The sequence below is a fragment of the Vidua macroura genome, chromosome 1 (assembly GCF_024509145.1).
Source record: "Vidua macroura isolate BioBank_ID:100142 chromosome 1, ASM2450914v1, whole genome shotgun sequence".
In the NCBI taxonomy this organism is placed as follows: domain Eukaryota; kingdom Metazoa; phylum Chordata; class Aves; order Passeriformes; family Viduidae; genus Vidua; species Vidua macroura.
In genome coordinates, this window is record NC_071571.1 from 14,706,832 (window position 1) to 14,972,702 (window position 265,871).

The window sequence follows — 265,871 nt, forward strand, 5'->3', positions numbered from 1 at the left end:
TGCTATATCCCCACGGTATTTGCCATAAGCCAGGCTCCTAAAAGGCTTAGCGTGAAGTCCCTTACGGGAAAGCTATTTGGCATTCATCTGCTGCTCACTTCCAAGGGAGGTTACCTCAGATAGGCTGCAAAATCATGATGCAAATACCTACAGCTTTACATTACAGAGCTAATTCAGCTCCTCCCACCTCAGAGCCTGCAGGAAAAAGGCAGCAAGTGCCTCCACAACCTTCCTGAAAAGTGCTCTGCCCTCCCTGGCAGCAGAAAGGCTGCTGTGTTCACAGAATCACAGAATATTCTGAGTTGGAGGGGACCACCAAGTCCAACCCTCAAGCAATAGCCCCTGCTGGGATTGAATTTGTGATACACAGACATCAGCTTACAAGGCAGGCAGCGTCCTTGAGCACAGAGGATTAACTTAATGAGTGACAAATTAAAAGTAACTGTCCCATCTTCATTATTATTCTAAAAAAAAATCAGAATGTAGCAGGAAATCTGACCTCTGTAATTGCCTTTTTCTCCAAGGCAGAAATCACATGAAATAAAAAGGCTCCAGCTTCTCACCCAAAGTCACGCTTTTAACCTCCTGCAAATACACAAAGATGATGAAAAATGCCCGTATTTTATCTGCAAATGTTATATTGGGCTAACAGCCCAGGTTGAAACAGATGGGCATAGGTTCCAAAAGCAAATAATGTGTCCTGAAACACTATTTCAGCATGTGTTCCTTTTAGAAATATTGCCTACAGAGAAATTCTAGGTGCACTGATGGACAACTGCTTCACCTCTGAGCAAAGTCAATCCTGTGCTTTCCAGAGCCACAGCTTCTGCTGCACAGACTAGAAAGCCCAACCCATTCCTACCTGTGCTGTGCAAGCCACTTTCTCCTGCCTCTGCCTCTTTTGTCTCCTTTCAGGTGTCTTGATTTTGTGGACCGAAGAATTTGGACACTTACTGTAGGAGCCTTTTCCCTTACAGAAGCCCCAAGTCTTGAGTGAGGTCATGAGCTTTGCATGAATGGTTTAGCCTTCACTAATTAGGAGCCCTTTTATAAGTATATATTTTTTAGGCTATACTGACATCTGCAGGTGCACCATAATGGATTTTGGAAATTGGACATGCTGTCGTTGAAGAATCAGCCTCCAGGTTTGCCATGAAAAGGAAGATTGCATCACCCGCAGTGAAGGGGGCAGAGGAGTAGGGCCAGCTCCCATGAGAGGGTGCTGCGCACTGCAGTGGCCAAGCTCTGCCACCAAACCCTCCCTGGTGCTAAAAGCAGACTCACTCCTTGTTCATGGAATTGTTCTCAGGCCAGTAGACCACAGCAGGCCAACATTGCAAAGAACCTGCAAGATGCAGCTGCTCAGAATTAGCAGAGAGTTGTATTTAGTGATATTTTGGCTGGCATTCAAACCTGTGTTGACCAATGTTGGCCTTAGTTTAAACAGTAGCCACAAAAACCTACATTTGGAAAAATGCAGGATATTGTAGATGAGAATGAGGGTCAAATTAACTTAGGTCATTGTTACTTGAATTTATAAATACTCATTGAAATTGTATTCAGCCAGAGCATAATGTGCTTTGCAAATATTATCGATTTTCTACAGTTCTGATCTTAAACTGAACATCTCTGATGCTGGAGATGTCACTGCAGCAAGATGTCACACAATCTTCAAAATCAAGTGAGTTTCAGAGTGCCTTGCCTTTAATGAAGCTGTAAACAAAAAATCCATGAGAGATGCCACTTGAAATAGTTGAACAACAGGTGCTGAGACAGGTGGGAATTTCTGCCACCTAATGCATGCCTGCAAGTTGCAGAACTGAAAGAAATTGCCCGAAGCTTAACTACCCACGACACTGGTTTATCATAACAGTTTTGTAAAGATGAGTTTTTGTTAGATATGTTCTTTGTGAAGTAAACAAACACACAGAATTATCCTCATTTACCTTCCAAAGATTTTTCTGGCTTCTAAAAATATTCTATTACCAATACAACACTTTCTGTATTGAAAAGTATTTCAAGGCACAAGGATTTGGACAGTAATTGTGTTGCTTCTAGGTATTATTACACTATGAAAAAAGAATAAATAAATTAACAAGACAGAGTCCTTTTTGTTAAAAGATAGAAACTTCCATTATCTAAGTTGTGATTTGTTTGTCTCACATCAAATTAAAACTTAGGTTCTTTGCCCACTCTTTAGAGGACCTCACCAGACACCCAGGCCTGCCTGACCACAGGGAGGCCTGAAACAGGGGCCTTCAGGGACACAATTCCCACTTTATCCCTGCAAACTGTGTTTGTGCAGTCTCAGGACTGGCACCTCTGAACCCTCCAGACACCTCATCATTCATGAGAGGGGCAGCAGGGACTGATCCTAGAAGCTGTTACTTTTTAAAATGAGATTGCCATGATTTGGTACCAGGAATTAGGTGACATATAAATGAACACAGTAAAGCAGAAGAAAGCCTGGGATGACAAAACTACACTCTCTTATGTCAAAACCCAGGCTCTGCTCACTTTGGTTTTAGTTAGTCCTACTGAGAGCAAAGCAGATCCCAGGGCAGTTAAAGAGAAGGAAGTTGGACTGTGAGTGTGCTAATGTTAGAAATCCTTTCCCCCTCCTAACCAAGACACTATAGCTGAGTGCTGCTTCAGTGCTCCTGCAGGTGCAGAGCTGCACCTGCACCATTTTCCAGGAGCTGATTGAGCTGGTGGGTACCTGGAGAAGGAGGTGAGGTGCCATTTCCCCTATGAGCTGGACAGGAAGGGGCTCGGGCACCTCCTCTTCTGCTGAGGTCTAAGTGCCCCAACCACAGCCTACAAGAGGAGGCAAGTCAGCCAACACAGCTGCACAGTGCCTGAGAGTCACGTCCCAGAGTCAGATTGAAGCCTTTGAGCAACTCTCAAAAAATTGCTGCAGAGCTTAAAAATGAGCCCAGCATGTGCTGGTGCAGAGTGCCAGCCAGCTATGGGTCAGGGGCCTGTGAGCATGAGAAGTGACCTTCTACTAACACCACACTCTCGGTACACATCTCTCAGGGCAAGATACACAAAAAGGGTTTTTAAGACCTTATCTGCCAGCTAGAAGTCATGGCCATGAGTTATGTCCCAAAGCACACCGTATGACTGCGGGGAGTCAAGCACCTCTGAGTTTTCATCACACAAGGAGTGATGAAAACCAAGCTGCAGGGTAAGAAATAACCCTGCACAGCAATTAGGAAACACTCAGATCTGTCTTGTGCACTGGCCCATGTACCCAGAAAACATGGAGGCCCTACAGCAAGAGCAGTGGCTTATCTCTGAGATTGACACCCTTGGAACTACAGAGCCTATATCCCTCAGGCAGAGCTGTCTGCAGCCTGTTTATAAATCCTGCAATGGCACATTGCCTGATGAGGTAGGAGGCAGAGGTACAGCTCTCCCTGGCTGTGGTAACTTCAGGCATGTCCCTGCCAGCCCCAGGTGCTCTTGCAGGAAGGGTCTGAGCTGAGGGCAAGGTGGCTCTTCCAGTCCCCATAGCAGAAGCCACTTCTTTTGCCTCACAATACAGGACAAGGCTGGAGAGTTGGAGCCTGAGTGGATCAAAGAGACAGAAAACTCACTCAGCAAGTCAGGTTACAGCAGCTCTGAGGCAGATTGCACTGAGTATGAGCTTCTCTCTTCCATCCATTTAAGCATCACAATGAAGTGCCTCAAATGGGGAAAGGCTGATCCTTCTAACTTGGCTGCACTGGGAAGAGAGGCTTTCAAATATTCTGTGTAGACAATAAAGGCTAAAACTGCTTGAATATCAGCAAATCTTTTCTGCCTTTGCTCAGTTTATACTGGGCATCTGGACAGAGATCTTGCCTTACATGTAAGCTGTGGAGCAGCTCAACAGCCCACCAGGCACATCCCAGAATTCTTGGCAGCATGGAATCTCCCAGGAGTTCATCACTTAGCCACACTTTTGCAAACCTGGTTGTTTGCATCCTTGTTCTCTAATTCAACAGTGCGACAAGCACAACCTCAAACCAAGCAGAGTGTCCACAGACCCACCATTTCCATCACAGCTTCGTACCTGTGGAGAGAAAATAAACCTCCTGTCTCTTGGATTCCACAAGAAAAGCTCTGGGGCAGGTAAACTCTGTAATAGTCATACATTGTGTGCAGCATGGCTGACAGCCATGAGCATGAGGCAACCAAGAAACAGAGGAGAAGTCGAGAGGAGAGGATGGGTGCTGTTCTCACATCCCAGCAGTGGTGGAAGTGGTGCCCAGGAGGACACAAGTGCCAACTTCTTACTTCTCAGTGCCAAAAGGGTTGTAGTACAAATCACCTAACAGACAGAAATATAAAAGCCATGGCCCTAAAGGCCAAGGCAAATCTTCTCTTCTTCTGTTATGAAAATTAGACATTTAATAAAACCAGGAAAATTGATTACATGCAAGACCTGTTGAAGGCCCTGGGCTGAGGACCTGGCTCACTTGCTGACATGACAGAGATTTAATTCAGCGAAGAGAAACCTAAAGGCAGGAAAAATCCTCATCCAAACTCTACTTGGTGAAAGTGATGGAGAGAAAAGCAAGGAAAAAAAACTGAGTCAGGATCCAGAATGTACATTTTGGTTTGTGTTTTGTGATGGTCTAAACCTGAACTCTGATCTGAAACATCTGAAATGCAAGGAATTCAAATTCAGGTCCGAGTTCATATTTTAATCAATTCCAAGCAAAACATAAAAGGACTGTCTACTGCTGTCTGAAGATTAAATACCTTTTTTCTGCCAAACTGTCTATTACCAAGCACAAATCTAGCACAATTAAAAAAAAATTAAAAAGGGTGTGCGGGTGGGGAGTGGAATACATTTACTTGAGTTTTAAACAGATATTAAATAGTCTAGATATGAAGGTGCCACCTGTGGAGACATAAGACACAATCCCAGCTCTGCAACTGGGAGTTTTCCAATCTTTTAAAAAAACATTTTACACATTGTCAAAACAAACTACAGATAAACAAGCATACAACAGGTGAAAAATGTGACTGCAAGGGCTGTGATGACAGTTCTGTTTGCACAATACATTCATTCCAAAGTACTTGAGCATCTGTTACATATTTAGTTCTTTCCTGCTAAAGACAATAAAGCAAGTGAGCATCACTTACACCTAAGAGACCATATGTTTGTGAGATGTTGGGAGGTTCACTCAGCAGAGAAAGAAATGCATTCCCTTCAAGGTAGAGCAAAGCAGATCAAATTTCTTCTTTGCACTTTATTATAATGACATTATTAACGCAAGTCATATAAAATAATGTACACAGACTACAGCATCTGGGCTAAATGCTTCCTCTTCCCTGCTGCCAAGACATTAAAAGAGTCTTGCTTTGGGTTTTGTGGACAGATAAAGTATAGAAATGACAGTTAAGAGCAGCTGATTTCCTCTACCCTTTGTAATTAATCCACTTCTGAACTGTTAGAAGGAGACATTGGGCATGAAAAGGTGGCTTCCATGCAGGTTTCTCCTACTGAGGAGAAGCTCCCAGATACTCATCTTAAAGCCTCAGCTGAAGACAGGAAAAGAAGAGGTTGTTTTGATTTGAAAATTCTTGTTTATGATGCCCCCATTCCCAGAAACACAGCAATGGCTGCTTTTGCTCACACAGTTTGAGGCAATTTTTCATGTTTTGAGGACAGCAGTGATTAACCTTTATTCAGAATTATGTACTGGGAGTACCATGTCCACTTTTGGACTGCCCAGAACAAGACAGACCTTGATATACTGAATTATGCCCAGTGGTGGCCACCAAGATTGTTGGAGGCTGGTGCACGTGGAGGAGGAGAGGCTGAGAGGGGCCAGCCCAGCCTGGAGAGGGATGGCTGTCAGGGCTCTTGCTGCTGTCTACAGCTACTGGGGGACAGGGAGAAAGGAAGAGGGAGCCAGACTCTTTTAAGAGGTGCACAGTAAAAGGCAATGAACACAATCTGGAACCTGGAAAATTCCACCTAGCTACTAAGTTGGATGTTGTCTGCTGTGAACAGAGTGAGATCTCCCAAGGTTACTTCTAAATTACATCATTCTGCAATGCTAAAACTGGAGGAAGAATCCACCCTCTTCACACCTCAGTTGTGATGGGAAATGCAAAAGCAAAGGAGACAAATCATATGAAAACAAAGATACATTTTTTATTTGACTATATGACGTCCAGGACAATTCAGCCTGAAGAGCCCAAGCAAAGAAAGTCTCCAATTTCTAACAAATTTCACCCAGCTTAAAAAACTTACCAGGTGAATCTGTCTCCTCTTCATTGACAAGGCTCTGCTGAGACATACAGGGGTCTCAGCCTGGAGAGAGGTTGTAAATTTGGAAATTAAATTCAGGTGTGTGCACTAATTGGCCAAATGAGTTTGTACTAGTGTAGGCACAAAAGCAGAACTCCAAGGGAGTCCTCACTGCAGCTGAAGATGCTGGTCAAGTCGTAACAGGAAAATATTGTTGGCTGTGAAGAGACCCAGGTTGTTTGCTGAAGGGGTTTTGAAGTGTTTAGGTAACAAATAAGATGATACTCTTCATTTCCAGCTCTAAGAAATTCAGGTCTAGACTGCAAACTGCAGTTATACTAAGAAGACAGGAAAATTAGCCCTGAAAGACATTTGGAGAGGACTGTGTTTCTTTGTGCATACTGAAGTACAGAAGTGCAAGTGCTGTGACCTTTCACTACAAGTATGCACAGTGGTAACAAAGGGGAAATTTTGTGTGAGAAAAGCCAATGGATTTACTCCTTGAAAGGGTTTTGTTTAAAACTAAAGCACTGGTATTCTAAATACTACTTACTGTGGGTTTTTTTACAATATATTAAATGTTTGTTTAGCAAGGAACTGAATGGTATTTCCTCATTGATGCTAACAGGAACTTCTGACACCTTCAGTCAATAACTGAGATCTGTGTATTGCTCTCTGGAAGGACAGAAGTGATGCTGTTTCAGGAAAGGGTTAAACAGAGATCCTCAGTAAAGGAAAGCTGGATGGTTACAGTAGGACTGGCAGAGAAATGGGATTACACAGGCATGCAAATGGGGAGGACAACTCCTACAGCTGAGCACTCTCTCACTGCTTCCCTCTTACCAAATCAGGACAATGTTATCCAAGATACCCCAGCTCCTTGCTGGGCAGGAGATCTCCAGCCCACCAGATAAGGGCCCTGAAAGCAGTCAGGCAGGACAGAAATGCTCCTGTGGGGAGCCAGCTGGCACAGGAGGAGAAGTGGGAACCACCACCCAGTCTCATGTCTCATTCCATGAGAAGCAATAGTGTAAACAGATCTGCCCCACAAACACTTCTCTTTCTGCGTGGGCATTATTGGCTGGGGGGGCTCCTACTGACAGAAAGGGCAGAGGAAAAATCTCTGGGAGCAATGCAAGCCTGCCAGCGCTGTAGAGCTGGCAGTTTAGGGATGCATCGTTAGCCTTCCCAGGCTCCTGAGATAGGAGACAGGCAGGCCTGAAAGGCTTTTACTGGGCCAAAGGGGTGGTGCCTGGGCTCCTGCTTTCCCCCATGCCAGTGCTCCCAGCAAGGTGGTGGTGGAAGAGGGGAAGCAGCCCTGGGGGAAGCACGGCTGCTGGGCTCCTCTCCTCAGGCACACTCTGGACTAAAGCATTTGTCACCCTGGCGCATTTAGTGGGGAACAACCAAGCTGTACAAACTCCCCAGAGGAAAGCAAGAGCTGACCTTCACCATGCCCTCTCGCTCACCTGCCACCTCCTCCTCCAGGCCTCCAGCAGCCCAGAGCCCACCCAGCCCTCTGCCTGCTACTTATTTATTTATCTTGTAAAGATGAGCCTGGGGTGTTTCATGTTTCAGCCTTTTGTGCCCTTGAGGGAGGAGATAATGGAAGACCTGGCAGCAGATGCACACACTCATCAGCCCAGAGGTCCCCCACACCACCTTTGCAGGGATCCCGGGAGGGGACCACACTGGCACTAATAAATATTTATCAGCACTGCACCATTAATCCATATGCTTTTTAAAATAAAGAATGTAAGCATAAATAAAGCTGGGCTAAAGCACATATATAAAATTTGCAGGAAACACTTGAGACTTGGAGAAGCATCTTTCCTGTACTAGTGGGTTTCCTTCTGCATAAATACAACAATAAATAAGAAGTACTTCAACTAACAGCTATAAATAGCATCTTGTGTTCACCCTCAGATGATTTACATGCTTGTCCTGGAGTGATTGGGCTGGAATGAGTTGCAGCCTGTTCCTCTTCCTACATGGCAGGAGTTCTCCCATTACCTAAGCTTCATTGTTTTTGCACTTTTTATTCCAGGGCTTCACGCATGGCTTGTTTGCTGCTCAGTTCCTTCCCGTGTCCAGCTTCCCTCCTTGCCAGCATTTCCAGCCATGGAGATGACACCTGATGGTGAGCTGATCAATGGCTGGTTTCCTTCCTCTGAACTCACCCAGTCCCACACACACCACAGTCCATCGGCTTCGCAGATGTTCCCTCTTGTTTTCATGGGATCTTTGAAAACATTTCAAATCCACCAGTGACTGAATGAAAATAATTCATGCCTGAAGTGAATGTGCTGATTTTAATCATATGAATCCTGTTGTAGAGAGGGACACACACACACATGCAAATACTTTCCACACTCTTTTCAGACACGTGCATGTTTTCTCAAGCACATAATATAGCTGATATATTTCTTCAATTGTTTTTTCTTGGTATGAAGCAGTATCTTTAGAGATAGGAAAAATTGCATAGCACCGACAAGAAGTTTCTACTGCTTGAATTTTTATGGCAAAGGCACTAGTGGAAATTTCCCTTGGGAAAATACATGGGATCTGAGATTTCTCCCTACGTTAAGGGACATATATAAATGAGTCTTGATTGTACGAATTGCTAATTGAGAAGATACAATGTAATTCTCCTTGCTATCATAGCTATAGAATTGCATTTGCCTTCTTTAAAACTTTGCCACTGCCTCAAATAAATAAAGGCCAGAGAGAGTGAAGTACCTCAGTAAAACACACCATTGTCCCAGAACAGAAGTTCACAGGCTTTTTAATCTGGTGTGCCAACTCTCAGCCTTTTGAACTGCAGCTTCACAGACGAGTGCCATCTCCTCTGCAACCCACATGTTGCTGGAGGTGGTTCAAAGACATATGGGGACTGAGAGCCTGTTACAAGCAGCAGACAGCACAGCTTCTGCTGAAGGCCAGACACTATCCAACTGAGAGGCTGTGATGTACAGATGAAGTTGAGGCTGTGCCTGCTTAGCCCAGTGCTCTGTCAGCCTTGGCAACTCCCACAGGCAAGCACAGAGTCACAGCCATCAACTGGGAGCTGTAGGAGACTGACCAAAGTCACCCATTGCTTTATTATTTCTTGTAGGAACACATGGAGACACACCTCCCAGTTTATCCGTGTGGAGGCCTGTGAAGATTCCTGCTCCTCAAGCAGCAGGATGTGCTTGTGCTGAGGCTCCACACAGCTGCAGGGCACTGCAGAAGGGCTGGAGGCACTCCTACTCACAGTGGTTGTTTGCCTGCAGCTGGATTATGCACTTGGTTGCTTCCAATGTCCACAAAAGGTTGAAGAATGTGGAGAAAACAGCTCAGACAATTGTTTGTTTTCCAAAAAGGAAAAGAAGGAGACTCTCTCAGTGGAGAACATAAATTCATAGCCAAGTACCCATCTTTGGGACTAGAATAAATGGTGTCTCCACCAAAGGAGATGAATGCTGGTATCTCCTCCCAGGCTGGGCCATGGTACCACTTCTTGGTTTTGCCTCACCATGAGTGGCAGGACAGCTTCTCTCCAAGTGAAGTTCAGTAGAATTAGGGTCTCAACCTCTTTGGGCATCTGTCAGTAGAGGGCAATGTAGTTACAAACAACCGACCTGCTCCAGGTCCCCACCCAGCAGAAAGCATAGACCTTACCTAGTATTTTATATTGCCATGTGTGACCTAATAGTGTATCCTGCTGTTTTGTACCGTGTTTAACATACCAGCAACACTATGTCATGCAGCTGATACTAGAATTAAGGTCTAGGGTATTTGTTTATGAAGGCAGGTTCCCTTGTGATCACTGCTATTTGTGGCAGGGGAAAGGAGGGGACACAGCCCTGGAATGGGTTTCCAGTGGGCGTTTGTTTACTGTACTTTCGATGCACTGGTTTATCAGCCCAGGGAATAAGTTATAGCTTCCCAGCCTGCCTGTCTGGTTACAAATTCCAGTCTGTTCCTCCAGGCTGAATATAGAGAGCAGCTGGCTGAAGCTAAATGAATAATACTGCCTCACAAAACAATAGTGCTGGGCTCAACATGTTGCACAGACATCTATTTTGAGTTTGGATATTTAAAGACTAAGGAGGCATGACAGGCACATTTATGGGGCAGCAATTACCAGCAGCCTGCAGACTGTGCCTTGGATGTGAACAGATTAACACCTTCTTCTCTGCGTGTGTCAAATGCTCTGGTAAAGAGTTCACCTTTACAAAGAAAGTGTCTCTGAAGAGTTGACAAGTCCTTCCACTTCCTGTACATCCAGCATTTTCCTGTTGGATAACCTTAAGCAGAAACTTTCTGTGCTACAATCAATCTTATCTAAAACAAAGAGGTGAAATGTGGTGCTGTTAATTTATTTTATTTCATTCTGTAACTTTTATTGGTGGGAAATTGTAGAACGATCTAACAGATCTTTCTGGTCATTAATTTTCTAATTTCATTCTGGTCTCATGAAAGCAGTAAGAACCTCCTTAGCACATAGGATGCCTCAATACTCAAAAGCAACCATTACTGTTTGAAAGCCAACGGAAAAAGGAGGTAATGTTCTACTTTTCAAGACAATCAGAGCTAGGACATGAGCAGATACATAGGCTGCTTTTGGAGATACTTCACCTCTTTCACTTTCATCATCTCACTACAGCTATGAGTGTCTGCATATACCAATAATCCAGAAGGAGGCTGGATTCCCATTTTTGAGTACAGCCTGATAACCTCTATTTGTTTCAGACCAAGCTGAATGTGTGCAGAAAAGGCTTTGTGGCCTGAGCTTGCAAGTATGTACTGAAAAGCACAACTTCAGGACACTGTCATGACAGATTAAAACACTCTCATGCAGGGCAGTGCAAGGATGAGGCTTTAAAATGTATTTGTTTTACAGTTCATGCCATAAAATCATATACAAGCAGACATAGGAACTTGCCAGAGTTTTTATAAGCTCATAGTAAATTCAGGTACTCGGAAGTTCTAAACTTTGACTATTCAGCAGGAAGGAAAACTCCTCTCAATTAAATGGTGCTTAAGGGAAAAATTGAGTCTTTCCTAAGAAGTTCACTGGCCAGTGACTCTGGGGTTAGAGAAAGCTCTAGATCACAGTGGGAGGTCACTCAATAACTCAGGTTTAGGGGTTCAAATATAAATTAACATAGGATAAGAAATCTCCTGGCCTAATCTCCAGCTAAATTATCAGTGTGAACTGGCCTGCAGATAGCTTATGCACTGATGCATTAGTAGGTTCATGGCTAGTAACTAAAAATACCTAGGAGAAGATATTGAGATGATTTGATAAAAAAAATGCTAGGAAATCCTAAACTGCTATTCATGCCAGATTTTTTTCTGCAGTTTTAAAACCAGCATTGTTCTCTCATCTCATGTAGTTCTGCATACTGCAAACAACTGGGACAGTGAAAACAAGCAGTAAACAGAAAGTCCCAGTGAAAAATACAATATATCACACTTCTGACTTGTCTGAAGATGGGATGTGATACAAGTGCTTTGGTCTAACCAATAATGTCTGTAATCATTAAGTTGAGCATGTGTTTAAATGCTTTGCAATACTAATAGAATTTATCTGAGGTTTTCGGAAAGCTCAAAAAATAAGTATATAATAATTTTTTAAGAAAAAAAAAGATTCAGAAATCAGGTTGTGATTTCCAGAAAAAGGAGGATCTAACAAATTCAGTAGAATTAAGCATTCACATCTGCATTTGTGTCATAGGGCTTACAGATAATTAAGGAGCATATTCCCACAACCAATATTTCACGCTTATTTACCATATAATCTCCCTAAGATCTCAATAAAGAGTAAAAGGCTTCTTAATGGTCAGTTCAAAGAACCTAACCTGAAACTGTGCTCTGGAGCACATGCTTGAAGAGACCAGCTCAGCAGTTAGCCTGGATATTGCCTTAGACCCACAGAGTAATTTAGGTTGGAAGGGATCTCTGAAGACCATCTTGTCACCCCGCTGCTCGGAAGGGGGTCAACTGCAGCACGCTGCTCAGGGTTTTGACGAGCTGGGTTTTGCACATCTGCAAGGATGGACACTCTACAACCTTCCTGGGAAAGTTTTTGCAGGGTAAGGACCTTCCTCTGCCCTGCTGATGAGTCAGGTTTTCCCACTGCCTAATTTGAATTTCCCATGTTCCAGCTGGTCTGCTGCCCATCACTGTGTACCACTGAGGAGTCTGACTCCATCTGCCCTTTTGTGGACCCCATTCCTGAAGCTTTCCCTTCTCCATGCTGAACAAACCCAGTTCTCAGACTCTCCCCATACATCACCTGCTCCAACCCCCTCACCATCTCTGTGGCCTTCTCTGGACTCAATCCTGTTTGTTGATGTGCTGTGGAGCCCAAAAGTGGACAGAGTGCTCCAGACACACTCTCATATCTCCCAGCCTGCTGCCTCTGCTTCAAGCTCCCACAGCTCACTGTGGAGTTGGCTGCCTTTGCTGCAAGGGCTCACGGCTTCCTCATGTCCCACATTTGGTCCACAAGGACTCCCAGATCCTTTTCTGCCAAACCACTGTCTGCTTCACCTCCACCCTGTCCTGCTGTGTGGGGCTGTTTCATCCTAGGTACAGGACTCTGTGTTTGTCTTTTTTGAGTTTCATGAGATTCTTCCCAGTTGATTCTCCAGGTTGTTCAGTTAAGCCCTGAAGCACAGCAGCTCTGCCCTCCAGCACATGAATTATCCATCTCCCTCCATTTCAGTACTGCCTGCAAGCTGCAGGGAATAGAAGAAAGAAGCAGTTAATGGGACAATGTGCCAGAAGCAGTTAATGGGACAAACCCCAGACAAGCAGTGTTTGAGGTCTTCTCTGCACAACATAGCAGCAGCCATGCACAGACTGCCTGTGAGTCAGCAGTGGGTGCACTCACAGCACCTGGCAGTGCTGGGACAGCCAGGACAAACTTCCTGCCACTAGCAGCCAGCCTTTCTGGGTGCCTGTCATGTTTCAGGCAGACAGAAGTGTAGGGATGCTGTGACTGAATGTCTAGGGAATGTGCCTGCTCCATCTGAAGGATTTATTTTTGCAATAATGTAATATTAGTACAGCAAGCAGGAGACAAAATGACATTATATATTTTTTATCAATTTCTTTGCCATCAGACTGCACTATGAAATTTTTTCCATGCCCCAGCAAAGGGGCATGGGAAAAAAGAATCACTATCTGAGCTGTCAGTTTCCCCTAATTTCAGCCATACACTATAGCACTTTTTATCCAGATTTTGAGTTTTTTTCTGGGATCAGCTGTGTTCCCCACTGAAAAAGTTGCAGCTGGTCCAGATCTGATGGGTTAAATGTCTTGTTCCTGTCTCTGACAATGTTTTACTACTCTGGAAACTCTTTTAGGGCCGTGTGTCCAATAAAATTCAGTATCTAGATAGCGAAGCAAACTGTGTGCAGAACACACTGAGCCTGGCCTCTGCTCACCAGCACCGCTGGTGCTGCACAGCTCCTGGCCACAGCCTTCTGACAGGGTGGCTGGGAATGGCTCTTTGTGTCCAGAGGAAGATACCAAACCATTCCTGTACCAGGGAGAGCCCTAAAGCAAGAACAAACCACTTGTCCTCACCTCATGCAAATGTTACTCAGCACAAAAGGTTGCGCGGTTTCTCAGGGATGCGATTACAAAGCGGAGGGGATGCACATGCTCTGCCTGTTAATCACCACTCGGGTGGTTAGAAAATGTAAATCTCTTCTCTGTGTGCTGGGTTTTGGCAGTGCCAGCCACAGAGAGCTCCAGCTTCACCCTGCAGCGTGCACAGCGCTCCCTGACCCCACATTAAATAGGCTCCCACCTGCTGCAAGGCCTGAGGAACCACTTGGCATTGCTTGCTTATAAATAGCACACACCTAATCCCAGCGCCAAATTAAATTAGACTTAAAATATTCACACAGTCTACACCTGGTTTTCTGCTAATGGCAGCTAACAGCTACATTAGTAAATGTTCTGTTTCTCTACCAAAGCTGTCCCCTCCAAGGCAGATCTCGCAGAGCTCTTTTCTCTGAGCAAGCATGACTGGGATAAGGGATGTGCTCTGCCTCTGCCCCTCAAGACTGCCACCCGAGCAGGCCACCCCTGAAGCCTGCTTGCTTTTTTCCCCCCCAAAGAGATATCTTCAGTTTGGTATTTTTGCATCACGCACAAAGTACCATCTTATTTTAATTTTAAATATATATATGAAAAAAAAAGACAAAAGAAAAAGACAAAAAAGGACACCATTTGCATTTTCAGAGATGCTGGCAGAGATACTGGGCACTTCTGAAAACAGAAAATTGTATTTATTCAAAGTGTCTAATAGGTCTGTACCTGAAGTATTCCATTTTCTCAGTGACACACTGAATACAGAGATTGATGACATACATGACTCAATTTTAAGGATTGCTATATAATTGTTTCCATATAATAATATGAATAAAATGTGTTGCCTTTTTAAGCACCTACCTTTGACCTAAAAGGCATCTTGCCCTGCTAGACTTCCAAGGAACTGCTGCAGGAGAAAACAGCTACTGCCATAGAAGTGGTTCAATAAGTAGAGCCTTTATCTGAGCAGTGTTGTTCAGCCCAGGCTGCAGCAGCTGCCTTTGCCAAGCTGGATGGTCCAGAAATTTGCAGGACAATCAAATCTGTTAGTAAGAGTGAACTGTGAGCCCCCTGGGCTGGGCCCTAACACGCTGCCCCAAAACAGGAAGAAAACTTTGAAACTTCTAGATTATTCATTTATGTATTTTTAAAAGTCAACATTTCTTGTTTTTATTTAACCTTGATTTATGCTAATCATAATGGTAAGGACAGGTAATTCAGAAAAAAAACAGAAACCCCCCACCTTTATCTCTGGCCTGAGGAAAGTATTTAGGAGTTCACTCTTTTGTAACAGTTTTGGCTGCCATATAAAAAAAAAATCATTATTCATACATCTCTTTTCAGAATCTATCAGCCTACATGTCCTATATGGCAAGGCTTTTTTAGGCTTTGAGACATAGTAAATATCAAATATTTATGCAATTTTGGGGTGGGGGGAAGATGGAAAGACTAAGCAACTGTTTATAATTCAGGTTCTGTTTAATGCAGGCTAAAAAAATAGACTTTGAAAACCACTGTGAAGGCAACATTTAATAATGTAAATGTTTAAGTCAGAACTATATCTCCTGGCAAGTTGGAACTGAGTAAGAGGCACTAAACCCAGCCTTCACAAGCTCTATAAAGTCCTTGTGCAGTTCCTTTCTGTTAGTAGTTATGGGCCTTGCTCTTAAAGGTGTGGAAGATGTGCCAAAAAAGCTGTATCCATGTAAACAGGACTTTTGATTTCATCACTTTGGAAAAGATAAAATAGCAGTTACACTCAGGGCACCTGAGGAAATGACAGGCAAAGTTTGGAAATACTGGTATAAAATATTAATTGTTTGCAAATTGCCTATTATTTGCTGAGCACTGTGTAAAAATAGAGAGGTTGCCTGTTCTGGCAAGCCTATGGACTTTGTTTTTTTAGCCAGTAGCATGAAGCCAGACTGCTGTGGGTGAAGGGGAACCACTGCTTTAATCTGCACTTCTCACCAGCAGACCTACACATTAAAAGCTGCTGCCTAAACAGCCAAGCCACCCAGTAGGGAAGATGAAAGGGAAACCAGGATTTTGAAAACAGTCTTTCTATTCCTTGCTTTACCTCAGAGACTGTGGGCAAGCCAAAGGCTCATGTTCCTCATCTTTTAAAGGCTGGTGACAGCACCTTGCTGCCCTGCAAGGATGATGAAGATATGTACATTTAATACTCTGAGACTCTCTGGCACTAAAAAGAGAGAAGCATCCTGAACGGATACAGAGTAGACAGGCTGCCCTGGAAAGGAATGACTGAGGAATGTGGCTTAGTGTTTGCAAATTATAGTTGACACTTTTTTTAGGACTTAGTATTTTCTGGCAATGATAATGTTCTCAAAGAAACAGACCTACAGTCTCTTGCAAATCATGCACTAGAGCAGATGTCATATTTCTGATATTTCATTCCATTACGTTTATTTTTGGAACTCTAAAAATTCCTAAATCCTCCAAATCTAGACTGAACGCCCTATCTGTGTTGTAGCATAAATATGCATAGCTGAAGCCCTGGTTATGACTGTCAGTACTAACTAGAGAGCCCTAATGTGCTTAAATTTAAGCCCACTTAATTTCCAGAAAGCTATTCAGATGCTGTCAGTCAAGCTGGGAATTTGAAGAATATTTAAGTTGTTGATTAAGTACTTAACATTACAGGTTAATCCAAAATTTTCTGTCCTACTTTTCTTGCGGTTATATGGTGACCTGTATAAATATTGGAGTTCTGTCTCACTCCTTCCAGTGCAATCAAATCTCATCACCCCAAATTATCCAGGACTAGAGGAGGTACAAATGTGCATTCCTGTGTCAGGCTGCTCACTAACAACTCCCTTGGGCTGCCTATTTGCTCTCAGTGATGAGATGCAGATATTCACTAGTCGAGTGTGTGAGGCCCAAATAAGGCAGGAGGAGGAGGAGGAGGAGGAAAAAGAAGAAGGTCCTCAGAGCTGCTCCTCTTTCCATACCTGTGGTGAAACCTTGCATGAGCAGGGAGAAGATCAGTGCCAGCAAAGGCATGAGTGGGAGCAGGCAGCCTCTTCCGAGAGCCTGGGTTTTATTAGAGCTCCAAAGTGCTGTGAGTCAAGGTGAAACTGGCAACACTAGATCCCTCTCTGACCAAAACAGCTTCCATCTGAGAAAATCCTGACCCTGTCATCATTTTGCACATGAAAGTGGGAAGGTGAAACCCTCTCCCCTCTAGAGACTGGGGATTTGTGTACAGGACACCAGGTCAACATCACAGAGCAGAACAGAGAGTTTGTGCTGCCAGAACCAGAGCTTTCATGGGGAGGCTTTGATTTCTTTTTTCTTGAAGCCATAGGCTTTGCAACAAGGATGTTTTTAGCATAAAGCAATCTAAAATATATAAAAAACTCCCCACCAACTTTCTAACCCTTCTTCTTACAGAGAAATGCCAGAAAAGATGAGCAAATGCCATGTAACAGACCTAAAACTCAAAAGTCTCCCATCTTTGCTGTGGGCTATTGTAAAATCTTGTAATTTTAAGCAGATGGACAGGCTGAATGTTAAGGCTGCCAGCACTACTTTGTTGAACACCATGCAAGCCAAGGCAGCTCTGTACTTCTGGAGTTCTCTCCAGCCACTGTGTTAGCAGAGCTGTGCTACAAAGCTCCTCTGCAGGTGTGTTTCTTGTGAACTTCATGTAGGGAAAAAGACCTTAGATGCCCTTTGTTCTCACAGGCTTCACTTGAGGTGTTTGGGGCCAGGAAGAGTTCACATTTACCTACCTTTAATGCTGCTTCAAGAGATGAAAAAATGCAGTGTGGTGGTTGAAACTCATCAACTGGTTGGAGCAGAGATCACCCAATGATAACATCTTCCACCACTTCATATTGTCATAGAACCCACCTCATCTTCTTCAACTACCATTCCCATAGCTGCTTGCAATTGCCTGCTCTTCCATGTGACACCAGAGAAGAGTATCATAGATTTCTTGCCTGTTTTAATGGAGCTTAGCAATTAGAAGAGAGATAGAACAAACACTGCATCATCAACCAGTCCTCACAGATAAGCGCCAACTGATCCTCAAACCACAGCTGGGACAGCAGTTGGTAAAGATGAGAGGTACAGACATATGCACGGATTCAACATGATGGAGGAGTTCCTGGTACTAAGCAGGGATTTGAATTTTTGGGGTTATTTACACAAACCCTGTGTCTTTAACAAGTTACTTTCTCTGCAGTTAAGGAAATCAGATTACCACCTGCCTATTTGTCTCCTGGGCTGTAAGGATTAATGGGTTGTTAAAATAATATATTCTTTAAACATGATCCACATGCTTATAAATGGCCTAAAAATCCTTGTATGTACCTTTGTGTTAGTTTAGTCTTAAATGTACATGGGAATTGAACCAAATGTTGTTCCCTGCAGTGTTAAAGAAAAAAGCTCATGGCTTACCTATAAGTGTTTATTCTAGTATGTGTTCACTTCTCTGGGAGTTAGTTTTTTAACTGTACTCCCAGGGTAGTCAGGATGTTGGTAAATATTCATTGGCAAAAACATCCCCTCATGATTGGAATTCACTCCCAGCAGGCATTAAATTGGAACAGAAGAACAAAGGATATGCCAGACTTGATCAGACCACTGGTCTGTCAAGCCTGGTACCCTGCCTCTGGCAGTGGCCCTTTCTTTATGCTTCAGACAAAAGAAAAAAACAATTTAAAAAAACAATGCACCTGTCTGGAAATGCATCCCAAATACCTAACTCAGACTTACTACCTCATCTCAATGTAGCTGGGACTAGAGTAACAGAGAACAAAATAACTTAATACAGTACTTCAGGGAATGATTGTATTTTATTTTTGCTTCACTTTATTGATCATTTCTTTAGGAGAGACTTACTTTAATATTTATGCAGTTCTGAGTATCCCTGACACTGCTGAAAATGAGCTGTGGCTTCTCAGGGATAATTTTGTGGGTGAGTGTCTCAGAAATCAGATTTCACTCTGGCAGTTTGACACACAAAAACTGCCTTTCACTTATGGCTCAAAAGCCCCTGAAATCACCAGCTTGGGTGGCCTTGGCAAGAATTGTTTGATTCCAACAGTTAGGTTTGCTTTTATGATTGAAGTTTATCCTGTATTAAGGCTTTATCAGGTCACCCTGCCCAGGACCCACTGTGGTAGCCCATGCACAAGCCTATCTCAGTTTTGACATCCCCTACTTTCAAAGACTTTACTGTCCTGAACAGAATCTGTGGCGAGGGAATGGAAAAGGTAAGCCAGCAGGGAAGGTGAAGGGCAAACTTCTACATTCATCAGGAAAAAATCAACAGGATTCTCCCACACCGGTACAACGACAGATCTGATCTGATCTGCTCATTGAGTATGTGGTTTTATTGGCAGTGTCAGGAGAGAAACTGAGGTTTCAGTGACATGGAAGCTGAGTGATGATCTCAGCCCAGGTATAATTGCCTTCTGGAGAAGATTCAAGGCCTATTGATGAAGAGGTGCTCAGTATCCAGCTTTTGGTGCCAAACAGAGGCTCTTAGGAAACCCTAGATGTCCCCATTGCTGTGTTTCTCATGGGCAACACACAAATAATACAAATATGCCATATCTTTGTGCAGGTCAAGTCTCTTCAGGCCTGTGGATATGCAGAGCATCTCTGTTTCTAGGTGAGTAAGAAGGGCATTTAGACAAACTTCCTGCACACTTTGAATCCCCCTACCTCAGGCCACTCTTGAGCACTGTAGCTGAGAAATCTTTGATCCCCAGTGTACTGTATCACATAAAGTGTATGTGTCATGAAGTCCTTGCCTTTATCCCTAATAAATTGTAGCCACGAATGTCGTAAGGCAGGGGACGCCACTGGCAATGGGTGCCTGAGTGCTGAGGAACCAGGCCTGGTGAAAGGGACCAGTGCTTTGACCTTAAAAGCTGTTCTGAGCACGTCCAGTCTGCATGGGAAACTCAGTCAAGAATGGACATCTGTGTTTTCGGTCTGTTAGCTTGTATTTGACAGCTTGGGCTTTGGCAGCCTGAAAAGATTTTTTAAAATGCAGCCCAGCCAAGGTTAGCCTTGCACTGAAGCCGATAGTGGCAAGGGATTAGAGGTGGAAGGGAGGCCGAGGTGCCAGGCACAGCGGTAGTGGTGGGCCCAAAGCTATGACAACAGCCACGCTGCTCACTTTTCCTCAGCTGGTAGCTGTTTGTTTGAGGATTTGTGCTGCCTGCCCCCTGGGTGAGGGTTTGCAAAGTGCCTGCTTGGAAAACATTTCCATCTGTGTTTCTGCACACAGCTGCTGGAGGAGAGAAGCATGGCCTGGGAGTCTGGCACTGCTCCGCACACCTCGTCTCCCTCGGGCATGCCCTGGGTTCAGTGACTTCCTGGCCAGATCCAAGCTCTTCCCAGTGCCTTTTGAGCTGGTAGAGCTCTCCCCCTGCCTCTCCAGAGTGTTCACCCACTGAAGGTCATTCAAAAAAGGAGCTCACATATCTGACTGCCATGGGGTATAAAACTGGCTGAGAAGGAAAAGTGTAGAGCCTCCAGTGGGAAGTGAATTTCTGAGTCTGTATCTGTGATCTTATTTGCTGGTAAAGCTTTTTGTTTCATTGCTGCAAGAAGGGAATCAAGATGTTTGCCTGATTGAGCCTGCAACAGGGTAGCAGATTTAGAGAAATGTACTTGTCCACTTTTTGCTGCTGAAAGCTAAATGCTGAGTGAGCTGTGTGCAATACTCACAGCAAGACTTTTATTAATGCCTGCCACTGTTAGGATTATGTCAGGCCAGAACACCCTCCATCACACAGAAGCATCTAATGTCCATGAGCTGATGACAATGGTATGTTAGTGACAAGATTTTGCAGGCATTCTCCTTTTCCCAGAAACAAGAACCAAGAAGCTGAGACTGCTGTGTTGCTTGTGCATATCCCAGTGATGAGGTACTTCAGTGCAATGACAGAGGAGCTCAGAGTAGTGTTGAATGTCATTCTGAAAAATGTTGGTTTTGTGGAGGGGGCAACTGTTGTAACACCCAGCAGTGTTGTCTTCTGCTGGTGGGATGGAGGCAGGAGCCAGCTGGAAGGCAAGGCTGTGCTGCTCCAGAAACCCACCCTGTAGGTGAGCAGCAGGACTTGCTGAACCTTCCAGACCTCTGAGAGCCTGCGACCATTCTAGCTCAAGGTCATTTAGCAGTAGCACCTGACAGAGAGGGCATTTCTTACAGGCTAACTTGTGGTTAAATATGTTTTGTGACTGAAAAACCATCCAGTCAGTAAAGAGCAATAGGAATTGCTAACCTAGTTGGTCATTTAATTCAATAATTTGTTAAAAAATGTGACTGGTAAGAGGGCAGGGTTACATTCCCAACATCTGTAATGCTTATAATAAACTACAGAATAGAATGGCACCATAACAACCCAGTTCTAGTTTCTGGCAAGGCCAGAAACACTGAACATTTGGAATTATTTTTGATTACTCCTCTAGAACAGCATGCACAACCCTTATGGAGTGTCCAAGCTGCCATGTGTCTTGTTCGGGGAGTCGTGAGTGTCTGAGCAGACATATGGTGAGGCGAGGAACCAGCCGGTGCGGGCTGATGCAGACGCTGCCAATTCACTTGCTGCTGCTGCTGGGCAATTAGGCACATCAGGAACTCAGTGAGCTTCTTCCCCTCTCTACTTGTTTGGAAGTGAAAAGACAAAGTGTCTGCACGGCTCATACACACTTTCCCTGCCATTGTCTCCATCTGAGTCTCCCCTGGCAGTCACCAAAAGTGAGACAAAAATAACACTGTTTGAGCTGAATGTATCTCTGTGCAGAGAGACCGTGTAATGCCTTCCTCAGCCTTCAGGCCTTGCCTTGGGACTGCATATGGCTCATGGGTGAAGCAGCCATACAAAGGGGGCTGTTGTACTGAACAAGTTCCTTTGGCACAATAAAAGTCTCTGCCGTAAGAATAAAGCTCCTTTGTGCCAGGAGCAGAGCATTTCCAGTGCGTGGCAGTGGAAGGAACACCCTAGAGACTGGGCAGCATCAGGCATCCTTTCCCAGCATGAGGCATCTTCCTCTGATGCTGCAGAGCACACAGCAGCATTGATTGCAAAGATGCAGGCTACCAAAAGGGGCTTTCTCCAGCTCCTGCCTCTGCCCCCAGGCTATGGGCCAGTCGTGCCAGGGTGGTCATCTCACTGCTCTGTGAGGGAGCTCAGGGCTGCAAAGATGAGGACTTGCTGCTACAGGGCTGTCTCTGAAAGCAAGGTGGCTGGTATCTGCTGTTCTAGTGCAACCAGGCCATCCTGGGACCTTTGGCAAGGATGCCAGACATGGCCAGGACACCAGCAGTTGGTAATCTCTTCTTCTGCATCCTGCAAGGCCAGGGTTGTGGTTCACATGCAGGCTGTCGAGCTGCAAAGCCCCAAAAAAGTATTCATACTCCAGGCAGAGATGCTATTTCTTAAATGTTCTCCTGCTGCTGGTCCAAACCCAGCTTGTGAGCTGAGGGGGCCCCTGCTGCCACTCAAATGAAAAACACTCTGTAAAGGCAGGAGCACTTGTGAGGCTGGTGCTTAAAACCACAGCTGAAAACAAACCATGTCAACAGAATATCAACCAGACATTGACTACCTCTGAAACCATATGCAAGTCTAACTTCAGCTGAGTCTGCCAAATGTGCATGGCAAAGTGGCTGGTGTGGGCACATTTCCTGTTGTCCCCAGGCCTGGGCGCTGCGGTGCCATGAAGCAGAGCATTCATCCCAGGGAGCAGCCAGGGGATGGACCAGCCTCTGGAACTTTGGTACGAATGCTCCCAGTGCTGCCAGTGCTCCCCGGCCCCATGGCTGCTCCCCAGCCCCATGGCTGCTCCCCGGCCCCATGGCTGCTCCCTGGCAGGTTGTCCAAGTGCTCAAACACTGAGCTGGGAAGTGCAGCGAGACCCGATTCCATCTGCTGGCATCAGTACAGGGCATTTGTGGGTGGGCAGGGTGGTCCCAAACCATTGTGGTATGCTGAGCTGGTGGGTGGCTGAGGGCAGCAGGCTCTGTGGGCACCTTGGCATTTTGTTGAGCAGCCCAGAGAAGGTTTTCTATCTGGCTTTAATTACAGCTGGAGCAGTGGTAGTTAGGAGGACCTTTCACAGGGACTTAGCGGATTCAGGCAAGAGTCTGCAGGTAGAAAGAAATATTTCTGGATTTCAGACTTCCCTTTGGTTTGGGAAAGGGATGTTGATAGTGGGACAGCTGGGCTGAAGAGAGGTCATGACCTGCCATGATTGCTCCTGTTGACACTGCAGGAGACACAGTCTGGTCTCCTCTCCTTGGCTGAGGGAAAGGCTGCCAGCTCCCAGATCCTGTGATGGCAACTGCCAGGGCTTTGTCTGTGAGCAGCTACTGCTGTGCACCACTGGAATGCCTGGGGAATTTCTGCCTTAAAACCCACCCTGTCTCCACAGCAATCAAGTGTCAGGATGAGAGGGACCAATTAGAGGGACCAGTGGAGAGTGGGAGAGGCTGCAATGCTATTCACTCTCTGTCACTTCAAAAGGGTTTTATTTTCTGTATGTTTAATATGCAAATATTTAATGGGGTGTATTAGAGCATTGCAGCCATAACTTGAGACCTTTCAGTCAAGAGTAAACAGGTGCTGAGTCTTTCTTTTCAAGGCCAGGCACAGCTGCAAGCCTGCCCTCCCCAGTACATGATTATGGGATGCTGCTGGGACTTTTTCCACATCCCTCCCCCATGATGCTGCACACGCTCCTGCAAAGATCCTTTTTTTTTGTCTTTCTGCAAAAGACTGTCCTCACTGTTCAAAAGGAACAGGAAAAAAGAAATGTGATTTATTAGCTCTGGCATAGAGGGCAAGGTTTTGACCTCAGGTGTGAATCTGAGAAAAATACTATTTTCCTGACAGCCAGCCCTCTTGGAGTGAATTAAAACTGCTATTGTGAGGAAATGGATTAAAGCCATTTCAGCTTTTATGACAATACAAGCTGGTTACTTTATAGACCATCGAGGATGTAGACTCGCCCCAAGGTGCTTTATAATCATTGGTTTAAAGGGAGAGAATTTGCCTGCAGAGATGAATCAATGGGTGTATTTTATGAAACATTAATGACTGCTTTTGTAGATGTAAATTCAGGGGTATGTGCCTGCATCCCTCTGTGCTGTCCTGCAGCTGCAACTTAAGCCCTTTTGCTGTTAGTGAAGATCATAATCCAGCAGTGCAGTTTTGCTGGAGGAGCTTTACATCATCTTGTAATGTAAACAATATTGTAAGAGAGCCCGACAGCCCCACAGGATTTTCATTGAGCTGTGATTGATGTGGAAAAGGATGGAGCTGCAGTGATTCTGCATCAGTCACAGCTCTCGCCTGGCTCTAAAACTGACCCTGTTAGCACAGTCTGACTTGGATCATTTGTCTCAGAAGTACCAAGGGATTTTGAAACAGCTGTGGATTCAACCATTTCAAATGGGAACATATTTTTGGTTTGTGGTAAGAACAACATAAACCGTATGTGTTTCAGAACTCGGGCCTCAGCATTCCTGGCTTGTTTTGTCAGCGCGTCTTTGCTCTCCTCGGCAGCATTCACACGTATGGGTCCATGGAGGCTTTTTTTGTTTGGTTTTGTTTTTCCACTTCAAGTGTTCCTCCTTTTTTTTTCCTTCCATCCTCAAAGAAAGACAGACAGAAAGAAAATGCATCACCTTTGCTTTTTGGGGCTAGGCAAGGTTTAAACTGAGGCAACACTTAAGCAAAGGGACCATTTGTTTTTCAGCCTTTGATGTATCCCTCATCTGATGTGTTTTCTTCTAAACTCTGTAGAATGTGCAAGTGCCCAGTGGTAAAAGCAAGTACCAGGCACCATGGCAGAGCCCTGAGCACTGCCTGCCCATCTCTGTGTCCAGATGGGTAACCTATTTCAGTCATGCAAATTATTCTGCTTTTCTACTCCTCAGCCCTTTCGATCACTCCTCCCCTTCTCCTTCAGCAGGTTCCTTCCCCACTGACATCTGTTCTCAGGAATGATGAACTGAGCTTTGGAGCAATTACCACAGTTTTTGTTTTCCAAACCAGCTTGCAGCATGTGTATTGAAAACACCATCATTAAAAGTCAACAGGGTGTAAAAGGTAACAGAGTCTCCCACCTCAAAGCTAATGATGTTTTGCCCTGTGAACAAGAGCTGTGTATCCTAATTTGCAGGCTCCTTTCTCATTTGTACAGTTTTGAGCCGTTGTTTAATGAAGCCCGTCTGGTTCCCATGATGGGAAATTATATTATCACAATGCTCATGTTAAAGGCCTTATATTACACCCCAAGCACCTGTGGCTGCACAGCAAGGAGGAAAGCTCTAATGCGCCGACTTGGATTCAGATTTTGAAGCAGGGAAAGGCTGATTTAGGAAATGCTCCTCTGCCTTCTTTGCAGCCAAGCACAGCAGGGGCTGGGGAGCTGGTGGGCTGTTGGGGTACCTGCAGTCCAAGGCAGCTCTGTGCTGCAGCCAGCAGCTGGGGATTAATATCACAGAGAGAGTAAGAGCTGAGTTATTTCCGCAATCCGTTCACATAATGGATGTGAATGTCAAGATGTCGCCATCTGAAGTATGAGCACCTTGGAACAAAACAAAAAATTACTGGCAGTGTCAGCTTTCAGGAATGCTTTTCAGAGGTGGTGGAAAGCTGCATACACAGCACCGACTTTCTTCAGCATCTTCCTTTCTGAATAAAGGGTGACCTCAGGCCCTCTCCTCTTCCTCCACAGGCAGTCATGCACAGGTCACTTATAAACTAAACCCTATGCACACTTACTGCCATGTGAGCAGCTATTTGGCAGGCAGTTTCTCCGGCAGGCACCCTGCTCCAAGGGGATTTGTGGCTCCAATGTGTGTTCAGACTCTGCCAAAGGGCTGTGAACAAACCTGAGCATCTACAAATCCTTCCTGAGGTTTTATTCCCCACTTTGCTGCAGGCTGCCCGGAGCTCATGTCAAATATGTGACATGGGCTGATTTGGCAGTGTCCCTGAATCTGTAGGTCCAGGACCAAAGCAAAGCTGGAGCAAGGTTTACTGCTAACCAGAAGATGGCTGTAATCACACTGGTACTGAACTGAAGCACTTTGTACTCAGGACCTTCCTGGCTGGAAGTTTAAATACTGTCCACATCGTCACCATCAGTGCAGTTGGTCAGGATACCTACTCTGTGAGCGCTGATTATACTGGAGAGCCAACTACTTTGCAACTGTTGAAATGCTTCTTTCTCAATCTGGGAACACAGGCAGGGGAAGCTGCATTGATACATCTTGGCTTTGGATGCTCAGCAAGCCTCTGCCCCCAGTACTGCTATATGACATTAGTAGGAAATTTTGCCTTGCACATCCCATAGGAAAATGCCATTGACTTTGTTGTGGGTCAGCGTGTGGGACAGTGCTCCTTCCCATTTGTAAGGATCCTGGCCCAGGCTCTGTAAGAGCTTTTTAACAGGCCCATGGAGATCAGAGAGGGAGTTCTTGCAGGAGCTCCTGTATTTGGTGCCTATGCTGAACAGTTACTGATGTCTTAGAAATAAAATGCCTGTTGTATCAAAAGAGCTGTGAAAATAAAAATTTTCTCTCAAATAGACACTGCTGCCCAAAAGTGCTCCCCAAAAATTGTCAGTAGGAGACATCAAAGCTGAGGTATCACTCCTTCACCATCCCAAGACAGCTGCAAGGAGATAACCGGTATTGAAAATATTGGATGCAAAATAGGTATCTGATAACTGGATCCATCCCTGTCCATGGTCTGTCAGGATCCTTCAAGGGCTGAACAGTATTTCCCATCTCCCATCACATGTCACCAACTTTCCCATCATGTAAAGAAGTTTCATTTCCAGGAGAACAGAAGTGCTCTGGCATTCAGACCTGGCTGCCTGATTTGAATTTAGATAATTTCATCAAGGTAATAACAAGATCTGAGATCAAAATCTGCTGGAATAATTTAGAAAGCCATGTGAGGTCACTGTTGCTTCTTACAAATAGAGCTTGGACATAATTTACCTGGCAGTAACTTGACCTGGAAGAGAAAGGTTTATCTTCTTGGCATGCTGAGTCTGAGTAGCTCAACAATCTCTATATAAATTTGAGATCTTTCATTCTCCAGCTGGTTGTTATTACATATAATCTCTTAATGCAAAAAGTATTCCTTCCAGGGGCCCCTTTCTTTGCCTTTCTTACTTTTTTTTTTTTTTTTTTTTTTTTTTTTTTTTTTTTTTTTTTTTTTTTTTTTAAGATATATTGCATGTTGGTTTGCCTTAGGATCTCAGGCCCATGTCCTTGCAATTTGGTCACTATACCTAAAGCCTTTGTTATGCTTTATGTTTTAGGTGCCTCTTCACTTCTAAATGTTTCATACAATTTTCAGGAAAGATTAAGAGACTTATATTGAAAACTTTGCATTGTGGACACACTCCATAGCTTTGCTTAGAATCCCTTGTGTGAGGAGATTACAAGCAGAACAGCGGAATTGCAGGATTACAGTAGAAATGGGGAAAAACTGTTGCAGAGATTCCTGATGAAGGCTGTTCCTGACCTGTCTTAGGGTAGTTATGGTGCAGTTCTTACACATCACACTCCACTCCTCTTTGGGTGTTTGGGACTGGCAGTGAGTTGCTGTCTTCCCTCACTGTGCCCTTCTCCATGTCTTGGGACACACTCCCTGTCTCTTGTCCCCTTCCTTGGTGGCTGCAGGGACTAAGGAGCTCCTCCTCACTGCCTCAGCTGCCTGCCAGCTGCTTCCTTCTGATGTCTGCAGTGCTGCCCCTTCTCCCTCACCTACTGCTGACACATCGGGGGATTTCTGCTGCCCTTCAAACCTTGGGCTGCTGGAGCATGAAGCACCTCCTCAGCATTTCCATGTTCTAGAAAGGGTGGTTTCACTTCCTTTTGGGGTTTTTGACTTTTCTTAACTATAGGAGAGCAGCCCACTGTGGGCTCTGCTTGCTGCTCCCTTGACTAGGAAGAGCCAGTGCAAAAGAACTGCCTTGTCCTCATGACCAAACACTGTGGGGAGCCCTGTGCCACCTTCACCACTGTACAGGCAAGGAGGGAGAGACAAGATCAGCTGGAAGTGAGATGTGCCTCTGCTGTCTGCCCAGGGTTGGCAAGACTCACTGTGAACTGACTTATGTGTCCTGTCCTGGTCACCAATGGTCCCACAAGCATGTGATGGCTGTCCCTGTCTGTGCACCGGAGCTTCCCTCTGGGAATCCTGGAGGCATGGCCCATAGCCAGGGCATGTGCAGGGTGAGTCCCAAAGGATTGGGATGCTGGGAAGCCTCGTGGGGACAGCCTATCATGGTGCTGTGTGAGACCCAGCCTGAGAACTGGAAGGCAGCAGATCCCTGGTGTCCGGCCTCAGCTTCACTCTCGGAATAGAGTCAGTGCCCTGACGTGCCTGGCACCAGCCCTGGGTTAGAGCATGCTGACCAAAATGCAGCCACCCTAGAAGGAAAGAAGCAAGAAATGGTGCTGCAGAACATATTTGCATCAATAAAATGTACTGTAATACAAACACCCAGTTTGATACATTCATTATAGTTGTTGCCTGTACCTCTGCTGTTTCTGACAACAATATTTTCTCTTTTCTTCTCTGATTATCTGGACCCCAATCATTACCAGTATCACTGAACCTCATTTTAGCAATGTGACGAATGACAGCAGCCTCGGAGATGCCAGTTTTAACATGACTAAACCCTCACCCACACTTTCAAACTGGGACAGCTGAGAAAGAGCTTTTATGTAAGATGATGCAGAGCACTACAGCCATCCCCATCAGGTGTTGGCTTTTTTTTTTTTCTTTTTCTTCATCTTTTCCTCAAGAGGTTGCAGTTTTGTCTTGTATTTGCTTTTTTTCCAGCTCATGACTCCACTTGTGACTGGAAGGCACAGCGCTGGAGCAGGCTCTGCTGCTGTCTGTAACATTAGTGCGGGGCTGTCAGGGAGCAGACGGCATGTGACCAGGAGAGGCTAAACTGGGACGCTGTGATTCAGATACCGCCTTCCCTATTTCTGGCTCTGCTTCCAGACCCAGGTTCTGCCACTCCCTCTCTTGGAGGTGGCAGTGCAGGGTCACCACAGCTACCAGGGCCAGCAGCCAGGACCCCGGGCTGCACAGAAGAAGCACGTCCATGAGGAAGAGCATCGGCCATGAAAGAGGAACCAGCAAAGGGACTGGGCTGGAAATACTGCAAGGAACCCCAGTCCCACTGCAGAAGCTGAGGCATTTCCTGCTTTCCAGCAAAAAGAACTGCTTGGCCCTGCAAGAGGGAGCTGCTCTGTCCCCTCTGGCTCCTCTCCCATTGCTTTTGGTTTTGCTGTGAGTTTCTCAGCAGCTCTCCCCACAGCCTGTCATCCCCAGCTCTTCCTCCCACCACTCAGTCAAGTGACTGTGATGGATGGAAGGTGGAGGGATGCTCCTGGGGAATTTATCCAGCAACCTTCCAACTGTGCAGAAGTGTAAGCTTCAGCGAAGTTTTAATCTGCCCCTGAAAGTAGCAGGTTATTTTTTATTGGAAAAGAGATTTAACTGAAAATTCAGGAGTACGTCTCCTGTTGAGTTTTTACCTATGATGAGTTAAAGCATGTTACATGGAATTTTACTTTTAAATTATGGGGCAGTGTCACACAAAAGGGGCACAATTTCATTCTCATAAGAGCTGCCCACAGACATTTGAGAGCAGTGCTCTTCCTACACAGCCTGCCAGAGGCCTGAGTCTAAAATGCATAAATTTACAAGAGGCAGAAAGCAGAAATCAAACTTGCTCACCAATCCTCACTGCACAGGCTGCTAAGGAAAAAGGTTGTTCTACACAAAACACCTATTTAAGTCTCATCTGCCATTTCAAATATTACCAAAACACCTATTTAAGGCTGTTCTGATATTGCAGATGCTATGGCTGATGACAAAAAGGGGTGAAATTAAAGCTACTCTCTTTTGGTGTTCAGTAAGCAGCTCTGGAAGAAGCCTGCTCCTACCTACAGGTACTTTGTAAAAGCTTTAATAGGCAACGAAGTGTGAGAGCCTGTGGCACAATGCTAGCTGCAGGCAGCCTTTTCCTGCCCAGCCAGTGAACCCATTAGAACAGGCAGAACATGAGGGCACAACATCTGCCAGGATTTCACAGCTCCTTCAGCCCAAACCTTCAGCCTAAAGCTCTTGATCAAAGGCCTCCCCAGCCCTGTCCCTCTTGCCAGTCCCTCTCCCTGCTGGCCTCAGTCTGCTCCTGGCACCAGCCTGGTTCCTTTTTTCCCTCAGTTTTCCTTCACGGTCTCTCTATTCTTTTCTATCCCCTATAAATCTCTCTTGCTGTCTGTGGCCTACCACAGAGAAAGAGATGTCTTTCCCACAGTCCTTTTCCTCATGTCCTGCCCTAATTGTTGTGCTCCCAGGGAAATGGCACTTTCTGCATCTGAGCTGCTTTCCTTCCTGCCCATTATCTCTGCCCAGCTTCTGCTGGGTCTTCCTTTTGGTGTCTCCTGATGACCTCCCACAACTGAGTCCAGTTCCACCGCTGCCTCCCTGTATTTGCATTTGCTTCAGAGAAACCTCCAGCTGCCTGGAAGCAGCATTAGACTCAAGAGGACCCAAAGCAAAGTCGAGATTTGGATATTCCATATTCCTCTTTTATGAGCAGATGGAAAGAAGCTGCTTAGCCTGACCTGTGAAGAACCCCTCTATTGCCCTCCCCATGGACGATTGCCCTAGCAGAAAAGGCTTTCCCTCCTGAGAGCCTCTCTTACCCTCTCTCCAGCTGTGATCTTTGCCTCTGGCTTCTTATATCCCTCACCAGCCACTAGCATCCCTTCCCCTCTGACATCCTCCCTGGGCTGTGGTTTGGCAGTAGTAGCATTGCCTGCACCGTCACCTCTTGGTGATGCTGTGCTCTGACTGCCCTCTGCACCTGCCAGCATCACCCCATACCTGACACACACACTTTGAATCCTGCTGTTGCTCTTTGACTCAGACCAGACACCCACCAAGGTGGCAGGATACAGCCAAGACACAAGGGAAAGGAGCATATCCTCAATCCCCACCTGTTCTTCCTCACGCCAGCTTTTCTTTTCCTTTCCCCACACTATCTCTCACTCCATCACAGATTTTATATGTTAATGTGCCCTGATTTGATTTTTCAATTCACCCTGAGAGGCAGTAGTTCAGCTCTCTTCTGGTCCTAACTGATTTCATTTTCTCAGGAATTTTTGTCACCTTTTTAGAAACCTTTCCTGCTCCCTCCAGCTCAGGCTTTTCCGTCTGCCTGTGCACCTGCCACTCAAAGGACTCCTCCCATTTTCCCCCCTCCCTCTTGCATCTTATGCTCAAAGGCATATTAGATTAGAAGAATTGGGGAAGCTTGTGACTTTTAAGTTCCAACAATGCTCTGGTCTTGGCAGGTTCCAGTGATGTTGTCACAGATGAATCTATTGCCTGGGAAACTGGAGCACCCCACCTGCGTCCTGCCCTGCCCTGCCCTCAGCAGTGACACACACTTGGACTTGGCTGGCTTTGATGTAATTATTCTTCCAATATGTCTCTCTGGGCTTTTTATTTATCCTATGTAGCATTCCCCCTTACCTTTTTATTTCTGACACTGACCACATCTCTCCTGCCATGCTATCCCCCTTACCCCCACATTAGCAGATAATTTCAGTTCATTTCTTAGCAAAAATGATGTGTCTTCATAAGTTTCTGTTATAATGCTTCTCTCTCCAGTAAAAAAACAAAACAAAACAAAAGAAAAAAAAAAAAAACACCAAAAAAAAAAAACAAACCCAAGAAAACAAAAACAGGTGACATGAAATTGAATAACTTTTTGTGTTTTACTCTGTATATTTGTAATATCATCTGTAAGAGCACTTAAAAAATGTTACAGAGGATCTTGTTATGACTAATACAATTCTGTCATGCAATTAGCACCAGACTTAATAATCTAGTCTTCAGAGAAAATTTGCCATATCAATAACATTTTCAACCCCCCATAACATTAACCACCAAGATACCAATCCATCTTTTCCCTTCAGTCACTTGATACTACATAACCTCCGTTAAATGCAGCATACCTGCTTATGTGAGCCCTTTTCTTCTTCAGAAATAATGGTTTGCCACACCATTCATGAAAAACAACCCAGCCTAGGGGCTCTTCCCTAGCAATATTTGGTGTTCAACGTTTCAGAGGAATGTCTAAGCTTCACTTACATGAAATAAGGTAATTTTTTTTCCTGCCTTTACCCAGCAATGAGGTTATGTACTTAGGGAGAAAGCTTGCCTCTCATGTAGTGCTACAGTCCCTGGCATAAATACAGGTACAAATCTCACTGTTACCAGTACAAGGACTTAATGTTTTTGGTTTGACTGTTGCAAAAAGCCACCAAAGCCTAAGCTGAGTGGAAAGCTTTCCCTTGCCCCTGCAGTTTCTGGTGCTGTCTTTCATCTCACTCCTTTTGCCTGGCCAGAGTGGGCTGGGGGTGAGCTGGGTGCACTGGGCCGTGCCTGCAGCACGGAGAAACCATTTCTAATTCATCTTTCAGCAGCGTGGTGTGAGGAGCCAGCTGAAGCTGTATCAGGAGTCAAAGCAGTTTTGTATGCCGTGACTCTGGAGGAGAAACACATGCTGCAGCAAGTACAGGGTCTAAAATAACAGACACTGAGGGGAAATAAAAAGCATATCAGAGGGTGGATTGTTAAGCTCCCACAGTAAAATCCTGAGAGGTCTTTAGCCCTTGCAAGCAACTCCTGTTGGCTTCAAGAGGCCTCCAGGTGCTCATCTCCCTTCAGGATCTGTACACAGGGCTTTTACTTAATGAAAAGATCTTCACTGACTGGTAGCAGAGTGAAAGGGTTTTAAGCACAATAAAACATTTTTCCTGGATTTGTGGAGCAGGCAGCACAGACTGGGGTTGTAACAACAGTCCCTGTTCCCCTGGACACTGGGGACACAACTCCTGGTTCTGGGAATGTTGTGCTGCTTCTCAACTTGCTGCAGTGAAACAGCATGTAAAATGGGGGAAAAAAGAGCTGCTGTCAGAAGGGCTGGTAGGTAGCAGATGCCTGTGTTGTTCTCTGAAGAGAGGAAAATCTCTTAATTCTGGTAGCTTTGAGCTCCTGACTCTTCAACAGATTGCATATTGTGAACCCCAAAACTTGCATTGAAACAAAAGACACTTCCTTGTTTCCGTGTGGAGTGGAGGGGCTCCCCTATGACTCTTCCCAGGGAGGCAAAGTGATTGCTAATAAAACACTCTTTCGGTTCTCATGCATCCCACAAAGGGCAAGTAGTATTATTATTATCATTATTATCATTATTATTACTATTATTATTATTAGACATTGAACAGAAGTGCTGTAACTCAGAGTATTATTTTCAGTAGTTCCAACACTGTCTGCAGGACACCTGCTCTCCATGGTCATTTCAAGACAGCTCTTGCTCTGTTGTTATTGGCTCTATACCAAGAGCCAGCAAAGCAAAAAATTTTTCACTTAAGCCCAAACTTACTGTTCTTCTGTCAGCTTCCCCATAATGTATTACTTCACCATGTCCTTTGGCCTACTGCATTCCTTTATAGAGAAACATAATTAATTTTGAGACACAGCTTAGCTCTGGGGTTCAAAACAGTTTCATGTGTTTACTCAAAACATTAATTTTTTTTCTTTCTTTTTTTAATTTTCAGGCAGAAAAGGTTATGAGAATTAAAGAAAGCACCACTCCTTCCAAGAGCTCCAAATACCAGCATGGCTGGAAGAAGCTGATGGAGGGAGGAGGAAGGAAGGGGCAGGGGAGGGAGAAGTTCTCAGCCAGAACCCAGAGTTGTTCCTGGGAGCTCAGGTACGGGAAGGAATGAGGCACACCTCTGCTGCACAAATAGCCAGTGGTGTATGTGAGGGTGGATCTCTGCAGATCACTCTGAGCTTTGAGGGAAGATTTGTTGACATGTTGAAGCTGCTGCTGCCCACAGCTACATCATCACCTGCTCTTCCCAGGCAGGCTCCCCCGTGGGGACAGCTCAGCCTATCCAGCAACATCCCAGGGATCCAGGCAAAGGCAGCACCTTTTTCTCACAGAAACCAGGACACAGATGGGGTGTTAAAGTGACCTGCCATCTCCCTTATTCATACATTCATTCATGAGGATTTGTCATATGAATGATGACAAATCTTGTCACCGGCGGAAGGTCTTACTTGTCATACTAATTTCACCTGCTTCATTTGGGGATTATTGTCTGAAGACTGAGGTGTTTCTAGAAGCCATGAAGGACCCAGTTAAGTCCCTTTTCTCATCTTTTCTTTCTGCAGCAGAATTGCTTATGTTGTGGAACACACTCACAGTCCACCTGAGAGCAAGTGCTGCAAATCCAACACGTAGGTGCTGTTAATCCCACAGGAATTATTTTAGGAAATGGAGGGGGAAGGGAAGATGCATATAGGTATAGGAATTAACAAAAAATCTTCATAAAAGTTTAGCACATTTCTGAGGCATCCAGAGCCACCCAGCACCATCAGCAATCAGTAACTGGAAAGAGATCTATTAAGTAATAATGAGAGATGCAGTCAGCATCATATGTTCAAAGGGATGTGAGGTTTCTAGTCCTTACAAATTCAGCAATAGTCCCATATCTGATGCTCCACAGAAAGCACTTTGCAAGGCCAGTCAGCACCTTTGAAGTCAACGTTGCCACAGTAATAGCTCTGAAGATCTGTGCTGGCTCTTACCTCGCTGGAAGACCATCTATTTAGTAACACTCAGGTTCTTTGAACTAACAGCACTCCCTGGTTACAGCACCTGACACGTCTGCTGCCAAGCTTCTTTGCCTCTTTCTTACTGCTTTTCCAAAGCAAAGTCTCCTATAACTTCATTTTTTATGGCTTTCAATAGAAAAGAAAACCAAAAAATCCTGGTTCCATAATAAACTCAATGTCTAACTTCGCAGGAATGTTACACAAATAGCCCTGCTGGGATTGAAGCAGTAACCTTTTGCTGGATACTTGTGTTTGTACATCCTCTTAGTTTAATTCATTTTCCTCAATGAGAATGAAAACACACTTCCTGAAAACATACTTGCATGGAAACTAGTGGGAAAAAGTCTAGATTTGACATCAAGAAAGATGTAAAAGTAGTTGGAAAACAGACTGTAGGCTGCTTTTTTTGTTTGTTTTTTTTTTTTAAAAAGTCAATATTTCATTATTATATTGGGAGGATTAAATAATGTTCAAGCAAGGTTTGTCACAAATCTGGCACAGACTAGGCAAAGGCAGTGGTCCAAAGCTATTATGAAAGCCATAGCTGGCATTTAACATCATGCATCACCTATGAAAACAAGAAACCTCACAGCACACTCTGACCTAATCAAGATACATTTGACAGCCGAATGCCAGAAAGTTCTTTGCCAGTTGCTTTAGTGGCATATTTTTGAAGTATCCAAATGGCAGAGTGACCCCTGCCCAGGCCTGGCCTGGGACTCAGCCTTGAGGCTGTGGGGTGAACCAGGCTGTGCTCACCTGGCTGTGCCAGGATCTGCTAAGCTGTATGAGATTGCACACCAGGTCAAACTCACCCTTTGTTGTTTTGAGCATTTTGGGCACAATGCAAAGCGAACTGCTCCGTGCTGGGTGCTCCAACAGATCCCACTGTGCCTTGGCAGTGCTCACCCCTCCCATACTGCCCCAGTAGCCTGAATGGAATACCTAGCACAGAACTGAACTTCCAGGCCACATCACAGCCAGTCCTTAGGTGGGGCAGAATAAAAGCAGCTCTAGAGTAACTGGTTGTAGCCAGGGACAGGGGAGCAGCTCACAATGCAGTGAGCAATCTCTACATTTTTTAATCTAAATATCCATATCATTATGACATCTGATAAAGAAGGGAAACCAATAGTAATTTATCTGAAGTGTTAAAGCCTTTTGAGTAAACTAATTCTCCAGCCTGTCAAGCATAAGTCCGTGTAGCCAAGATTCACTACTCTTTTAGTACCCAAACTAAGATAAATGATCATCTTGTCCACAAGTCATCTTATACCATTTCCCACAGGAAGACAAGGTTTGAATCCAAATTGATTCTGAAAACCCCTGAGGTATGGTCAGAAATCAAATAGATGCCAGTAAAAAACACTTAAGAGGGAAATGTCAAAAGCAAAAGTTACCAACAAACAAGCCCAACCTGTGGCCCTCATGAAGAGTGACCTGCCAGGCAGTGCAGAAATGGACCCACAGTCTGCAGAGATCCAGCAGCTGTTTGAATGTTTGGTTTTGTCTGCCCACAACAAAAGAGAAGGCAAATGCCAGCCTGGGACACACACACCTGTGAGTGTGTTTCATGTAAAACACAGAAGAATTTATTGTGATCTAATTGGCACCGGTGCATTCTCTGCATAGTCTGGTGTCCAGTTCACAGCATCATGTGTTAAGGAAAATGGAGGGTCAAGGCCCAAAGATTTCCATATGAAAGCCCAAAATTTTAGGAGATGCAATCCTAGCCAAAAGGCTGATGAATTGGGCATTTTCTGTGTGGAAATGGGAAGATGAGGAAAACTTAAAACTTAGCTGTCTAGCAGAAACTTGACCTCTTTCTACCCATTATAAACCAGTGATGTGAAATGTGATGTCTTCCACTCTCTGCTTGCGTTTGGTAAGGTTTGGTACAGCAGGACTGTACAAATTCACACCTGTTAGAGCATTTTCAGACCTTTTATCTGCCTGAGCCAGAGCTTCCTCAGATCAAAGTCCTGCAAGACTCCCATCAGGATCGAGTTGTTTGGCCAGCATTCATCACAACCAACAGGAGACACAGTGGTTCTTTGTCACAGCACCAGTCTGAGGAGTGACTGCTGGCCCTTGGAGACACGGCCTGGACACGCAGTGTTGGAGGCATTTCCAACATGGGCATCTTCAGTGTGCGCCTGCCAGGGCTGCCAGGTATGACACAGGACCTACAGAAGACCTGCATTTTCCTGGACCGGCAGCTGGACTCAGGTGACACTTCCTAGGGGAAAATGGCCAAAAGCCTGTGGCCAAACATCTGAACATCTGTGCAGGCTGTGAAGCAGAGAAAGAAGAGTTGGAGCAGCAGAGTGTTTATTAAAGCACATACACAGGGGCACCCCGTGCATGGATAAAGAATTACATCATGCTGTAGCGACAGAGCTGTGCAGGGCCTGGGGTTTCTATCTGTCCTACAACAGAGACTCCCAAACTAAAGCCTGGGACATCCACAAGCCCACCTTGCTGAAGGACCAAGAGCAGTGTAGTGCTCAGCAGGGCTGGCAGCAGGGCACACAAGAAGGCCAAGGATGGCAGCAGAACAAGGGGAAAGGCTGGGAGAGGGGCTTTTTCCCCCACATGGTACTGCAGCCATTTGTCCCTGCAGGCACTGTCCCCTATCCCCTGGTGGAGCTGTCATCACCAAACCCACAGCTCACCCAGGGTGTGGAGCTGGCACGGACCCCATCGACCCTAGATCCTGTTTCTGGGCTGCGCTGACCAAGAGGGCAATCATGCACACTTCCTTCCACATTTATGCAAAAAGCATCCACCCCACACGTATTTCCACTGTATTTGAGGCCTTGTGAAATCTTGGCAGAAGTGGATGGATTTTGCCCAGAATACACAATTTAGTGCTAATTATCTCTTCCTGCTGGGCTTTAGAGCACAGAGCTTTCAGTTCAAGAACAACAGCTACAAGAGCTAATGGATTGCTCTGTTACCAGGAAGCAAACCCTTTGCAGAGCGTGGAGGATCCTGCCCTGCTGCAGGTCCTGGGGAAACTCTGCAACAATAGAAGGATGGAATTCATTAACTCTTCAGGGAAGGAGAGCACATCACCAGCATCGTAATTGCCTTCCGCTGCTACTGCTGGGGAGAACATCCCAACACAAAAGAGCATCTCACCCCTCCCAAGGCATAGCAAATTATGTTGTAAATGTAGAAAAAGAAAATTCCCCTTGTTGGGTCAGTGAGAAGCTGCAGAAGAGAAAAGGATGAACTGTGGCTGTGGTTCATTCCCTTCCATGTCACAGTAGAAATCCATATTTTCTGTGAGTGAGCGTACAGGGTATGGATTAAATTGTTGCTTTCCAAACCCCACATCCCACGTGCACTTATCTCACATCTAGGATGGCCTGTGGGCCTGTCTGATTGGGCTCCACTGACAAACCTCTTTTGGTGGTACTCCCTGAGACAAGGAAGAGACTTGCTCCACTCTCCTGGCAATTAAGCTGCAGGTAATGAATTAACAGCGTATAGGAGTCACACTGGGAGCCAATAATAATTTAATTCTCCTGCACTGGCCGTTAACCACCCAGCAGCAACCATCCCAGAGCTGCTCTCCGCACAGCTGATTTCAGAGCTTTACAGACCTACATATGATGATCATTTTGGTGATTCCAGTGCTGACATGTAGCCTGAAGGAGAGTCCAAAGTACCTCCTAGCATAGCAAGCATTTTGGCTGGTGGTGACCACGTCTTAGCTTTTCTTTCAAATGCAGTCTTTTTGGTGTGGATGCTCACCTTCTCAAATATCCTTACAAGTGTAAGAAATAAAATACCAAAATATAGAGCAGATGCTTCAGTACCTTGGACTAGATCCATTATTGACACAGGACCAACATTACACCCTTCTCAAAGACACTTTCTCACTTGCTCATATGGTGCACAGATGTAGGCTGCTGGCAGTGATCTCTAAAGCAATGTGGGCAACTTCCAGATTTTCAGGTACCCTTTGTCTCCATTTTTTGTGCAAGATTCTGGACAGTTTATTCTCATATGGGTCTTTGTAGTTATAAGGCTAAAATATCCTTATTATTGCTGCATTTTTGTTTCCTCTAGGAAACAGGGTGAGGGAAACACTGCTTGATGAATGGAACAACACCCAGAAGGTGAGGAGTTGTGGCATTGCCACAGATTATCAAAATAATCCTGTGACCTACCTGCCCAACACGCAGAGTTTTTAGTGGCAACTTTTCCAGAGAGCATGCCACTACCAATGGAAAAGGTTTTCAGCTTGGAATCATGATTACCACCACCAAAAAGTAAAAGGCTGTGAGACTAAAGAGAGTGAGAAAATTCTTCCTGAGTGAGCTGAGGAAACAGCCGTACCAAGCCTGACACCCCTTTGCTGGGACAGTTGTAACATCCTCCATTATGTCCAGACAGAGTTTCCTGTCTCAAGAACAAGTTGTCCAGCACTAGTTCACTGGGAAACACCAGAAAAAAAAAAAAAAGTGAAACACGAAATTGATTCCAAGGATGATTTTCTTCAGTGAGATGAAGATAAATAATTCTGCTGCTTTACGACTGGTGGTTTTACTGTGAGGCATTGCACAACAGGATTAAATAATGCTCAAGTATGACTGCATCCAGTTTTATCTGGCTGTAATATTTTCCTTAGCTCACTGTGTCTCAGAGAAGGTTGGTTATCAAGAACAAAAGCCTTTTAGATCTGCAGACTACATGCACATGAACCCTTCTCACCTGACTGCAGTAACAAGCATGTGGAATACATATTGAATTCATTCTTCATGGTGCTTTTTCTCATAACATTTGGAATTTAAGCAAGCTTTGTACCTTAATAAATAAATATTGAGCTAATTGCATTAATAAACACAAAGCAAAAGGCAGAAAATACCCTTCCTATCCTGCATGTAGACAGTCTCAGTTTCCAGCATGAGCTGGAAGATGACCATGGGCAGGGACCACGGGGTTAATCAGAGCAGCTGGACACCCTGTCCACCAGGCCCCAGGAGCCCCAGCCTGGGCTGCAGAGGCCCATGTCTCCCATCTCTCTGCCTGGTTGACCTGCCTCTTCTTCCACATTTTTTAGCAGGGTTTGCCATGCTCCTTTTCTATCCAGGTGGTCTCTGCTTTAGTACCATCCCAAGAGACAGGAGAGACTTGACCTCCACAAACCTGCTGCCTGCCTAATCCAGTAGAAAAAAGAACCATGGCAAGCCCACCTTTGAAAGAAAAGCATTATTTGCCTCTTCTCACATAATACACATAATAATGAGAGTGCTCCACCAACACTTTCATTACCCATCTTCTCACAGGACAAGATACTTATCCTCTCTGCTGTACTTTTTTAAAAAAAAAAACCCAAACAAATAAAAAACAGTTGACAAACTGTTGACAAACAGTTAACAAATCTGAGATGCAGGTCCCCACACGAAAAATAGAACTTTTGCAAAAAATTATAAGCAGCTTGAAGCAGACCTTACTGGGGCAGAGTCAAGCAGGGCTGTCAGACTTTAGACACCAAGCAGGCCCAGAGATGTCCTTCTGCCTTCTTTCATGCAATGTCTTCAAGCCAGTGCCCCAGGGGGGCTACAGCCATGGGAGAGCCACATCACAGAGGTAGGATTTAATGTGTTGCAGCAAATGTGCAGGAAAGCCATGGTCTGTCTTCCCTCCAGGTGAGGCTTGGGATCTGAGCAGTAAGTACAGGACAGCCCCTATTGTGTGGGGCATCTGGAACTGAGCACCAGGCTACCTCCATATCACAGGCAATGTTCCAGCCCCATCCACAGGGCAGCAGCTTCACTCTCCTAGAGCCCCTGTGCTTCACCAGATAAGTATTACAGAAATTGGATCCCACAGCATGCCTATGGATAATGACTTAGACTTACCTTTTCTATAAAGATAGGGAAACTGGAGCATAGATTTTTTTCCCTGTTGTAGAAATGGTTCCATTGTTTCCATCCCAAATGTGATGTTTGTGATCCCTACTTTTGCCTTCCACCTCATGTGCTCCTGCTCAGGGGGAAAAAGCAGGCATCTGGCTGCTTCCCCTGGCAGCTCTGCCTTTTGGCTTTGACAGAAAGGGACCAAGACCCACTTAGATGCCCACAAAAATTGTTCATTTTTTTTCAGTAGGGCAGCACACTGCTCACCTAGGGGGAGGGGAAACAAGGTTGATCTTCGTGTATTTTTTTGGAAGCTTTTCTGACCATCTGCTGGATAGCTACATAAAAACTTTTGTGGGGTCAGGCCTGAAAACACTGCAGAGCCATACTCTTAGCTGGAGAGATTTAATATGGAGACTGGATGAAAACCAGCAAGGTAATGGACGTGGATGCATTTCTTTTTTGTTGTCACAGCTGATGGAAACATCCAGTCTATGCGTTTGCTGACGTGATGTAGACAGCAGAAGCCAGATCTAATGAGATGCCTCAGCCCCTCCAGCAGGCACCCAGAGGTGCCTGTGCCCAGGTGATCAGGGCCACCTCAGTGCTGGTGGGTCGAGGCACCCTTCCTGCCCAGCTGAGGGACATCTTGTGTTAGAGAGATCCCAAAACCTCCTAACGAGCCTGATCTCCAGGCTGTGCTCTGAGGTCATCTCAGTGTATTCTTCCAAAGCTTGGGTAGAAGAGGCACCTGTTCCTTGTGCAGCAGCTTGGAGCGAGAGCACTCGGCAAGGACAATGCGCTGTGCTCGGGCTGGTGCTTCTCATCTCCTACACCACCATGGTGGCTGAACATGCAGGGACTGGTCCTTGGGACACAGCAACAGCACAGGAGCACCTCCTCTGCCAAGGGACTGCTCTTCCCACAGGATCAGAGACAGGTTCCCTCTGGTGCCTATGCTTGTGTGACTTGTGCCCTCTCTCCACCTTCTCCTTTTTCACAGGTCCTGAAACACTGCCTAAAGAGGAAAACATCCTCGATAAAAGGAAAGGTTGTGCACCAGTGCTGCTCTGAAATACTTTGTGTCTGCTAGGTTATATTGATCAACTACTGAGGTGACAACAGGTGGATTAAATAGGATGTTGGGTTCCTTCTCCTCATGTGAATAATTTAACTTTTTGCACATGAGTGGGAGAAGGGCTTGAAGGAGTCCAGTGAGCCCTGTCCAGCACACATATGGAAAAACACATATTCTCAGGGAGAAATTCATGTTTTGGAGCATGCATGGACAGAAGGACCTGAGTGCATCCCTGATCCAAGGCAATGCCAGGCACCTAATTTTCCCTTTGCACTCTGTAGCTTCCCAACAGAGATGCTTGGACTTTATTCCAGGGTCAGACCCTCAAGTCTTTTCTTATGTCTAGCTTCCAGTCTCAGTGTGATGATGTCCTGCTGCCAGCACCTCATTTATAAGCAAGGGAAAATCCAACCCATTCAGATTTTGAATCTGCTAAACGACTAATGCAGCTAATTGTGCCCTCTGCTCTTGTAGCAGCTTGAAAGCAAAAAAGAGGGGTTGACACAATAGGGCAAAGGACATTTTGTAGCTCTGACAATAACTCAGCAGCCCACTTTTGCATTTGCAGAGACATGCTGCCAGCAGCCCACTCTTACTGGGGTCCTGCTCACCTTTGTAATTTACTTCAGTTTTTGGTCTTCAGTCCAATCTTAAGCAACATTGTTCTTGGCTTCACTCTGGTACCTATCAGAGCTTACAGAAACCCTGTGATGAATAAAGCAAACCCAGAAAAGTAGAATACCTGTAATCCAGAGCCTACTTTGTAGCTGAGCAAAAGCAGCAGCAGGCAAAGCAGAGACATTGCAGTGGGAGAGCAAGGAAGAACTATTTTAAGTCAAACAGCACAGGAAGAGGTTCTTAGCTCAAAACAAAAACGATCTGCTTGCATCACAAAATAAGTTTTTAGCAGTAGCTGGAAGTCACACATACACGGAACAAAGGAGATCATTTACACAACACTGCTCACTTACATTTCAGAGTAACCATGTCAGTGCAGGACTAAGAGCAGAGCAAACCCAGTAGTCTGGGTTTAACTATGAGCTGTTACTGCTGCTGACTACAATGAGAGGATCTTTCCTAAATTGTTTCTCAACCCTGATACTGGGATATGTGTCTTGTACTAATAAACTGCACAGGTTGTTTCTTTTTGGGAAACCAGCTTTAAATTAAAGTGAAGAACATTTCAGAACATGTTCAGTGCCTGCTTTGCACCAGTCTAAAAGGAGAAAATCCACCCCCCAACATTCCTTTCTCTTGCTTTGGTGTTACTTGGGGAACTGATTCAGCTGAAAAATAATTCAGGAAAAATGGCTGGTTACTTGTTAACTTGTTATGGATCAGTCCTGATGGGGCTGTTCTGGGAAAGGGCAGAGGATGAGAGGGTGCTGGATTCTCCCTTCCAGCAGCAGTAAAATTTACTAACATTTACTAATACTGACTGCAATGGTTGCTGAATTGCAGACTTGAAGTTTGGAAATATAGTTCTCAGGAGGTTTAAACATCTGCTTCTGGCATTCCCAGAAGTGCACAGCATCAGCATGCTGATTAATCCATTAGAGTCCACGGACCATCTCTTCCTTCACCTGTAATGCTTGGGAAGAATGGCAAGAATGCAAGAAAGGCTTAAACCCACCTAAAACACTTGGACTGAACTGCACGCTGATGTGGGAATAACAAGATCATTCATGATTACTTCCATGTTACAGCACTCATGAAGGACATATGAAACTTGCACTCACTTTTTCCATTGAAACAAGGAGGTTTCAAGGCAGCACACTCCATTCTGGCCCTCCTGGAAGACAAAGACTCCATTGTTGGGTTAGTTCTACTTTGCATGACAGAATCCCGTATTTGTTTGGCTGGAGAATGAGCAAATAAACATGATTCTTAGCCTGTGATGGAGATGAAGGTATCAGTCCTGTTGGCAGTGTCCCATATGGATAATGGCCAGACACTGTAGTTAGCACCATAATTCAAGTCTCCTGTTTAAAGGCAGTGCAATAGTAAATCACTAATTAGACATTAATACTTGCACTTTTGTGTTTGTTTCTTTTCTTTTACCTTTTGTCCTTTCAAATAACAGCATAAACAAGAGGGTGACTGAACTAATGGAACCCACTCTCACCTTTCCTACTGCTCTTGGCTGGACAAGCAGTGGCACATGCTGGGTGCAGTTCAGAACTGCACTGTAAGGGATGCAGTAATAGCTGCCTTTGCCTAGCAAAGGACATTAGGTTGGTCCTCTGCCCTAGGAAGCCAAGTTTCAGAAGTCATGATTTCACATTTTTGACACATCATCTTTCCTGCCAAAATTGGCCAAGCATAATCATCAGGTCAAAATGTTAAGATGGAGAGAAGGGGACATGCAGCACAAGCTCACAAATACCACTGCTTAGGAGATCAAGGCCAAAAACCAGGGTAGGTGGTTACAAGGTATTTATAGCAAGGGAATGGTATTTCATAAGGTTATTTAATTTATTTCTGCCTTTTTTTTTTTTTTTTTGGCTAAGAAATATACAATTATCCTAAATTTAGAGCACCTGGGATTATACAGCAGCATTCTCTCACTCCTTATCACCGCTGGTCATTCAGCAGAGCATCTCCATGAGCTGCATGACACTGATGGCAGCGTGCACCTTCTGGGGGAGCAAAGACTGCATTCCACAAGGAGAATTGGATATCAACATGCACTCAGAAAACTCCATGTCAGGAAACAATGAGTCTACATACCTAAGCAGAAAGATGGGCAAAATGCATTTCAGATGCTACAGGAGAGAGCTCATGTAGTGGATTACAGGAAAGGCTAATTTGTGAAATACAAGGGTATTATCCATGAGACATCCCAAAGGAATTTAAAATTTGTGCTTAGAAGGAAGTCTATGACTAGACCATGTGCAATGGTCTGTCTGAGGCAGTTCTACTGCAACAATGAAGTCAGGCTGCCTCCTGTTCTAGTGTTTCAAGTACCGGCTCTTGTGGCAGTAGAGTCACTGGAACATGGCCACAGCATGAGAACCTTATTTACCCACAGCAGCGATGAGGGATGCACAAGTGTTTGGGTGGATTTAGTCTGTGGGGCAAAGCTGACAGAACTGGGTAGCAGGAGGAGCAGAAGACGGACTTGAATAGCAGTTTTGAAAATACAGTTTAAAAACCAAGGAATACAAATGGTCTTTGACCTATAGATGGTTCTTGTGAAAAAATATGTGCATAATTTTTTACATCAAATTTTCCAGCTATTTTCAATTAGTTTTTGCAGTGAGCTGAACAGATTCAGACTTCAGAGAACTAAATAAATTTCCACTATCAGAGAGTACACAATGCAGTACTGTAAATGGTGAAGCAATAAGAACTAGATTAAATATGAAACTACAGTAAAGTAGAAATTAAGTTTCTCCTTAATGTTGAAAAATCAGAACACTGTAATAGCAAAGGTGAAAAAGCGGATCTTACAATGGTTTTACTGACCTAAGTAATCATGAGATGAGCAATTTCTGTAAAGCAGGATGGAACAATTTGTATTTTTAAACATACATGCAATTTGCTGCACTGAGGTGTTTTTTCCTCTCCACTCCTCTCCCCTGAGGATTGCAGGCAGAGCCTCTACTGGGGAGCCAAAACACATGTCCCTAACAGGCGACCTTCACCAAAAACCTACAAGGAACAAGATGATGTATTGAGCCAGCAGGAGCTATAGAGAATCAGCAAAGCTTTTGTTCCTTCCCCTCCATAAGAGCCACTGGCAGAACCTGAGCTCCTTCCAGACTGACAGATCCTCACCACTTCATGTACAGCAGCAATCCCAGCATCAGCCTGTGCAGGGAGCAACAAGGCCCAACCACCACTGTGTTTTGGGAACATTTCTGGAAGTAAATTGCTGGTGGCAACCAACCACCTAGCCAAAAGTCCCACCAGAGCCCTTTTTTTTTGGCATCTGCTGACCCCACATATGACACAAAGTCTGAGACTGTTGGTTGGGCTGAAGAATTGGCCTCTGACCACAGAGTAGGAAGATAAGTTGTAGCTGCTAATGGCTGAGCTCCCCTGGGCTGCTGAAAATCACAGAAACATTCTATTATCCACTGTCCTTCAGAACAAACTGCATGCCAAAGTAAGACAGAAGGCTTTTCCCATGTTAGAGTCCTCAGTTCAGTTCTGTTCCCAGCTTTGGCTGAATAACCCTGTTCAAGTTACATCACCATTCATCAATTTTTCCTTTTGTTTTTTTTTTTTCTCCTAAGACAGGAAAACTCACCTTACAATCACAGTTGGAATAGATACAGAAATGGTGACAACACTCAACACAAATGTAAATGGTAGAATTTCTTGTTTCTTGGTTTATAGAGTGCCTCTCCCTAAGCTTCAGGACACAACAGATTGTCTGGGAGACCAGAATGCCAATAAGAAGCCTGATTAAAAAGATAAAAGGAGGATTTTAAAGACAATACCATGTTTTGGGGAACATGAGTCACTACTCTCAAGAATTTGTAATTTACAGACTGAGGGGCAGCTTTTCTTTGGGCTTGAGCAATGTAAGCCAGCAGCTCCTCCAAAGCATGACTGCTGGCTTGTGCCTGAGGCATTCTTTGGAGCTGTCTAAATCAGGGGAGAAAAGCTGATTTGAGGTCAGCTTAGCCAGCTTGCCTTGATGGAAGCCCCTCTTATCTCTGCAACCACAGCTGAGATAATTTGCCCTGGTCACTGTTTAACTGTGGCCACAGCAAACACTGCCTGGCCAGCAGGGCAGCAGCTCACAAAGAAGTGCTGCTGGCAGGACAACCCACCCCAACTTCCAGAAGGGTCAAACCTTCCTCCCCCTCACTCCAACAATGGAGTTGTGCCTATTCTGATCACAAGGACTCAAACAGAGTCTGTACAAGTCTTAGCTCAGCTCCTGGTTTGGAGAAGACTAGTGAGAGCATTATGCTCAGCCAGGGCAAAAGAAGTTGAGACCTACTGTCCACAGAGATGTTGTCCCATTATCAGATTCATTTGATTTGAGAAGGGAGTGGGATTCCAAGTACCCTTTTTTGAGCACAGGAACTTGCAAACCTGTTGGGAGCCCTTGTTTGTTTTTTTTTTTCAGGATTTCACATGATTTTCCGATTAAATTATTTCTTGAACAATTTGGTTCAGCAGATTTTATTTTTGCACACTGAAAGAACAAAATGATCCCTCTATATCTTTGCAATAGCTTACCTGTCATTAAAAATTCAGAAAGTTTCACAGAATTCAACAGATCTGATGATATCCATGCAGAATTTGGCCTAAAGAGAGAGCTGTAGAAGGGTAAGAGATGGGAATAGGACCCAGCCATCTTAAGTGCTGTAAGGCTGGTCTTTCTTTGGGCCCAATGTTAAAAGCCAGCAGGATTTCCAGGTAGAAGAACAGAAGCTCAGTAGGAATGACACAAAGTTAGTGCAGGCATGTTTCAGGGTTTTTTTGCATTTAATAATTTATCCCCTTCATTCCTGAATTAGCACAGAATGTAAATCTTATGATCATTACACAAACCCTAGTTTACACAATGATGAGTAAAACCCAAGGACAGTCCCCAGTACAGAAATGCCAAAATCTAAAAGCAGAATCAGAGGACTTGAGGCTCACCAGAAAACCAAAGGAAACACCAAAATGGCATTCTCAAGTACATATTATAAAGATTACTCGCCACTGTTCTCATAATTCTTAAAGATCTTTTGCAGGATCTGCCAGTGTAGAGGTAAGGCCTTAGAGAACTTTACCTAATTGTAGGTTAATACTACAAGACTTTCATATTTGGCAAGCTACTACGACAAACTGCCACAAAAGTGCTCCTTTCATCAGCACATTTCATGTTTAGTTCCAACTATCAGTTTATTTATTTTTTACTGACAGTTTTTTCAAAAGAAGATTACTTTTTGTGAAGCAGTGAATATATAACAATATATTGTTTCCCCTAGAGAAAACATATATACAATGTGTATGATAGGCATGATACACACAAGTAAGACGACTGTGTGACAGATTAGTAACCAGAAGCCATGAAAGAGCAGAGGAATAAAACAAAAGTAGTAAGTTTTTCGTCACTTTTGAGAGTTAATTTGGTCATCACATTCTTTTGTGGGTGCTTTTTTTTTTTTTTTGGCGATAATCTGATTGTGCAAATATCATTATAACAACTGTTCTAGAAAAGTATGAACAATAAATGACAAAGTACAGACTTGATAGATACTAGAATATTGAATTTCCCTGATGAAATTTAGAGATTACTGTAGCAACAATTAAACAAGCTATTCTGCCAAGGAAAGAACAAAAGTATTTTTTAAAGTACCAGATTGTGATCTGCAAAACACACATCAAAACCTCTATCCAAGCAGAGAATTGTGTGCAGACTGACACCTTGGTAGTAAATAAATTGAAAGAACCCACTTTGAAGAAGTGCTCAGCACAGGGCAGATTAAGCTCTTTTCTCTCTCCTCCTCCATCACCTATCTACACTACAGCCTCCAGGACCAAAATGGACTTTTCTCATCCTCACACCATTACCTTCACCTCTAATGGTTTTCTGTACCCTAAGAAATATTTTCATTTCTCTGTTATAGACTTCTATGTTGGTTTGGAGTGTCATGTCCTGATCTTTCATTGCTTTGCTGATAAAAGCCCCAGTGTAGCATTTTGCTGTGGCAAAACCTGAGCTTTTAGTAGTGTCATATTTTCTATCTTGGAAATAGCTTTGCTTTCAAATTGCCACTCAGTCTGGTGGCCATCACCATCCCAGGTACACTTTGCCAGCACAAACAAGTAAAGTGCTGCTTGTACAGACTTCAGGTTTACCAGCAATAATTGCATTAGAATAACTTCACTCAAGAGTTTGAGTACAACAGTTGTTGGCAGTTGAAGCAATTTTTACTGAGTCTGAACAACAGTGCCTTTTAGGGTAAATATGTTATGTTCTGGGTTGATATGCCATAGTGCCTTATTCTACTAAAATTTAAGCTATTTACTGAAACACATTAGCCAAACAAGATTAGCCAAAGTGACAAAACTTTCTCATTTCTTTTTCTATCATCCATTAATCTATTTGGAATTCAATACATTAAAAAAACTTTCAAGCTCATCATACAGCATTGCTGAATATTGCTGTGCTATTGATTACACATATGGAGAGGTTGCTCCAGAAAAACAGTAACTGGACAGCATTGTGGCTATGGAGAATTTGGGAATGCCACCAAAATCACCACTGCGATGCCATATGAGTACAACTGTAAGAGAAGGAGCAGTTACTCCTCCTCAATCTATCTTCAATGTATTCTCTGCTTTCTCTCCTCAAAGTTTTCTCTGCAGCCTAAGTCCTTCTTTCTTCTCCTATTAGCTCAGGACCTCTAAAGGGTGTTTCCCATCCCAGGGCTGAAACTTAGTATTTATTTCTGTAACAGTCTTCCTATAGTTATTCTGTAACATTTTTCCCATTCTCATATTTTTTGATAAAAAAAGGACATACAACTGTCACAATTTTGCAACTACAACCAATTTTGGGATGGTGATTTGTTATATTTTGGAAAAAGGTCAGCAGCAGAAACAAAACCAGTGCTCCAGGAATGGCAGGGCTCTATCCCATGCTGAATTCCAAGGACACTTTTCTTGCTGTCAGCCTGCTCTCTGACTGCTGTGCCAAGACAAGTGATGCATGGGGAACCTGAGGAAGAAGCAGGCACAGACATCAGCTTGGGCACACAGGGCAGCTGATGGACTTTTCATCTTGTGACTGAAGAACAGCTCATAGCACAGTGGAGTTTCATTAAAACTACACATCTCATGTTCACTGCTCATGAGCGAACTTTCCCCACTTTCATTTATCTCTAAAAGACAGAACCAAAGGCTTTATACTTTTGCTTCCCCCCCCCTTTTTTTTTTTTTTTTTTTTTTCCCTCATGTAGGAAACTTACTGTCCTTGAAACTGCTTTGCCATTAATTTAGAGAGGTCACAAAATCACAAAACCCACGTGGCTGCAGCTGGGCTGCTGCTGGTCCCCTGGGGCTTGGCCTCTGTCACAGCTGCCCAGGCATCTCCACATACACAGAGCATTCTCACTGCTGGAACCTCACTGCCGGGGCTGGGAACAGCACCTGCATCCTCGAAGCACCTCTGGCTTCCACATGAGTTTGCTCAACTAAATGAAGATACACAACAGTTTCTGTGTTTTTCAAACAGATAACAGATGACATTACAAAGTCACAACGGCATCGCTGAACTTAACAGATGCAAAACTCAAAGCACTGATCTATTTTGAAGATAAAAATGTTAATAACATAGTATACGTGATGAATATAAATTTTCTCTCCCAAAACAATGACATTTCCTGAATAAAAGTTGCTTGGACTTTACTTGCTATCCAAATTACTGGCCTTCTACATTCAGCTGTTACATGAGTAACCTTGGGTTTATCAAAATTCTCTGTTCTACTGCTAAAGATGACAAAATTTTCCCATTTCAACATATGTCTCACTGGGTTTATTACCACAGATATCTTGGAATATGAAAAATATTAAAATCTTAAAATAGTTTCAAGAAAGTGTGTTTCATTACCTAAAAGAGAGCAGAGACAGTTTTACCTGTGAGAAATAACCAATTGTTATGATAATAATAATTACAAAACAGTATTATTAATGCAACATAAATGGTTGATTTTTTCAAACCAGCTTTCACATATTTAGCTCAATGATACTTTGAAGGTAGAAGTTTACTTAGAAGTGCAGTATTTGTATACTGTACAGCAAAATGCACAGGAAGTAAAATTATTATTATATGGGAGAAATCCTCTGTATGTATCAATGCTGAGATAATAAGATTGAGAAATACCCAAAACTTAGGTATGTGAAATTAAAGTAACTTAAATGATGTTCGTGAGCCCCCCCACATCCCATATCAACAACTGAAATCCTATTTTAGGGATCATTAAAGAACAGAACTTTGCTTAAAGAACAGTCTGTAAACTTTGCTTGAATGGCAAAACATTGTAAACATGCATATATATTAAAAATTTCAAGCCTTTATACTTACACTACTGAAATTATATATCTGCAATGTTGGCATTGTATCTTTGTGAAGTTCAACAGCAAGAGATACATCAACCTTTCCATGGACAACTAACTTATTGCTAAGTCAAAAAAACAATTGTGGACTTACTTCATTTAAAAGCAGTCTTATTGAAAAATAGCATTGAACAGTGTATTAGATAGGTACAGAAAAATAAAATTACCCAAAAGAACTTCCCACATGGTTCATTTTGAAAACTCAGTTGTTCTCCTGATACTGGTAAATCAATGAACTAATGTAGCAAATCCCTGCGCCTGTACACAGTTCAAACCCTTCTTTCACTTCCGTGCTCCTTATGCTCCTCAGGCACTGAAACCCAGGACTGACACCAAAGCTGCAGCTGTGTCTCAGTAACTTCTCCTAGAAATAATTTAAATGCACTTTCTACATTACCAGAATAATGACAGTAAGTCAGACTTGTTGACGCATTTTATTGTGAGATGGGGAGTCTGGTAAAAAACTAGAAAATGACCATGATGTAACAAGGAACTTAAAAATGAAGTTTCAGATTTGTAACATACATACATGAATACAGGAACAAATTGGCACAAAAATGTTAAACATTGTTCCCAACACTGTTTTATAAGATTATTCTAATTTGGCTTACTAAGGAAATGAGAGTTTTATGGTTAGACTAATCTCTTAATAAAACTGCAGAGTATCATGCTATTAGTCACACAGTGAATTTCAAAATTTAAGAGCTTTATATTAAAAACTGGGTAAAGGTAAAATGAATTGATTGCAATTGTAAAATTAATACATTCCCATTTTAATTCTTCTGTTCTACAGTCCAAGGCAAGTATAAATGTTAACATAACACTGTTAAATCAAATCTCAATGCAAGAGAACCGATTGCATCTCTACTTTAAATCTTATCAACTTTCCAAATTTTCATACTAAAATATATTATTGTATTAATACAAACTACAGTATTATACACTACACTGTGTAATAAATAAAGAAATATAAAAATAAGACACATAAATATAAAAGTTTTCTAAAACTAAAAAGGTACATATGTCAGTAAGAAGGGTATTAATACTGCCAGGTTTGAAGACATACAGTACAAAATGTTGCACAGATCTATAAACTAAAAGAAATAAAATAATACTGATAGGTAAAAATCAGCTAACATTGTTAATAAATGGGGTCCATAATAACTAACATTTGAAAATACTTATGAGCCAGATAACATGTAATGTATGTGTCTGAAATTAAAGTAAACCAATAAAGCAATAAAGCAGATTAGAAAATTTCCCTTGTAATTATTGTAGAGAAATTCTGCAAGTCAGGTATTAACCCAAAATACCACCAAATAATTAAATAATGAAATATACCAGTGTTCTTACTTCTCTGATGGCTGAGTGTTTTTTCCCCATGAACAGTTTAGAAGTTTGATACAAATCAACAAATGCTAGTTATTGTAGGCCACGCATTGGATAAAGGCTGCTTAGAGCCTTTGTAATACTGATAAATGGCACTTACAGCACATAGGTCTTGCATAAGGCCAAAGGAGATACAAAGCTTCATATCATATCCTTCATATTGTTACTACATACTCAAAACACAATTACAAACACTGTTTTTGACAACTTTCCTGTCCTTACCAGTATTAACACTGTTAGTCCCTGCAATCAGAACTCAACGACAATCTTCTCAACTACATTTTTAACCACATGAGCAAGAAACTTCAGTTCTTCTATCATCTTCTTCCTTAAGGCTAACAATACACTTTAAATGATAATATGCTCTACTACAACATCTAATGTCATAAACTGCTACCTTCTAGGTTGAATGTACAAAGGTAGCCAAGCACTGTTTGCAACTGCATTACACGTCTCTGCAAAAGGGAATTTTGTAGTGCAGAAGTTCTCACATTGTAAAACATAAGAAAATACTGAAGCGGATTTAGGAAATGTTTTACCATAAAAAAAAAAAATCATATAAATCTCTCCCAATTGTACAGTTTAAAAATTAATCAACTTAAGAATGAAAATTAATACTGATAAAACAAACAATGCCAGATGCTTGTCTAATAATCAGGTTTCCTACAACCTGTTAAATCTTTGCTTCCAGAGTCACTGTATTTTTCTAATCTGCTTCATGTTATAAACTTGTTCCTAACTTTGAAAACTGTGAAAAATTACTAAGTTTGAGGTTCAGGCACACCTGGATTTATTTTTTTTTTCTTTTCATTTTTTTAATATATATTTTTTTTTACACAGTAGTGAACAGAAATCACAGTATACAGGCTACTGCGTTTCCATGAAAAGCATGTATAATATAGAAGGAACTTCATTACCAATTTATTTTTTCCTTATAGAAAAAACCTAGCATGTAAGCTTTATTCATTATTTTCTTCTGACACCTGCCCATTATTTTGTATAACTTCTGGTTCTGCATTGCTTGCTTGATTTACAGCTTCATCGTTCTTGTCACCTTCAGTTTTCCCTTCTTCCTCTTCTACTGCTGCTTCTTCTTCTGCATCCCCTACTTCTTGTAGTTCCCTACATTCTTTTTCTTCCTGAAGTCCCTCTATGTCTTTTTCTTCATCCTCCTCTTCCTCTTTTTCACTGTATTCCTCCTCTTCCCTGGTTAGGCTCTCCCTCTCATCCGAGTCGATCTGCGAGGGGGACGCCCTGACCACCACGTGCTCGCTGCTCAGGACCTCGGGGCCCATCTCCTCGGGCTCGGCGCTGTCGCGCTCCTCCGTCTCCCTTTTGCAGTAGGAGTAGCGGTGGTTCATGTGTTGAGAGTAAGACCCCGAGTGTGAAAACCTCTTTCCACACTTGTCACATTGGTAGGGCTTTTCCCCAGAATGCAGTCGCATGTGTTCAATCAAATGGTGTTTGTGTTTAAATGCTTTTGTACAGATTCCACACTCATGAGGTCTTTTACCTATAAAATAAAGCACAAACTATTGGGTATCTTGTAGCTGAAGTTTTTAAAATGCACACTGCTGTTTTCATTGTAAAATGCTGTTGGTGAATATATTAGCATCAATTAAATTTTATATAACAAGATGTTCTACTCCATGCATTATCAGCCTGAGTTTCTCTCCTGAGCCCAAAGGACGAAGGTGCAAGGGTACATTGTCACAATCACTACAGAATTTGTAAGTTTTTTAGGAGAACTCATCATAGGAGGATAAAGATATTCTTACATATAACTTCTAGCACAAAAAAACGTGCAAATATAAATTAGAAAATGAGACATTTTTCTTGCATAAACTTTTTTCAATTTAAACCATTTTAACTTTTCTATATTGATGGCAATTTAAAATCAGCTAAGCTTTTACATTAGTTTTGGTGTACCAAGTCCTTCCATGATACAGGAAAAAGGAAAATCATTCTAAAATCTGGGCTGGATGCTTTATGTACAAAACTTGCTGAGTATGCATGCATTGACATGAAATAAATCTGTTTCACTCAGTGTGTTTCTGCTCTTTTGCAATTACTGTCTTTTTTTTAGAGTTTTTATAAACGTATCAGGAGCCTAGCAGTGTTATTTTGATTTTAACTTTTAAAGTTGTTACACAAACCAACTTTGCAGTCTTAGCTCAGACATAAAAGACAAAGACAGTAAGACATCAAGTTTCTGGTCACACTACACAGATGACCAGCACATCCATGTCATCTCATGCCAAACAAGCAACGAGGCAGGTGTTGGGTGTCTCTTCCCAAGAAACAAGTGACAGGACAAGAGGAAATGGCCTCAAGTTGTGCCAGGGGAGGTTTAGATTGGAAATTAGGAAAAGTTTCTTCTCCAAAAGGGTTGTCAAGCAGTGGTTGCCCAGGGAACCATCTCTGGAGGTACTTAAAAGACAAGTAGATGTGGCACTTTTGGGATGTGGTTTACCAGTGGACTTGGCAGTGCTGGGTTAATGGCTGGAGTCAATGATCTTAAAGGTCTTTTCCAACCTAAATGATTCTATGATTTTGAATGTTACATTGAAGTTAAAACTGGTAGGGGAAGAACAATTCTACTAGGAAAAGGAGGAGTTAAAAGGGTCTCAGGACAGCTTAGGTATGAAATTAGATACCCTTAATGAATACAACTTGAGAAAATTGATCAAGACAAAAAAAGAATTTGTTATGCTTTTAATTTTATATGTGAGATAACACTAAAGTGTTAATATACGAAATATAATTAATATAATAATTCAGCTACTCTGTGAACCAAGAAAGTAGAGCACCATGAAAAGAGTAGCCAAAAGTTCTAAAGTGTTTACTTTATGGATGTGGGGAAAGAAAAGATAACAGAGCCAGCAAGAAAGGAATATATAATACAAAACCCAATATATATTTGGCACCTAACCAATAAAAGAAAGAATTCTTACTTTAAGACATCACAGAGGAAATAAGAGAGCAAGAGGTATTAAAATAATCTTAAAGATACCAGAACTGGAGCCAAAATGAACAACTGTGAGAAATTAAAAATAAAAATCAAAGCCAAAAGGGTGTTCATTAGCAGTTAGATTCTATGTCTAATGAATAGCTGAAGCTGTTAACTTCAGGGCATTATAAATGTGGCTCAATTGGAAAATCCTTCATGCCAGATAGGCACACTGTTTTTCATGCACAGTATCAAATACATGCACTTTTTTTTCCAGTTTTTCTTTTTAATTTTTTCAAAATTTATATCCAGGCAAGGTAATTTCTAAGTAATATATCCTCATCTGAGGATATAATATATCCTCATCTGTGAGCTGCAGCTCACAGATGATTATCCACAAGCCAGATGCAAAAACTCCCCTTTTTCTATTTAAGGTTTAGGTCTAACAAATTTAAAGAAAGACAGAATTGCTGTTCTGTCAAAGAAATATACAAAACCAGGGGTTTCTAAAGAAAGCTTAGCACGGATAGTAAGGACTGCTACACTTCTCTACACTGTCTGAGAACTGCATTCCAGTTGAGATTATCAGTTACATGTTACCAAAGAAATAACAATCAGAAAAGTCTTTTCCTAGTACATACCTGTGTGTTCATACTTATGTCTCAATAATGAGCTGCTCTTCTGGAATATTTTGTCACATAAATCACATGCATACATCCCATTTTCTGTCTTTCGCATTTTTTTCTTTGGGGGTGTTGAATCAGAATCGTTTTGATCTTCTAAATTGGATATTCCTTCTGAGCTAGTGTCTTGCCTTTCATCCTTCAGAAAAATTACAAAAATAAGTTAACTTCAATTAAAAAAGTCACCCACGTAAACTGAAGCTGCTATTCCCATTCAATTCCATAAATAGCCAAACAAAATTGCTTAGACTTCCACAGTTTAAAAAAATCCTTTACTGCATTGTTCTGCTTTGCAGTCCTTGCCACCATCCAGATGCAGATTTCCTCACTGGGACTGATTTTAATCACATCCAAATATGACTGTTGGCCAGGCCTAAGCTATGCTGGCATGCCATATTTTAGGGACCATAAAATAAATGCAATATTACAGACCTGTAAAGCACTTCAGTAAGTGGGAAGAGCAAATTTGCCATCTAACTGCATTTTTCAGCTAATGCTGGTCACCTACCTTTTGCTGCCTCACAGATTTTATGAAGTTAAAAGACTGTTTTTGCTGAAGTTTTCACAAAAAAGCTATTTAAATTACCATTCAAATTTGCATATTTGACTACCCTCTTCCTTGTGAAACTACCACAAGTATTATTTAACCCAAAATTTAGGGGACTTCAAACACTGTCATTAGTAAATAGTTAACAAAAGAGTAAACAAAAAACAAAATAGTAAAAAGAATAGTAAACAAAAATATAATTGTTGTGTATTTCTAAGCATTTTAAGCTTCCCTGTAAAAGCACAGTATTTTCTACTGACATCAGCAGCATGTACATGTTAGCCTCAAACTTTTAATATAAGCAGCCTTGTAGCTCTTCAAGGTTCCTCAGTCCCTGGCAATACAGAAGCCTGAATAAAATGCTAGACTGCCAATTTCTAAGATTTAAGTAGAAACACTCAGCCACTTTTCTGTTCTGCCCTGTCTCTACCTTAATGTTCACAGATGATTCTCAGGAGGTCTGACCCCAATTAAATCACATCTGGATGTACCCAGGGAGGAACAAGCTGGGATACAGGAACGGCAGATGAAGATAAATATCTCCCTGACTTTCAATTGAGAATATATCTGCGTTTTGTTTAAAGTGACATTACGGTGTAGGATGAATTCAGCTACTCTGCAAATCAAGGAAGCAGAGCAGCATGAAAGGAGTAACCAAGAGTTCCAAAGAGTTTATTTTCTGAATATGGGGAAAGAGGAGATTCAGAGCCAGCAAAAAACAAAAGCCATGTTTTTATTTTGCTTTTTGATCAGAGGCATTAGATAGTCTTTAAAATAGTCAGCACTAATGTCCTAGAAGATTAAATATGGAGAATAACTGAGTTGTCCACGTACAATAGTTTCTGTTAGTCTGGATTCAAGCTGCCTGAGCTAACTAGCTGTGCAGAGGGCACAACAGTAATATCTATTACCTATTTACAATCAAGTCAAATAAGCCTGATAGCTGTATTTATATTTTTATTTAGTTCACCTTGATAGTTTTCTGTTAGTTCAGCACAGATACAGATCGAATACATCATACGTACATCATGTAGGAATATGGGGACCGAAGTACCTGATTTCCATTGGCTTGGGTCTGTTTTGGTGGTGTCTCATGAACTGCAGGACTAACTGTAGTAGAGTATGTATAAGCCACCTGTGGAATCAAAATGGTTTGCTTATTGGCAGCGAGAGCTCTCAAGCAGGGAACACTGTTCTGGTCAGCAATGGCAACAATTGTAGGTAACTGGGCAGTGACTGTAGGTATAGCAATATTTATGGGATTGGCACTTGGTGGGATTACATTTACAATAGGATCAGAGTCTGTAACACTGTTGTCCTTTTGTGGTTCTTTTTTTGCACAAGTTAAGTTCAAAGGTTCTTCTTGGACAGAATAAACACTGTTCTGGTAAACACTAGTTATGGTAGATCTTTCCAACAGTTCTCCATGTTGCTTTGGTAGCGAAAGGTCAAGAGGTTCTATTTGTGGCTCTTCTTGTACACCCTCTGCCGTGTACGTGTAACCCTGTGAATTTCTTGATGAAGAAAGGTTTAGTGGTGATGCAGATGGCGTGCTACTGTGTGAACCATTCAGAGTTGAAGTCCCTGGTAAAGTCTGAGATTTCGTTGTACTGACAGGATTTTGTGAGTTATTTGTGCTGTTCTGGGGTTCGCTCACAGTTGAAGTTGCTGCTTGATCATCATTGTCTGCAGGACTGCTTAATTTAACTTGTTCAGGAGAAGATGGTCCAGAAGACTGCACAGAAATTTGTCCAGCTTGCATTTTTTCAAACCACTTTTTTACCACATCCAGTGGTAGGTTTACAGAATCTGCTATTTTTGAAAGCTCTTCTGCGCTTGGTTGTGCATTTAATGCATAATACGCTTTTAGGAGCGACAGAAGGTTCTTTAAAGGTGGCTGACCAGGAGACAAGTTGTTCTCCCCGGCTTCTGATGGGACAGGGGACTCGGGTTTCTCAGCTTCTGCTCCACTGGGCTGGGGAAGCTGAGGAGGGCTTTTTGTTTCATAGTGCTTTAATTCTTGAAGTGCATTAAGATCTCCTGGACAGTCATCACAAAGAAGACAAGTGCTATCGTTGGTCTCTCCTTCAAAGTTCTTATCTTTCTCAGACTTCACTGTGAGATCTTGTGGTAATTTCTCATTTTTGCAACTATTTGCAGGAAGAGAGTTTTCTTTTTTTAGATTTTGTGGAACAACCTGAAGTTGACTTGGCTGCTCCAAGCTGTAGTTGATAATAATTTTGGTTGTCCCATCTTGGTCAACCAAAGGAAGACTGATAGCTGAAATGAGGGAATGGCCAGGTTGTTGTATAGATGCATTGTTGATTGTTTCTTGTTCTTTGGACGCAAGATTAGCATGATTGTTTTCCAGTACTTGCCTTATTACGTTACCATCCACTGCCACTTTTAGTACATTTTGAATGTCACTTAAATTGATGCTTATGGGAGACACCAGACCTACTGTTGGTAAAACAACAGCTTGCACCACACCCTGAGGAGAACTGGTTGCCTGCAATGGGCTACCACCACTAAAAACCCCATTTTGCAAAGGGGTTGAACAATTAATTCCTGAAGCAACCACTATGGGCTTGAATTCATAATCCACAGGTTCAGTTTTAATTTGGTTAAGAGGAAGCTGCTCTTGCAAGGGTTTATTTTCTATTTTTTGTCGTATCTGTGGTCTTGCTGGGCTACCTGGTGATGCAGAAAGGGAAGGGGAGGAGCACTGAGACATCTTGAGCCCTGACCGGGCTCGACCATTCACGGGCATCAAACCAATACACTTCTTACTGCTTATGTGTGAACTGTATGAACCAGAATGGGAAAAACGTTTCTTGCAGTTTGGGCACTCATATGGCTTCTCTCCTAAACATAAGAAAAAATAAAAAAGAAAAGAGAAAAGGCATATGCAACAGTTAACCAGGTTACAGCGTAACTTCATCAAACAATAATTACCAGAACAAATACATCATAATGACCTCCTAAAGAGTCCTAGGGGGAAAAAAAATCTTATCTAGTGAATTGAACAGTAAGAGTATAGCTCTGAGCCAAGGCTCCTTTAATAAGTTTGTGATCCACTAGATATAGGATGGAGCCCACATGATCATGTGTTCCAGTATTTCTCTATTTGACAATTACAGATTTTATTGAACTTCATTAAAGTAGTACCATCACTAACTTCTAATATAACATTTCTTATAACTTATCTAATAAATTGTGTCCTGAGTCTACTTTAATATGACTAATCTCAAATGATGTCAATTACAGCCGCAGGAGGAACGCACATTTCTTATGTCCTGATTATTATCAATTAAAATTCTCTAGCAAGGCTTGTAACACACAGAATGATCTGCAAACATTGAAGAAAAAACAGACAAGTGCAACGGACCAGAAAGACGTCCCCATTTCTTTTGCAACAAGTCAAGTTTTCCTTCATTGTAAGAGATTAAGTTGTAACTGTAAATCCTCTTGAGTTTTTCTACATATTTCCCACACACAGCTGAAGGCTGTAGTCAGTGCTTGTAGTATTCCAGAGGAAAAAATATAAGGAAAACACTAGTATTTTAAACTTAGACTTACAAGACTGCTATTACATCAACGTTATAAAGAGCAGAAATGGCAACATTTGTACTCAATTCAATGCTTGATTTATTTACCACTGTGGATTCGTAGGTGCTCCTTTAGGTGATGTTTGTATTTAAAAGCTTTTCCACATTCAGTGCACTTGAATTTTCGATTCCCACTAGACTGCGTCACATGTCTCTGTAAGAAAGAAGTCTTAATTATTGTACAGGACAGCATCTTGCAGAAACACTTTGTATTTTCACATTGCATCAGAGAAAATGCCATACAAACCCAAAAAGAATCAACCATAACTGTAAGAGATTCAAGGTGGTATGGAAAAAGGAAACAAATTACAAATCAGGTGAAAACTGAGGCAAACATTTCTTCTGAACAAATCTGATACAGGAGAAAGAAAGAAACAAAACAAACTCAAAATATAGTTGCCCCTTCTCCTAAATTCAGGTGAAGTTTACACTGACATGTTAGTAGGAAGTTCCAGGATGAATGCTAGTTCTACTTGTGAAAGCAAAACCATCAGGGAAAAACCCCAAGCCCAGTACCCACAGAATATTTCATGCAGGATAGAAAAACATTAAAGTCTATAGAAACCTGTTTAAACTTTAATCGGTTGACTTGATTTTTCCATTTACATGCTTCCAGGGCTTACTGTTGGCCTTGGATCCCTCTATACAATGATGCCACAGGACTGCTCAAGAGAAGGTAGCTTAGTGACAATAAAGGTACTCTTGGTCACAATTAATTTGCAAAATAAATGTGAGAAACCAAACCAAAACAAATAAAAATATGGAGGGGTTTCCCAAGTACACAACACCAAACCTCTTCACCATTTGCACTGAAGGTCTGTGATTATTTTTGTTAGATTTTGCCTTGTGAGAGCATTTATTGTTAAGTTCTAAATTGTTTTTGTCTTTATTGCTATACTAGTTTAAAAAAAAGCAAAAGCAAAGACAGATATGTAAATATATGTAGTATATATGTGACACATATATGCAAGATCTGTAATTTTACCACAAACTCTATATGTCTATGAATGTGTATTTTTAAGGACAAAAATTACATGCACTTTTAAAGTTGAAATAGCTTAATTACCAACAAAAAACAGAGGAACTAGGAATTTTTCTGTTCAAACAACTTGTTTATTAGAAAAACCCAGCAGCTCCTTTTTAAGTAGAGCTCACTTCGCAAAACGATACTCTACCACTATTGGGATGCACTGCAGATTTTTGGTAACTGGGGTAAGCATTTTTATAAACTCATGAACAGAGCTGTTCATGGACTCTAGGGACTAGCAGGCTGCTCACCACCACCAGCAGGTGTGGATCAGCTGCCTCTGGTGTGAAAGCATGGGGGGAACTCCTACCCCTGGCTCTGGCCTGCTGTGCTTGGCAGCACTGGGAGCAGATGCTCACCAGGTGCTAGCACTCTTCCTGAGCACAGACAGGACAAATAGGGGCTGAGAACTATGCTGGAGAAGCAGGGATGGATAAAACACAGGATGATGACCCTGCTGCGAGACATGCCTGCAGATCTGAAGAACCTGCGGCTGTGTTGCTGGATGAAAGTCTGAACTCTCTGCTATGAGATATGCTGTCCAAATTATCAATCCTTCCTGTTCTACTCCCTGTCCTCCTTTAACAGAAGACAAATTGAAATAAGATCATCTAAATTACTTCCATATACTCTAATTCAACAGTTCCCTTGGGAAAGCATTTGGTTAAGCTGCAGATTTTACCTCTCAGCAGACACTGCTCCCATCCTGCTCAGGACGAGCAGCTCCCTGCCTCCCCTGGGCTCTGCAGTGAGTTCTCCACTCGAATTTATCCCGATTAGCACCTGACCCTCATTCCCGGGTTTGTCAGCTGTCTTTTGCTAGTTCACATGGCTTTTCAGCTCTGTTTAACTAAGTCCCTTGAAGATGATGTTCTAGAAGACTGTGACTGACTCACTGCATTTCACTTTAATGATCCAATGAGTCTAGAGGACCGTGTCAGGATTTACTTAAGCCTGCTGAGAATCAGTTATTACTGTTTGTCTTGAATTATACGAGCTAACAGATCTCGGGATATATACAGTCACTGCAGGTCCTGGACTACATAAATATTCACACTAAGTATCAGTGCATGTATTCAATCTGTCAGAAAAGTTTCTGCTCCAGTCTTTAATCTAATGATCTATTTCTAATGCATGGAAGTCCACACTCCACTTACCAAATTTTTAATGAGTTTTCCTGTTTTCCTGGTCATAGCTGTAAGGTGCTTTAAGGTTTCTGCTAGGTAGTGTTTCCAAATCTATTTTGCCTTAGCTTCTTATATTTGTAACTCTCTGTTCAGATTTCTTGCTGTCTCTTGCAATACTGTTCAGAATTACTTCAAAGGATTTTCTTTAAATGTAACTGAGAAATCTTAACACTTCTCCAAAGTACCACCTGTAATACTTTCACCTTCATTTTCTCAGATTCAAATGGTCTTCCCCATCTCAGCACTGTTAAAGCTACATTAGTTTGTGCCTGTGACATGTGATATATTTCTAATACACTGTACATAATTGCTGGTTTCTCCTCATAAAAGAATTAACTGCAACATTCAAAAAATATTCTTCTGCACTCCTTCAAGGACTGAAAGAAGAGACACCAGCATTAAGGTCTGTAACTAGCCACTAATACCTCCCTGCACCAAATGTTTACTGTGCTTAGGACTGAAGCCCACTCCTCTCACACCAGAGAACAAAACTAGTTAATGAGAATCCTCAAACGTTATTTGGAAGACAGAAATTACAGGTATATCGGGTTTTTTTTCACAGATGGTTTGACCGTGGTTTCCAAGAACTGCCATTTCTCAGCAGTGTGCATGACACTGTGAAATTCTGAAAGACTACCTATGGGTGCTTCATAAATTGATGAGAAAAAAATTAAAACCAATATAAGAAGCACTTTTCCACACTTCAACATCTCTTTTGGTGCTTCACATGTGAAGGCAGACGACACATGCAGCATCACCTCCTACCAACTGTTAGTGGTGTAGGAGCAGCCAAGGGTGCCGTGAGGAGCAGGGGGAGGAGGGAGGAAAGAAGAAGAAGAAGAAGAAGGTGCAGGATGGCTCTTAGCTCTCTGCTGGAGCAGAAGTTTTGCATATCTTCCCCTGGCTCAGAAGGAGGTGCAGTGTGCAGGTACCCCTTCCACTGCCTTCACTAAGCTAGATTTTATCTTTGCTTGTTGCTTCTTTGTACAGAACAATCACAAAATTGTCACATGAAGGACATTAGCAGCTAATGAAGTTATCCAAATAATCTATGGTCAGGTGAAGTTCTTTAGGAATAAGACATCAAGTTTTAAACATGCAGCTGTTTAAGATCCACAGCCAGGAGATCTATACTTTACTAACAACAAAATTTTCCATTACATAAATGATGTAATCATGTATATGCAACCAATTTTAAAGACATGACAACTTTGCAATAATAACATAAATAAACAAGTATTTCACATTTACCAAGTGTCTAAACTATTGTAGTTTTAATTCTGGCTATGGCTTGAGAGAAAAGAACGGGTGTAATACTGAGTTCCAGATACTCCACAGAAACAACATTAATCAAATAAAATTGTGCCTTCAAAAGTATAAATCCATTAAAATATTTTTGTGGGAATATAGTTTAAGCTCCCCTTTTTAGCAATTCTTCTGAGTGTTTACTCACTTGGTATTTTTTATTTTTTCATTCAAACCGCATGCAAGTATGGGAAAGGCTTCTATCTCCCCCAACTACTTTATTCTTATGGTTTTAGGCTTGTAACTGAAAAGACTGAAAACAAATGTGGTAGCCCACAAGAAAAGCATTACATAAATAGCATTCATAGATTTTATAGGTAGAAATGTAATATGTAAGATGAAAGTAACTTTTAAAGTGCAAGCCAAGCCAAAAAGGAAGTGAAACAGAAATTAATTGCTCATGGGGAGCGTATTTGAGTAAAAAAGAACTGCCACACCAGAATATGCTGGTGAGGTTATTCCAAAGCTTGTGAGACAATAAAATCCATGCAGCACGATGGCCAATACTTCTTGTACCGATTTAATTGACCAGTGAATGTGAACACTCATGTATAAAAATGTATAATAAATTTTTAAGCCTGTTAAATTGTTGGACTTGGTGATACTTTGTAGGATGGAGGTTAACAGCCAATGTGTGAAAAAGCAGCTCCTTTACTCTGGGCCACAGCCTGTTGGTTTGGTGCTACCAGAAATGTTGGAAGTACCTTTACTTTTACATTCAGTTTTGCATTTTTCTGTTCTATTTGTCTCCTGTTTTGTTTCTGAAGAGTATGAATCTTTCTAGTCTGTCCTCTGAAGGAAACATCTCCAAGCCTCTTTAACTTGGTGGCGGAAAATCTGTTTTTTTCTCTTGGTAATTCCTGACTGTTTCAGTTGATTCCTGAGCCTCAGAGCATCTCTGATAAGCTATGGAAGCATGTGCTGGGCATGGATGTTGGGACATTGTGGGGATAAAAAAAGAAAATAAAAAGAGGGACAGGAGAACAGAGACTCAGGATCTTCTGTAATGATCAGATGGTTAACTCATGGAAGATACTCCAGGGACCCGTGCCCTCAGGTCAGCCCATGAACCAGAGAAAACAAACTCACTATATCTTTAGCCTTTTCTGTTGCTTCATTTAGTACTGAAACACCATATTTTAAATGCTAATTATTTGTATATTATCTTACAGCATTAATTGCATTTAAAAACTGTACCTCACAGTTCAAGCAACACAATGGTTTGTTTCTTAAAGGCAAAAATGCTACAATAAATTGCGAATTATTCAAACAAGACTTATGGAAAAAAAAAAAGGAAATGTTTCATTAAAGGCTTGAAATTAGATTTAAGTCATAATTTTTATGCAGTGGTAGCCAATGAACAGAAAAAAACAACAAATTACCTATAAATGTAATAAAGCACTTCTGAAAACAACCCTACTGCTTAGATGAATGAAAATAGGAATTGAGATCTCAACCTTTGACAGCTACAGAAAAAGCCTGACTTGAGCAGCAAGCTTGAGTGTGTGCTCTGGGACTGGACCATCAGCACACAGATGCTCTGCTGTGAACAGTTTACCTGCTCTGCCCACATAACAAACCACAGCGTTGCTACAGAGGACAATAACCCTTAATTCAAATGCCACTTACTGGGTCTCTTCCTGATTTGTGAGATGTCATGTGGCGGTCGAGCTGCGTTCTGTACGCAAACGTGTAACTGCACAAGGAGCAGCTGAAGTTATCTTCATTCTTTTCATGGCGGTATTTAATGTGCTCCTTCAGAGAGGTAAAACGCTTGTACCCCCGATCACAGTACGGGCAGGTGAGCAGTTGGGAAAACGCGTCAGGTGTTCCTACACAGGAGAGACAGTGCACCAGACTTGAATAAACAAGTTCCAAACTTAATACTAGCAACAAACAGGCTTTATGTTTACGCCAATTACTGTAAGAAATCATGCAGCTGCTGGAAGCTCCATTTGTTTTAGAGAAGGACTAGTGATAATTTAGATTTTTTCCACAGGTATTATGCAAGCTCCCACACTATGGTATGGTTGCCCCAATGTACCTTGGAGAGAGTGAGCACAATATGCTGATAGGACAAGGAGGAATGGTTTTACACCAAAAGAGAGTAGATGGAGACTAGATATAAAGAAGAAATTTTTCATTGTAAGGGTGGTAAAATACTTCAACAGGTTGCCTGGAGGGGTGGCAAATCTCCCATTCCTGTAAATATTCAAGACCATTCTGTGCAATATGATAAAGCTGAAGATGTCCCAGCTCATTTCAGGGGGGTTGGACCTAGATGACCTTTAAAATTCCTGTCCAACCCAAACCATTCTATGATTCACAGATATGTATGTGTTACAATATACTGCCTGCAGGACAGAAAGCACAGAGATCAAATGTGTGGCCATAAATATGAGTCTAATGTGATCTGTGGAATCTATTTTGCTGGCTTTCATAAAGTACTTCTGTATCAGTACAGGGAAAAGTGAAACCAGATTGAAGCTAAATATTAATTTTACATGTCTATTTTAAGAAGTCACCATTTATGAAGTTTTAGCTCCACCCCTTCTTGCCAGCATATGTTTAGCCACACAGTAACTCATTCTATCCTTAAAAAAATAATTTTTAAAGGACTGAAAAAAATACTTCTTTATAAATTTATCGATAAAGGTATGTTCAAATAAATGCAGGGTTTGCTGTATTTGATCAAAGCATCAATTTATAGGTGTGATATCCTCCAATGACGATGCTACTTTTCCTTGCTTCAAGTCAAACAGGAAGCAAATGTTGCAAGGATGCACCTATGTACTGTGCTGAGCATAAGAAAAGTGGAAGATCTTTACTGATTAACATTTTATGTTCTGACGCACAAGGGGCACATTTGTACATGCTGTCATTTTAAGTTTCAGAACTGTAAGAATTATTAATGCTCATTAAATGAACCAGTACTTTAGAAAGTACTTCTGAATTATTTACCTTCATGACCTCTTCCAGCAGTTATCACCACAGATTGGTAATATGTTCTATGAAGTAGCAATTCATTCTGTGTGGAATTTACTAACTTAATTTTTACTGAATGTGCCACTGATCTTGCAACAGTGAAAAGCAATCAGACCACTTTTCCTTATTACTAAAAATCACCACTTTTTCTGTCATATAGGTTCTTTTACACTTGTTACAGTAACAATCAAAATAACCCCTACTCACAGGGATTTTTTTGTTGTACTATCCATTTCTGCTTTTTCTGGTTTAGCTGAGCTGTCCAAAAACAAAGCTATCTCCACATGTGTAGACCAAGTATGCTTCCCTTCAATTCTCTTTTTACCATCTATAATTCAACTCATCTGACATAAAGAATACTCTATTTCAGCACAAATACAACTCAGTGGAAAGGTCAGAAGCATGTTAATTTAAACTCTATTTCCATTGGAGAAAATGGAGAAATGAAAACAGTTTCCCAAAATCACAAAAAATCTGATTCTGTCACTTCTCTTGTCTACTTTCCCAGTTAGGAAGCATACATCTTTACCAAATGTCACTACATTTTTGGCATTTTCTGTTCCAAAATGATTAAAACACTAAACACTATTATTCAGCATTGTGATTTTCACAATACTTCTCAGTGAAGTTACTGGGATAGGTCCAATTTAAATGATTAATACAAATGTGTATTTTTAATGATTACATGGAAATCATATGACAAGTCTGTAAAACTAACTTGACAATATGTGCCACTGCAACCACATATTAAAATCTTAAATTAATGAATGCACTTTTTAAAGTAAAATCTGTAATAGCATAAAACATCTGGAGGAGCAGAACAAAAAAGCTATCTTTACTTCTTTCACTGCTCTCCCTCAGATTCCAGTATAGTACTACAGCTACAACGACATCTATCTGTTCAGTTATATTCATTTCTTAAAACAACTAAAATACAACTCCTAAGTGACATAGGCTGTTACTTTTTCTTGAAAAATCAAGATACAAGCCAGCTAAGCTGAACACTTGAGAAAACACACAGAATGCAAAACCAATCTCAACAGCATTTGTCTTCAAATATTTCATGACAAAGAAATGAACAAAGTGTAACCTCTCATCTCACTCAGAACACCTTAAGCATGAAACTTCTTCAGAGGGAAAAAAACTATATCTACTTAAAAATAACAACAGGTCATTATTTTTTTCACATAAACATTTTTGTTGAAGAATGCTTCTTTTTTCTCTGCTGCTGCCCTTTCAGGCAAAAAACCCCAAAAGCCTGTCATAGACTGGCTACCCAATAAAAGAAATCGTATCTAATAGGTCCTTTTGGGAGCTTTGTTTAAAAATATAAAAAAAGAAAGAAACATGTTATAACTCTCTTTAAGTTATTCTTATATAAAATTGTTCTATTTTGCTTTGCGTCTATTATATTTAATAAATGTTTATTCTGTTCTTTCATATAAGGATGTTGAATGGATTTATGAAAACATGAACTTTTCCCTTCAATGACTAGGTTATCATTTAGGTACTCATACAAGTGAATGAATGAGTGCATGTCCTGTTTACAAAATCAAGAGGCAATGTTTTTTGCATGATGATCCTATCCTCTTATAATTATTTAACTAGATTTTTTCCCTCTGTAGTTGAGTATATATGCACTGCTATCTTCTTAAGCACAGCAGAAGTTTTGGGTCAAGTAGTGAGTACAACTGATTTCATAAGAACTGAACTGATGACATATTTACCATTTTCATCCTGACCACTAGCTTCTGGTGTGCCTTGTCTCTGGTCCTCCTCAGGTGCTTCAGGGTAGATAACAGCTGTATCTTCTTGTTTAAGGAATTCTTCAACATTAGGGTCATGGTTTTGCTCATTTTCTGCATCAGAATCACATTCATCTTCTTTTACTAAGTGTGAAAAAAAAGACACAAGATACAAAATTAAGTTTAAAAAGAACATAAATGAGATTCAGTAATTCACATTGCCAAATCTCCCTCTAGCCAAGTACTTAAAAAACTCTTAACAGATACTAGCATAGGTCAAGTCCTTTAATAGGCCAGATTATGCCATGTTTTGGAAGAACTAGTAGCATAATGATATTTAAAAATTTGACTAAGCACAGTTTGTGTAACTCAGTGCATTTTTATCATTTCAGATTTAGCTGTTCTTCTCAATTTCCCTAAAATATTAAATGTAACATTAATTATGATTTAGGCCTTGTAGTTGGAGGGCCTGTTTACCATCTTGGCTCCTGTGCTTGCCTTCAAGACACATTTTTTAATGTTATTTATAGCTGTTCATTAGCACAAACTCAGAAGATATTTAAATACAGTATAAACCTGGACAGATAAATGTAGCAAACTTGAACTCTGACTGACTTGTTCTGTGATGTTGGAAATGGCTACCAAAATGGCTGCAGATCTAGTTAACAACCTTCAACATTTTCTAGTTAAAACCCAATGAACAACTGCATTGCAAAATTAGCAAATAATAAATTAAATATTTTACTTAATGCTTGTATGATAAATATTTGATCCCAAGTATTTGCCTAAATACATTGTTCATAGAGTTTATTTTTACCATGGTGGAACCCTCCATGAAAGCTCTGCCTGCAGCACCCTAAATCATTACAGATGTTCTCCACTATTAATGTGAGGTGTATTTTTAATAGGAAAGAGAAGTTTTATGATTCATCTCTCAGTGTGAAGTCACATACTCAATTTACAATTTGACACAATCTTTTTATGACATGAGGCAGTCTCTTACATGTAGACTGTAATGCAATGAATACTGCAGCTCTCCATACTTATGTGGTGAGAACTGACTTCAGAGGAAGTGAAAAGAATGCGTGAAACTAGAGTTTAAAACATACCAATGTGTTTAGATGTGGGTTTGCTTTTAAATAAGACTTACTCTGATATTATCTACCTATCTAGTAAGGGCATTAAATAAACACTCCATGAACTTTTAAGAAGTTGGATGGGATATTATTAATCTTCTGTCAAGTAGAGAAATGGAAAAGAAAACCAAACCATATGTTTTTGTTTGAGTCTGAAACTGAAGTACACATTTTATTTTGCCTTCTGTGTAATCAGTCCAAACAGAGGAGTGGATAATAAAATGCAGTATTAGCTTAAGTCTATTTTTATATATTTCTTCATAGTTTAAAACACCACCTGTTGACACCTACATGTAAGATCATTGCTTTTCCTTGTTTTGCCCTTTGGAGATGTGGTGCTGCTGGAGCTCTGTGGTCATTCCTTGGGAGGGAGGGCTGCTCTGTGTCACTGGTCACCTACACCTCCAGACCTTGGACACCAAAAGATGCCCAGACTTTTTTCCTCAGCTAAAACAGTGTTTACAGTTTAAGACCTCTAGCATGGAAAATCAAAGCACTTTTATAAACAGAGGTGGAAGAATTCCAAAGCTTTTGGAATGATATTCACCTAACCAAAATTCAATAGCACTTTATGAGTAAGGGACTCAGATTAACAAAGAAATACCTGTACATCCAATTCCATCTGTCTGAGCTTCAGGCCCCAGGATTTCCTTTCTTTCTTTTCCAGCTGAAATAGCACATTTCACAAAAAGAATGAATATTTAAAGAAAATCCCACAAAACAACAAAAGCCACGTGTACACCAACAACTAAATTATACTTGAGTTATTTCTTCATCTGTGCTTTCCACTTCTGTATTGTTCAGAAGTGCATTTAAACACAATGTTCTTTCAAAAATATGGATGGCACATTATTTCAGCAGTAAGTGATCAGCTGAACTACAAAGATATTTCATACTTAAGGAAACCAAACCTAAAAAGGAAGCAATACTAAACACTGACCATTATGTGAAGAGAGGTAAAGCCTCTGGACAGTGTGTTTCACCAGCAAATAGTGTCAGCTACTTAAGTGATCCCATCTACAAATGCAACCATCTGATACACTGGAATATTATTTCCAGAAATTAGAGCATCATAAAACAAATGCAGTTATGTTATTTTCTCCAATTAGCGGTTTTCAGAAATGATTGATAATTTGCTGGTAATGTCTGCAAACAGAAACCTAATGTGTTCTCTTTCTTGCAAATCATCTGGAAACCACTTAAGGCTGTGATTGCCTTAAAAATTAAACAAAAAAAAAAAAAAAAAAGGATTTTAAACACTTGCTCCCCCTTCAGAACAACTGTGCACTGCAGATATGCTTCACATATCAATTCCAATACTCGGTATGAGTCTGCAGAACCAACGCTGCAGAGCCAACCTGCTGCCCCAGCTCTGCCAGCTCTGCTGAGCTGCAGCCCTCAAGGATGCAGTGTGGAGGTTTTAAGTCACTACAGGCTGCTGGTGCAAATCAATAAATGGCTAAGCTGTTCATTGGTTAGCCCAGACTGGGAAGCTCCCACAGGAAAAGCCAGTGCTGACATTTCTGTTGGCACCTGGCTCATGGCAGGAGTACATAGGAGAGCTACATTGCTTGGTTTGCTCTTTATCAATACTATGCTATGGCAATAGATGTGAGACTGAAGTGTTATTTCACAGTTTCATTACGAAAACCTTGGATGCTTCAGACCTACACTCTAGAAAAAGCCTTCCAGGTGATGCAGGTTAGAGCACACAGCTGCTCTGACCTGAAATGACAACTGTTACAATTCTATTACTTATATTTACCTTACTTCACTTTACTTCAGTGAAGGAAAAAATCCTTTAGGTTGGCAAGTCAAAAGTCCAGATCATCCCAGCTTTTTAATTTCTCCTTTATGGAAGGAAGATGATAAATCCTAGGAGAACTTTTAAGTTCTCAAATAATATCAGCTTCCTCAAAGGAAAAGCTTCTTAATTCTTCCTACTTTGACCAAAGCCCACAGACTCAAGGTATCTGCAAATAGTGGCACTTCAAACACGTTTCTTACTTTAAAAAAGAAATGTGTGTAAAAGGAAACTGCAGCTCTTAAATCTTACCTTAATTTCAACTGACATCTAAAAAAAACCCTCAAATTTTGGCTTATGGTACCAGACTTGGTTCAGAGTTTGTAAGATGGATGACTAGACTCAAAGCAAATTTAAACCCAAAATCTAATTTCTTAAAATCAAACTCAATACACAAATAAAACCCTTTAAGGAGGGTTTTTGACGGTTGTGATTTTTCTCCATTATGAAATAGGATCTACATGATAGAGACAATATCAATCAGTAAGTTATTATTCTGGAAATTTAAAATACAGGGTCTCCAGTAAATTCCACTGACTTCAGTACAAATAAAAGTTATGCTTCCCAAGACAATGTCAAGGAATTTATGGAATTATAGATTAATCTAGTGAAGTTAAACTCCCTCTCAATTCTAATACTCCTAACCTCTGTTTGGTACTGTCTCTTCCCAATAGCTAAAAGTAGGGTCTAAGACAGAGAGAAACCCTTTTCCACAGGGAAATGCTGTAGGAATAATTAATAATTTGAAAAATATTAAGTAGATATACATCTTTATAGCTATGTATGGTCCACAAATAAAGGCAACATTGCAATCATGCCCTCAGAAGCCCAGTTATCACACAGCTGGGAAACTACAGAATGGGATGGGATGTGGGATGCGATGATGGGGGAACAGACCTCAAGACATTGTTCCACCAAGCAGAAGTCACAGCTCTGAGTTCCAGAGGAAATTCAAGCTACCTGCTAAATGACAGCTTAAATAGAAGTCTCCACAAATAGCATCTAGGTAATGAATATCCATCCTGGTATTGCAGCTGGACATACCAGATAGCTGTAAAACAAGTTCTTGGGCTTCTCCATCTCATCACTGCTTATGAGCTACTGCTAAGAGACACAGTGGGGCTTCCCAGGGTTAAATGCTGGTGATTTTCAGATGACAGGGAACAGTGCTAACTAGCAGCAAACATGCCTGACAACTACTGACATTGGCTGACAGTAAAGATCTCTGCATGGCTAAGATAACTGATCAAATTGAAACCACTAGCAAAGTGGAAATTTTGGCTGTAGGCAGAAAGACGAACTTCACTGAAATTTCCACTGCAGTCTTTATCTGCAGAGAAGGAAATAAATTCCAAATCCCATCAAGAGAGTTTCTAATTCAAATTCTTCAGAGCTAATTTTCTAATATTCATGCAGCAAATACTATTTACAGCTTGCAGTATTGACTGGTTGTTTGCTTTTTGATCAAAAACATGGTTGTTTGCTTTTTGATCAAAAACATGCCACACACAACCCACCAAATGCCAGCACACACTTTTGAGCATATAGGCTCAACCTAAAATTTGATGACTTAAAGGACTTTTTGAATTCCAGAAAGCGCATAAACATAAAACATATTTCTATTTTTTTCAAAGATATCTTAGTTCCAGTCCTGAGACCTCCAGGTTTGCTAAATACTTATAGTACATAATAATGCTCCTTTAAGAGCATTAATACAATAAGTTTAACTCCTGCTTTTTTTTTTCCTTTTAATTGTAGCATAGGTTTTACTTCTAACTAAAGCAAAGAAAAATCATATTAGAGAATCATTGCACACATGAATGCTGGCACACTGTCAACAATATGTACAGGATACACGTGATTAACTTTTTTAAACCCATAGGACTGTTTCAGTTAAACCTCTTGAGAAACACACCTTATATTTAAAACACCTGTTCCTAGGGTCTTTTAGAAATTCAGTTAGAATGACTGGAAACAGAAGGAAACTAATCTAATACAGAAATGTTATGTGTGTTGTTTCTATTCTTGGCAATTCGTGAACAGAATAAATATGCAAAAAAACTCATTCTGTCAAGTTCAGCTAAACTTAGAACTACTGAGTACTACTTTACTGATGAAACACAACTTACTAAAACTGTTGTAGAGTATATTTTTCTAAAGATAATCACCAGTCTTGAAGATAGTTGCACACCATCTACCCCAGTACATTTCCCTGTATGTAAGACATCATGTATTCAGTACCTCTCTCTTCATATTTCTAACATGTAACCAAGGCTGATGATGTGATTTTCAGTTCATACCTTTCCTTCTAGGAAAGCTATCAAAAGAGTAAACAGTATTCTACCCTAGCAAATCAAAGCTCCATAAAACCTAATGCAGCCTCACTTTTCTCATATAGCCATTGCCAGAAATTTCAACTATTTATTAAAAAAACACCCTATTATCAAATTATAAAACCCTTCCAGACTGCTACAAAAGAGGCTTCAGAATACATAACTTTTACAGAGCAAATTTGTGGTTGTTAAGCAAGCTTGTATGGCAATTGATTAATCTTTTGTCTGGCTACCAACGAAATTTTGTATTCATTAGCAAACTCCAAAGCAAAGAAACATTGCTTACATCGCAAATCTTCAACCACAGAAGAATTTAAAATTAAAGAGAATTTAGAATTTTAGCAAACAATTTTTTTAAGGTTAAAAATGGTAAATTTGACATAAGGAGTCAAAAAAGATGCCATCACGTGTCTAGAACCCTGAAAACCCTCAGAAAGTTGCCCGAGATGCTGTGTGATGGGTACATCTCCAGAAAACATCCAGTCCAAGAGGTCTTGATCTTAAATGTCTGGGAGCTAGTGCTCTTCTTCCTTCCCCTTTTCAGATTTCCTACACCTGTGCTTGAAGGGTTCAAACTACCCAGAACCCACTTTAATGTAACCACAATTTCTGAAGCCTGCAGGAGAGCAAAGATATTACAGGAGAACTAAGAAAATTACCTACCTAATAATTTAGCTCCAAAATACTCATTTCCCAGCACAGCATACCTTGGCAGTAGCAGCTATGCAAAAGCAGGCTGAGCTGATGCTATTCTTTGAACTCTCAGCTGCTCTTTCTCAGCTGGACTGCAGTTAGGGGCCATATGACTGCTTTCCTTTTATTCAGATGTGAGGTCATGCACCATGTATTAAACCACCAGTGTTAAAAGGTGGATGCTAGGAATTGTGGCTGGAGTTCAGATATGCTAAAAAACATTCTGTATCTTTCAGGGCATTAAGGCCAAATTCCACAGTAAATTCCACTAATTTATGCATTTATCCCAATTTGGCTCAAAAGTAAGCATGCTGTGTGACATTATGAAACTCAGTATCTGATTCCACAGTAAAAAAAGGCCCATTTCCTGTCTCCTTAAAACTTTCATCTTCTAAACCTGCTGCATAATATGTGTAACATAACTCTTTCCAGTGTTTTCAAAATAATGATTCATTATGACTTACATAGCCAATTCTAAAACTAATAATCTAAAAATTATTTTTTCTGCCTGTGTTTTACAAAGAAAATTAGAGAAATTAACATCTGATTGTTTTTTTCCATGATTTTTGTTTACTGCTTACTCCCCAAGCTAAGCCAATCCTTACAAGGAGCTCTGGCAGAGACCTGCCAGGCAAAGACTTGAAAAAGCCAAGATCAAGTAACTAGTCTTCAATCAGCCTTTGGAATGCTGCATCTACAGTCTGGAACCTCCTGTTAAACAATGCCAACAGAATTAATGCACCTCTGAATCTGCTTCAAATAATAAATGAAGAACATGAAGTATGGTATCATAAATATGTTATAACACCTCTTTTTTGATTGTGAATCTTACATGTTATTTCAGTAATAAAGGGACCAAAAAAAGTTCTACTGAATCTTCATTTTAGAAAACTTTCTTCATATAGTATCATCAGTAGAAAGGAACATACCTTCATCTTCCCAACAACTGTTTGTACTCCCTTCTCTTTCACTGTTTTCTGGTAATACTATATGGTCCGTTGGCAAGTCATCTTCTGGCACACTAGCATCACAGTCTGCTGCATCCGTTACACTTTCCTCTTCCACTATATGCAATTTATCTTCATCATCTGAGTCTGAGTTTGCTTCTACCACATTGTTATAATTGGTGACTGTGGAGAGACAAAAACAAAATACTGATCAATATACTCTTAAGTGACAGTATCGGGTCACATCATTATTGCTTCTTGCCCCATGGGGATGGCACTGCCTTGTGAGCAGCTTGGCCGTAATGTCGGCACACAAGGAGCACCTGACAGCTCCTGGGCTCCCACCACCTCTCACTGTGCACACCCAATATAAGGCTGCACAAGAGAAGGCAGCGAGCAACTCCAGAGTTGGAGCCACAGTGGAGCAACAGAATTCCAACTGGATCACTCCAATGTGGATGCCAGCATTGCTGTATGTCTCATTTATGATTATTGTGGCAGTGAAGACCCCATGGCCCCAGGCCGAGCCCTTCAGAGAAGGCAGCTCAGCTGCTCTCGGGGTCCCACGGAGCCAGCCCGTTCCTGCAGACACACACTGTGTGCTCCCCCAGCCAGCTTCCCACTGCCTCCTCCTGTAACCAATGGCACCCCATGCTCTGGCTGTGGGAATCACGGGGAAACAAGCAGGAACAATAATGAGATTGAATTCAGAATGGCTTAAGTGCTCCTGATCCAAGCTAAAATGCTCTTGTAGTTACACCCATTAAAGACTCAGCAGGATGAATGTGAAAGGGAAAATCAGAGATCACTTAGATAGGGAATCTCATGTAACATTTGCCCAGTACCATGTAAAGATAATAAGTCTACTTTCTTAGCCTGGAGAACATATTGCAAGAGTCTTTGGACAAAGGATTACATGACAATATATATGCTTCTGTCACATGTGAGCAGATTATTATTAAAATAGTCTTCATTTGTAGGCACAAAAGATCAGTTACAGTCACTTCAACTTAAAATATAAGGAACTGTACGTAAACTGTATTAAAGAAAAATTACTTTCACAATCTGTTTAAATATCTTGTTACACTGAAGTTAAACTATGAAACAGATCTATGCTGGTATTATTTCTTCAATGCCATGTTTGAACTTCTCACTAAAATGCTTCAAAATACCGTCTAAGAAAGAGAATAAATTTATAGACAGATAAACCAACAAGATTTGGCTGCAGCACTCCTTCAATGGTTATCAGAATTATACCTGAGAGGCACATTATCATGGTACTTTATGATACCTGCAACCTATCACTGTTAGTTCACAAGAAGCCAGACTGATTCTTTCATGTGAAATACTGCTTATTAAAGGACATAAATAGCAAACCAGACTCCCGCTCTTCTGATGTTAGCTCTTAAAAAAAAAAAGTAGATATTTTAGTCATTTAAAAATTCATGTAACCAGGAGAAGTGAGTAACATTATGAACAGATAGGCTACTATCTCATTTCCTTCCAATTCAGGAGAAAAATGTTTCATCTAAAACATGCATGAGAATGACAAAAGAGCCTTTTCAATTTAAAACAATCATTCAATGTTTCCATATTTTACATAGTGCTATTTGAAAAATGTAGTGACTCCCCACTAATCATGGTATTGACATCTTCTAAAACAGCAAATTTAGGCAAATTGCCTAAAAACTAGTATCTGGTACATTTCAATTGATAAACTGATATTCACTTAATATCCTGTAACTGACTTTACAAAGTAAAATAGCTACTGTAAGTGATGCCATAATACTGTGTGATATAGAAGACATACAAATATAGGAGACGAATTCCCTCACCAAAGCAGACGAGATTTATGAATTTATTCTTCTGAGAAATGGCAAATGCAACTTTTAAAAAGTGTGAGAACAAACATAAGACAAGAGGAAGTGGAAAATAATTTTAGCATTTTCTTTTGATTGGGTTTTACTCTGAGGCTTAGATGCAGAATATTATTTATATAAAATAGCAATGTATTTACATTTGCCACACATAAAAGAGATCATTAAGAGCGGGGATCAAAATTCATAGGGATAAGTTCAGATGTAGATAATGAATACTTTATTTTTTAAAAATAAATTTCCAGTTTAGTTTGGGAAATTAAATGGCATTCCTTATATTAGACTTAGAGTGGTCTTATGGAAAACATAACCATGATCAAACAGTTTGTCTTCAAGAATTAGACTAATGGAGAAAAAATGTTTCTTCTTTCTTCATCAAATACATTACAGACATAATATATTCATTATGGCTCTCTTCACCTTGAAACATTTCCATACATTCTCACTATACTCAAGTGCCAGCTCTGCAAATGTTAAAAACTCTTCCTTCCTTATAAAAAGCAAGGAACAACTGGTCTTCGGGATTTTAGTTTCTTCCATTAAAAATCAGTTGTCAAAAAGGCAAGACAAACAAGAAATCTGGTTCTAACATTTTTTCTTTCCTCTCCACAAAATGCTTTGGGGAAAATAAATCTGCCAAAGCTGCATCTAAAAGGTCTCAGCACATTTGGGGTGGCCAGGCAACCCACAACCAAACACAGCAGAAAGTCAAGCACTTAAAATGACAAAACCACTCATATACCTTACACATAATTTTAACTAAATTATTATATGCTGCTTTCCTTCTGCAAGATCCTTGCCTCATCTAGTGCAGTGATAGCAAATACAAAGGGAATGCTCAGTTTTATGGAGTGAACTGAGTATTTGTAGCCTTCTGCCTCATTTGTTTAGATTGCAAAGTGATTGCTCATACTTCTTATTCCCTTTGGCCAGCAGTGTTCCCAAAGCTTCCCTTACAAGATGATAGCCAGAATGGGATTCCATATTATATATTATAATGCATGGCATATGCTTATATGCAATATATTGTAACTATTTATTGTACAATTATATGATTATATATTTTATATTCTATATAATTTCCTTACATGGTATTCAGCAGGAATGCTCCAAAACATGCAATTACTGAACTGTAGAAGGGTGATGCTATCTCCATTTTGCAGATTAGTACCTGGCTGCTTAAAACCCAGAAAAGTCTTCTGGCAATCCTGGCATTGCCACGTCAGTGCAGGGCACTTCAGGCTGCACTTTTCAGAGGCCTTTGCATTCATACAGTGTTTCACACATTCAAAGCACACTTGTGTTCATGCCAAATGCAGCTGTGCCCAGAGCCCAGGTACCTTGGCCCATGTGCCACAGCAACCAGAAACAGAGACCACTTCCAAATAAGTGATCTTCCAGAAACACATAAAACCTCTTTCAAAATGAGAAAGTAAAATCTAGTCTTTCTGTGGAGCTTTCAAACACCCTGGAGAGAATGCTTTTGATTTCTGCAGCCCTCTACTTAAATTACTATGCTTTCCAGCAATTAAGGGAAGGGTTCTGGAGGCAACAGCTTCCTTTAATAAACACCCCTCATTTACTCTCTGGGCAGCATTCCTCCTGTGAAAAAATTATGTGATCACATAATTAAAGATCTTATCGTTATGCATACATGCAAGAGACAAATTAAAACAGTTTCAACAATCTTCATTTCAACATTTTCCAACTTTTTTTGAATGCACAGCTTTCAAAGTCAAGTGTTTGATTTCAAAGAATGTATTAACATTCTTTAATGAAACAATGGTTTAAAAAACAATCAAACCCTGTAATTTACTGTGTTTTTAGCTAATTAAAATTAAAATCAATATCCCATTACAGGATATCATACTGATACCTTCATGGCTGCAAATCTTAGCTTTAGCAATGCAGATTTGCTCCTGGTGCCCTACAAGATGAATGGGTGGTAGCAGGAAGCTGCTGCCTCCATTTGCTCAGACAGGTTTTGGCTCCGTGTTTCACAGAAACTATGGCATCTGGCATTCAATTCCAGGGGTAATCATCCTGCCCCTCTCCTTTCTTCAGTTCAGTCCCAGAGCCAAATTTAGACCTTCCCTATCTGTACATAATTTTTTGTGTTTTCTCCTCTCGTCCTTGATGTTTCCTCAGAACAGTCACCACTGAAAGAAGAGAACAACAAGCTCACAAGCCTTGTTCAATGCCTGGCGCCACAGTAGCTGCTGAAGTTGGGAGGAATAAATTTCATTAAACCTTTTTGGATAAAGATTGAAGTATATTCAATACAAAAGCAATATGTAGAGACAACAGCTTACAATCTCTAAAAGAAATTAAATTGACTATACATAAATGATGACTTCAAGGGGCTTCTAATTTGGCAAAATATTCCATGCAGAAAATAAAACACACATAAAACCTTGCCTGGAACAGTTACGGCTTCCCAGTGAAGGAGCTACAAGTATTTCAGACTTCAGTACTATTTACTTTTAGCTAATGTCATTTAAAAGTAGTGACTAGCTAAATAAAATAATTCAGCCTGGATCACAGAAATCTGGCACCAAAAGCAGTCAGTGTCTCCACAATGAGACATTGCTCGGTGAAAAGCAAGGACAATTAGAGAGGTTACGTCACCCTCAGCCACCACAGCTCCAGGGACGGCCATCAGCCGCAGGGGACAAGCAGCAGACCACTGAGGGGTGTCTTATCAAGATAACTGTAAAAGCTACAGATCATGAACCGTGGCTGAAATCAACTGAAGACAGGTCACCAGACAAGCAGGTATGATGTATGACACACACATGGGCCTATTCTGTTCCATGTACAGTATGACACCTTAGCAAAATTTTACATTAATAAAGTTGATTTATGAATTTCAGCATTAGTTTCACAGATCAATAGAAAGCCTCAACAAACAAATTAAAAATTACACTAAAGACTAAATATTTACTCAATACAACCAATTTTTATATCATTACTATATAACATTTCAAATAATTATGAAATAGTAATTAAAAATACAATTTATGAACCATAATTACTTTTCCTCCTCTTGATCACTTTCTTGATACAGTATCCTGGTTCTTAAAGAACAAATGACTAACTGCAGTTGAAACTTTCGTTGCTCTAAGAAGAAATGACTGCAAAATGAACTGCAGAAAATGAGCTTCACTTTCTGGATTTTTACAGTCCTAAATGCAAAGCAGATATATGACATTGCCCAATTCTAATTAAAAAAGAAACGTGCTCAGATGGAAGTAGTCATTACAGAGCTAAAGTGGAGATATATATTATTTTGCTGGTTGAATACAGGTGGGAAACTATGATGTATATGTCTAATCAAATCAAACATGATATTTGAAAGGAAAGAATTGCTAATTGCTGATTCAAAACCAGTAAACCCAGAAATTCAAGGTGAGCACCAAGATTGTGGTGATGAAAGACTATAGGATTCATTGTTTCCGTAACATAATGGGTGAGACCCCAAAAATACAATTATTATTATTGCCACCTGGGTGGCAATAGAAGGAAAGCTTCTTAAAAAGCTGTCACCAGTTACCTGCTCACCACTCCCCCATCCAGACCTGCCCTCAGAATCATCAGATGACATGAAAGATGACATTCCCTACACAAGTACTGACACAATCAAGTTGATGTCATTCAACAAAACATATGTGGTGGAATATGCATCAGAATGATTTCAGATCAGGTGGCAAGAGGATAGAACTGCACTTAAAAGAGGACAGAACTCCACAGAACTAAGGCAAAATGCCTAACGTGCAATACTGGGATCTGGAAGGCTGCTTTGAACCTGCTAGAACCTTTTGTTCATTACTTGACAATGGTCACTGTCTTTTATGAAGGATCTGGTCCAGCACTCTTACTAGCTGTCTTTTGTACACCTCTCCATACTTAATCCAAAAGCCCTACCTTCTTCCACTGAACAAAAAAAACCCCACAACTTTTAGGAATTTGTGAGTTAACACAAACACCGTTGAATTTTTTAAGATGTTGAACACATAACCAACACATCTGAGTTGTGTGAGCTCAGCATCTCAACACTGAACTGGCAGGGGATGTAGAACAGGTGTGAGAGATTCTGATCTTTTAGAAATCCTACTTCTAAAAGCTCTTCCAAAAAAAAAAAAAAAAAAAAAAAAAAAAGCTGTGAATGCTTATGCATGAATACTCCTAGAGAGAAAGGTTTGATTCTACAAACTGGAACAACTCCTGTGCTCTCTGAAGTTCATTCCCGGTTCATGGATTTCTGCTCTGACAGCCTACAATCATCTCTTGGAAACCATTTACTCTTTGTCAGCCCACCTGAAAATCTGCTCCTATATATTATTTAGATCTAGCAATATTTAAGCAAAATATATTGTGAAGTCTGAAACCTAGTCATTTAGCATTCAGTATTTTATACTTAGATTTTAGGGTATACTATTATTTTTGTTACTACTCCTGAATGAAATGCCATACTTTCAACTCTCCACTGATAAGCTGCGTAGACCTTTAAGTTATTTTCATATTTTTCATCTCAGTTTTATATATACATTTGACATGCAATAATATATACAGAACCATGCTACCATCTAAAGCAGAAATATAGAATTACCTCAAGAAAAAAAGAAGGCATATGCTCATGCTGCTACCAAAATTCTCTGCTTGGAGTTTTCTGGCTTCTGGAATTCCTAAATGACTTGTGTTGTCTTCATACCTAAGAGCCTAATTTTCTGTGAATTTGTCTGTTTACTTCTTGAATTCATGAAAATTTTGGCATCCACATTAGTCTGAGGGAAGCAGTTTCACAGCTCTGTGTTGTGGGCAAAATAAGTTTCTTCTGTTTATTTTGAGCCTGCTCTGCAGTGCATCCACCGGGTGTCCATTGAATTGCTCTCCTTGTGTGCTCTGTGCTGTCCATGAATTTATACACACCAAAGCACTGCCCTCCCCTACAATGCAAAGAGTCTTTGTTCTCTTGTTACTCAAGCAGAAGTTTTTCCACTGATCACCTTTGCTGCACCTCTCTGGACCTTCTGTTCTGCATCACTCAGTTAGCAGGGGGAGAGGTGACAATCTAGAACTGCACTCAGCATTCATCTAGGATTAGAATGGCAGCATTACAACACACTGTTTTCTTCTCTATCCCTTTTCTAACAACACAACTATATTTCTAAGACTTTTCTTGACTTTCACAAGTAATTAAGCTGGCATTACTAAAGGTTTATTATCTGTAAACCCAGAAGTGCTATTCCTGAATGGTAACAATCAGCTCAGAACCCATCACAGGACCCTTCCTCAACATACACTCCTTAACTTGTATCCATCTAGAATTTTACCTGCCAGACAACTGCCTTGACTATGTGGAAACACTGCCACTATTTCCCAAACAAGTACAAGCAGCCCTTAGTGAAAATATTTGCTGCTTCACACTCATGTCAGCGCCTCCATCAGGCAGCAGGGTGATTTCCTGTAGCACTGGGATGGCCAGCAGCATTACAGAGGAGAGTGGAGGCAGCAAAAAACATTCCATTAGGTAGCCTGTTGAATTCAGTAAAAATACACAATGAGATCTCATTACTTGCAAAGAATGAAGAAACTGTATTATACTCTCAATTAAATTGTTCAGGAACAAAAACCATGCCAGAGATTAGTTTCTGAAACAATCCATTTAAAATTTAATTTAAGAACATACTTGCAATTTTCAGAAAAGTCTTTCTGCTTTTAAGAACAGTATACGTGCTATGACTGTGGAGAGCAGAACTAGCTTTTATATATAAAAGTTTGACTCGTGTTGATTTATATTTGTGTAGATATACACACACGAGTGTGTTCACACAAGAACAGGGAAACTGGATTCAGTCCTTCCTCTGCCTAAAGGGATCAAACTTACATCTCCCACACATGTTTATATAAATACATGAATAGTTGGAGAAATATAAGTCAAAATATTTATATGTACTAAGCACACTTCTGATAATTTTGTTTAACTAATAAAAACCTCTTTCAAAATAGCTTTACACCTCTTAACTGAATTCTAGTCAAATACAGCTTGACACACTTTGATTGAATATTCCAACACATTAAAACCCATAAAATTCAAGAATCTTAGTAAGCGTTAAGGTATATAAACCACCTCAATACACATGCACTGGATTATTTGCTCTTCAGGTCAACTCAAAGAAAGTTTGAGTTTAAAACAAATGCTTTGCAAGCAGACTGCAGACTAAAATGTGCTCTAAATACTTTACCAAGAGGGACACTGGATGTTTGGCTTGGCTTACCCAACACACATTAAAATCAATGATGTAAATAGAATTTTTCTGCTTGTCAATTTTAAATTATGGTTTTAAAATCCATCAGCATTTGACACTAAAAAAACCCCAACCCTCAGTGCTGATGGCAAAGTCTGTAGTAAAGTCTGATGATCTAAGTCAGGATCAATTCCCCAGAACAAGGATAATGGCTGCAGCTCTGGCACTACACTCTGAGATTACATAAGCGATACTTGGAGCAAATCTGGCAAATACTCCAGTCTCAGTGAGAAAATTTTATGCTGGTTGCCTTTGTTCTTATCACCATGTCAGTTTCAGGTAACTTAGTCCTACGTGCAAAATGACATTGGAACAGGACAGTTTGGTTGTGTACTGTTTGAAAATGCAGGACAAGAGCTCAAGGCTTCCCAGTGGGGCAGACATGGTAGAAGTTTTGTCACCACTGGTGCCTGAGTGTTACTTGTTACAAATGTAGAGATCTTCCAAGGGCAGGGATCTCCAAAAATCAACTCCAGCACTCAAATGAGAATTCAGCTGACACAAGTGCAGAGATGAGAAGCAAAGAGTACACACAGACAAGCATTTCAGGTGTTTAGCCTTGGTCCAAAAATACAGGAAACATTTGGTTACACACATTTACCTATGTATACATACAGATACACAGTTACACACATATTTACAAGTTCGATAGCCTAAAGTTAGATTTGTACATGAATACCGGTATCATAATACAAAGATAATCTGCTTTTGAAATATTTCTCTCATTAGGGCTTCTACAGTGAAGTGACAAATATAATTTTCACCATGCTGCTTTGAGACTCTTCATTATTCTGCAGCTTTTCTGTGTTACAAATGCAATCATTATAGCTTTGCAAAATGAAGTCTTTCAGTCTTTCAGCGACACAAAGGGACTTGCAATACTAAATTCTCTATTGGATTTGCAAATGATGGTCATTTTTCTAATGAAAAAGCTAACTATTGTCCAAATTTTCTCTCTTTATAGTCTGTGGATTGATGTAAACACTACGTGCAAATACAAAAATTCTTAGTGGCAGCATAATTTGAAAAATGATATTTACTACAAGGTGCTTACAGGTTTGAAAATACTATAAATGGTCCCATAAGAAAGAAATTAACCTTCAAAACAAGACAGGCAAAGGTGTATGAGAAAATTAACTGTACCCTTTGCCTGTTATCACCACTGTACAAGCCAAGGTTTCTACAAATGAGAACTTAACTCTGTGTAATTCCATGTCACCTGCTGCTCTCAGGAAGCTTTACAAAAACTTATAGGAAATTTAATATTTTAAGGAAGTATTTATAAAAACAGTGAAGTATTTATGAAGCAGTGAAAAAAGAACCATATGCTTTTTTTTTTTTTTTTTTTAATTCTATAATTTCACTGCAGCTTTAAACACTCAGAAGGGAAGCAGCTGTGTACCACTGTACATTTTTCTCTCTCAGGGCTCCCCATTTCACATGCTGTCCCTCAGGGAGCTGCAGAAAATGCAGAGTAGTGTTCACTCAATATAGGTGACAAAATTTCTCCTTCAACATTGAAGTTTTTACAACTATTTATATTTGTGACTGCATTTGGACAAAACAAATATCAAGCAGAAAGTGGGAGTAGCTATGTAATACACAGGCATGAACCTTTGATAAAGGTTTGATAAACCTTTGATACCTCTGCACTCCGTCCATTTTTCACTTCCTATAGAACACACAATTTTTCCATAAAGTTGCACAGGCCTAAATAGAAAATCTTGATGTTAATGATTTAAAAAGAAAACCCTGGATTTTCAAAAACATACTGCAGAGACCAGTTCTGGGTAGGGACAATGTTTTAGTCACAGCCTGATTAAATCAAAGAGGAAAAAAGAAGAAACCTTTCCCTCATGTCCTATGTAATTGCTGGTAAGTTTAGATTTCCATCACTAGTATTAGTTATATCATTTATCATTTTACTCAGGAGACTGGAAAAATTAATCTGCACACCCAAATCTGCCCCTCACAGCTGAGTACAGTCTGAAGGCTGCAGGGGTTTACTGCCTCCAAGACAACTGAGCACCGTGATCATAAAAATCAAGCGTAAGATGTATAAATATCTGAGAAACCTTCATCTTTTAGTACCTCCACTTACTGAACAAATGGAAACAGTGAATTAAACTGATGAAAAGCTGAGAGTAAGAATTATGTCCATGTATTACATAGTCTGTTTAACTCTTCAAAAATTACCTTTCCACTGGTGACTGTACCACTCTGCTCTATGTTCAAAATATTCTTACCTCCAAACAGTTGACATTTTTTTCTTTATAGAACTTCTAAGATATTGAAAAAAATTAGCTAAGAGATGCATTCAGGAGATAAGACAATTAATTACTTTCTCAGAGACAGGTTTTTAAAAAGATCATTTATTATTAAAGATTATTTATTATTATTATTATGATTTATTATTTTATATTTATTGTGAATTTATAAGAAATTAACACTTGCACACAGAAAAAATGCCACCAACCAAAGATGAGCCACAGAAAATTGTCTCATCATTAACTGGAACTAGGTACCAATGTGTTCCAACCATTTGGGAAAATGTGGTGAGAGAAGCCTATTTGATTGCAGCAAGATGGATGCACTAATTGTAAGATACATACAGGCATAAACCACACACACCAAAATTACATACAAGTTCCCTCATACTGACCAACTTGCTGAACAAGTGTAATATCCTATTTCTGGTCACAACTGCAGCATAAATTGAACACAACTCTAACACGGTTGTCTTATCAAACTGAATTACAGTTTGATAATTACCTTAATCCATGATGAAATACTTGACAGCCACATTTGCTAGAACCACAGCATTCTACGTAAAAAGTTGGGCTAGTAGAAGCTATCACTTGTGACCAAACCCACTCCCTGATGCTGCTCAATCCCTCATCAATTCAGATACCATTAGGCCAGGTCAATCCTTCAGGAAGACACAGCTGACATGTTTATATATATGTATATATTTCATAATACTGCCTACTTTATATAATTACTATAATTACCTATCATTATTTAGGTTTATAGATAGTAAATATTTATTTCAGGGATAATAAAAAGACTACAATATAGGGATACCAGTTTGTCTTTAAAGTTTTGAGATCCTCTTAAATACAAGCAGAATGGCACATTTTATACACAAGAATAGCCTATGACAGAAAATTTTTCTTGTCCCACAAATTTTATGACTATCATAAGATGCCACTAGAAAAGTCTTCAGCATTATGAAAATTTTATATGTGGCACACATATCACTGAAATTAATCACGTGCCTCGTGAAGCTCTGACATTATTCTTTACTCATGCCTAAATTAACAGAGCAATAAATGATGCAATTTTGAAGACATGTTGCATAAATATAATAAAAATTAATAAATTATCAAAAGACATTTATTTAGACAGTACAAATTTATTTTCATTTCATATTTCACAACATTTTTTCCTCATCTCCAAGTAATTTCTTAAATATACCTCTTGAGAGAGAGGTAGTTTATTAAATGGACAGTGGTCACTTCCTTATGTTTGCCTATAAGTTCAAACACTGCAGTATTTGAGTATCTCCCCCTTAAGTTCCCTACTTATGACACAGGTGAAGGAACTTTCGTTTTATTTGTCTATTAAGTTGACAAGTTACATTTTGGCTTCACTCTTATTCCACATATAGCACTTTTAAGGTTGTTATATGTTTCAGTTTTCAAAATATGTGTCCTGACTTTTGGATTCAGGGTAACTAGTGATTATATGTTATTATCATGACAGATTGTTATAGCAAACATTCCTAATTCCCCCCCCCTTTTTTTTTTTTTTTTGAAAATAAAGATTACAAAGAGATGCTAGAATATCAAAATGTAGATGAACATAGTCTTAGCATGTAATTTGGATAATCTGGTTTGCTATACATACCTTTGTACCTTGACTAACGTGACTTTATTATGCATATTCATGCATGATTTGCACATAATTTTTTGCATCTATATTCACAGCTAATCAACCAAAACATTGGCAGCAGAAAATTGCTGTCTGGGAGTGGTGTGACAAGTTCCAAGTCTCTCTAATTTTTGACTGTCTACTACATTTCTGCAATACTCATTTTTACATTACAGATTTTTCACATTACTGATTTTCAATTCTTTTAAAATATGAAATCACTGACCATTTGTATAATTTATTTGTGTGAAGTGGGAAATAAAGAACCATCTAAATTCTAAGTGTGGCTTGTTCCCTTTGCAAGATAATGAACAGCTATCATTCTCAGGAATCTACTGCAGTGTAGGAGCATGAAAAAAACACGCAACGGATTTACAGCATTTTACTGGATTTCAAGGATAGACAATCCCTGGTGTTCTCTTGAAACAGGTGGCTACAAGAGATTATGAAAGGCCTCATTTATCCTGTTTAAATGGAAGCCTAAAGCTTAAGGAATAATTTAATTTTCAAAAGATGCATTTCATGAGGACTATATACATTGCTAAAATAGTAATGGGAAGTTTTATGTCAGTGGATTTTATACATGTAAATAGGAATTTTTATATTTACACAAATCAGAATGAAACTTAATTGGTATTTCTAATATTATATTAAGGAAATAAACATATTTTGCCATACTAACCTCTTGAAAATATTCTAGAAGACTATGAATGTATTCCACAGCACACATTAGCAAGATGTTATTTTTCTCCGAAGTTCAAGTAATTTAAGATAGATGCTTCCAAAGCTGGGGTTAACTTCTTTAAAACTGTAATCTGGATTTACACTCTTCCATTCCTGTACACAAATTGTTCACGTATAGCTACTGAATCTCCCTGCAAAGGCACTTAAACCCAGATGTTTTGACCAAAAACTGGACAAACCAGTTCTTTGGCTCCTATGTTGAAGAATAACCACTATCTATCTATTGCAATATTTCACAGTCACTGTTAGCACATGCTTCTACAGAAGTCTGGTTCCCAAAGAAGGTATGAGAAGAGAACACAATAAACTTTCAGGATTTACACAGCCATGCTGATTCTGACACTACAGCTGCTCCCCATCAGAGATATGAAGATTCAAATCAGCATCGAGAAAGTGCTGCAAGAATGAAGAGAAACATATACAAGAGCCTCTTTCTGAAATACGTTATATATATGCACTCTAACACAAAGAAATAGTAAATTAGGCACTAGCCTAAATTAAAAAAAAATTCTTATTCAGTTCTCAATGTAAGTTACTTAGATGAACTAGCAAACTATTAAACGTTCCAGCAAGCTGTTTCAGACTGTTTCCCTTAAAATGTGAAATAACATCCTGGGAAAACAGCACTGCTAGCCTTGAAGAATGATACTCTATCAAAACAGTCTTAAGGAATAAGAAAATACTCTGCAAAGCCAGGAACTTCAGAGCAGACATAACATGATGGCACGATGTTATCTCTGTCTGAACTTACATGGCAGAGTAAGCTGGGCAATGAGAGGCTGGAGAGCTGTGCCATGGAGAGGGACCTGGGGGTCCTGGTCCATGGCAAGTTGAACCTGAGCCAGCAGTGCCCTGGCAGCCAGGAGGGCCAACCCTGTCCTGGGGGGCATCAGGCACAGCATGGCCAGCTGAGCAAGGGAGGGGATTGTCCTGCTCTGCTCTGCACTGGGGCAGCCTCACCTCGAGTGCTGGGGGCAGTTCTGGGTGCCACAATAGAAGAAGACACCGAGCTGTTAGAGGGTGTGCAAAGGAGGGCCATGAGGATGGTGAAGGGTCTGGAGGGGAAGCCGTATGAGCAGTGGCTGAGGTCACTTGGTCTGTCCAGCCTGGTGAAGAGACAGAGGGGAGACCTCAGTGTGGTATTCAACAACCTCATCAAGAGAAGCCAATGGGATGGCATTGATCTCTTCACCTCTTCACTCTTGTGACCAGTGACAGAACACGAGGAAACAAGTGTGGAGCTGTGTCAGGGAAGGTCTGGGCTGGACACCAGGAAAAGGCTTTTCACCAGAGGATGGCTGAGCACTGGAACAGTCTCTCTGACTGGCAGAGCAGTGGAGCAGGGGAAGAAGGCCATTGTCTGCCCTTCCTGCAATCCTGGAGGCTGATGGCACTCCCAGGGTGGGCTCCTACTTTTCCCTTCCTGAGCATCAGGGTTCTTTCCAAAAGGCAGCCCTTGCCTTTAAGCTTTATATTCCTCTGATTATAGCTCATGCTTGCATTTCTGAATCCTACCAGCAACAGAAATTCCTATCAATGGCTGAAAATTTGTATACTGCTCAGTGATTTCAGAAAATAATCTGCCTCTCTCAAAAGAGATGTCAAATTCACAAGCAAACCCAATACAGGGAGAAACAGCTGTAACTGACACAAGTGCCAGGATTTCTAACATTCTTATTTATTTTTTACCTAATTTAAAGTATTTATCTACCTTGAAGAAGCAACGGCCAAGAAAGCATTTTTAGAATCAAGAAAGACATAGCCTTCCTTACTGAACAGAACTGAAGTAATTGGGTCTGTAATGTGACTGAGATCCAGAAAAAGCCATTGTGTCCTCTGCTGCACCTCTGGAGAAACTTCTTCAGCTGCTTTGCTTCATTCAGCCTCACATTTGTTTCTTCATAAACTCTAAAGTGAATTACTCCTTACACTATTTTGCATTTTCCAGTCACCAAAAAAACCCCCAAACCCACAGGCAAAAATACTTCTAATATTTCACTTATTTGTTGCTATCTTAAAAAAAATATAAGAGAGACTGCAGGTAATTATTATTTACATTTATATAATATTATCTGTAATTATTATCTGTAGGGGCAAATTTAGAGTTGGCACAAAACAGTGGAAGGAAGAAAGGAGCTTTTTTGACATTCTTCTGTTAGTGTTAACACAAGTGTAAAGTAAGCTGAATGAACAGTAGCTAAGAAGCTAATGCTAAAACCTTTCTTAACCATTCATAATTACTTTTCACAGTATGCAACTACACTATACACTGAATTTCTACGAAAGCATGCATGCATGTTTGCACAGGATCAACACACAGCACAGTAAACCTTGTTAAAGGTTCTTAACCAAAAAATACTTTTAAAAAAAAAGGAAATGAAGAGGATTCAAAATATCAAAATAAAAGAAAATTAAGATTTTAGATATGATATTGGAATTTACTGCATGGCACATGTGTTCCAAGATTTGTTAATGGTGATGAATGACTGTATTCAATTTAGTCCAACACCTCCAAATTTTCACTGTCTACAAGGATGAAGTCAAACATTTTGAGACTTTAATTTAAAAGAGCTTATCGGTTTCGTGCGACATTGAAATTCATATGTAAGGTAAACAAACAGCAATAAAGACCAATCCAACAAAGGATCAGTTACAGGCTAGCTTAAACAGGGAGACTAGTTTTCAAAAAAAAGACCCTATTCATCCCCATTTTTATTCATGTAAATGACTTGACACACAATTATTGCGTGTCAAAAACAATAATTTTGCCAACTTTTTGTAAACAAACTGAAAAGACAATTAGAAAGCAACTTAGACGTGTCTGATTTCAGATGAGTACTGAGGAAGACAGCAAGAAACATCTGGCAGTTACTGCAAGTCAGACTTTTCTTTGTAAAGGTCACTAAAAAAACAGTTGAAGCCTAACAAATCTCAATGTGTGGTTTTTACAAAACTCTTTTGTTTAGAAGGCAAATTAGAATTATTTTCAAGCTTACTGTATCAGGTCTTCTATGAAGAGACAGAAATTCTAAAAAGGGAGAAAAACTTTTTTTATTGCTTCACAGTTTTTTTTTAATGCTTCACAGACAGCATCGGAGAGATTTTTAAATAACTATCTGGTTAAAATTATAAGCCAGGGAGCTACTGAAGACAGAAAAGGCATAGTGTTACCTATAGCTCCTTTAGTGTATGTAATAGTTTAATTTTATAGACAGTATTTCTAGAGCAGATTTTAGTTTTTAAGAATCTTATTTGCTCTATCAGAACAGTGCAACTGCAATTCACTGATATGCTATGAAAAGGAATAGCAGCAATAAAAATAATGCTAAAAAAATTTAAAACATTTTAATCTTACTCCATTTGTGAATCTTAATAATGAAGAGTTGGCTGTTAATAGCTCAGACATTAAACATCCCTAGTCTTACAACCTCTTATTTCCTAAGGGAAATAGAACAAGAAAACATAGAATTTAAAGAATTCAAATGTGATCAGACCTGACTTTTGGATCCTCTAAAAGGGGATGTATATTTTCCAACCTCTGATGATTTTTCCAAGAACATACCCACACTCTTTATGAATATATATCTAATCTTGTGTTCCTCCTAAAACCAGTTGAGACATTTTTATGGCTACAAGTGTAACTAAAATGAACAAGATCTCCTAGAGCAATTGGAATTGCAGAAGGGCCTACATCAATACTGGACTACTTTTTCAGGGGAATTTAGTTTTTTTGAAGCTGTGATCCCATCAGAGAAAGGAGGGTGCAGGGAAATGGACTGGGGATTAGAACACAAGCACAATCAGTAAGCAGAAGGCTACTGAGAAGCCATCACTGAATAAGAAATCAATTTACTCATGAAAAACAAACAGCCACAATGAAGGTGGAAAGATGAGATTAGATGTTTAAAAAGAAAAAAAAACCACAACTCTGCAAGGCTGACTGACAGAAACAGCACTTCTGGGAAAGGCAGCAATAGGGGGGAAAAGGCACATTTCCATTGTGTTTAGGATTGTACGGATAGACTCTGTGCCCTAATTTTACTTTACCACTGGAAGTACAATACTCAGAGGTGTTATGAAAGAACTGCCTGGCAAAAAGTCTAATGAAATAGCTGAAAATAATACTGTATATACCAGTAATAGCCAAATACATCCGTACTGCTCTATGGATCCCAGGTTAAATCTACAACTTTTCTGAACTCCATGAATGTTAAGAAAGAGAATTATTAGGATGAACCTTTGTGGTTAAATACACTGTGTAGAAACTTGAGACATCTATTGTGGACTGGTAAAAACTGAGAGACACCTATGAAATCTCATCTTACAATTTTATTTTTTAAGCCAAACATGAGACATGAGGTGAAATAAATATTTCTCCCTGAAAATATGAGTCAGTAAGTTTACCCTTGCCTTCAGAACACCCATCTTTTTGCCAGCTGACATAAATGACATATTGGTTTTTTTTGGACGACAAGGAAACCAAAGAGAGAGAAAGAACAAATAATTTAGAACAGACCCACAAGGCTTCACATTACAATTTAAATACAACATGACTTTAAAAACCCTTTAGCGTAGGAGTGAAAATCAACTTTGTTTTACCAGCTAAATTTAGATCAATTAGTAAACACTGCAGCCTAATAGGAAGCCACAGGCTTTGGCCAGTGCAGGTATTCGCCATGCTCCGGAAAGCAGCAGCTGGAAAGGTGCTGTAACAATACATCATCTGGCTCGCTTTGAGGTCTGTTGATTAACAAACTCAAGGCCACACAAGGAAAGAGAAAAAACCGAGGGAGTAGAGTGGGTAATTAAACTTTTCATTTACTACACAGGGCACAGAAACACATGTGAACATTCCTCACACTGGCTTCATTCCAGGCTCCTTCTCCAACATTACAATGTTGTAATACCACTCATATCTATTTAAAGATGATCAAAAACCCATGCAGATGATTAAAGATGATTAAAAACCACAAAAGGAACCAAACTTTCTTAACACAGAAATGATTTCAACTCCCTCTGATGAGAAATTTTGAACAATGACAGTGACTTCTGAGACACAAGACTATCAGGGTGGCCAGGATGATGTAGAATTTAAAACAAAAATTTCTTACAAATTTAAGAATTTCAGATAAATAGTCATATTGCAATATGCCCACTATAATGAAAGGACAGCAGCACTGCATTTTTAAGTAACCCAAAAGTGATGTTAAACATACAAAAGGAGATCAAAAAAGTTAGGAATACTGAGGAAATAAAAAAATAAGACACTACTTATAGTATATATTAAAGTACAAAGCCAATCCTATGATGCTTAGCTCAACAGCAAATTCAGGTAATACATTTTTGGATGAAAAAGTACAATCTTCGGGTCACTGCTTTGAGAATAAGGCATACATAAACAACATAATCGCAAGACAAAGTATTTCAGGCACTTAGAAAACCATACAGAGTTCTAAAACTTTTATATCCCAAATAGTTTGTTTTTTTTTTTTATGAAGTTCTGCTTGTTTTGCAAAGCTACATACTCTTGACAAATACTCTATCAAGATACTTGAGGAAAACTCAAGCCATATAACATTCAAATTCCTTTCTCCAGGAGAATTCCCAAGCATTTTGACAGACCACCGCAATGGAAACACTCAACACTACAAACCAGCCAACTCCTAAGTGGAACTTCACATTAATTTTTGGCCACCTGAAGCAGAGTTTTGAGGAAGCTGAGTGAACCCGAAGAGCTGAAAACAGTATATTGTCATAATCTGAACACACCTAAGAAACAACATCCCTTCTCTGCAAAAAGCCCAACCTAGATCTTAAGAACAGAAGCAATGAAGATTAATTTCACTCTGAATACTAATTTTGCACTATCTCATTTTAGTGCCTTATGGAATAAAACCTGTGAATTTATGAACTAATGCTTACAGAGAGATAATCTGTATGGCAGCATTTTGCTAGTACCAATTATCCTATTAAGAATTTTTAAAGGATCTAGCAAAATTATACACTCTTTCTGTTATTCTACTGTGACTTGTACCATTAGAATGATAGTGCAGTAGGATCAGTAACATGTTTTTAGTTATAAGCCAATATGAAATGGTAAATCGCTTCACCATTTATTAAACACTTTGAATACACAGTTCTGATGTTATGATCAGGTCACTGCTAAAAGGCAGTGCTGTAATGGAGAAAATTTACTGTAAATTTTTTGTTGCACGAAACTCAAGATGGACATAAAAGTTACTGAAGTATTCTGACATACCCTCTCTGAAATAAGCTAAAAAGTTTTATGTTTTATACGGTCACCATGGGTGTGCAGAACTACAAGAAACTACTTATTCCCATAAACCAAGACACAAAAGTGAAGAGGGGCTGTAATTACTGTTCACCTTTAAAATGGGTCTACTAGGTCGAATGAGATACTAGTGATGGTAGAGCAAAAGCCAGAAAGTTTTTGTGTTATCAGCTGTATGGATAAACACTTAGTATTATCTGATTATCAGTCTTACCTACAAGCTCATTGGTATCTATGTAAGCTGTTACAAAAAACTGAATTACTTCAACTTGCAAATATATAAGTCATGGTCCTTTTTTCCTTTGTTCTTATTTTTGAATAGCAATGAAAAAAATTACCTGGTTGCCCTCCTGAAGTTAGAGATATTTAGAATCCTAATCACAAATCAAAAACATCGGAGACCAGTCTTACCCTCATCAGAAAAACAGATGCCTGACTGCTGGATCAAACACGTTTGGACCTACACTTTCTATTCAGAAAGAACAACATCTGATTTTTGCAAGTAAAAATGCATTTGTTCACTCTTATTTTACTAACACACTATAGACAGATCATTAGGCACAGAGTAGGCAATTAATTAACTTTGTGCAGTTAAAGAAATAAACCCAAAATGTTTTCTTTAAATAATAAAAATGTCAGCCACATATACCTGTTCTATGCACTTGTCAAAATGCAGCTTCCTCTCAGAAAAATGAGGTACAACTGAGCAGCATAAACGTTCCAACAGCAGTTTAGCAAACAAGGAGCTGTCAACTTCCAATAAGCTATTATTCACACCTCTTTAATCACTGCCACAGAGTCGATTATAAATAGCCTCATACATTTTTAAATAAGGTCATTCTGAAATGAAACAACAAAGAGGGTAGTAAATATTCCAGTACATAAGCAATTTAAATTCTACAGCATAACAGGGCTGTGTGTTCTCAAATAGTCAGTTTAAAGAAAGCCAACAAAACCTTTTATTAACTGGTGCAGTGTCAGACACGTAATCTCAGTGAGATCAATAAACCAGGCCAATTATGTGGTAGTTTGCAAACAGATCTGAAAGAAATGAAACTATTAAGACTTGCTCACAAAATCCAGCTTCAACAGCATTATTTACAAATATAAAGTAATACAAATTAAGTTAATACAATACACAGAGCTGCATGGGTAAGTGTATTATGTAAACATTTCATACGAATATGAAACAGCTTCTCTCTGTTTTCCCAGAAGAACAGCACAAAGAAACAACTTATGCAGAACTCTGATTCATATGAGACTATTCTCTATTTTTCCTGAGATTTTAAATAATTAGAAATTAATGCACAAAGAAAAGCAAGAAAATATTTGCACAAGTGGAAGTTCTAATTTTTCCCTCTGTTCCCCATATTTTCTGCGATTCAAGATTACTTGATAAAATGATGAATATGACAACACTCAAATCAATTCTTTATCAATTAGCACAGACAAAAAATGGTAAAAATTATGCATTTTTTTTTCTCAGAAGCTCTATAATAGTTAAGTGGACCACAATTTAAAGACATTAATTTAGTACTAACAGAAAAAGAAAATTTAGTAGGAAAAAATACCCCAAATAGTTCTCATTTTACTGACCCCACACTTCATTGTTCCTGTGAGACATATTGGAGCACTTGTTCCTATTACAAGTTTTGTTTTTCTAACTTGATACTCACAGAATCATAGAATATCCTGAGTTGGAAGGCATCCAAAAGGACCACTAAAGTCCAACTCCTGACCCTGCACAGGACAACCCCAGGAATGCCACCATGAGACCAAGAGTGTTGTCCAAACACTTCAGGAACTCTGGCAGGCAGCGGTCAGAGCACCAGATGTGGGGAGCCTGTTCCAATGCCCAACCACCCTCTGGGTTAAGAATCTTTTCCTAATATCAAAACTAAAAAATCGCACTTGACACAGCTTCAGGACATTCCCTCCGGTCCTGTCAGCGGTCACCAGAGAGATAAGATCAATGTCTGTCCCTCCTCTTCCCCTCATGAAGAAGTTGCAGACTGAAGTGAGGTGTCCTCTCAGTCTCCTCTCCTCCAGGCTGAACAGCCCAAGTGATCTCAGCTGCTCCTCACACAGCTTCCTCTCCAGGCCCTGCTCCATCTTTGCTGCCTCTTTACACGCACAGGCTCGCCTGTGATTTTCAAGGCCTGCTGATACATAGTGCCTCACCCACCCAATACAGCCGTGGTCCTTACCTGCTCCATTGTGGTTCATTTCGGAAAATGAGCTCCATGAGTAGGGGACCCCAATACGCCCCAAACCTTTCTGAGGTATTTAACCCAGTTAGAATTTAAGCCTCACTTATTTATCAGATTTAGCTCAAAAATGTTTTCTATAGTTCACAGGCTGCTTTGTACCTGCTTCTAAACAAGCTAGTATTAAAATGTCATATTTAAGTATTCATGCATCTGGACAGACACAGGAGGCATTGTCTGTACCTGCACTTGGAGCTGGCCATGCCCAGCAGCTGTATCCCCACAGCACCATGCCTAACTTACCACCCTGCTGCATCTTCTTGATGTTTCATGGTCTCACCATAAAGCAAGAGTGACCTCCCACATACAGGATATTCAGAAGTTCAATTCAGTTAAAAACTGAATTAACTTCAGAATTCAATTAAGAACTTCACAGCTATCAAAACATTTACCTACACCCATAAAAACCCTAGAAAACAGTGTAAAGGATCCACTCTTCTCAGTCTTTCCCTACAGTAAGGCAGTACTGGTATTCTACACAGTGATACCTTCTAACTGGATTTCAATGTTTTAAATAAAACATATTGTAGTAGCTTACACAGTGAAGTGATAAAATTGCACTTGACTACAGCAAAATCTACATGAAAGCAAGAAGCAAGCTGTAGTGTTTCAGTTTCCAGACAATAAAGAAGTAAAAAAGGTTCCGATGTCAAGAAGCATCTTAGAACATGTTCATTTTCACATTAGGTATGTTGCTTTTTCATCTGGTTCACCGTCATCTCCCTCACAACAGCCCTTAATGAATACTTAGAAAAGGAAATAGCTTACATGAAGTAACACACCCTCTCAGCCTTAATGTCACCAAAGTTTGGTTCATTCCCCAAAGCTTGCAAACTTCTGTTTTCTTAGGTGTACACTCTCCATCTACCTTAAGATCCATAATTTGTTTATAAGAGCTAGGCCAGTGCTCCAGATAGCTGTAAGATTTTTTAACCTGTGCCAAATGGAGCTATGCCTGAATAGAAACGAAATATTTTCCTCCAAATATATGCACTATCTTATATGTACTATACATATATTGATAAGCCACCCCTGATTTTTCTATTTGTTCTGTATAAGACAGCTCATCTGTGCTTTCATGCTAACAACTTTCGATAATGGAAGTGAAACTGGAAAAATCCCGTGACCTTTGGGTACCAGTTATGATGCTACATATTCTCAACATCAAAAAAATCAAGTTCAGCATAAAGAACAAAATGGTCTAAAGCAAGCTGAGCCTCAAAACCAATGAAAAGCAGTAAAAACTTTTAACTGTTATTTATATTAATTAGTATCAGATGTGACCGCTATAAAGAGAAAAACAGAAAAAATACAGTTTGAGTTTTATAAAATATGTCTCTATTAAGACTATAGATATACAGATGTGTTTACACACATACACACATATAAATAACCACAATTATTTATGAAATGCCTAACATCCTTAAAAATCACTGCAACCTACTTGACAGTCAACTATAGGAAAAATAATTTTATTGTAATCCAGCAAGGGGAACCCCAGTCCTTGCTGTGTTTGTGCTCTCATCTGAGAACAGAAGCAGGACTGAAAAAGGGAACACAACAGAAAAGATACAACTCAACTATGAACCAAATGAGTTAAAAATAAACCCAACTCTCACATGATAGCACAATATTACTGAGTATGTTAGGACCACAACACAGTAAATAAAGAATACAATACACATACACAAATGAAGGCAGCACGACAGCTACACTTATATGAGCTGTAAATGAGAATGAAAACCAACACCTACACAATAAAAACTTTAAAAACTAGCAGGTGGGCAGCCCACATGGGATGAAATATCAGCTAGTAAAATTCAAGTTTAGAGATAACATTCCAAAGAAGGTCTTGGGGCATACACAAACAAGAATCTGCACATGAACGTAAGTTCACTTCATTAGGAACATGACCAAAAGCACAGCTCTTCCATCATACTACAGTAAAATAATTTTTAATTTTATGAATTAATTTATATACTGAATTAATTTATACTGAATTACCCTAAGGAATTCAAAACTTAAAAAACACAGTCTTGTCTTCTAACCTGCCTGTGAATAGCCCTGCTTAATTTCTCATGTCTGACCCTACTTGTTTATTCATTTGTTACAGAGTTTAATAGATAATTCAAATTACATTAAATAAAATAGTTTAAGGAAATGTATATGCATCCCAGTCATGATGCAATATCTGGATTGAGATCTTGCAGATTGATATCTGCATGTTATCAATTATACCTTAATAATACTCATGCTCCATGGATATGGCATCAGAGGAATGAGTAGTAAACATCTGAAATTATGTTTTGTTTTTTTATTTTCTTCTTTGATGACTACACAAATGAAGAATTTCACACTTTTTTTTTAATGGAATATATTTAGTGCTTCTAATGGATGCTTAGTGTACCCTGACAGCCACCTGCTTCAGGAAAGATGGGCTGCCCTGCAGGAGTGCTTACTTCTCTCCAAGATTAAGTGGAATGAATGTAGCAGGACTAGCCCAGATCTCAGCATCTAAAATGCTAACAGCTCATAAGCACAGGTGACTATGACAAGGTACGTAAGGAAGAAAATACCTGGGAGAAGATACCTGGCCATAACCTGAAAGAAAACAGACACTTCCAGGGTTAAGGTGTACTTGAACCTTCTCCCAGGAGGTAGTAGGAATACAATGTAGTATGAAGACAACATGTATGAGAAAACTGAGATAACTTCCCTTTTACAAAATCCATTTGGCTTTCAGTTTTACCCCTGGTCTCTGCCAACATTCCAATTTATATACTTGGGAAGAGATGCCTGAACTTCCTTAAATGTGCAGAAACAGTGAGTGACACATGCAGAAAGTATGAGAGGGATGAGCAAACATGGCCAGGTTTAACACATTGGGAGTTACTCCACAAGGCTGACAGTATTACCATCACTGAACGAGCCCTGCAGAAAACTAAGACCTGCTGCATACTGCAGAGAGGGGCCTACCTTTGTATACAGGCTCTTCACCAAGTAGAAGTGAGCTCCATCAGGTTCCAACTTGACTTGGCAGAAGGCAACGACAAACCAAAACCCTCACTGGTGTCCCAGCTTGTGCCAGGCCCAGGCAAACCCATCCTGCTATTTGGCTCATTAGTGCAGGCATGCTGCTGTAGACATACAGATTACCTGTTTCAAACTCATTCAGAGCAGTAGTGCAAGCAAATTGGAATAAAAAAAGAATATGTAACTAAAAGTAAGCTTAAGAAATAGAAAGAAAAAAGGCAGAAATTTCAGCTAAGAGCTCCTAAAGCTTCCAAATGGGTTCACCCTTCTGCTATGGGCACCATACTTGGCAGAGAACTCTCTTGTAAGTCAAGCTCTGCCACTCCAAACCCTCTTCAGACCAATTTACAGCCTAAAAGAGATATAACTAGTGTCAAGGGAGTGTTCAGTCCCATTTCTTTCAAAAAAAAGATTGTCAGTGTAGGGAGCTTAATTTTGTCCTGCATTTCTACCCTTACATTTTAGTGCTTGGGTCCCTAATCCAGTCAAGAACTGCTAGAAACTAACAGTGGGAGAAGCAAAAGGTCTAAAACATATTGAAAAATTAAAGAAGATTTGAGCATCCTAATATCAATGTAATACAGGACATCACTTTTCTTATGCTTCTTTGCTGCTGTTGTAACACTGAAAAATTATTTTAGAAGAAAATTTTTACTTAGAAATTATGACATTGATCAGAAATAACAGTTTATAAAGTCATTTTCCTCAATTTCAGAAGGTCATGCAAATATGAGTTTTAGAAACTCATGACCCCTAATCAAACTGTAGAACTTTTTTCCAAAAACACAGGCTACAGTAAGAGCAGAAGATAGATGCCTGGAAATTTTAATGTAGGTGAGTCTTTGGTCCAGGTAAGATCTGCAAGATCTCAGACTTGCATGGACCCATGATCACAGTTTAGCTTTTGCACTCATGTAAAACGTTATCTTGATCACTGGCCACTGCTGTGCAATGCTTCTCTTCAGGAAGCCTCTGGTGCTTTCTCACCGCATTTTGCACCAGTGATTGCAGGAATACCTGCATATTGCAAAAGCTGCTAATGTGCTCTAAGAGAAATACATACTGCAAAGGAAAGGGATCCCTCTCAAGCTCAAAATACTGCCTTAATCACAATTTTTGTTTCCTGAAGTTTACTTTGCTTGCTTCCAGTGTTCCCTGCTCTGCATGTAACTAAGAAGTGTTCAAATTCCTTTTGGATTTAGAATATGTTGCTTCCTTTGTTTTTGGGTCTGTGTCTGCACTGCTTCTGTCAGATGATGTACCAGGTAAAATGAATGTTTTACCAAATCTCTAGAAAAATGAATCAGGGTAACTAAATTATCTATTTATTTAACTTGCCACTAGGTACAACAGAATGAAAAGGGGCACCTAATCTTCAGTTCTGAATTCTGCTCTCCAATCCACAGGCTAACCGGGGCTACTCAGAAGCCATCCTACACAATTGGCTGCATTGTGGACACAGCAGCCCACGCTCAGCTGTCCTGCCACAGGGAGTATATCTTCTCTCAGTTTACCAGCAAGGAATTTCCAAGACAACGTGTACTTTACCCTGCTGAGCAAAGGAATTAGAACAATGAAAAAAGGATCAGTGACAGAATGTCTTAGTGTGGTTCTTGCCAATAATATGAAAAGATGAGCCAGTTGTCAGAAAATATCCATGGGAAAGGTTCATTTTGCTTTCTGAAGTCATTCTGAGTTAGCTACACACTGGTGCAGGTGGGTAGGTCTGCTGAGAAGGAATTTGACAGGGCCGTTTTTTCCTACTCTATATCTTAGAAATTATGTATTGAGAATCATAAAAACACAGAATGGTTTGGATTGGAAGGGGCGTTACAGATCATTTAGTTCCAACCCAGGTGCTGGACCTTGCACTTGGCCTTGTTGAACTTCATGAGGTTTTCCTGGGCCCACCTCTTAGGTCTGTCACGGTCCCCCTAGATGGTATCCCTTCCCTGCAGTGGAAGGACCTCCACACCACAGAGCTCAGTGTCTTGCTGAGGATGCAGCTCATCTCACTGCCCACGCTGCTGCCAAAGATGTCAAACAGCATCAGTCCCAGTGGTGACCCCTGGAACGTCACCCACCACTGCTCTTCCTTTGCACATCGAGCCCTTGACCACAGCTCTTTGAGTAGGACTAATCAGCCAGTTTCTTATCCACTGACTCTTGCATCCATCAGACCCAGCTTGTCCCCACTTTTGAGACAAGCATGTCTCATGGGACAGTGATAAATTCTTCCCACAAGTCCAGGTAGATGACAGAGCTGCTCTTCCTTTATCCACCACTGCCATAAACCCTGTCAATACAAGCCCACCAAATTTGTCAGACATGATTTGCACATAGTGAAGCCATACTGGCTGTCACTAATCATTTCCTCATTTTCCATATGCCTTAGCACAGTCTCCAGGAGGATCTCCTCCATGGATGTGCTAAGCATTGAGGTCTTTCTTTTTTCCCTTTTTAAAATTCAGGTTATGTTTTCCCTTTTCCAGGTCCATATTTAAATCATCATCAAGAAGTAATTAGCCTAAGATGAAAATATATCATGAAAAAGGATGATTTCTATACCTATTTCAATTTTAAAAAATCATTATTAACCTCACACACTGAAGACACCACAAAAATCTTATTATTTGTAGGAAATATCATTCAATTAATATGGTACTCTCAAATTTAATGTACTGCTTCCTGGAGAAAAATTGAACAAGGATGTCAAGTATTTTAGGATCTATATAATCTGATTTCATGAGGAACATAAGACACTTCATTGTATGAAGAAAAAAGCACTACAGTATTAGAAGTAGTTCATCAGATGAAGTCTCACCTTGCACGTATGCCAGAGCTTCAACTAATCTATCAAAAAAATTCCTGTTTATTAAACCTTGTAAAATATTTCAGACAGTAAACATGATTACAACTTTTAAATAGCACCTACATTTCAAGTTACTTCATCCGAATAATTTCACAGGTTCCCTCCATGTTAGGTTTGCAAGGCACAATGATAAACTGCTTTTATTTTCAGAACTTAGAAAAATGTTCTTCAGAGAAAGACAACTTTCTTCACCTTTGCTTTTTAATAACTATTCTGAAACATAAAGGTGCTCATATTTGACCAAAAACAAAGAAAAGCATACATTTATAAGGTAAGTGGTAATGAGTCTCAAATTTCTCTTCCCAACCGGTAAAAGACTCTCACACATCACAAGGTGAGGGGTGCTGAGACAGAACACAAAGTTCCCCAGATCTCTGCCAGCTTTATAAAAGGTCAGAGCCTGGGGCTCCAGCTTCCCGGAGCTCCTGGGCTTCTGCTGACACATGAGAAGTGAGAGTGGGAAGGAAGGAATTCTCCCCCTTAAGTGAATGGCTCAAGAAATCCCAAGACAGGTGGAGATGGCAGTGTCAAGACAGGCTTAGATGAAAAAAGTCTGGAATCCACATGTGCAAGTGTGTATTTGTGTTTACTTTATTAGTTAGCAGCCTAGAGTTTGTTCTGTACTCATATGGTAGCCTTGTCTACTTAGACTAAAAATTGTTCGGAAGAATATCCTTTTATTTCCTGTACAGGATTTTTTTTCAGGAAGTACTTACATGGCAAGTTCTCCTCCCCTACATTAGTTAACTAAAATCTGTGTACAGAGAAACCTTATTCAAATTGTTCTCTAAAAGCAAGTCGAAATAGTCATATTTAAACAAATGACAAAGAGACAGGTTTGAAGGTGAGAAAAAAATTTTCATAACACAAAATCAACATTAAACTTGAAACTATGAATTGATCTTAGAAATCAAAAAAGAAGAAGTGAAAAGTTACTTCTGCATGGTTCCACCTGAAATTAAATTTTTTATTTAAAATTGCTTACATATTAGCTTCAGCTCTTAAAACAACTTCAGAAAGATTCTAAGAATAGACTGATAAGAAATACCACAAAATAAATTCTTCATCCAGGATCAGTGACTGGCAGTCAACAGATCAACAGCCCTCTTCAAGCTGTGCCATTTAGATTATTTCCAGTAATGTAACATCCTCTATACCCAATCATAGATCATCTAGTTCCAACCCCTTGCCATGGGCAGGGACACCTTTTACTAGACCAGGTTCCTCAAAGCCTTATCCAACCTGGCCTTGAACACTTTCAGGGATGAGGCATCCACAGCTTCTCTGGGCAACCTGTGCCAGTGCCTCACCAGTAAAGAATTCCTTCCCAATACCTAATCTAAACCTACTCTCTCTCACTTTGAAGCCATTCCCCCTGTCCTGTCATTACACATCCTTGTAAAAAGTCTCCAATTTTCTCAAAGGCTCCCTTCAGGTACTGGAAAGCCACTATAAGGTCACCCCAAAGATTTCTCTTTTCCAGGCTGAAAAATCCCAATTCTTCCAGCCTCTTCTTTAGGAGACCTGCTCCATCCCTCCCATCATCTTGGTGGCCTCCTCTGGACTCACTCCAACAGGTCAGTTTTCTTCCTGTGCTGGGAACCCCAGAGCTGGACACAGCACTGCAGGTCTCACCAGAGCAAAGCCGAGGGGCAGAATTGCCTCCTTCAACCTCATTAGATCTTTCTTATTTAATCTATCTTCGGAGAGTATCTCAATAACATTATCATCACAAATCAGCACCAACTCCATGATTCAGAGCATCTCTGCAGGAATGGCTGAACGTGTTGCCTTGCATACCCTCTTCTTGCTGTGCAGCCCACCTACTGAATACACAACGCATGTGCATGCATATGCCCATAAATTTAGACAACAAATCATGATAGCACATGATGATTACAATTTTGGAATCACAGGTAAGAGACCAGAAGAAATATTTTAACTTTCAGTAGTTAGGAAAACAAATATCTCCACAATACTGTCTTTAAGTGTGATGGCAATTTCAAACTCAAAAGTAAATTGTGTCTATCACTTAAACAGCTAAAAATACAGTTTTTATAGCACTTTTTACGAGCAGTTGTGCATTCACCAACAGAGAACTCATTTCAACACTGACAAAATTTTCTGCAATGAGCAAAGGAGAAATAGAAGTGGTAAGTATTAGCAGGTGCATGACTAAAATAAGGAAATTCAACATTTTGTCAGAAGTATCTTTAAGCAGAATGGAAGAGTGACTAGGTGTTTTGAGCTGTGCATAACTTCAAAACAGCAGCATATATGTCTTCTGATTTTCACCATTTGTAGCTACAATAGAAAATACATTCATGAGCTTTAAAGACCTTAATTAAAGAATCACAGAATAAGGGTCGGAAAAACCCTCTGGGGTTATGGACTCCAAGCTTTGACTGGACACCACCATGTCAAGTGCCATGTCCACTCTTTTCCTATGTACCTCCAGGGACAGTTACTCCACCACCTCCCTGGGCAGCCGGTTCCAATGTCTAATCCCCCTTCTGTGAAGAAATTTTTCCTACTGTTACAGAAATCTTATGCCTTCTGTTTCAATGTTGAGAGAGGCATTTTGTTATTATATAGACTAATAGCAGTTGTACCACTGAAGCCAAATTGATTTTTGCCTTTTTTCTTTTATATATTCTCAGTATTCTTTACACATATATTTGTAGCCTTTTATTGTATTCACAGTCCCAGTATTTTTCTCTACCTTTTCCATAGGCAGAAAGACAAAACAGAGCTCCAAGCCCTGGGGGGGGGCTTAAAGGCCCTTATCCCATCTTGGCTCTCCCTGGCAACCAAGGTTGAAACCAGCTCTTCAAGACACATTTTTATAAACAAAGTTTGGTTCCCATCTCAGGGGGGAAGATTCAGAGAGGGTTGAACCAGGGGGAATTACCTCACTACTAATGTCTCTAATTGGTGATTTTTGTCAATTATGCTAATTTGCTAAACTTATAAAACTGTATTCACCATGTGTTGGAGGGGGGTGGGTGTTTTGTAGACATTTTTTATATCTGCCCCTGGAGACCTCCAGTAAAGATCAGCCTTTACATTATCTAGAAATCATTATCTATTATCTAGAAAATGTGTTGTTTCATTTCTAGGTTCTCTAAGGCATCACCACCACATCTGAATGTAACATCCTTAAAATAATAATTTGAAATCAAGTGTGGGGAGGATATAAAAAAACTTCAATATTGAAACTCTGATACTTAGCTTGTTGACTGCCTTCCTCTGAAATATTCTTTAAGAGTAGACTGAAAGAGTCTGTGGCTCTTGATGGGACAGTATCTCATATTAGCATTTTTGGGAAAAATTAATGTACGACTGTATTATTAGATTCCAAGAAAAAATATCCAAGTGCCAGATTTAATATGTGGAATTGTTGCCAGCTGAGGTTTTCACTGATAAAAGAATTAAATTAGACCTAATGAAGTAAACAGTAAAAAAAAAAAAAAAAAAAAAAAAAAAAAAAAAAAAAAAAAAGTGGTCCTACCCTCGCTCAGCATGCCACGACTATGACAGCAAACCCTAACAGATGCAGTAATAAAAGCAATAGTTTCTGCTAATGCTCATGTTGAGTGTCTTACAGCTAAACTATAAAGCATCACAAAACATACCTGAAAAACAATGTTGCATTAGATAATTAAGAGGAAAACTGTCTGATCATCCAACTGATCACACTGCAAAGCATCAAATTTTGGGGGTTGTTGCAGTGACAGTGGATATTCACTGGAGGGCAAGAACAGAAGGGGTTTGCTGTGGCACTACTTTGCCAGTTCCCTTGCCCTCTTCATAGGTGTCAGCATCCCATCCATGACAGCAAAGAACTTTTCCTCTCAAACTTTCACAGTTATTTGTTCCTAGATTTTGCTATAAGAATGAGAAATCCTTAAAGCCCGAGACATGTTACTCCCCTTCAAAGCAGAAGGAAATAAAGACTATGGGTGAACAAGTAGGTGGAAAAACTCCCCTGATAACAGGCAGTATGCCAGGACGAAGAAAGTAAAATGTTCTTTACTTCTGCTTCTTTCAGGCCTCCAGCTAACTGAGGATCTTCTCCAAGACATTAAATGGCAGCAAGATAGGTATCAACTTGCAAGCAGCTTTTCAAGTGCTCCACTATCCATCCAATAAAATCCATGCTGTCTTGCTCACTGGTATTCTGTCCAATTTTTAACCTTTTAATTACATTAAAAATTACCTTCAGACTCTAATACATTAAAAAAAAAAAAGTGTTCAACAGCCTTTGTGTAGTCAACAGAACTGCTCTAAATACATTGGTCCTTGTTTTTGGAATGAAGAGAGAGCTCCACATAAGCACAAAGAAGAAACTGCATGCCAGCTCCAGTGGGTCTGGACAGAAGTGCTCCTGGATTCTCAACATTATTAATATTCTGTTTTCAGAATGGCAAAAGAACTTTTCTATTTTCCTGCTCATGTAGAAAGCTACTTGAACATTTTCTAGTTTATTAAAACGATGTCAAACATCCTAGATACCTAGTGTAACCAGTTGCTATGCTGGAGCTATTAGCTGATCAAACCATACCCCAGGAAGGATATAAAGAAATTTTAGAAGCTAAAAATAGTTGGCAGCTTAAAGAAAAACCCCCAATTATTTGTATTAAAGAGTTTTTACTGTGTGAAGAAAATACTGTCAAATCCAGAAACATATATTCAAATTTTGATACTGTGTTAAATTCCCCAATTTTAAAGGACATGTGACCAGGCATAACTGCTAGCTTTGACATGTAAAGCAGAAAATCATGCACATGAAAGGAAAAAAAGCTAAAGCAGGTCTAAGGTTTAGGTTTGGTCTTTTTAATACTCTGAATCTACCCTGAATAATTTTTCTTTAGGTCAGTGCTTCGTTTCCCTGCCTTAGTTGTCATCTTTAGAAATTGATTTTTAAAATTTTTCTGCAGGACAAATTAAAATACTATTTCCAATAAAACAGTATTGCTACAAGTGTACAATTTCTGGAGTATGTAGGACAGAAACAGGAAAATTTGAAGGAGTAGAACCATTCGTTATTATTTTACAGATCACTAAGTTATTTTCAAGAATTCTGCTAACAGTATCTAGGAAAAAGTATTAACAAACTTGAATTCATAATACAGTCATCTGTATCATCCTGAAGAAAGTTTTAGGATCTACAAATTGAATCCTGAAAGCCAGTGGCAGATGCCCTCTGCATGGCATGTGATACATCAATATTTGGACTAATACCCAGCTGGGGAAATTAATCTGAAAAGCAGTGAACATTGTAGAAGAGATAAGAGCAGACTCAGCACATCAAAATCACTCAGCATAGATTACATGAAAGACATAATCAGAAGTTAAGCAGGGAAGATGACTGCACAGCTGAGGGGAAAATAATGGCTCCTGCAAATTCAAGTTGAGGCCCTATGACACTATACTACATTTTTCACTCACATAACCACTTGTTATTTTTTCATAAGACTTCTCATTCCATGTACAAGACAATGCTCTTTCACTAAACAGGTAGGCAGATTTAATTTGCAAAGGCATCACTGTGAGACTGTTCAGCTCCCAGTTGACCCTGAAATTGTGTGGGATCTTCTGCTGCAGCTGGATCACTACAAATCTAGGGGGCCTGATGGGATTCATCTGAGAATCCTCAAATAACTGGCTGGTTCTCTCTGGATGATTTCCCAGCAGTCTCAAGAATCCAGAGAGGTCCCAGCTGGATGGAAGCAGGTGGAAGTTTTGATGAAGAGAAGAAGAAGGACCCCAGAAACTACAGGCATGTTAGTCTCACTTCAGTGCCTGGTAAAATCATGGAAAGGAAGTACTGAAAAAACACCTGAAGGACAATACCGTCACTGGCCACAGCCAGCATGGCCTCATGAGGGGAAAGTCCTGATTGCTGAACCTGATTTCCTTCTACAAGAGGGTAACCCACCCTCTGAGCTGATCTAGGAAAGCCAGTAGATGTAACCCTTTTGGACTTCAGCAAAGCTTTTGATACTCCCTCACAATATCCTTATGGACAAAGCATCCAGCTCTCAGCAGGACAGCCCTGTTACACGATGGGTGAGCAAGTGGATTGTGGGTCAGGCATGAAGAGTTACAGTGACACCAGGCTGGTGTCATTAGTGGGGTTCCACAAGGAACCATCCTCAGACCAGTTCCCTCATGACTCAAAGGAATACTAAGTAAGTTTGCCAATGACACTAAATTGGGAAGAGCTGTCACCTCCCTCAAAGACAGAGAGGCCCTGCAGAGAAACCATGGCAAATTAAGAGGTCTGGGCAATCACCAACTCTGTGAAGCTCAATAAGGGAAAGGGATGGAGCAAACCTGGATGTATGGACAGACAATGAGAGGCTGGAGAGCTGTGCCATGAAAAGGGACCTGGGGGTCCTGGTCCATGGCAAGTTGAACCTGAGCCAGCAGTGCCCTGGCAGCCAGAAGGGTCAACCCTGTCCTGGGGGGCATCAGGCACAGCATGGCCAGCTGGGCAAGGGAGGGGATTGTGCTGCTCTGCACTGGGGTGGCCTCACCTTGGGTATTACATGCAGCTCTGGGTGCCACAATATAAAAAAGACATTAAGCTGTTATGAGTGTCCAAAGAAGGCCCCTGAGGATGCTAAGGGGTCTGGAGGGGAAGCCAGAGGAGCGGATGAGATCACTTGGTTTGTTCAGCCTGGAGAAGAGGACATTGAGGAGAAACTTCACTTGATTTTCAACATCTTCATGAGGGGAAATGGAGGGGCCAGCACCAATCTCTTCCCTCTTGAGACCAGTGACAGGACTCAAGGGACAGCAGGAAGCTATGGTGGGAGAGGTTTAGGCTGGATATCAGGAAAAGGTTCTTCACCCAGAAGGTGGTTGGGCACTGGAACAGGCTCCCCAGGGAAGCGGGCACAGCACGAGCCTGATGGAACTCAAGAAGAGTTTGGTTGATGCTCTCAGGGACACGGTGAGATTCCTGGGGTGTCCTCTGTAGGGCCAGGAGTTGGACTCAATGATCCTGATAGGTCCCTTCCAGATCAACATATTTCATGATCCTGTGATTCTTCGTATCAATGTACTTAAACATCTTCACAACATCACTCTGACAATAGGAAGTCTAGGCTTCACTTGATAAAGTAAGACCAGGTTTAAAAATTAAATAAAAAACCCCCCAACACAAAACAATAATTTGCGCTCAATAATTTGGTAGTTCAAGTTTTTAAAAGTATTTATCATTTTGACAGCCACATACATGTACAGGTGAGAATTTTAACAGAGTGCAGCTCCTCCTGTGAACACCAAGTGTTCCACAAAAGTGACCTGAGTGGCAGCTACACAGCCAGAGCAAGCTCTGTTCATTGACCACTGAATGAGAAACAGATGTGATAGAAAGCTGTACATTACAGACCGTTGTAACCACTACTCTTCCAGGTGTGCAGTGGCAATGCTTCACATTTTACATATACTCTTTCCTGCAGCTGGTGACCTGGCTCATCTTTTTGGATCCTAGCTGGTCTGCATAACAACTGCAATAACTCAGTGTCAAACAGGATCTCAGTCTTGTACCTCTCCTCAACACTGCAAGTAATGTTGGCAAATTTATTTTGTCTCTCAAGAGTTTCCAGTCAGAGACCTGAAATAACCTTGCATCAATATCTTTGAAAGATACTATTCATTAAGTCCTGGAGACAGATGAGAATGAAAGCAAAAGCTTGAAGACAAAGCTTTACCTGTACAGTAGTCTCTGGTACTTTAAAAGCCTCTGCAAACATTTACACTCCTCTTTTCCCAATAACCTCAGTCTGTATCAGCCCTGGCAAGGAGCTACAACCTGCTCCTTGATCCTTTCCTCAGAGCCTTCTCTTTCCCATCACCTGCTTTCCAGGTCATGTCTTTACAGTTCCCTTACTTTAACCCACAGAACTGAAAGAGGTTAACAAAATATCAAAGTACTGTAACAGGCACATAGAATTTAATATTTAATTAAAAACTACTACACTGAGCCTTTTCTCAAATGCTAATTGGGCTAATTCAGGTTTTGCAGGCCATTTCTCCACAGTTTTTAAAAGCTTTGTTGTTTTATTATTTTTCTTTTTAGACAATATTCCAAGATTATAAGCAGTTAATGACAGCATGCTGAAGAGACCCGCAATCATGTCTGAGGTTCAGTAGCAAAATCCTGTTGAACAGAGTGGTTTTTCAGCTATGGATTCAGTTTGAGAGATATTAAGGACACCTAAAAATGATCATTTTGATGACTCCTGAAATTTTAAGAGCTATTATGATTACTAGTAAAAATTTGTATCATTTAAATATTTAAGATGGAACACATCTCACTTACCAGATCTCTCATGAGAACTAAATCTTAACAGTACACATAAACTGCACTTGAGAACCCTGAACTCCAAGCAGAGTATCCTTAAGGGTACATTACTAGCCATATCAAAACCTTCTTTCATGACCTTAAATTCACAGAATTCACATCCTTTTGCAACATATAGATACCTTTTCTCAGTTAAAAGGCAAATAAAAACTCATAATGAAACCTTACAGAACACTGTGTTCCGAACTTAAGACAAATCATTGGCTCAAATTTCACTTCATAAACTTTGCAAAGTCATTCCACAGCAAAAAGGAATTTTTAATAAGAGACATGAATTCTAAGGAAGAAATAGCACAAACTCCAGCATGAAGACTTAAATTTTCACAAAGCAATAAGCAACAAGAAAAAAAACAAACAAACAAAAAAAATCCCAAAAAACGAAACAAAATCTTGTTCTTACAAGGTAACATGTTACCCAGATGCAGCATACATTTAATATCTATTTTAAATAATTAGTCAGAGATTAGTTCTAAGGTTAAATCTGAGAGTCTGGAATTGCTGTTATAAGGAAAATCTGGTAAAGCAGATGTTCAAGAATTGAAAGGAAAAGAACAGATGAGGGCAGTATAGATTTTTGTCAATTAATACTTTAGAAGATAAGGAAATACTTACAGCTATTTTTAACCACAGCTTCCTGCTGTTTTCCAGACTTACATTTAAATCAAAGTGCCACTTGGCAAAGTAAAACTGCAACTCTGACAACTTTCACAAGCTGAAGCTGTTCCAAGAAAAGAAAAAAAAACCAACAAAACACAAACCCAAACAGGATCCTTCTAACTCTTCTTCCCTAAGCAATCTGTGCCATATCAGCTTATGCTAGGCAGGAAGGATCTCAAGGGGTCATGTTTTCAGTGCCATAATGTAAAAGTAAACACTGAAAGACTGGGGAAAGAGAGTATTGATTTTTACAGGTCAAAGCAGTGCAAACAGAAAGGAAGAAATAAGTGGTGTCAAAAAAAACTCAAAATTAGCAAATTTTCCAAGCAGAACAGAAGAGATTAAGTTGACTAGTCATGACTAATTAAAAACGCTCTGTATTTTCTCTAGGAAGTGCACTAAAATACATTCCTTTTCCGTTTTACAGGTGTACCTAATTTAAAACAGCATGAAACTTATAAATAGGAAAAATCAAATAATCTACTTCCTCAAGATTGTTTGTTGCTCCACTTGTAACATCTAATTCCAGCTTATGTACCATGCCAAAAATCCTCTTACTACCATCACGAAAAGTTGGTTTTTTTCTCCCAGATTCATTGAAATTTCAATCAAGAAGACAGAGGAAAAAAAAATATATAGGTAAATTGTATAGCCTTAGTAAAGAGGCAGAGAATCTCAGAAATGGAACAATTCTAACATATCAAAGGCAGAAGTTACAAAGTATTTTTATGCAATGGCACCTTAATGGGTTGGGGTTTTTTCCCCTATGTGTCAAAGGATGACAGTTTTACTTTCAGAAATTAGATACTTAAAAAGACATAATAATAAAAAAATACATACGTAAAAAATCCAAATACATATACAAACACCCTGAATTTAAGGAGATGAACCTAAAAATCAGAGCAGTGAGATGCTAAACTAGTTTTACACATAGTGAAACTTGGGTAAAAGCAAGTGTAATTCCAATAAAGGCATACAGAAACAACCACATCAAATGCCTTTCGACTACTGCTATGGGCTGTTGGTAAAACCCAACACTATGCTAAGGAAGCTTCTAAAATAAAAAGTTAAACATGCAAATCAACTTTCATACAGTATCATTATACAGAAAATGAAAATCTTTGCAATCATCCACATATTCAGTGCTTAAGTCATTGAGAATGTTTTCAGATCATAACAGGTGTTTCATGTTGACACAGCTCAAACTCCAAGCATATAAAAATCACTGCCTACTTTAACATACTAAACAAAACAATTATGAAGTGTGTGACAGTTCAGGCAGAAATATCGGTTGTTAGCCATTAAAAACAAAGCATGCAGCATTTCAGATCATTTACTACTATACAAAATAGATGTTTTTAGTATTGGTTTGTCACTGTAAAATTTCTCCCTATAAGCAAAAACCAACAATTTTTTAAAAAGCAGAGTGAAATCAAAAGGAAGAAAAGCCCAGAAGATCTAAATAGAAAGGCAATGCATTTACAGAAGGATGATGAGAAAACTTTGTAGAATAACGAAATGGGGCATACTAGATCATATAGAAGACATTCCACAGAGCATATGTATAAAATCTTGTTTTACTTTTATTGAAGGTAGACATTTTGATTCAGGAAGTTACTGGAGCCACTGAGCCACTCTGCTCAATGTGGATACTTTGCTGTTCTCCTTTTTTCACAATGTTCTCTTAGCATCTGCAGTTAGTTTCTTTTACATTTTTCTCCATTTATGCCGCAAAACCAAAGAGCTCATCTGTCAGAGATGAACAGCAAATCAAATAATTGTCAGGATTTGGAGGCTGGAAGATGAATTATGAGGAGACGCCAAGCAGAGCAGCACTGCCAACACCCACTGATCCTTGAAGGTGTCCAAGGAGATGGTGGATGATACCCAGTGGTGCTCTGCCCAGAAATGTGAGTCTAGGAAGACTTGTGTAAGATGGAGAATTGCAGCACTCAATTTCTGCAGCAGGTGGGACAGACAAGGAGCATGGGATCCACCAAGGCTACTTAAATCCAGTTCATGGGCTCTCTAGCATATGGCATGGTAAGGGGGTCTTCAGGCCTGTGTGAGAATGGGGATTGTGCTGCAGCTTCTCAGCAAGGTTTCTCCTCGCTTTCTGAATGACCAACAGGGATCCAATTGTGTTGAGAAGCTTTCAGGTTCTAAGGTGGTTTTGGTGAAAGACTGGCAGCTCAGAATAGTTTTGGAAAAGACCTTTTGATATGGAGGTAAAGAGCTACTGGTCACCTTGGAGCCCTCAAACATGAAAAAGGAAAGCCCACACCAGAATGCTTCATGCAGAAAAGCCTCCATCACACGGGAATCTCTGTGGAGCCTTCTGGAAGGAGAAGGTATGAGCACACCCTCCCTCCATTGGGGACCTCAAAAACTATACAGAGAACCAGTGAAGGACACTCCACAGCCAGATCCTTAATCTGATTCAGGGCACACAGTCCTTATAACCAGATTTGATGACCAAGCTGCAGAAAACAAGGCAACAGTTTTGACGCATAATTTCTATCTTAAAAGACACCAAAAATCTGCATCCTTGACCAGACTTCCCTAGTTTGGCTCTGGTAGAACTGCTGACTCTCACCGGTAAGGGTGGGAGGGCAAAGGGACAGCTGTGATCAAGAGGCAGAAGAGAGGCTTTAACTACCTCGTCATCATGGTTAAGGGATAGCTCCTTCTTCTAACAGTGCAGCAAGGAACCAAGATATTTATTGTTATTCCACAAGAGTTGTTTAAAACTATGCAGGCTAGAATGAAATTTAAAGATTGCTCAACATTCAAATTACTATTAAAACACTTTGTTTTCACTTTCTTATAAAAAGTAACATCAGCCAACTTTGTTAGAGTTTTGACATATTGTCTAATTTGAAGCACATACTCAACATGGAGCTCATCTGTCATAAAATAGCTAAAATCATTTCAAGAAACCTGGATACACAAAACATTTTAAAACCTGAGCAAAATACATGTGCACACACACTGAAGCCTCATCTTTGAGCATGGTGGCACCTGTACGTTTAGTAGAAGGAGCCTGATACGTTTAACAATGTGCAATTTACAGGATAGGAATTTGCACTTTACTGTTTTCATCCTCTAAAATACATCTTCAAGGTACTGCAGGAATAAGAAATTTGTACATACTAATGACAATTTAAAAAGTTGAGATCCATAACACCACATAGAAAGTCTCAATAGGTCTTTTCAACACCCTCAGTATTGTCAGAGGTCTCTATGCTCCATTTTCCCCAGAGTAAAAGTTTCCAAGTTCCAGCACCCAACTGATTTATACAGTATATAACCAGCCCCAATAACTGAGTATCTTTCGTGCACTGACATTATCTGGAAGAATACTGCCACAGTAGTACTGGAAAAAGTTTAGGCATTTCACCAAGAAAGTTTTACAGTCTTTCTTTGACAACCATGACTTCAAGGATAAAGTTGGTCTTTTCAAAAATGAATTTTCCCCACAGTTTTAGCTCTTTGATTAGGTAAGCACTGAAAATACAATCCAGAAGCCAGAAAGTTTCTCCTAAGCTTTCAACTACTCTGTGCTGACTTCCTAGGCAACATAGAAAGGAAAATGTGATTAGAATGCAAAGGGCATGAACGAAGTGAGGAAAAGGAAAAAAGTAGATTGTAGCAGATGCGGTGAGTGGGAAGCTGCAGGAAACTGGCAAGGGAGGATTTGAGCCTGCTTGGCAAGAACAGTGGGAACTGGAGGGAGGGTCAATGGAAAACCAAATCATGGAACACAGGCAATTGACTAAGAGACAGTAAGAAAAATGGCAGGTGAAGGACTAACAAGAAGTTGGGTGAAGAGGGAGAATGAGGATGCTGAGAAAGTGGGAAAACTGGGAACAGGAAGAAAGGAACAAGGCAGTTACTACCACAGAGCTCGAAAACTGGGAATGCAAAGGAGGGAGACACAGAGACAGTATCACAGGTGCTGAAAGGCAGTGGGAAGAAGACACATCCATGTAGCTCTTTTCCATTTCTTCTGATAGACACTGGTGAGATGGGGGCACAAGAAGTTGGAACAGAGCAAAAATTAGAAAAATTGGAAAGAGGTCCAAGGAAGGAAATAAAGAATGGTAGTCAGAAAAAAGGGAGAAGGGAACCAGGTAAGCTTCCATGAATATATATGTACAGACTGAGTGAAGAGAGTGTGACTGACAGGAACTCTGAATAATGCAGTTGGGCATCATGAATAAGACTGAGACAAACATCCAAAGATAGAGCAGGGAGGGGTATGGGGTATGAAAGCAAGTTGGGAAAAAAAAAATTCATGCTCAGAGCTGCAGAAAAAGGAGAAGCTTCTATGCTTTTCAGAACTTTTTCAAGTGGAATGCCTAACTCCTAACTGTTATCTGTCTTCTCCCTTGGCAAAGGTTATACAGCTTGCTAGCAAAACATGCCTCCTCCTATTCCACAGTAGTCAGTGGAACCAGCAGCAACAGCTCAGGCCACATAACTTCATGGGGAATTCAAGAGTTCACAACTTGCTGATCAAGTGCATACAGGCTAACAGAATGAAAGTGCAAAGGTATCAGTTCAGGCTGTTAAATTCCACTTTTCCCACCTCACATGAAAATAAAGTCATATGAAACCATTATTTATGCGGCCCTTCTCAACAGCACCGTATTACCCTACAGTGTAGAAGATGCATCTACGCTGGGAAAGAATGAGGAACTGTCAGTGACTGCTGCATCTTTGGTTCATATACTGCAGAACTTGCAAAGTTGTGAATAACACCAGAATTGCAGCAAGACAATCTCTTGCTGATAAAACCATATGCTATTCCTGTCTTTGCTACAGATTCTCTATTGACACCAAGCAGGTAATTCAGACCAAGTTTATTTAAACCCCATTAATTATGCTACTTTCTTCATTTTTTGTTTCAGATATCCACTTGAATTTTCTTCTAAAGCAAACAGCTACTAATTAATCAGCTGCAGGTATGCAAGCAGGAGCTATTCTTGGTATTGCACAAGTTAAGCAGGTTTAAGCACTGAAATATTTAAGAATGTAAAAAAGTCACCCAAAACTGATGGAAAACCTTCCCTTTACAATTGCACCTCAAAGCAACATTGTGAAAAGAGACAGTTGGGAAGTATTACAAATACCTATTTAGAAATATTTTTTATTTCTGAATACTGTTGAACATTACACTGCAAGATTCAAAGCAACACATGGAACAATAAGGTAGAACACTGCTGTGACTAATTTTCCATTGAATATATACCACACATCTGCACTGAAACCTGAGTTACGTGGAAAAAATGCAAGTTATTCAGAACCTATAAGCAATTACCCATTAACATACATGCACATACATTCAGTGAAGAATCTGTGTTTGGAGAGAAGACAGAACAGAGTAACGAGATCCAAATTAACTATATAGCTTGCCATTTTTTAACCTCTGAATATTCACTTAGAGCAATAAAAGTTAAAACTGTTTAAGACATAAGAGTACATAAATCAAGAAGGACAGGAATTTAAAGGGTCTCGCTTCAAGGGTTCTTTCTTTTTGTTTTTTTTAATAGGACAAGGTTTCCAAATCCTAGACTACAGTCTGCAGGTTCTCCATTTGCTGTCATGCTTCTCTCAAAGCAAATTACATTTGACAAGATTCGGATACCAACAATTAATTAAACTCAAAGTGGTAAATTATGTTCACAACCCACTTAAAACATTAAAACCTTCTTTAGCTGCTAAAGTTTAACAAGAAAAATTACCAGGAAAAAACCAGCAGTTTTTAAAAACAATCCTTTTCTGGTCAGATACAAGCACTTGTTTCTGAGTCAGAATATCCATATATCTGCCAAAAGCCAAGAAGAAATGAACGTTACACACGGAACTCTTCTACACTGGGAATAAAGAACAGGTGATGGTGACTCACTTTATATGCATATCAATGGCATGACTAAGGATGAATTGCTCTGCAAAACATAGTAGCCCTTTGTCCAAAATAAACTTCAAAACCTGTCAATCACTTCTAGAGAATAAATATAAATTAACAGAATTGCTGACATATTTTCTCCTTTTTTACATGCACATGCATCCTCTTGAGCTCAATGGAAAAATTTGGTCTTAAAGTTTTGAACTAAGATAAAAAAGAGACCCAAAGAAAGGCTGGAATCCAACACATATTGCGTATTTAGAGTGGGTGTGTTTCATTTGAAAGAAAAAATTCCATTCCTGCAGTTGAAGACTGAACAGAGTATATAATTTAAAAGAAGTTTTCTCATGAAGAGGGAATATTGAAGAATGGTATGTCTTGTCTTGAAAAAGAAAGAATTTACAGCAACTAGATGGACTCTCTGGAGTCTGCTGCACTCTGGTTCAGATGGAGAGTTGCTAAAAATCCACTGTTCACATTTTTAATGCTATATGTAGTCTCAGGGGGAAAATTTGACTTGACAGTGAATTAATCTGCTCTTTTGGTTCTTCTTACAAGAGAAGTAATTCTGTGGTAGTAGCAACCATGTAAAGCAACTATATTGCAGGATTTTTCTTCCTCCTTGCATTACACTTGCCCCTTAGATTGTAATTTTTCCTTTTATTGCTCTTTCCTGTTCTGTACTGCTTTTTGTATCATATTCATTTTAAATTAGATTATGCTGCCTACAGACTAGATGAAATGTTGTTGATATTTTCTCTTTATGTAATTTGGTAAATATGATAATCTGATATATAATGAACTGTAAAAACCTTTTTAGTGTGCCCATACTGCAGTTTTGGTTTAGTTTAATGGTGTGTTATGGTATTGATTTCCTTGGAGATAGAAACTAATCACAACTGCAGTATCCAGGATCATTTGCCTCAAATAAATGTTTTAAATAAAAATCAAAACTCTAAGAGAAGTCATGAGCATTGCTACCAGAATATCTGCCATGTTTCACTCCAGTTCCCTCTCTCCAATTCTTACTATGCTTATGAAGTTTTCCTTATTGTGGGGAACAGCTACACAATTTACATCAGTTGATTTTGTACTTTTACAAAATGGATTTTACATACTTGATCTCACAATCAGTTGTTAAAACACATTAATATTTGGTTCCAAAATATGGAGTAAAAAACAGCCTGACTGAAATGGCAATTTTGTCTATTGTTTTCCAAATCTGCTTTCTATTTTTACCTGTATCTATACTCTATTAGCCATTTCCAATGTCATTCCACCTCTTTTTAGCTGATTATATTTCTCATAAACTTCTTGCTTAAAACACAGCCTAATCTGTAAGAAGAAAAATCCCCACAATTTAAATACTAGGTTTACTATCTATTTTAATATGAATTATTAGGTTTAATATCTATTTTCTTGTTCTAGCTGCTACAATACAAATCCTTTTATTGCATTAATTTCTGTTGAAAAGTTTTATGTATAATGTTAAGATTTTAGTCTCTCTGAAAGATGAGACAACCATCTGTTCTTTTGATGCATATATTAGGAATCACAGAGCAGCTACTTGTCCTTTATCATAGGACAAGTATTCTGCTTCAGTATTAAGAGTTTTTAAAACACTGAATTTCATTTCTCCCTTTTGCTATTCTAGCATGAAATCTCTCTGCAATTCAACGTGACCCCTGTTTCCATTACCCTGAATAACTTCACATCATTTGCAAAGTTACTTTTTTTGCTCTCCACACCCTTTTTCAGATAATTTACTGAACAGCAAGAGTTTTCTGCCTTTGTGTGAGTATTGCATTTTATCACCACTCCCTTTTTCTAGTACCCTCAATTTTAAATTAATTTCTCTGCCTAAAGGATTTAAGAACTTTTCACAAAGGTCTGGGCTAACCATATCAACTGCATATCCTTCCTGTCCACCTACCCTGTAACACTTTTAGAGAAATCAAGAGTGTGAAACCTTCATGTGTGGAACTCTGGACTCATCCCCAAGCTGTACCCTCCTTCCCAATTACTCTGATACTGACACAGTCCTGAGCCATAAATGTACTGAATGCCAAAGATTGCTCAGTGACTTCATTCTCATGTCATCCATAAGGAAGACTACACGTTACCTAGGGGGTTGCTCACTCTCCCCACCTCCAAACTCTTCACCAGTTTCAAGGCAGTTTCCTTTTGCAAGAGAGCAAGGCTGGACTGAAGTGAACTTGTCTGACCTCCTGTGCTGTGAACACACTTACCTAAAGGCAGTGCTTTTTTGTTCCATGACCTTATTTTCTTCAAGTGCCACTTCCATATATTAATCAGTTTCTAGTATTACAGAAAGCTTCTTGTTTCAGATGCTTGAAAAAACAGGCTTTAATAGTTTTCAGGAACCTTGTAAATTGTTCCCCAGACTCTTGGTTTGGCCCTCTCTAGTGTTTTTGGATTAAGCCTGCTAGAACCTAATATACTTCCTTTTCCCAATGCTGAGCACCATTTGAACTTTATGAGGAAAGGTTATCTTCCTCTTTCTGTACTTCCATTTACTATACCATCTAATCACACAAACTCTCTTGATCTTTCACATAAGTCAGCTACTTGCAGGTTATGTGGTGATTTCAAGGCTTCAAGAAAAATCACACCACTCTGGGCTGCCCCTTTCCATTTCTTTTCAGTTTAAGGAACAGTCTTACAAACATCCAAGTTGGGGGTAAGGAGGGGCCTTCAACACAACTACAAAGGACTTGTTTTGGACAGTTGAAACATTCCTGGAGGAATGAAGTGTAGCCTGATTGTTGTTAGAGTAATTCCTCAATAACACTATTTCCAGTATCTTCATTTGGGTTCACTACATTATTTAGGACAAGTCAAAAACACTTTCCCTTGCAAGCCCTCTAACAATCTGTGCATGACATTTCTGCTGTCTAATGAAAGTGTCATACTGTGTACTGAGATACTGGCAACTTCTTGCACAAACTTATCACCTTCTCTAAAGGAGGACCAAGAATTTCTTTGGTCTTTCTGGAATCTGCCAAACTTGCAGTGTAATTTAAAAGGCACCTCCAGATCCTTCACATCATATTATCTGTGAATACAATCACTGTGGGCAATGATTTTATTGTGACCTTGAGGGGACAACAAAGTTCAGCTGGGGACAATGTGATTGTGTATATGTGCATTTATTTGCATAATAATGCCAGAGCACAACAGCAGCCTGAAGTGAAAGCTGTATCACCCCCCTTCAGCAATCACAGCTTTTATTTTTGCACTTCTGCAGCTCACTTATGTGCAGCATTCTCCACTATAAGTACCTAATTAAATACACTATAATTTTTCCCCACTGCATACTGTGCTATAAGATACTTTGGTTTGTGAGACATCAACAATGTTTACAACCAAATGAAACGCTCCTGAAAACAAATTCCTTTGGGTTAAGTTTGGGCATTTGATAGAAGATTAAGATAAGTTTGTTCTTTAATAGAAGCATAGAAGATGTATTAATGATGCATTTTCTTTATTTTAAATTCATAATTTTAAAATTTTTAAAAATTTAAAAATTTTAAAATCTTATCTCCTACTGACATATGCAACTAGAATTTCATATTAGAAATATCTACAGGAATGTCCATCTCCATTCAATGCTATCCAGGTCAGGCTTGACTGATGGGAAACAACAATGACTGAAACCGAATTTTTGGTTCCTTATACCATCAACACTTGTATGATCAGATACATAACTAAGAGATTTCAAGATCTTGACTGTACTGTCAAAGAGTATAAGGTGATGTCACCTAACTGAGATGATACACAAGTCTATGTATATATGAAGCTCTCTAGGGACAGCTTTATAGAACAAAAAATCTTAGCAAGAGCCATAAGCTATAAAACAAGAATCACTTTTAAACATTTATTATCTACTGTAATTTTACAGAATTCTGTTTCCAGTCTCTTATTTACATACATTTAATAGTTTCCTTTGGTTTCTTCAAGCCATGAGGCAAAATGTGAAAGGATTACTCGCATCCTAAAAGTGAAACCAAAACAACCCTACTCAAATCAAAGCAATCTTAAGTAAAATTGACAATAAAATTAAAGACATTCCCAGCCAAGTCTTAACATTCATTATACATCAAAGGTAATAAATATACAATATTTTGACAGGATATCTTGAAGCTGAAGAAACTCTGAATTTTACATTTTCAAATATTCTGAATCAAGGCTTGAATGCTGAAGTCTCAGGTAAAGATTTTCAGTAGCTGTTTGAATGTAGAAATATGAAGAAGTATAATGTATTCATTAAACCCCATAATCCTTATCAGAACTACTATTCATCAATCCATTTTAGCAGCAAGAAATGTTTACCATGCAGAAAACTCCAATATAATTTCCAGATTAAGGAAAAATACTCTCTCAATTGCCTGGTAAACAAGCTAAGAAAACATTATTCTATGAGATTTTCCAAGCTGCCTTGGTATCACCAAGGTGCATTGCTATTTTCCCTCTCACTTCTGAAATGCATCTTTTCATTTAGAGTATTTCTAAATTTCTTACTTATTAAAAGAAAATTCCATTAGATTTCAAGCTAAGTCACTGAATAAGCAAACCAATTCACTTGATGTTAAACGCTGGTAATTATGTCACATATCAGTTTCAATAGAAATGATAGATGGTCTCCAGTCAAGAAAATTAGAGAGAAGCTTTAGAGACCAAAATAGTGTTAAAAAAAGATGTTTGAAAGTCGACCAAAGTACACCTATTCTGTTGTATGCCTTTAATTGCATTGCTGTAGAAGAAACTCTCCACTAATGGATCTTTTTCTTTTCCTACAAGGATACAGATTTTTTTTTCCATTTTTGCAAATGCTTTAACCTAAGTTTAGCATGCATTTTCCAAGCACAACAGGCAAAGGTTCATCAACTACTGCAAGAAACAGAGGCTGCCCAAGCTGGTTCAGTAGAAATTACCAGGCATTGGCAGGGATAAAGCAGTTGCAGAGCACAGAGCAGTGGGTGCCCTGTTCTGACACACCAAAGCAGTACCACACCACAAAGTCAGCAGACAACCTTTGGCCACATCCAAGGTCTTGACACAAGTCCCACACAAAATCATCCTGTGGTCTTCCTGCACAAGTAATAGCAAGATCCCAACTCTAAGGTTTTGAATGTAGGCCATGGGACATTTGATATGGAACTAAGAATAGGTGAAACTATTTATTACACATACCCTCAAAAAGCAAACCACAAAAAATCCAGACCCAAAAAAACTTCAAGATTGTACCTATTCATGAATACAAGAGGGTTAGTTAAAACCTCTAGGTCAGGACAGAAGACTGAAAGTATGTTGTTAATTTATGATGGTCTCAAATCTAGAATTTAGTATGATTATAAAATTGACAAGAATACAAACTGCATTTTAACAGACAGGAGTAAACACTATAGGCAGCTTATGATAACTTCACTCTCTTCCAGGGGCCAAGTAACCAGGACACAATGGAGATGTAGGACAAAGTTAAAATTTTTTCTATTTTTAGAAGCCAGAAGAACTCCTTTTACTCACAGATAGGCAATAAATAAGAATTTTGAATAATTCCTTCTGAGTAAGCTAGGATGATCATTCTCTAGTACCTTTCTTTTTAAATATAAAATATCCTAACTAGTTTGGCACTAAACCTTTGCTCATGCAGAGGTTCTTATTCAAAGATGTTTTAAACATCTCCATGAAGTTTTTGTCTCCAAGTTCAGAGTAACAAGTCAGTTGTTTAAAATTCAACTTTTTTTAAACTTAAATATGACTTTATTATCTATTCTTCTTCCCCATTTACATTTCACTTTCATTTATTAGTTATAATAATTGCATACAGTCATGTAATCAGAAAATTAGTGTAATGTATGCCTCAGCTGTATTGTACTGTTTTTTACTATTCATTATAGCATGTTTCGATGCATCCATTTAACTATTTAAATACTGACACATATTTAGTAATGCTTCTTTACCTACTGCCATGGACACCTCTTATATTTGATAGGAACCAAATCACTCAAGAAACCACTATCTAAAAAGCTGGAAGTCTTCAACTGGACATAGCTTTGCAAAATTACTTTCCATCTCTAATATGAAAGCATGAAGGAAATAAAAACAGTGGGGTTAGAATCTAAGGTTTTAGTTACCAGGGTTTCCCCTAAATTAATTCAAAGGAGGAAGAGAAAGCATGATCCTTTTTCAGGGGCTGGGGGTTTTCACTTTCAACTTGCATAGGAGGAACATGGATAACTCAGAGTATCAAAAGCAGTAACTGGACATTTTATAAAACCATTTTATAAAGTTTTAAAAATAAGTTCATAATAGAACTGCATTTTGCAACCAGAGGTTAGGAGTGCTTTCAGAAAGGGCACAGGAGGGAGGGGAAAGTAGGAGATTATATCTGCATCTTCTTAAGTGTATAACAGGATTTTGGAAAAGCTACCATTCTTTACCTATAAAGGATGTTAAGTCCCTTCTTCTACCTGACCTTTCTAATTTCTATTGAAATGCCTTATTTAACTTGCTATAGCCCCTGCACAAGTGTCCATGTTGGGGAAGTATGTAGGTCACAGAACACACTGATGTTTATGGTTCAATGTATGTGGTCAACTAATTACATGACAAAACCTACATAGTGCAGCCTGCATCAGTACAAATAGCAATTCACAAGTTCTATATCTCTTAACACACCTCACAAGAGACATGCTCTCAGAGCAGTCTGCCTCAAAGCCTAATGGCAGGGAGAATGAATTCTGCCTGTAGGAGTTCAGTTGTTGGGTTTTAAATATAGATTTTTCATTTTATTTTGCTTCTTACAGTCACAGACAGAGAACAGCTGTAGGGAAACTCTACAAATATCTTGTTTTCAATTTATGCAAACAAGATGCTCACAAGACTCAGAGATCTGGTAACTCATATATAAAAACCCCACACACAGTATACACAAACTTCCTCACAAGGAAGTTGTTTCCTGAAAGACAGGGCAGAAAAAGAATACTGTACTGCTCCTTTTCAGCCTGTGCATTATGAAGTAGTGTCTACTGAAAACTGGTGTTCCCTTACAAGACATTAGAGATGAAGCGACCAAAAGAAATAAACAAGAAGTAATTTTTAAAAATTTACACTGACAGTTGGGAGCAAAAAGATCTCCTCTGACTCTGACAAGTTTATGATCTCTGAGAAGCCAATCCAAGCAAAATCAGAGCACTCTCAATTAAAAAAGAGGAAAGAATGGTATTTACACTGCCTGCTCACAGTCCTGTCCCATACTGTCCCCCACATCTTCTAGCTAATTGACACATACAGCCTTCAGGCAATTCTGCTTATTATATTTGAACAAAAGCTTCATAAATTTCAAAGCTTCTCGTGTTCAGTAATATCACTATCGATGCACTAAAACTGAATGCTCATCTGGGATTTTTTACCTCTTCAGGGTAGCAGTAGAAAACTAGGGGACAAAAGAGCCCATCACACATTCTCCAAAACAGAACCTGTGCTAAAACAGCTATATCACTTCTCTTCCGATATTTATGAAATAACAGTTTCTGTCTATGCAGTCAGAGCCCACTGAATGTTTAATACTTTTAAAGAAAGCTTCATGGCTTAATGTAACATAGGAGAAGGTCCATGGAGCTCACGGACTAGGTCACTGCTGCCACTGACATGTTGTCCATAGAACAGAAACATTGATTTGGAGTGGGAAAATGTAGCATGAAGACCACAAATAGAAGCAAAGAGGAGGAAGAAAGTTCAGAACTTCTTTCATCTGACAAAAATCCTGGTCTTCTTTTGGATTATTTTCCCTAGCTAATCATCCCAACTTTTCATCTGAAATTACCTTGGTTCCAAGCCTTTTAGAAACACACAAAATTACTAATTTACAATGTCAGAGGTAGGAAGAAAGGAAAGTCCTCTACAGCAATGTGAACATGAAAAAACCTCGTGGAATTATGGTTTTAAATATAGCCTGTTCAGTTTACTTTTTGGTTTGAAGTGTTTAATATGTAGTATGAAGAGCCATTAGGACCATGGAACGTGGAACTTATCTTTCTGACCCACTCCTGTGTAACTTTTCATTACATAATGGCACAAGGGCAACAAAAGGAGTCAAGTCCTCTCTTTGACAAGGACTCCAGCTCATTTTGTATTTGTTAACAGGCTCAATAAATATTTGAAATGGACTAGAAAACTATGTTAACAGTCTGACATTCTTCCCCACCCTTTTGTCCCTCCCATACAGAGGAGATTGGCAGGGGTTATTGTTGCTCTGCACAGTATAGTAGTAATTAATGCCATCATCATGCTGAACATGGAACAACTTTATTTTCACACTTTTTAACATCAGTGTAACACCAGCATTGCAGAGTCTCTTTCCTTAGCATACAAAACTTAAGCCAAATATTCTCATTTTTTACTATTTATTTTCAACTATGAACCATTAAAGCCACAGATACACAATGTAAACTTTTGCCTCTCTCCTAACAATGAATTTAGAATATACTTAACTTTCTGACAGACTACACATGTTAAATATTTCCACATACCAAACATGAGTACAATAACTGCATCCAAGCCTGTTCCATAGAAGAATGAGTGGTTTGCTACAAGTGTTCACTTGTAGCTTAACTGAAAATGTGTAAAAACCCACTGTGATGGTGACAGTCTGAAATCATCTAGAGCAATTGGTGTTCAACCTGTACATTCAATCCATTCCCAACCAGTGACAACCAATTATAACCAAAATTCCACAAGCAGAAATGCATCAACCTTCTCCTGCAGAAGTCCCACAGGCAGATTACAAAGCAAAACCCACAAGCTGCTATGCCAGGCTGTGCAGGGCAGGAATGGACACAGCAATTTCCATTAGCACCAACACTTCCACACATCTTGCAAGAGCAGGGCCCTTCTCAATAGCTTACAAGGACATTCTTTAACTTCTTCAGCAACTGAAATTTGTACAGCTTCCATTCCTTCTTCCTGCTGCTGTTCTACACACTGCCAAGGAAGACGAAAGCAAAAAAAAAAAACAGGGAGCTAGTACAAGGGATGGGAGTTTACACTGAGAAATGCAATGCATACTGAAAGGATGTTTTAAAAACCCTCATAAGTACCAAACTGACAGTGACATAGTACAGACTTACATCAGTAATCCAGAGCACTATTCAGCCATAGTGTTCAACTGTGTTTCATAAGGAGGGAGATGTTTATGGAAGTCAGAATACAATGCTTTAATCTGGCCCAGTAGCTTTACATTTTACACACCGTGGGTACTAGCAGTAGACTGAAGAGAAAACATTCAACACTTAAACCTACATTGGACTACTACATTATATTATCTGCTTGCACCCTTAAAATGAAGCATGGGAAGTTACCTACAAGGAAAACTAGCTTTTTTTAGCTTTCTCTCAATTTCTTTAAAGCTACTTAATAGCAAGCACCTTTTTTTTTCTTTAAATGTAACCTTTTACATGTTCTTCTAAATCTGTTTTGTTTTGTGCAGCTGCTGTGTTATAAGACAGTACCTGGAAGCATTGTAAGAGAGCAATAATTCAGTTGAAAGAAGCACAAACATACGGATGAATGGGTAATTACTATAGACACAGCTGAAGAGTAAAGAGGGAAAAATACTTAAAATTTGTAAGAACAAAAACTCCCACCAAAACTAACACCCCTCAATCTTACCACAGGAGTATCTTCACAAGGTATGGGACTGCAAAATATCATACTAATATGAAACATTTGCAAAGCTTGAGTATCTACTCCATGCTGTGTTTTATCACCCATCCATCTTCTCCACTGAAAACAAAACATGTAAAATTTAAGGCTTGGTCAAACTGCAGCTGTTTATGTTTTCCTATTACAGTGGGAGTTAGTTATGCTTTTTTACAAATAGTTTTGAATAATTTCAACCTGTTCTCCAGTCAAATAAGAGAAGCGCAACAGCACTTACTTGTGTACAATAAGTACAAGTGCTCAGGAAGGATACTAAAATATCTGTTCTGCATTTCTTTTTAAGTTTTTCCTTGAAACATAAACAGTTAAGTTGTAGCTTACGATACTTTCTTCAGGAACTGTTTGCAACTGTTACAAGATTAATATACGCTTCTACACTTCTCTCTGCATGTACAACTGCTTTTTTTAAGAGAAAAGTTCCTACAGCAGGCTACAGGAGACACTGTTCTCATCATGATGCTCTAAACTTTAAATGACTGCAAGAAGACACTTAAGAGTAGAACTCTTCAGGAGGATAAATGGAAAGACCCAAATAATTAGAGATACAAGTGTAGGTTACCTAAACCAAGAAGATGCCCAGGTAGATGATGAAAGACAACAAGTAATACATTTATAAGTCTGTACTAAAATACATCCCCTGCCTCCCAAACATGAACAGCTTTCCAAATAATCATGGAGCATCCCGCATTGAAAGGGACCTGAAAAGCTCACTGAAACCAATACCTATAAAATGTACATTTAGCTATCCAACAAATTCAGAACTTTAGTTAACTGCCAATAAATACCACCACTTCAAGATCAAAATCACATCCTGAACTCATTAGATATGGGAATAATCACATTTTGTTCTGTTAATCTCCAACTTCCCCATGAACAATGCAACCCAGTTACATGCAGAGGTGGGCACAGCAGGTTAATCACTAATGCCAATACATACTAACAGAAGTCTCACAGGTATCTTCATATCAGTTAATATTTGTCAAATGCTATTTTTACAGAAATGTTCTCCTTTGCCAATCTCCAAAAACACCAACACATCATCACAAAGCTAACATAAAAATTGAGATAAACATATTTCAACTTTTACGACAAATAGAATGCCGCAGTTTAAAAAGTGGGCAAAATAGAAAGGTCAAATATCAGTCTGAATTTCAGTATCTAAATTTAAGTATTAGCCTTCATTCTGCCCTCTCATTCTTGCATCTCATCTAAATTAGGAGTCACCAATCATCACTATTTAAAACTGAGCTATCAAGACCAACAACAATGAATTATTTCAGCCGGCAAAACACATGCTCTTCTGTGCTAATTAACTTCTGTAAGGACCCTTACTGGCATTTACACACAATCATATTAGTTACCATACCTCTCAGCTGAGAGCCCAAGACAACATAGTTAACAGATCAAGGCTGTCTCCACACAATCCTTTCAGTGTCCCAACACCATTAGACTACTACACCGCACATTTGAAACTTCTCTCACTTTAAATGTGGTGTAAATACACACCACTTGTCAACAAGTTTGTAAGATCACTATAAACAAAACAATTTCAGCAAATAATGCTCTTGGACCACTGGAAGGACAAGCCAAACTAAGTGGAGGAAGCATTAGTTTTGCTGGGAAGCTTTTTCCTCAACAGAATGACGGTCTTGTCAATATTGCTTAAAGTCAGGTTTGTCCCCTCTTCAAACTTTCTTTAAGGAATGTCACAAGATACAGGTCTGTATCAGGTTTGCATCGCAAGGTGTTGGTAGTGAGGGGCTACAGGGGTGGCTTCTAGAAAAAGATGCCAGAAGTTTCCCCTGTGTCCAACAGAGCCAATGCCAGCCAGCTCCAGGCTGAGCCCTTGCAGCAGCACCTCTGGAATAAAACTTTTAAGAAAGGGGAAACTGCTTGGAATCATAACAGTGGAGAGAAGAGTGAATATGCAAGAGAAACGACTCTGCAGACACAAAGATCAGTGGAGAAGGAGGAGGAGGCTCCATGTGCCAGAGCTGAGGTTCCCCTGCAGCCCATGGTGAAGACCATGGTGAGGTGGCTGTGCCCCTGCAGGTCCACAGTGGAGCAAATACCCACATGCAGCCATGGAAGACCCCACACCAGAGCAGGTGGATGCCCAAGGAAGACAGACCCAGTGAAAGCCCATGCTGGAGCAGACTCCTAGTAGGACCTGTGGAGAGAGAAGCCCATGCCAGAGCAGGTTTGCTCGCAGGACCGGAGACCCCACAGGAGACCCACCATAAGGGAAATTATTTTAACTTCAGTAGGAGACCTATCTTCCCAGAACATACAGATCCTCTAAAGCATTAGGACATGGACTAATGTAATTAACAGGCTAGTGTAATTAGTTCAGCAATCTCCTTACCCTCTCAGAATAGGGAATATGTCTAATTTGTCCTGTTTCCCAGCCTCACTCCTATCCTAGGTGGATAATCACTTACTCTTTCTGTTTCTTGTGCCAATAAGACAATCCCTTCTGTTGTAGAAACTACTGCTTTGGCTGCTTTACATGCCAGAGTGCAAAAGCAAATTCCCAAGCACAACGGTGAGTTCAGTGAACAGAAGACCAGCTGGAAGGAAAAAAAACTCCATGAATTACAGTTTCAAACCATCCTTGAGAATTGTTAGCATTAACTTCATTCATGAGCTGAAGCCTTAAGGACAAGCAGAAACTGGGGAGTCTCTGCAGCCATGGGTGGTAGCAGTACATCAAGGGGACACAATTCTGCTGTGAGACTACACAGTCTCCTGCAGAAGCATTTTTCTTTCATGTACTGAAGTGCCTCAAGATGGTACTTGAAAGCTTGACAAACACAAACTATTACAGCTTGAAGAACTTGGATAATCTGAGTATTTCTTTTAACTTTCTGAACAACTTCACTGCCTAACTTTCCATGACCTTTACACATACTAAAAGCTTTATAGCTAACAGATTTCATAGAGCAAGTATCTAAGGCTATTCATCATTATTATTCCAATAATGTGTCTGTTTCAGTATGCTGTCACTATTTGTCATCCTGAACAGTGTGAGAAGAGGTTATTAACACAAACAGACACAGAAAGAGGTTCACACATTTCTGCATGTGCCTATTTTCATGCTACTATAGCCAGAGCATTTCTGATGAGGTGTCAGTAAGAAGGTCTAGTTTTAAAGTCTTGACAGGTATGAATTATATATAGTAACGCCACAAAAGCCTTAATTATACTGACAAAAGCTGCCTTTCAAATTTACTTTGTTCAGGAAATACTGTAACGTGTACCTTTGCAAATTATTATTTTCCTCATGTGAGATTAATTTAGAAGCATTCTCAGTTTTTAATAACACTACTTCTGGTTGTGTCCCCAGTCCACAGTTGCTCACCATGAAGAGCATTACTGAGTTATACAGTACACCACAAAACATCTGTAAAACCCAGAGGAACTCACTCCAACTCAGGATTTACTCAAATGATGAGTTGTTTTGACTTCTCTTCTGAAACTGCTCTCATGGAGTTAGCCAGTATGTTCTGATAATTTGTGTTCCTGTTATATCAGGCATCTCTAGTATCACAGTTGGATTTAATACTAGTAAAACTATCATTCAAATTCTAATTGTTTAGTTTGGTAAATAACCTGGTTCAGGTACTTTAGAGGGCTTTTAAGTAGACAAAATAAACAAAGACTAGCCTTGGCAAAGGCCTAAAATAATCAATTTTCACAATGGCTCTTCTTGAGGGATTGGTCTCAACAGCTCCAGTCCATCAAACCCTTAAAAAAACACAAAAAAATTTAATTTCCCCATGACTTTATAGCATGTTGAGTTGAACTTAACAGTACAATTACAGTATGGAGTTAGCATTTTCTCTACAGTCTGGGAACATCTTTTGCATATTTTTCCACGAGTAGATTTAAGTTCTTACATGTCCTACACTTTTTCTCTAAACTTTCAATGATATCCATGCACTGAGAAGCAATCAGGGTAGCCTACAAAACACAGTTCACCAAACCCAAATTCTCATTTCTGGTCACGTTATTTGCCTAAAGGGAACATGAAGTTGGAAATTTAAAAGGACATCAGGTGTTAAATTCTGCTAAGAAGTTTCTGACAATTTCAAAGACTCTAGAAATAACATCATTTGGTCCACACTACTTAAAAAGACCATATTAACTTGCATTAACCCACAGAACAAGCAGTATATCCAAAATAGTGAGTTATTTATAATGACAATAACTTCAATGTGAAGAGACTCTAAAAACAGATGAAACCCCTTTGGATCAAGCCTTTGAAGAGCTCTCCATCTAATTCTAGGGAAAGTCTTTAAAGTTGGCCTTAAACAGACACATGGAACTTCCTCAATCATGTGCCCCACAGCAAGAAGCTAGTGACTGTCCTTGATTACTAACAAAACAAACAAGTGATTCCACATTAACCTACAAAGTTCTTTTAAAGACTATATGAAAATCACAAAAAAATGCATGAAAAGCAGCAGGTAATATCCTAAACATCAGATGGGTATGTTCTTGATAAATACAGAAGGCAGCTTATCATTTTGGTACAGAATTTTCCATAGTAACCTAATGCCTAACAGGCATCTGCTGTAAGTTGCTGTAAGTTGCTGTAAGCTGCATGTTGCTGACAACATTAAGGACCTCAACTGGCTCTAAGTGAGAGAGTTATATTCAAAGGCACAGTGAGTGGGAGATGGTCTACATAAAAAACACAAACAAACAAATACCCACAAAAATGAAACCCCAAACAAAGCAAACAAACCAAAACCAACCACATGCTCTTCATTCACCATCAAGCAGTCTTAAAGCCAGTGCTTATTATTGATTCAGAAGAATGAGACTGATTACCAGAGCTAGACAGCACCAAGAACTGAACACAACTACTCCATTCAAAGCTGATTACAGCACAGGAGTCAAAGACAGTAGGAAAAAAATGAAGATGAGATCTACTTTTCCTCCATAAAATGATTCTTCCTCATTACTAATCTTTCAGGGTAGCAAGGAAGAGTAAGCATGTAACCTGTGGGAAAACAATCAGTGTTTATTACAAGAACACATGCCAAACCTCCAAATCCTTCAGAGAAGACAGTTCCAGCAAGGTTAAAAGCAGTCACCTCTTTCACTTTAGCAGCAAGTTCCTTAGCCATATTTGCACATTAGTGCAGAAAGTGGAAAAATGACTAACAAAACAGTAGTGAGATTCAGTGTAGAAATACTGGTGGTTAGGTAGAAAAAGACAGGTTTTCTCACTACTAGCTTTGTTGAGGTCAACTTCTGCACCTGGTGAAGCTTCTTGAAGAGGAGTGCAATATGAGACAGGCATTCATTTCTTCAACTATATCCAGGCAATTAATGATCGGTTGGTTATGCTCACTTTAAAAAAAGCTTATTTTTCAATACCACATATCCTTCCATACTCTGAGACAGGATTATACAAGAAAAGAAACCCCCTTATCCTCCTCATGCTTTTACCATGCTTTCATGAACCTAGTATGTTTCATCCTTCAGCATATCAGTTTTGATTGTTCAACATTAGATACACCATGAATTATCATTTTTCAACACCAAAACCATAACTTCTACTTCATTCAGTGTAATAATAATGTAATTTAATTGAGGATTTTCTGAGACATCGTGACTACTTTCATATATCCACACAACATAAAACCTCCTCAGCCTACAATTATTCAGCCCCTAAAGCACCTGATAGACACAGTAGTATGTGAGGATAATCACCAAGAACTCTGGGAAAAAAATATAAACTCTCATTTTATACTGCCATAGAAGATGAAGCTCTTTAGTACATCATCTACAAAGGCTCAAAGCTGCTTTAACAAGTATTGAATCTCTGTACATGCTACAGATTTTACATCTTGTGCAATGAAAGACATAAATAGAAAGTGTATTACAATTATTTATTGAAAACATGTCTCTAATCCAAAGACTCAGTTAAACCATACTGCATGAGCAGCTTGTCCCGTAATTACTTAAAATGTTTTACACCTTCCACAGCCATGCAGAAGTTGACAGAAGCAATGCACCTACATGGCTTTAATTCCCCAGCAAAGCCCATTCAACACAAACACATATAGAGAATTCCCATTCTTAATATACATTAGTGTTATCTGTTCAACATACATGCACATGCTACTTCACCTCAGAAAACAGGTGAAAGAAAAACCTCTGTTCTTGTTTTCTAACTTGTCCTAGAAAGTACAGATCCAGAATCCCAAGTGCAATAAAGAAGTGAAGAACAAAAATTTCTATCAGATTAAATGCTGCAGAGAAACAGAAAAGTAGATATAAGCATACCCAACTAAAAACCACCAAAAAACTTCAACTGTCCAAAGATGGTGTTCTCTGTCTACCAGACAGAAGTTCCTATGCTTCAATGAGATTTTAGATATATTCAGTGAGATGAAGATGCAGTTAGCATGAAAAAAAACAAAAGATTAGTTGTTCCTAGATTGCCTATCCTTGACCAGCTGTGAAACTTTAAAGAAGGACGTTTCTTTAAGAAATGGTTTAACAAGTCAACATATGTGAAAGAGGTCCTGAGCACATCCCATATCCTTCAGGGGCATCACAATTCTAAAGTAAAAAAGCTTTCAGCAAGGGGTGAGTAGTCATTGATCCCACTAAAAGTTTCTAACAGAAAATGTAGAAAACAGTGGCAGCCAAAAAAGTGTACCAAACACCCTCACAAATCTAATTTTATATAAAAGTCAGAAATACATTGGGATTTTTTTCTTTATTATAGTCAGAAAACACTCTCTAGTTCTTGTAAATCTGTGTCAGTTTCTAGGTCTTAAGTGATAAAAGCGTATGCTGAAGACCATTAATTAAAAGTCTCACCTTCCTCAAGATACAATGCTATCTTAATTTTACCTTTTTAATGTGGGGATAATAGTCTTCAGAGTTTCAAACACACTGAAGGCAAGGGAAAAAACCCCACAATTTGTAAGTTTCCTTCTATTCTTCTAGGCAACCAATATAACTGGCTAATTAGCAGAAATTACCTACCTCGAATGATATTAAAACAATCTCAGTTTCCTCCAGCACCCCTTGCTGTTTAGTTCACAGTGATATAAAAAGGATGTTACTCCCCAGGACACATGAAGAAGCCACAGTCTAGATTTCCAGGCTTCTAGATCTTGTGGAGTTTACTCTTAGACACAAGCTGAGGCCTTGCACTACTTCCTAGGAGAAAACAAAGGCTTCAACGTGAAGTTTATCACAAGCTGAACACTGAAGGATTACAATAGTGAAGAGTCACAAGGGGTACAAATATCCCATATACTTAATTTTCCCATCATGATTTGTTTTGCTATACAAGGATCCTCAGTGAAACGGAAAATACAAAAGTCCTTTGTGCAGAGGGCAAGTGTAGCTGAAATAGTGCCAAAAAGACTGACATGCTTTTTGCTCCATCTGCCTGCTAATAACCATAGGAGCAATCAGCCAGCTGTCTCTGCTGTTGATCTCCAATACCCAGAAGTTCCCAAAAGAAGTCTCCAAACCCACACTCACAAGCAAAACCACAACAAAGAAAATGTAAAGCTGTTTTCAGAATAGACTAGAAGACAGAAAATTGCAAGAAATTCCAAGCAATTTTTTTTGTTTGCTTAGTGAGGATGAGAGGGAAATTTACCTCATGCTACAGCAAGTAACTATCCCAGCAGTAACTCAGTGTTTGGCTAGCAGTGGCAGTACTCTTACAGTGAACAAGATTCAGCATGACTGTCACAACATTAAGAAAAAAATACATGCAAATCACTGTTCAAGAAGCAATTATCTAATGGGCTTTTGGTAAGTGCTGCACTTTATCAGCAAACCCTAAACCAACAAAAACAAATACAAAGGGTCTGGGGAGGAGGGAGATGCCCACAAAAAAAACTCTACTGCCACTTTTCTCTTTTGCAATACAACAGTGCATTAAATAGGATGCAGCCTAAACAGACATAAATGTAAAGGATATCATACAAATGTATTTAGTACCACCTCTATAAAACAATATTAGTCTTCACTATTTTCATCTGCATAAATGAAAGATATACTTAGCCACTGGAGGGCTCTTAAATCTGAAGATGCACATATTGGTGCCCTACTCCAAGAATCTTTTACTTACCTTTTCAGGACTATGAAGCACAAACCATGACCCTTCAGCATTTACTTAATAGTACAATTACACTTTGATCTTGAACCTATATTCACACTTTGCTTTTAAATCCCATAATCCCCACAAAATTTCACATAGTTGTATAATGGTATAATATAGGTGGAGCTTTTTTGTAATAAAGCAATAGAAGAGTGATCCCAGGTGCCTGATGTTAATGAAGCTGGAATTACTTCTCAAGACTTGGGAGGGGGAAAAAAACCCAACATCATTTTTTTCCAAACTTACACTTCTTGTCAGAAGAATATTTAAAAGCAAACACCAAGACAAAACCCAGTGTTTTCTCCATCCCCTCAGGTTCTTTGTTAACGGCAATGGCTTCAGACTTTTTGCCACCCAGTTACTGAAAATGGGATTTCTTCTTGGCAGTGCGTGCCACAATCGCATGTTCTAACACAGGGCAGCTCAGGCTTACACACAGCTAGTGATTAGAACTGACTCTCCAATGTTTAATAGAGACAGATAGCTTGGGAAAGCCTCAGAAGCAGATCTATTTTAAATTGTATGTTCTAAATAGCCACCAAGACAGGGGAAAGAAGATACAAGACATCCCTGCCATTGATACTGAAAGTAATTTGCAGGCATTCTTTAGGCTAAGGATTGCCTAAAAGGAAAGAACAACATTTTTAGATAAAGAAACTGAAGGTATGTATTTTGATACTGCTCCTGAAATGTTATGCATGACTTGTAAAACTGATCAGTATGAGAAACAAAAAGACAACATACAAGTTAAAAAAAATCTAAACAAAAACACCAAAGCAAACAAAACTAAATGCTACCAACTGTTATTTCAAGTTTGGTAGTAATAATTTGTTTACTCCTTACTACAAATTACATTTCTTTATACCACCATATATGATGAAAATCTCTCAAAGAACTGCCTACCTCAACCAGCAGCATTATTGAAAGTACTTTATACCTCTGCTCTTGCTCTAAGTTCTCTTTAACGACCGGGCTGGTTTGGGTTTGGTTTTCTTTTGGTGTGTGTTCTTGGAGGCCTTTTTTGGTGCATGTTGTTGGGTTTGGGATTTTTTTTGGCAAAGATGGTGTGTCAGGCATTTTATATACTTCTGACCTGGAACTCAGAATCATGGAACAGTTTGGGTTGGAAGGGACCATTAAAGGTCAAACTTCCACATGTGCTGCTATTGCCATCCCTCCCATGGTAGAATATAATGAAGTATTTTACTGCAACTGGTTGTAGCTGAAAGAAAAAGCATGCATACAATAAGAGAAAAGTGTATTAGTTTTACACTTCTGATTCAGGGGAAGTTTTTTCAAATGGACTGAAGTCTAAGTGAAGGAGTTAGGCAGTTGCTCAAGCTTGGTTTTTTGTTGTTCAAAGTCAAAACTCACAAGTTGCTTCAAGTAAGCATGGTGTGTTAATTAGTTTTAAACAGGTCATAAAAGAGTCATAGTTCACATGCAAAGTAATTTAACCATTCACTAAACTCCTAATTAATAGGCAATGAAGCCTAACAAACTGCTTCTTCCAGAGGTCTAGCAAAGACAAGTTCCAAGTACTTCTGAAGTGAAAATGTAAGCATTGACCTTTGCTAGCAAAACACATGCAACATGGAACTCATAGCCAAACTGATTTATCCCCTTTGGCTGCCCCCCCAGCAAATGGAGCATTAAAAATCACTGCTAGAAAATTTAAGTGAATTTTCCCACAACTTACCCAACCATAAAATGTATTTTCAGTAGGAGGAGAAAGCCATCATCAACAGTTAACAATTACAAAAATTACTGCCAAGTTGTGTGCATTAAGCCAGCCTCAAATCCATAAAAGTTATCTAACATGTCTCTCTCCCAACAGAGGGGAAGCAAATGCATGGAAGATGAAGAAATGGAAATACAGAAAGCACACAGGAAGAGACTCCCTTGAACATAGCAGACAGTTCTTAGATTTCTGAATCATACAAATCCAGTGGCTTTAATATAGCTGACTATGACAAGTGTTAAAACTTAAATTTGTCTCCTTGCTAAAAATCTGATATTAATATTTTATTTTGTTACATAATGCTTCCTCCACGCAAAGCTAAATTCCAGAATCTTATACCTTTATGTAATACAGAGCTTACAATCCCCATCCTCAGCCTTCCCCCACATTTCATGTTAAATTAAAATGAAACTAGTGTACCTCATCCCTTATCCCACAGGACAGTCTGCCATAGCTCCTTTCATGCCTCTTCCCCTGTGTACTCCTTTCACTGCAGCACATCTCCCTGCTCTGGAAGACAACCCAAGCCATTCCTGGCTGACTCTACTCCAAACACTGGAAAATTTTTTTACTTTTCTTGTTCACTCACAGTATGAGACAGAAGCAAATAACAGTTGAGGAGAAGGCCCAGTGGGAACAGTAAGGGATGAACTTATAAAAAACCAGTTATTACACAGAAACATCTTCAGCCCATGTAAGAGCAGGGGAAATGGTTGTAAAATGCACACAATAAATATTTTTGAGAACGTGGCTCGTTCTACCATTGCTTTTCTGATCACCCCCTGATAAAATCACCTCCTTTGCTGCTCTTTGACTAGCATGATGGCAAATGAGGCTGTCATAGGAACACTGAGACTTCAATAAAGCCTACAGACTATCAAGACAGTGTTTACTGACAGTTATATGAACACCTTAGTTTTGAGTTTTGAGGTAGTCATAATGCTTAGTATTATAGTCATAATATTAGTATTATTTCTTCAATGCATCACAGACACGGGAGGTCCTTACAAGAGACTTCGGAACATGAATCTGCTTGTCTTGAGACTGGTTTACTATTAGCTGCAAACAAATGACAGTACTCAAATATTAAACTGTGAGGTTTACAAGAGAAAAATACAAAGCCAAGGTGGGCCAAGAAGTAGAAAAGATCTTATTCCAAAGCTTTTAAATCTTGCTCAGGGTTGCTCTTTCACACAGGCTTTATATTGTATCGTCAAACATGTTATGGGTCTCTACATTTGCATTGGTGTCTTTTCATTCTGCTTTTGTCAGCTATTTCCACAAAAAAAAGCACTGCACCAACTGCCTGTACTTAAAGTACAATTTCTGCTACTTTTTCCTGTTTGTCCTATGCTCCTTTTATAAAAAACCCCAAAATTTAGAACTGATTTTTTTCCCCCTGAATTAACACAGCCTTAAGACATGTCATCTCTCCTGCAACTAGGCTGGTTCCCAGAGGCCTGGCGCTTCAGGCCTGGGACATCTCAACTCCATGAACTCCCTTGTATTAGCTATGTCTGCCAGCTGCTCTTCTCTTTTCATATATAAAATAATCTTTAAGCAGCATATGGCCTTGACTATGTGTGTATGTTCTGGCAGGTTCAGGCTAAAAGGGTTACAGGCCATTTGTCAAGCTGTATCACATTTCCTCCACGCCCTTCCTCTCGTGAGTAACCCAACGCCGCTCGCAGCCAGAGCCCGACACCGAAACACGGCCATGACCAAGGGAAGACTTTTACTTGAACTCAGCATAACACACTGGTGCCCATATAGTAAGTCATGGCTGTTAAAATAAAGGGCATGACACAGCAGAAATTAAATTGATAAGGAATTAACAGTTAATCAGGCTTGAGGAGAAAAGCCTGGTTCTCCAAAATTACAAGAGGTTAAGCCTTCAGTTCTTGTGTTAGACAACCACTGGAGCCACCCATGCACCAGCACAGAAGTGAGGTCATGCTACACCATCCTTCAGATTCATGAGCGAGGAAACCCATATTCCATGGGCCTCAAGAATCCCATTCCACTCTGCAGCATGAAATCTGTAATTGAAGGGCTTTGCCAGTTCGATACAATCAGCCAAGTGATGATCTGCACTAATTAAAGGACAGATCTAACAACATTTACTGGCTTATCTGAATATCTCCAAGTGTGTTACAGGAAAATCAGAGTTTGTCAATACAAACTCCTAAGTGACTCAGGGAAGTTTTACTGGCATAGCTACATCAGTCAAGGCACCTGGCTATGCCTCTTGCCAACACCTCTGAAACCAATGCAGTCAGGGTGAATTTCCAATACACTACTGTCTCATCTTTGGTTCCTACTTCCTCTGAAGTGTTTTGGAATGAAGTATCGATGGATGGCTGGAACATCAACTTCATATCCCTCATCCACAGCTTCACAGAAAAGTTTTCTGTACTTCACAATTAAATCTTTTTACTGAGCCAAACTCTTTCCCTTCTAAATAGTGCCTTTAAAGTGAGTCAATTGCATATAGCAGCAGATAGCTCTTTTCTTATTCAAAACGAAGAAAATTAAAGATTTATATTAACAGAGCAGGTATGACAATCACAAGAGATCACGCTAAAAGCTTTTCCATGGGAATCATCTTGTTTCACACAGGTCAATGAACAGGTAATTTACAAGACTTGCTTCAGTATCAGATAAGAACTTTTCCCACATCTTGGCCAGACACCTTTGAAGAAAAATAATAAATTACTTCCCAGTACATTTAATAATGGTTGAGAAAAGTCTAAAAAAAGTGGATGCTTTCATACCAGGGAACAGGCTGTTAAGTTTCAGAACTTGAAATGCACAGTAATTGCACCCTACAAGAATGATCAAATTAAGAGGCATTAACAAAGTGGATTTCCTCATTCATAGATGACTTATAGAAACAGTGACTAAAGTCATAGCAATATGTAGTTCATAGCATAAGAAAATGCTGTAGATATCTGCTTCGATATCTGCTTGGGGAAATATGAAATAACTGGTTTCAAAAAGCAGCTTTGAACAGGTGGCTGCATTTCAAAGGTTTCTGTCCAAATACAATGGCAGCCTAATGCTCAAGAAACAGCATAAACCCTTCTGTTCTGCAAACCTTCAGAACACCCCTATTTGAGGCACAGAGCATAAGGAAACAGAACTGCAGTACAGCGAGACCTATCAGCATGCAGCAACAGATTGAGGATGTTCACCTTACTCTGCCAGCTCCGTCCTGATCCCAAGTGACTACATAGCACTACTTGGGCAATAACAATAGACCACAGTGCCTACCTTCCTGACCTTGCTGCAAGTTAGCTCTGAGATGCCCCAAAAGAGATGTTTCTGTCCTGACACAAGACCAAGCAGTTATCTGTAGAAAATACTCTTGCCTTGGGATATGCTACTCTCAGAATTGCATACCCTTTTTCTAATGGGAAGCTATGAGCTTCAATAATAGCAGTAAATTACAAAATTTGGCTTCTGAAGACATTTCTGTGCAGAAAGGTTGTCTGAATTGTTAAGTATACCACTAAAAGCATTTAGAGCACAATAGAAGAACCAACCACAGGAATGCCCACTCGAGATAAGCCTAAGTATCATTCCTACGGCTCAAAAAGTTAAGAGCTCACCAGCTGAAACACACATACCTTCACTCACCTGTGGTCTGATCTCTCCTTGTCCCCACTAGCATTCATTAAAGCGGAGCAAGTTGGAGGAAGAGCTCAAAATATCAAGGAGGCCACCCATGTCCACATTTGTATTGTCTGAAAAACAGTCCTTTGGTGCTTCTTGTGATGCTGAACAAAAATCCATACAAAAACCACAGAAGTGCCAAAACATAACAAGATCAATTTCTCAGGATTGCAATTGGAACTCTGGTAGACCTTTCTACTGAGATTTTTCGTGACACAAAAGACAATTACTGATATTGCCTGTCTCACTCCATGGTTAGGCTGGAAGGAAAGGATGAAGGCACCACAACATGCTTATGCAGTTCTTTCAAGACTTCTTGAAATGTTGCAATACTATATGTTGCTATATATAACATAGGAGTATTGCGACATTTCAAGAAGTCTGTCCTTTTAAACAGAATTCAACAGCAAGCTGCTTGACAATCCCCACATAGGCACTAACTCAACATCATAACAACTTTCAGGTTTGGATAGGTAAAAGTACAGCATCAAAGTTGTGTTCTCATCTTCAAAACACAAGTTGAGCTCTTCATTCTCATCTCACTTCCATGGTAACAGTGGAAGCTAAGCTATTAACAATGCCTCTAGCCATACACAATATATTTATTGGTTGTGCTATTTATTAATGTAACAATAGTATGTGGGCCCTGGAATCAGAAACAGTGAAATTAATACCAGTGCAATTTATTCCTAAACGTGAATACCTAGATTCTGAAACCTCAAAATAATGGACTCAGAACAGCTTCTTACAACCAGCTAAATGGCACACATCTTGCTTTGAAATAAGTTGCAGAAGAGACTGTCAGACATCTTTGCATTAGTTTGCTTTATGGTTTGTTTAACCTATTCCAACCACATTTAAAATTGAGGGGGAGGGAGGAGGTGATTGAGTTTTGTTTGGTTTTGGGGCTCCTCAGAGCTCCAAATAGAAAGACTCTTCTTGGGACTTTTCCCAAACTCCTATACATTGGGACAAAAACTGCATTTCTTCCATGCTTCTCATGCTGGTGACACAGAGGGCTGGATCTATGGTAGTGCTAACTGTTTTAAGGAAAGGAAAGTCTCACGCAAATAAAACTTTTGTCTCTTTTTTCCTTTTCTCTTAACAAAGTGTAACTTTCCAAACCATGCCTGACAGCCGCCTGCTTTCTAAACTGAAAATCTGTTCAAGTTCATGGTATCAGAAACATTGCTAAGCATTTAAAAGAAATTCCTTATGGGTCACTTTCAGAAGTTAAACTTTAGGGAACTCTTCGAACCTACCTAAAAAACTGCTGGACTCATTTACAGCTGCTTCACTTGACTTAACAGCTCTACTAAAGTGTAAACTATACAGGTTTGAAATTGTCCATTATCATGTAAATGCTGCTTTGGTGGTTCAAAACAACCACTGGAAAATGGTGATCAGCTGTCCAGATTCCAGCAGACATTATAGCAGGACTCTTTCTTTACCAAAAGTTGGTTGATATACCTCAAAGGAAATCACTGGCAGGTATGATAACGTTGTTAGCCATTAATTCAGTCACCAGGACTCACCAGTTAATTTCAGTTACCAGGACTCATATTTGAACTTTTATCTTGACAGCACAGCAGGAGCAACTTGCTGCTGTTATTTGGCAGCAAAAAAAACCTACTGAAATGTTGAAGTTGAAAGCAACAGGTTTGCTTCTTACATTAAAAGAAATATTTTTATGACCTGTTCAAACTAATGAGATGGTACTCAATTAGTTGAAAGAAATTCCCATTGCAACAACAACAACAACAACAACAAAAAAAAATTACTTAACACAGATGTCCCTGTCCCTTCACACACAAATACTACACAACTCTACATGATCATTACAGGACTGTTCTAGTCATTACTGACCTTACCAAAAACATAAGTTTAACTTCAGAGGACCATCCTAAAAGAAAACCAAGGCTGAGTTTCATGTTTGTGTAATTGTTATGTTCATCACATTTATCAATTTACACAGATTTTCTACACTTGCATGGTTAGCAGAAGCTTTGTTCCTATTTCACCAGAAATTGAATTCAGAGCACTGCTAGAGATAAACTTGAACACCCCGGTTAGTCTGGGGACTGGAGCAAAGGGGAGAAGGAGGGGGTTTAAGTGGGCAGGGAGAAGGGGAAAGAAAGGGAAGCAACCTCACACAGGTCCACAAGCAGAAAGGTCCCCTTGGACCCCAACCCAAAAAGCATCCATCTTTTATTATCTTTGCAATATAAACAAGAAACTGTGAAAAAGCATAGCAGGAAAGCAAAAAGTAGGAGAAAAAAATACAAAGACACAAAGAACTAGTAAGTTAACTCCGAAGAATGTTTGAGATGAAACAAATGCACAGCCTGTTCTAAACTTGAATTGAGGTTTTCTACATCATGGGCTTTTGCCCCTGTATATGACCAACATATAGTGCTGTAATTATACCAACAGAGACTGTTGGCCTCGATTCAGTTCAATTATACATATTACTGCATCAAGAGTGCACCAGAACAACCCCATCCTTCAAAAGAAGATATAAGACTAACCAACTTACAAAACCCAAAACAACTTCCTGCCACATATGTCCTTACACTTGGAACAGAACAAATACATTAAAATCTCTACAATACCCAGAATTTGAAGTTATTTTTGGGTTATACTGTTGAAAGAATTTTTTAGCTGAGAACACCAGTTTCCCAAAACTAAAAAAAATGAAAACATTCAAGTGCCATACCATTCCTGTAGAGATTCCAACTTGAGCAAGATGTAGTTGTGGAAAGTCTATGATGCATGTTGCTCGTGCTAGACTAGACTAAGAAAATCTGCTCCATTCAATACTTTAGGAAAAAAACACATTTTCTGAACCATAGTAACGATGTTGCTTGCAGCAAAGTAATTTGTAGAGATTGATTGACATTGTAGCATTTCACTGCCTTCTGCAAAGAGCTACAGTCAAGAGCTACAGAACTGCACTGCATATGGATATTCCTCCCCAGGTAATTCTTCTACCCAAAACCCCCTTGTTGTTTAATTTACAGGAGGATGCTATTAAGTAAAGTTATGAAATATTCTTTGTTCCTATCCAGTAAAGCTGGTTCATCCATGGCGTGCAATCTCCTGGAGTTTACTAAGCAGAGTCCTCCAAACAACTCCCGCCCAAGAGAGAAAGCAGACAGGCTCCTGGGGCTGCCAGCATTTCAAAATTGATCCTGGCCAACACCAGTGCCCTCTGCCAGCTGTGCAATTAAGGGTCACGCTGGGCTGTGCTTCCAGAAGACCCACCACCCTAGATATGCTGAAGCACAGGGTAGATAATCAAAGAGCACACAGATTCAGCAGAAAACCACCTCAGAGAAAAAGCAAACATTGGAACTGCAGCACTGTAGGTTACAACCATTATTTACTGCCTTACAATGTACTAGCAAGAGCCTACAGAAGAGTGCATCCAAGAGAAGAATGGGAAAAAGATGACTATTTCACACCATCATCATTGCTTTGCAAAATAGCTGGCAATTAAGAGTTGCAGTTATGCTGATGACCACAGAGATCCTATCTCTTTACTCATCCACTGGAAACACCACAACTACTTTTCTTCCCTTCTGGAAGATAAATCAAAATTACTAGCCATACACAGTGCTATAAAAAATGCAATCAAAGCCTTTCCAATGGTAATGTCAGAGATTTAAGGTGCATCAGCACAAGAGCAAGGATCAAAACAGTCACTTTTGACAGTTACTCCATTCAATAAACAGCAGAAAGGATCATAGACAGTATCATAGTGTGTTTTCCCCTTCCACCCCAGTCAACAGCATCCCATGTTTAAAGCTGACTTTAAAAAATGCTCAAACATCTTGAGGGGTAAACAATAAAATATATCTTGTAACAGAAGGATGTTAACAGTACACTCTCTCCTTGTTGAGCTTTTAGAAGCCAAGAGCACCCAATACATAGTAGAGTGTAACTATGTTTCTTCCCAATACAACAATCTAGTTAAAAGAAATCTGGGATATCAGGTGTAGACCAAGAGCATCTCCAGCTTATTGTGAGCAGCTGATGCACATGTGAGCAATAAAGAGAACCTAGCATCACACAGCCCCCAGACAAAGTATGGCCAGGTGCATCATTCAAAAACTCACAAGTCTGATATTTGAACATATAAGTAATGCAAATAACCTACAGCTCTGTCTGAGAGTTTTACCTGCTGTTCTTGTGTTATAACCCCATGAACATCCTTCTTCAACTGTTTGGATTACACACAAAACTCAGTAGTGGAGTTGGTGTAAGAATTAGCTATTAATTAACTTCACCATTTGGGGCAGATAACCCCTAAGAGCTCCCCTATCTGCAGAAAGCTCTTCCAGAAACCAATGCTGCCCACCAGCCTTTTCACTGCAATGTAGTTTTGCCGTGAGAGAGGGATGCAGCCATATTAATTTTAAACCAAGTATAGAAGACATACAGTCAAATTATCACACAAATGAATACTTGTGGAAAAGGCTGCATATATTCTCCAAGCTTAGAGATGTGTTGCATATATGTAACCTTAACTAAACTGCATCTGAGGAAGTTTTTCCCAACTTTTCTTAAGCAATCAGTATTTGGGAGCATTTCTCAGAACACAAATATGGAAATCTTATATCTAGCCTATAATCAATTTCCAAACATGTAAAGAACTGTGTGCCCCCCTCCATCCCTGGGTTAAGAACAGATACCAGCATGATGATCTAGTCTGCCACCTTGAGCAGCACAGAACAAAAGTTTCAGCCACCAGCACAAGTCTGTGATTCCTGCTTAACAAGGAAACCTACTATTTTAAAAGGCTTATTAAGCTCATTTTAAAAATTCATTTATGGGCATCACACACTGACATTTGGTAAATTCCCCAAATTTAACAGTCATTAAGATCTGACACGTAGAAGAAGCTATGCTAGAAGTAACTGCTGAGAAGCAACAGACATCTACATTTACCTGCTAGAACTCCCTAACTTCAGCTTTCACATCTTCCTCTGAGCTGTGAGACTTACCAAAACATTTCCTACTCTTCCTCCAGGTAAACTCAAAGTAGGCTTCTTTAATCTTAGAACCTTAGAACCTTTTAGCTGAAATTTTAATGTAAGTTTGGTGTTCTGGTTTTTGGGGGGGTTTTGTTTGTGGTGGTGGTAATTTGGGTTGGATTTTTAATATTTGTTTGACTTTGGTTTGTTTCTTAATATGAACACAGACACATTCGTTCCTGTATATCATACTGGCAACAACTCTGAAGAGCTGGTACAAGAAGCAGGCATGATACTCTAGCTTTGGGCTTCACTAGTGACATACACAATTGCAACACTACCTCCTTAGCATTTTCCTGTCAACAAGCAGACATTTCAGAGTCCTGGAAGCTCACAATCAGCTGGTGACCATGAACCTCACTCAGTGTCTTCCAGGACCATCCTTTCAAAAGGTATGCACACATTAGCAGCAGTGAGCAACTACAGCATGAAAGAGTTTCTAGTGTTTGCTATAATTACATTCTACCTGAAGCTATTCAAGATTGAAATCCCCAAAAGGTCAATATGAAAAGTTAGCAAGTGAACATTCCTTCTGAGTAGATAATCTCACTTACTGCTACATATAGGACAAATTATTTTCAGATCACCAGTTTCTTTCATATTACTTTTCCTAAGTTTAACTATCAAACACATGGATTTGAATTCTTCAAAAGGGTATTTGGAACAGCTAGAAATATTTTGTTTTAATATGTTTTTGGGTTTTTCTTAAGTATTTCCTAAAGACTTCTTAAAATTCACACTCACATGAAAGGATCAGAAGAAAACACTGCATAGATCATTTTCACTCAAATATCACATTTCCAGATCATTGAAGGAATGTGATGACTTTTAACAGAGGTTCTTGTACAACTTCAAGAGATTTCAATTCCTACAGAAATTAATATAATGCTTAGTTCATGAAATTAAATTAGTTCTTTTCAATGGAAATTTGGAAAAATTAATGCAAAACTTTTAATATAGTTATGCATATAGATTTATCTTCTCTATAATTTTTAATAGGAATTTTTAACTCTCAAATAGAAGCTATGACACAAAAAAAACCCCAGATACAAACTGATGTTTCAAAGCAGATGGATACTACATTGATACAGTTATGGGAGAGAAGAAAAGGAAGAAAAGATACTTGTCAGGCTGCCTCTATTTATATTAGCAAAACAAGACGCTGAAGAAAAAAAAAATCAGCAAGAAGTTTGAGATGCCAACCCTCTTAATCTCATCTTAAGAAATCTACACCTGTAGGGACGGTTCAAACAATCCTATCACTTCATCTCAGAATCTGAGATTTTAAAAGACCCAGTTACAGACTGAATTCCTACAGGATGCCTACTCTGCCTTCCACCAGTCCCCTAGTTTATTAGAACGATGCACACCTACTCCTGTTCTAACATAAATCTATAACATAAATCACTTCCATAAATGAAGTCGAAAAGACTAAAACAACACTGTACAGCATGAACATTAAAAGATGGAACAATTTCAGCTTTAACTTTGTACAGTGTGGGAGATTTAACTAAAAGTATTTGTTTAAGTGCAATTCTTCAGTTCTTATCTGTGCTGCACCCCCCCCCCCCGCCCCCAGCCACTTCAGTCTTTAAGTACTGAACGCATCCTGTGGTTAGTGAGCTCTCTGAATATTGAGGACATAGCAAAATCCAAGATGTGCACTCTGGCTATGAAGAAACCTCTAAGAAGGCAACTACTACTATACAGGAAGAAGAAGAAGGAAGTAAGAAAAGACATTTTTCTGTCTAAGTTGCTCAGCTACACAATAGATTCTTCCTTGATCTGAATCAACTAGCAATTACTCTAATCACATTGAACTCAAGGCCCTGAAAACTTCACTGCTATTAAAAAAAAAAAAAAAAATTAGTCCTTCACAGATACATCTCAATTCAAAGCAGCTTTTCCTGTTATTCAACCTCCCCACTCCAATGCCTCAGTCTCATTTATGATCACCATTTCAGTAAAAAAGCACTATTTAAGTAATCAACAGAAATTACCTTTTGAGTTAAAAGCTAGTTGTGACCATCTATGACAGCACGTGCAACTGAACAAGAGAGAACAGCAGAGCCTCATTGCTGCTTCCTCATAACACTTTGAGATAGCAAAGGAGGAGCAGGAGACACAAGAAACCTGACTTGAGTCAGATGGGTTGATACCAAGATGTTCTGAAGGAAGGTACATGTGGCAGGGGGATGGCAGGTAGCCTGCTTCCCAGCTGAACAAAGATACCAGTCTATGAGTCCCAGAGAACTGAAGATTAGATTGTTAGAGAAAGCTCTAGACAGGTAACATCTTCAAGATGTAGCTTTTAGCACTCAAATTTAAACCACTATTATTATTTTCAAAAAAAAAAAAAAAAAGTAATAAAGGACAGAATTCACTATGGGAGTTTTAACAGTGAAAGAGCATAAAACAGTTTTTCGACTGGTAGAGGTAAAAACAGCATTAAGGTGAGACAGCTCACAGACAGTAAAACCTAGATTCAAGCATTTTTGTATCAACTAGCTGCTTAAGTTCCCACTAAAATCAATGGTATATTCTGCTCATCCTAAAGCAGATACCTATGTTCAGTCAGCTGAACAGTTCTTCAGGTCCACTGGCTAGGTCTCCGCAGACTATAATGGGAACACAGCAATGAGCTCACACCCTGCCATCTAAATTTAGGTGCCCAAGACTGTGAGCCAGCCCTACAATTTATACAGCCACAGTACATAGGCATGCTGATAGGCCAAACATACACATGCTGTAAGCAACCCCTGGGACAAGAGCCCTTTAAAAAAACATTTTCTGAAGAAGGATGTAGGGGTAAAGAGAAGTCAATAAGAAAGCCTGCTAACAGAACGAGCTGAAGTCCTGAGTACATTCTATACAAGTTTCAGTCTGCATGAAAAGAAAATAGTTTGTAGATATACATAAGGAGGCAGAGATTCTGCCCTACAAAAGTTGTCATTAAAAATAGCAACACATCTGAATGACTTCCAGCACACACCTGCTCAGGGAAAACATGCCTCATTCATGAACTGTGTGAATAGGGAAGGGCTGATATGGATGTATCTTTTTATTAGAGCTGTGTCACACTTTTCCCAGTTGCCACATATACGTATATAGCACTGGACTTACAAATTAGAAAATTAAATAAATAAAGGTCGAGTGAAAGAAAATAATGTATTCTAAATGAAACAAAACCCCAAACAAAAAAATCCCACACCAGAACACTCCTAAGACACAGAAGCTAGATTTTGAGTTAGGGCATGCTCAGACACTGCAATAAGACAACAAAGCACCACTTCCCTGAATTGCCCTAAATTGACCACTTGTTCTTAATCTCTCCCAATTGTGAGATAACAGATCCACTTGTTGACAGAGCCACAGATTGCATCAATTGGTTGCCCATAGAATGACACTGGGACCACTTGTTTGACAATTATGCAGGCTAACATCCCTCTCTCTCTCTCTCAGTTCCTTAGTATCACAGTCAGAGGAAAGGACTGAAGAGTGAAAGCAGCTAAAGCACAGGCTACATTCTTAACCCTTGAGATGCCAACAGTTGGCCTACTGAGGTGTTTGTCTACACCCAGCTTTCTTGGCGAACATGATTCTCCAGGGTAGAGTGTGAGTGAAAACTCTATCTACAATTCATTAATTCTTTTTCTCCTTTGGGCTTGCCTGCCTCCTTGACCAGGAATGACTTTCAGTCAAGAAATCAAGATATTGAAGCACAGATTCAAGCAGCAGTCACAAGAAGACTGGAGCAAAATATTGCTCTAAATAACATGACAGTGATTCTGCATTAATCTGCTGTCTTGAAGTCTGACAAAAGCTGTTCCTTCCTCGCTTTTACTTTTTCAACATGACCACCAGACCTAACACTTTCCCTAAAACTTTATTTGACAGGATATTATTTCCTTCATCTAATACTTTGTCAAGTAATCCCAAGTAGCCTCTCTGTTATTTTGCCCAAGGACGTAAATTGGTAATTTTTTTGATCCTCTCTTGGCTATTAGGACAGGACTAGCTTCAAGAAATAAATCACACCAACCAACAAATAAAAATTCTGGAAAACAATTCCACAGTATTAGCAGTGTGGAGCTGTTGGTTTGTTTCAGTCTTCAGTAGTTGCTACTTAGATAGGACCAGAGTCAGTTTTAAATTAACAGGTGAAGAAACTTTTAGTTTTCCTTTTGGAATGAATCACTCCAAAACATAACCAGATGACAGCAGTTAGCTAAAGCCCAAAGCAAAAACAAAACCCTAGGGGCTGTCAGTAGCCAGACATTCAAGGGGACTCAACTCAACTGTTCCCAGACAGAAACCTGGGGACAAACCCACCCGTTTCCATTCTGAGGTAAGGCGATTCACACGTTCAACACATTACATCGTTTAAGAGCTCAAGGCTAGAGCAGGAGGGTATAATATAGATTTCAGTCCAGTTTGAAGGAATGCTTTATGTCAATGGGCTCCAGGCCTCAGAAGGAAGACTTCCCAAATTAGCACAAAGACTCTGGAGCAGCACAGCAAGTTGCAGGTGCAGATGAGCTGAAGGACCCTCACATGGCAAGCTTCTGGTCAGCTATTCTGCCAGGAACTGTGGCTTTGAATGCACATCTGTTTGTGCTTTTATGGCCTCAACTATTCAAACTAGCCTTAAAAGCACATTAGAGTTCAATTATTCCCCCAGGCACTTGCACTTGGGACAGTAAGAGAAATGTAAAATCCAACAAGTTTACATTCCTGAATAGTCAGCTGTTGGTATTACTGAAGTCTATAGCCATCTCCTTGAACTAGGCTGCATTTGAGATCAACTGTGAAATCAGATCAGCTTCGCAACTAGGTACAAAACAGCGGATTTGTTTCCTCCAGCACTGCTTCTCCAGTTCAGCCTTTTCACTTCACAACTGCTAGAGATGCTTCTCCAAATCCCAACCTCTAAACACCACTAGACCCAAAAGAACCCCAAGAGAACATACCAGGCTTGGAAACCAATGGAGAATCTGTGGGAGCATTAGTTACTAGAAAACCTCTCTTAACATTTCAAGTTTAAAACAGTCTGGAAACAGAGAACATAAAGAAAATAGAAACTTTTACACAGCATGTAGTTTCATAGCCTGACAGAAGAGGAGGGAAGCAGAAATAAAAGAAAAGCTTTTAGTACATAACATATAAGTAGTATTTTAAGAACAGAAGGTTTGACTTACCAATTAAAAAATGTGAAACTGAAAAAGTGAACATTTGACTCTTGCCTTTTCATTCTGATTATACAAGCAAAGGATTTTCTGGTATTATTTACGAGTACCCAAGACTAGTAGATGAGAGCTCATAACAGCCCTGAAAAATACATATCAGTTTCACTCAACTATGGTGGAGTTGTTCACAGTTTTCTTATACTGAGAAACAGTTAGCATTGTGGCATATTTTGTAACTTAGTAGTTTACAGCCTGCAACAGTAAGGGATTTTAAAATGCAAGTTCTTGTTGTCATTAATATTATACAATTGAACTAAGCATGCCCCAAAGAACACTGCAGGCAGATTTGTAGGCTCCTCAATGCAGGCTAATGGCACTCAGGTATGTAAGTGCAACATCCAAACCAAGGCAGGTTGTGACAGGGAGAGGGTACACAGGTCAGGATCCCAGCAAAAAAGCACACCATGCAGCTCAGCCTGAGATTCTGAGCAAAATTATGTTGGTAGTGTCAAACAAAGGCACTCAACATATCCCTTAAAGCAGCGAGAGATGATTAAATATCTCTTCTGCCCTCCTGCCAGTGGCTACTGCCTCCATAACCCACACAGCTAACACAGGTACAGGTCCAGGCCTTGACTACTTTTCAAAATTATTTTACTGGGCTGAAGACTTTTAGTTCCAACTCATGAGCAGGGTTGTGACCTGTGGGGCTGAGTACACCTTCCAGTGCTTCTGGGAGGAAAGCAGGAGCCAGCTCTGGGTGTTCATGTCCAGAGACAGTGTGAGGCAGCTGCTTGTCCTCAGCCATGCCCTGCTTGCATGCATCAGGCAAGAGAAGCAGTGTCCTGGTCTCCCCAGAGCATCTCCTCTCTTCAAAGGTGGATTGAAATAACACAATTCTCCTTAAAAAAAATCCAAACCCCCAAAACATCCAGCTCAAGAGCAATTATTTGTGCAAAAGTGTTTTAAATCTGAAAATTGGATGCTGAGTGAAGCATATTTGTTTTCAAGCAGAAAGAACAGCTTTTTAAGTACTTATCCTCTAAGCTATGAAAATAGAAAGTAAACAATAAAAAAACACAGAAGGGAACTGCTGAGGACATGAGCTTCAAAGTTTAGCTTAAAAACTAAAGAAGTACACTCAGGATTTCACAATTACTCTTAACAAGTTTAGTTATATAGATAAAAAAAGACATATCTCCTTGATGTTTAATATTCTTTAAATCTCTGAAGTTAATGAGGGTGAGTTATTTCCTACTTTGGAAGCCTTTAAAAAAAAACCAAGGGAACACACTCTTTCCTTAAAAATAAATGTTTAAAAATGTAATTAAAAATCCAACAGAAAAAAACCCAAACAAGTGCATGAGTTGAGGTGGAAAACATTGGCCAAAGCATCAGACTTGGAAGTGCTCACCCCATAAGGTGCACAGGGTCCAGAGACACATTAAGTTGTTTCAGGGAAAGCCTCAGAAGGTGAAGGGTACACAAGCTGAAAACCCCCAAGTCAAAGAGAAATTTCCCATAAGCCTCGTGTGAAAGGCTGCCTCCTTATCCTCCAGTCGCTGAATAGTGCTTTTCTTCCGAAACAAAGTGTATGAGGTACAGCGAACAAACTGTAAAGGTAACTAGGCCTTTTGTCATGTAGTTCCTCCACCCACTTGTACTTTACCGCACAATAGCTCGTTTACAGATTCAGACCACTCCAGCTCCACACAGAAACAATCCTGTATTGTGAAGTGAATCTACCAGAGGAGTAAAATCTAAAAATACTGCAAGAAGTCTATAGCAATCATTTTGTAGAACTCTCCGGTTCTTCCCTTAGAGACAAAGGCTTTCCCAATTTGAATGGCTAATAACAGACTTAGTCACTCCTTACTTGAGCGTGACTAATAGCCTGCAAAAGCAAAAAATACATATGTACCATATGAAGCTGTTTATCTCTTAAAATAAAATTTAAAAAAAAAATTGTACTGAAGCAAAAGTAGTTGCAATGTGAAAACCCATGTTGCTTCCTCTCCCATGTCCACTGGGGAGAACAAAGCACTTCATAGCACAGAGCCATTCCTGCATGTGCTACCCAGGAAAAGCCATAGGTGCTTGTTTACACCAGTGGGTAGGCGCAGCAGCTACAGAATAGTGATGGGTAGAAAAAACTAGCAAAGCACATGGTTCAACCAGCAATCTGCCTAGTCAGCCACACATTAACACAAGTAAATCATGGGAGACCAGTCAGGCTGCTGGGAAAGTCTGGAAGAAAAGACAGATAGCCTACCTACACTCTACTTGCACTTTCACCTCACAGAAAATAGTAACTCCATCCCCCACAAGCCGCTATAATAGAATAAAGATAAACGCAGGGATTATGCCAAGTTGACCCCAGGCTTTGTTCTTTCCCTCCAAGCATATTCAGTGAAAAGGTCTAAACACACATCTGATTTGACAAGCATTCAGATTCACAAAGAACCTGGTGAAAGTGAAATCATACTTGGGGCATTCATGGGTCCCTATGTCAAAGGTCATTCAGCAGTGTTTCAGCTGCTGCTTGCTAGGATTTGAAATGAACTAGTTTAAACCCCCACCACCACAAACACTGACATATAGTTTATGCCAGCCAAATATGTCACAGCATGTTCAGCAACATTTAGCTCAGATAATATAATTTTGGCATGAACATTTAATCCTCACAATTGGCACCTCCTCATCTGGAAAAATGGATAATTTTCCTTTTTAGCCAGATTCATGTCAACTCACATAATTCATCTGCAGAATATTGAATTATTATTAGAAAGAAGGTCTGACCAAACCTGTTATATCCTCCCCTCTTTACATAAAAAACCCCAAACCCACAGGTTTTTCTACCCAACTAGAAATTAATTAGTTGATTCAAACTGGAAAAAAGTCACATTTAAATCAATTAGCTACACTAGAGAGCTCAAAAAGGTTTATCAAATAACTTATCATTGATTTTCTTAGTTTCTCAAATATTATTTGAGTCTTCCATCTGCCATTCAGAATATTTAAAGAAGGCACACAAGAAACTAACTTGAAACAGTAGCAGGCTGGGAAGCTTCAGGAGTAGTAAAAGTGGGGGAGCCTGCAACTGAAAACCTGCTGAGAAATAACAACAGGGAACGAAAACAAATGTATTCTTCCAAAGCCTTTGTGAAGCTCACTCTCAGCTCCGGGCAGCACAGTGGCAAGCCCAGCTGTCGATTCAGCAAGCTGCAAGACTGTCACTCCAAAACAGGTCACAGTTCAGCAAGCAAGTTGTTATTTGTTTTTACTGCCAACGAAGAGGTCTACACCCTAAAAAGTGGCATTTCTGAGGCAGTGCTTTCCTAGGAACAACTCTGTTTCTTTATGTCTTACAAATAATACAGCATTTTGCCACCAGTAGACATCAGCAGATGTCTTAACTGGAGAGAATCTCAAACCTCACTTTATTACAGGAGGTGGTTTTCCTTAAGGATGCTGGCTCACCATAGCTGGCAATCAGACACATTTCTGTCACTTTGTCAGCAACCCAGACTTCCCCAAGCTGAAGAGTAAGGCACAAACATTTCCTACTACTACCACCTCTAGCTCCTATGGCAAAGCACTGTCAGTGCATCTGCCAAAAAGCAGCCTCTATTCCTCACAGTTTCCAAAGGCATACAACCAGGTAACAGCAGACACAGGACCACCCCACTGGCTGCTTCTCACGGCAGCAGCAAGAGGGCTGAGTTTAGTGGGACACACACCATTAACTGACAGGAATTAGTTGCATTACATGCTCTCATCTCAAACACTAGGGCATCAATTTAAATAACCGTTGGACATGAGTCAGTCTTTATTCTTTTGACAAATGGGGGAAAAAATACCTCTCAAAGCACAAAATATGCTTGTTCTTTTTGGCTAAGGAAATAGGCCCTCTGAATCCTGCAGATGCTCAGTATGACTTCTTCATCTGCACCTTTCCCACATGAATAACTAAGATTCCATTAAAAGTAGAAGATTGACATGATCTCAAAGACTGAATATTTTGTTCCAGAGCCCCAAGCCTAAATGGAAACGTACACATCGGCTTTCCATGAGTGTCTCACTTGCAGAAATGGAGAAAAACAACAAAAATAACACATCTAGATGGTTTGAGACAGGAGAGATGACTAAAAAAACCTTACTCTTTCTCACGTGAGGATGACAACACAAGCATCACAAGGAAATGCAGGCCTCACTTCTCTCCAAATCCCTTCTGTCCCCTGCTGTGAACAAAGCACATTGCTTTCCTAATGCCTGGCAGGTTGTGTTCAAGATGGTACAGAAATCCCTCCTCTATTCTATCATGCTGTGTAAGTAAACAGATTTGTCATGTTAGTGCAGTTGCTTACTAGTTTCAGAATATTCTGAGTTTTGTAGATGGCTGTGATGGCCAAGAGATACTTTGGGAATCCAAGAGGTACAGAGAAGTAAGATTCAGTTAACAAAACCTTAAAAAACAATAACAACAAAAAGAAATAGAATCAGAGGTATTGCTTAGTCTCATCAACAACACCCAAGGCAATAATATCAACATGCTTTTGGCTGCATGGTTTTCCAGAACTCCATTTCGAGCCAACATCAAAAGGAAATCTAAGGGCAAGCAATGTGAATGAACCTGAATGATTTTGAATACATGTTTCCTCCAAAATAGAACTTGACACTCCTTGTTCTCATATGCTACAGGCTGATCAGCTGAGGATTGCATTTCAGTCTCCGCAAGTTACCCAAATTAAAGAGTTCCCAACTGTATCAGAGACTGTCCACTGAAGTACTCTCTAATAATCACATAGGTTTTCCAGAACTGCATTATTCGCTCCAAGAAACCTAAACCACCTATTATTACAGCAGAGATAATCATAAGCCCTATTTAAGCTGAAAGACATAGATTTGGCTTTTTTGGTAGCATTTTTTCCCATCTCTAAAACAGTCTTGCTTGGAAGAGGGGGAAGAATAGAGGCAAAAATACACTGTAGCTCTGCACATCTTCAAATCTTGATGCTCTTGGACAACTAGATAAGCATGACAGGATTCACTACTTCATCCAGGAACGAGAACATTGCACTGACTCATTTAACTTTTTTTAAGAACTACTCAATTCCAGAATAAGGAGAAAAACATGAGGCTTTACAACATCTGTCTATACAGCACATCTAAAAGACTCTTCTTCATATTTGCTGGAGTCACCAGGATCCACACAGGGCCTACAACACATAGAAAAGATGGCAACAAACAATATTTCACATACCCTAACTTGTCTACTGCAGAAACAAATCCACTCTACCTAAGAAAAGCAATAGACAAAAGACAGGTAAACTGCATGTTTCTGGGCTGAAGTAGGGAGCAAATCACTGTGAACCTGTGAGCTTCCACATTTTCATAGCACTGTGTGTGTCATAGCTTAAGGCAAGGGCTGGCCCCAGGACCCACAACAGGAAAACTGAGGGGAGGACACAAGGTGAAGGATACAAGAAGGCACCTTCCAGGCCTGTATTTTCTAAGCATCTCATTTTGTGACAAGCATTGCACTTTTATTTGCACAAGGCCTTCTGTAGATTCATAGTTTGTACACTAGCTACTTTACAGAGGAGACACTAAGCTCTTTACGCATCCTCCTTACTCCAATCAGCAAAAGACAACCTGTTTGCATAGTTTTAGAATATGTTGTAGTTTGAGGTAAATCTAGCAACAAATATTCTGAACTGGTTACCTTGTAAACCTGAAAAGCATGGATTTACAAGTTTCTGCCACATGCCACTTCATAACTCTGCAGTGGGTGCTCTTAATTATCACATCCTAAACTCAGGATTCAAATCCCGCTGTTCTAGTATTTACCAACAAAAAATTACCAAGAGATCTTAAGCATCAACCTAAAGACTGTTATAACTGAGGGATAATCCTGTTTATTAGTACTAGGACTATATTTTACTAGTGTATTTAGTAGTTAACCAAATGTTGACTTCCAAACTAACAGGTACTAGCAGGACTCAAAGTCCTCAAAAAGTCCTGATTTTAGTGAATTTGTCTGCAAGGGACATTTAGAAACAGTGTACTGTTTGGTCAGACAGACTGACATACCATATCACTTGCCACTAATGAAGAGCAATCATTCAACTCTAGGAAGCAAGGACACTGGGTTTCACACACCCCATCCCTCAGTGGTATATACCCCATCACAAGACTTCTTTTATAGATGTTTGGAATATATTAGCACAGATCCTTTCATATCTGCAAACTTTCCTCATAATACGGTGTTTGAGTCAGCTGTGCCACCATTACACCTTAAACAACATAGAAAACCACAAGTAAAACTATCCACCAAAAGAATATTTTTTCTGTACCTAAATACTTTTAACATAATGAAACCCCCATTTTCCACATTTTCTTCTGGTTAAGTGAAGAACTTTCAGCTGTTCTGCCACTCTGCTCTTCTGCAATTTCCTGTATCTGTCCTGAAAACCAGCCACAGCACAACACTGTAACCATGCCAGCCTGATCAGTCGAAGGCAATACCCTTCTCAGTCCAACACATAACTATGAAAACCCTACAAAAGACAAGAACAGGTCTAGATCTTTTTATTCATATTCATAAATGCAACTCTCCTAAGCTGCATTAATGTGCAACATACTGCGTTCAAGAGTGCCAGTTTAGTCACAGATGTTGAAAGATTTGTAAAATATGCAGCTAACTCCTTCCCCCCTAAGAGTTCACTTTCTTATTCTTACTCAGATGTCTTTACATCACTTACCAGTGAATACACCTCCCTTTCCATCTGTGACTGCAGAAACTAGTGGCTTCCTACTGTAAACCACAGCAATCACATGGGGCAAGGAAAGAGGAGACAAGAAAAACCCCACAGATCTCTCAAACTAGTCTGGAATGTATTGTATTTGTCACCAGTTACAGACTACCCATTGTGAGAGGTAGTTAACTAAGCTTTAGTTTTATCACCAGCTTCCTTGCTAAGTAGCTACAGTCTTCAGCACCATAAAAATATCATATTATTGTAGAATAAATTCTGAATGCGAAATAAAAATGTATGTAAAGAGAATTAATTCTGCTGTCAAGGGAGCAGCATTTATGGAGCTCTATGGTATTATCAGTTTTGGTTGTTTCCTTTTTCCTTGGGAGAGGGCGGAGGAGGCAATGGGCAGCAGACTTTATTGGAGGAGAGGAAGGGAGCAGAAATTTTTAGGAAGGGTTTTTGCTTAAGGCAAATCAATCCAAGAGACTGGGGAAAGTTGGTGTGTAACACGTAGCTGAAGGACACAATCCTTACAACAAACAGTACCCACATACAGAACAGTCACAAGGAGACCCGGCAGCAGCTAACAGAATGAGAAAAATAAAGCTTGTTCAAACAGTATTCCCATTTTACGTATTAAAAGTTGCAATTCATACATTTTGCTGCTAAAGCATAGATTTCCAGAGTCCATTTCAGTTGTAACCACAGCAACATATTGAACAGACCACAACAAGCAAGACAAACTACACCAAATGTCAGTTAAGAGGTTTGTTTAATTAAGTATTTTAGGACAAGTTTTCCATGTTTTAACAATATATCCATATTCTATATACCAAATGGTTTTTATCCTGACTTGCCAGTTAGTTTGGAAGCTCACATATATCAGAAGCTGTCTTAATTTCCTGAGCAGATGCAAACCAGGAAGATCTTCTATTTAGCATCAATTAATATACTGCACCTGGTTTTTTTTATGGGGGACAGTACCTTTTAGAGCTTGAATGTCATAAAAACAAACAAAAACAATCTCCTTGAAAGCTATAACTGGAAGTTACAAGTGCACAAGCAGCCACTACTGCCTACTGACACAGTAAACTGTTGAAAAATCCTCTTGATTATCTAACACCGTATTCTTACAATGGGTAAGTATAGCTGCCAAAAAAAACTTGGTAAGATTCCTCGTTAGTTTTCCTGCTACTATGCTTCTGTACATAGCCTCATTTGTCTACTTGAGCCAACTCTCTACAGCTTTATATTTCATGTCCTCCTCCAGCATCTGGATTCCCTGTGTCTCAGCCATGCTCCTGGCCCAATTTCCTTCAAATCTGTATTAGCACATCTTCCAAAGGACTTAATAAACCTAACACACTTCTGCAGGGCAGATTATGTAATCCTGTAACTAAGCAAAACATTACAATAAAAAAATTTAAAAGAAAGGAAAAAACCACACACACTTGCATGATGAAAATGAAACTGAGCCATCATACTCCCTTCCCTCCCCCACACATATAGAGCAATCAGGAATAGCAAATAGTACATCACCAATTTAGCTCATAAGTATTTTCCTGCTAGAAGAACTGTCAGCACTGCTCTGTAAAGCACCTAGGAATACTTTTGACAGTTGAAAAAAAATTAAGTTTATTTTATACCCAATAACATGATCACAACCAAAGGCTACTCTCTCCATCTCCAGTACAGACATCCTCCATGGCAGGCTTGTCATTTTTTGCTTTATAATGGAGTCATTTTATTGTATGCAAGAAGCCCCAGGCATTCTGTACAGCCCATTACTCTCTGCTGCCCACATTCAGATGGCTAATCTGCTATCAGCCAGAAGCTTGACAGACAAAAGGAAAAGGCAGGACAACAGCTCATGCAGCTGCACATGCGCGCACACACTTCAGCTACAAAGTGTTCCAACAGTAGACCCAAGAATGAACAAGACACACATTGGATTGACAGTCCTACTTAAAACTGTGCTTGAAGGAAGACACACAAATTCTTTAAAGGTAGACAGGTTGGGGAAATATTTAAGGGATAAAAAGCTTCATTAGAATCCTATTAAGATACTTTAAGGCACAAACCTGGAAGACTTTACTTAGTAAGCGAGCACCTTGGAACCTTTGAAAAGTCAAACACTTTTATTCTGAGAATTTGCTACACAAGACCTTCAAAATGCTTGAAAATATTGTCAAAAGTTAGGAAGATTAAATAAGAGTTAAATATAGGCAACTGTAAACTATTAGAGCAAGATATTTGACAAGCTTCAGATTTCAGCACTTCTGTTTTCTTTCTGGCTCAGAAAAGAACTCGCTCTTTTTTAAAGAGTTTTCTATACGCCAAATTATTGTGACACCATACATATGAAAAAGCAAATGCAATTAAATTGATTTGCATACAGTACTGCATAACAAGGAGCTTTTTAATTTTTTTTACAGTCACATGACATAAATAAATGGAGAAGGCTTGCAACTTCATACTAAAAGAAAATGCCTATATTTGCTGGAGTTCTTAACCACCTTATTTTATTTCACTTCTGAAGGAAAGCATCTTAGCACTGTCACAAGCAGTACTGCCAAAAACATTTTTTGAAGCATCAGATTCACAGACAACAGTTTGCATCAAACATCTTGTAAGAATTTCTGTCAGGATCATAAACCTCTGCTGTGTGTCATGATTTTCATTCAACTAAGTCTATTTGTATCCTTTACAGCCGGAAAGCTAAAATTCTCCTTGTGTGAACTGGCTTAGTTCACAGAAACAGAAAGTCTGCCACTAGTTTTATTCACTCATATGCTGAGGTAAAAGCCAGGCTCATCTTTCTAAGGTGTCTGACTCCATGATGTAACTACCACATGAACTATGCAGGCGTGATTAACCACGTGGTGAAACAGAGAGAACTATGGCATGTTATACTGCATGATGTGTCTCTGGAACTATTTCCCTTTTCCTAAGCCACAACTACCAATTAAATTCTGCTTCTCATTTCTAAGGTATTATTTCACTATTGTGCAGAAAGTCTCCCAAGATTTTGATTACACTACAGAACCTATTCTATCTTCCAATATTTGCTCAAAATCATATTTAGTGTTCCAGGAATACAGTATATCTGTCAATTCCAAATCTGGAAAATGTACAAGGTAAGCCTTACCATGAAGGGCAGAAGTTGTCAGAATACTTTGTTACATAGAATTAGTTTCTGTGGTTTTACTATCATTACAACACTTATGAACAGAAGTCTATCTTGTGTTACTACTGGGAGCATTCAGGCCAGTCTAATATATTAAATTATTGGATATAACTACAGATACACACACATATATATAGATGTAGATATAGATATGTCTAAAAAACAAATCTGCACTGGAAATGCAAATTTACTTTCAGCACTCAGCAGCTAGAATCTATCAAAATAGGTTGTTATAACAAGTCATCCTACAATCTGCTCCCATCTAAAGTTTAAAGTTGGCAAGAATACTGTTTTCTTGTTGCCTTTCAGACATGGTAGTTCTGAAATCCCCTACTGAGCCTTGTCCTGCAGGTCAAGTACTTGTCTCCTTCTGCAGCCATCTGCAGCATCTCCTCAACAGCAGCACATCCCCAATGATACTCTGCAACCTTATCTTCCTCTCCCACATGTACAAGGTAAGAAGGGGGGAAAAATACTACATTTGCATATGTAATTATGGTACAGCTCAGCAGTGAGCAAAAAATTACTGGAAGTTGAGAACAGATATGCCTGATGACCACACCTTAGTATTTCAAATGAAAATGCTTAGCAAGGAAGGGGAAGGGACAGCAGCAGGGAAGGAAGCCAGTCATTACAGCTCCAAATCTGCTTCAAAGCCCTTATTCACCACCTCATGCTCTTTACCAGGCAAACTGTACCTAGGCTCTTCCTGTGAACAGCAGCATAAGAATGAATCCAGTAGTGTGTGACTGGTTCTATTTTGCTTGACTTAACCAAATAGCTGTGCCAGGAATTCTATGAAGAAAAGGAAAGGCTATGGAAAGATATAAACAAAACAGGATGGAAGATTAAACAGGTTACAGATTCTGAACACTATCTCCTTTTCCAGTCTAAGACTTAACATGACTTACAATAGATAGCTTACAGGAACTTAAGAGGAATGATAAAATGGACTAGGTGATGTGAAGAAGGAAAATCTGATACATACCTAGAAGCACACAAGGCAAAAATACCTCAAGGCATTAAGAAAAACTGTTTGAAGAAAAGTGCATCTTAGGAAAAGGGACAACTCATCTCCCTGATGCTTCTGGGCATTAATAAAAAATTATGTTACCCTACGTAAGGAGGAAGGTGTTAGGAAAACAAACAAATAAAAAGCCCAACCTGCTTCTTTAGGGACCTACCAGTTCAACAAAAATTAACTTATGTCTTGTAGTTAAGACCTGCTTTCTCTATTCTTTAGGTTGTCCTTTTGACCTAATAGATTTGCCCAGGCCTTTTTCAAATCATGCCACATCTGTGATATTTTGCAATATCATTTTGCTTTCTTCCACATACACATCTGTGGATGGATGCCTACAAAATAGAACAGAAAATTGCCCTCACTGTCTGTCAGCTGCCTATCAAACAGAATTGGGAAAGGGATATTTGCTGGAATAATGAAAACATTCTATATCACAGTAACTGAAGGTGTTCTCTAGCATCACTGGCCCAACTAGAATTTGATCCTAACAAGGACAGGCACAGTAGTTCATAGGTAAAAATACTCTCTGCCATATCAGACTCTTAACCCCTTTACTTCTAGTGCTGTCCATGAAAACCACTCTCAGAATCATGGTGAATGGCAAGGTTTATAACTAATTTATCTCCAATGATCTTGCCAGCTCCTCCAGTGTTCCCGATCTATCACTTGACCTGTGAGAAGCTAAAGAACAGAGGAGCTGCAGAAAGAGAGGATATCTGCATCAGAAGAAGTACAGACTACTATGCAGTTAGCTAAGGAACAGTTGTTTCTTTTCCTCCTGATACACTCCCATATCACAGAGAGTTCTTGGTGTTTAAAGAACTAATTTTACATGTCCTTTCACTGAAGAACAACTGCTACTCATATTCACAGATCCTAACTGAGCAGGATGCAATGTCATCACAGCAAAGAATTTTTTCCACTCTCTTTTTCAGTTATAATTAAGAATACAGTCATCATTAGACATGTTCATTTGCTTTACACAGTTCTCCAAAAATAGGAACAATGGAACACATTGAAGGGAGAGCAACAAGAAAGATTCTACCAAACAGAAAGCAAATATTTGTAAGGAAAGCAATAAAGGATGCCCATTTTCAGGTTTTAACCTTTGGGTGACAGCAGCTGTTAACCAAACTGCTTTTAAACAACAGGGGTAAAGTCCTCACATCAAGGAGATTGTGACAGCTGGGAATGACAGCTGAAAAGGAGAGAACTGAAACAGGCTGCTTTCAAACAGTACTGACTTCTCAAAAATGAGAAAGCATATTTTTAGTTAACTTCTGTTGCTTTGAAAAGGCATGTTAAAATAAAATATATAGTTACATTACAGTAATGGCATCTGAGACAATCAGAGTGAGGCAAAGTAAAAGGCCTCCTTTATTCTCTATTGTCCTTTCTGAGGACAAATGTACAAGTCTAAAGAAACATGGTTAATATGTTCAGCACTATCCACCTGAAACATCTGAATCCTGCCTCGCTACTTCACAGATAAAAATTTAATACGTTTCTTCTTTCTACTCTACCATCGCCTATCCTGCTAACACATTAATGTAAGCTGCCGGGTACTCGCACAAGGAATTGGATGTATAGGCCAAGATACATCCAATTCAGTAATTCAGTACATACATTTTTACTGCCTGAAAGGTGCTTACATACTGTGTGATGGAAGTAGTATTTTTTTCTCAAGAGTACTGAAATAGACTTATAAAACTATGCTGCATTTAACTGGAATCAGTATTTTATCCATCAAGTCTCACTGGTCTTGACTGGGCTTCCCATTCTCCTTGACTGTCACTCAGGAATACTACTTATCTATGAAAAAAAGAGATAAATTATTAAATAAACAAACTGTAGCTCAATAGGAAAAACGAAACAACTCTGGTCTTTCCTTGAAAGAAATGGTCACAAAGATTAGAAAGTTGCAACTGTGGACAATTCTTTAAAATATCAAACTTTTGTTACTCTTTCCAACAACTATAAAATAAGATGCAAGGAATTAGAGAACCAGAAAAGCAAATCAAGACTGAGAAATACATAATAATTAGCTAAAGAATCAACTCAGAGTATTAGAGGTAATGGCTCATAAAAGGTTTAAAAAACTTGCCAACATAACATGGAAATAGAAAGCGTTACAAAACAATACACTCATGAAACCCCCTACACAACTCAACAACAATTCCAGTATTTCAAGGCATCACCCAGCCTACTGAGTTTAAAGCTATTTACTTACCACTGTGATCTTCTCATGCAGCAGCCAAATATATTCCTCCCTGGAAGGCCAGTAAAGTGCATCAAATCAGGTATCAGACCTTCAGTGAGAAGCAGACTACACCCCTGCCTACTCCACTCTCCCTCCTCCTTCATACACGCGTTGCAGCACGCATGCATACAACCCTCTGCTCTCCAACCTTTGCTTGGGGGTTTGTCCATTTTTTTTTTTTTAACTACTAAAGACTTCAAACAGCATTTCCCTCAGCAGGAAAGAATCCCTACCCTAACTGATGTATTGCAGTGTCTCATGATTGGAGCTAACCACACATCTTCACAAATGAAGATATGAGAACACTCTTCATACCCACCTTTGCTTCACACTGCCCAGGCAGGAGCAGCACCCACCTGCACCCACAGCCACTTCCCACACAGCTCCACCTGTGACAAGCAGCTGTGGTGGTAAAACCTAGACTTGCATGTGTTTGTCCCAGTCTAGCCAACCTATCAGGCCTGGCACATATTTATGCATTCCTGGGCAAGTTTTGTTTTGAGGAGGGCTGATGCTTTTTTATTTACTCACCATTTTCAATTATTAGAAATACCAGTAATACACTGAGACTCTTCTCTAGTCTTTACTGTCACAACAAAACCAACACCTGATGAAATATTTTCTGCCCATATGTTAAACTCCAAGAAAGCAGTCTCCTTAAAACCCTCCACCTCCCAGCAGGGGTGTTGATGTTAACAGTGTAGTCTTTAACTAATTCCTTCCTGATGTGATATATTTTTGCCTACCCTTCCATCACTGAATTTAAGATTTGGGAGTACAAAATACCAGAAGACAACATTCTACTTCTCTGGCACATCACTACATAGACTATGAAGACAGGAAACATCACCAGTGAAAATACTATCTTAATGCCATCTAAAAATGGCTAAAGACAATTTAGTTTTGCATCTCGCCACTTGTTTGCTGAAAGCAAAAATATTCCAATAAATATGAAAGAACTTAAACAACTAAGCTGAAATGAACAGTAACTACCAAATGACAAAACTATTCTTTCCCTTTAAGGCTCTAGATCAAGCCAAATGCAAGGGCAGTCGTGAGGATTAAAAATGGATTGGGACTCAGTCTTGCTATGGACTTCCTGTGTGACCTTGGGTAAGTCACTTGAGAATTTAGTTCTCAAAAATAACAGGCCTATTATAGCGGCCAGAATGAAGCACCAATGTTTCTGAGACCACAAATGAAAGACAGGGTTCTGCTTACTTGCCCAGAACAGAAAAGATCCTATCTGTGAGTCCTCTTGAAAACTGTAGATAATAACCACCAAAAATTCAGGAATATTGATGTTAATCAGCTGAAAGTTAATCTGGAACTGTACTTTGAAATATGGTGTGAAAGCCTACATAAAAACAGAGTAATTTTCGGGTTTCAACCTCTAGCTTTGGGTATTTGAAACCTATCATGAGTAGATTTCCAGAGACACAGTATGTACTGGTAAAGATCGGGTATACAGTTGACAAAGCACACCTACTCCAATCAACTTGCAATATCAATTAGTTAAATGGTTTTGAAGTGACTACAAACAGCTAATGACTTGAGAGCAATAAGCCTATATTTTTGGTAAATAATAATGACTGAATTTAGAAGCAGGGATGCTTAAGAGGCATTTGGCAAAATAATGTAGTTTCAGCAGTTGCTTTGCAATAGAGAGCAGTTGATCAAAAATCAGTTAAAAAAACCCCAAGCAAAAAACCTACAACCCAAGTTTCACAGAAGTTAATTTTATTTATTTACCATAGTAATACAGAGTCCCATGCATGTCAAAAGTGTCTGCCATACCTCACTGGCATTTTAAACTCTATTAAAACAGATGTTTCCACATGAGGAAAGGCATTACAGCGATATTTTGATTTCAGAGTACTTCAGCCTCTCCCCCCAGCACTGGAAAGCTTCTGTAAGAAGAAATTACAGGTTAATAATACAACTGGAGTCTCAGTGGGGAAGGAAGCAGGGAACAGCTGTAGAACCCCTTCCTCCTGCTCTGTCCACAGAGGAGCTCCTTACAGAGAGCAAGGGCCCAACCAAAGTCAGTAACACCAATTAACAGGATCTGTCATAAAGCCCAAAGTCCACAGAAACCCCTCCCAATTGAGTCTATCTGATGTAACTAAAAGTATTCAACAGAAAATTTGGACTGAATTCAAAGAAGTCAAATTCTTAGACTTCTAACTAATAACATTGAGTGATTTCTATGAGTGGGAAGCCCATGTCAGAAGGAAAGTTTCATCTTCTTGCTACTTTTCATTAACCCTTTCAGCAGCACATGTACAGAGCCCTACAGGCAAGGCAAATTGTTTCAGGAAACAAATTACCTTAAAAAAACCCCAATTGCCTCAGGTAATTAATTACCTTAAGACAAATGCTAAATGCTTCACAAATGTTAAAATAACAAGCACTGATTGCTGACAGAAAAATGAAGAAATAGCGACCTTTTTAAGAGAACTCGCATTATATTTCAGTAGCTAACACTAAAACAGAAGTACCACTTGTTTAAAGAGAGAAGGTTTCCTTGGTCTCAAACAGTTAATTCAAATGTCCACGTAGACCTGTTCACTGTGCCTGGAATTTTAACTCAGGCTACATTTCAAAATCCCAAATTGCACACTTAAATTAACACTAGAGTGAAAACATGATACCTAGCAAAAAAGTAAAGGCAAGTGGGCAAAAGAAGACAGGCACAACCAGGAATGTTGTATCCCAAGTGTCACTAGCACCTGACATCCTGCTGGTAGTTAACACCTTGGAGATAAAAGAAATGTGCTTTTGCCTTATTCAAAGGGACTCACAGTCTTCTTACAGTTCTTAGCTGGTAGCAAAACTTTATATGAAATTGTTACCTAACAGAAAAAAAGAGCAAAGAACCAACTGAAAAACAACTGAAATAGCACTCTAACGAGTCAGTCCACATAACCTTTTAGTAATGAACTCACTGTGACCAAGGCTGGCTTACATCTTCTCCTCACATGTACCTGACAGCATGCAGAATTTACCCAGATTCATATATTCCCTCTTTTTACTATTAAATATGCATCTGAAAACCTGAAGGCATACTTGCATTATTTTCAGAACATCTATACTTTAGGTTGATATCTTTTTACACTCTAGGAAGGAAAGTTTTAAATATTTTGTTTTACTTATCTCACAACATTGCTGAAGAACAAGATGTGTCACTTTTAGTTTTGCTGTTTAATAAGAACTAAGATAAACCCATAACATACATGAGAGAAGCTAAGAAAGCAACTAATCCTGACTGTAAACCAACTCAAAATAAGAAAACCTTTGCTGATATTGAATCTGTTTGAAGTCTAGACAGGAGTCTCACAAGAGCATGTCTATGTAGATGACCAGCAAAAAATACCCAAACCGTGTCTCTCTTTCCTCCTCTTCATTTTTCTATCAAAAGAGAGAGAGAAGGGAAAGAAGTAGATAGGATGAGAGACTCCCAACCAGTGCTTGTGTTTCTGCTGTATCACATTATCTCAACGCTTTGTTAACTCTTCTGTTGTAGAAGTTGTTTGTGTATTGGCCAGAACTAAGGACAATGACACAGGGTAGTTTCCTTCAGGTAGGAAGTGCCAGATTTCCTTGTAAGTGGAGGCTTTAATGGCAGCACCAATCTGCTCTTTGCTGACCTCCTGTAGGGACCAATAAACAAGGTAGAAAAGGAACCAGCTCCAGAGTTAAGATGATAAGACTATCTTTCCAGCGAGAGTTAATGTGCCAGAATGACTCCCAAACACAGAGAGAAAGCCGAGGAAAAAAAGAAAAAGCAAAAGTTTACAGTGTAAGAATAGCTGTGTTAAGTTTAACAAGAGATAAAAAGAAGAAAAGTTTACAGTATAATAACTCAATGCCATAGTCCAGTATTATTAACTGGCATACTGGATGTCTAGTGCAATCTCTCTGTAATAATCTCATATTCTGTGGGAACATGAAGAGGAAACAGCATAAAAATGCTTTTATTTTTTATACTACAAACAAGCCAGTTGCTTATGCATCTCCCCTATGCCCATTCCTCATTAACAGAAGATACCTATAAGAACCAAGTGCATTCTGCGACTTTGGGAAAAAAAAGCCTCATAATTATTCATTTTAAAGGTTAAAGGGTTAACATTTTTTTCTATGCATTTTCTTCAGTAAATATTTGAAAGTCAAACATAAACTCACTGCTGAGAAATCTCTATTATCCAGATTCTATTATCTAACCGATCCTGATGCTCCAATGCACAATGACTTAAGTTGGTTTTAATTCCTCAGTAAAAGGAACCAAAACCAGCCTCAACCAAGACACACTGCATTTTACATTACAGAACTAGTTGATAAAGACTCAGAGGCTTTTTATAATAAAGTGGGTGCAGCAAAAAGGTCCAAAAGTGATGAAGATGAAAGATACCTGGAACGATACCACATCTTATACACCTTTTGTTTTCTGCAAGTGATACACGCTGCAGACAAAACGGTTGTGCCAAACAGCCTTAAATCTGGTTTTCTAATATTAAGCACAAAGGAAAAACACTGACAGCAAGCGTGGTAAATAAATCCGTCCCTTGAGAACGAAAGCAGCAGACAGGAGGGGGCTGACATGCATGCAGGAGAAAACTAAACACCATCTTTTTTTTCTACCTGCACAAGTTGCCATTTGCTGCAGCAATCAAGGATCTATTTTTCCCCGTCGATTTCAAAAGCCAGGTTTTCAGAAAATTTCTCTCTCAAGTCATCTGTTGATATGCTTTAAGAGTATGGTATTCATATCTCTGGATCTTTAAGAGAAAAATCCATTTTCTTTCCTGTTCAGGTAAACATGTTTACAGCTCCTGCACAGACGCTGGGTGGTTCAGACTCACATGTCACACATGTTGTCGTCAGCAACAAGAAAAGCCCCTTTCTCTGATCATCCACATTTTTAATAAGGTAAAGAGAAAAGCACTTTCCAAACTTACCTTTAACACAGCCAAATCATGAGCCAAATATAAATATTTACACCAAGACATGGAATTAATAACATGAGCGTGCAAACAAGAATACTTGCTAGCAAACGCAGACAGCAGAAATAAGAAAACCTTTTTAAGTTCAACGCAATCAAACCAACCCGTTAGCCCCTGGAAAGGACGTCATTTATCACCACGTTATGCCCCGAACAGTGAGGATGAGAGAGGTGAAGCACCGATCGTGTCTCCGATCTATTTCGGATACCGTTCACTGCATATGAAAACATCTCAGATCGCAGGCAAAGCTTTCCTATCTGTGACCCTGCACAGGAAATGCCACATAAAACCTAAAATTGCCAAGGAGGGTTACAAAATCGCCTACTCTACATCCTATTCCGAAGAGTCGTGCTACGAGGACCGAACTACTTCTCCATTTTCCAGAAAATAAGTAGAGAGTGGGTGTTACGAGCCTTTATTCCCCCCGCCGTGTACCTTCCCATTGCATCTTAAAGTAACACACGTACCAAAGGGGAAAAAACACCACCCCACAGCAGCCCTTAAGCTTGAAATGTAAATGTAATTCCTTATATAGACTGCAGCAGCTGGTCACACACGCACGGAGAGCGGAGCGGGGGCCCCCGGCCAAACCGTTACCACCCATTATTATACAAACAGGTACCTCCGAAGCCAGAGGGAAGGGAAGAAACTTCGCCGCCCGCCCCCGCCGCCCGGGCGCAGCCCTCCCTTCCCCACCGGCCCGGCGGGGCGGCAGCGCGGCCGCGGGGCGCCGCCGGGCACCAACTCTCGGCGGGGCGGGGAGGCGCGGAGCGAGCGGGCGGGCGCGGAGCGGGGGCGCCGGCCCGGGGCGGCCGCGCTGCCCCCGCGCGAATCGCCGCCCGCTGCGGCGGCGGTGCCTCCCCCGCATGTGCTCCCGGGTGTGTCCCCTCGGGGACGGCCGGCGTCCCCCACCGCCGCCCCAAGAAAGGCGAGCGCCGGCCGGGGGCGAGGAGCCGGCCGGCTGCCGGGCGAGCGGGGAGGAAACTCCGGCGGGCGGCAGAGGCGCTCCCGGGCGGGCGGCGGGGCGATCCCGCCCGCGGGGCCGGGGGGAGGCCCCGCTCCGCCCGGGGTAGCGCGCAGGTAACAAGTTTTGGAGTTGGGGCTGCCGCGGCCGGGCGGGCGGCGGCCGCTCTCCCGCCGCTCCCCGCGGGGCTCGGCGTCCCCGCCCGGGCCGGAGGGCGGCGGCGCGGCCGGGGGCCCCCGAACCCGCTGCCGGCGGCGGGGCGGTCGCGGGGCTTGAGGGGGAAGCAGCGTGTAACGGTCCCGGACAGCGGCGGAGTGCGGAGGCACCGCTAGGCGGAGGAGGGAGGCGGCGGCGAGGGAGGCTGCAGGTAGCGGATATAACGGTGCGGAGGGAGCCGCGCTCCCGGCGAGCCGCGGCGGGGGAATTACTTTGGCGTCCGCCCGACCTCCCCTCTGCGCGCTCGGGACGGCTGTGCCCGGCCCCCGCCCCGGCCCCGCCGCCGCCCCAGCGCGGCCGCGGCGCTGCCCCGCGGGTGACTGACCGTTGTTGCGGCGCGGGTTCGGCTGCTTCCTGCGCTTACACCTGGGGCCATCCGCCATGATCCGCTCGCTGGTGTCTAAATGCTCCAGTCACCTCCTCCCCCGCCCGCCCCCCTCACTCCCTCCCCTCCCCCCCGGACCTGGTTTACGACACTGGGTGGTTTTACTTTTACATCACCTTCCTACACCTAGCGCTCGCCCGGAACCTTGTTGCCACGGGAGACGGGCGCTTTACGGCAGCGCATTTGAACGGCGGCGGGGGAAAAGTTACGCCCGCAGGTACCGGGAGCGGCGGCGCCGCCCGGAGGGGCTCGGGCTCCCCGACCCCCGCGCCGGCGGCAGCGCGGGGGGACCCGCGGAGCGGGGCGGAGCCGGGCCGGGGGTGTCGGTGGTCGCCGGCCCCCGGGGCGGCGCAGGAGGATCCTCGCGGGGCAGTCCCGCCGCGCCGCGCTGAGGGGCCGGCTCCGCGCCCGCCCCGCTGCCAGGTGCGGCCCCGGCTGCCGCCCCCAGGTGCGGCGGGGCCGCGGCGGCGCGGCCCGGCTCCCCCGCCCCGCGGGGCTGTCCCGGCGCGGGGCCGCGCTCCCGGCCCGCCGTGCCCGCACCTGGCGGGGCGCGCAGCGCTGCCGGCGCACCCGCGGCTCACCGGCACCGGCGTCTGCTGTTACAGGGCCGAGCGAGAACCAGCAGCTGGACCACGGTGACGCCGTTCCCACCGTGCGTGGTCTGCCGCGCTCGGGCTTCCCTTAGTCATACTTCCCGGTTCTGCAAAGAGGAGGAGAGGTATAAAATTCGGTGCCGTAACGAATAAAAAGAAGAGAGGAATTTTTCACGGATAATTAATAAGCAACCTCTGTTGTACTTAATAAACTTATTTAATGTATATAAAAATTAAAATCACCAAACACTTGTGCTATTTATTTACTCTTGCTTTTCACTTCAGGCAATAAAATAATTTATTAAGTTTGCTTCTAGGCTTCCTTATTTCACTTTTTTTTTTCCTTTATCTTGGCATGATTCTGTAGAATTTATAGTTCTGTGCTTCTGGGGAACTCTTTTATCTAAAGAAATTAAATGTAATTAAATTAAATTTCAGTGAAAGCATTTCTCTTAATGGGATACTTTCAATAAGAAATTGATATACTAGAGAACTTGAGGCCTTCAGCTGTTCTACATTGTCCTATTCCACATGCGATGTATTCATATTCTGTGAATTCCCATTCTGTGAATGAGAATTCACGTTCTCATTTCATGGAAGCAGCATAACACATCTATAGGAAATGAACTATTGGACACTGCCAGTTTATGGGCATACCTTGCATCTGAAGCTCCCACAAAAGTCTGGACAATCAGAAGTGCTTAGAAAAGAAGTATTGGGCTAAAATGGGTGCAGATTTAGGTAAAGATCCAAAGGGATATTTTCTTAATCAATTGTACCCTCAAAAACCCCCAAGCCTTGGCTTTGCATACTTATATGAAAACAGTGGTTGTAGGTACCAATCATTTGTCTGTTAGTTCTCAAAAAATCCTTTAAGTTTAGGTGTATTGTTTTTACATACGTGTCTTTACTCAGTCATGGTTGGCTGCTGACCTCAACGTTTTCATAAGGATCTACCTAAGGGTGATGAAAGAAGCTAATCAAACAGTACCAAGTGCTTGATGGACTAACAGGAGCCATTCAAAAACATTAGATTTGGCATCAGCTGGGAGTACTGAAGCCCAAATGTGAGGGTGGCTAAGAACTGCAACATGAAACTACCTGTAAGATAAAAATGAAACTTGTCATCTCAAATTTTGAGTGAGCAAATTACAAATTTTAAGGCAGAGTTTTGTTTTTAGTTCAACATCTTCACTTGTAAAGTTTCTGCACAGAAGATAACCTGTGGCTGTGAAATTGTTTGCAAATGAGTGCTTAAGGTGTTTTGGAATTGTTAGATGCTTTTTATCATTCTGTGGATGAATTTGAGGATGAACCAAAATATGATTACAGGTTTTCATGCAAAGTTTTTACTTCCTTAAATTTAGTCATGTTCTTAGAAGATAGTTGCAAATTATGAATTACATCTGTAAACATATTTGTACATTTGTAGGAATATTCTCCTGCATGCCCACACAAAGTTCCAGGCCCTCTTTAAGCAACTTTGAAGAGCTTATTTTCATTGAGTCTTGTCACTTTTCACCTCTGGATAAGAATTCTTGTCTCTTCCTTTTGGGCAATTTATATTTCCTAACAGAATGCGAAGAGAAACAGTCTTCTGGTGTTTGTTGTACTCACTTTCCAAGAGCCACAGTGTCTGTTTGAACTTGAATCTCTTGAGGTTTCTGAGCAGCTAGGAGAAACTGGTGACACCTCCTGCTGCCCATTAGTTTCTGAAGAGCAGAACTGAAACTGGCACGAACATTGGTAGCTGTACACTGTTATAATTTGAATAAATGAGAAGAGAAAACCAAAGCAACCTTAGTATACATTATCTTTGACACCAGGGAGATCTAGAAAATTAAAGAAAAAAATCAGAGATTAATGTTTTGTATAAAGTTATTGATAACTCCAATTGTGAAAAGTAAATAGATACATAAATAGATATATGGACATGTTGGGTTTTTGGGGTTTGATTTTTAAACTTTGTTGTATTTAATCTGAGCAACTGGGCACTTCACATCTTTGTATACAAATTTCCCATCGTTTGCTGTGCTAAATTAAGGGTGCAGCCACTGTAAAAGAATTTTTACCTAATACATTCTTCTAATCCTGGATGCAAAGCAACTAGTTAAAATTTCTATTATCTTTGCTATGTTCTGCAGTATGTGAGCATGTTGTATATGTAATTTAAACTGGTTTGTGCTTCAAGAATGGAAAATTGTGTTTTCCATTATGGTGCACAGCTTTCAGTCTGATTTGTCAGTCAAAGATGGAGCAATTAATTAAGGTATTCATTTGCAAAATCTTAGAGAAGAGGTATATTTCTGCATCCTCCTAAATGAGGCAGTCTTGGGAAGATATCTCTTTAAAGGAGGAATTCTGAGACAGCGTTCATCCATAACAATTTCTAGTAGCAATGTGTATGGGAATTTAGACAAGCTAAATAAGCATATTGTAGTTAAAACATGAGATTGCACAGCTGCTGTACTTCACCTTTTTTGAAATTTATTTCCATTGTTTGAAGACAAGAATTAAAATACTTCCATAGTCACACTGTTGTATGAGTGTTTAAAAAAACAAGTAATGATTCTTACAGACAGTTTTTCCCATCTTAAAAATGTTCCTCTGTGTTGTGTTATGATTTATGATCTCTTAAGTATCATTAAATAAAACCAATCAATCCTTTGTTTGTATTCCTACTCCTTATTGATGCTTATGAAGTTTCACATCGTATCTTGAGTATTCTAGATTTAAGGGTGTTCATTTAGTTTAATGAATTGAGAATTACAGCGGAAAACAACTCAGTGTCGTTTCTTGTGTATTATTTCTTGTTTCATTTCTGATTTGTGGAGGTTCTTATTTTCTTTTTTTTTTCTGATTTCCATTAGTGAAACTTTGTTTTCAATTCCACGTATTTCTTGGAATCTCAGTTCCTACCATTTATTTTTCAGTTGATGATTTTTTCTTTTAGATTTTTGTTAAATGCACTTTTACTCCTCTATAGGAACTGTAGTTGAAAGATTTGTTAGGAGAACAGTGACACAGAAATACACAGTTTGCTGCAGCTGAGGAACTAATCTTGAATAAAATGTTAATTGTTGAGGTAATAACATAGAAGTGTAGTGCCCTTTCAGATGGTCTAACAATTTCTATTTATGCTTCCAAATGAACCTAATAAGTTCTGAAGGTGTACTCTGGGATGCTGTACAGTCTCAAAAAATGGTAAAGCTTCTTGAAATTTTCCCATTCATTTAGAGCAGACTGTAAATATTTATCATGGGAAATTACCTTTTTTTCACTTTCCTCATCTCATAATTTTATTTTCTGTTTTCATACTTTACCATGAATTTACTTGTTCATTTAAAGCTTGAAGCTTATGAGGTCTAATAAATTGTCACGTCTTTGCACAACTTGGGGAGACTGTACCCACTTGAAAGATGTAAGTGTGAGGGTGTAACTCTGCCATAAATCATCAATAAGTACACAGCTATAGATAACTATAAAGACTTGCAACTGACTTTTCTAACATCTTCCTTATTAAGAAAAAGTGTTTGTGAAGGTCACAAAGGCCTTCAAACCCGTTTTGTTTCTCTTGCTCTCCCTTTGCCCTACTTGTTGCATATTGTTTTTCTCTTGAAAGCAATTAACCTGTGCTGATACCTATGTCAGGTTAGTATGCTGTAAAAAATGAATGTATTAGAACATAACAAGGACATACTCTTCCATTCTCATACTAATTTTAGCTTTCATTGTGATCTCTACTTCAGAGCCTTCACACAAGCAAGAAATGATTTGAGAAAAAACTTGAAAAGATCATTTCACATTCTTCATCCAAAAGGCAAATCTCGTGTATTCAAAATGGAATGGGAATGAAAATTTGGGTAGAAGTGGTGGATAGTGAACAGTTGTGGGGTTTTTTTGTTTGTTTTCAAAATACCTGGAACTTCAGATAAGAATGTCTACTTCAACACTTTGTTTTCTACTTCAAAATACATTTTTTTTTTTAAATTACATCTAAAGTTGTGACTGATCAACTTACACTTGTAGTAAAGTTAGATTGCCTGCTTTTAATAGCAGCACATTTTCCGTTCATCTTTGTTTATGATGACTCTGCTAAGTGTTCTTATCCTTTATACTAATTAAACACTAATGTGTTGTGAATATTTTTACATATGGGTCATGTTTGTTTGCTTCTGTAACTTCCACTCTATTTCTGATTTAGTTCTGCTCCCCAGCCCTCTTGCTGTTTGATGTCTCACAGTTTGGTGCAATTGCTCATTTGGCTCTTGTTGGGGTTATTCCCTTTGTTATGATGTCTGTACAGCTCCTTAAATCCCAACTTAATACTGATTTCTTAATTATTTCATTGCATTGCATAGTCTCCTCATTTATATCTGTGGGTTTTAGTAGTTGAAACACATTCTAATGTTAGGCGTAACTCATTTGTTATCTCTCGTTTCTTGTTTTTCCTCACTTTAAGTGCATGTTTCTCCAAGGAATGTTTGTTAATGCATAAAAGGAAAGCTGTTGTTCTGGAGCTTGCAGTGTGTCTTCTGAATATACAGAATTGACATAAAGAAAAACAGAAAAAAAAAAAAGTATGAGAGTCTAACAAAACAAACAAATAAATACAGTTGAAAGTCTCATTTTGCTTAAGAGACCTCAACAAATCATCAGCCAACACCATAAGGAGAAACAGATATTGCAATGGTTAATTTCTGGAATGTGAAGTGAAGCTTTGGTGCACTCAGCATAGTTGGTCTGATTCTCAGGGTTGGCAAGGTTTGTCTGATAGCTACAAACATATGGTGTTAAAATGCAATATGTTTGAAACTCAGATTAAAATGCAATATATTTGAAACTCAGATGCATAGACCAAACTTATTGGAATTACAGAGCTGTGTAAAATTCTAGTGTAATTATATCTGAGTTGAGTATTGGAGCAGGGAACAGCCGTTCAGTGCAAGAATAATCATGTGTTGATACAGAATTGGACAGGGATTGTGATACTCATGTAAGGCTATGCGTATCAAGAATTTTGGGTTGCGCTATCAAAAAGGAAAGCCTAGTATGGATCCATCCAAATAATAAGGTTTTCTGTTTTCCCTTGTGGAAAAAAAAATTCTAAAAAGACTTTATGTGGGATCATCTAGAAAATGTCTTTTTGTCCCCAAGTATTAAAAGCCTGCGTCAGAGCAATTATTAAAGGAGAACAGGTGGTCCACAGGTTTCTATGAACTAAATGATTTGAAAATTCACTTTATTAGGTTCCCTGTTCTTCCTGGGGAGATTTGAACAGAGATATCTATGGTGGGCAGTATCTTAAATCCCTGGGCTTTAGATATTATGAAGAGCTTTCATTTTCTCTTACTGATGACTAAGTGCTGTAAAAGGGACAAGAGCTCCTGTGTCATCTTAAGCTAAGAACTTTAAAACACTCTCCACACCATTTAGATAAATGTTATGGCCATTAGATTATAATATTTCTCTAGTTCCATTATTATTCTAAGTATTTCATAACCAAAAACGTCCATCAGTACATGTGAAGACCATCTGAATTTTCTTCAGGAAGGTGAATTTCCATCATTGCTGAGTGACAATGGTTTAGATTTTTATTAAAAGAGAATATAATTGAACCTTGATTTTTAATATCCTGCAGGAACTTGGTGACTACTGGGATTTCATATTAAAGATTGATCATACCCAATGTTTCGTGCATGCTGGGCTTGTTCTGAAAAGCCCAAATTGGTTGCTGAAGAGCAGTTAGGTACAGAAAAACCAAGTCTAAAGATCTGCAGGTGGTTAGGTTCCGTGAAGAATCAGGCAGATTAGGGAATACCAGAAGCAGATCTTCTTCACATGCCCAGAGAATTTACCTGAAAAATCCTGAGTAAGAATAGAATTCTACCTAGAATTAGGTAGAAGCTGAAAATAGTAATTCAGAGCTTTGTAGGTGTCTCCAAGATCTTGACTGACCATGGTTTTGCAAATACAAAAAAGCTATTGATGCCTCAGGTTTTAGCTTTTATATTTCTCAGATTCTGTACTGCTTTAGTGTGTAGTCCTGAGCTTCATATTAGGGAATAGTAAGCTCTCTTCACAGAGTAAGTAGACAAAACAATTCCTTCTCTAGGTGGGGACCAAGGACAAATGATCCAAATTTCAGGCCCAAGAGCATAAACAATGTGTACTGAAGAGAGAAAAACAAGGATGGAACTTCATAAGCTAAGCTATAATTGGACAATTAACTCCAATATGCTAATGGACCAGAACTTATAAAAGTGAGAGACTTTGTGACCAGTCCACCACTTTTTGTGACCATTTTGTGTTCATCTTGGGTGTAGCCCTGGCTGGGCTCTTGTACTGCCCAAGGTGTATCCATTGAGGCCTTTTAATAAATACCTACTTTATTCTTTAACTCCGTCTAGCCTCTGTTCTAGGTCAGCCCTCACAAGGCATCACTATCTGATGCAAAAAAAAATGAGAATTTGATTTGTTTTAGGTAATTTTGTTTTATTTAAAAGATTCACTACCTATTTCAGTAGCTGTTGGTAGGCCTTCAGTTGAGCAGTTGAATTCTTGCAGGTGATGACTGATTCCTGTTTAGTGACCATGGTAGGTGACCATGTGTGGGACTCAGCTGCCTCACGTAGTATTTACTTGTGGGCTATTCCTTCCAGCTGCTTTGTAGTTAGCGAGGATCTAGTCAGTAGAGCCTGGCACATCTCACAGGCACGTAAGTACAATGAGATGAATCCCAACCCATCTCTTAGTCCTGACATCAGTCCAATCAACGAGGTAAATATTCCTGTCATTAGGTATTTGGGGCTTTGGAAATTACTTCATTCCTCTGTTCTAATTTTCACTCTCAGTTTTGTGGGGTGAGAAGTCCTAGAATTTGTTGTCTCACCTGCAACAGATGTCTGTTTTGTCAAATACATTTAGATACTGTTTCATGACAAGGCCATCATCTGTGGATTTTCATATAATGCATCATATCTCACAGAACACCAAAGGGAAAAAAGTATTTGTTATGGAATGAAAAAAAATTGCTTTTTTCCCCCCCATAAATATTTGATATCCACACAAATGTTTATAAAACATCTGGGCAGTCTTAACATAGAGAGGATAACTGTGGAGGCCTTATTCTGCAGACATGTGGAATTCTAAAGTTCAAAGTTTGTTCCTGCAGCCAGATGTATTTGGATTCATCATTGCAGCATCTTTCAGAGAAGGACAGAAGAAGCTAGCTTAATTGTATTAATAACAACAGTACTTTGGTGCCATGCCATTTATTCTAAATAATGTCAAAAACTTCATTGCTAATTTTTGGTGTTACATTAATTTGCAAAATGGATAAACTCACTTCAATAGTGTTCTTCACCATGAATCCAGGACTGTACCTACCTTGGACTTTTCACCTTAGGCTGCTTTATCTTTAGTTGCTGATTGCTCCCTAAATAATGCTCTGCTCCTAAATAGTGTTAATATGCTCTGTAATATTTTTATGTTGACATTGTTTCTTGCTTAAATGTTTATTCCAGCAGGTCTGAAAAATTATGTTTGCAACTCCTGTTAATTTCCCCTTTGCCAGGTAGCTTATGGGCAACTATTTTTCAGACTCTATTTCAAGACATTCTAACTACAGCCTAGTCTTAATCTGAGTCAAATCACAGTCACATTTTCTGTTGAGCAGTAATGCACTACATTTGTTTTACAGACTCTGTAACTGCATCTTAAGGGCATATGCATTGCTTGGGTCTCCATTCTCCTTAAACTGATGCATGCTGGTATGAATCCTAAGCAAACTGTTTTGGTGCCTTTTTCCCAGCCTATTTTTCCTCGGGAATAGTGATGGAAAATGCTTTCTGTTGACTTGGGCAAAATCAGAGAAAAAAAAAGCAAACAGACAGACCTGTTCATTGCTGTGACTACCTAGTCTGAAATGCCAAACTTAGCAAACAGGCCGTTCTTCATACATAAAAGAAAATATAGACACAGTACCCAGCCAGCCAGGAATCACCAAATGTACCAGAGTAAAGCTCATGGATAAAATGAAATGGAAATATTTCATGTAAGTTCAGCTGTGTGTTCTTTTACTTGCTTGCTACACAGTGCTGTCTGTCATGTCCTACTACACCAGAGCTCAGGGTGCCTTTCTTCATTAGCTTTTCTTACCTTTCAGAATGTTAAAAAAGATGCAAAATAATTTTAGATAACATTTATAGTGTATATCTGTTACTACAATTTATCTCTTTGTATATATACACACATGCATAAAGCTATTTTTAAAGATTAGGAAGGTCACAAAGGCATGGGTTTGGCCTAGATTCATGATCCCTTGGTTATACCCGCATCTGGCTGCCCCATCCTTCCCAGGAGATTACTCCCACTGCAGCCAAGGCTGCTGTTCAAATCCCCATGTATTAGCAAACTGAAAACAGCAGTAGTCCAAATTAAAAATGCTCCACTGGGCCAGCAGCTGCAGACCTAGCCCTTCTCCCATTTATTTGAAGTGCCTGAAGAGGCTACTGTTTCCAGTTGTAGGATCAATGTTCTTTTCAGTTGCTGCAGCTATATCCAGCTGGATGGCAACATTACAGAATGGAAATATTAATTCTTCTCTTTTCAGTCACAGAGTTTAATTTTATCCCATAATATGTTAGCTACATTACCCCTTTCTTCCTGCAGTTTGAGAAGGTGTGTCGCTTGGCAATGTGTTAATGTATCTTCCCTCCATGTTCAAAATAGTTTCCAAATCCTAATGATCCAGGTTATGCAAGCCCTACTCTGAAGACGATCTTGGAATTTCCATGGAAGGCAGTCCTGGGCAGATGCTTAGGTGTGATTTTGACTTATACAATATATGGAAGGTCATACATCATGTCAGATGCATTTCATTCATCAGAGTAGTCTTCCCAAACACTTTGAGAAACTAGCCAAAATGGAAAATTCCTTAACCAAAAAAAGCGTTTGAGGATTAATTTGGTCTTTTCTTGTTCCAACAGCTTCTACTATACTGTTAACTACCAGCTAAGGGGACACATCTCTGCTGGGGAGTAGCGTGGAGGAGTAGGTAGCAGAAAAGTTCCAGATACTTTTTATTCCACTTTCCTGATGGGAAAAAATACAGGTTTCTCCAAACCTTTTGCTCTTCCCCCTCAGAATCTTAACAAATTCATCAGAAAGCTCTTTTCTTCATCAATTAAAAGAATGTCGAAAACACTTCCCTTTTGCAGTCCTTCTTGGATCTAAATCTGCATTTGACATTTCATGCTACACCCAGTTCCAACAGATGTCGGCTCTGTGGCCTTGAAATTAGGTACTATGTTAAGTTATATCTAATTTTAGGCCATGCCATATGGCTCTCCCTGTATTCTCCTAGATCGTGTATGGAAGGTGAGCATGCTGTTTCTTTACAGAGATCCCTTACTTCCTGAAGGCATGGGAAGACTCCTGCTCCTTGGACCACAATCCATCAGCAGGCTTTGTGGAACCCTTCTACGTTCTAGTTAAAGATATGATCTCAAAAAGGAAATACAGACACCAATTAATATCAAGACATCAATCCCTAGCCTGAGAATGTGCATTCCCACTGCACATTCCATAATAAAAAATACAGCACAACAGGTTATACTTAACAAGGAAAAGAATGACCAAGTTTCAGTTTGAGTATGTAGCAGTAATTTTCCTATTTTTCCCTTTAGAAGATGCTATTTGATATTAAGGACTAGTAATCTCCAATTCTTAAGTTACTATTAATTTCAGTGAACAGACCTGTCTTCTGTTATCTGATCATCTGGGATCCTTTTAAAAGAAAAACATCATTCCAGTATTAGAAAGAATATTTTAGCTTGCCGTATTTAATCAAAACATATTGAAGCAAGATGCAAAGCAGTATCAGATAAAAGCTAAATTCCTCTGTTAGATGCTGAGTATAACCTTCCTGTCTAAAAAGAGTCAAAGAGTTTAACAAATTACTGGCTTAGGGTTATGAAGAAAATAAGAGGGTGTAGTGATTTAATAATGACACAGCTAAATATAACAATAAAACACAAAAATTAATATATGTTGACTATATGTTAGGACATTTTAGAGGTTAAGATATACATTGAACAGAGTGTCAGGTTTTTTTCTTTGCCTCTCCCATTAGGAATTAGATCACATTCCACAAGGCTAAAGGTAATCACCTTGTTTTCATTTTCCATTATGAATTTTTCAGTGCTGCTCTGTCAGGCTCTAACCACGTGTTTTCTAAACAGGGTCCATCTGACCAGTGGTGAGTGCTCTGCTTGCTGGCAATGCATCCATCACCGGGAGCATGTTCCCTCCTCACCTGACAGCACTGCTTATCCAACTGCTCCCAGAGTGGGAATCTACAGAAGGCACTTAGAGAGGCTGGGGAAGCTCTTCCCTGGAAACCAGGGCTCTTTGAGGTGAGCAGAGGGAGGTTTGAGATGATGCTCCACCACATTCTGCTGAGTCAAGTCAGCATAAGTCAATACGTATTCTCTCTTGGGAGTCCTAATTACAGCTGAGGATCTTAGGAAGTTAGAGAAGGAAAGAAAGAGGAGGGCTGAAGTGCTTTCATAGCCTCTTCTTTTGAATACCCAAGGAAAATACAAGGAGGGCCCCATTACTCATGGAGCCCAAGAACTGCAACTGCAGAATCGACCCAGCATCAATCCCACTGATGTAATCCACAGGATTTTTGGGGTGATCAATTAGTCAGTACTACGTACCTACAGAACTGTCTGTGGTAGGCCTTACTGTAAGATTTGCCAGCATCAGTGTTCTGTTTCTTCTACACACTACTGCTGGTGTTTGGTCTCCATTTCTTCTTGCTTGAATTGATGTACATGGCATCCAAATTTTAGTTTTCAGTGTATTTGGTATTTTGTAACAATTTATATCATTATCAGCTTGATTCAATGCAATTTGTTGAGGGTAATTAGCCTGTAGTTGACCTTCAAGGAAGTAAAAATGAAAAAGCAGTTGTGGACCTTCTTTGGAGTGACACAGCTGAAATAAATCTGTTGCCCAAAAATGAATGGTAGGCAAATTTGCCAGGAGCCAGCTCTGCAGAGGGATGGCTGGAAGTGGGTGTCACTGGCATATACCTGGAAAAGCTGAGAGAAATGACAGGAGGAGAAGTAAACCTGTGCTTTGGGGAGAAAGTCCAGCAAAAGAACTTTGTTGTCAAAGGGCTGCTTAAAGCGAGGCATGAAATGGCAAGCAACACAAATGCCTTCTATAGTATTTAATTCCTGCCTGGTTAGCAGAGCCATACGCCAGAGCTCTCTGGAAACTCTCCTGGTGTGCACTTGGCAGCCAAGAGCCTCGGGAGCGGCTCAGGCAGCCGGGTGGGTGCCCCTGCCCGGCGCTGCTGCCCCGAGCCCCGGGACCCCCCTGTGCATCCCCCAGGGAAAGCACCACTGGCGCCCTGTTAGCAGAACGAGGCAGCCAGGTCGGGTTGGAAGCCATCCTGCAGCATGAGCTGGTAATTAAGGATCCTCAATTAGGCAGAGCCTTGAGGCAAGAGGATAACCTATGTCTGAGAAGAACAGGTGGGGCTGTAAATCAGTGTAAGTCGCTTGAGAACTCTTAGGGTTTGTTTGGATTTTTATTTTTGTTTTTTGAGGGGATTTTTTAGTGGCTTTTTGTTTGTTTTCTCATTTGAATTATATATATATATATTATATATATATATGTAAAATATAATAAAATTATATCTATTACTTTATATTCCTGAGTTCCAACTGTTCCAAAATAGTGAAGCATAAAGAACAAGAGAATTACCAAATATTTGAATTCGTAATAATTCCCAGAATTTTCAGTACAATTTTTTGACATAGAGTGTTACAAAAAAATAACCAAGCTACTGGTTAGTGAGACATCAGGGACACACCCCAGATAATTATCTGAAAATGAGCTGTGTCTTGAATCTCTCAAAGTGAAAGTCCTGTGGAATATGAGCTCCATTTTCTGGCACACAGTGGCTTGCTTTCAGCCATTTTTTACTCTTCATTTTTGCCCATCCACTTTCAGATGTAACTAATCTCCCCTGGGTGGAGATTCCATCATTACTGCAGAAACTGTCCCACTGCACATTCCGTAATAAAAAATACGATATAACAGGTTATATTTAACAAGGAAAAGAGGAACAGAAAGTGGTACATCTGCACAATGAATATAATATAGCATTGACTTGGAATTTCCTGACTTCGGCAGTGCTTCCAAAATAATAATGCATTCATAGAATTGCACTTAGCTTTCTGCTTTTAAAAGGAAAATATTTGAAAGCAAAAGTATTGTCATCTTCCAAGTTCTTCTGGCTCCGTGTGTGAGATAGTGGAAATAACACAGGGCTGTGTAACCACAGCAAACAAGTCGGGTGGGAATTCTGTTGCTGCTTGGCTGGACCAAACCAGAGCAATAGTGAAGCCTGTATTTTGAATTTAATAGGTAAGAGTTTTTTCCCCTAAACTCCATTCATTTCTATGGATGAAAATAAAATTACTCAGTTGTAGACAGAGCTGGTGGTGACCTGCAATTACTGATGTCTGGGATTTCCATTATAAGAGGCAGGTTTTAGTTGGCTATAATTTCAGCTGTTGATTGGTTGAAATTTTACCTGATTGGACAGGAGTTTCCTTTGCTGGCTAAATCCTGCAGCCTGACTTTTTCAAGTCAGAAGTTCAGCAAAATTTTTCATCAGTATCTATCAAGCAATTAAGCAAAAATACATTATTTTGACCATATAGAGAAGCCCTGTATTTTAAGCTTATTTAAAATTTGGTAAAGTACTCACCATCTTATTGGGTTGTCTTTTCTGCTTTCTGTGCAGAGCTTCAGAAGTTGTAGCTATTTGTACAAATTTAGCACATGGATGTCCAAAAAAAGAAAAAAAAAAGATCCATCTACTCTAGCACGTTCCAAAGCAGGGATGGAATTAGACCACTAAGAAACACTTGATTGATCCACCAGTAAAAATGCTGAAAAGCAGAAGAAATATGTACATATGTAACCTCCCAGCAATTTTACCTTTAGTGGAGCTTAACTGGTGAAATGTAGAGTTATTTTCCTTCCCTGTTTTACCAGTAAAATTCTCTGTATTTACAAAACTTCAAAGTGTAGCTTTTATTCTCCCTTTTATAAATGAATTTTGCCTTTAGCATCACTGTAAAACCAAAAACATGACCACCTGACTCACTGAACTCTTCCTAGGTGTTTTTCTGGAAGGTATTATCAGATGCTCTTTGGATACTGACATATTTAACTATAATAATAATAATGTTGAAGATATGTAAAGATGACATAATTTTGGGATCTTAGTCAGTGAAGATTACTTGGCATACAGCACTGTGTCTTAGGTCCATTCTCTGTTAAGTCTCTTTTTAGCATCCAGCTCACCACTAACAAATAGGGAGATTATTGATGTAACATACACAGAGGCTCTGGTATGTGCTTCCTCAGTGCTCTACCAAAATGAAAATCTCTTCTGTTCTTCATTGTGCTTGTATCCTCCCCCTATTATTTTTTTGCTGTCACCAATAAAAAGTTGTAAAACTTGCATTACTACTGGTAAATAAATGGCCTTATTAATGTTCACAGAAGCAATACCAATTGTTTGTTGCTGTGATTAGAGAGATGTGTTTGTTTTCCTTTACAGGTTACTCAGTATGTCAATAATTTTAGGTATTGAGTTTGATACTTCACTGTTTTCCCATGGGAGTATATGGAGGTATAAGTTCACAAACTAGCAGTATTTGGAGTATAAGTTCAGGAGTATTTGGAGTATTTGGAGTGTAAGTTCACAAACCATCAGGTTTTAAGTAAGACACATTGCTCCTGGTTTTGAAACAGATCTCAGAGCTGGGTGTGCTGGACACCAACACCAAGGGGCCTGACAGACAGGCTAATGCTGTCTTTGCCAAGTCTCCACAAGAAACTGGTGGATATTGGGTCAGGCCCTGGAAGTTGTCTGTCTTCTTCCATTTAACTGCAGGCTTAGAGCAAGTCTGAGCAGCTTTTCCTGTGGTGAGCTTAAGCGTGGGATCAGTGCAAACACATATGTTCTGTGGCTTCATTGGATCCAGAAAATCTGGTGGGAGTATGTCTGCAACCTAGTCGTGATTGCTGCAAGCTGTGAGCATGACCAGGGACACTGCAGAGCTTCAAAACCTTGGGAGACTGTGTTAAGGTTAATGATATTGGATATGCAACTGATTTACAGCGTGCTGAAAGCATCCTTCCTATATAAGACATGGAAGAAAAAGCAATGTGAACTGTGATTTTTTTGATGAGTAAGTTTGACACATTGCTGTACCCTAAAATTATTTGGGAATTTTTTGTTTGTTTTTTTTTTTTTTTTTTCCCCCGACTGAAGATATAACACTGGTTTCCAGTAACTAAAAATTGCAATGTGTAGGGTGTTTACAAGTTCTAGAATCTAAATCAAGGTTTTGTCTACCACTTATGTGATATCTACCTACTCAATGCCCTATTATTTAGCTTATGAGAAAAAACTGTGCTGGTGTTACTTTTTTCCATATGTTCCACTCTGATACTGAACTCCTAAAAAGCTCAAAGCAGACTGAATAGGTCATAGTCAAAGAGTAAGGTTGCTTTTCAACCATTCTTTAAATCAGATGTTTTAATTATAGCTTTCAGTTTGTTTGCTAATTAGAAAACAGGTCCACAGTGTGGTATCTATCTACTTCCATTTGAATCAATAAACAGAAAAGTCATGAGGAAGGGACCTCTTCCCTTCAGGGAGTCTTTTCTTGTTAGTGTTGACTCAGGTTGTTAGTGCTTATTCTTGTCTCCTTTCCTCTTCTGCTTACTTCCCAGTCTTTTCTCTTTCAGTTCCTCCTTGTTTCCCAATGTGAGTGTTGCCTTTCACATTATCTATGCATTTGTCCTTCATATTTGCCTGCCCTGTCATGAGTGTGCTGTGTTTTCCAGTCTGCATTGTGAAAGTTCTTTAACCAGGTTGAATAATGCTTTTTAAGCCAATAAAGAGTTCAAATGTGAGTTTCATTGTAAGTGAAACAAGAGAAATACTTTAGCTATAAATAATGCATATGTACTTTTAAATAACTTGTGAGAACTGTTTGGAATAATCCTGAAGGTTTGCCTCCCATCTGAAAATCACAGTGCTGGCTGACAAATGTGCACTTCATGTGCTTGTAACTTGATTAAATTGAGATAAGTTACTAAATGGTCTGACTTTTTCTGTTTGCTCTGTGCTTTGGACGACACAGTTGGATTTTATAACTCCTCTTTTATGGTTATCTGAATCCAGTTCCTGCAAAGACTTAACAGGTATATCTTACTTTATTTTGGCTAACTGTGTGTGTAGAGATTTTTTAGATTTGGGACTGTGATTAGTTTCTTCCTTGGTGAACAGACCGCTGTAAATTTCAATAGGGAAGCAGAAAAGCCCCTTAACAAATTTTAAGGAAGCTTCTAAAACAATGATTTGAGGATGTACTATTTAAAGTGAATTGCATTAGGTACTGGGTTATTTTGAAATAAAGGATATCTGAATAACAGTGACCTGATTTTTGTGTGTTCAGACTTGCTACTGCACACCATAAAATTAGAAACTATTTGTAAGGGAGTGAATAATCAGATATTCAAATGTAGCCAAAATGCTGTGGTGTTCGAGGGATGCAAATTGACACTTGTTTAACAGTTAGTGCAGGGTATATTGGGTCCCTGCAGACTCTAGACACACCTCGCTTGTATTCCATATTTCTTCTGTGTGTCAAGTCTGAAGGGCTTTTCCCACAATCTGGAAATAAAGAAAGGTCAGTTAAAACAAACACCATAAAAGGACAAGGTAAAATTTTTCAGATTTTAGAGACATTATCTGTCTTCAAATCCCCTCACTAGACCTACATTAAAATAATGATCACAACCCAAATATAGAATATTTGAACTGCCCTTTTCCAGGCCAGATGTGCTATGTTACATAATGACATTTTCACCATTTTAGGGTGATTGCTGAAGCTTGGAGTAAAAGGAAAATGAACATATTGTAGGTATTGCTCCAAAGAGCAAATATCATAAAAAATGTTATAAAACTCAAGGCCTTGAGCAAAACATTTTAGCAAATGTAAGTTCTACTCAGAGCCTTGCCTACATTCAGGCTGAATTTTTCAGCAAGGTACAATCCAGCCACAGGCCCCAGAGCTCACAAAGAGACGCAAATACACATCCCTGCAGCCACTTCACCTGGACACGTTGTAACTCCTCAGAACTTGCTCCATCAGCCTGGCTCACTGCTAAGGCAAACACACTACAACAGAAATTTTCTCCATATGCTTCTCAAAACCTTGTTAAATCAAAACCATCCAAGCAAATAGTTGTTGATACGTGTGTGCAACAGGCTTTCCAGCAGTTCTTTGTAAATAAAGCATCAATGTTTCCCACTGCTTGCAGGGAGAAAATCTGCTGAGTTCAGAGCACTGTGATCAATCCACATTGCAAAGTCACAAACAGGGAAACAAAGGACAATCACTGTCCATTTTTTGCACTGCAGATGCATTAATCAGACTCCATTTTCCTCACTGCTTCAAACTGCTTTCTCAGGACAACGTGCCAGCGTCCTGCCTCCATGGCTTACGTAGCTGTCCCCACTGTCACTGCAGCCAGAGATGGGACAGCACTCTCACCACTTGAAGCATTTCACAGCTGTGATCTCAAGCAGGAGAGAAGTGACTACACAGAGCATTTGAGAGAAACTATTCCGGGGGAAAGCCTTGGAGCATCTACAGCAAGAGTCTGAACACGCATAGGGAGCACACCATAAGAGCCACTGAGATCAGGCAGCTCAGGCAGCATTTCTTCTCTTTGAAACATCTTTTCACTGTGAAGAAAATTTTCTTCCTTTTCGGGCATTCTGTAGCAAGGGCAAAAATAGGAACCCAATTAGGCCTGGCCTCTCAGCAGGGAGGAGAGAGCGGGCGAGGACAGAGGGGGCTGTGCCTGGTTATGCCTGGGGCACAACCTGCGCAGGAACTCGCTGTCCCTCAAGAGAAATGTGACCTTTAGCGGCTCACTTGTTCTCAGAGGGGATGACAGAGCAGCTATCCTCGGCAAGAGCAGCAGGGGAGGCTGTATGTGAGCCCTGCTCCCTGAGGGGCTAAGCCTTGGGGTGTTTATATTTTAGGCCACATTTACTTCCACCTTGTAGAATCAGGATGAAAGATAGGATAAATAGTCTTTTCCCAAGCTATTGAAGAGAAACCTGCTTCCCTCTGGGAGAGGGACTCAGCAGTAAATGGGCAGCATTTGCAAGTTTTTGAAGTGTCCCCATGGCTCCAGACCCTGCAAAGCTGACCAAGGGGTAGGAATAGGCAGGGATATGGAGGTAGTTTGAGCACAGCAGACACCAGTAATCTGCCAACTCTTCTTACTTACTCTCCATCTCTATGCTAACTGGGCCAGTCAGATCTCTGACTTGGGAAGGCTGGTGTGCCTGCATCGCTCTTGAGTGTTGCTCAGAAGTCAGTGTGGGTTTTCAAACATATTTAGTTCTGCAGATATATTTCATTTCTGGATCTGTGCCTGGGTTGGTGTTTTTTTTTTTTGTTTTTTTTTTTTTTTTTTTTTTTTTTTTTTGTTTTTTTTGTTTTTGTTTTTTTTTTTTTTGTTTTTTGTGTGTGTGTGTGTTTTTGTGGGGTTTTTTGCTTGTTTTTTTTTTTTTCCAGTGTTTTTTTGGGGGGGGGTTGGGGGTTTTTTTTGGGGTTTTTTGGTTTTTTTTTCTGTTTTTTGTTTGTTTGTTTGTTTGTTTGTTTTTGCTTAGCATCAATAACATGAATAGGAGAGATTTAAAGATAGCAATTATATCTCCTCTCTGGCTTTATTTGGCCATGGGTTTTGTAGTCTCATAAGGTAGTTCACTCATAAAATAAAATGCTTAACCTCATAGCCTCACTCTGCACCTATCCCAATTTGACTTTGATTTTTCTGTGTGAGCATCCTAGTTATTCAAAAGATGTCAGCAGAGGTGTCCAATGCCTTGGACAAGGGCTTGAATTCTTCCTATGTGCTGCCAGTGCTTTTCTATATCTTATGATCATGTTTTGCATCCTATAATCATGTTTGTAATTTATCAGGGCAATCCTGTCTTGGCTGCATTAATCCTGTGATCAGCCAGCAAGTTCATGCTTATCTTGCTCCTCTGTTGTTTCAATTTTTTTCTTGTTAATTGAAATTCTTGATCTCACACTTTCTACTTTCAAGTTTCTGCTCTTGTCTAGTACCTCAGTCCCCCTTCCTGATGTTTTCTGGGGAAAAAAAAAAAAAAAAAGGCAAAAAAGTCTATGTTAATGGTGCCACCTTATCTATTGCTTATCTTCAAGGCACTTGTATTTTATGCAAAATAATAATGTAGAACTCTAAGCAGAAGAACAAGGAGGCCTTGAACTTTTTAAAATTGCATGAAAACAGAAAGTCTTAGGCAGTGTGTGCCTGCTGACTGCACCAGGGCAGGCAGCCTGTGGAAAGCAAGTGTTGCAGTGGCTGGAAACACACAGAGTCTGAAGCTCACAGGGAATCACTGTAGGGAATTTATGCAATTTATTAGATTATATTGTGCACAGCCATCAAAAATGGATCCTCACAATAATTGTAAAGATGTGCTTTGTTCTAATATTTGCTTGCATAATATCAGAGGAACATCAACTTCTAGACAAAATAAATGTAAATGGGCATAACTGAGCCTGAGAAAGTTATCACTCTCCAGTTGCTGGAGGTAACATGAGACAGAAAATAAATTCACTGTCCTATTGCCAAAATTTTTTTTAAACTCTCAGGTGGAGAATTTGCTGCTTTTGGGGCTGGTACAGCAGGTCTCTGAGTGGCCATGCAGTAGAAACAGCAGCGATCAGTGTGTACCACAAAGGTGGGTTTGAAGAAGCATTAGAGATTTTGTAGCAGCTGAAATATAAATAAAGGAGAAAGGCAAATGTCTGAGGATGAGTCAGCCAAGAGGTGAATGCATTTACTCATAAGTGGGCTGTTTTGTAGATCACATTGAGACTCCTTAGCCAAGATAAGGCTGCAGACTCTGGGCTTGAACTTTTTCTTTGATTAATTGTTAGTGGATGATCCATCTAAAATGTTCCTGTTTCTTTCTCTCTTTTATTTAGCTCCTATTTCTTTAGCCTCCTGATCTCTTGCATTTTCCTTTTTCTCTGTAATTTTTTTCCTCTAATTAAATATAAATGAAAAAGACTGCATGTTCTGTGCTGTCACTTATGATACATAACTTCTCAATAGAAAGCCCACATTCAGTAGTGATTTTAACTGACAGATTGCAATTAAATAAAGACAGAAGGTTTATAGGTTTCAACCATATATCTACATTTCTTGTCTTCTGTGTGGTTTTGTTTACCAAGTTAACTGGCTTTTCAACACGTGTACATGTATAAATATTTCTGCTTTTCTATCTGATCAGATTAGTATTATTTAGGTCACCTCTAGTCAAGCAAGCCATGCTGGTATGGCAATGTCAGCTCGGGAAGGGGCGGGTTTGGAGTTTTTTTGGTTGTCTGGTCGGTTGGTTGTTCTTTTTTTCTTGTTTAACTGGGGGGAAATCTGATTTTAATGTGCAGTGAAACTAGAAGAATCCTCGAAAAGACACAATGAAAAAAATCATGCTTTTTTCCCTTTTTTTTTTTTTTTTTTTTCCTGAGAGAGCCCATTTTCCTTTGGGTAAAGCTCCACGGGTGAGACTGGTCTTCTTTTTCTCCCTTTTTCCGCCCTTTTGCAGCGCTCCGTGCGCTGCTCCCGGCGGAGGCGCTGCCAGCGCGGCCCCGGCGGGAGCTCCGTGCGGCGGCTCCGGCCGCGCTCGGGGATGCGCCCGGTCCTTCCTTCTCCGCCTCGGGCCCGCCCGGTCCTTGGCGGGGGCAGGGGAGCGAGGGGAGCCGGCTCGGGAGGAGCCTCGGCCGCCGGCGGCGGCCGCCCCGCGCCCTGGCAGCGGCCGGCCCTTGGCTGCCGCACAGCCGATGTGTTTCCCCGTGTCCTGCCAATTCCAGGCAGACAGAGCGGCCGCGGGAACAGCTGCAGAGCAGGAAGCGAACTCAGAAAGAGCTGAAAGCTGATGTCGAGCAGCAGCAGCAGCAGGCGGGACAGAGGATGCGTGATGCAGCTCTGCTCCCTCGACCGTGCAGCACATTCCCAGCGGGACCGTGGATGCGCCACCACGGCAGCGATCGCGCTCCCGCAGGAGCGCTTCATGTGCTAAACATCAGGCAGGAGGCAAACCTGAGCGCAACCAAGCGAAAAACCTCATGTCATTTAAACAAAAAAAAAAAAAAAACAAACAACTATAAGTTAGTTGGAGTTATTAGCTATTGTATTAACTGTTGTTTTCACAATATAAAACTGTTGTTTCCAAAAATCTTGGAAAGTGAAATTATTTTGTTTTTTAACCTTGCTGGCTTTTTGAGGAAAGGGCTCTTCTTTTATGGTCATTCCTCATTTTTTATGGAGATGATCTGCACCCCAAGGAGACCTGAAATAGTCCCCCCAGTTCTGCATGGAGCAAGGTGACCCCAGCTCCTGGTACACTTTCCACAGAAGAGGATGCTGTGAAACAGGAAGATTTGATTCCATCCTGGGTCGTATTCACATCTACCTTGGTAATCCCACTTCTTGTTAGCAGAAATACTAAAGACTGAGAAAACTTAGTTTATGCTATCCTTCTCCAGACCTCTGGAGCAGCCTATATCACTGCACCCTTTCTACTTTGTCTGTATTCAGCCCCTTTCAGTGTCAGTCCTTCTCACTGGGAATTTGTTATGAAGAAAAATCTTAAATGCAAACTGCTTCCCAGGCCAGTAAGAAATATTTAAACACTTCAGGCATTCAGTCTGTGATTCAGAGATTTATTTATAAAACTGTTGATTTTGGGACACTAAACCATTGCATTTAAACTGCAGAAGTGAGTCATATTTGTGGGAGGTAATTACTACCAGAAAGCACAACTAGCTTTTGTAGGTTTCTCTGTAAAATGTCCACTTATGATCCGCAACTACTAAAAATAACATACTTTGTTGAATTTCAGCACAAGTTATCTTTCCAGAATCATGTGGCTTTATACATGTATTCTGTTTTCCTGACATATGAAGAAATAAATGTCTCACATACCTGAGAATTTATTTGACAGTTTTATATGGACTGTCCTGACCAGGTGACTTGTTCCGCTTATATGATTTTCATGAAATTCAAAGACTTTGTGGTAACTTCTAGAAAGAAGCCATTTAGCATGGGAAAAGAGATTGTATCAAGCACTTACAAGCAGTGTTTGTTCATCAGAAATGTCTCTAATTTCTTATTTCATCCAAACCCACAATAATCTACTCAGTCTGTTCTCTTCTCCATGGTTAATAGATTTTGGGAGCTGAGGGAGTTCCAGATGTCCAACACCTGCAGAAGCTACTTGCGGAGCCGAAGGGAACTTTCCTCATTATCCCTCAGTCATGACTGAGGAATTCAAGTTTATTTAACTTGTGGTCACTTAGCAGCACACCCTACTAGCAGATGAGTCAGATGGTATGCCACCTATCCCAAGAGAATACCCTGCAACTGAGTTCAGAAAAATAATACCATCCATCCTGGAATACTAGGCTTTGAACAGTTTTTCCCATGTCAATCAGGGAGTGCTTAAGGTGCACCATGAACCCAAGCAGCCTTTCATTGCTAGCAGACCAAAAATGCAGCTGCTACCCAGCAGTTAAACCACAGTGCTCTGACTACCTCCTTCCCCTTCAAAATGGACAATTATAGAAAAGGCCTTCCTTTAAAAACTGCTATTACCTGTTTGTGCAATTTGCCAGGAATCAGGTAGTGTCTGCTACATTTCCCAGGAATCTTGTGTCAAGATCATGGTCAAGAAGCTTTTCCCCTGTTCTTACTGCTCTTCCAAAGTGAATCCAACTCCCACCAACCCCATAGCCTTGATGAGGTGATGAGGTCAGAGATGGGGCACATGGGACCTGCACCTGCCTTTCCATGGCTTTCTGAGGAAGAAATCTAAACATTATCATGCTAAGCTATACCCCTTTGAGCAGGTCCACCTTACTCTACCCATGATTTTTTGACAAATAAGCACTTATTTTATTTTTCCTGGCTATATATATATTTTTTTTTTTCTTCCCGGGATCAGGTTTTAATTACCGGCCAGCTCTGAACAAATGTGCTGCACTTGACCATGGCAGCAGGGCTGGCCACGAGAGGCTTTGTCCCTATAAAGTGAGCTCCCCATGCTGCTGCATGTAAATCCCCACCTGTGATTTACCCATTCAGCAAGAGGGCTGAGTGACTGTCACCTCACACTTGGAGACACCACACATTGAGGGATGTCCTGGTGGTCAGGAAAGGTCAGGACTGTCTCTCATCACTAAGATTACCTCAACTGGTGAGAGCAGGATGCTGAATGCCGAGGTCATGGGTTTGATCCCTGAACAGGCCGTTCATGTAAGAGTTGGACTTAATGATCTTTGTGGGTACATTCCAACTCAGAATATTCAGTGATTCTGTGAAACCTGCTCCTCCCTGTGCTCACAGGGAGCTTTCAGAGCTACCTTTCTTCACTCCTGACTATCAGCATTGAAGTGCACTTTACACTTTCACCTTTACAGGCAGTGGTAAAAGGGCTTTTCCCACTTCTAACTCACCTGGCCCTACAACACAGCCTCTTTGTCTTATTCCTTCCTCTGGCTTCAAGCTACTGCTCCAGGTTAGGATGAGCTTTTCTTCTATGGTGCTTCATCTGGGCCTCTCTACACCCTAACCCCACCATTTTAATTAGTTGGTACAGTCTCCTATATATTACTGGAAGTAGAAACTCCTTTATGCTGTGGCTCCTTTTTCTAACAGGAAACACCTTGCCAGAGCACTGAGGTGACAGAGCCCAGACCTTGCACCAGGAGAGATTTACTCTGTTCCTTCTTGCCTCTCTGCCTTTCTGACTTCAGTGAGGACTGTCTACCTTCCCTGCCAAGAGACTTTGGCCTGGTATGGAGAAGCATTAAGATAGGCTACCTGCAGGCAGGCAGGCAGACAGACAGACAGACAGACAGAATGATAACTTTGGTACAGAAATTGGGCTCTGCAGTCTCTGGTTTATGTGTTTGTGAGGGGAGTCAGCAGCATTTTTAAGCCAGTTGCTTCCAGTGATTCAGGAGACCTAGAAGTTTTGTGAGGATTGCATGGAGAAAGACTGGTCATAGATTACTCATAAAAAGCAAGATATTTTAGAAGAATAAATTAAATGTTAGCTGACAATCTGCTTGCCAAGTTTTAGTTCAGTGGAGTTGAAATGGCCAAGTTTTTAATGCCAACAATTGAGGTTTGCAAAGGAAATACCAAACCAACCTAGTGGAAAAAGAGGTGGATGGTAAATTACAGAGAAAAGACTGCCTTTGCTTTGTAGGCGGAGAAATAAACAAATTACAAAAAAGAAAATCAGTCTGAGTTTTTCAATTTGATCTCTGTGCCTAAGCAGAAAAATGTAGGATGTATCACTAATCTCAGAGCTCAAGGGGATGCTCAGCAAACTGTGCAGAGCTGCTGGCGAGGGGACAGGGAAGAGGACCAATACAGGGAAAAAGCTCAGAAACTGGTGCTCGGTCTCATCATGCAAAGACTTAAAAAGAGCCCAGACCACAAATTTTTGACTGTTCTTGTTTCAGCTAGTGCCAGACAGACACATTCTTTCTTGTATACAATAGTTTTTCTTGGATATAACGTAAACAGTATATATTTGTTGTTGGATATTTGTGTAATTTTTCCTGTATAATGTGTAAAAGCATGTTCCTGAATTCCTGCAGCAGCAGCAGGCCAGCTTAATTCACTGTGAGCCCTATCTTCATCCAAGAGGCATTCCTCTGAAGTTGGAGAAACTATTCACTGCGTGGGGACTGCCAAAGCACACTGGAGAAAGGAGAGCAAAATCTTCTCCTGAAATATTATTTCAGTAATTTCAGTTTTACAAAATACAGGAGAAAACATTGTACATTGCATGGTTAGACTTAGTTGTCTGCTCCAGCAGGCTGAATGTATTTCATCCAGAAATGACAGAGGTGCCTGAAAAACCACTTCTCAGAATTAGAAGGTTTATTCTGCAGTGCAGCTTGCCAAACCACACCCTGTAATGGATATCAGAGAGGTCACAGTACAGAATGCCAAGGCACAGACACTGGTTCTTACACAGGACCAACCTAGAAACAACTTGGTCAAGCAAATTCTGCAGCATGTACATCCCCAACAGATGTGCTGCATCTGTGGGTCGTGGCAGAGACTGGCAGCCAGGGGCCAAAATTTCCAGACTGCTCTTGTCAGATTACCTATGAATGACTGTCCTCCCATTTTCAACTTGCTAGCTCAATGCAAGGCTTTCCTGCTCAGTTAAGCAGATGTCGTGCTACAGCAGGGCATTTCTGGGGTTTCTGCTGTAAATTGTTCATATCTGGAAAAAAGGCAGCACCAGGTACTATTTGGGTACCTCAATCATGTGCAGTAGTCACCTGTATGTGCCTTTTGTGATGGTTGCAGTCATTTGCAATTAGTTGCTGCAGTTTTACTTACTTTTTTGTTATGCTTTTCTAAAGCATAACAAATTTTCTAAATTTTCCTTTTATGTAAAATAGTTTTTAACAAATTTAAAATAAATATGTGTTTTATCACATGCACATATGTAAATCTTGTGGTGCAGAGGAATATACAGACTGTTGTTACTCTTGCTTAAATGATGCACAACCTTTGTCGTTTTAGCTTTCCAAATAAAATCAGAGAAAAGTTTTACTGACTAAATGATCTGTAGCAGCAGGAATACATTATTTAGTTTTTCTTATATGCTCCTTGCTAGAGGTAAATGAGATATCATTGCAATACTGTTCACTCTGTTACAGCTCTGGCTGTGTCAGCATTTACGTTGCAAACCTTCTTCCAGGGGTTTATAACTCAGCCATAAAATGCACTCCAGTCTGAAACTTGGCATACAATGTCTCAGTCTGGCAGTGAATTTATTTCACAAAAACTGAGAACAATCCAATATCTGTTTGGCTGTATCTAAGTTATAATTGTTTAGATTTTTAGCAACAGAGTGGGCTGCACAGCGGATCTTGAGAAGTATCCACCTGCCTGACACATCACTCCAGCCTCACCCTTTTAAGGTTGCCCTAAAATCCTATGTCAAACTATGTCAAAGCCTGAAATGTTTTGTGAAATTTTAATGCTGCAGTGAGTTTAATTCCAAAGGTGGAGTTTCAGAAGTGCTGTGCCTTGCACTTCTCTAGGTAGCACTGCCACTGCTCCCACAGCCAGCAGAGCTCAGCTGAGCTCCCAGACAGTGTGAGCTCTTCATGGTACATAACCAAGCCCCAGACATGCTGTGATGCTGAGTAGCAATGTCTGCTCCACTTCTACGTGTGCCTTCTTTCTCAGGACTTGACTCTTCTCTCACCTTCATGTCTCGCACAGGGTATGAGCCCAGGCCTCTCGTCCCACACCACCCACTGCAGCCCAGGGCTGCACAGGGAGCCAGGCTGCCTTCCACTGGGCCAGCCTTTGATCTCCTAGCAGTCACATGGAAAACAGCCCCATAAATAGTGGAGCTGTTAAAGTCAGGATCTCGTGTTCAGACGCTGAGTTTGCCATGCCCTCCCTGTGGCTTTGCTGGGAACATCTGATGTTACAGCCCCCAAGGCCAGGCTGGTGGGCAGTGGGGAAGCAGCGCCTTCGCCACAGAGCCACAAACCTCCTCCTTCTCCTCAGCAGCAGTTACCGCCCCAAAGTCCTCACCCAAAGTTTCCAAGAGAATTCCTGGCACTATGACAAGGCTTTTTTCTGCTGTTAGTGCTGGAACATAACTTGGGTATTTACATCCTTGGATTTGCCATGAAATTACCACTTCCAAAGACATTAGTGCGTTAAAAAGCGAATACCACTAGAAGAGCAAGCAAAGGACCTTTTTATGGAGCACATCTACTCTCTGCTCTTGCTCTGTGCCACACCTCAGGTTTTCTCCTTCAGTTTCAAGAACGTGTTTTGGCTCTCTTTCCATCCAAACCAAGGAGCTGAGTGAGCACTAGTCTAGTTTGCCAGGTTTGATATATGCTCACCAACCAGCAATTATAAAATCCATTTGAAACATACAGCATATACTAATACATAGATTTGGAGTGATGCTGTTATTAACCATTAAAGAACATGCTTTATTTAAATAGCAATAGAAAAGTTGATGAGATTTTATCTAGAATCCATCTTTAAGACAAATATATGAGATGTAGTTTCCAAATATTAATTCACTTTCATTTCATGATATTTCCTTTTGGAAAGCCTCAACCCTCTAGGTTGTCTCTGTTTCTGCACTGCAGATGTTGGAAGATTGTGATATTGATTGCATCTGTTTAAAAATGAGCAGTTTGCAACATTATCTTTAATCTAAGCAATATAAAACTACGCTCAGGGAAAAAAATCATAAATGTGGCTTTGAGCATACACACAAAAAGGTATAATTTTAATAATGTCTTAATCTTAAAATATAACTCAAGTAGACCCCTAGTATTCTGTAAAAATGAATTTAAAGAAAAACAGACATGATGTTCCAACTTGCTTAAGCCAAAGTTTGCATTGGATGTACATTTAGGGCATATTTTGCCTGAATTGTTCAACTATTTATGTCATTTGGAAGGAGATTATTTCCAGTCTCCAGCAATGAAACTGATCTTCCAAACTCGCTGACAATTTCTATCACAGAAATAAAACCTCAGCAATTAGGTGATTAAGTCACTGAAACAACCAATTCAATCAAATATTTGGGTATAATGGTAGTCAAGCTGTTTTGCTGTCTCCGGAGAATATTAAGAAATGGGAAGGAAATAAATCATAATATTAAAATATGCAAGCTGTCATAACAAGGATTATGGGAGAAAAATAGGCAAAATTAAAATATTATTCAGATTTTAAAAATTGAGCCAAAATTGTACATTGCACATTTACAGAACTCAACAGTTACAGTAATATACCTCCTTCCTTCTGAAGAGTTTCTTCCATCAGGGTTTTTTCTGGCCAGGGAAGGCATATACATTTTATGAGCAGAGTAGAAACACACATTAAGCAAGTATGTTCATGGTTACACTGGAAAAAAAAAAAAAAAGGCATTTCTTTCTGTACAAGTACCTTTTTTGAAAAAGCACAAATAGCTAAAGTTCCTATTGTCACTAATTTCCACGCATGAAGAAAAAAGGTAGTGGAAGCATCCACCATGCAGATAGCGTGTGAAATGCAACATTAGCAGAAATGTTGAACCTGTGAATAAGAAAATACTTTCATGACAGGAAAAATAAATCATTCAGAAATCTTATGAAAGATTTGCTCTGATAAATTGTTAGACTGAGTCTGAAATTGGAAGAGGTAACTCCTTTGTTGTGATGTTATGGAGATAAGATGTTTTTCTCAGTGCTGAAACTCTTGAAATGACTGGCAAGATTCAAGACTGAAAATATAGGTCTCAAGTGACAAACTGTATGAAAAAACCTACAGAAATTTTTCTATGAATGTATGAGATCACAAAACAGATTGGTATTTTGAAGAAAATTAACTGAACAGTGTTTATTTTTCTGCCCAAGGCTTTTCCCCTGCTGGACTTAGGGGCCATGTACAACTGAGCTGAAATGAGCATGCTCAAGAATAGGTTTTTCTGCCCATCCACCAAGAAACCCTAGCAGAGGTCCAGCTTTTTCCTCCCTGCCCCACAATGAGGACATCAGCCCTGGCCCAAAGAACTAGTGCAATCAAGATAAAGCCTTGTGGCTTTTGTGACATCATAAGTCCTTGGTTTTGTCCATATACCCAAGGCAAGGCTATCTGGGCTGTGCTGGTCCAATTTGTGTATGACATGAAATTAGCATAGCCATCAGCTAAGAACAGATTTTGACTGCTACTAGTCCTCAACATGTCAAAGGCTTTCTCTTTACTTAAAAGTTCTCTGAGTCATTCCATTCTTCTGCTTTGTCTTTGGCCCTAGTTAACAGTAGTGTATGTAAATTAGGTTAACTTACCTTGCAGAGGTTTGCCCTCTCTGTAAAATCTGCAGGCCCAGACTAGCATGAAATCACACTGGCTGTCCATTGGGTGCCACTACCAGGATTGAAAGTTATCACAATTTGGTAACACACTTTCATCTATTGCCTATTTATGATCTCTCATTTGCTTTCTGGTCCATGATTCCCGAGAGGTTTATTTGTCACAGAACTGCTGCTATCTGAGCTGTGGTCCGACCTGACAGAAAGACAGCACTGTTTCAAAGTTATTTTATGCAACTAGACAAACATGGGTCAGAGAAGGGAAAAGAGCTTCTAATTATTATTCCCAAGGTTGACAAAGACCTTTTAAATCTAAATGGCCAGGTTTTTACTTTAAGGGCAATCTCAGATCAATATTGCCTTCTGGGAATTTTTGGTGGAACAAACCTAAACATTTTGTGCTGTGATTCATGCAAATCATTGGCACAGCCTTTGAAAAAGTTTGTGTCATCAGCTAGGTGAAGGTCATAAGTGTCTCCCAAAAGGATACCATCATCACTGTTCCTTCATCTTCAGACTAGAGAATTAAGCTGTGTTTGAATGCAAATGCCCAATGAAGGATAGTGTCCAAGTCCCCAGGAATCAGGTCTGCTGGTGTGAACTTCCTTTATACTCCTTCCTCGCAGCTCCAAGCTACCAAAGACTGTAGTTTCTATATTCAGAGGTCTACCATGAAGATGTTCACACTGCCTGGCCAACTGTCCATAACTCTCTTAAGAGCACAGGAACTAGGAAATTGGATCAGACTCAGCCCCTTCAGCCCCTAGTCCTGTCCCAAGTGTGTTTTATGACATGTTAGAGCTCCATGGAGAAAGGGGCAACTACAGAATGAGATTCCTAGTACCCTCCCATTTTATAACAGTGTTTTAAGGAATTTTGCAAAAGTAATTCAGTTTGAAGCATTGGTCTCATCATGCATAGATATACATACCAGTTATGGTAGTGCTCAATTTCAAATGACAAAGCTATTTATTTTTTCACTGATCTATTATTTCAGCCATATAATGTGACAACAGATTTCAGAGAGTAATTAAGGACTGTAAGGAAAAGGGCTGATGTTTGATTGCTTTAAACTTACTGTTGGCTAAGCCCTTTGGCAGTCTCTAATTCTGTTGTGACAAATAGCATTTAGTTTCCTCTTCCCCCCCCAAACCATTCATAATTTCAGAGATTTGCATTATAGCCATATAAAAGAGGAATAATTTCACTTCTGAAATTGAAAATCCTAGCCACAGCAGGCTCCCCCTACAAATGCTTTTCCAGACCTCTGATCTGCATCATACTTTATTTGATACTCTGCATCATCCTTTGTTCTCCGCAGTTCTGCCGCGTACTCTCTGAAATGAGATAACCAGCCCGTGCGGCACAGGAGCTGCGAGGGCTGAGGCATTGGCACTTTGATTTCTGGTCCTCTTGCTATTTCTCTCCTAAGAGCTCTGCAGGCTCCTTGTCCCTTGGGCTGTTGCAGAACATTGCACTGGTGTGTTCAGACCCAGCTGTCTCAGAAATGCCACTGGATTTGAGGGACAGGGGCTTTGGGTTTTGAGCCAGTGAAGAACTTGGTGCTTGTAGAGCTGCCCTTAAGCTTCCTGTGATTGCTAATTTCAACCAAAAAGCATGAGGCCAACACATGGCTGCAGAAACAGCTCTCCATTTTCAGGTTGAGATCAGAGCAGGTTTGCTAATAGAGTCATAGGTGGAACAGAGCTGTCACAATTAATCCCAGTGCACTGCTAGGTAGCTTTGACCTCCTGGCCAGGACAAGAAGGTGCATGGGAGAGAAGGGTGCCAAAGACTTGAAGGAACAGTCTATTTAATTTTTTATTTCAGTTTTGACCATAAAGCAAGTGTGTTCTTACTTACTTTAACAAGTAAATATGTTTACTGGGAGAACTGGCTTCAGATTACAATAATAATTTGTTTATATGAAAACATTTTATTAGTTTTAATTGTTCAGAGAGCTTTGGAAAGGTGATGGAGCCCATATCCTTGACCACAACAGCCTATTGTTAAACAAATTTAGCACTTCACCCCATTAAAAAAAAAAAAGAAAAAAAAAAGGTAATGTAAATATTGCTCAGTCTCATTTTCTGTATTCTCAGTGTTGCTATTTCTGTGCCACATAGGCTCTCCACATATATTTAAAGTGCATATGCTGAAAGGAACCCTTTGGCTCTGCCCTTTTTGTTATTTCAATGTTCAGGAATGAAATACACTGTTTATGTGACTCCAGGTTTTGCACTTGTTCATAGGCTGTGTATACTGTTCATAAGCTGGGTTTATAAAGTGGAATGACCTCAGCCACCTAGTTTTCAAGCCCCAAGTCCAGATGCTGACACAAATCCTTCAGTCTCAAGCACATTTCTTTCTTTTTGTTATTGATAGTTTTTATTTTAAATTTGTAATTTTTTTTTTGTGACTTAGAAAAATGCATAAGAAAAATTAAAGAAACTTGGTATTCAGTCTTCTTGTCCACTGAGACTTTAGAACTGCCTTAGAGGTCACAATTTCTTTCTTCCTTGTTTATTTACTTCTCCAAAATATGCTTCTAAGAAGTTGTGGTTTCTCCTCATTACAGAAGACAGACAGAACTCTGTTAATTCAAAATAACAGCCAGGTTCTGCCCTAATACAAGACATGCAATACATGTGGAGTGGGATCTGCAAGCACCTGTGTTGCCTAGATGAAGTAAACAGAAGAACCTAATGGAAGTAGCTTTTACTCTATGAAATATTTACAAAGTCCAAATTTCTTGATGTCCCAGCATTCCCTTCCTACCACCCCTTCCACCCTCTAACATCCCCCACCCTCTGCCCAAGGAAATGTTGTTATCCTTGTTTCATATTAGAAATCAGAAATGTCTGACTTTTGAATCTGCTGTTTTGCCTGAACATCCAAAACTTCCTCTTCTTCTTATCACTTACTTTCATCCAACTAAAGATTTTTTTTTTTTTTTTTTTTTTATTTTATTTTCCCCCCTGAGTAAAAAGTTGAAACTCTGGAATTTGCGGTTCCCTGTTTGTGAAACAGATCCAGACTACTTTGGAGGAATGTTTTAATAAAATGAGTGATTTCAAGGTAGGAGGTCATGCTGGTAGGAGGTCTTGAGCTAGACATTGGATATATGAACCTGCTTGGAAGCTGGGGGAGGAAAACAGCCTGCAAGGCAGAATATTTTGGAGAAGGCAGCAAAAGGTCAATCTCTGTGCACATGGCTCCATGTTTGCCACAGGTGCAACAACTTTGTATATCACTGCCTTTATTTTCCCAGCTTTGGCCCCAGCCTTGAGACGTGCTCTTAGTAGGTTGTAGGATTAACAAACAGACTCCAAGAGTAGATAAAGAAGGTAGGGAGTCAGGAGTACTCTGAGTAGGAGGAAAGTGGGGGCAAAACCTGAATGCTTGTACAGAGCCATGGCCATAGCCACGAAAAGACAAAAATGGAGGTAAAGCTTTTTTATTTACTTTCTTGCTCTTGGAAGGCATTCAAGCAACATCTTGCTCTTGCTCTCAACAGACACAGGAAATAACAAGGAGTGAATGAGACTTCAGCAAGGAATAATATCCAAACTACAGAACAAGGGGATAACAGTGTCAGACAAATGGCCTGTTCCAGGCAGATGAGACTACCCAAGAGGAAAATTGAGATTTATACTATGCAGATGAGAAATCTGGCATCACCTATGAATTTGGTGACTAAATATTCCCTGGTTAATGACAGGGTCATTTGTGAAATATGTGCTTCCAGCTTGCTGGAACGATCAGTGAAAGAAACAGCTCTAAACCATAGTTAAATGCCTCAAAATAGCAAGGGCCATAAAACAGCCCCAGGGTAAAAATGGACACAAGGACAGAACCGATATGGGACACCAGAGAAATCCTCTTCCGAACTGTCTGGAAAAAACCCTATTCTGATTGTGGGTGCTGCCAGGTGAATGGAGCACTGCAGAACAACAGGATCAGGTGGAGAAAAGCCACCAAGAGCTGGATCACAAATGCATTGTGTGACCAGTAAGGTGATGAAAGTGGCTGTTGAGACAGCTAAAGACAGAGCTGTTGTCACTAGGATCAGCCACAGTTTCTGGTGGAGAAGAGAGAATGGGTGGAACTCTGGGCAGTATCTAAACAATCCTCCTGGAATCACAGCCTCTGAGAGCCCAAGATGTGGCTGAAGCTGGAGATGGTTCCCTGCCCTGCTCCACAGGGTGCACCCATGAGTGCCAAGCTGCAGATCATCTGTTTTCACAGGGCAGTGATAAAGGACAGGCAGGTCTGCAGAAACAGGCATTGCTCATCCTCCAGTGCCAGCACAGAGTCTGGGGCTGCATGTGGCAGGGAGAAAACTCCCAGGTAATCACAGCATCTGCCACTGAAGGCAGGTGAACTGAATATTGAAAATGATAGCTAAATAACAGGATTATACCTATAGTGTAGGAATAGCATGCCCCTCCTGTGGTGCAGTAATGGGCTCACTGAGATGGACGAGCCGTTCAGCTGCCTAGCAGTGCCGACACAGCTCCTGGCAAGTAAAACTTGGCAGAAATGGCCCTGGGCATCTGGCCAGCCAGAGAGGTGCTGCAGCACCAGCATCTTGGGGGTATTGCAGACAGAGCTGTGTGACAGAAGAAGTCTGTAGGAACATGTGTCTGCATTCTGCAATCTCAGCACAACGATCAGGAGGAGAACATTAGAGCAAAATTAGCCCGATGCTAATCCTCTGCATCTGATGTCTGTTGGTTTCTGAAGGACACTGATCAACAAGCCCCAGCAAAAGTAGGACTCTGACCTTTTGGACAGACAAGCACCTATCTTCCCTCTGGAAAGCCCTAGGGACAGGAATGAGGAGACCTTGGAAGCCTCAGTCTCTGTGGGACAACCAGAGTTCCAGCCTGCTGCCACAGAAGGACGACTGTGAACAAAGCAGAGCAAATTTCAGCAGCCCTGGGCATTTGGTGACAGAGTCCCAGCATACTGTTGGGTAGAGCAAGAGCAAGAGAAGAGTTTCTCTCCTCTATTTTCTTTAGGTCCATTAACTCAACTTAGAGGTTTTGATCAGTGCTAGTATCCCAGAGAGGTTCTGATGACATATGTAATTACACTAAGCAACTAAATTACTTTGTTTTGTTTTGTTTTTCTTTAGTACTACAGCGGAAAATAAGGTACTGTCTTTAAACAACTCCCAAAGCTACATTTCTCTGAGGAAAATAAATAGTATTTAACACATATGGTATTCACAAACACATGATGAAACCATGTTGGAAATGTCCAGGCATCTAACAAAGTACTGAAGAGCTCCAGCTGCTGTAGAGAATAGAGCAGCTCATGGTCACTTGTAGAAGGAATAGTGCCAAGGAAACTCCCTGTTGCTGCTTGGTAAGAGACCATCTGTGCCCATAGCAATAGGCAGAGCAGCAGTCCCAGCAGACTGGCACCAGGAGATGGACACTCAGGCAAGCCAGTGAGTATCTCTGGCTGCCAAAATAGGATGCTCAGCAGATGTACATCAAATAGTGTGACCATTGAGCGATCAGGTCAGGAAAATACCAGGCCCAAAACAGAGTCAGAACTGATTTGTTCCATTTTAAAGGCACTAGCTACATGGCCATGCTTAAATTGTTACTTCTCTTTCTAAAAAAAATGGGCTGGATGGAAGGCATTCAAGCAAGAACAGAGATCATGAAATGCAAGGTGCATTTCTCAGACAGTGGGTTGTAATGCACTGCAGCAAAATTCAAATAATTCAATACCACGGGAATCTGAGCACAAGACCTCTTCCCCTGGGTACCTACAAAATAAGTGAAAGGCAGGAGTGACAGTAAAGAGCCAGGAGCAAAACCTGCACAGACAAGAAGAGATGTCTGCTTGGAAATACCATGCTCTTGCAGCAATCCTCCCAGGGACAGAACACCAGCTCAGCAAGAGACCAATGAGTAGCAAAATCTAGAGCCCAGGGTAAGATGACAAACAGGCTGTCAGCATCACAATGCTGGGATAGATCTGTGGCTGGCAGCAGTAAAGGAGGCTGAGGGTAAAGCCACTATAGGAAGTGGACAGTGCCTGAGTGGCAGACCAGCCCCGAGGCATGGGGCAATCTGCTGAGACACAGGGGTGCTCATGGGCGCCAGCTGGTACTCAGGGCAGCAGTGGAGGTAAAACTGAAGACAGATCATCAGAAGGCAAGTGGAGAGCAAGGCAGACATAGCAAAATTTCAGGAATTCACTGATTTGATGCAGGAGTGCTGGGGAAATGGATGTCCCAGGAAGCCAGAGGAGCCTGCATGACTGATGCAGCCAAAGAAGCTTGAAAAGCCTCATTAGTAGCAATAACACAAACAAGATGGGGAAGGCTGGGCTGAAGGGGGGCACACTTGAAAGACAACAAGGTTCTAGGTGCTGTTGGACAGCAGCAGCCACAGTCAGAGCCCAGCTCAGGCTGTGCAGGGGTAACTCCTCGCTCAGTAATAGCTGCCAACATGGCAACAATAAACAGCTAAGAGGAGAGATTAACGACCTTCAGAGGTCTTGGAGGAGCAAGTGTGGCCGTGGATAGGGGCTTGCAGGGGGCAGCAGGAACTGCATCTGCATTTTCCTGGCCTGAATGGCTACGGCCTCTCAGGTTTTACAAGCGTGGAGTCCTTTCATGTTGTTGTCCGGTGCCCAGAACATGAAACACTTGAGGTGAAATCCTGCCCCCACTGAAGTTAATGGGAATTTTGCCTTGAGTCTGGTTTCTCTCTGCTCACACTTTCTGGTGTAAGGAAAGACAGATCTTGCCTCAAGAGAGATGGAGGGGAGAGAAAGGAGGCAAAGGAAAACATTAGTGCTGTTGAGTGTGTGCTGAGAGGACAGGGCTGGTGTCCCTTCCTGCTGGGGACTGAGGCAGGCCCAGAGCTTGCTGAGCTGAACAGAAATGGGGAGCAGGGCTGAGAGGGCAGGAAAACCCTCAGCACAGAGGGAAGCAGATGAAGGGGGGAGCTGGCATGAGAAAAAAAGCACAAACTGAATTGAAAGATGCAGCAAGGAACAATCAAATAGCAAGAGGAGACCACCCCCACGGGGCAGGAGGGCAGGCAGGACAGGTCATCAAAAACACACCTTGGCAGCACCAGCAAACTCACAGCAGAGTTGGAAAAAGCACAGAGACAGATTTTTCCTATAATGCTTCATTGCTGTCTTGGTTTTACTGCATTGGCAAGGCAAAACACACAGTGCTGTACTGCTGGAGCGGGTAACTTCAGGACTCAGAAAAGTGGGAAATGTGTTGATTTATGTCTTCATGGGCATCACAGGAGGAGGGCAACAACATTACAGTATGATACCTCAGTAGGATGCGTGAATCCTATGGATTGGTTAAAAAACAAGTGGCAGCAGCAAAGAGATAGGAAGATCACACACAAATGGTACTTCAGTATCTGGAAGTTGTATAAGAACTCACTAGAGGAAAAGTAGCAGCTGCATGTGTCTGAGCAGTGCCAATTTCTTTGACTCAAGCAGGCAGATTTCATTGTATCTTTGGAAGAGCCACTGTGGAAGACACAATGAAAGACCTTGCAGAAGAGGTCCTTTCCTTTAGCTGAAAGCTAGAATTGTGATACATACAACTCCTGATTGTCTCTGTGCTGAAAGTGCTACAAAATAGAGAGAAATGAAATTCCCACAGCAAAGCTGCCAGTGACAGATGACACCAATGCTGAGAAAGGTAAAAAAAACCAGCCAGAGCAAGAGAAGTCATTGGCCAGACCTGTTTACAGCTTTTCCTTTTCCCTTTGGCTGGAATGTTTTCTGATGAGAAATGCTCCTTTGGCTATATGAACATTTCTCTCTGTTGTTTCCTTCAAGAACATGTCTGAAGCCAATTGATTCTTGCCTAGAAAGCTCTTGTCACTCCCTAGTCAAAATGGGCGTGAATTTCCCAGGAGTCTGTGATGACCAAGTCCAGCACCTTTGCCCCGCAGGACCTGGCAGCAGTGCCAGGGTCCCTGTCCCACCACCAACAGCATCAACACTGGGGCAAGGGGCTGGGCTGGGTCCCCACAGGCTCTGGACAAAGCTAGTGGGCAGGCACTGAGGAAGCAGAAACAATTCAGTTTTCACTATCCTCATTCATATGGGAAGTAATTTCTGGGGAAAAGTCCGGTTTTTGTGCTCTTTCCTCGTGGACACAAGGGCAACTGTTCTCGGTGCAGACACAGCTCCCAGCACCTCAGCTGGGAGTTGAGCTGACAGCCTGAACCCTGCTTGTCTCCTCACAGCCTCAGCTCATCCCTCTGCACCACCACAAAGAGTCGTTCCCAGCTCCTTGGGCTGTTGTGAGACCTAATTACCAAGTGTTTATGAAGAACCTCATTCATTAGAGGAGCTTAAGCTATATAAGTGCATATTATCATTTAGGATACTTCAAGATGAAAGGCACTTAAGTGCTTGACAAGCTGAGAAAGCAAATGTATACAGGAATCACCATTTGCCTTTGAAATGAAGCATCTGGGCTGAGATGTAACAACTGTTTTGGGCAGTGGTGTGAGGTGAGAACAGCAAACCCCTCGAGCTCAGCTAAGGCAGTGCTGCTGCTCAGGGCCCTGGCTGGGGGCTGCCAGCGGGATCCAGCACTGGGGCTGGTGTCCCTGCATGGGAAGTCTGAGCCAAGGAGAGGGCAGGGGCCAGCCAGGCACTGCTGAGCCACTGGGCCCCTGCCAGGGCACCACACATCTCGAAGGATACTGACAGCAGGTTTGCAGCTGAGAACTTCCCGTTGTCATTCTTCCTCCCCTGAGAAGAGGAGGAAGGAGGAGCACAGGGATGGGAGAGCTCCTGTGCCATGTGTCTGAGCCAGAGCAGGTCAGCTGCAAGGTGCAGTGCAAGTTCAGGGCAGGAAAGATTCATCGAGCCACCTTTTTTATGACTATGTTGCATGCATAACTTTGAGCTGAAATAAATACCAGCAGATGATTTAAGGCCCTTCCAACAGGCCCTGTAGCCTTTCAGAGGTATTAGCAGTGTGCCTCCAATAAGGAGTGCTCTGTTTGGCGTGATAAATCCGTGCTACACCACACCTCCCACGTACACAAGTACTCGATTTCTGCAGCAAGTGGAGATAGCAATGAAGAGGCCTGGAAGGAAACCAGAAAATAGATTACTGGGGACTAGAGACAGTTTAAAACACATGCTGCAGTGACCCTGAAGCTTTTTTAGAGAGCTTTCATGAACGTGCATGGGCTTCTTTGCCCAAGCCAGGAGCCTTGAAAAGCACATATTCCATGGTATTTTTGCCAAGGTCCTAAACACTACAGGATTAGTATATATTACTAAATTTCTTTCTTTCTTTGGTTCAGTTCCTTAAACTGTGTATGACATCATAATACCAAAGCTCTGAGTGACAAATATGCTGGACTATATTTTGAAGTCTTATTAGGGAAAAAAAAATCTGAGGGAAGACTTCTTAGGTGCTTTATAAGTTGCTGAGCCCAAAGTATGTGTAGCAGTACACAAAAGACTCCACTCATTAGACTTGCAAATTGTTTCTTAAGATATGGGACAAACTGTTCCATATTTGCCACCTCATATTTATGTGGATCGTTATTTCCCAGATGTCAGTGCTTCAATTCATGCTTTAATTCTGAGGTCATATATTTTTCTCTCATTACTTGCAGTCTCTGAGATCTTGTCTTTTGCATTGTCCACCTGTGCATGATCACTCATTTTATGCTCTGCAATCCTCTCCCCTCCTATCAACCTCTTGGCCTGAGGTTGGCACATTATTACTCAAACTTCTGTGAACATGTGTGGTCAAACACAAAACATTTCACTGACCATTTTAACCTGGCTATAACATATTTTGGGCTGTGTACCTATTTTACTTTTTTCATTTTCTCTTTGATGTCACAATAACAGCAGATGTTATATGGCATAACTCCTGCTGAGCTGAGTCCAGGACTGAGGACAGGGAGGGCATAGGGATCACACCCCACCACACAGGACAGCCAGGAGTGTCCTCACAGCTCCTGCCATGCAGTCAAAGGCTTTGGTGTCCGGCTGTCATGACCCCCATTTTATCATCCCTGTGGCATCCTCTGCTGCCTCTGACATCTCTCACCAGCCATGGCTGTTATCTTCCTCTGTAGAGGAGACACAGAGGGGCTCTGGTTCTGCTCTGAGCATGCAGGGGCCAGGGCTGTTGGTTATCTACAGGACCATGCATGAGCAAGGCAGTGCAGACCTTGCAGCTCCCCAGCCAAACAGCCTAAGACAGCAGTTAACATCTCATGGCATCTGTAACCTATTACATCCACCTGTCTTGAAACTCCCCCAGCCGCGAGTCTGGAGATTCTTAAAACTTCCTTAGCTCTTGTTCTGCTGGACATCTCCACTCCAGGTGAATACCAGAAGAGGCATTTTACACTCTGCACCTCTAAAATGCAAACTGGTTTTACTCATATTGCTGCGTTTAGGACTGACAATGTTGGCCCATTCTGATAAAGACACACTGAGCTGATAATGGCCCTCTGACATGACAGTATATTTAACAGTAAGAAATCAATATTACTGAATGCCATCTTTATGTGAAAAAAATTCTGCATTATGTGCAGAAAAGGTAAATCAACCTTGTGTTGGATAAAATCAAACTATGATTTTACAATGAAAGAGTGTAGCACAATACAAGGAAACAAAGTACTTCTATTTTGTGCTAGCATATTGATGTATCTTTTGTATCTTATTAATGTTTTCTTATGAAAAATCAGTGATTTAGAGGATTTACAATAGAAAGGATCCTGCAATGTAAGCAGTACCTTCAGCTCCCTGGAGCAGAACTGTAGCACCTTTCCAGGAGTGCCCTACACAGACAGGGACTTGTTCTGAAGAAAATTGAGTTCCCTCCAACACCATTGATATTGAGCTTATTTCAGCTTAATTCAGCGGGATTCTCAGATTAAATTTCAGCAGCTAAATTTCAGCAATGTAGAATTTCTTCTGGCCCAAGTCTGAGGCTTTTTAGAACTTCAGCATCATGTAGAACAGTTTCTGAATACATTCAAGGTGGAATGGAGAAAATAAGATGTTCCCCTCTAATATGTAGACATTAGCAAGCAGGTGTCTGTGAGCAAAGAATAAAGTGAAGAAAGAAAGAATGTGAGGAAAAAGCCAAGAAAATACAAAATCCAGTCATTATCTTGCCTGGGTGAAGGCAAATTTACAAATGGTGTATGATAGAGTACTGAACCCCTGAAGTCCTGGAAGTCTGAAAGTACAAAAGCTGAAGGCACAGGCTGACTCTAGTCTCACTAGCACTGCTGAAGCTGGAAGATATCTAGCTGAGCTTTTAAATGTTGACTATTCTGAATGGAGATATGAGAAACACTCTTTATCTAACACAGAGCTTGGTCTGGTGTGCTAGCTTCAAAAGAACAGCTGCTGCAAGTGTTTCCCAGGGGCTGATTAAGCATCAGAAAGAAATTTCCAGAGTCAGAATTTGCATTGTGAAGAAGTAACTTTAAAAATAAAATACAGCCTAAAGTTTAACAGATTGCTTCTATATCAGCTGCTCTTGGAAACTGTTGCTTAAATACAGTAAATATTTCTTAATAATATGCTGTGCTGTTGCATAAAAGGAGAGTTATATTGGGCAGGCAGAAAGTCAAAATGAAGTAGTCTCTTTTTTTAACCAGCTTCACTGATACACAGGAGGGAAACAAGCACAAAAATTTCTAATGAGTGATTGAAATGTTACAAGTTTTTCTTTGGAGGTAAGAAAAGGAGTGTTTTTTCATGTTTGCCTTAGGGGTAGGAGTAAGAGAGGATGATGAAGGGAGGTAGAATCCATAAAAACCATTTCACATCCCTCAGAGAAACCAAAGAAACCCAGAAGTGGCACTAGGGTTAGGTCTGCAGCAAAGGGCAGGGATGGAGAATCCTGCTGTAGCCACTAAGGCTTCCCTCCTTGCCAAGACTGAGACTCGTAGGACAAATTCCCACACAAATCACCAAATCTTGCATAGTTCTGTGTTTCCTTCAATCCACCTTAATTTACTTTATTTTACATGGATTTAAATGTGTGCATCTTACATGTCAAGCAGCTGAAAGATGGTACAAGCCAAAGCAGCATGTAAATTACAGCAATTCATTTTCTTTGTGTCAGAGAAGCCCAAGAAGTAAAGAGAAGACTAATTTAATTTAATGGGAAGTCTAATTTAATTTAATGGGGTCTAAGCTACACTGCTATCATACAGACACAGTCTAATCATGCCCAGTGTTTCTCCAGTCAGTGCTGGTACAAGTGCTCCATGGGCACCTCTCATCAGTATGACCAAGGCTGCTGATAAGCCTTAAAAGTAACAAAAAGGGACACTTTTCCTAAAAAAAAAAAAAAAAAAAAAAAAAAAAAAAAAAAAAAAAAAATTTACCTTTACCTCAAAAATCTGTTCCAGTGTTTTGCATTAGAAAACCTGTGGCAATATTCAGTAGAAAGAGAAGCTAGAAACTAGCCTCCCTTTAACCTGAATGAGACTCTTTTCTAACATTAATAGAGAAGTTTGCCTTTCTACCTCAGGGTCAAAGCCAATCAACTAATTTATAAAGCGACTCTAGGAAAGCAGATCTTTGTGTCTCACACAGAGATTTAGGGAAAAAAACCCAACCAAAATCGAACAATAAAAAAAACCAAAAATGAAAAAGCAAGAAAATACTTTTGTCAGGCTGTGCTTAAGGGCAGGCCATTTTCTGTGCTATGAGCATGTGCAGCGTTCAGTCATGGCAGAGAAGAGTCAGAGGTTCTGACAGCACGGCCTGGCAGGGTTTGTTCTTCCCTTCCCAGAAAGGAGGAGAGACTTTTCCAGGGAGGGCAAACCATGGCCAATTGATGGAAAGCAGTGGATTCTGTGTTTCCATTTGAGGCAGCTCCACTTTCCACCTGCCACGTACCCTGAGAGCACCAGGGCCCTGATCCCCTTGTGATGAGTCCTTGGGCAGAACCCTCCTGCAGGCAGCTGGGGTGGGCACCTGTGGGGGGTGGAAGTGCTGCAGCAGCTGCTCCTGAGGCAGGCAGCAAATTTTAATTGTCCAGAGTCCATCAGCAAAGTCCTTTCCATGCTATGCAGGAAACAGACAAAAGTAAAGGGTTTGCAGGAAACAAACAAAAGGAAAGGGTCTGCAAAGTCCAGATTGTAGTTCAGTGGGTTCATCCTTGTTTGTGCAGGAGAGAAAATGCATGAGGTTTTATGTGCAGCTGGGAGAAGCTCTGTCTTATCACTTGGAAAGCCACACTGGGGCATTTCCCAATATTTCTCAAAAATTACCCAGCAAATAAAGCTATTATGGAGAGGTAAAGGGTCATAATCACAGTGTAAAACACACCTTCAGGAAAACTTTGAAAATTTTCCTATGTATTTGTGGGAAGAACTTTAGGGCACATCTAAAGGCCCTCAAGTCTGTTCCTTTGGTTTTATGACAGAATAAAGTCTACATCTGCAGTTGAAGGGCACTAGAAATATTTACCACACAGAAGATGACCTTGCAACACAGATGATGAGGTTCAAATACTGCAAACCTTCCAAAGATTAATCAAGAGCTTTGCATTATATTTTTCCCAGCTTATTTTGGGTGTCAATAAAAAGTAACTTCATTGAAGTCAGTGAATTACAGCAATTACCAGTATGGGAGAAGAATGGACTCTCTGGATAGACTCCAAGGTTTCATCATACCAGTTCATGCCTGTTTTCTCACTATGACCCCCTTTTTTGTTGTTTTCTCAAGTCAGGCTGAAAGAGATTAAATCTCAGCTCCAATAACTGTTCAATAGTTTAAGATCTATAAAATATTGATGCACTCAGCAGCTTGCTTCTGCATAATAACTTTCAAAGATTGATAATGTTCCATCTCTGAGGCTTTTGACTGATGGCGTTAACTTTTAACATGCACTGATTTACTGCCCCTGATGCTTTCCTTCTCTTTGGCTGCCTCCAGCCCGGCAGAGCCCACGCCATTTTTGCACTCCAAGGAGTCCTGCAAAGCAGGATGAGGCATGAGTCAAGAGGGATGTGCACCCCAGGAGAGCCTTTTCTGCTGCTGGCACTGGGGTCACTAACAAGCTGGAATCCTGGGACTGGCCTAACCTGGGACACTGCAGATGTGGGGTGTGCCCCCAGGAGGGTGGTGATCTACCTGCTACTGGAGATGGCTGCCAGCTCCATCAGGGCTGGGAAAGGAAGCATGAGATTTCCCTTTCACCAGACAAACCTCTGGCCCCTGCAGTTTCCCAGCCCACCCGGGTCTCCTTTCACATTCGGGAACAAGTCAGCATCACATACCGGTAAAAAACACAGCCAGGAAAAGAAGAGAACCCCTATTTTAAGGGAAAGGAAACAACAATGGGCTCAGCGAGTCGTTTGTGGTCTGCTTGGCAGGACCCAGATCGCTTTTCTTCCCTGGCTCTGCACAGCGATAGAAGCAGGGCTGCAGCACTTAAGGCCTTGGCACCGTCATCTCAGTCAGGATTTGGAGCTATTCCAGGGGGCCCAAGAAACCTGCGCTTCGGGCCAAAAACTGGGAATACACAGGGCTGTTCTGGATGATTTAAGGTAGATAGCAACAATTTGAAAACGCCTATTGCCTGGCTGCTCCTTCAGCCTGTGAAAATGTTTGTGGAGAGTTCCAAGGTTTCAGCTGTTGCAACAATGTGGTTACTTCTCTTTAGGAGCCTGTTTTTTCCCAGGAAAATTTCCACCTGCAAAAAGCTCAAAGGAAAAAATCAGTAAATTCAAAGGAAAATCTGCAGAGGTGTTTGAACTGCTCAGTTAAGAAAAAGCATGAAAGCTCCTCATTTTTTTCTCCTTTCTTATGGGAAATACATTGTATTGGCTATTTCCCTATTTTGTGTTGGGATAATAACAAGATCAATAAAGAACAGAGATATTTTTGACCCAGGAACAAAGCATATAAAACTCAGCTATGTCCTTGAACTCACACATTATCATCTATCGTTTGCCATGGTGACCTCACATCCATGACAGGATGTCTGGATGATGTTCAAGCAAGTTATTTAACCTCAGGTGGCTGCTAGCAAAACTGCTGTGCTTATGATATTTTCCCATTCTGATGACACAGTCTTGGGTTGCTTATTCCCAGAAAATTATGAATCATCATGGGTCACTTTACTCTCTGCAGATTTATTTCTAGAAGAGACTATTAGTTTCTTAAGCAGAATCCTCCTTGTGAGTTCTATGGGAAAGCAACCACATTAGCACATATATTCCTCAAGAAGTAAGCAAATCCTGAACAAAATTTTCCCATAAAAATTTGCTGCTGCTGCTGCTCTAATTTCCAAATAATTATCAACATTTGTAAGACTAAAGGAAAACATTCAGGATTAAGGGAGTCATTGCTTTACATGTGAAACAGAAGCTCTGAAAGCCACTTGTAAATTAGAGCCACAATGTCTTGAATGCACTCCTTTCCTGCAGGTATGGGGAAAGGAATACAGGTATGCCAAGGTATTCACTGCCTTATTCTGACACATTCTGCTGATGCTGATTCTGAAAAATTCAGATCTGTTATCTGCAACATAAATATGTTGGTCTTAGATAAAACTTTTGAGAAAATGCATTATGGAGAAATGTGTTGGTATTCCCTGCAAGAAATGAAGGACATACAAGGGCAGTCTAAAACCACACTACGCCCATGCAATGTTGATGTCTGAAGATGGAAACAGAGATGTAATGGAAGCAAGACATAGTGCAAAGAGGAGACACAGGATGTGGTGAGAACCAATGCACAAAGGCTACAATGCTGTCATTGGGATATGTGTTATCTGGGATGGTTTCAGTCACAAAGTGAGAGTTCCCTAGAGAGAATGCCAGTCTCTTACTGCAAGCTCCATGTCTGTCTTCTTCCACTGTAGTGCTCATGGTCAGTATTCAAGAGTCAGAAGCTCTTTCTGACTGTTTTCAGTCCAACATTTTTATAGTTCTGGGCAATTTGTAAACTCTCAGTTATGGTAATTTATGCTGTAATTTTCTTGACATTCAATATAAATATGTGTGTACAAGAGAGAAATGGAAAGAGAGCAGGGAATATTTCTTTTCTGGCAACACTGTTATGCCACTCCCCTTAAAAAGGGGAAAATACATGATGTTTATAAGTTCTGGCTGTTGGAAAAGTCCTATTTTATGTACCATGTTTTTAAAAAATCTGGATTTATATTATTTAAATACCAACATTCTTGCTAAATTCAAAGGTGCAGACTCACGCCCTAAATAGGAAAATCTCTTGCAGGTTTTGTGGATAGATGAAAAGAAAAACAGTGTTCAGAATAACACTCTAATATGTATTGGAAAAATAATAGTCTTTAGAGAATTGCTTCAATAGTTTCAGGATTAGCATTTGGACAAGCTGCTGATGTTCAGAAAATCCGTCTTCAGAACAACGAGACTGTGTGTTGGTGGGGAATGTGCTCCACTCCTACAGGGACAAGGCAAACATATGTTCATCCAGAGCAATGACTGTACCACTTCAGAGGGCTTTGCTTCAAGAGGCTCTCATGGCTCTCACTGAATTGGGCTTTTCAAATCCTACCAGACTCTTCCCTCAGCTTTAATTTCAGCCGCAGCTTCTATAAGGATTTCATTAAATATTTGAAGACACAGCAAACTTCAGCAGACAGCTGTTTCCAGGAGATCTGCACAGTAGCAATGCTTCACTTCAGAAATCTCCTGGAAGGATGGTGGTGGAGAAGAGCATCACCATCTCTGTGTGTGACCCTCACAGTGGAGAGACTATTCCCTGAAGCCAAGAGGAGATACAAGCTCGTGCACAGGGGCTGATGACCTTGAACACCAACCAGGCACTTACTGCATTAGCAGGGACAGGTAACTGCAACTAAAGAGCATAGCTCTGGTTTAAATAACCTGTGAAAGTAGGTAGAGGAGCTGAGTTCAGTTCTTACAACACAGATGAGACACTGGTGGATGTGAAAGGCTGTGGGGCTCAGTGATGCACTATGGTGCCATCCAAAAAAAGCCATTTTAGTTGATTCAAATTAGGCAATGCTTTAAAATAAGATGACTGGGACTAGGAACAGGATGCAGGAGTTAAATCCAGCCTGCTTGCAGCCTAGAGAGAGCATGTAAGGGTTAGTTCTCGGCTTCTGAGGGAGATACCTAAACCAAGGCAAAAGGAAAGAGCAGAGGTGCCATTAGAGCTGGCTGGGAATGTCCCCATTCCCTGCCTAGGCATGGCCCAGAGGTGGGAGCCTTCTCCAGAGGCTCGGCACCCACCTGTGCAGTGCTTGAGAACCAGGTGACCCTGTTATCTCTTGACACCTGGTTTTTACCAGGTTTTTAGTGGTGGGAGGACCTTCCAGGAATGAGAAATCTGATTTCAGATGCTGTCATTGTCTGAAGAGGTTCTGACCTTCATCTCCTGTTTTGAAGTGTTCCCACTTCACAAACTTAGTGAGACAGGGAGTATCAGGAAGGCTGTGGAGTAGAAGAGCATTACAGCGGCCAAACTCCTTCGTGGATTTACCCCTCACTCACAAGAGATAAGACCCTTGATTTGTGGAAGGCTGTTGAAAATATTTTTCTCTCAAACCTGTCAGAAGTTATCAGAATTATTCTTTTAACTGTATGGGTTTGAACAACATGGGAATATGGCATCATGGCAGTGAGAGATTGTTCCCTGCAGGATACATTCTGGAATGCAATTTTCTTGCATGTTTGACTGAGATGCTATTAATATGTATCGAATGTTCACTTAGCAATAATTGTATCTACTTCATTACTAATGACAGTAATGTTGTCATTTAGAAATTTTATTAGAAATTTTATTAAAAATTTGCAGCTGAGAGGGTAATCCCCATTTAAATACTGCATTCCTACATAACAAATCTCAGATCAGAGACAGCCTCTTTAATGGTTCTTGAATGCAGTGGAGAAAGTTGGATACTCACAAATCATTTGAAACCATCTGAAAAATCATGAAAGCTTCTTTAATGATTGATCCATTCAGGAATTAGAAGAGCTAGAGTAAAGGTGAAAATCTTTTTGTAATCCTCTGCACTGCCTTTGCTGCTCTACAGAGCTCCATCTGAGTTACAGGACCAAGGGCTCTTCCTACCTCTCACATTTTGCTTCAGAGCCTGTTGAAAGCGTGCAGGGGTGAGGCCTGGATGCATTCTTTGTCTGCTGTGGTTTCCAAAGAACAGAAAAGGTGAAAGAAAACTGGATTCCACTGCTCTGGATGACAGATCATGAGTGCACTAAGGAGCAGACCTGCCTTGTCCAGAGGCAGCTGCCCAAGCCTCCAGCTGCTCAGCTCTTCAGGTGTGGGTCCAACCCTAGAAGTGAGAGACCAAACTTTTAGTCTGCTAACCCTCATACTTCTACAGAGCTACAAGGTTGAGTGTATCTTGCAGGTGTCACAAGAAGTAAAACACCTCAAACCCTGACAGAATACTCTTTGGGAGTTAGGATACCGTCTCTTATCTGGTTCTTTTTTGATAATTTGCTGCTGGGGTCATTGGCCAGAGCAGTGGGAAGGCACTGCCCTGTGTCTGCACAGCCCTTCTCAACTAAGGTGACCAGTCCCACCTCACACCTTGTGACACTCCACCCTTCAGATAGCATCTACACTCCTGCTAATAATAGCCTTCCTCTATCTGATAGAGCCTCACAAGGTGCTCTGAAATTTTAACTAACATCTCACATGCCTATTAATCTCTTGACAAATCAAATAAATTAATGGTGAAATGAAATCTTGTGCCATAAGTGGATGGGCCTTGTAAGGCTTAACTCAGCAAAAATACATTGAGATGTCACTCAGGCAGGCACTGCCAGGATAATAGGGGACTTTTTAATAGGATTTTTCTCCCTCTTCAGAGTTTTCTCCAACACTGGAGTAAGCATTTTATTGGTCTTGCTGACTCACACCTTTAATTAGGAAAGAGCAATGTTTTCTGTTCTCTGAATAATATGCTTAAATAAAATGTTACAAGTACTCAAATGTATTAAAATATTTAAGAAAATATTCCATAATTTAATGTCATATATATTTCTTGGCAGCAGCGAACTCCAAGAGCCTGAAGCTGTAATTGAACAATAAATTTAAACCATGATTTCAGCCCATGTATTATAGATGTGTTTGGGATTTTTACCAAGCTCCTTGCTGATACCATGTCATCAGAATTCCTGTTTTTCAGACAAACTCTTTCTGTGCATTTTTTATCGACAAGTCCTTTTATTGCAGCAGTATTGACTCCAAAGTCATATTTGACTGTAATTTTGAGGTCTTAACATGTGGAAATTGGATAGACCTATGATGGTCTTTCCTTCAAAGCTGAAAAATAGCCACTACATTTATTTCTCTGATCTGAGAGATTTTTTGGGTAGGTTATTTTCTGGCTTTTTATAAACACCTTAATAGCTTATTCACATGCAGAACCGGCTATCTGCACACCTTGCTAGAACTTGATATTTAGAATATTTACCATTTCAAACTTTCAGAGGTCTTTATCCACTGCTTATAGAGTCAGATTTAATAATTACAGACACTTTGTAAAGATTATTGAAAATACTAGTCAGTAGTTATTCAGCAAGCTAAAAGAGGCTCCTTTTCCTCTATTGTGTGAGAATATCCAAATTCTGTGTCTGTGCTGGATCTATAGCCAAGTTAATCCAAACTGCCTCCATTCAGTTTATGCAAAGTACCTCTAGCTCAGGGAAATGCATTTGTGAATTTGCAAGCATGTATGCTGAGATCTGAATTCAAGCGCTTGTGTCTGTGGTGGCAGAGCAACATGGCAAGGGAACAAATTTAGAGTTGGCTTCTGCTTTTTTTTCTTTGGCTAGTGTTTCTCCTTGAGGCTTCACAGGGCCTCAAGAGAAACTGCTCTGCAAAAAGTCATCTGTGCCCATGCCCTCCATGGCATATGAAAACTGACCAAAAAAAGGTGCCAAGGAATGGAGATTGCCATGTCCACATTAAAAAAAAAAAAAAAAAAAAAAAAAAAAAAAGCTCCTGCTATTTCTTACTGAGGGATTTGGGAGTGCTTGCCTCCAAAACCAGTCCCTTGAGGTTGACCATCTGTTGTTTCTGAACCTGCTCCAAACCCCTTGTTCCTGAACAGGACTGTTGAGAAACTTGTGTTAAGACAGACCTTGCAGCCTGGACACCCTCGAGTCTCCTGTGCTCGAGGTTGCCTGGTGCCCAGCCAGAGAATGTGACAGGCTGCCCTACCTCAGAGGTCAGGAGCCAGTGGCCAGCACAGGGAGCTCCAGTGGCTGTCCCACACGTACCTGTGTGTGAGGCTTCATTCACAGGAGGATTTTATGAAGATGATGATGATGGGGCAGCCATTCACCCTGGAGCAGAGTGTAAAATGTCACCTCCTCTTGCTTTGCTCATAAATTTTTTTCCATAATTTAAAGATGTTTTGGAGACTCCTTAACACTCCAGTCAATGAGAGATAACACTTTTTTTATGCTGGCATGACTGAGCAAATTCCATAGCTGGAAGCTAGCACTGGTTCTGCATGAAGATCTTTTGTTCCCAAGAGCATGACCTCACTTTTGGTACTGTAGGATTTCATCCCTTCCCTTTACTCTAGCCTCGAGGGCCATATAATTCTTCTTTTGTATGGCTTTCTACTATTCCTCTGTATTCATGATGTTCCTTAACATTAGGTCACCAGCTAATTCATCTGCACAGTTCTAATGGCTTTGACAAGGTCATTATCAAAATATTAGGACTTTGGAGTCTCTCCTAGTAACCTCCCTCCAGCCCCATATTTCTTGCAGGATTACTCATTGTCTCCTTTTCCTCCACACTCCTATCTCTAAGCCAGCTTTTTACTCACCTTTCACTTTCCCAACTGACCCCAGCTTTTCCAGTTTAAAGAAAGGATTTCCATGTGACCTATAGTAAAATATCCTAGCAAAGCCCAGAGACTTTGTATGGAATATTTTCTTTATTAGATAAATTTAATGTTTTATCTAAGGCAGTCTGGCAGAAGCTATCTTAAAATCACTCCTGTTATCACTTTTCTTTAATTATTATTTTCTTCAGAACCTGTTTTAAACCATGAACACTGCTGAGACAGACTAATGAGTCTAGAATTAATCTGAGTACTTTGTTTTCCTTCTGAAGCACCCATCTTGCCTTTTTTTGTGCCAGTATTTTTCAGAACGCAGGGATGAGATCATACCCTTTCTCTGAACCAAGTGCATTCAACTCCTTGAGTTTTGTTTCCACCATGATTTCCAGCTCTTTTTACCATCGTTTGTCTTTTCCTCCCATGATTAAACTCATCACCCCTGTGGGAAACTGAGGCAAAGTCTGGATCCATAGTGTCTCACTTCTATTTCCTTATGTTTTACACTGCTGAAAAGCTCTTGCTCCTTTGCCTCAAGCTTTGCAAGATCATTTTCAGTTTTCTTTTGGCACTGCTAAGAATACCTCTGCTCGTCTCTTTTTTTCATATTGGTACTCTTTCCAATTTTTGTACAGATTTATTCTCTTTCTTACGTCTCTCTGTCTAGCCTAGTCTGGAGTAGAAATCTGTCTTCTTGCCTTTTATCCTGTTTGGGATATAGATTTCTGATCCAACTTTTGACACGTTTGTCCGGAATGTATTTTCTTCACCTGCATGTTCAGGACTCGGCCTTAAACCCCAGCTCATTGGGGGGACATGGGATGCAGCTGTAGCAGATGGTGGTGTGTGTTTCAGCTCTGCTGAGTACCCAGATTTCTCTGCTGAGGTTTCAAGCTGCAGCTGGAGGATTGTGGGCTATGGCTGGAGAAGGAGGCAATTGCTGCAGGTGGCTGCTGGAGGAAACAGCTCATACTGTGATCCTGTCATGTTCCCAGATGCACACACACTATCTCAGTCAGTCCTCTGCTTTGAAATTAAGGTTCTAGCCAAAGGCTTTCTCAGCCATCAGTGCTCTGTGTTTGCACATGACAGAAAGGAGAACTGGGAACAAGGTTCACCTTGCTATGGGATGGGCATGAGACACAAAATACTCATGAAACAGGTTTTTAACCTACACTTTCTGTGAGGACTATTGCAGATGATCATCTCAAGCTTCCCAGCAGGGAAAACATCAGGAGTTCATGCTGAACCAGCACTCCAGAGGCTGCAGGCCAAAGCTCATAAGTGGCCAAGGTGCAACCTGTGTAGCACAGGATGAAGAGGAAAATAACAGACTGGTTCCATTCATAATGATGTAAAAATAATCTGAGACTTTCTTACTGCTACTCTGAATGTTCCAAGGTCCGTGGCAGGGGCAGAACACTGGAGGGATTATAAATACATTCTGTAGTAATCATTGCTCCTGTTTTGGGATAGGGAGTGGAGGTGGTAAAGAAGTAGTTTTTAGTACTAAATAACTCTCCCAGTGAAGGGAGTCTAGGGGAACATGGAAGAAACGTTTCCCCCAGTAAAACAGCATGAAGTTTCCCAGAAGAGTGGTGAGTCCTATCCTTTCCTGGATTTCTATCCCAGCATTTGAGTCATTTATGCCACGGCTGAGTGCTGGGTTGACTACAGTTCAGGAGTTTTGGTCTGCCTGGGTGACAAATGAAGGAGGCAGGAGCTGCTGCAGTGGGACCGGGCTGGGACCCTCTGGCACCGGGCACTGCTGCCAGCACCTGCCATTCCCTCAGGGCAGCCCTGGCCACCAGAAATTAAAATAGCTTCCCATTGAAGGAGTGACAACTGAGCAGGAGCTTCTGAAGACTGGCTGCTGTGTCAGTGTGTGTGAGCACAGCTTTGTGTGTGTTCTCAGGTGTCGGGGTGTACAGGGAGGGCTGACCCTGAGCCCCGGTCCTGTGCTGCTGTCCCAGCTCCTGTGCCCTGGTCCTGCACACCCACAGAAGGGCTTCCCCTGAGTGAGCTCAGGGAGGATGCATGTGCTGGAAGCAGGGCAGGCTGTGCCCAGGCCCCAAGCATGAGGCAAGTGAGACTTTAGAAAGATAAAGTTTTTTTTCCCATGCCGTGGTTACTGCAGTGTCTAAACATGGAGAAACATCTGTTCTGTAGAGAAACACATTTTGTTTCAACATCAGGTTCTTAGGAAACATTTGTGTAATCAACAAAACTACAAGCATTTAAATCTGTAACCCACTGTACTCTACAGAGACTTCATGGAAATCGTGAAAGCTGAAGCCCCGCCTGATATGAGCTGTCACTGCAGTCAGCAGGGCCATCCTGACCTAAACCAGGTGAGTGTCTGACCCTAAAGCCTTTAAAACATGTGGTAGTGTCTGTATCTGGGAATTGTGCAGCACTGGGAACTTCTTTCTTATGATTTTTTTAAAGGCATCTTTCTACAGAAAAAGTATTGCAAAAAGGAATTAAAAAGTAAAGCATGATATACTTAAGCAGGAAAATCTTACACTGAGCCCATAAAATATTTCTTCATCTTCTGTGATCTTTGGATGCATATTTACTTATAGGGCAATTTCCAGACCACTGCTGTTCTGATGGAAAGTGGATTTTTTTTCTATAAAGCCATCTGTGGTTTTATTTCAGCAAAAGAAACTTCATGTGTCTCATTGGTGTTTTGATCACCAGATAGTTTTTGTAACACAGTGGAGAGTCTGAGACTTAAAAAAAAACCAAAAAAACACCAACATTACCAAGATGAACAGATGATAAAATTCTTGAAAAAAAACACCAACTTTATGTAAGAAAGAAAATATAAACCCCACAGCAGTATCTCATATAAAATAGCAGCAAGAAATTCTAAGATAGTATCCCTGGGAGGGAGAAATGAAAAAAATCTAGTTGTATAAAATTGTTTAGCTGTTTATTAGGTTATTATTTCTCTGTCTAGAGCAATATCAGACCATGTTTGATAACTAACACAGACTGAGAGCTGTGAGGATGAGAGAGTTTAAATTTGTGAAATAAAAATTAAACAAAATTCCTTATTCAGTTATTCAGAGCCATTGAACTAGAACACCGTAGTATAGAATATTACATTCTATCACAATTTATCTGTCTTTTAGGCAAATATATTGTTCTGCTTATAAAAAAACCCCAACAGTCCTCTATTTGTCATATTTGATCATACACTGTATTCTCTGATGCCGCGTGCGTTGCTGTGAGTGCCTGTAATTTGCCATCATCCCTGAAGATGTTCTTGAAAATGAGATGTTTCGTCTCAGTGGTCATACCCTGCTGACATTTTTAAAATAAATAAATTATCAGTTCTGTAGTACTGTTGTTGAGGTTTAAGAGGAATTTACATCGAGTGCTGTGCTTCTGTGAGAATTGTGAAATCTTAATCTTCCAGTAAGTGACAAAACTATTATTAACATATCTCTAGGTAATGTTGTTTGGTGTTGATACTCAGTGGAAAATACCTTTCATTAAAGTATGAAAGCAGTCCAAATATGCTTTATTCTCAGACATTGTATTAGCTGTGTTGTTTGTTGGCATGACTGCAATGTAGAAATCAATCTAGTCTTACTAAAATGACTTTTGTGTCTCTGTACAAACTCTGGACTCTTTTATGGGTGGCAAGATGAATGGAGACATGAGGAAAAAAACCTTGGGGGACAAAGCCAATAAAAATGTCTATTAAAGCAGAGGTTTTAAAGAGATGAGGTGATTCCCAGTGATGTGCAGTGCAGCTCCTCAGCTCACCATGCACATCTCATCTGATCTTGTGTTGGTGAATCCTCATCTCTGCTTCATCACAGGAGTGAGCTCTGAGAGTGTAAATATGAAGCTGAAGTTGGCCCCGGGACATGCAGGGTGGTTCCCACTGTGAGAAGAGCAGGCACCCTGTTTGTCAGAGTATGAACACACAGGCTGGGTCCCTGCAGCTCCCTCTGCCAGATGGCCAAGCAGAAAGACTGAAGAGGTGGTTGGAGTCATCCAGATATCTTCCAGAAAATTAAAATCCCTCCTCCATGCATCCACAAAAAGAAATATAAACAGCCCCACAGAAAAAAATACAAGAAATACAAAATGATTGCAAATATGAAATGCTTGCAGCAAAAGTAGCTGTAGAAATAACAATAATTTTTAAAAAGTGAAAAAAGGGAAAAGCTTTTTTGCATTGTTTTGCCAACAGTCTGCCTTCAAGAGATTCAGTGAATTTATGAGGAAATACACAGGATTTTTTATTACCATGTGGATAGGGAAAGGATAAATTACATATGCCCCTAAAGTTTGGAGAAGTTTTTTCCTAGCTGATCAGCACAAAACTAGCACGTGTGAATTCAGCCTAGTGAAAAATAACAAATGACAGTACATTGTCACCTGGGAAAAATTTAACAGTTATGTTAAATCAAAATACTATTCTAAAGAAACAGGTAATTAAAAAGTGTATTAATAACATGATTGGAGATATGTCAAAAAGTAAAGGTAGGCAGGGTTCAAACAGGATTGCAAGGAGCTTGAAACATCTTAAGATGGTTCATGGGCAGCCCTACAGAGGAAGAAAGTTGTTTCCAGTAAACAGAAGGCTGAGCAGTGTTAACAATGGACTTATTGCTGGCCTCTCAACACACCATAACGAGTCAGAAAATAAAACCAAGAGTGAGGGACAAGGTGGTGAAATTCTTGGAGGAAGAGTAAATTTACATGGAAATGTGGTTTTGAAAGCCCTGAAACGGTTTCTGAGTTCAGCTTGAGGCACTCAAATAGTTTCACTTTTTTTTTTTTTCTTTTTTTTTTCCTTTTTTTTTTTTTTTTGGCAAGAAGGTAGCGAGAAGGAAGCAAGGAAGGAGCCAGAAGGGGAGGTGTCATTTTATCCTCCTTCACCTTCTACTCACCTTGTCCTTTGTCTGGGCTATGGAACCCCCAACTATAAATCCTTTTCCCTGCTGAAAGGACCAGACCTTGCAGAAATGTCCAGAGAGGTGGCCATAAAGTACACAGGGGGACTCTCAGCTTCATGCATGGAAGCACCAATGGCCTGAGGCCTCAGAGAGGTGTGTGACCAGAGGGACAGTGGTCCCTCCTCACACTGGCTCTGTAATGACTCTGTGTCCTCTGTGCCATTTTCTGTGGCCAGCTGGGATGCTGTGGTGCAGCTGGGCACCTTTCTAGGCAGCAGGAGCTCAAGCCTGGTGGGGGTCAGGACTGCCCAGCAAGTGCCTTGGCACTGCCTGACTGTGGTGTGCCTGGCAGCTTGATAAAAAATTGCCTTGAGCTGTGTGGGATTAAGTGAGGGAGGGGGAAGAGGGTCTATTTCTGCAGGGAAGAAAAAATAAGGACTTTTGTGTCTGAGGGCTAATTTACCTTCCACCATCTCAAAGGTGCAGTTTCACATATGGACTTGTTTTCATCTTAGTCTTTGGGAAGATCACTGTCCTCGGATGTCAATCAATACCTTTCCAAAACTAACCTGAAAGAAAAATTAAATATTTGACAAAATTTTTCCTTTTTCATTGTTTGTCCTCCACTGTTCTGTGTGAACACTTTCAGCTTTTCTTTTTCACAGCCTACAGCATGCAGTAATAGCTCATTCATTATTCAAGTAAATGTTTCTGTAACTGGGTTAATAATAGTCCTCATAGCTAAGTACAGTAGTCTAGCTGGTAGAGTTTAAGTTCCCACAGAGCTTTTTTTTCCCTCCATTTGCAGTAATATTCCCAATAAAGTCATTCATGGAAACGACTGTGTCACAGCAGCTTATGCGTAACAGCCAGTGAATTATTATAACAAGATTTGTTAAAACTCTGGAGGAGATTTGTAATAAGATAGTTATCTGAAAACAATCTTTTAAAAAAAATAAAAGTTGAAAGTTCTCATTTCAAGGTATGCTGCTTTCTCTGCTGCAGTCAATTCCAAGAGCTGCTGAGGTTACTGTAATATCTGAAGGTAGTTTGTGATTAAAAGCTTAGATAATTTTCCCCACATAAAGCAGAAAGTGAGGCACCAACACAGGCAGAAATGCTCAATATGGAGCCCACATTTAAAAATGGGGCTAAGGATAATTTTTGGATCAAATACTTTAGTGTGTAGAAATTTGAGAAAATAATTAGACTAATAAAGCACAAGAATCATTATAATTTGGTAAGAACATACCAGCATGACATACACAGAAGTAAATTATACTTCTCCTAAACTCATAGACTTCTCTGAGTTAAAAAAAATAGTACATTAAAGCAAGATGATGGATATAATTTATTTAGAGTGTTGAAAAGCTTCCGATAGGATTCTGCCTGTGAGAATATGAAAGAAGTCTGGAAGGTGAGGTAAAATCTTGTCCTGGATTAACAACTGCTGAAGAGACAAGCTGGCAGTGGAAATAAGTGTCTGAAGCCGGGGGCTGAAAAATATTCAGAGCGAAGCGCCCTAAGGATGTCTGTAAGGACTATTTTTTATCTATCCACATGCAGGTGACTATATTGTACACACATGACACTGATTTCCTTCATTTCTATGAGGATCTGTTTACAGCAGACAGCAGAAAAATATGGACTTTGAGATAAGGAATGTACCCATTAGTTTTTTATAGATTTTTTTATGTCTGAAGACAGATGTCTTAAGACTATGATCATAGTTTCAGTGGATTTCCTAAGTACTGCATTTCCTAATAACAGTAAGAATTTGGTGAACAATGAAATGTCAAAATACGCAGCAGATAAAAGCTTGATCAGAAAGAAAAATCTGCAAAGGAGTGTTTGAAACACCAGACAACTCCAATGCCACCAGTGGTTGTCCTAACATGATGGCAGATGAACTTGAACTAAAAGGTAATGGATTTGAAAGAAATAATTTAAACTACTCTGACACACTGATGGCTTCTGAATTAACTGTAATCTCTGGAGAGAAGACCTGAGCATTACTGTGAACAGCTCAGTGAAGATACTAAGCAGCAGAAGCAAAAAAAAAAAACAACCCAGCTGCCTGAGATGCTGCAGTGAGGGGATGCATTAAGAGAATAAGAATGTACCTTCCCTGGTGTGCAGACGTGGCTGCAGGTGTAGCCACTTGTGCACTCACAGGGGTGGCTCATCAGCCTCATTACTGTGTGTGACTTCAGATGCCACATGTACAATGTGAACCTGCTAAAAGAACCTGTGAATAATTCATGGCTCCCAAGTGAGAAGAAGGGCTGAGGATGATGAAGTTGGTCATTTGTGTCTAGGAGCCAGCCAGTCCTTCTGGCAATGTACTGAAAGCTGGGAGAATGGGAAGGTTTGGGTTGACATAAGGGGTGTCTGAGCACACAGACTCCTCGTCAGCATTGGCCCTGCTGCTCCTTTTCAAGATATTTCCAAGTACTTCTGCCAAAATTTGCCCCTCTGTCATTTTCCACCAAAGATCATGGCCTCTTGTTGGCCTCTCATATTGTTAATTATTGTCATACTTGTGGCCTGGGTGCATAAACCCATATGGAAAACTGAAACAGTGCTAGTCAGGGCTCCTGAAGGAGCCATGAAAGGAAGGGCTGGGGGAAGAAACTGCAGCACAGCAGTGACAGTGAGCAATAAGGAGTGGAGAGGAGGCAGGAGATGGCAGAATCCCATGGAACCCCCCATCCAGACTGGATCAACCCCTCAGACAGCCTCTCTTCAGCAAGGTTTTTCTCTGTCTCCAGGTCTGTGGTGCACCAATATCCCTGACACATTGCTTTACACCTAGTTCCCATTTAAGATAAAGAGAGGAAGCTCATAACTCTGGCTCTGTTGTAGTTTCTCTGGCTTTGACACAAGATAACCCCTGCAAAATGCAAACTAAAGCATGGTTATCTTTGCTACCAGAAGGGCTAAACACTTCATTAGGTTTTTAAATGAAAGCTTAGTTTCTGGAGAATGTAGTGAAATCTGCAGGAAGGACCTAATTCCTCCCACATTTTCATGAGCATAGGGGATCAACATCTTTGCCAGTCAGATGCTCTTGTTCTGCCTGTCCCTGAAAACAAGGAAAAGGGGAAGCTTGCATTTACGAGATGACATTTTAAAAGCTGACAAAGAGAACCATGAATAAGTAGGGTAGAGTAAACCTGTAGAATTCACTGAAGAAAGTTTTTAATGTATTCTGCAGGATTAGAAAAACACCAGCCTTTTATAAAAGCCATATTTGCACTGCACAAGTTACAGTGGCTGCAAATGATGTTAAGAGCCAAAATGTTTTCTGTGGCCTGGCATAGTGGATTGAAGCCAGAGAGGCAGCAGCAGCCCCTCAAACAACTCTGTTTGCTGTGTTGTTTGCTGTGTTCTTTCTCATTGGCAGTAATACTGTGTGAAAATCAAAGTTTTCATTGAAAGAAGGAAGTGAATTTTTCTCATACTGTATAAACAAAATTGAAACTCTGACTCTCAAAGTTTCAAAAAAGCAAAAAAAAAAAAAAAAAACCAAAAAAAAAAAAACCAAAAAAAAACAAAAAAAAAACCCAACAATATTTGTACTTTTTTTGATAGGTCATGATATGTGAGTGACTGGTGTGAACAACATTGAGAATGGCTTCTGGAGCTGATGAGACCTGCATGAAGGTTCCAATAGGCACGAGGAGGCACGAATAGCCACTGACACCACAGAGGGACTGAGGAAACAGAGGGAAGGGTTAGGAAAGAGAAAGCAGCTTTACATTCCACTCTTCTAAGGTACTCTGAAAAAGGCAGTGAAAAGCCTCTGAAAGAAGCTCAAATAACCCTGGAAACCAGGAGGGAGGCTGGATTTCAAAGGACTGCTGAGAATGAAGATCAGTAGCACCAAGGAGGACAGCTCAGTCCTGTAGTAGATCATGCAAAGGCTTCACCACACTGGATTATTTCATGTTTTGCATGTGTGTTTGCTTGGAGGGCATGGAGTCCTGACTTAGTGGGACAGCTAAAATATCCAAACAACAAGAAGAAAGTAGTCACTGGCCAAGTAATCATGAGAAAAAAATTCTTTTGTAAAGGTTATGAGCTCTTCTCTTCCAGAATTGCCACACAGGAACTAGCAATATGTGTTTTCTCATTACTGATGAAAGTGACGAGAATGGTGGAGACAGTGCACTAGATTAGGGAGACCCATATTCCCATGGATCTTCAACAAGGATATCTGAAACCTCTGCAACCTGAAGCATCATAACTCAGCAGATGGATGTGTCCTTTCCTATTAAAGCAAGTGAGACCAAAGGGGGAAACACTTTCTCTTTTAAGATCTTCAGGAAAAAAAGCTAATGAGGAATTGACATAGGACCCCACTTTGAAGCGTAACTCAAATAAAACCTTGTAATTGAAGCTGAGTTAATGGGAAATGTCATGCTGGCTTTCACAATACAAACCATGCACCTGTCTCTGTAATGCCATACCCCTCCAGAAGATCCAGTGGTGGAGTCTGATAATGAGCCAACATCACACAGCCACACTGCTCTGGATGTACTGCACAAGGTGTCAGCATCCTGCCAGCTTATTCCCTGAATAGGCATGGCTGATGCTTCCAGGAGCTGTAAGACATCTAGGAGAGTCGCCAACAGGGAGCAAAACCAATGCTGCCAGTAGTAGGATGGGATAGTGCCAAATTAGTACAGAAGTTCCTGTATGTGCCAAATAGCTTTCTAATTGTGTTGTGATCAGCAAGACAAAACTGTGTCTCTTTAAAAACATATGTCTGTATTCACAGTGGGTCTTCAATGCAGAGGGGGAATTTAGATGCAAAATGGCAGATAGGAAAGGCTTATTTGTTTTCAGATGTTTCTGTGCTTCCAGGACCCCAGTCCATAGGACTGACACCTTCACTCCAAAGAAATCAAAGAAGAGGACAAAGAGGAGGTGGGATCTGGCAGATTAGGAAAAGATGGGGCCATTTAATGTATGGGCACACATTGAAACAGCTGAGTCTGGCACATACCTTCCCACTAAACATCAAACAAAACCTGTTAAGGTTCTGTTTGGCTGCTTTTGGTTGAATAGCACATGTTCCAAACATAGCACTAGACCACTGTGCCCAATTCCTTTGGTGGTTTTGATTTCAGTGTAATTTTCATATGAATGTGAGACATATTTCCAAGAGTTGGGTTGCAGAAGCCTGAACTTGATAAGCTGGTCCAAATTACAAGGATGCATCTGATACTCATTAAAAAGAGGATGCAATGGCTTCTGGAACAGATAGTGGATAGGAGTACATCATGGGGGATTTTACAAAGAATGAAAAGGGAATCATGTTGCTGTAGAAGTAATTATTTAAATACGTGGTAAGTAAAATTTCATCTGGATCCTTTGTACTCATCCAGACTTTCTTTGAGCTCCTCTAATGGCTAGTGAGGCCACCAAGCAGCAGAGGGATGAACAGGTTTACATGTACATGGGCTTAAGCCTTTGTCTCCTCCCCAGGCCATTACCCTCAGGGGCCAAGAACATTTTGTATCCAGCAAAAAATTTAAAAGAGGAGAACATGTTAATACATTGACTGGCCTGTGGATTTGATGGGTGGTTATATTGCTTTTAATGCACACTGAGCTGTGGTGTAGACCTGTGCTACAGTACCTACCCTAACTCCCTTTCAGACTCCCAAAAGTCACATTACAGCAGAATAGTTTTCTCCACTTTCAGTGCCTTTCTTGTGTAGGTTTTATGTGTAGCTGCTCCTGCTCCACACACCTCCATGGGTTTTGGGGAGTATTCAACAGCTGGGTTACAGCACACGGGCACCCCCCGAGGTGATCATGCAGGTTCTGTCTGTGAATATGAGTGTTTTGAGAATCAGCAGTACCTAACGAGGCTGGAGCTTCAGTCTCTTCCCACTTCTCCACATATCCTTGGTTGAAGTGGCCTGTTCCCTGTTAGCATCTGAAATAACTACATGGCTGGGATAAAACAGTAACAGTACAGGCAGAAATAAAACTAATAAATGTATTCAGTATGGCATTTTCTATTTCTGGGTACACAGGGTTTGTGCATAGCTGTCATTTACCATACCCAAAAGAACATTTCTCCAGTTACCAGTGTGCACATCATTCTGTGAGACATCTAGGCAGATCCAGCACCTTGCAGCAGGTCCATGCATACAAAATAAGATGTTTTGTTTTGGTTTATTTTATTTTATTTTATTTTATTTTATTTTATTTTATTTTATTTTATTTTATTTTATTTTATTTTATTTTATTTTATTTTATTTTATTTTCCTTTTGTGGGTTCTGGCATATTTTGTCACTATTGGTTAGTATGAACCTATATGCAGTACAAATTTCTGGGTCCTGCATAACTAGAGAAGGCTAATTCAGCAGGCCACCACTCCCCAGACCCTATGTGTAGTGCTCTGACAACCTGTTTTCTTTGAGATTTCAGGCATTCCAATATTGTGGGCCATTAATTGTAGAAATCTCCTGGCTTCTGTTTGGGGAATAAAAACAATTTACTTCAACAGGAGGTAGTCCCTTATGAGATACATCCAGCTGGCCACAGTGGGGATCAGCCTCGTCGTCTTTATGAGCAGGATATGTTCACATGCCAAAGTCAGCAGAAACAAAATAGATGACACATCCACACTCTGAAGGTTTGTATTCCCAATAAACCCAAGCAGAAATAAGACAGAATGAGGAGCCAAGTCCAAATCAAGCATTTAATTCAAACATTTACATGCCTGAGATCAAACTCTTGGATTACGGATTAAATCCTAAAATGTTTAGGAAGGCAGGAGCTGCTTGTGAATTGTCTCTTAGATACGTCTGGGGACGTTTTGTGACATCTGTTGTACAAGCTTTGGTTTGTAAAACCCACATGCAAAACAGTGGGTTTAGACCAAACTGCTGATGTCTGAAATTTTCACTCTGCTTGATATGAGACCTTGCCAAATCTCCAGCAGTATCTGTGTCTGACACTCTTTTACCTCTCATCCCACACACCTTGAGCTGATTTTTACTTGGCCAACTTCTTGCTCTTTATACTTTGGGAGCCATATATCAAGGAGAAATCTGCTCAGGAGGAGAGGACAGGGATTCTGTCTGCTCTCTGATCCTTAATGCAGTTTTCATCTTGAGGTGATTTAAATCTTTCCATTCAAAAAATCTGACATCAGCCATGCACTCTCAGCCAAGTGAGGTTGCTCAGAATTTATTGCATTCTGTTTTATAACCACTGAATTTGGAGAACTATTGTGAGAATGACGTTTGCTGTTGTGATTTGGGGACACTTCTGTCTCACCCTTTTTCTTAGAATTTGGTGTCCCCGCATCCCTGCACAGAAAGCAGTAGAGCAAAGATGCTCAACGCCGCTTTTCACCAGGCTCTGCTGCTGAAACCACCACAGGGCCCCAAGCCACTCTCTCTGTATTCTCTTGGGTATTTTTGGGCAGCAATGTGCTCCTCATAGGTAATTTCAGAATTTCTACTGGAGTTTCTTGTAGCCTTGCAGAATGAGACCTGAAGTCCTGACCAAAGAAAGCCCCATAAGGCTCATGCCTACCTGTGTGCCTGAGTGTTGGGCATGTCCCAACCTTTCCTCTGGCCCCACACAGTTCTGGAGTGACAGCTCTGAGGGTACTGCATAGTGCTGGGAGAGAGCTCCTTTCAGTGGCACCTGGAGGACCCAAAGACAACTCCAGATCACTTCTAGGGGCACTTTCTCCTGTTTTGAACTAACTGGAATGGATTTCCTCTCTCACCACACTGTTGCATTTGAGGAGAAGCCAGTGTCAGCAGCTGTCCATTGCTGAGAGACAGAAACAGCCAGAACAGGCCCTAAAATGGACCTTTGTGCAGATCTGGCATTTCAGCTCTGAGTTCAGTGGGGAACAATTGAGAGCTTCTGCAAGCTCAGTGGATACAGCATGAGAGAAGGTGTCCTAGCACAGGGAACTTTGTGCATTCACATAATTTCCAAACTGGCTAAAAGGGTTGATATTTTTCACAGCAGTTTTCCAGCTTTGCGAAATCTTGTGTGATATAAAATTACAGAGGGAAGAAGATACTATACTGTTATTGTTGGGGGACTGTTATTGTTGGGTAAGGTTCTTTATGCCAGTCATGAAAGATATGTCCATGCTGTGCTGCTACAGACAGCTCCCTTTCCACACAAAATGTCTGAAAGCAAGGGGACTTGAGGCTAGGAGTGGGGACTTCCACAAAAACCAGTTTTGTTGCTTAAAAATAAAGACCAATTATTAAATGGACTATTTAATATGTTTTTCATGGGTTGAGTGCCTTTATTTCTGTGCTTACTGTCTTTTAACCTTCCCTGTTCACAGCATCCCAAGTATATGTTAGCACTCTTTCCTTTGGATGAGCTAACAAAACATCTCCTCTGAACTCCCCTCAATCTGTGTAGCTACATTCCTCCTCGACTTGGTAGAGCTCCAAGACACCATTCCACAGATAACTTGCCATGCAACCTGTGGCTGTGTGCAAATAAATGTGTATATATAGTGTATGTAGTGTCCTCTTTAAAGGCAGAACTGTACATATTAGAGCTGTTTAGAATCAACAAGGACTTGGTAAATAGATGGGGTTTGCACTTCATTTTCTTTCTCCTCTCTCCATCAGAAAGAGACTAAGGAGAAAATGCTCGTTTAAGCAAGGTTCATCCCTGTTGGATCAATTCTTTACTCTGAGGGTTCTGCCTGAACTGCAAGTGAAAGCTCAGACCTGAGGTTGGTACATTTGTGTAAATTAGGCAACCACGCAGGAGCAGAGTCTGGCCTGCCAACACCCATCAATGGGGGGAGGAGGGGGCAGTGCCTGCCTGTGGGCATGAGAGCAGGCAGCATTCTCCCCCAGGCAGGATGAGGCTGGCTGGTGCCCACAGGGAGGTACAACTCTGCAATACCTTCCCTGTTCCTTGGGGTTTAGAAGTACTGACAGATCTTTTCCTTCCACTTAGAAAAACTCAGCCAATAGTGAGTGAAGAGTGAATTCTAAATAGGTCCATTCCACATTAACTGTTTTTCAAAGGACTTTAACTATTTGTTTGAAGCCTGTTACTGCTTTCTGTCACCGTCCTTCCCCTTTCCCAATCCTTTGAAATTTTCCCTGCCTTCGGAGCAGATCAAACCAGCCAGCTCCACTGTCTGCTCCGTGGTCACCCAGAGGTGTGCAGGGCCAGAGCTGAGCTCAGAGCTCCATCTCAGCCAAGCTGCACGGAGTTGGCTCAGCTGGCTCAGGCCCAGGATGCAGCTTATCTGCCAACAGAGAAGCCACCCATGGATAATGGAAAGTGACTGCAGCAATGGAACGTGTTACAAAACTCCTACTGACTTCAAGAGAGCCGACCAGCAGAAATCACTGTGTACTTACTCTAGGGAAGTAATCTGGGACAGTAAATTAATCTCAACAGTCCTAGCTTCAGGGGTTCTTGAAGCTATTTTGTGCAGTTTTCCTTTGCATGGATTTTTTTGCTATTAAATTTGTAAGAATGAAGCCAAACTTTTCTCAAACTGCTAAGCTGTGCTCTGTTTTGGGATTTCCAAAAAAATAGATGAAGCCAGAGTTTAGTCTGACTCCCACCTGGAAGCAGAAACTGGTCCATGTCTGCTGAAAGCCTTGTGACTCTCTGCAAATTTGAATCCAACTTGGCCTGTGATCTATATCTGTGTACACCTGGCTTCAAGTCTCATTACAGAAGATCCACCCATCTGTAGTTCAAGGGTACAACAAGTCAAGCTTTGTGTATGAGCTGGACCACCCATAATATCAGTTGAGTCAAATGCAAATATAATAGCCATAATCACAGCAAACAGTGGAACTTCTGGTTTCCTCTTTAATCAGAGATGTGTGAAATTCAGGGAGGAAAGAGTAGCATGTCTACATGAGCCAGGGAGCACGTATTTAGCAATTTTACTTTTTGCAGTTTAAATTTGGCCCAGCCCAAGCATTTCCAGGGAAGATCAGATTTGTGTCCAGACCCATATTGGTATTCCATTGGTACAGAAAACACTTGTCTTTTAAAGTTGAATTTCCAGGTGTGGTGCTGTGAGGACCAGCTCTGTGATGAGCCAGAGAAGAGAGAGGAAACTTTTTGAATTTATGTGGATTTCATGCAGCACCAGAAGGAAGTGGAGGAATGCTCTCTTTATAAAGGTGCCTGGGCATGGGGGCAGTGGCTTTCCCTCCATGGCTGCAAGGGTTGTCTTGGCTGCAGCATGAGCTGGGTTGCTCCTTAAGACTTGCCCCTCACCTCTTTCCTCCCTCCTACAGAAACCTCTCTTGGGTGACCTCTATCCTGGCAGGGAATATGGGCCAGAGAGAAGATGCTGCTTTCCCTCTCCCCTATCTGCTTGGGTCAGCACAACCCCTTGCAGTGCAGTGACTGCTTCTAGAAATGCAGGTGGCACAGGAGGGGGGCACGGCCACAGCATGGACACCATGGCCCAGGTGAGACACTGGCAGGGCAGCCTCAAGTCACCTGGGACAATTCAGCTCTGGAGCTGCAGCTGGGCAGACACAGCTCTGCCTGCAAGAGCCACCACAGGCAGCTGCACCACCATGAGGAACAGGGTCCCCATCTGGACCGAGCACTCGAGAAGGAAACCCACTCATTCCTTCCTCCCCTGCATTTCCAACTTGGAGACTGCCTGGCTCCCTCAGGGCTGCTGAAAACTCTCTGGCTTTCAGGAACACAGCTGTTAGTGACCTGACAAAAGAACAACAGATTTGTTATGCCTATTTTATATTTTTATTGGCACTAGAACTTCTGTGACAAGAGAAAGGTAATGCCATACTTCTAAGAGACTGAGCAGTGAATTGTCACTGGTACGGGTGGAAAACCTCCACAAGAAGGTCCTCACTTGCTACATAGAGGCCTTGTAACCTGTAGTGGAAACAAAATGTACTCTGCTGGAAACTTCTGCTTGCTTTCACCTGAGAAGTAGCAGCAACGATCACATTCTGCCAACTCTGTTTTTGCCTCAGCACTGGTAAAAGCTTTATTGCTTGTATAATTAAATACAGGTTTCAGATTGCTTTTCTTAAAACAGTTTTTTCTCTTCATGCTTCCTTGGCTGCTCTTAGAATGATGCTGTTGGTCGGATGCACACATTGCAGCAAGCATGAAGATTTGTAACCTTCTGTCAGCAGAGACACTTTCTTTTCCCTTCAAAGGTTCCCACAGATGATGCTCTGGCTTCCTCTCTCGTGTTCCTGCACCAATGAGTCATCTCCCTGTCTACCTTCTGCCTACACACACTCCAGGTGCTGATGCCTCTCTGGGATATTGAGCATGAAACCGAAGTGATTTGCAGAATCAAGACTACATTAAAGTACTTCCTTTGTGTTGACTTCTTCAAAGATTTCCCATCTCTTTTTTGTTTCCCCCATGTGTCTCCTATTGTAATGCTTTGTCATATCTACAAATTAGCTTGGTTTGCAACTAAGTTAATTTTCCATCGACAGCCAGGCCAGGGAGGTGCTTTCAAATATTTCAAATATTCAAATTTCCCCCCCCCCTCTCTGCAGTGGGAGAGAGTGATGTCAGCTGGAGACCAGGAGAAGAGTATGTAAACTTCTTCCAGGGAAGGCAAGGAAGGGGCTCATTTGAACAGGGCTGGAAAGAGGTTGTCAGAAGATGAGATTTGGGAACACACTGCTCTGAAGTCTGCATACTTAAATGGAAGATCTGAAGGAACTATGACAGTAAGATCCAAACCTGAACACTGGGGCATCTACACCAGCCTCTTAGTTTGGGCCAGGAGCCAACTTCCAAAGCCAGTCTCCTAGCAGTCCCTTCTTCCCGTGCTTTCTTTTTGTTTGTGGAGTGATGAACTCAATGTCTTTCAGGTGAAACACACACTTAAAACATGCTCTGGAAGTCCACTGTGGGCAAACACATATTCAGTCTGTGCCATGCTCCAGGCACACTGTTCCCATGGCATGGCTGCTGAAGGGCCTGAAAGTTAGGCTAAAAATAATAAAAAATCAAACCTTCAACATAGACAAAGGAACAGCGGCCAGTGCTCCACTGTGCATCAAACAGAGAAAATTTAATGATATTTGGAAATAAGACCATCTGTATTCCAAAAAGAGCGTTTAAAAAAGCTTGTGAAGTAACATATCGCTCATGAGACAGTTGCCAGTACAGAGCTGTTGAAATGATGTTACATATATTGCATATGAAACCTTTGTACACATGTTAGACCCTTCGTAGTCTCACTAAGCAAAAAACCAAAAACCTATGCAATATATAGATCATAAGTATTTATATGTATTATATATGCACATAAAATCATCTCCCTGTGTATGTTGTGATTTTAAACACAGTGGATCTATTATTCACTCATGCTAATTGTTGTAAGGGAACACATAGATTCTGTAACATTTTGTTTCATCTCAGTCCTTGCTTTGTATACAGAAACCGTGAAATTACTGATGTATAACCTGAAAGCAAATAAATCTTAGTATCTGAAACATAAACTTTGCTACTCCTGCTCTATCTTGCTCTAGAAGACACAGGATCATGAAAAGCAGTTATAGTAGTAAAAGCTTAATTATTCTTTACTAATTACTGGATTAAATACATTAAATGTCAAGGGTGTCTGTAGTAAAAAATGACATAATGTATGATATAATTAAATACACAAAACAATGTTTAAATAGCTGTAAGTGTTTGGGTAAACCAAATCAACCAAAAAAAAAAAAAAAAAAAAAATCAAAGCTAATATTGACAAAGGCCCTTAAATCACGCTACTGTGTATAAAAGTTTTTCACAGAAATCATGCTAGTTTTAATTACAAATTTTATGGTGGGTTAAGGTCTATTTTGTATTTTTATAATTATTCATTTTTATTTCAATGGTAATAAAAGCCAATGATAATGTTGTTTTGAACAGTTGGCATATTTGAGAGGCTGATAAAAATGTGTTGATCAATATATATTATTACCTTGTAATATAGATATGGCTATGGGTATAAAGTTACCTAAAGGCTCTGGGAAGAGCTACCTAAATCTATGGTGTGACCGCTACCATATTTTGTGTCTTCAGAAATTATGACCTCATGTGGACACAACAAAGTGTCTTAAACTGGATGTTCTTGATGTCAGCATAACTTTAAAATGTTTGTGCAGTCTGACCAAGGTGTAGGAAAGCTTGCAGCAGGGCAGGAATTCGCAGTGGCTCCAGGGGTAGGTTGATGGTCAGCTGGAGCTTCTCTCTTCCTGCAGCCCCAGAGAATCTCAGCGTTGCTCTTGCTGACAACTTTTCTCCTAGGTTTCAGGATGAAGCAGACGTTACTTACATTAAAGGAGGAACTTACATGATGTAAATGCTGCCAGACCAAACAGGAGCAGCGTGAGCGCAATGCTACTGTAATGAAAATACTCAAAAGAAGTGTCATAACTCAAATTAAACAACTCTACGTTATTCAGTAACGCAGACCTTGAATGACTTTTACCCACTGACCCACCGAAGTGTTAATATCAGGTGTTTTCAGCTGATTTGAGGTGAGGGAGCTCAGCCAGCGCAGCTCTCGGGCTGAGTCGCCGCGGCAGAGCGGCGGCAGCGCGGGCGCATCCGGCGGCGCTCGGGCAGCAGCAGCCTGGCTACCGCGGGGCTTTGTTCCTTTGTTCCCCAGCCCCTCTTCCCTGGCCAGACCAGCCTCCGCGCAGCCTGCCATGTCTTTGCTTTTTTCCCCCCTGCTTGCTCACCTGCAGTCTCTGTTCATATTGTTTTATGGTACTTTAGACAACGGGTTTTAACAGCTAAACATAAAAGCCACTGAAAGCATAAACAGGAAACTTGTGTTTAGGTGGGAGTGCCTAGGAATTTTATACTGCTGACCACAGAGGCCATGGGAGAAAGGAAATAGGAAAAACACTGTAAATACCTGGGTGACTAATGACTTGTGCTGTTCATCTGGCTTTTCAGAATATGAAAAGTTCAGCCTTTTCCAGGCAAAACAGCGCAAGACAGGCAAAAATTCTCTGGTCAATACTCTCCATGCCCCTTCGCTGCCCGTTTCCCTGCTCGCTCCCATCCCGGAAAGCACCCCGCTCCTACAAAGTCAAATAAACCTTAAATTGTCGCCCGGCACTCGAGGCTGCGTGCACTGACGGCCGAGGGAGGGAGTGTGACACGCGAGGGTGTTCGCCTGCTCTCCGCGTTCGCACCGCCTAAGAGGATTTAGATGAAAGAAACCAAATTTGCAGCCCCTTGTTTTGTGTTGAGGCAGCAGCTGGAGTTTGGGGGCAGCGTGAGCCTTTGTCCAGCTTTGCCTCGCCGGCTCCCGGAAAGGTTGCCATTGTTCCCGAGGGGCCTCCGCGGGGCTGCTCCTGTGCCCGCTCCCTTTTATCGCCAGCCGCACGGCTTGGGAGAGGTTTTGTCTTTTGCTGACAGCCGCAGATTTGGCCGATCGGCATCTCCCACGCGGCAGCGCTGGGGTGGGATTTCCAGGTTGGCCATCTGCGCGGGGGGGGGGGTGGCAGAGCGGGGCGTTTCGGCGACCGGGAGATTCCCCTCCGGGGGCCGCTGCTGCTGGTGAAACCACGACATCTGGTCACCTTCACCGGGCGTGCGGGGTCCGGTTTCACTCCAAAGCTGGGGCGGCTTCTCACACTGGGAGCGTGACCCGGCAGAGGAGGGATGAAGGCAGATGAGGATGCTTCCCCAGGTCACGTTTCTGGGGGGAGCAGCAGCCCTGCGGGAAGGCAGAGAGGCCGGGCCCTTCAGCACGTGCAGCCTGGGAAGCCCAGGAGCCCTCCCGCAGCTCTGGCCAGCGCTTGCCTCAGTTTCCCGAGCAGCTCAGCCTGAAGGGTTAGTGCTGCAGGAAGGGCAGGGCAATGTGGGCTCCAGCACCAGGATCAGGGAGCCCCTCTGGTGTCCTTTATTCAGGTCTTGCTGCTTCTCTCTCCCACAGCACAATAAACAACTAGTCCTCTTTTCATCAAGTTCCTATAAAAACCCAATAACCTGCAGGTAATTCTGATGTGCCCAGGCTGCTTCAGAGAAGGACCAGCACAGCCAGGGATGTCAGCTCTGGAGCAGCAGCTGGATCTTGCTGAAATCAAGTGTGTTACTAAATAGGGGTGGAATTTCACTCACGGAAAGTTAAGCACATCTGTAAATATTTCTCTGAATCCAGGCTGGGGTTTCATCCACAATGAATTTGTTGTTTGATTGCTGAAGTGATACGATAAGCCATGGCAATGTTTGGCAGGGTGCTGGGGAGGACAGCTTTGTTGATAGCCAGGCATGATCACTTCCAGACTGTGCAAGCACTGAATTTTATCGACAGAGATGCATGTATACACTCCTATGTATATGTTACTTGATGTATATATGTACCTATAGTTACAAACTACAAATGGACTCCAGTTTATAATACCATAGTTACTTGTTCCTTTGCAGTTATAAAAATATGTAGTGAAGGGAGCTGTGATCATAAAACAGACTACCTTTTTTGTTGTTCCTCATGAACATTGTAGCAGTAAAAGATGATAGGCTCTCTAAAATCTCTTCTTTTCCCAAGGCAGCCACAGGCCAAGAACATAGCAGTAGAAGCTGTCCAACAGTACAACTCCAGCCCCATCAGGGAGAACCTGCTCAGAGCCTGTCCTCTCAGCTGGCAGCCCCTCACCTGCAGCAAGCACACAACCTCACCGCCCTCCAAGGAAATCGCTGAATGGCTCAGGAAGGTGAAACACGCCACTGCTGAGCGACAGCCCCAGTGCAAAAGCCACCGAGGGGCTCAGGGGTAGTTGTACGGCCATGGCGAAGTTCAGCCCCCGTGCAGTGCGGGCGTCTTGCGCTCCTCGCACGCTGCCTGGGAGGGATCGCAGCGCTCGGAGCCCAGCAGGGCACACGTGGCTAATTGGGCTGGGAAGGACAGCGCTCCCTCCTCTGACTGCCTAAGCCAGCTCTCACACAGCGACCCTGAAGCTGTGTCCTGAAGACTGTAGCGGCCAAAGCATTTCTCAGGGTTTTACTTCTAAATCCCTTCTCCCGCACAATACTGAAAAGGGGCTCTGACCCAAGACTCTTCTCGGTTAAATACCCGAGCTGCCAAGCTACAGATTTTCAGGGATTCCTTTTGAAACTCTTCCACTTTGTACAAAGCGATTAAATATTCATTGGCACGGGGACTGGGAGCCGGCCTCCTGGATGAGCACCCCCACCCCAAGCCGCAGAGGCCTTTTCATTCCCATCCTCTGAATATTTAATCAGCTCATACAAAGCAGAGCGGCTTCAGCGGGGGAGCCTGGGAGAGACCCGGCAGTGAGACCCACTGATCAGAGCGCAGCAGAGACACCCGATCCCAGGCGCCTGCTCCAAAGCAGGCAGATGAAGGATTTGAGCATTCGGCTCAGCATAGCTGTGAGCGTGTTAGCTATTCACAGCGGAGGATGTGACACTTCCTTTCTCTTCTCTCCCCCCACCCCGTCTTTTATTTCAGTTAGATGTGGTTTAACCACCTCGGAGTCCAGCAGGTATGAGGAATGCTTCATTTGTGTCCTGAAAATTGTACAAAATGAATGGATAAAAATTTGATGAGAAGTTTTTCAGCCATTGAAGCACCTCTCTCAATAATTCAGATGTTTGATTTTCTTCTTCAGTATGCAGTAAGGATTAATGCACCTTGAAGATGGCATAGAAACTTTAGTTTCCAGAAAAGGAGAAAAGCCTCAGATTTAGAAAGAAAATCCCACCTAGGAGTATGACATTATTACATGAGCTTCTAACCTCCTGATTCTCCTAACTGATGACTGGGACAGGCTTTGCACTGAAATTTCAGCAGAGAGAGATCTTTTGCAGCCTACCTCTAATAAACAAAGTTCACAGCGGAAATGCTGACAGGCTGTGATCAAAGCAGCACCCTCAGGTGTTGCTGTGATATACTGCTTGCTTACTAAAACACAGCAGTTCAAACAGCCAGGCTGTATTTAATTGGTATATATAGTATTTCCAACTCGGGGGGCTCAGCACCAAAGGTTTCTCTTAGATCTTTCACTCTGCCATTGTTCTGCTATTTGCTCAGAAGAAAGACATTTAGGACACCAAGTTTTGGGTTACATCTGGAACAAGAGCCCTAGGACTATTCACAGCATTGCCTTGAACTTTATAGGGGGCTGCCCTGCGAGAACTCCTCTGCTGTTTCCACTTAGAAGTCTATGCTGTCCTCTCCCCAGCTGTGGGGAGCAGCTCTTCCCCAGGGATGACTGAACACCTTTACTTCAGTCACATCAACTGCATATGTAAAAAAAATGACACTGATAGTATACCATAATGCAGTTTTAGTGTCTTTAAAGTATTAGAAAAAGAGAAAAACATCCAGATGATGAATTCTTGGATTTACCAGTCACCATTCAGGACTTGCTACTATCTGGAGCAGTGCTTGGATCCATACTCAAAGTTCACATTTCATCCTCTGAAATTCAGGTATGTGTCTAAAACTTTGACCTAGCCTGAACACTGGAGATACAAGCTCATATATTCTCAAGGAAGAATTTTTTTTTCTTGCCCAGTTCTCTCTCAATATCTGCCACAGTCCCAGATCCTGACTCTCAGCCTCAGTCTTCTTACCTGAGGAGTCCAGACCCCCACCACTGTCACACCCCTCCCTCTTTGGTCAGTGAATTCCCACTCCTAACCAGTAACTGCTTTTTGGTTCCACCATCTGTTTGTTGTTTTCCTTTAGTCAAGTTTTTGCCTTCTTTCCAGCTGCTCCAAAGAATTCCTTGTTTACACTGCCTCAGTGCTGGCAGGGATTTTTCAGCCCATCCCTGACTTTTACTTTGAGCAACCAAAATTAGAGAAATCCACTTTCTTTGACTTTGGATGGAGTATATTCAGCCCAGGGTGAAGATGACGAAGATGATGCACATACCAGCTTTGTGCCAGGCAGGAGCTGTGCGGGGACAGAGCACGTACAGTCACTGTCCATGGACAAACAGCATCTTCTTTCATCCACTCCAGCAGCCCTGAGAAACTTGTATGTGTGCCCTAAAGATGGGAGGTATGGAGATATTAATTCCTAAATTAAAATGTCTCTACTTAGCATGGGCAAAGTATGTTTTATTCCAAAAGTTTCTAACTGGACCTAAATGAGAGATTTCTATAACAAGAGCAACAGGCATTTCCCAACAGAAAAGGCCACTTTGCTCCACTCCTGCCTTTTGAGCCACTGCTACAAACTTCTGAAAAACTGGGCCTTTTTGAAAAAAAAGTTTGCTATAATTTTTTTTTTGGTAATATGAACAAAGCAAAATATTTTCTCAATTCTTGTTCCCAGAATCTGCTAAACTGTCTTCACAATTTTTTTTCAAAAAATTCTGCCTTAGGGATACACCTGGAATATATAATATCATCCCAAATGGTTAAAACTTGACAATGTGTCAAAATGTGATTTTATAATAGGAAATATTGTGCAAACATCATATTATGCACTATTAGCCCCACTGATTAAAAATATTTCCTTATGTGTAGCAAAGAGGCTTATACAAACCAACACTTGCAAATGTAGCCACTATTTCCTAGTGTGCAATACCTTAGTAATTTTGACTTTTTTAATATTACTGAGTGCAACAAGATAACATTAATGAAATAATCCCTTGGTGAATTTATTCTTTTAAATAAAAGTTTGCTTTGAATTATGCTGTAAAAATGCATCTTTAAATCAACTAATTTCCATTTAATTACATGGATATTAGTTAAAACCAGCTGAGTGGACTTTTCAATTTTTAATTGTGAAAATTCTCTCCCAGGCTGAACACCTCTATGCCAAGTTTCTGCATTGAGCACATTTTTACGGTCTAGTTATAAACCCTAGAAAAACAACGTTTATAGGAAATGTTGACACAACCTTAAATAAAGTGGTGCTAGCTGACACCTCTATATTTTCAATTTGGGGATTTCTACTGGGAAAATATAAACGCTAATGCAGTAAAGGAAGCCAACTATAATAAAACCCTCATAGTCTTCCTGTTCACCACACGAAGACCTACTTCAAACAGCACCAACTCAGACTGGAGATGAGTTGAAGTTAACTGCATTCCTCTGAGGGTACTAAAAATTACCTGCAGATAGTTCAGCCTTATAGTTACTTGCAAGACTTCAGTTTAGCCAAAGTCATGTGAATATCCATCCAAAAAAAAAAAAAAAGAGAATGTGCATAAGCTCAAAAAAAAAGGGTGCTAGTCCATTTATATCCTTCCTAGCACAACATAAAAGGAGGAAAATAGACTTTATAGATTCTAGTGAAACAAATGTAAGTACACACAGGGGAAAAATATAGAGGTGGAAAGTGAAAATGAAGTTAGCTTTCCTATCTGTATCTTTTAATTCTGGCTCACTAAAATGAATGAATAAAGGAAGGGCATGGACCTCTGCTTAGCCTTATTTTTAAACATGTTGGAAAAGATTAACGAACAAAGATCTGGATGATTTTCATGACAGCTTCTGAGTCTTGGTGACAAAAATTTGAAAGTGTTGGGTTGGTTGCTGATCCTGCCTCAAGAATAAAACCCAATCATATTAGTGATATTCTGGGTGTGAGATACAGTTTTGGAGGGAGGATGTTGGAAAAGGTGGCAATTTCAGAACTTAAACATGAAATTCAGAATAAAAATCAAATTATATTGTTTAAGGGTAAATTGTGCTAGCCTGGTTGCCTCCTGAGATAAGATCTCTGGCTCTGTACATGAGGGGAAGAAAATGGATGGCATTTCTCTTGATTTAAGCAATATTTCAGAGATTATTTCCTGTAGCATCCTTGTAGCCAAAGTGGGGAGATATGGTCTAGATGGCTAGACTTGAAGATCTGTGATAAACTGACTGAATCTCCAGGCTCAAAGAAAATTAACCAATAGTTCAGTCTAACTGATAACCAGCTGACTAGTTTACTGGACTTAGCAGGGGGGCTGATGCTGTTTAATGTACTCCTTAGTGTCTTGGACAATAATCTACAATGCACTCTCAGGAGATTTGCAGATAATATCGAACGGAGGAGAGGGATCAGTATTTTGGAGGGCAGAGCTACGATTCAGGAGGACATTGACAGGCTGGAGAAATGGGCCATGACAAAACTCTCGCAGTTCAACAAAGGAAAGCACAAAAACTGCACCTGGGTTGAATAAACCCAACACAGAACAGCCAGACTCGTGCTGGCTCCCCAGGAAAGGAGCTGGCAGTCCTGGTGAACAACAGATTAAACATGTCAGTAGTGTGCCCTCTGGGAACAAAGGTCCCTCTGCATATTGGGCTGTAACAGGAAGGGTAAAATCAAGGTATCAAAGGAAGGGACTCTTCTTCTCCCCTTGACAATCATGAGACCTTGTATGAAATGATGTGTCCAGTTTGGGAGCCCTGGTACAAGAGAAACACTGATCCATGCTGGAGTCCAGAAGAAGGCCAGTAAGATGCTCAAGAGGCTGAAGCAAGAGGCAATAAAGTGAAGTTGAGAGAATTGGCTTTGCTGAGCCTGGGGGATGAAAATGATCAGGAGAAATCTTTCTGTTGTTTTCAATTACCTAGGGAATGGTTGTAGACAAGGATGGGACTGACTCTTCCTGAAGCTGCAGAAAGATAACAGGCAAGACAAATGTAAGAACAGGAAATTCCAGTTGGACAACGAGAGGAAAAATCCCACTAAGAATAGTTGAACAATGGCCAGGTTGCCCAGAGAGATTGTGATAGCTGTTCTTAGAGATACTCAAATCTCAGCTGGGCAGATTAACCATGGTTTGAAGAGCAGGTTGCGCAAGGTGATATCCAGAAGATCCTTTCAATCTAAATTGTTCTGTTTCCATTTACTATTTAGAAATCATCCTGAATTGCTAGTTCAAGGGGTGTCTGAGAAAACCAAAACTTTCCAATGTCACTTCTGGCATTGACTCGCTCAGTGGAAAAGCAGAAAGGGGGCACAGTGACACGCTGAGCAGCAGCCTGCTGGCTCTCAGATGCCATTCAGGTTTCTCCTTTGGACAAACTGGCTGCTGATAGAGCTGGATACTTGCCTGCCTTTGAGTGCCCGGCCTTATCTGTTTTTAAGCAAAGGCATGCTGAAATCTCTAGCAACATTAGAAAGTATTGGCCTGAGTTTTTCTTTACTTGCTATCATACCTAACCTTCACCTCTTCAGAGGCAAACACAAAAAAGTTATGTAAAAAGCCAAACTGAATCATCCTGGTAAACAACACTGACCTTGTCTTAGACCTGAAAGGACCTACCCTTATATAGCTGTAACCCCTTCCACTTAATGCAGTTAACAAACTGTAGTCCTTTGATTCAGCGAGACACTTGCTGCTTTTACCATTACTTTTGTCTTGTCTAATTGTCTATTAAGAAGGTAATTTGGGTTACACCCAAATGAAAATCAGACCTACCTAACCTTCTGCAGCTCCCAAGAGACCTTTCACAGGGGTTTCTCTGTGAGCAGAATAACTTTGGATGATAAGGTTTTTGGTTTTTTTGTTTTTTTTTGTTTTTTTTTTTTTTAACCTTGCTAACATTTCAGCCATTCTGGCAGCAATTTATATCATTTCTGCCTGCTGCCTCCTTCTTCTTCTGTTTTCCCCCATAGGTTTCACAAGACATCACAGTAACCTTGGCAAAAATGTGAAATCTGCTTTAAGGTTAATGCTAAACTTCTGTAGTACATTATTTTAAGGTTTAAAAGAAAGATAGTAAGTTCCAGTATGTACCTGTCAGTACTAAGTGATTGTTCATTTCCTGTGAATTGGGAATAAAGTAATAGCATACATCTGGTGAGCTAAAACATGTTGCTTATTTCTTTTTCTTCTCTGAGCCATATCCTTTACCAGCTGTGAGACATCACCATGCAGAATCTCCAAATACCTTTGAGAAAAATTAAAACAAAGGAACAGAGGGCTGTAAGGGACCCCCTGTGTCTTGGAGCCCAGTCCCCTGCTAGCCCCAGGCCACATCACACAATGCCTTTCCTCAGCTGTTCTCACTCCATCTTACGAACCCTCTCGTGCCCCCAAACTTGCATTGGAAGTCTGCTCTCCCCAGCGCTGATTGCTCAACTGGCTACATAATGTCTTTCAGCTTCCAGTTCAAATACATTCACGGGCAGTTTATGCCCATTTGTTCTTGTGCCAACACTCTACTTTATCTTCAAAAGATCTTTTCCTTCCTTGATGTTTAACCTCCTGGTGTATTTATAGAAAGCAATGACATTCTGTATCAGCTTTTGTTTTGCTACACTAAATATGTCAAGTTCTTCTGGCCTTCTTATGCAAAGTAGAATTTCCATTCCCTCCCATTAAAACTTTGCTGCCCTTGTTCCCAAGCCATTTTTGGCCCAGGGGGCTGTTGCTGGACACAGTGATCCTGTAAAGATTTCATCAACTTATTTTATTAGTTGCTAACCATTTTCAAGCCAGAAGATGACATAGTAAAAGGATATACATCACTAAATATACTAAATTCATTGAGAAAAGCCCAGTTATAGACTCCTTTCCTTTTGTTAATGTAATATTTCTAAATTTTAGGTGTTTGTGAGCTTTGCAAGACAGTGGAACTCTGATGATGGATCCTGAAGCACAAGTTAAAGCCTAGAAAAGGAGGTTGAGATATGAAAACAACAGCCATGGAAACGCAGTGATCAGAATAAAAAGAGTCTAAGGGAGAGGTGAAGTAGGATTTATTACAGCACTGCAATGGATGATAAAGGAGGTGATTAGAAATTAACTGTCAAATTCAATTTTTTACACTCTTCTGGCCTGACAAACACTTGAAACATAAAAATACATATTTACATGAATAAAAATCTCAGCCTGTGGCATTTTTACATCTTCCATTTGAAAGCATAAAGGATGGCAACTGAATTGTGTTTATGCTATAAATACTGTTTACTTTTTGTGTATCTCCAATTCAGAACTATAGAAAAATGTAACCAGCATGATTAAGTGGAGAATAGAAGATCCTTTGCATTTTTCTCCACATGCACTCAGTCTTCTCAGGTCTTGAGCAACTTCATGTAAAAGTTTAAATTTTACATGCTCATTGTTCATTTCTGAGACACGACCTGAATAAAATCCCTGGGGGGAAAAAACCCAGAAAACAAAAGGCCTTATTGATTGAATGTTAGTATACAGTCTTTTATGGAATAGAATTTCAATGCACATATTGCTTATCATGATACTGAAATAACAAATTTTTTCAGTCTTTCACAGCAGTTCCAGAAATTTAACGTCTCTTTCACAGTTTCTGCCAGCACTGTAGAGTAGAGTAATGCCCAGTAGAGTAATTTTCTTTAGTGTAGTACACTACATAAATATCATAGTTTTATCTGATGGCAATGAATCTTAGAGGCAAACAGTTCTTTTTCCAGTCCTTTCATATTGTATTCATAAAAGCATGAGGGCAGCTTGAATGATTAAACATTAAGCTGAAAGGCAGCATTTGGAAGAGACCTGAGTGGGGACCTCCCTGCTGGATTAAATGTAATGTTCTCCTTGCAGAAAATGGAGAAGAAACTCGGCTGCAGGCAGGAGGTGAGCTCCACTGCTCTCTGCGCTCCCAGGGAGGAGAAATTGTGGTTTGTGCAGTTTCGCTTTATGTAAGAAGCAGATTCCCAGTCATTGTTCAGCTGCAGTTGCATTAGGCAAAGTCTTTGTACCTCTTCTGCCCTTTGTGGTTCTCTAGACACGTGAGTGCCGTCCTTCTGCATGCAAATCTCTGTGTGTTTTGAAGGTATTTTTCCTCTGTGACCTGCCCATTGGACCGGCTGAGGCTCAGATTACAGAGGTATTCAATGGATATTAAGCACACACCGGTACTTTTTCAGGCAGGAAAGACCTCTTGAATTTGGAGTTGTAAAATGCAGCTACTGTATTTACTCAGTTAGGGGACAAATTGTGCTCCCCAGGTCTCATATTCTCAGGTTGGTTGTAAACCTTTTTGTTTTGCTTATACTAAGTTCTGGGACTCAAATGGCATACCCTCCTGGGGTCTCTGCCTGTATGAGGCTCTCTTGAAAAATATGACTTGATTGGATCCCAGTTCTGCATTGCTCACCCCCCTCAAGTCTCTGTGTCAGCTCAAGCACAATGTCTGATAATGGAGAACATTCAGGTGCAGTGAGTACTATATGAAATTGTCCTTTTTTTAATTCTAATATCTTCAAATGAGTCCATTTCAGGAATGGAGAATAATTCTGTTGGAGCAATGAAGTTTATATAGCCAACATAAACAAACCTACGCCTGCTTCATGCCAGGAGAGGAGAGAGGGGGAGATATTTTTTTTGCTACCAACATAGGCTCTTTTGCTTTAGTAGTATTTTTGGCAGATGCTACCATATTTAACTTCCCACAATGGCACTGTTTATTTAAGGCCAATATAAAACATCCCTGGCCCTTCTCTTAGATTATTCAGTCCCTTGGTTGACTTTCACGTATCCTTTTAAGCACATTTTTTATGGTGCCTTTGGAATCACTGCTCAGTACCTTTAAACAAAATACTTCCAAACAACAAGAACTCCATCTTAGCAGGGTGAGAAAATAAGCTGTACATGGGCCACTGCTCATGGATTTCACCACTTTCTGCTCTCACCAGTAGTTCAGAGGAACAAAGTACTGCCAGCAAGTACCTTGTCACCAGTAAAGATCAGTTGTGCTTATTAAGAGTGTACAAAAAAGCATAATGGTGCTTTGCCTAATATGCACTGGAGCTCCTGACAATCATTTTGTCCAAGGCTGCACTGTTTTGTTTTATCAGACTGACCTAGGGGAAATTTAATTCCAGTTTTTGCACTCTGACTATTTGTGGTACAGAAAATATATTTGCAGCTGTAAATCTTTCCCAGATTTGCATTTGATTTTAAATCAAAAGTAAAAATATAGCTGCAAAAATGAGTTTCAAATCCTTATAGGAAGTTTATTAGGTCTTTAGGGACAATGGCTTAGGGTCAGCCCAACAGCCTCTGCTTTTTACAGACCATGGTTACTTTTCACTCCTGATTTCAGGCTGAAGCCTCCTTCTCTACATGACTGCAGTGACACCATTTGTTTGTGCCCATTACACCTAAGTTACTGGTCCCTGGCTTCACATGTGCCAGAGCACAGCTATGCTCCAGCCAAAGCCACTGCCTAAAACCATCCATGTGCTAGCCAAGGTGCCACAGGTCCTGGTGAGCCACCATGGGCTGCCTGCCACAAGGCACTGTGGCCACAGCCACAGGACACCTCTATCCATAGGAGCACGCTGGTGCTTTTGGAGCTGGATAACTTGAGCAGTCAGCACTTCCCAGCCTGGCAGGGACAGCTGGGGAATGCAGTCTTCAGCATTCTTGCATCTTCAAGCAAATGTGTCAGAAATGGCTTTATAGTGGCTTACTCATATCCTAATTTTTCTCCCAGATCTGTTATTTCTGCTTAACAGTATTTCCTGTTGTTATTTTGGTAAACCTCTAGCTACTCAGAGTTTTTGGTCATGCTTTTCTACCACCTTCCCCAGGTAAGAATATCACTTAATACTTTAATACCCTTTAACACCCTTTAACACCACCATTTTTCCCCCTGTGTTGTCCTGTGAAATACTGTGGGTGCCAAACACAACCCAAACAGCCATCTGCAGAAACAGTGTCTCCCAGAGGAGGTGCAGAATGTGCACAAACATGTGCTCTGTTTTCCCAAGGACACCTGCCAGAGTCCTGCTGATGCACCAAGCAGAGGAAAATATTTGGCACAAGCCATGTCTCCAAATATTTCTCTCCTTGTAGGTAGTGGAAAATATTCCTTTCTTAACATACTTACTTCATTTTCTTCGGGTTCTCTCTTTATAAGTGAATGTTTTTGTTGTTCCCTGTTGTGGTGTCCAATAAGCACAGCCACTCGTGGTTTCTCAGGTCTCTCAGAGCACTCATCCAGTCTCATTTTAGCTCCTGCCTCAAGGTGAGTGATGTCAACTGTTGTTATGCTGCATTCTTTGTGCTCTGTCCTGTTCTTCTCAGAGTTCCTTTCTTCCTCAGAAGACTTCCTCTAATTCTTTTTCAGTTTTTTAAGTCCTTGGGGTTTCCAACAAATGCATCTTCTTAAAGGCACTAAGACTTTTTTATCTTATTAATGGGTACTGCCTTCACCAATACACTCTTGAATTGTGCTGAAGTGGTGGCATGACTGGAATATTTATAAAGGAAGTATTCACTTGCTTGGAAGGACAGGAGAGATTAGATAAACTGCCCTGCATTCAAGGGTACACAGCTGTGCTGGGAGATCCAGAATGTGGAAGAATTTACTATCTCTGAGGAGGTAAAAGGGGGAAAGAATACGAAGGCTTTGATTGCAAGGATTGCAAAATATTAAACAAGAAAGACTTGAGGCTTTTTGTGTCCAAAAAGCAGAATCAGCCAAAGGACAGGATATAATATCAATGAGGGATTTTAACAATCCAGGTATTCCTTAGTGAAAGAATGCAACAGAATGCCAATGTCCAGTTAGTTCCTGGAATTACTGGCAATTCTTGTTTTAAAAAAGTGTAGGATTTTCCAGATTTGAAACTAAGCAATAAAGAATGATGTGAGAATGTGAAGGTGAAATATTACATATGCAAGAGTAACCTTGGAGTCACAGGGTATATGATTCTTGAAAAGGCAAGAAAGAGGATGATGGACTAGAAGTGTGGAGGCTTCAATAAACTAATAGAGAGCAGGCAGCTAAGTGAACATAGGCATCAAAGACAGCTGTAAATTCCTCAAAAAATGTTGCCAAGCATGTATTATTCCACATGAGAGAAACTATAGACACTGTAAAAAGAGAACAAACTGGTTAAGCTATTTGCAAAATATGGCCAAAGGAATTAAAATGAAATATTTGCACAGCATAAACAACACAGAAACAGAGGGGGAAGGAGCTGTAATGGAAAATGAAAATTATTCTCAAACAGATGAAAGTTTCATAAAATGAGAGGGTTTTTTTTAACCATAGGATTAGATTATAGCAAAAAAAAATTAATTTCAATATTAAGTAATACTTTCAGTGGTAAAGTAGTAGAAAGCTAGTATATATTGTTTGTGAGTAGGGTCATCACAGATTTTACATCAATGGAGGTTTTTAGGAAAGAGAGGAAACTGTCAGAAGTCATCTAGAAATAGTTCCTATTAGTGGGTAAAGCAGCGGACTACATGACCTCTTGGCTATCTTTCTAGGCATTTATTCAAGTTTTATGGAACTGTGCCTGATTTATTAATCAATGTTGCAATTTGTTCACATGCTCCCTTTATGTGTGTGTTCATCACACAAAGGCCTAAATCTTGCTTCTTTACCACCTTCTTTCTGTGAATTTTTAGTGTTAAAATTCATAGTAGTCCTGCTTTGGCTAGTATAGATCTCCCTAAAATTTGAAGTCCCTAAAAATTAGAACTCTTCTACTTGCTTTCCCTGATTTTTGATTGCAACATTTTCCAGTGATCCTATAAAAAAGTCTTCTTAACTGGAAGTTCCTTTATTGTGCTTTTTATTCTTGCTGGGCACGCTTTCCAGACACTTGGAAACATACAGTGATGCTGTCCTTTAGGTCTTGCATCTTACTCCATGGACCATCATTAATATGAGATAATGGGTGTTTGCCTTTCAAAACATCATAATGAGAATGATTTGAAGAGTGAAAGAGTGGCAGCAGGAGCACACAGATTGAATGCGTTTTCTTGTTACAGAAGCAGATAATTGTTCATCTTTAAGATTTTCACTGGAGTGAGTTGCAAGGTAAGAGAGAGAATCAGGAGGACCTGATGACTGAGGCCAGCTCCCCTCCTTTCCTTAACTCTGCTGTTCTTAGCAATTCATTCTTAGAGATTTTGACTTGTGCTCAATTTCCCTAGCAGCAAAGTTCATATGTACTTGATTACTTACACAGGAGACAATTTAACCATGAAAACCTCATATGTGAGGGATTAGCTGAGGGCAAAGTAGGGCTCTTAAACTCTTAATGTAAGTATGGTCATGACAGCAGAGTTTGATTAAATTGAAACATTTCACTTAGCAAAGTATAGATTTAATTCTAATAATTTTAAAGGTGTCAAAAAGGAAGGGGTACTCATTTCACTCAGCACATACAGTCTGCACATCTGCCTCCCTGAGGGGAACAATGAACAAACCTTGCATGGATAAAATAAACAATTACTGTTTCTGTACATCATTCATCTTCTGGCTCTTGCAGGTTTTGTGGACACATCTGCATGATTTCTACAAATCCTATTACACCTTACATGGAGAAATGAGGTTAGTGATACAAAGTTTTATTTGAGAAGCAAGACATGTTGTTGCTTTGTTTTAAAATAAAAGATAAGTGTTAGAGGTTATTGTTTTTATTTCCTGCAGATAAATGCTGTTGAGGGTGCTACTGTAATCTTTTTCCCATTGCAATGGTTTTGTCTCTAACCATGGTTTTCATGCTTAATTTTTATGTTTACCATCAGTCACGCAATTCCAATTGACATATGATTTGATTTTTCTGCTGCAGAAACCAATTTTGCATCAGTGTAGTTCCAGTAACTGGGGCTACTCACGCCACAACAAAAAGATGAAGCCCTTCTTTGTTTTCTTTAGTTTCTCTTTCCTTTATCACTTGGGCCAGATTCTTAGCTAATTTAATTTTCCTCCGTTATCTTCAGTTCAGCTCTGTTGACATACTGTATTGGCAAAATTTTTACTTTGTTGTTACAGGTAAATTTCTAAATGAGTCAGTTAAAATTTCTGTGTTTCCATTCTGCTGAACTCTTTCCTCTGTGTTGAATATTTTAAGCTCTCTTCCTGCCCTCACAGGCACCCACGTGATTTGCTGAAATAATGCACGTGAAATTGCAGGCCAAACTTGCAAGACAGCTGCCTTAAAATAATCATCATTAAATCAATGGCTGGACTTAAGAAACCTCATTTATACATTTATGCAATGTGATAAATTACTGTTGCACTGTATTAAAAGTTTATATTGAGAGTGACTCAAGTGGGTGGTATGAATGGCTTTATCCACCAGCTAAAAATCTGTTTTCTTCTCACTCTCTTCTGCCTCATAGAGAAGGGGAAAAGCAAGTTGGAGCCCTGACTGGTTCTGACTTTAGCAACAGAGTGAACAGCCCCCTGTGTGTGTGAAGAGACAAAAAAGTGTGCAACCATCACCCTCCTACAATTGCTCACAATTTAAAAGCCAGCCAGCAGCAGGAACAGGAAGAGAAAAGGTCACAAGAGGACAGTGTCCATGGCCAGCATCAGGTTTCACAGAAGGGACCATAAGGGAGAAAATGAAAAACATTTGGACTTAATTAAGGCACTAATCTGGAAAAATGAGGAACAGTTGAAAGCTGCAGAGTTGGGGCATTGTATAAACTTCTTTTCTTGATTGCAAAGTAACCCTGAAGTAGCTTCTGCTACTGAGAATAAGGAAGGAAGAGGCTGGTAGGAACTGGGGCTCTGAGGTCTACCCTAGAGCACTGTTTTTTATGGTGAAGTAACATCAATAAAGGCAAAGGAGGGAGTACAAAAGGAAAGTGGTCTGTGAGAAAATGACATACATTGCTTAGAGCTTTGCTCCCTGACATAGTGCTTTCACATCTTTGAAAATATCTGTTTCTCCTAGAAGAAGCTTTTCAGTTGTCATCTTAAATTTTTCTGCTAGAAAATTCTCTGTGTGTTTATATACAGTATATAAACAATAGGTAAATACTGAGTTATATAAAATAACATTGTAGATAATATGCACATATATTTGCTTGCATTTATCTCAAAAGAAAAAAAAAAGCTGCCATGCACATCTGCAAAAAATGAAACAAAGGAGGACAAGATGCTGGAATTCCTTCCAACCTTTTCAAGGCCTATCTACAGCTTTGATTAACTAAAGGCAGAGGAATCTGATTTAATTTCAGTCCTCTGTATTTTGTCACTTTTTTGGACACAACAGTGTAAAAGAACAAAATCAGAGGACTTTCTTGCAGTCAGTGGCCTGCCCATACTTCACCATGAAAAGCACACAAAAAACTGTAGTTCTGGGCACTCCAGACAGACAGACAGTGAGAATGTTCAACCTCAAATTGTGTCCTTTCAACAGCTGAAAACTGGCATAGCAATTCAGCAGGGAAATGCAGTGCTGCTCAATATGGCACTGGCATAAATTCACCCATTAGAAGCTGCATGCACACATCTGAAGGTATTGAATAATCAGGGATTACAGTTAGATCTGGGTTAAAATGGATGTTGAGTGTCTAAATGCATAACTTCCTTTTTTCTTTATGGTCATAACAAAGACTAAGAAGAGTGTATTTTGTTCATGTGCAGAGAACAAGGCAGATTTGCTACCAGACTGGGTCTCATGCAAAACTTTCTATGGAAAGAGATTTCTAGCCCAGGATTCAGGACAGAGAGATGCTTGTGAGTAGGAAACAAAGGACATAGCTTTTTTTTTTTTAAATCAGCTGTTTTTTACCTTTTAGATTCACATTTCATGATTATACTAATATTCAGTATAATCAAAAAGAAGTTGGATATCAGATTATTTTTCCCATTCTAGTTTCCATATGAAATTTCTCAGCTATAGCAGTTTGAGGACCCCTATGGCCACACCCTTATCTACAAATACAGGCTCCACTAAAAATAGAACGATGCTGCTTTATGTCAAAAAGATGGTAGGGCCCGCAGTCCAGATATGTCTTTAGTTGAGTTTTGGGCCCTGATTTTCCTACACATTGTTTCATATGCAGCTGTCCGGGCAAACCAGTTTCAAAATGTGCACAGAAAGCTGCTCAAGTACCTGACAGTAGCCTGCATCTATTTTACATGATAAGTATAACAGATAAAGACAAGATAGTCTAGCTTCAAAGCAACCTCTTGTTCCCTTCCCATTAACATACAGGAAAAAAACCAGAACATTGATGTCTACTGAAGTAAAGAATTATATAATAATACTGTTATTTTAGAAAAATGGAATAGAGCTTTTTGATAGAAATATGTACTATTTGGTAAGGATACTTAGAAGTTTGTGGGTCTTACATGAAAGTCCTTTTTAAATTATGTTTTGTGGCAATTCTTTCTAAAAACAGCTGTGGCATGCAGTAAATAGTACAGCTGTTGCTTTGAAAAAAAATCCGTCTGCAGTGGTCTGAAAATAAAATCCCACATCAAGGAGTTCACTACAAGTTAGCCCTGCTCACAGACAAAGGATACATATGCAAGGATGTGCGTGGAGTTATTTCTAAGCAATGCTTTTCCATGTAGTTATTTTGGAATTGCAAGTATGTTTCCCTTCTCTTGTTTTCCCATCACTGGTAAAATGTGCTCCCTTTCAGCCTCAGCAGAGTACTAGACAGGTGCACTGAAAGCCCCAAACTTGCATTTGAAAGATATTTGCATGGTTCACTCAGATGGTAGAGCTTATTCTGGTATCATTTAGGCCAGATTTATGCTGATGGAACACCTCTGGGTGAAATCCAGGTCTTTTTGAACTCAGGGCTAAGATTAACTCCAGGAATAGCCAAATGAAACCAGGTTGCAGAGAAAGCACTAGAAATACCTTTGTTATTTATGCATTTGACTTAAGCCAAGTGATCTAATTGTTGATGGGTTTCAGTAAAGTATGCCCCAACTGATGCCATTACAATCAACCAAGTTAATCTTGTTTTACATATGTGGGATTGGGATCAGAATTTGTATAAAGAGCCTTTTTTCATTCATTTAAGTGGAGGAATATAGGATACCCCAGACCGAGTCCCTGGGATGACCCTCAGTTGGCTGATCAATGGGTGCCTGGATAGCGCAATTAAAATCCCCACCAGGAAGATGGAAGGACTCTTGAGCTGCTGGAATCCAAGCAGGTTTATTGAGGATTGATCAACAGAGTAGGGAGGCAGAAATAGGAGCAGGGAGACAACCACACTCAGGTAGAGCAGACTCCGTGAGCCCTGGGGAAGGAGAGGCCAGAATATATAACTGGGGAGGGAAGGAGTGCCTAGGGTACAAATGATCCAGTGGGAAGAGGGTGTAAGGGAGGAACAGGGATGGGGTAACATAAACTGGGCCATTGAGGGAAAAGGGAAGGAGTGGTTTACAGAGGGAACCATTAGAAACAATGAGAATGGGGAACTTTCCAGAACTTGGGGAGATGACAACCACAAACTGACAGATGATGGTCATGTGCTCATTTGCACTGGGGTGCAGAGGACTCTGGGGAAATGTCTTATGATAAACAACTGTAGTTTCCCATGGCATTCCCACACTGTCCTCCCCATGGGCACATTCCACAGAGGAAGTGGAACGAAAGGTTTTTATAGCTGAATTAGGATTTTAAAACAAGAGTAGATGTAGGGAGAAGGGAAGATCACAGTGAACTTCTCTGAAGTGTCCAGCCTACTAAGGAGCAGCTTCTGTTGCCACTGTCTCTGCCAGCCTGTGTAGTTACATGCCATCCTTAGGCTTCATTTTCAAAAGCCTCATCAAGGTATTTTCTGCCTTTTCGTATGTTACTTTTCTCACCGAAAATATCAGCAAGCAAGTTTTCTATTCCTTTTTTAGCCCTTGAAATGGGTGGCAGCATTTCATGTTTTTAAGTAATGTCTGTGCCAGCTACATGGGAACTCTTTTTTTCAAACTCTACTGTTGTCTGAGGTAAATCTAGGCATAGATGCAGTAATCATTAATGCCCTGCCATGCATGTGCATGGACTACTGCAGAGGTTAGTCCTGCCCTTCCCAGGTGCTACATTTAGTTCCATCTACGAGTCACTAACCCAAACATTGAGAAGGCACTGTCAGAGCAAATGAAGCAGAAAAGTTGCTCCCAAAAATCAGTGGACACAAATCTCTCTCCTCTGCTTTCTGAAGAGATGCCAGTTCCTCCTGTGTATACACCTGGTAGAGCAGCACTGCTCAAAGAAACATCTCAATCTTCCATGGCAACAAGCCCAGAAGCTGATCTGCCAGCCCCAACCTGGTTAACTACTAACAGGCAGTAAGTGGGGGCAGCCAGCACCCCAAAGAGCAAGGGCAACCTATTTCTTCTGCACTGAGGACAACTTTCATGCTGCTGCTCTGGTGCTGCAACACTTAGGTGACTTCTAGGACACAGATTTCTCAGGAGTTTCCTTTACTTTCCTGATAATCTGCTAGGAGGCTCAGACATATGAGTTTTGCTTCACCACTGTTGCTTTGTTCTTTTAAAAGTTTTGAAATTCTTTAAAAAGTTTTCTTTACCTTCTGATGTTTACATATTTCTACTAGAGTTTCTCGTGCACTGTCATGTAAAAAATAATCGTTTTACATTCTTCTTTATAAGAAGAGAAAATTAATAGACTGTTAGTTTGACTAGTGTGGTTGGAGAAGTAGCAATTTCGTCCTCCAATCCACTGTCACTTTTAGAATTCTATATATTGCAAAGTCAGAAATAAAACTTACTTTCTTTTGCTCTTTTGATCTTAGTGTGCATGCGTGAGTTATTTCATGTCGTAGTGTGACAACCACCTATCCCAGGAGCTCAGCTAGCTGGCTCAGTCAACAAGTGCATCCCATATCATGTGCAGCGGGTCCAGAAAAACTGCTTTTCAGTTCTTTCTTTCTTCTTCTCTGTTAACAATATTGCCATGTCCTCAGAAACCTGATGAAATGGCGCTGCCAAACCAATCAGCTGCCCTCCTGCCAATGTGCGTACGCTCTGATGGACACGCTCGGCAGCATCCCCTGCTCTGCCTGTCAGCAGGTCAAAGGTGATGCTGGCAAAATCAGCAGATGCCAGCACAGGAATCACAGGAGTTGTTACTTTTTAGTCCAGTTTCCAGATTTCTGTAGTTTCTGGTAGGCATCCTGGGATTCACCATTAGAAAAAAAACAATGGAATAGCCTCATGGAATATTGGAGGATTTATTAATGTATAGACATAGAGCTACAGAGACTGTATGATTAATGAGAAAAGCTGGGGAAAAAAAAAGGTGGTATGTGTGCACTTCTGTTTAACCTCTTTAATTACTGTAATTTCAGTGAATGACTAAACTAATCCAATGGAATAACCCCAAGTAGACATACCCAGAAATTTCCCACTGATGTCCCCCAAGGACATCAAAAGTATCCAATCCCAAAAGTATTCCTGGATACTTTTTGAATTATTTTTGAATCTTTATTGCTTTGTAAAAAGGACTTCTAATTCTGTACACTTTATTATTTGGCCTGCTTCAATTAGGAGTGCCCCTAAAAAGCTCTGTTTCTTTCTCTCTTCTGTAGACAGAAGTTTTTATGTTAAAAATCAAAACAGTCCTTCTTCCATATTCTGCTTTTTATACTGTATATATTCTGTCATCCTAAATTTTACGAGTGCAAATTGTAAGACATGCTCTCTCTGCATGGAGGAAAGGTGTAGTTATTTATACATAACTTAGAACATGCTTTGATATGTGTTCCTAGCTAAATATATAAAAAAAGACAACTACCAACTCAACACCTCCTGAAAAATTAACGTTCTCAATTCAGTGACATTTTTTATTATGCACCTTCATTTGGCTTAGTAGGCTATGCATGAGAGCATCCAATCTGGAATCATTAGTGACAGTTACTAAATTTCAGCTTTTGCCTTCTGTTTCCAGGATTTTTTTTTTTTTAATTTCAACATAATTCTGACTATGTTTTCAAGTCTAAAAGATATAAATCATAAAAATATTAAACAGACATACGTATACATCAGAGCCTTTAGTTTCTTCTCAGATCCACCAATTTCACCTGTATAGGACTGCAACTATGTCTAAAAGGCTTAGGTACTGAGTCTCACTATCAATTAATTAGTGATGTTTTATAAAAACATTTTACGTGACATTTGGGAAAAACCTGGTGACAGGAAAACATATACATTTTCCTTCCAAGAGTAAATCAAACTATGACTCCTTCACACTCAGCCTGTGTTTCAGATATGCAACTATAAACCCATTATAGTTCATCTCTAGATATGGTGCTCTAACTCTCCATTTCATCTAACTTAAATTACGTAAAATGCATGCTCATGAACTAAAATGTAGTTGTTGCTTTTTATGAAGAAAATAAACAGCAGGATATATGTTACCATTGCCATCAGAGGGATCTTTACTGAATAATTCCTTTGATTATGGTGTGAAATATTCAACTTTAAACATCAGTAACTGAAGTATAAACAAACAGACTGATAAAAGGCTTTCCTGACCAAAGAGTTACCTATTCCAGTATCCTACCTCCTAACAGATATGCAGGGAAGAGTACAAGTAAAGCATATTTCAGTACTCCTTTGGAATACTCTCCCACTTTCCACAATTTGTGGCCCTAGGAATACCTGTGTTTTTTTAAAAACCTTTATTTCAAATATCAAGATGACATTTTTTATTAAATACAATAACATAGATACTAGTTTTTATGTTTTATACTTGCCATTATTAGACTAATACTTTTCTTTAGTTTTATTTCACAAGCTGGAAAATTCTAGCTAGATTTCTTGTGCCAAACAAAAATGCCCTCCTCACATTTTATATGGACATGTCTTGCTGCTCTGGAACCAGCACAGGGGGAAGAAGCTGTGGGAGACCCCTTTGCTGTCCTCTATACCAGACACCACAAGGTTCCTGACATCAGACATCTCCTTTCTTCTCTCTTACATCTGCGAAGTGATTCAATGAGTATACCAAATCTACCTTCATTTGTGTTGCCATTACTGTGTGGACTATAATTGGTACAAACTCCCTAGGATATCCTGCATCCTTCTTGTGACATATTTTACCCTAAACCCAGGAGACAAATTACCAAAATGGTTCCATTTCTTTCTTTCAGGACACAGATGTCTTGGCACAGGATTTGCACTGAAGAATCACAGCTCAGTATTATTGGTCTTTTCCTTCCTCTCACTGCTGGGCTGCTCATGGCCAAGAGCCGGATGGTCACAGGCCTTATAAGCTTCTTTTCTTAACCTGGCTGCCCACGGAAATGAGGTATTTGCAACACTGCTTTTCATCTGGTGGTGAGGTTTGTTTTGGTTTTTTTCCCTGCCTGCCAGTGCCCTGGTAGTAACAGAGAAAGCCACAAAGGAATTTTGTCTGCATGTGAAAGAGGAGTCTCAAAGAAAATTACATTCTTACTGGTTTTACAGCAATACATGGGTAGGGGAGAACAGCAAGATAAAATTGTGCCATTTCAGGGGATTAGTTGGACATAAATTGTGCCATATTTTGGGTGACAGCAGCTGGCTGGTGACCCAGCAAGCTCCAAGCATTGCTAGCCACAATACTGGTGTCCCTTGCAAGACTGGGAACATCAGGATGGTCCTGAATGAGATGGAGGTAGACAAATGTATAGGGAATCAAGGTGCAGGAATTTTAAGACTACAGGAACAACTTATTTTCTTGCCTTATGCTACCCTTTTAAGAACATACTATTTATGGTTTTAAAGCTAAAGTCAGGTTTTGCCTTTATATAATTTTTCTATTTGAGGATCACAAGGCACTATATAAGCATTAGATCATTTTCCCCCACACACCTTCTGAAATTATGCACTCACTGTATCATAAAGAAAACATGTAAACTGGATTCTCTAATTTAAAGCAGCTATAGCTTTTCTCTGTGGACTCACGAACACATTTTTAATATACCTATATACAAATAATACATATGAAAAATAAAATAACATTATAAAATGTATAATCTATGTAAAATACTCTGATAAGAAACTATGAAAATTACTAGGCTTCTTCACTGCCGACTGAAAACTATAATGGTTTCATATTTATGTGTGATATGGATCCTGAATACAGAATAATAATAAATTTTTAATGCTTTTAAACATACTGATTTCTAGGGGTTTCAGAGGACAGACTTTTGTTTAATCATATTTCTGGGCTGTTGCCATGTCTCTATTCCCTAGGGCTGAATCTCTGGACATCAGAGGTACTCCCCTGGAGCTGCATCTATAGACATTAAAGATTCAGAGTCGTTACATACCTTAAGCTAGGAGAGACAGGGGACTTGGTCCTAATTACAGCTTATGCCCATTTAAGGTTCTTTAAGCTTAATGCAGAAGCCTTGATGCAAATGAAAATCAGGTCCTCAGTCACTTCAAAAGTACTCACAAAAAAGGTTAAAATTCTGTTTAACTTCCTCTTCTTATCAAAGTCTTGGAAAAAGAGAGCCTTTTCATAAGGACTGAGCACTGCATGTTTTATCTGAAGTCTGCCGTTTAAAGAGGGTGATTGATTTTTCCACATTAAGGGCAAAATAGCAGGAAATCTGTGCCTCACTAACTCTTACACACATACCTGCTAGCAACTGAGAAGCTCTCTATTCAAATCAAAGTGGGATTTTTGGGTTTTAACTGTAGCACTTGAAGGGCTCAATTCCTTTGGCTTTGTCTTAAATTAAGAGCCAGAAATTATTTCCCCATGAGACTTCAAGTTACATCTTTGCCAAAGCCATGGGTCACTTGATTGCATCCAGAAGTTTACTCTATACTTAGCTGGTGATGTGTCGATGTGATGAGGTTTCAGCACATGATACTTCATAGGGACTGAAGCTGGTTCCCATGGTTTTTTAAATTGAGTTGAGGAATAGGTGTACATAAAATCTGACTATAGTTTTCAGGATTTCCCCCGCCCATGTTACAGTTTTCCAGAAATGTAAGCATTTACACGAACCTTTGATTTCTCACTTTTATCTGTACACCACAGAGCTATTAATGGAAATGAAAAATAAAACTGCCATGTAGATGCACTGCTGTGAAAAAAAATATTACTAATTAAATGTGGATTGAGTGACTATGATAAAACCTCTTGGTAATATGCCTGGCCACTGTGGGACAAGAGGTCATGCTTCACGTGCCAAGAATGACAGTGAGATGCTACAAGGGTTTGAGAACCAGTTGGAGAGTCAGTTCTCTAGTTCAGTGACCTCACTTCAGTGGGAACTGTATAAACACAGAAGTCGACCAAATAAATTTAGATGTATTTATAACTCTCTTGTGTAGTGAAGTACACTGAAGACAAGGGATGTAGAAATTACAGACTGCCAGTATGGTAAAGGAAAACAACAACAAACACAACTTTAAATATATATTATAAAGAGCAGACAAGGAAAAAAAAACAATTCCAGAAAAGACTGCAAGTAGCTCAGAGACACTCAGCTTTTTCACACCAGGATCCTTTTCCTATATGGGTTGCCTCTAACAGAAGCCTCCATGTTAAATATCAGTCTGGGCAGAACAGACCGGCTGGGATTCTCTGAGAAACCCTGCAAAAAACATTAAGGCTTCCTTGCCTCAGTGCCCAACTGGAAAAGGAGAATATAGTTTTCTTGCTCACTGAATGGCACACAGATAAAGTATTCAAATTAATTCTTTGAAATGAAAGAAAGAAAATAGCAAGAACTGACTCAGGAGGTACTAAAGGACTATTTTAAATTTCTTGAGATTAAAATGACAAAAAAATTCTTTGTAGTCCAATCTCCCACGCACCCCATTCCCATACACTCTGCAGATACCTATAGGATGGTTTAAAACAAATCCAGATAGCAATTTTCATTAAAACCAATGGTCTGTCCTCTGATTCAAGAGCAATTTGCTCACTCTCAGTGCTGCAGCTCTGCTAGACACAGCTGCAGGTGTGCCACTCCCAGAAGGTCCTGTGCAAACTGTACCCTGGCACAATCATCCGCAAGAAGCAAAGTCCCAATGTGCAAGTCTTCTGCATTACAAAAGTGAAACAGAGGGGCACTTCCTTATATTACATGAGACATATTGCAAAACACACACACAAATAAAGATTTTTATGAAAACATGTGATGAACCATCTAGAAAGCCAACAGTGTATCTGTGCCACAGATCATCAGGTGTTAAAAGCATGGCTGTCTGGGCAGGGTTCCTGCTCTACTCACTGCCTTGAAGGGTCTCTCTGTGAGCTGCAGTCTTCATTCAAAATTTTATTTTTACAAAGCATCTCTTCATTGTCAGCATAACATCTTCATGAACTAACTCAAAATTCGAAGCAAAAGCAATTTAATCCTTGTCTCTGGAACACAGCACACTCTTGCTATACAACATTGATAGAATAAGATACATAGTGGTCATAGTGGATACATAGTGGATACATAGTGGATTGCAGTTACAAGGGGCATTCTGTGCTTTCATTGAAAAAAAAAAGAGGTCATATTTGATTTTTTTTTCAGTCTTCCAGTATTTGTTCCTCTTTTCAGCTTCACTGACAGCGCTACAGGAAGTTTCACAGCAAATACCTTTTATCCCCTAGGATGCATAGCAGCTGGGCTGGCTGAGGGACTTACAACTCTGCACATTTTTCAAATGTTTCCTTGACTGCTTTTTAGGAACAGCTATTTCTATAAATCTTTTGTTACTTCTAAGTTGTCCAACCTTTATGGAAATTCCTTCTAAATGAATACGAACCAGTATTTTTACTACTTCTGAATCACTAATTTCTGTCATGTCTATTTAATCTTGTGCTTATTTTCAGTTTCCATTCACCTTCTTTATTCTATTTGCAAAAGCTTATTTCCCCCTCATTTTTAAGTATAATTTAATTTTTCTATCATCTCATTAAAAAATATTTTATTTTTGTATACATTTCTCTTATTTTTTCATTTTCAGAAGTTCTGCATTTTTCTTAATCCTTCACAAAGTTATAGTTCTTTCTAGAGGCTTTGTAGAGGCTTTTTAGTCCACAGTCATTGTAAAAAACATTTCGTGATACTGAAAGAAGGGAGTTTGCTTCTTCCTGCTTGCAAGCCTGCAGGTTTCCTCTCAGTCATGTGTGTTTCCTTGGCTTCTCATTAAAAAAAACAAAAAGAGACAAGAACTATGTGTTCTTGGCTTGTCACAGAATTTTACTACCTTGAAGGACAGAGATCAACTTCTTGGGCACAAAATGTAAACTTTAGAACAAGCAGCTTGTGGGTTTTAAAAATAATTTTTATTTGGCGTCACCAGTCAAGCCTTTCATGTTGCTGAAATCTATTGCTGTCTCTGAAAAATCAGTCAACCTAAGCTGATACAAAATCAGTTCAAGGAGAGATTTTTCTTACTTAACAATTTCTTAGAAGATTTTGAAAGTGTCATCTCAAAAGAAGGATAATAAATACTTAAAATTTGTTCCTACTCTCTTCCATAAAGCAATAGTAAAGGACATAAATTATGGCCTTCACAACACAAAAGTTACATTGAAAGAATTTTAGGAGGTTGAGAAATCACATCCTGATTTTGGCTTTCATGCTCTTGATGATGATACAGTTCTTAGTTATGTGTGTCCAACTTTTTTTTTAAAAAACAGAACAAGTGGTGGACTAAATGAGTGATTGCAGTGTATTTACTTTCTCCTTCTGGCTAGATGGGTGATTAACCATAAAGAGTGCTGTTGTTTCAACTACTGTGCTGACCACCAGCAGTGATGGATTCCCATCTTCTGTGCTTTTGGCCTTTAATCTGCAGATATATATTATTGTAAGGGGAAATATTAAAATTAAGCATCCCTAATCCATTCCAGGATTTGGAATAGGGCGTGTTCATGTGTGTAAGATTATTCTGCTTGCTGTCCATGAATTTGTCCTTCCTCCTTCTACCTACTCCTGCAAGTCTATCTTGTCCCACCAGCAGACTGAAGTATTTTTATTTCACTTATGGGACTCCGCCCAGTCTCAGTCTTCTTGTCCAGTCTGTTTCATGATAAGATAAAACCTATTATCTGAAAATCTCCATTTGGCCATCCCCTAACACCAGAGGTACTTGAGCTCATATATCTGAGGTAGTGCTGTAGGCTCCTTTTAGAGAAGAAACAAGAACTTATAGGGCAGCATTGATCTGTTTGAGACTGTGGGAGTTAGACTGCTGCTCAGACTTCTCTGACACATT

General features: G+C 40.4%; 1 protein-coding gene and 1 long non-coding RNA gene across 5 annotated transcripts; one reads left to right on the forward strand and one right to left on the reverse strand.

Annotated features, from left to right (window-relative positions):
- Positions 1-51,022: 51,022 nt before the first annotated feature.
- Positions 51,023-170,567, reverse strand: ZEB1 (zinc finger E-box binding homeobox 1). Of its 2 annotated transcripts, XM_053983598.1 has the most exons (9): positions 170,486-170,567; positions 74,929-75,129; positions 69,774-69,836; positions 68,016-68,177; positions 64,933-65,135; positions 59,833-59,938; positions 57,231-59,041; positions 55,588-55,768; positions 51,023-53,509 (listed from the first exon to the last, which is right to left on the reverse strand). In XM_053983598.1, exons 1-9 carry the CDS (start codon positions 170,541-170,543, stop codon positions 52,956-52,958), a joined length of 3,339 nt encoding a protein of 1,112 aa, XP_053839573.1. In that variant the 5' UTR covers positions 170,544-170,567; the 3' UTR covers positions 51,023-52,955. The 2 variants fall into 2 exon arrangements, with proteins under 2 accessions (XP_053839573.1, XP_053839581.1); XM_053983606.1 differs by lacking the exon at positions 69,774-69,836.
- On the forward strand, positions 169,807-171,448 carry LOC128810608 (uncharacterized). 3 transcript variants are annotated; one of them, XR_008438088.1, is made up of 3 exons: positions 169,807-170,060; positions 170,676-170,762; positions 171,151-171,448. It is a non-coding gene; the product is annotated as an uncharacterized LOC128810608 (long non-coding RNA). The 3 variants fall into 3 exon arrangements; XR_008438087.1 differs by lacking the exon at positions 169,807-170,060 and adding an exon at positions 170,094-170,311; XR_008438084.1 differs by lacking the exon at positions 169,807-170,060 and having other exon boundaries at positions 170,336-170,762.
- Positions 171,449-265,871: the final 94,423 nt, after the last annotated feature.

Coding starts and splice junctions, on each gene's coding strand:
- ZEB1 (XM_053983598.1), bottom strand. CDS start 170,543: ATGGCGGATGGCCCCAGGTGTAAGCGCAGGAAGCAGCCGAACCCGCGC. Junction 75,130..170,485: donor GAACCCGCGCCGCAACAACG/GTCAGTCACCCG, acceptor GTCTCTCCACAG/TCACCAATTATAACAATGTG. Junction 69,837..74,928: donor CAGTTGTTGGGAAGATGAAG/GTATGTTCCTTT, acceptor GTGCTATTTCAG/CTGGAAAAGAAAGAAAGGAA.